This window comes from Lampetra planeri, chromosome 8 (assembly GCF_965212315.1).
Source record: "Lampetra planeri chromosome 8, kcLamPlan1.2.h2, whole genome shotgun sequence".
Lineage (NCBI taxonomy): Eukaryota > Metazoa > Chordata > Hyperoartia > Petromyzontiformes > Petromyzontidae > Lampetra > Lampetra planeri.
In genome coordinates, this window is record NC_136114.1 from 1822442 (window position 1) to 2110799 (window position 288358).

Consider the following 288358-nt stretch of genomic DNA (forward strand, 5'->3'; position numbering starts at 1 on the left):
CACTGTTGCCAGAAGACAACAGGTGAATGAGGACGTTTGTGTCTCCCCGAGTGATGGAGAAAGCCGCACCCACAACCCCCACTTTAATGGGGTCCGCAATTGGCTCTCCTCCTTCCACCAGCCCATTGATGACCTCCTCGATGACATTAAAACCAATAATGGGATCTTCTGCAACCATGGGGTCACTGGATACCAGCATTGGAATGAGAAAGCACTGACTGGTACCCATATTACTGTTCAATCTGAATGCCACCTCTATCCATCCTGTGAATGGTATTTCTGTGGTTGGCAATCACAGAGGTCAGACGTTGCTTGTAGTTGGCCACCCGATTTGCACACATCTCAGGAGGGATTTTGTCCCACTCCTCTTTGCAGATCTTCTCCAAGTCATTAAGGTATCGAGGCTGACGTTTGGCAACTCGAACCTTCAGCTCCCTCCACATATTTTCTATGGGATTAAGGTCTGGAGACTGGCTAGGCCACTCCAGGACCTTAATGTGCTTCTTCTTGAGTCACTCCTGTGTTGCCTTGACCGTGTGTTTTGGGTCATTGTCATGCTGGAATACACAACTACGACCCATTATCAATGCCCTGGCTGAGGGAAGGAGGTTCTAACCCAAGATTTGACGGTACATGGCCCCGTCCATCGTCCCTTTGATGTGGTGAAGTTGTCCTGTCCCTTTAGCAGAAAAACACCCCCAAAGCATAATGTTTCCACCTCCATGTTTGACGGTGGGGATGGTGTTCTTGCGGTCATAGGCAGCATTCCTCCTCCTCCAAACATGGCGAGTTGAGTTTATGCCAAAGAGCTCCATTTTGGTCTCATCTGACCACAACACTTTCACCCAGTTGTCCTCTGAATCATTCAGATGTTCATTGGCAAACTTCAGACGGGCATGTACATGTGCTTTCTTTAGCAGGGGGACCTTGCGGTCGCTGCAGTATTTCAGTCCTTTACGGCGTAGTGTGTTACCAACTGTTTTCTTGGTGACTATGGTCCCAGCTGCCTTGGATGATTGACAAGATCCTCCCGTGTAGTTCTGGGCTGATTCCTCACCGTTCCCATGATCATTGCAACTCCACGAGGTGAGATCTTGCATGGAGCCCCAGGCCGAGGGAGATTGACAGTTCTTTTGTGTTTCTTCCATTTGCGAATAATCGCACCAACTGTTATCACCTTCTCACCAAGCTGCTTGGCGATGGTCTTGTAGCCCATTCCAGCCTTGTGTAGGTTTACAATCTTGTCCCTGACATCCTTGGAGAGCTTTTTGGTCTTGGCCATGGTGGAGAGTTTGGAATCTGATTGATTGCTTCTGTGAACAGGTGTCTTTTATACAGGTAACAAGCTGAGATTAGGAGCACTCCCTTTAAGAGTTTGCTCCTAATCTCAGCTCGTTACCTGTATAAAAGACACCTGGGAGCCAGAAATCTTTCTGATTGAGAGGGGGTCAAATACTTATTTCCCTCATTAAAATGCAAATCAATTTATAACATTTTTGACATGCGTTTTTCCGAATTTTGTTGTTGTTATTCTGTCTCTCACTGTTCAAATAAACCAACCAATAAAATTATAGACCGATCATTTCTTTGTCAGTGGGCAAACGTACAAAATCAGCAGGGGATGAAATAATTTTTTCCCTCACTGTAGTTTTGATGGTGGCAGTGTTTACCTGTTCCCTTGCTGTCTTTGTTTTTCTGCTGTATTGTTTCAATGAAAGACAGCAGATTTGAACATATGCACAGGCCTCATCATCTTCTTCTTGGTCTTCAACTTCATCGAGTACTCTTTCTGCCATACGAATCAAAACCCATCTGATTTTATCTTCACCAGTCTCATCATCATGGAAACACTTCAAATATCTGCATGTTTCCATGAGCTGGGCTCTCTGCAACTGATTCAAAGCAGTACTTGACTTGTCCTGCAGCTGTTCCAGTGCCATGATGTGAAGACCGTTCAGATCCTTGCACGACTGTCTTTACATATGCTGCCTGTACAATTGCTTGGTCCGTCTCGTTGGAAGAGTTGATCCCCGTCAGTGAACTCTGGGAAAATCTCCTGCCAGGCTCACCAAAATATGTTGCACACTCGAAATGAAGGATGTGGGCAGGTGGTCCAAATCAAGGGCAAACAAATTTATTGTGTTCAATCTGTAAAATGCAACATCACGTGTGTCCCACACAGCAATCCACAATCGAGTCGCCATTAACCACATGACTGGTGTACAAGTCAGGTTAATCAGTAACAGTTTCTCTTAAACCCAATTCTACTATTGATAAACCATCTTTGTCTTTGACAATAACCTTTGCACTTCACTATTCGAATATTACTTTAATCCTAAGCTATATGTCTATCTATACCATCCACTTATATCGGTATCTTACACCCATTATCGGTACTGTATACGTACAGTATAGTACTGTACTTGCCACTATTGTACAGTACAACTTACTACTGTACATGTGTTCTTTTCTCAATAGCATTGCAAGTAGTCATACTCTCGGTGCATGGGCATGGTTATAGAATAAACAGTATTCGGGTTAGATAATTACAAGTGAAGTATTGGAAAATGACGGCAGGAAACTCCTTGACGGGAACACACTTCTTTTATTAAATCTTGACTTGTAACAATACAACGCGTGGCCTCTCTTCTTCACAATGCGGTCACCATACAACGGTACAACTCGTGACCTCTTCTTCTTCACCCTACGCTTCTCTTGACTCTCTGGATTCTGTGCTGCTGGCTCTCTGTGCCTCGTGTAGACTCCGCGCCTCGGCTACACTCTTCTCTCGCCTCGTGTAGACTCTGCGCCTCTGCTACACTCTCCACTCGCCTCGTGTAGACTTTGCATCTCTCTCTCTGGCTACACCGTATGCATACTCGGCTCGTGTAGACCTTCCTCTCTCTCTGGCTACACCGTATGCATACTCGGCTCGTGTAGACCGTTCTCTCTCTCTCTGGCTACACACTATACATTACTCAGCTCGTGTAGACCGTTCTCTCTCGCTGGCTACACACTATACATTACTCAGCTCGTGTAGACCGTTCTCTCTCGCTGGCTACACACTATACATTACTCAGCTCGTGTAGACCGTTCTCTCTCGCTGGCTACACACTTATACCTTACTCTCCTCTATTCTCCATTACTCTCCTCTACTCTCCATTACTCTCCTCTACTCTCCATTACTCTCCTCTCCGGGCTCTATCTCTGCACCTTCGTCTTCATTCTTAGATGGTTCCACTTCTGCCCCCTGCTCCTCTGTGCATCACCTTATATACCTCTTCTTCCCGGGAGACGGAGCGGATGCGGACCTCAACGTCGGCACCGCTCCTCAGTTACCCAATCCCTACGCGCTATCCCTACGATCCGGTTCCGCTCAGCGCGTGTTTCCACTCCCCGACCAATCACACCGCGCTGCTACCCGATCACTCCCTCTGGGCGCGTCACCGGCACACAGCCAATCAGCAGCACTACCCCCACCCGCGCACTGACGCCTGCTCCTCCCCGTCAGCGCGCGTCACCACACACACACCCGTACATACGCGCTGGCACACGACATATACACCCAGCGCGTATCACCACTACACAAGTATTAACTACAGTACATCCTCCTCCTATAGAATATATCACAAACTAACAATTCAAAGCCAAGCTTGAAGTCTAGAACAATTCTAGAACATTTAAATAACGATCAAAAACAACCTTTGGGTCCTTTACTTGTAAAATGCCACAGCACGTGTGCCACACACAGCAATCCTCAATCGAGTCGCCATTAACCACGTGACTGGTGTACAAGTGCGGTTAATCAATAACCCTGCCAGGCACCCACAGGCCCAACTCAGTTATCGCATTCTGGTGTACACACTCGCATTGATGTACTGCACAGCACATCAGGACTTCAATAAAAACACACTTTACTCCCTTGCTGCACGAGGAAATAATTAAAAGAGTGGTCCATTCCTAACGTGCCACAGGTTGACCACGGCACGGGTGAGTGGTGGGGTGGGGCTGGTAGACCACGGCACGGGTGAGTGGTGGGGTGGGGCTGGTAGACCACGGCACGGGTGAGTGGTGGGGTGGGCCTGGTAGACCACGGCACGGGTGAGTGGTGGGGTGGGACTGGTAGACCACGGCACGGGTGAGTGGTGGAGTGGGACTGGTAGACCACGGCACAGGTGAGTGGTGGGGTGGGCCTGGTAGACCACGGCACGGGTGAGTGGTGGAGTGAGACTGGTAGAACACGGCACGGGTGAGTGGTGGGGTGGGCCTGGTAGACCACGGCACGGGTGAGTGGTGGAGTGGGCCTGGTAGACCACGGTACGGGTGAGTGGTGGGGTGGGGCTGGTAGACCACGGCAAGGGGGGGGGGGTGAGGCTCGGGCGAGTGGTAGGCGCAGTAGGCTGAGGCTGGTAGCCCGCCCCCCGTATATAAGGCCGCGCCATCCATGAGCCGCCAGACTCGAGCACAATGGCGGCGCTTTGTCACTGCGCCGTTTTCGGCCTGCTCGCGCTGCTCTCTCCCCTCTTCCTCGTCTCTGCCATGGCGAACGAAGCCCGCGGGTGCTTCTCTCCGGCGCACGACAGACACCTCATGGGAGTGAGGTGAGCGAGAGAGAGACAGGGAGCCCAGTCACTCTGAGCAGCCCTGTGAGTTACTATGGACGTACTTTACCGGCACAGGAATGTGGAGTGTGCAACTGAACATACGTGGAGGGTGGCTGGTGCAGTAGTTCGGGACACAAGTTCGATTGCAGCTCACGACCAACATTGGCGAATATCGGAACCGGTCTTGGGTCTCCCTTAGGTCGACTCAGCCTTGACTGTTTAAACATCCGCGCGGTCACCAGTGACCCTCACGCAGGAGGCCCACGGGCTCTGGGTTCTCAAGTCTCATGAGTTGATGGTTTTTAGCCCGATCACCAATGACTGGCACAGACACACCATATTAACCATGTACGACCGTCTTGTCTCACTCTCACCATTGTCCAATACTTGTGTGACGCACCAACAACCTCTCCGTGGGAGGCTGGTTATCGGGGATGTTTCTCAAATCACCACAGATTTGACATGTATGCGTTTATTGTGACACTTAACTTTGGGAATGTCCAAACCCTTCCTGTCGTTCGGTTTATAATGAATACAGTACGCAAACAACTTGCTTCCTTCTCAAACCCGTGCCACCGCAAAAAAACCCAAAGTATTTTGTTAGACATCCCATCGGCCTTCTGAAAAGGCGATTTGGGCTGCAATTGGGACAGCTCTGGGCTGATTTCGACATTAAATGTCTTATCTGTTGAGTCACACTTGCTTGACAAAGACTTTAACAGACTTTTGGAGCAAATGCTGTTAGCGAGTAGCACCATTGGTTCAACAAACACTCTTGTTTTGATTTGACATAAAGTGTTGCTCCTTTCATTAATGATTTACATTTTCGGTTGAAGGGACTAATGTATCAACTGGACGAGTCTCTTGAGTCTGGGTCTCTGTGAGTCTACGGGACTTACACTGCTGTATCTATGGGACGTTTTTTGCCAGCATCAAAGTGTGAAGAAAAGGATAGGCGTTTACCCTTTGGCAATGAAACAGAGAGGTGTTAAGATGTTAAAATAACCAAAAGATACATTTTTTTCGCAAGGCATCAAGTCTGTATTAACCACACATACTTGTGGCCAAACATGCACTGATAATTATGAATGCAATATTTGAAACTGGCCTACACCAGTGACGGCAGCCTTTGTTGTGGCCATGTCTCACCAGTGTAGTCTTAAGCATGTAGAGCTCTGGTCGCGCAGTTCTATATCTACGTGACATTTGTGTTGCATGTTTGCCACATGAACCTCATGGCGGGACCCCCGAGTCACATAAGCCCCCGGCTTTCGCATAAACATTAGAATGTAAACAAAAACTTTGCTCTTTTTCACCAGTGGGTTTGAAGGATGGTGGCAAGCGTTGTCTTGTTAAACTATGCCTTTAAAACTGAAAACTACTTACCTGCAGTACCTCTATTTAGATACATTATCTAAAAAATAATTTACACTCTGTCAATCATCGTGTTTCTCAGTGTGGATTTGTGAACACACTTTGTAAACAGTACATAAAATAGTACGCGTTTTCAATGCGCTATTCATATTGTAACAAGCGTTTATACCAATGTCACTCGACAGAGTAGTGGGTTGCTGCTCCTCTTAACCACATTGATACGAGCGCTGTGTGGGGACTATGGCTTAATCGCCAAAAAAAACTATCGGCACAGATGCATACGGGCAAGAGATGTATTATCAAACAGTTGGAATTAACGGTGCGACGCATCTCATCTTTTAAATATCTGGACACGACATGACAAGAGAATGATCCGCGCCATGTGAGTCACGGGCGTTTGTGTGCGGTGGGACGGAGTCGCCAAAAATAAATAAATGAATTACGATTTTGACTTCCGTTTATTCGGGACCCCGGGGTCCCGCCATAAGGTTCACATGTACGTGTCGTTTGTCGACCTGACGCCTTGCAAAAGGTGTCTGCAGTATTCGGTGTTTGAACACCTGAAAACACCCGTTTTTCTTGCCAGAAAGGGGTAAAAGCATCTTCTTATTTAACGCGGCTGTATTGTCATAACCACCCTTATTCAGAGAAACAAGGACATTTAATTAAGTGCTTTCCTAGTTTCAGATTATTCCGGTGCCTTGAGAAGTAGAAGTGTGTAACAACACTCATTAAACACTGGAGTTGGCGATGATTATGATGCTGCTTGCTACGTTGGCAGTGGTTCACAGCCACGCAAACTCAACGCGTTCGTCAATAACTATTTTACATTAAAATAAATAAAACATTTTATACAACGCTTTTGAGCCATAGCCCTTCGAATACTCTGGTTTGAGTGCTGTGGAGTAAGGCCATTGCCTGAATCGGCGCCTATTCGTTTTTTTTTCTTTTAAGGCCACAGTTTGATTGACCAATGTTGGATATTGGGATAATTAAAATTAAAAGTAAAAACACAAGAACCCCGTGTTACTGTGAGTATATCCATGTATCATTGTATACGTGTGTGTGTTATTTTATAGAGTATAGACCAACAGTGTACAGTATGCCATATGCCAGGTACAGTATGTCCGACGGTTCACCTGCCGCCCCCATCCCCCACCACGCTCCCCAATCAACAACAATAGCCGCCATTTGCCACCAAGTGGCTGTGACCCTTCCACTGCGTTTGTGCCAGGCCAGGTGCACCTTAAGGCTACGTGAAGCGTGGAAGTCTCGCTGGTGGGAGCTCGCGGGACAGTCCTAGTTGCCATCGGTTGACTGAGATGACTGGCAGATGCACCACCAGGTCCTGCTGCCTTTTAGTCACCCGTCGCTTCTCCGCCTCTCCGTTGTTGCTGATGGGCGACTGCCTCCAACTGCCCAGTGGGTGCCCTTCACGGGCCTCCCCACCCCCCACCATGAAACATTGTGGGACATATATGCTACTTGAACATAGTTTATACATTCTACACAATGCCTTAGTTCTCGTGCATTTTCTGATACATTACGCATTGCATAACACATTCTAGAGTATAAAGTACAGTGAAACCTCGTTATTTCGGTATTTGATCATTCATATTTGGGGATAATTCGGCATGGCTGCGCTCATATGCAGTATTAGTAATTCGCCATGAGCTGAATTGCCGTACCGAAAGGGTCCAATTTCGGCATGCACGTGGAGCGACTTTGCGCGCCATTACCAAAACAACGTCTCAGTCTCGTGGCGGCGTGCGTGGTGAGCGTTAGTACAGAGCTGTTGCTTTCACTTTACCTAGTTTATGCACTCTGTGCAAGCCAACTCTCTCAAATGTTGTCTACACCAACATCAAGACGTGATAGAAAGGGATTGAAGTATAAATCCCTTAGTTTGCGAGACAAATCCAAAGTTTCGTATATAATTGATGCATGGTGTGTGTCAATGCATATGGTGTGTGAAGAGTTTGGAAAACAAATTTGGATTTTTTTTAAATCCTTGATGTTAAGTTCACGTGCTTGCGTGCTTGCTTGCTTTCTTAGGACCGTGCAAATCTTTCGGTTGTTTTTTAACCTTTAACCCACTTCCCGTGATCCAATCGAGCTGACATTTTGCACACAGACTCGTTGTGCTTGACAATTAATTTTCGTGAAATTTTTTTTCCAAAATTTTACACTGTTTAGGGAAAAACAATTAAATATTTAATTACCAATTGCTTAATTGTGGCAGACAATCATCTGACCCATAGGTGGCAGCCATCTCAAGCCAGAGGACGAGAAGACTGTAGCCGCCCGTTTCATGATGACGCAAATGTTGACTAACCACATGGCATGAAATCCCTGCCCCCACGCTGTATAGTGGAGACTATTTATAGAGCAGTTAAATTGAAGCCGCCAGGTTCTTGAAAGTGGTAAAACGGGTTAACGCTGGTGCCCTCGGGAATATACGGGGCATGTCAAGAGGTGATCTTTCATTTTTAAATCCTTTATATTAACTTCACTTGCTTGCTTACTCAAGAAAAACAGAAATGAATAATAAAATGAAACCGATACCACGCATATTAAGGATTTATAGTGAAAAACTTAGTTTTTACGGGTTAATTTTTTTCTCTTTGTGCAGAAGGCACTGAGGAGTACCATTGTACATCATTCGGAATATTGGATAATTTGGCAAGGCCAGAGCCTCATGTGGCGAATTCACAAGGGTTTACTCTGTACATTATATCTACTATTGTTTTGCAATTCTTACATTTTACGAATGTCTTTAGTCAGCTGACCTCATACGGCTTATGCAAAATCCAGCTAGGTGGGTCCAGCTAGCCTCGGTTTTACTGTATTGAATGTACAGTGCTCTTAGCATTGTCTAGACAACCAATTCACTTGAGGTGAATGTTTGGGCCATACTAATGACTAAACTCGAGACCACCAACTCAAGCCGAAATGTGTGTGTGTATGTTTTGTGTATCTTTAGGCTCGTGTATCGAGCATGAGTGCGTGTACGTATTCATCTCTGTATCCGTACGTATATGTGGTGGTGCACGCCTGTAATCGACCACTGTGGAGGCAGCGAGGGTTGAGGGATCACACAAATGTAAAACTCCTTCCCCGTGGGCATCGAGGTATCATACCCTAGCTCATTGTTTCCATCCTGTACGGGGCAAGAGAGTTACACCTTTGCGTGGGGTTTTTTCCGGGTGCTCCGTTTTCCTCCCACTTGTATTAACAATCTTTCATTGGCTCAAATCATCTTAAAATAAAAAAAACATACAATGCAGGACCCTCCTGAAAACGAGTCGTGTGTATTTTCTGGATACGTAAGGAAATCAACAAGACATTAAAATATTTGTCTGTCTGTGTCACCGCATGTCTCATTGTGTCTTGTCTTTTGCTACCCAGTACTTATAGGAGTAGTGTCAGTGTGTATTGTTTTATTATAATGATGATGGTCATGATCGTAATATTGTGCGTGTGTTCGTGTATATCTGTCTCAGTATATCCATGTGTCCATTTGTTTCCCAGGACTTACCTGTGCATGTGTGTGTCTCTCTCCACACCCCGGTGTGTGTCTGGTTGGCAGGACCTACCCACGGCCCCATGAGAGCATGTCTGTGCAGGATCTGCCGGTCGCGTGGGACTGGAGGGACGTAGGAGGGAGGAACTTTGTGAGTCCGACTCGCAACCAGCACATCCCACAATACTGCGGCTCCTGCTGGGCCATGGGATCCACCAGCGCCATGGCCGGTAGGTGCATGGAGGGAGTTGGGGGCTGGGGGGGGGGTAAAGATTTCATTGATATTATCACCAGTGGTGATGGCTTATGTTGTTGCTCTGGAGACCGGGATATCAATGATCGATGTTCGCTTGTCGTGAATTCTCACTTAACAGAGTGGGCCGTGTGAAGGCTGCCAATTTTCACTCCAAGCACCTTTTGAAAGACCCAACACAGAAGATCTCTGGGTTTGATATTTCACTAAGCTCCTGGTCCACCCTAAATCGCATCCACTGCACAAACCCGATGCACAAATGGAAAATGAAAAACTCTCCAGTGTGCGATTTGTGGTCATCCAGAACGGGACTGTACAATGTATAACGACGCAATGCCCGATCCACAAATACGAAGGAGATATCAGTGATACATTTTGCTGCTCCTGGTGTGGTTATCTGGGCTTGATCATCTGGATGCGAAATTGTGGTCGTTGCTCTGCATCTACATTAGCTATACGAAAGAAGAAGAGGCCAGTGGTGGGTGGTGATAATGAATTGAATGCCACCACTGGTGGTGATAATGGTGGAGGAGGTGGTTTTTGTGACATTGGTGGAGATGGTGAAGGTGATGGTCATAATAATGATTTCAGGTTATTATTCTCAAAGAGAGATATCGACTCGTAGGCTTTGAGGATGAACTACAGTCGAGCGTGAAGGCAGCAGCCATGCGGCGAGCCCGCACCAACAATTACCCCAGTTCTGCGGTCCTCTGTATATTAAGGTGTTATTGGCCAATTAATGCATGTTTACATGTGGGAGGACACCCGAACAGCTGTAGAAAACCCATACATGATGAAGGGGAAATGTCGAGTCGGTATCAAAAATAAGAATAGGTTTTACCCTTTCTGTCAATAAAAACATGTGTTAAGATGTTCAAACACCAAATAGATTCATAGCTCAGGTTTAGCAGTTTTATGTATATACAATACTATATGTAACTACTCTCAATGTCTTTGTATTGTTTGCCTTTTGGCGTTCTCTGGTCTAACACTGGTGAGACAAAGCTATAAAGAAGGCTGTCTTTGTTGACCAATCCGTTTCAAATACAATGCATACATTATCAGAGCATGTTTGTGAGTTGTTTTGCATGGTATGCCACAAGTATGTGTGGTTTATGCAGACTTAATGTATATATATTTGGTGTTTGAACATCTACACACTGTTTTATTTCCAGAAAGGGCAAAATCTATTCTTATATATGCGAGGGGGAAACACTGTCTCATACAGACGGAACAGGGTGGCGTCTGCATTTTTGCTTAACTGCCTTCCGGCGACTCGGGGTATGGCACACCTTCAATGCCCCCACAGGAAGAGAATTTCACAAAATCATCTGTGCAATCCATCAACCGACGCCTCCACAGTGCCGGTTTACAGGCGTGTGTAGCCACCACTGCCCGGCTTATAATCAGGATGTCTCCACCTCCTCCTCTCTCCTTTTCTAGACCGCATTAACATCCGGCGTGGCGGAGCCTGGCCACTGGCCTATCTCTCCGTGCAGCATGTGATCGACTGTGGAGGCGCTGGCTCCTGTGAGGGAGGAGACCACATGGGAGTGTGGAAATTCGCTCACACGCACGGCGTGCCGGACGAGACGTGTAACAACTATCAGGCTAAGGACCAAGGTGAGACACACACGGGGCATGTTAGACGTGACGTGTAATAACCAGATGGATCTACTATTGCTGTTTTTGTTTTTTTTCCAGGTTAAGCCCACTGAACTATGATCTATTTTTCAGAGACGACCTGACTACACATGGCTTATCATATGTGGGAATTTATAGTAGCCAAATAAACTAATATTGGTCGCGAAAGCCTACCTGTTAAACCAAATAAACGAATGGAATGTTTCTAAATGTGGAGGGCAAAACTATTTACTAGAGAAAGGCAATGCATTCGTGAAAGATGAAATGTATTCACAAGAGAGATGGGAGATCCATTTACTTGAGAGTGGAATTGTATTCACGAAGGAGAGCTAGCAGATACGTTGACCAGAGATATGGGATGTGTTCACTTGAGAGAGGAGATGCATTCTTTGGTGACCATGAAGATGGTCATTCTGGTGATAATGATGTTGATGATATTACTGCCGCTAATGTTGCTGATGATGCTACTGCTGGTGATGATGATGCTACTATTGCTGATGCTGACCCACAGACTGCAATGGGTTCAATGAATGTGGCACATGCACCACATTTGGGGTTTGCTTCAACATCAAGAACTTCACCCGGTGGAGAGTGGGCGACTACGGGGCGGTCACAGGGAGAGAGAACATGCAACGCGAGATCTACAAGAACGGACCTATCAGGTGAGTGAACTAGTGAATGGATGGGTAATTTCGTGAGTGGATTAGTAAGTGACCGACCATGTACATCTCAAAAATGTATGTATGCAGGTGACGGTCCTTGATGCACAGGGCACAAACCTCGACAACGTGTCCTTCTGCGGTAGCCCATTGCACTATGACCCCACTGAAAATAAATCTTGGGGTTATCATGGATAGAAGCTTGACCTTTCTCGCCCCACATAAAACACGTCTGTGAATACATGAAATCCAGAATCGCCCTGCTGTAGAAACTTGGAGGAACGACCTGGGGGCGCCTCGGCTGATGTGCTGTGAACTGCCACACCCTATCACTGGTCTACTCAGCGGCACAAATAACAATGTGGATTATAACTGGAATACTGAAACCGGCACCAATCCCCGTGGCTCCCTGTTCTGGAGAACATTCTGCCGCCAAATATCCGGACAGACAAAGTTTAAGGGAGTTTACACAACTCCTTGCCAACGACAACTTGCCCATCAACCAGGGCCTCAACATTCTACCTCGCTGCTTTCTCAAGTCCTGATGAGCCCCCTTCTGGGAATGCACTGTCACCATCCTGGAATCTTGTACGTACAAACGTGGAAATTCTTTCACACCGTACGTAGCCAACCGTGCTAATTGGAGGTGCGGGGTAAGGGTAACAAATTGAACACAAAAAGCAGTTCTTACCAGGATTCGGAGGAATGCTGCTGAACAATGGAATAACACGGACGTCCAAAATAAACACATCATTCGAGATCCAAAACTTGCGCCTCCTGGTTTTTTTTTTATTACCTCAAAGACACTGGTGTAGCCATCAATTGCATCAAAACATCAACAAACTGATGCTCACGTCTCCTTTGTGAATGGAAAATTAGAAGACGAGCCGCAGTGCAAATGCGGCCATGCAACTCAAACTATGGAATATATCGTAAACCACTTTGTTCTGCGCTCCTTCAATGGAGGAATAGTACATTCATACAAACTCTCTCCTGAATGCCTCTCGTGTCCAGCAGACTTTGACATTGGCAATTAGCTCCTGAACAAGTTGCCGTATGCAATAATAATAGTAGGTGAGCAGGTGAGTGAATGGGTGGGTGAGCGAGTTGGAGTGCATAGCTGTGGTTTGACCACGACTGATGATGCTTGTATAAGTGTATATGCGTGTGTTCATATATACACATGTATACATGTCTGTGTGGGCAACTCTGTCTCCGTGTCTCTTTGTGTCTTGGTGTTGCCATGTATGTGTGTCTGCATGTGTATGACTTTGTCTCTGTGTGTGTGTCTCCCGACTTTGTCTCTGTGTGTGTGTGTGTCTCCCGACTTTGTCTCTTTGTGTGTGTGTGTGTGTCTCCCGACTTTGTCTCTGTGTGTGTCTCCCGACTATGTCCATCTCTGTTTGTGTGTGCGTGTCTCAGCTGCGGACTGATGTCCACCTCGAAGTTCCACAACTACACCGGCGGCCTCTACACGGAGTTCATCCCTACCCCCTTTGAGAATCATATCGTGTCGGTGGTCGGGTGGGGCGTGGACAAGGAGGAGGGAGGCGCTGAGTACTGGGTTGTCCGCAATTCCTGGGGAGAGCCCTGGGTGAGTCGCCGTTGTGTGGTGTGACCTTTTATAGTTGCTTGCTCACTGGAAGAGTAGGGGGCGATGGTGGCGATATGTTACCTACCTCGCCTGGTATGCAGGATGTCGTGGGTTCAATCCCGACCCGATGCCTGTGTATTTGGAGTTTGCACATCTCCCTGTGGTCGTGTGGAATTTTTCTCCGGTTTTTACCTTCCACGTGTAGAAACGTGAGTATAAAGTATTTGCCTGATAAATATCCACTTGATAACCCACTTCGTTCAGCTATCATTTGTGGCCAGATCGCTTCTGGTAAAATAAAAATGGTAAATAAAAATAGGTGCATGAATGAGTGGGTGTGCGGTGGCACAATGGTTATCGCTATGCGCTACAAACCTAGCAATCTAAGTTCGATTCTTGCCGACAACCAACATCAGTATCGAAATATCTGAACCAGTCTCAGGCCCTTCCCTCAGTCGACTCGGCCTCAAATGAGCACTTGGTGTAATGTGTTGTGCCGCCCTTCATAGGTGCTTGCATTCCTCCAGTCTATATAAAGATTCTGATTCTGTTAACAGCACTTGCCCCAACAGTCTGTTCAGGCTCAATGGGGGACCTTTGTCTTTGTGTGTATCTCTGTGCGAGCCAGGGAGAGAACGGCTGGGCTCGGATTGTGACGAGCTCCTACAAGGGTGGAAAAGGGAACGACTACAACCTGGGCATCGAGCAAGACTGTGCTTATGGGGACCCCATCATTTCCCCTTAATGCCTTATATCCCTCCCCCCTCTATCCCCAACCACTAACCCTTACGGCATCCTATAATAACCATATCCCCGTCTCTTCCAATCACTAACATCTATAAGCGCTATCCCTAACTCTCTAAACCCTAACCATAACGCTTAATCTCTAAAATCTAGACATATCCCCTACTCTACCCCTGTCCTCTAACCCCCCCCTCTATCTCTGCCACATACAAAGCAATGTCTGGGGGTTTTTAATCAGGAACATCGACTCTTGATGCTTTTACTTTGAATCGGTGCACAGCTAACAAGTACTAATTATCACAAATCCAGTGGGTTTTACATATCCCTTATTTTAATATCACGTTTGCACCAGTGTTATGGTTTATGCTATCGGCGTCGCATCACGGGATGAAGGATCCATTTGGAAACCCTCGCGGTGAGCAGTGCACCACCCTGTATGTTAGAGGACAGCCTGCAGAAGTGGATATCACAAAGCTAGCCCCGAGCTCATCTTCAAGAAACATTCTTGTCCACACACAGAAGGCAGCACTTTCTCAACCACCCCGCCATATCAGAGTAATGTTCACTTTTTAAACCAATGTTTATTCTCAGAGCTGGAATGTAGCCAAATTAAGTGCGAAACCAAATTTAATGTGTTTAGGGTGTTTTTGTGAATGTATTGGCAATCGGGCTGAGACCATCAACTCGCTGCACTTTTGATTCCGAGTCTTCGTGCCTCTGTGTGAGCCACTGCTAACTGGGCTGAGGCCATTGGATTGGAACCCAGGACCAGCAGAGATATCACACCCGCCACTGATGTTGATCGTGGGCAGGATTAAAACTCAGGCAGGTTCATAGCACAGTATGCTAACCACTGAACCTTCTTTCCTCCCGCCCCCATCATCACGTGTCTGTCAAATGTGTAAGGTTAATGGTGGTGAGGTGCGCTACTTGACAGAAGGGACTCCACTAGAGGGAGCTCAAGAGCCCCTATAGAGGGTATTTGGCCTATTCTTCCACTCTGGCGTAGACGTGTCAAATGTGTGCTCGTTTTAATGCGTGACATTGGGTTATGCGTTTTAATCTGTTGCGTTCTTTTTTTTTACATTTTCTGTCTTTTCTTGTTGAACGCGAATGGAGATTCTACATATTTGCAAGTGATTTTGTAATACCAATTGCAGCGCTTGGGTTTTATGACGGTAATTGTGATTGTTTTTAATTCTGAATAAACTCCGAGGCGTGCTTCACGAATTCATTATTTCAATCGACCCCCCCCACCCCAGCCCCCTCAAAAAGGACACGGTGAGAGAGTCCTGGAGGTGGGGGTGTAACCTACACCAGGACCGGTGAGAATTCACGAGTCTAGTATGATAATTATTTGCCAGAGTGATCTGGGCCATTAGTCTGCCTGTTGTGGGCGATTAATTCGCTGTCCAGTCCCGATTGAGTGATGTGCAGGTAACTTTTGAATTGGGCAAATCATACTGAGAGAATTGGGCCCAGGAATGAATCGCCAAGTGGATTATGCTAATGAAGGTGACCTTGATCTTCACCTCCGATTACCACAGTTGGCTACATACGGTGCTACCGAAGTTCAACATACATAAACCTTGAATACCCATAATGCCCATGTGCCAACAACATTTTAGAATGTTTTAACAAATGAGTAGTCATACACTTGATTATTGCAGTGTTTGTTTCTCAACTACTCATCGGTAACTTCGGGAGCCAATATAAATACTTTTATTTGGTAACAAAAATAAAAATGTAGGGCTTCAACTCATTCCTTCTGTCTCTTAAGTGCTTTCTGTGCTACCAAGAAGGGCCGTTGTCCAAAACACCCCCGATTACATATTAGTCATCTAAGGCAAATGTGTCGAGACACGTTCCGCTCACAAAGGCGTGCAAGCTTAAGGCGCAGCCCTGCAAGAGCACGCACACGCCGTTGCTTGCGGAAGGGCCTCCACCCGCTGGAGCTAGGCCTCGGCAAGGTAAGGTAAAAGGTAAAAACAACGAGCCTACCTTTACCCTACCTTTTAGCTTACCACAATACAAATCACTCTACCCTTACCTTTTACCCTTTAGCAGGTAAGTTAAAAGGTAAAAACAACGATCCTACCTTTTACCCTACCTTTTACCCTTACCCCATACAAATTACCCGATTACAGGGTAATTACTGGGGTACTGCACATGAAAAAGGTTTATAACGGTAAATTCTAGGTAGAGCGCTTTATTCATGTAGAATACTCTCGATGATTCCAATTTTACACGCTTTCTTTGAACTCGCTCTTGTCGTTATTGTTGTCGTCGCTGTCGTATCCTCAAATCTTGTAACTCAATTTTAACCCACTTCCTAATGTGGTATCGACTGCACACTTGGTATACTGATGACAACACTATATTCTATCATAAAAAAAAAATATTACATCTTTTTTTATATGTTACTAGCTGTACTACCCGGCTTCGCCCGGGACTTATATCCACCACGCCCGGCCGCCTTTGTCTCCCCAGTGGCGATGTTAATACGCCACACCAGTTACTCGTTTTGAGGCTGAGTCCCTCCCTCACCACTCTCCCTCCTTCACCACTCTCCCTCCCTCACCACTCTCCCTCCCTCACCACTCTCCCTCCCTCAGCACTCTCCCTCCCTCAGCACTCTCCCTCCCTCACCACTCTCCCTCACCACTCTCCCTCACCACTCTCCCTCCCTCACCACTCTCCCTCCCTCAGCACTCTCCCTCCCTCACCACTCTCCCTCACCACTCTCCCTCCCTCAGCACTCTCCCTCACCACTCTCCCTCCCTCAGCACTCTCCCTCCCTCACCACTCTCCCTCACCACTCTCCCTCCCTCACCACTCTCCCTCCCTCACCACTCTCCCTCCCTCACCACTCTCCCTCCCTCAGCACTCTCCCTCCCTCACCACTCTCCCTCACCACTCTCCCTCCCTCAGCACTCTCCCTCCCTCAGCACTCTCCCTCCCTCAGCACTCTCCCTCCCTCACCACTCTCTCCCTCAGCACTCTCCCTCCCTCACCACTCTCCCTCCTTCACCACTCTCCCTCCCTCACCACTCTCCCTCCCTCAGCACTCTCCCTCCCTCAGCACTCTCCCTCCCTCAGCACTCTCCCTCCCTCACCACTCTCCCTCACCACTCTCCCTCCCTCACCACTCTCCCTCCCTCAGCACTCTCCCTCCCTCACCACTCTCCCTCACCACTCTCCCTCCCTCAGCACTCTCCCTCACCACTCTCCCTCCCTCAGCACTCTCCCTCCCTCACCACTCTTCCTCACCACTCTCCCTCCCTCACCACTCTCCCTCCCTCAGCACTCTCCCTCCCTCACCACTCTCCCTCACCACTCTCCCTCCCTCAGCACTCTCCCTCCCTCAGCACTCTCCCTCCCTCAGCACTCTCCCTCCCTCAGCACTCTCCCTCCCTCACCACTCTCCCTCCCTCACCACTCTCCCTCAGCACTCTCCCTCCCTCACCACTCTCTCTCCCTCAGCACTCTCCCTCCCTCCAATGAAAGCGGCGAAGGCGTCGCTACCCGTTGCCAGGGGCAACCGCCGTCCAATGAAAGTGCGTATGGTCCGGCGACACACAGACAGACAGATTTGCGATTTTATATATATAGATGTTTCGGCTTGGGTCTAATTGTCCACGCTTAACTGACGTTGGCTGTAAATCACCACGGCCCCATACGTTATGTTATGCAAGCCACTTCCTGGAGTCGTGGAGTTCTGCCATTACTCGTACATTTAATAAAAGCGTGTTTAAATATTTTTTAAAATATTACATTACTTATTAAATGGAGGCCACGGACTGCGCCACGGAGCTTTTAGCGGTAAACAAGTTACCGTATTTACCGGGTAATACTTCGCGCTACCTTTACCCTACCGGGTAATTCTTCCGAGCTACCTTTACCCTACCCTTTACCTTACTCCTTGGCATGTTGACACCTTTACCTTTATCCTTTTACCCAGTAAAAAGGGTAAATTACCTTACCTTGCCGAGGCCTAGCTGGAGCTTTAAAGCTCTTGAGTGGTATTTTGGCCTCTGAACCTGCGCATACGCACACTGTTCCCGACCACATCGGACTTGCCAAGCGACTGATACGTAATGATGTGGGGGGTTCTCTTTTTACCCCCCCCCCCCACCAAATCAAATAAAGTCGATATCAAATATTATTCACGTGTCCCTGTTTAAATGAAGACGAGCTTTCAGAGGTAGTTGAGATCAGCCAGTCGTCCACAGGCTCGGTTGCTGACAGCCGGTGTGTTGTTCCACTCTCGGCCTCTAGCTGAACAATCCACGAAGTCTGCCCACTCTATCCATGTTATATTGCTGTGCCATGAGGAAGCGAAAGTGATGGCAAATCACTGCCGCGCGAGTTCCATCCGCGCGACGTGCGAATGTTGCGCGCGGTTGAGCTGAATTGTTAACGATGTCAACACGGGCGACCACGCCATCGGCACACGTTCAAAAACAAATAGACGAGTGCGGCATCTAAACGCAAGTAGCCGTAAACTTTAAATGTTGAGGTCACGCCGATGGAAAAAAATGTGATTTCGCAACACCGCCACCACCACCGCCCACAAACACCGCCGCCACCACCACTGCCCACCGCCCACGAGCTGTCTCATCGGCAAGCGCGAGCCGCACCCCCCCCCCGGGGTGCTCACGAGGAGGCGTCACGACGCCACCCTCCAGACGACGTCGAGGAAGGTGGGAGGAACGAGGTCTATCGTAGCAGGAAGAAGTCCGAGACGCAGATGCTCGTGTCTCACGCTCGCGACCGCGGGCACGACTTGGGATGATTCCGCTGCTGGTGCTGCTGGTTGCGCTCCCGTGGGCAGGTGAGGGATGGGCGCGAAGCGGAGTTGCTTGCTTGTCCTTGCGCGCGTGGTGAGAACGACCTATGGACCGTATCGTGACATCCGACACCCTCACGACTACTGCATCAACTCCCTCAACCGAAACCCCGTGGCGAGCAGATCTCGACGTTTGGCGTTCCGTCTCCCAGACGTGTTGCTGCTGCCACACGCAAGAGCAGAACGGCGGCAATTTGTTCAGGAGATGAATGCCAACCAATATCGAGATCCGATAGCCACGGCTAAGAGGGCTTCAAGGTGAGAGAGAGGAGTATTCGTGTCGTTAGGGGCTTCCTCCCTCCGTTGAAGGAGCGCGGGTTACAGGTTGCGCTTTACGATATGGTCCATAGTTTGGGTTGCATGGAGCACAATCGCGCAACGGTGTTGGAGTCTATTCAGTGGATTACAAATCTGCGGAGGCGATGCTCAGCATCGCAAACGGACGTCGTGAATTTGAAGTGAGGGGGTTGATGGTTTTTAGTGGGACGGGAGGTTCGGAGCTCACATCCCGCGTGCGCGCCAAATGTCGTGCCCCTGATGAGCAATTCTCTAAGTGCGCCCGTGGTGTGGAGGTACTCCTCGCTCACAGCACTTGCCCCAACAGTCTGTGAAGGCTACACAGGGGATATTTGTCTTTGTGGGGGGTGGGGGGGGAATGTCGTGGTTGGCACCGCAATGCACTACGAACTCCCGTCACCCGGAGACCCGAGTTCGACTCCTTCCCAGCCGATATCGGTGTCATGCGAATATCTATACCCGGGCCTGGGGCCTCTCTTAGGTCGCCTCGGCTTTAAATTAATGAGCATCCTGGCGTGGTGTTTAAACATCGGCACTGGGGGAGACAAAGACGGCCGGGCGTGGTGTTGGCCACTTACCCCCTTGTTCGACGTGTTGGTGCTCGCTCACAGCACTTGTCCCAACAGTCTGTTAAGTCTATAGGGGGGGGGGGGTCAATGTGTGGCAGTCTTATCCCTTAAACTCTCCGCTGGTGTCACTTTAAATTCTTAATGAAAAACGTTAACTTGTCCCCAACAGTGGCTGTCCCGTAGCGTTCAATTACCCGACCCTGTTGGACTCAATTTCACTGTTCACAATATAACAGCATCTAAACGCAGTACATTTAAACAAAAAATATATTGCCCCTTGATATTATTGCGTTGTTGATTTTCACTGTGCCGCTCGCTGAAGCAGTCATCAACGCGTTTAAAGTTCGTGCTCTGTAATAATCAGGCCCGGATAAAGGTTATTGTTGGCCATGGCCTTCAGTGATGACCTTCTACAGTTCGTGGTACTCCTGCCCCATGTTAAGACCGCCGCTGTTACTTTGCTAAAGCTGATTTTTTTAAAAAACTCTTCGATCAACCATAGGACAACTTACGTCGCCTTTGTCTCCCCTTGCATTGCTCGCTAATGAGAATGAGATTGTGCAAATAAACACCATGTGAAGATGTTACTGCTAATTTTGCAATGAATTTTTTTTTGAAAAGTTAATAACCGGTGTTAATTTATCTCTCACCTTATGAAAAGGAAACGATAAACATTGACATGACTCTGCCTCTTTGCATAACCACTGCGCCTGTCCTTGCTATATATAAACATATTTATTCAAGAAGATATCTTGGTAACATGTTCGTATCATACAAAAAAACATGGTCAATGTATACTCTTTGGTTCTTTCGGTAAAGTCACGTAGGTATAAAATAAAATAAATCACGTTTCGGGCGCAACACAAGCGTCCATCATCAGGTGGGAACAGATGTGTGAAAACCCTCCCCGTAGAGGCGGTTCAATCTTGATTTGAAATCAAGAATGGTCAATTTATGTTTTCGTAAGTTTTCGTAGGCCCTTTGCACAGTGCCTGATGTGGCCGTATTGGTTAATGCGGCCGTGGTAATAAGTGTAGGTAGTAGAGCGACATATCCTCCGATCAATTCACCTTTAGTTCACCTGATTTCGAAAGCTAAGCCGGGTCAAAGTCTTGGTGGACAGTGCCTGTGGAGGGTTGACCACCGTACGCAAGTCACGCGTTGTATAGGCAGCAGCTACGCTGTACTGTCAACAGAGGGCGGTGCGGCAAAGACCATTGTGTCTGTGCTGGAGTTATCCTCCCCGCCTTCACCAGCAACACGCACGGGGGTCAGCGTGCGTGAAACACATACTTACTATATATAGACAATAGTCAAATAACCCTAACGACCTGGAATCGTGCGGCTTTGCCCTATATACATCGGTGGATTGGTAAAAAGGGATTTACCGACACCAGAGTATGGCATGTTGGCTTCTCAGTTATCCAGTTAATGCGTCACATTTCGGACAAAAAAATTACTTTAAATATTTACGAGTGTGTATTCTGATACCCATGTATCGATGGTTTTGACCCAACCGCAGCTGTAGGCTGATGTATCAAATAGTTTTTTCTATCTATGTTTACATGGTCAAACAATATTATGTACACTGCTTAAGTATTTATATAATTCGCAATTGTGATCGGTATTAAAAGAAAACAACTGTTGAGGTCGATATGGATGCAGGGCCGGATTAAGGCACGGGGCTTTAGGGGCTGCAGCCCAGGGGCCTCCGCCAGCTGGAAGACCTCCAGAGATGAAGTGAAAAGTGTTTTCATTTGTGAATGCTGAATTTTATTTGTTGTTAGCCTTGCAAAAATACATTTAATTTTTCTTTAACTTTGTTTTCCTTTTGAAAATATTACTGGGGGCCTCACAGTGCCTGTAGCCCAGGGGCCTACACAATCTGAATCCAGCCCTGTATGAATGCTGAGCACAATCAAGGTGTGCGGAATAAGAACCCCCTTTGCTAAAGAGTCCCTTACATGGAGTGGCCCTTCACAGTGTTAAGAGTGGTCTGGTAAGGTAACGTAAAACTGAAGTAACCTGTTATGAAAAGCATGCTGCATTTCGATTTGCATGTAACATAAAGTTCAGATGCGCACATTTGCCTACGTTGGAAGAAAAACACGGGTGGTAGTTTTTGTTGTACAGTACTAACGTAAAACAAATGGGATATGGATGTACGACATGTACAACTTGTTTTTGAAGTCTTACGATAAAAAGTATATATTTGTTTTATTTCATTTAGCACTACAAGTGGAAACTATTGACCACGTAAATATATTTAACAATCTCAATTTCAGCCCGTTGTCATATCTATCCACTTACTCGACGAAGGCCTCCAGTGTTGTGTCACTTATGGGGGTTGCTTGACCATACCTCTCTGCATTGGTGAGTGGAGTTAGGTCAGGGGCCGGCAACCAAAATAAAATCTATATTTCAAGGGCCGCAATGCATTGTGGGTGAACACGAGACGGTGGTGGTCCTTAATCAATAGCCGTCACGAAGCAGTTCCTTCAAGAGCCGCACGCGGCTCCGGAGCCGCAGGTTGCCGACCCCTCGATGTTACCTCGATGTTACCTACCGGTGATCAGGAAAATTAACCGGGTGGTTGTCTTCGTAGCACGGTGCGCTGCCCAGTGTGTCACACCGCCCCACCCCCTTCAAAAACAGCGGACTGTTCACTGGCCAGCGTTGTGAAGTTTGGTCTTGTAACTCCCCATGAGTGACACAAATGTTGGGAGGCCCATCATGCAGCAGTCGATTTGACAATGGCTTGGAATGTATCGAGCCGGGCGGTGGTTGATACGCGCCTGTATATCCGGCACTGTGGAGGCAGGGAGGGTTATTGGAACATGCAAATGTTGCGAAATTCCCGTCCCCGTGGGCGTAGAGGAAGAGCCATCATACGCTTGCTTGCCGGGAAAATGCAGAACAGAAAACATGTGAACCCCGTCTGCATCGGATCAAGTGTTCCCCTGGAGAATCTGCTTTCCTCCCACACGCAAACGCTCATGAATTGGCTTGGGAAATTGTTGGAGCTGGCTGACCGCGTGGCTGCTGTCGTATGTGGTTCCTCCTCATCGCGCCTCTCAGTCGTTCTCCCTCTCTTCTCGAGTGAGAGAATACCGTGCGCATTTTAAGTTGTATTTAAACTGGTAAATGTTTTAAACGTTTATTTACAGTTCAACAAATTAACAAGCTTTGTACAGCTTCAACGTTTAAGCTTTGTACCTCGATTGATGAACCCTACCAGACCAGATGCATTTGTCCTCATTTAAGCCTCTGGCACTTAATTGTATGAAGAAGAATGGTGTATTTCTAGGGTTAAGGCTTTCATTCGGACTCTTAAGAATATTTTGGAACTTTAGTGTTGAATTGCTACCGACAAGAATCTTACAGATTATGTTCTATAGCTGTGTTTTGGCAACTATTTACAAAAAATACAAAACATAATATGGCCATGGAAAGGACACAACTCACAAAGAGCAGTAATTGAAGGGATCAAATGGATTATATAAGGAGGTGGATATAATCAGGATGGAGTGCTTTAGAAAAGTTAAACATTAAAATAAACAGAAACAAGCCAATGTGCCCGAAAAATTAAGTTTTCAACCAGTTGTATGAATGCCAGCGATGACACATGGATCAGTTACATGAACACTTGACAAGGAAAATGGAACGAAAAATGTGAAAAGAAAACAGGGAGACGCACGAAGAGATGCATGCTGAGAATTATACTGTGAGACAGAAGGAGTCAACGGAGAATGTGACTTTGTTGACCACGACTGTAAGAATTATGATTTTCTTAAGACTAAATCTGACAGTAGACAAACAATGTCGAATAATATTATACTGGACAAGCAGTGGTGACATGTCTAGCATCTGTAAATGAGACCAGCTATTTGTTTGGAGCATATTGTAGCAAATATGTTCATAATGGACAAACTAGTGTTCTGTACTTAATTTGGCTACATTTTCAGATTTCACAATTAAAATATCAGTTTTACTTTCGTGTGATGAATTCTACAGTGACAGAGTGGGTGTGTAAGGGCTACCCACCGACTGTGTAGGCCACAGGGGGGACAGATTCCAAAATAGGATGCTTCCCGAAGAATCTTAAATCTGCGTGAGGCTCTCCTTGAGATGTAAAAGACGCGTGTCTCTTCATTTATTTAGCTAACAACAACAGCTCCACACTGCCAAATAAAGAATACGTTTCTGGGTTACACAATTATTATTCTACGGAATGTTTTAATACAATTGCGAGCTCACCTGCGCCTGATCTATTTTCATTGTCATCAATCATATCACATTTCTTGTTATAAATCTACACTCTGAGCTAACATCTAAACACCTTCGCTTTTCCACAAGGACACTGTGAGGCATCTGCGTTTCTGCCAAAGCCCCGGAATCTGAAGGTTGACATCGTGAATTTCTACACTGACTTGACGTGGGAGTCAGGCGTGAATACACCTGAAGGGACTCAATACATCGTGCAGTACAGGTGAGTGCTGTCACGATAACAATAAACTGTATTCTTTGGGTCTTTCGGTAAAGTCACGTAGATAGGTTCAAGGAAAATAACAAAAACTACGACGTTTCGATCACAACACAAGCGAATGCAGTCACGAAAGCTGCAGTCACGAAAGCTTTAAGTCAAGACAATAAACTGCAAACAATAACTGCAGCGAACATCTATAATACCTATATAGAAGTGTATAGTGCAGTGGTTCTCAACCTTTGTTTGGCTCCTGCTCTACTCCCTTTGTTGAATTTTGATTCCACCGAGGAACCCCACTTGCCTGACCCAACACGGTTCTGATAAATACATGTATGAATAATAAACGTCAATATTTTAACTATTTGTCCATTTTGTGACTAGCTAGTAACTACACGCGAATAAAAAAAATGGACGCTCTGCACGCATGATGTAATTTGTTCACGTTCGCTGGTTACTCTTGGAAACGGTATTGTTTATGATCAATTAATTTATAAAACGGTATTTTATATCGTTATAGATTACCATATGGATTTAAATGTAATCGTAGTTATTTAATATTGGCAGATTTATAAATGAGTATTCCCGATGACTCTCATGCATGGTATAATTTAACATATTTATAAATCACCTCGCGTACCCCCAGGGGTCTGCGTACCCCCATTTGAGAACCACTGGTATAGTTTGAAGTCTCCACATAGCCCTCGCCCCCTTTAGAACCTTTTCTGAACCTCTCTTAGAACACGCGCATAAAAAGTCTCGAGGCTGTATTCCCTAGAGAATTTCTCCACAGCTCCCTCTCCAAATAGTCGCTAAAATCCCCCCACCCATGAATTTCTCTGAGACCCACAGCCTGCCCGTCATCTCACGAGCCCACCATCTCTAGAGCAGCGGTTCTTCTTATCCTGGGGTGCACGCACCCCCTGGGGCTGCGAGATGCCATTTCTGGGGGTGCAAGACATGGCCAGAAATTTTTTTCGAAGGTAAATAATCGAAAACTCTAATTAAGCACGGGGACATAAGTACAGCTACTAAGTTTCATTTAACCCTATGTAGTTATTAACATGTTTACATGTTTTTACGCTTGAGAACCAAAGGGGTACAAGGCTGCAATAAAGGTTAAGAATCACTGATCTGTAGGGTATCTCTGGAACCCCTTTCAATTGACTCTCTTAGCCCCGTAATGGGACTCTGCCTGCTGAGTCTGTACGGCTCCACAGGAAGGGAATCCTGTAAAGCACTCGCTGACAGTGCATGCTTGCCGCAAAGAGGAAACAAAACCCACTGAATTATCTGAGTTTTTATTGTGTGTGTTCAGGATTTGAATTAATCATAGGGAATCCCAAGAACGCAGCTATAAAATAATGCAGCATAAATAAAACGGGTAGATGCATGTGAATAGTTCAGAGTTCAGAGTCTATGCCGCAGCATTTGTGCTTCATGGGTTAGAGTCCATGCACTCCCTCAAAAGGTATGTTTGCTGTATTATGTAACAACCCCTTTCCACAAGCCGTGTATGCTCAGATGCTGATAAGAGAGTGAGATGAATCAACGCCCTTGTAACAGCTGTTCAGATTAGGTCATTTGCACACTTTATCGAAATAACCTCTCAACAGTTAGGTTTCATTTCACATGAGCTGATGACGTTTTCTGATGGTTAAATATTCTGCCAGTGCACTACTCTTTTCAGTTCCATCTCTGGAATGCCTGCTGACCAATACTGTCGGAATTCTAGAAATATAAATAACAGATTTGTCAACTGTATTTGGTATGGATACATCTACAGTATATATTTTACTTGATGTAAATAATGCAGGCTTTACAATTCTGATCGTTTTACACTGCATGCATGCAATGTGTGTACTAATTATGGGAATTAAAAATATATATTTAAGGTAGCAAAGCCACATGAGAGGCCTCTTAGAGGAAGGTACAATCCAAATCAACTATTGTTTCGATTTAAAGCTTTCGTGACTGCAGGGATTCATCTTCTTGGTTTTTTCGGTAAAGTCACGTAGAAGGGAAGTAATAAATTAATAAAAATAAAACATAATAAAATAATTCTCACGACGTTTCGGCTACAACGCAAGCAGCCGTTTTCAGGTGAAGAATGAGACACTGCCAAGCTAGGAGCTTATATATAAGCTGAGTTGGGGGTGTAAGAATGTTAATAGTATGTAGAAGCAATGAAACGTGTGAATGGGAGAGCGGTGGAAGGAGACCCGCAGCGGAGCAAATTATGCATTATTAACATTCTCTCCCTTTGTTAATGCTACCCCCCTGCCCCCTCCCTTTGGTTGCTGCTGGTCCTGCATAATGCATGGGCATAGTATGACTTTGAAACCCCCCCGCCCACCTCCTACGCATTTCTATGAATATGCTAAATTCCTCTTGATATGCACATTCTTTTGTTAAGGCACTCTTCTTACACCCCCAACTCAGCTTATATATAAGCTCCTAGCTTGGCAGTGTCTCATTCTTCACATGAAGACGGCTGCTTGTGTTGTAGCCGAAACGTCGTGAGAATTATTTAATTATGTTTATTTTTATTAATTTATTACTTCCCTTCTACGTGACTTTACCGAAAAAACCAAGAAGATCAACTATTGTTGTTAGAGTGGAACTCTTCTTATTTATGTTTAAGTGGGGCAGCTTTTTGCAAAATAGATAATGAGTAGTTTTGGAGAGGAGGTCTCATCATGTACTCGCTCCAAGCTAATCAACATAAACTCGAGCAACATCGTCCCACAAATTCAGACATCGTCCCACAAGTAACATCGTCCCACAAGCTCAGACATCGTCCCGCAAGCTCAGACATCGTCCTGCAAGCTCAGACATCGTCTTGCAAGTATGTGTCCGTGAGCCAGATGGCCCTGGCTACACAAGGCACAACTTCCTCGGTGAGCTGGAGGCCACTCTCAACTCCGACCACGGTGGCGAGCTGTTAACTCCTTTGCACGGGCCCCCACATACACGTGGGTGATTCTGCATTTCACACTCCCAGACAAAGTGATTGATTGGCTAAATCACTTACACCTGAATGTATAATACGTTGCTCTGCATAGGCCTTCTGAAAGATGAACAAAAAGTGAAAAGTGTAGCTTGGTATGCTTGTGCAACCGTAATTCTAGGCATCGGCAAGGTAAAGTAATTTACCATTTTTACCAGGTAAAAGGGTAAAGGTAAAGGTGTCGACCATGCCAAGGGGTAAGGTATAGGGTAGGGTAAAGGTAGCGCAGAAGAATTACCTGGGAGGGTAAAGGTAGCACAACGTATTACCCGGTAAACACCTTGTTTACCGCTAAAAGCTCCGTGGCACAGTCCATGGCCTCCATTTTAAATTGCAATCATTGATGTCAGACCATATGGAGACGGACCACATTCTTGAGCTAGAGGATGAGGTCGAGGATGCCAGCAACGGAATTTTCGGAGTCGCTGTGAACAGCAATCGAAAGAGGCAGCGCATGCATTCCCGTGGGAGCACACGCACGATTGGATGGAGGGTGATCCCCATGTGCAGCAAGGGAAGCGACAGTGCGTGCACTGCTGCAAGTGGTTTTCCTCCCACACGAACGCGTTGGGGTGGAAAGCCCACCTCAAGTAGCACAACGTGCTCGCCCCAGGCAGTGAGGTCGGGACGTTGGCGTCGGCGAGCCGCCTAATACAGTAAACGCTGAGCCGGCCAGCAATCCTGGATTGCCTTCTGGTAAAGTTTGAGAACACGGTGGTTGATTTTGTTATCCAAGGTGCAATCTCTTTGCGAGCCGCCGGCAGTGACAAGTTCAAGACCTTGGTCCACACATTGATGCAGGGATACGAGGGCCCGTCGACCCGCATCATAATTCGCAGGATTGTCGAGCATCACACCATCATGCTGCCCATCGTCGGGGCGTTCTTCTCCAACCTGGGCGTCACCATCTTGCTCATCATCGATGGTTGGTCGAACTGCAACCTGAAGGGATTTTGGACGGTCACGGTGCACTGGATCGACACCAAATCTGGTGTGTCAAAATCCATGCTGCTGATGATCCTCGATGTGCAGTCCAGAAGGGGTGTTGGCAAGAACATTGGCACTACTTTGTTTGAGCACCTCCAAAGCCTCGGGCACAATGTCTCGACCAAGTTGCTCGCTGTCACCAGCGACAATGGCTCTGATGCGATCAGTGCTGTGAAGATGTTATTCGCCCTGGTCAACGCGAATGCCGGATATGAGCAGTTGCGGGCTTGCCACCATATTCGCTGCGCGGATCATTCGGTCCAGATCAGCATCGTCCAAGTTCTCAAACTGATCAAGTCGACCAACGCCGAACTGCGCAAGGCACTCGTCAATATCAGGCGCAACAAGGTCATCTGACAGTCGTACCGCCGTGAGGCTGAGATCGCTAAGCTCGCCAGCAAGGAGCCGACACACCAGGACTCGCCGACCAGGTGGAATTTGACGTTTGACATGGGCGACGACACCATCAAAAAGCGTGTCTCATTGGACATTATCATGGTGCACTTCCAGGATGTGATCAGCGTCGGTGCTTTATCTGAACTGCAGTGGGCAAACATCGAGGGCGTGACAGCATTCCTGCTAATGCCGCGCCAGGTCATGACCTCGTTGACGGCGGACCGCAAGTGGACATTCGATCTCGTGCCAGTGACGATGGAGCACCTGATCCGTCAGTGTGATCACGGCGAAGCCGCTCTTAGAGCGATCGATGAGTCCTTGACCACAACGGGGATGAAGGCCGAGCTGGTGCGGTACCGTGACGTCCTGGTTCAGGAACCGGCCATTGTGGCATCCTACTTGAATCCACAGCTGCCGAAAACGACAGACCAAGACGAGCTGGCTACACTGAAGACCACGATCTGCTCTGTCCTGCAGCATCGTTACTCAGGCGTGCTCGCGATCCCGCCGAAGGGAGTCGTTGCCCATATGGAGGAGCGGTCGCTGTTCAGCACCCTATTCAGCAACGTCGGCAGCTCCATTGATGACGGTGATGAAGTCGACCGCTTTATGAGCATTGGCGTCACGACCGCCAGCGCCTTCATTGACATAATACGGTGGTGGTCTCTCCACAAAGAGATGCTCCCTGCCCACTACAAGATGGCCTTCGACTACTTGGGAGTGCCGGCGACGTCAACTCCCTGCCAACGCGTGAATAGTGGAGCCGGGCGGGAGTTCACATGCGTTCGCCAGTCGCTGTCGTCGACGCTCTTCATCCAGTCCATGTGTTTGTGCTTATGGATCGCGGCCGGCTGCCTGAAGGTCCCATCTAACTGGGCCAGAGCGGCGCAGGATCTTATTGCCCGTCGTTCGTCCGAGGACGACGGCAATGACGAACTTGATCAGGTTGTTGATGAGATAGTCATCGACCAAGACGACTGGGACGAGGAGGTTATGGAGGACGGTGTCATCGATAGCCTCAATGCCCGATTCGAGAGTATTTTATATGAATAAAGCGCTCTACCTAGCATTTATCTGATGGTGGGGAGGATGCCGTGATACACTCACTTATCTTACACTGACTCACTCATACATCCTACACTGACTCACTCACACATCATACACTGACTCACTCATCATACGCTGACTCACTCACACATCATGCACTCACTCACACTACCACTGACTCACTCACACATCATACACTGACTCACTCATCATACGCTGACTCACACATCATACACTCACTCACACTACCACTGACTCACTCACACATCATACACTGGGAGTGTCATGCTGCCAGCTATGGCTGCAAGTTTGGTCGTACATGTTATGCATATCGTTTATTGTTAACTTTGAATCACAGTTCTTATGATTACTGTTGTTACATTGTTTTATAGTCTTATGGTTATTATTGTTTGACTTGCATCACACTGGGATATTTGCACACAGCGTTGTAATACGGTGTTTTTTTTCTGGAAGATTTGCTGGTTTATCCAGGATGTTTCTGTTGCGCGTCGTCGCTTTAAGATGTTCTCTGTTCATATTTTGTTTGTTGCGGTTGCACCCGACTCAAGAGCCGTATGGGGTAAAGGTAAAAGGTAGGGTAAAGGTAGGCTCGTTGCTTTTGACCTTTTACCTTACCTTGCTAAAGGGTAGAAGGTAAGGGTAGAATGATTGTATTGTGGTAAGGTAAAATGTAGGGTAAAGGTAGGCTCGTTGTTTTTACCTTTTACCTTACCTTGCCAAGGCCTATGTAATTCTTAACGGGAATGTATGGGCAATGATGTTGATTTCATTGATACATTTGTAAATGATAACGTCCTGTTTTTTTTTTACAGAACCAATAACATGTGGTCAAACGTCATTGACTGCTCTAATGTTACATCGACGCACTGCAATCTAACAAAAGAAACAGCTAATATCTATGAGGACCGGTACTTCATCCGATTACGTGCCGTGCATTCCACTGGAGTCTCTGAATGGATAAACAAAACAATAATCCCACTCTCTCAGTGTAAGTACGATTCATTTAGTGTACTGTTTAACTTAGTAATAACGGTTAAAGGGCCATACTTACGTCTGAGGGAAAAAAGTAGTGCTAAAATGTGTTCCATGTATGCAAAGGGATTATTTTTTGTCCGCTGTGCACTAATCAAGTTAAATGCTTATTGTGCTCACAAACACAATTACCATACATAAACAGGCATTATTTACTGCTTTCTAGATACATTTTGGAATATTAAAAAGCAGCATTTTTCTCAGCAGAGGCAGGCTTTTTTTTTAAACAATTGCTGACGTTACCGACGAGACCGGGTGTCAAAATCAGTCGAGGGATGCCAACAGGCTGATGGACTAAGACGTGTTTTTTTATGCGAAGAGGTGAATGGAATTATGTTTAATTATAGCAGTCTCAAATTATCATAGAGAACCCCCGGGGTTCATGATGGTTTCATGCATTTCGTGGTGTGTGCATCATTATTGTTTGGTGACCAATGTGGCCGCACATTTTCACTCAAGATATTCACGAGTCAAGTTATTGACAACAGGTTCACAAAATTCCTGGAGGAAGACGAGTCTAGAAACCCAGTAGACTGGCGTATATTCCAGACACTTACTGAAGGCAGATCAGGCTCCAAAAAATAATTTATAAGAAAACTTATAGCAAAGTGGAGTGATGTGTAGGAGGGAGGTGGATTGTAGTACCATAGGACACTAAGGGATGGTGATAGTGAGTAGGCACTGAACAAACGGAGGATAATGGTTAATGTTGATAACCGGTCGGGAGAGGGTAACCTTTGACAATATGATGGCGTCTTAGTAGGGAGAATGTTCTATTTGAAATTTCCAAGTTGCACCTCTAGTAATGAAATTCCAAGCATCCTGTAATCTCCACGTGTATTGAACTACAAATAACTTATTCTCCAGTTGCTTTGCTCGGTCACAAAAAAACCACATGAATTATGCCATAAGCATCCACTGATGTTGGTCTTCATTGTGTTCTAAATGGAGTTTATGTAGTCACACAAATATCTGTTGTACGATACTGAATAGATGTGACCCTAAACGTTAATAATTGGAGCGTATATAAATGTAATCGGTGTTTATAACACGCTAAACCAACCCTCCCCCCTCTACTATGGATAATATTGGTCGTGAAAGCCTCACGTTTTTTTTACTAAATTGCTCTTTTGCACACTGCCAAGGCAGCAGCATCACCAAATCATCTCGTGTGCATGTAGAAATGGCTTCAATTTCGTTGAACTCTGGCTGTCAAATTATCACACTTCACCGAAGTGATATGTATAATGTCATGCCATACGGCTGCAATTGAAAATGCAGTTAAATTGGTGTTATGTGTGTGTGTCTTTTTTCAGTTGCCATCGGTGACCCAGAAATGTACATGAATCTTTCTGAGAATGGCGTAAATGTGTTCGCAATTCTACCGCGAACACCAATTTTTAAACATGGCAAGCAACAATCGATCGACGATTTGTTTCCTTTCCGTATGCTGTACAAGCACTCGTTGGGGTCTAGTGAGCACGAGGTAATCTATATATATAAAAGGGAAATGTGTGAATATGTGTGTCTGTTAAAAATTTCGATTTAAAGCTTTCGTGACTGCAGGGATTCATCTTCTTGGTTCTTTCGGTAAAGTCACGTAAAAGGAAAATAATAAAATAATAAAAATTTAACATAATAAAATAATTCTCACGACGTTTCGGCCACAACACAAGCAGCCGTCTTCAGGTGGAGAACAGGTCTGTCGACTCTGCCTTCTCGACAGACCTGTTCTCCACCTGAAGACGGCTGCTTGCGTTGTGGCCGAAACGTCGTGATAATTATTTTATTATGTAAATGTTTTATTATTTTATTATTTTCCTTTTACGTCTGTTCAAAATGTTTAGCGTACTTCCTGACATGCAACAAACTTGAAATTTGCTATGTGGGTACTTTCCAGACTGTACACCATGCAAAAATTATAAAAATAGACTTTTGTATTTTTGTTGGGGTGGGGGGGCGCAATAATGCATATATTTTACACGGCAAGTGAGCTGTGACATCACATCTGCCATGTCACTCCCGCAAAAGCGGAAGCGTCACGCAGTGTGCCTGCTAACGTCACCCCCCCCCCAACCCTCCGCGGGTAAAGTGAAATACAAATGTGTTGCAGGTCTAAGGTGTTTTTCGCGCAGCATCGCTTTATTATTTAATTCGTTTACTGCCGTACGCACCCTAAAAGTTGCGTGTATCTGCAGCAAGCGCGTGTATGTGTACCTATGGACGCGCGCGCGCGTGTGTGTGACCCGAGTTTGATTCCCGCTCACGGCCACCACCGGTGACGATTATTTGAACTGGTCCTGGACCTTCCCTAGGTCGACGCAGCCTCAAATGAGTACCTGGTGCGGTGTGTAAAAACATGGCCACTGGGGAAACAAAGGCGGCCGAACGTGGTGTTGGCCACCCACCGCCTCGTGTGCCGTGCTGGCCCTCATAGGTGCTCGCTAACAGCACTTGCCCCAACAGTCTGTTAGGGCTATTACTGGGGATCTTTTGTCATTGATGGTGACATCACAGCAAACATAATCCCTGTGACGTCACGCGCGGTGATCGTCTTTCACTCAATGTGAAGTGATTGTCCCACGTCTGTCGTTCATTCCACGTTGACCTTCGATTTAATTTTCGGCATCGTTGCATCAGTTTCATTCGCCAACGCTGAGCCACCACATCGCTACGGCAACTCAAGCGAATATAAAAAATGTTTAAACTCTATTTTCCTAAATCTATTTTCGCCTCGGTGCAACTGATCGTGGGCTCGACGATGTTATTATGTTACCGAATTAATGTACGTAATTGTGCCTAATTTGTTGTTGTTGTGAAATGCCACTGCAGGCTAGTTCGAGTGAAGGCTCATTCTTTATGCGTCTGGGAAAGGGTGTTCAGTTTTGCGCACAGGCCAAGGTGAAATTGTCGAATTTCAATATAGAGAGCAACTGGTCGAAAGAAACCTGCATCAAGACTGACAGCGGTGAGTACGATACGAACACCGGTGAGCGTGTCCGTAGTGTTCTACCAAGTAAAAAGCCATTTAGGTTATTTTGATCATTCTCCGGTTTGACTTGTAGGCAATGAAACGCATATAATTATGACGTAGTTTAATAAGCACATCAATCATACTCCAGTTTGACTGCTTATGCACTGACGATGCTCATTGCTAACCGGTGTTCTTTTTTTCTTCAGATCTCTTCTGGATACTCATCATAGTATTCACTTTACTCATTCTAACTTTCTGTTTAATCGGATTAAGCATGTGTAAAATGTACAAGTACCTTTACACTTTCAAAAAAGGAACTCCAATGACTCTGGTAACTTATATTGTTTTTGCGTACGCATCATCTACACAATATATACATTTACATTTTAATGTTCACAACCAAATAGTATATTTGGAGTTAAAATTATTATATACATCTAAACATATCGTGAAAATGTTGCTTCCACTTATTGGCACAAATCCTGAATTGGAAAATGTATAAATAGTTCAGAGGTGATGTGCAACATAAATCAAGTTGGCATATCAAACCTTGTTTAAACATTTGTAAATTACGATTATTTATAGAGATATAATTTGAATTAATTATTTGGAACGCTGGTGAACTTCTCCAACCTTCAACACACGAGCTGGCGATTTGCGTATTTAACTTAAGAATTAACTACGGTATTTAAGTGTATGGCCCACTCCACGGGTTTGTCATGAACAGTCATGCGCTCAGTTTTCTGGGCTGATCTTATCATTTCGTATATGATTTGCATCTCTTGTTGCCACCATGATCACTCACTGCCATGGTGGAGAGATGTTAACTACCTCACCTAGTATACCGGATGTCGCATGTTCAATCCCAACCCTGACGCCTGCATATTTGGAGTTTGCAGTGTCTCTCTCCCCATGGTCGCGTGGATTTTTCTCCGGGTCCTCCAGTTTATCCCTTCACATTTATAAACATGCGTTTAGAGTATTTGGCTGCTAGACATTTACACGTGATAAGCCACTTCGTTGAGCTATAATTTGTGGCCAGGTCGCTTCTAAAAAACAGCTATACAGCTCAGTGGGCCTTACCTGGTCATATCAAAAACGAGAATTAGCAGAAATGTGATTGAGGGGGTGGGATGAGCCACAATCAGTTTAATACAAAAGAGACTTTTCTTGATTGGATTTTTAAGATCTGTATTTTCATTCCGATGATGTATCCGGTATTTCTGCATACCCTTTGCCATGACTATCATTACACCACGCCTGAGACGCACAATCAAGCATGACACCAGCAGTGAAAAATTCCACATTTCTTTGGTGGGTGCCATATAATACTTAATGTGAACTAGAAATGTGAGCTGCAAGGAGTTTTGCATCTGGATTACTGTAAGTGTGCCTTCGTGTCAACGAGGGGCAGAGTGAGACTGTACAACTGTACTAAATGTTTCTAATCAGTTTGACTGCCATCCGTGTCATACTACTAATACGAAATCAGCAGAAAATTTATATATTTTTAATAATGATAAAACACATCGCCTCCAAAAAGACCAGTCAAACAACTGAAAACTCACAAAACAGCCAAAGGTCAGAGGTTACGTCACTTTCCCAGATAAATGTACCTTTGCAGTCTCCTTTCTCAACGTGTGACAGAATAGTTATAGATTTATAAAAGACACATCTCAAAGTATTGCATGTACAATTCCTTCTTCTTGTATTTGCAGGACGGCGTGTGGGACTATAATGTCTCTAAGAAAAATCCCAACTCCGCCTACAGCGGGTCGTCTGACGGTGGTTGCCTCGATGGAATAACAATTGACTACAACCAGAATTCCCCTGGGGATTCTGGGGACTTAAACCAGTTGTTTTCAATTAAAATTGACGGTGAAGATGTATTTAACACGGATGACATTTCTTTACGAAGCGACGATGCCAGAAATACAACCTACTCTTCCATGTCTCCCATGTGCCGTGAAAACGGCAGCAGCCACACGTGTGTAAACAATGTGTTTGATGACCTACTTCGACAACAGGATACTCCTTGTGAAAGTGAATTCAACGTTATCCAGAGAGCTAAGTCCTTGGAACGCCAGCAGTACTGTCAGTCCAAGCCTTTGCTTGACAACACAGAGACACTGTTGTCCAAAGCAGAGCAGTCGGATATGGCATACACATGTCAGTATGTGCAGAGTGTCCATCCGTACATGTCGCAATAGCCACATCGAGCAATAATTTGGCAAGAATTATGTTTAAAATTGGCTGCCAATCTTTCATCAGGGTTTGAGCCTCAGCCATTATTATTTATAGTGATATGTCCTTCCTTAGCCTGTGTTTTATATATATAACATTTACACTTCTTAATTCATGGATTGCCAGGGGAGAGTGGCAAGTGACTAGCGTCTAAATCAATCCGTGATAGATTTTCTGATTATAGGGCGACAATTTACCTACACCGAATGGAGAAAATCTGACATGAAGATCAATGTTATTTTATTTTGTAATTAAATGAACTCAACTGTGTGTAATTTACCTTGGCCTGTCTCTCTTCTGCGTGTCTATTTGCAGCTATGCTTTCCTATCTGTGCCTCCATTTGTCTCTCTCCAGCCTCTTTTGTCTCTACGCCTCTCCGCCCTGCAGAGAGGCCCCCTGAGCGCACGGCAAGATGCGCCTCTGAGCGGCCACGCACAATCGCACGTGATTGTGTGTGACGTCACCAAGCACTGCCCTCCCCCCAGCACAAAGATCCCCCGTGTCGCCTGAATAGGCTGTTGGGGCAAGTGCTGGTAGCGAGTAGCAGCACCTATGAAGGCCGGCACTGTGCACGAGGGGGTATGTGGTCGGAACCACGCCCGGCCGCCTTTGTCTCCCTAGTGGTGACGTTTACACACCGCACTAGGTACTCATTTGAGGCTGAGTCGACCTAGACGATGCCCAGGTCCCATTCAGATAATCATCGTCACTGGTGTTGATCATGAGCGGGAATTGAACTTTGGTCGCCAGGTTGGTAGCGCAGCACGCCAACCGCTTCGTTATCGCTCCCCCCAACGCCCCACTACAAACCACCACAAAGCACCACACATGTCACGCACACCTGGGTGTAAGCCCGGCACAATCGCCCCGACATCAGACCTCTCCCCCATGGGTATTCTTCCCCAGGAAGCCTCGGGGTGACCTCAGCCAAGTTGTTGCCCAAGGGAGGAGAGAATTGGCCCAAGTGTAAGGTGCAGAGGGCAGGCAGACACAGGTGCCCACCTCCAGGTGAGCGCGGGTGAGGGGGGGCATTTCTCCCTCCCCGTAGGCGCGGATCCAATACGAGACACGGGCCCCTATAATATGTGTATGTATTTATGTTGAACTTCTTTCGCACCGTACGTAGCCAACCATGCCAATCGGAGATGCGGGCGAAGGACAACAAACTTTCACAAAAAAGCAGCTGTCATGAAATGAGTGTCAATCTGGACGATGAGTTATAAGTGTGTAGCTCCAAGTGGCTTCCTAGTATCGCAAGGAAGAGCATTCCAGATAGCCGCAGAAGCGCATCCGAAAGCGCACGCGCGATCCGGTGACCGTCTTTGTCCGATGGCCAGCCGTAAGCCGCTGCGAGGATGACCGGAGTATCGCGTGATGGTTTATGCGGCGTCAGTGGCGGCTCCTGCAAAATCTCTCAGGGGGGGCAAATGTCTGGATGATTGATAAGGATAAGGTCCACCCATGCAATGGATAAATTAACAGCTTAAGCATGTAAAGGCAACTTCACTTCTTTAATATTAATGAAAAATAAAGTGACTCTTACAATACATCTTGTTTGTTTCTATACTCACTATTAATATACAATCCACTCAAGTTTATTTTATTAAAGATTCCACTAGGTGGCGACAAATTATATTGTTGGATGAAACGTGCTTACGTATGATGACGTAAGCACGTTAGGGTGAGCCCTCCCGGAAGCCATAGAGAATGCATTGCAGCGCCCCCGTTCGAAAAAAAACATCTTTGAATGTAAGTCTATGGGGCCACTCGGGGCGATTCTCAGCTGGAGTGAAATCGCCCAAAAAGAGGCGGTACTCCACAGAACGTGACATGACGCTGATTGGACTATATCCAGAGGCACAGTGACGGCTAGCGTGACTCTGTGGTTGAATGACATTGGTGGTGCGTCGCCCAATCGCCCTAATGAAGAAACCGCCCCTGTGCGGCGTACACTGAGACGCGGGCAGCGCAAGAACAAAACGTGTTCGGGTCGCGACTTAGGAGCAGGAGAATAGGCCGTCGGCATCATCATCATAATCACCACCATCATGCGTAGCAGCGCGGCTTTCATCAGCACGTCCGCACCAGGGTTCACGTTCTGTGTTGCGAACGCAGAATGCGAGCTGATCAACCCGTGAACACGCGCGTGTCTCCGCGTGCGTGTGGGTTGTGGGTCGCTTAGCTTCGAGTGATAAAGTGCATCGGGCATAAGCACGGTGCCAGCTTCATTTCAACCCCCCCACCCAACCCATCATCGGTGGACTGCGTGGTTCTCAGGCGAGCTTCCTGGAACCCTAAGCGCCCACGGACCTGCACACGTGGTTTTTTGCACAGCGCTTTGGGGGAACGGGCGGATGGGGAAGTGTGCATGCATTTGCGGTGGGTAGTGTGGGAGCGTGCGAGAGGTTGCTCGCGAAGCCAGCTGTGGTCAACAGCCCAAGGGCGGGGCTCGCCTCGCACCACATCGGCCAACCTTCCTACGGTCGGAAATTGCCGCGCGCAGCTTTTTGCGTAGCCACAGCCCACAGGGGCCAATCGCGTAGGAAGTGGCTGTTAGTCAGTCAGCCTCGCCCACAGCGGGGTATCTCCAGGTCAAGCGGCCTTGAGTTAACCCCGCAGCCGTAGGGGGAGTTGGACTCCCGTCCCCCGTGATAGCGTCCTCGGACGGCAGAGTCTTGAACCCCCCCCCGCTTCCTACCCCCAGGGACGGCGAGCTCACTGGCACGTGACGAGTCTTCCAGCCCCCCCCTCCCCTAGAGTGGCGAAGTTCATTGCGCCACGTGTTGCGAGGGACATGCTTGAATACCGTGGCAGTAAATTACGCTTTTTTGAATGGAAAAACTTGACGCATTTGTCAATGACACCGTGGGTCTTAAAAGTACGTTCTATATCGTATGCCACGTATTGGCCAGTGGACGGTCATAGCACACAGAGAGGCCACAGAGAGAGAGAGAGATTGAATCAATACTTGGAGACGACTTTACACCTCGGGGCCCTGAGAAGAATTACATTTAAAAAATGTTTCCTGATTAACAGTTTTTCACTAACATATGCATAGTTACCTATTAGTAGATATTGAGTAGCAAACACTTAACTAATAAATCATGTATTACTTATACTGGTAGGAACGAAGTGGACCAGACCACCAATAGATTATATCGTCCGTCTGTCCGTCCGCGTTTGTCCGTCCGTCCGTCCGCGTTTGTCCGTCCGTCTGTCCGCATTTGTCCGTCCGTCCGTGTATCAACATCGCCCCCTACTGCAAACACTTGGCATGACCCTGTCCGACAAGATGGCCGCCCGCTCCCCCTGCGATGTGAATTAAACAAGATGGCCGTCGCTTCCGGCGCATCACGGCAAAACTTTAAACTTCGCTTCAAAATTACTTTACTGAAACGCAGCACGTTTATTTAAAAAAATACTTTACTGAAACGCAGCACGTTTTTTTTAACATAGAGACAAGAAACATTTATTAACACAGAGACGAGATACATTTAATCGCCTTATTTGTGCACGAAAAGCACGGCGCGAGGCCTAGTGCGGCAGGCTTCGCGAGGCCTAGTGCGGCAGGCTTATTAACACAGAGATGAAACGCAGCACGTTTATTTAAAAAAAAATTACTTTACTGAAACGCAGCACGTTTTTATAACACAGAGACAAGAAACATTTATTAACACAGAGACGAGATACATTTAATCGCCTTATTTGTGCATGAAAAGCACGGCGCGAGGCCTAGTGCGGCAGGCTTCGCGAGGCCTAGTGCGGCAGGCTTATTAACACAGAGATGAAACGCAGCACGTTTATTTAAAAAAAAAATTCTTTACTGAAACGCAGCACGTTTTTTTTAACACAGAGACAAGAAAAATTTATTAACACAGAGACGAGATACATTTAATCGCCTTATTTGTGCACGAAAAGCACGGCGCGAGGCCTAGTGCGGCAGGCTTCGCGGGGCCTAGTGCGGGAGGCTTATTAACACAGAGATGAAACGCAGCACGTTTATTGTTGTTGTTGTGCATATTGGCAGTGGTGCCTGACTCGGCTGAATCTGCAGCCCGGCAGCGGCAGAGCAGAGGCAGCGAGAGGCCTCGTCGCTGCTGCTATTCACTCGCTTATAGTTTTACCGTGTTCACTACATCTCTGTCGTGTTCACTACATCTGCTGTGTTCACTACATCTCTGCCGTGTTCACTATCATCTCTACATCTCTGTGGTGTTCACTATCATCTCTACATCTCTGTCGTGTTCACTACATCTCTGTCGTGTTCACTATCATCTCTACATCTCTGTCGTGTTCACTATATCTCTGTCGTGTTCACTATCATCTCTACATCTCTGCCGTGTTCACTACATCTCTGCCGTGTTCACTACATCTGCTGTGTTCACTACATCTCTGCCGTGTTCACTATCATCTCTACATCTCTGTCGTGTTCACTATATCTCTGTCGTGTTCACTATATCTCTGTCGTGTTCACTATCATCTCTACATCTCTGTCGTGTTCACTACATCTCTGCCGTGTTCACCACATCTCTGCCGTGTTCACCACATCTCTGCCGTGTTCACCACATCTCTGTCGTGTTCACTACATCGTATTCACACGCAAGTATTTCTACTTGTGCTGCAATCTTTGATTATTTAGCTGCTGGCTGCATGTTTGGTGGCGATGCTACCGTTATAGCAGCACCAACTGCGGTTGGTTCTGGGTCCATGGAAACGACGCTTTTCACTGCGAGTTTGTAAAGGGTTCCAGCAGCAAATGCGGTCTCTGTTTCAGCAAGCATCTTTTCAACGTGGGCGTCCAGACAACCATTGGGGTCTTCAAAGTCGTGGTTGTTTTCGGTATCCATGTCGTGCGCGCGAATAAAAACTCGAAGTGCCAAACAAACACTGCTCAATGTAGTACTGTTATATGAATATGCCAAACGCCCGTTTATTCAACTCTATGTAGACGACATAAAATGCACCAAGGTGCCGTTTATTCCCTCTATTTTATTTCACCTTTATACTAGTAAATGCATTCGAGTTTCCCCATCTAAGTTCAATTAATCTCAGATGTGATCGTTTGGAAATGAAAGACTACGAGTCTTTAAATCTCACAGCGTTTCTTGTCAAAACAAACACTTTTAATTAACGTTACACTAGAATACAGTATTTTTTTCTTTAACTCCTCTATACCCGGTCGATATCCCTGTACCGGTATTAAGTATTATTCCTACCAGCCCACCCCGCAGGGTCCTGTTACATACACTTAAGTAAAATAGTAAATATTAGTGACATTGTATTATGGGTAGCTCAGTTGAAGTTTCGTATCTTATTGAAAAGAGGCTCATTATCTACTAAGTGACTCATTTATTAATAAAATAAAGCTTTCAATAAATATTTAAATTCCTGAAGCTTGCAAGCAGGGTATGGGAATTTACGGAGACAATTTAAAACTAGTTTTACTTGAGAATCGTTTTAGCACTTACTGTCCAATTTGACCGGACAGTAAGTGCTAAAAGCAGGTACTGTACACAATATTTGAAACTGAAGACGGATAGCACTCAAGAATAAATGTGTGTTTTAAGTGAAGGTGAGCCGTTCAGTCAGCAGTTTTGCTGGCTGAACGGCATTCAGTTTGCACATGTGGTGGCCTGTCCTTTTCCCTTGGCCTCATTTCCACCAAAGGCAAAGACGAGGCCATGGACTGACCGATAGGTCAGGGGATAGTTTCATTTTCCTGCTCCAGTGTTCAAACAGGCCGTTCGCTCTCTCTCGCTTTGTGTATCTCGTCGGCTTGTACAATGCAGACACATGTCTCTTAAAAATGCACGGCTGCTCCTCTTCCACCCCTGCTCCACTTTGACAACAACAAAAAGGCCGAGAGCCGCGCGCTGCAAAGAAGCCGGTCAACTCCATTTGGAGTTACGTAGAATTAAAAAGAAAATAAAAATCACCAAATCCTAATGTGACATCTTTATTAAGAAAAAAAGATACAATTATTGGAATAAAGAAGTTGTGATGCTCGAGGTGGCGATTTGTGTTGAGCGTGGTGAGTTAACTTTGGTTCGAAATTTCGACCGGGATTCTGCATCTGAACGGCCGGTCAGAGCCAGGAGGGAGAGAGAGTCACCTCTTTTGGTGCATATGCAACAAGTTGTGCTTTGCAGTCATCGACGGAACGGCGTAAATCGTTTTTAGTGCGGACGTCAATTTTGTACTGAAGACGACGAAAGCCTGGTGAAGATTGTCCAATTCTCTTGAGCAAAAGGAAGAGGCGAAGACGAAAGAGAAATGATAGCAGAGAAGTAAGGCCATGAATAGTTTTGAAAACTCAGAGAAGTAAATCATCATCATCAGCTATCATCAATCCACTGCTGGATGAATGCCTCGCCCTGCCGCGTGATGCAGCGACCCATCCCGCGCAGTGGTCCGCGATGCGCCTCTGCGCCGCGCCGTGCTTGGTCCGGAAAATAATGACAACGTGTATAATGACTTTTGTTTCGGACATTAATTACTATTTTACTTGTCATATTTAATTTCCAATGAAGTTAGGTTAACTACCCTGATTTAACTACCATAACCTTAAGATGTCAATCCCCTCCTCCCCCCTAAAAAAACCCTTATAGCTGCGTTAAAATATTTTTGATATATTCCGGTAATATGAATAATTTTGTATTCGTGGTATTAGAGAGAGGGAGAAGGGAATGTGTTTTGTCGCCAGGAGTGGTAGGCTGGCTGGGTGGTCCGCAGAAACGTTTGCATCAGGCTGAGTGGTCCACAGGCCAAACAAGTTTGAGAAAACGCCACTCGAGCACCTACGCTCGGGGTCACACAAACAGCAGAGAACCAGAGGAATTACCTCAAAACCCAGTTGGGTTGTCCCCATCCTTCCAGAAAAGTCACAAACAAAAACCGGGAACAAGAGGATACATATGCACTGGTGTTTATTATTATGCATACCATGTCGTCAAGTACATTGCTGTGTACGCACATTAGCATCGCAACGTGGACTGATTATTTGTACATTGTTGTTTAATTAAAACAATTGTCATGAAAAAAACCAAGCGGGGCCCGTTGCATGTTGGTTGAACCCCCTCTCTGTCATCGTGATCACAGACAATCTGGGAGTGGGGAGTGGATTCCTGCAAGGTACGCGACTGTAGTGCTGCACAGAGATGTATATCTGCATGCGGCTGCAGTGCTGCACTGGAGGACAGTCCTTCATGGTGGACATTTCACCGTGCTTAACAACCTCAAGTGCTTACAAATAAATATAAAGAATAAAATTGATCAGTAAATGAAATGCTAAGACAAAACTTATATATGTATAAACTGAAAGCATTGACTCAGAACTCCTGATTGATACAGGGAGACAGTTCCACAAGGCAGGTGTTGTAGAAAGAGAAAGACACAGCCCGCAATATTTTCGGCTGAGCTTGTACCTGCAACAGTGCAGCATTCATCGAAAGCTTCAAATCAAGTTTCCACACAACTCACACTTAACTTCAAATTTAGCAATCTTTAAAATAACGTAATCAACCAGTGTTGTGTTTACCGACTCTCTGTGTTGCATTGCATTACATTTCCAAATTTGACTAAGTTTGTTTTCTCAAACTTCCTATTTCTTTCTCTAAATTTTACCAGGTTTGTCAAGTTCCAATTTTCTTTGTCTACAGGTCCATTTTCTCTCATCCGGCCGCTCTCATTGACATGGTAATTTATCTGCCCCCCCTCTCTCTCTGCCCCCCTCTCTCTCTCTCTTCATAAGGCCGCGACACAGAGTCGTTGTTTCTCTGTGTCTCTGTGTGTGTCTCTCTCTCTGCTTGTGTGTCTCTCTATGTGCCTCCGTGTCTGTGTTTTGTCCCTCTCTCAAATTTAGTAATCTTTGGAAGAACGTAATCAACCTGGTAGGGTGTTTACTGTTGTGTTAGCCGACTCTCTGTGATGTATTGCATTATATTTATAAGTTTACTAGGTTTGTTTTCGCATTCATTCGTACCTGATGATGGTTGCTTGTGTTGCAATCGAAACGTCGTATTCTATTGTTTAATTTATTTTCTTTCTACGTGATTTTACCGAAAGACCCAAAGAGTAATTCCTGCAGTCACGACAGCTTAAAATCAAGAATGATTATTATAATTGTATTTATCCAGGAAGTCAAAGGACTCTTTTTGCAGAAGGGTCCAGCATTGGGTTTTTATTTTAAGATGTTTTTTTTCCGGCAATGAGCGACAGGTCGTGTTTATACGCGTGGGAGGAAACCGGAGCGCCCGGAGAAAACCCACAGACGCACGAGGGGGCAAAGCTCTATCCCCGTACAGATGGAAACAGATGGCGTATTAGTCTCCTCCCTATTCTGCCTTCTCCTGGCGAGCCAGAGTATGGCACCTTCTCGACGCTCATGGGAAGGATGTTTGACAACGTGTGTGTGTGTGTTTGATCCAACAACCCTCGCCTCCATGGTGTTGCCAAGTGGGGATCATGTGATGTGGTTTTCAACACGTTTTACAATTGTATCACTTGATCAGTTGTATCACTTGATCAGTGCTACGGGTAGAAGAAGCGCCAAGCAGAAAACAGTTATTGTCGGACCAACGCCTGGGGAAAGATAGTGAGAGCGCTGCCCTTTTGCGAGGCAAACCGTTTATAGGTAAGATGAAATGTGGAACACTGTTATCCAATTTTAACTGTCATGTCGTTCAGTGCAACACCATTGCAGCAGTTTTTGCATCGGCCAAATACATCGACTTCACGCTTTCCGGTGTGCTCACACCCAGTCGGAAGGCACGACTCTCATCGTATCTTGCAAGCATGTAATGTGACCACAACATTTGCATGTGCAATGCTCTCAGCCTTGCCTAAGCCACCAGCTCGAAGAACTAACTGTGGTCGCATTCTTAATTTCCTCTTGTATGCGTATAGCCGTTATTGGTTTTCATTATTATTATTAAACGCTTTTATTTAACTCACTCTGTCTGTTGTTGTCGTTGTTGTATTCTCAAATCTTGTAACTCAATTTTAACCCACTTCCCAATGTGGTATCGACTACAAACTTGGTATACCTACACTGTATGTCACACTGATGTCAATACTATATTATATCATAAACAATATACACGCCCCACGCTTTTATTTTTAGTCAGTTACAACAACAGTATATTAAACATATATAATGCAAAGTACTTGAACATAATTTGTTTTACTTTTTAGTACATTTCATAAAAGCGTGTTTATTTATTTATTTTTAAATATATTATTATTCACTGTATAACAGCAGTTACAGTTATTCCGGCTTTTCTTAAGTGTAAGAAACCGTTCATTTTCGTAAATTAAAATCTCTCATTCACAGTAGCATATCCAGGTTCCGTTGGTAATACTCCTGTACATTTTAACAATAATGCCAGAACTATCCAAGTTTTTTGCTTAGATCACGTAAATATAAATGCGTCGTTAAACCCGCCACCACCCGACAGCAAATTAGTAAGGTTTGTCACGTAAACAAAACATGCCAATTCGTTACTAGTACAGCACACAGGTATGTTGGAGAGTAAACTCACAACATTTAACATTGGAGTACTAGGTTTCGCCAGTAATTATTCTGAAATTATAACCAGCCTCTTCAGGCGACAACCAACTCTGCTTGACAGCCAACGCTGGCTAATCGCCTGATGATGCAAGTTGTAATCACCGGCGAAACGTCGTACTGGAATGGTAAATGTTGTGGGTTTACTCTCCAACACACCGGTGTGTTGTACTGGTAATGAATTGGCACGTTTTGTTTACGCGACAACCTTACTAATTGGCTGTGTCGGGTGGTGGCGGGTTTAACAACACGTTTATATTTAGGCGATCTAACCCAAAAACCTGTATTATGGATACTTATATTCCCCACAAAGACGCTTATGATTATACTTTGTGCAATGTATTTGCCAGAGGTGGGACAAAGTCATTGTTATGCAAGTCACAAGTAAGTCTCAAGTCTTTGCTCTCGAGTCCCGAGTCAAGTCGAGTCAAAGATGAGGCAAGTCCCAAGTCGAGTCAGAAGTCAAAGCCTGCAAGTCTCAAGTCGAGTCCAAAGTCCTACCATTTTAGTTTCGAGTCATTTCAAGTCCTCTTACCACAGAAATAAAATTTATACAAATCATGTATGTCTGTAAGATTTGTATTTATTTAAACCTCTTTTTATACAATGACATTAATCAAACACAGTAAAAAACATAAAATTTAATTTTCACAAAAAATGCTCTTATTTCAACAGCATATTGCACTAGAACAATGCACAGCAGCTTCAGTCCTGTATTGCATTGACCTCATATTGCAAAACAGTTTAACTTTCAAATAGACATGGGTTCTTTTAGCCTAAACTTTTTTAAACATGTCATCAATAAAATCCTCACTCCTCAAAATTATCACTTCTGAAAAACTGGACCAACCTGATAATATAATTGGAATGCCTCCATAGAGACTGGTGTGTATGAGAGAGAGAGAGAGAGCTGTGTGGACAAGTGATGAGCAGAGAGTGAGTGTGTGTGCGCATGCGTGCTGTGGACAGGTGGAGGGAGGCCCCTACACTGCATTGCATTTGCAAAAGATCAAATTGGCCAAAAGTCTGTCAGTCATTTGTGCACGATGGGGACGCAGAATGATGCCACCATGGCTGAAAACTCGCTCCACTGGAGCACTAGAAGCAGGCACTGCCAAGACTCGGATGGCTACTTGAAAGAGTGAAGGAAGAGTCTTACTGTTCAGTGCCCAGAACAAAAGGGCATTCTGTCCTTCTGCCATGTCAATTTAGTGACTTAGCTGTACTGCTGGTGGGGTCCCAACATCCCTTTTCTGCCTCTTATGGTATGCAGCAAACAGCCCTTCTCCTTCCATGTCCTCTAGTTCTTCTTCAGCAGGCACCGGCACAGGCACAGGTTGCTCCGTCTCTGCAGCATCTTTCAGGATCAATTCTAAAAAAACGTGTCACAACAGCATAAACAAAAGAGCTCTTATTACCATTACTGATGTTGATGATACTGTGCAAGACTGAAAATTGTTATTATTGTTAAAGTCAGATTAATATCACATTCGATCCTAGATCAGATTAAGATCAAATTATTTTACGTTGCATTTAAGTTGCATTGCAAGTCAATAAGATTTACCTTTAACTCGTTGTGCCACCTCTGCCTTGATGTCACGGTTGACCAGCACATGGGGCTCAATCCACAGCAGACAAAAGGCTGGATCCAAGGCAGCTGCTTTCAGGTAGACTGTGTCTGAAAAGGGGGCAGTGAGCCATTTTCACATTAATGAAGATCCCAAGAAATCTTTTTTCCAGGGATGCCTGCAGACCTCTGACCAGGCCGCTCAGGAAACGAACTTGAGGCTTCAGCTTCTCAAGATGGTGATTGAGGGACAAGACGGATGGAACAACTGCACTGATTGTAATGACTTTCTCCCCCTGTGTCAAATCAGTTGCTTCTCCGAACGGTTTCAAGATGTCCACCAACTCCTTCAGCAGATTCCACTCTCGTAGTGTGAATGATAGTTCTTTATGCCCGGCCTTCTCAAGAACTGCGCAGAGCTTTTGCTGATCACAATGAAGGACTGCTTTCACTTGCCGCAGTGTAGAATTCCACCTCGTGCTCACTGCAGCAGGGATGCCTCTGTGCTCCCCAAATTCACCATCGAATATGTCTTTAAACGTTGTGCTTGTGTGGAGCAGGGAGCTAAGTTTTGATAACTTGGAGAGAGAAGGACATGCCGCTTTTGTTTCTTTCAAACCGTCTCCCACCACCAGCTGCAATGTGTGTGCAAAACACTGCAGGCGCTGTTTCTTTGCCATAGCAGCATCGACGGTTTGCTGGTCTTCTAGGGTTAAGTCATGCCATAGCTCAGGATCATCAAGATTATCTCCAGCATCATCATCTTCCTCCTGTTCGCTGGGGAAGCAGACCGTAAATGCCTTGCGCATGTTAGCAGCATTGTCACTAATGATATAGTCCAATTTAGCTTTGATGTTGTATTCATCACATATTGCCTCAAATTGGTCACAGATGCGCTCCGCTGTGTGAAAGCCTTTGAAGCAGTTGCAGGCCAAGAGATTTGTCTTTAGCTGTACCCTCTCTGCATCTCTCTCCATCCAGTGCACAGTGACACCAAGGAATCCCCTCATCTTTCGATCAGACCAAATGTCCACAGTGACTGAAACATGGTCAGTGTTGCTCAATTGAGTTTTTAACTTTGAACGTCTCTCCTCAGCAAGGCTCTCTGTTTTTGTGGTCAGCGTTCGGCGACAGACTGGGGTATACTTGCTGTCCAGCACAGCCAGAAAGTGACGAAAGCTCTTATTTTCCACAATAGATAGAGGAAAATTGCAATCAATAATCAAGTCAGACAGTATCGCATTGGAGATGGCCTTCTGCTGTGGGTGGCTCATGCTGTAACGCCCTACACGAGTGTCCAGGAATTGTGAGATTGAAGGCTGTTGTGGTTCATCTACGATGCTTTTGTTCATCTGGTATTCTTCATACCTGTAACAGAAAATAATATGAAACAGATGTCAGAAAATCCCTTATAGCCACACATGTTGTATTTGAAACTACTCTTTACTCATATCAATGTTGTTGTGTTAATATTCATTGTCTATTGTACACTACGGTATACGATAATACATTTCAGTTTCAGTGTATGCAATATTAAGAATATTTTCACTGCTTCAAAAGTCATAAGAAAGCCCTTTCCCTCAAGAAACTGAAGTCATATGCTTTATAGCAGTGGTTTTCAAAGTGGGGACGGGGACCCCTGGGTGCCGCGAGGGGGTGCTAGGGGGGCCATGGCAAGTTGGCATGAAAAGTATAGCAAAACAAAATAATTGAATAAATTAAATAAGTAAAATAAACCAAATTAAACCAAAAATAAGCTAAACAATATCCCCATTAGTTAAGAACTGCACTATAATAATCTATTGCATCTCTGAACATTACTACTATAATCGTTATTATTTTATTATATACTGTATATATCCCAGTGGTGCGCTGCCTCACAGACCTAGACTACGGTAGCACGCTATGTCCATGCGCTGCCTGCTGTTTGGGCATGATATGAAAAGGGAAGGCTAATGGTGGATCTTCTGTGACTGTGTCATCATTTTCCTCTTTACAGTGTATATGTCTTACTATGTTTCCTGTTGTACTTGGATGGGTTTAGGGATGCACCAACTCCATCGAGTTGTGAAAGGAGGTGCACAAAAAAAAGAGTGTGGCACGGCCCATGTCAGGGGGGCCTTGGCTGGAATCTACTGGTATATGGGGGGCCTTGTCATGGTAAAGTTTGGGAACCCCTGCTTTATAGTTCACTCTCTCCTGCACACCAGATTCCATGGTGCCTTGCTGCATCACACAGCAATTGCAGGTCTACTGCTGCCTCATTCATTGTTTAATTGTGATAGTTTATGTCTTCAGCGACAGTTCAGCTTAGTTGTGATTAACCAAAATTACATAAACGACCTCAATGAGGCAGCACACCAGCCACTCTGAAACTGAACGATTGAAAGAGTAAAACTGGAAGGCCTGTTTTTGTCTCATGTGTGTTGGAGAGACTGAGATATACATTTGTGTTTATCCGTCTAGCAGCAAGGTAGAAATGATACTTTAAAACGGACGTTGACATGATGTTGAAGAGGTTTTCCATCTGAGTGTGCTACACTCATGTACCTCATATAATCGGGGTTCAAAAATCCCTATTTTTGTAAGCATTAACCAGCAAGGGAGACGTGCGTTTACTGTCTCGTTGATACAGTAAATATGCAGCAGCTAGTAAGTTACGGTACATCCGATAAGGTGCTTAGCATTCGTTCAAAACTTACCTTTCTTTGTGCAACTTCAGGTGTCGAACAAAGTTAGACGTTGTGGCAGCACCGTCTGTAATCTTCGACCCGCATGTTTTGCAAATTGCAACTCGTTTTTTGTCGACTACATCGTAATTTTTATAGCCAAACGAAACTATCTTCGGTATCATTTTGCCAACTGGCGCGTTGTTGCTTGTTGCGCTTCATTGGTTGTCTTGCAATGTGCCTGCTTAGATGCTGTCCAATCAAAACAACGTGGGACTACAGTGATTGGATGTCGTGCAGGCAGCGCGCGTGCTCTCTGCATGCATACAGGTGGTGCACATTTTTTTCACAGATGCAGATAAACTGAGAGCGGCGCGGCCGTGTGAACATTTTTTCCCCCAGTTTTCATGGGAAGTAGCAAGTCTTCTCGAGTCAAAAGGCGCAAGTCCAAGTGAAGTCACGAGTCATTGATGTTAAAGTCCAAGTCGAGTTGCAAGTCTTTGTACATTTTGTCGAGTCGAGTCTGAAGTCATCAAATTCATGACTCGAGTCTGACTCGAGTCCAAGTCACATGACTCGAGTCCACACCTCTGGTATTTGCATAGATCAGTGTCAAACTAGGATCCATTTCATGGGTGCAGGCGCAGACAAAAATGTGACCTGTTTGTCACGAAACCACATTCTTTGATGACGTGCGTTTGGAGTTGTTTTCCACCAGCACCAGGGTTTGTCGTGTTCAAAAGCATACTCTGTAAAAATAGAAAATACTATTTGGATGCCAAACAATGAGTCACAGGGCGTCGATCGTTGTGCCGAGATTTACTTAAAATATTCCGAAATAGCAGCCAACAGGTTTATCCAAGGTATCAAGAATGGTTTGAACTGTAACTATAAACTACTGGAATGCTGTAATCGATGAGTGGGCTGGTTACTGATTCGAGATAAGCTCAGCCCACAACCGGTCAGTGCTCTGCGATACGGATAGTGCAATCACCACTACCATTAATACTTTCCTTGATAATGGATTTCGTTTTAATTGTAGGAGACAGTGGCCATACCAATCCAGAGTGTTTACTTGTTATTTATAAGAGCAGGGTGTCTGAAATGTCATGTGTTTGTTAAACTCGCGACGGAGGACTTATATAAGCGAGCAACACAAGAGTGAGAGATTCCATGCCTCGACAAAATCCAACAGTAGTGGTCTCTTAAGGCACATCAACACATTGAAAAACAACCACACGCATAGCGTGAGGAGTTCTCCAACAACATTTTGTATTGGGAAAGGATTAAACCATGAAAATCACAAAATCCTTGTGGATGACTTTTCATAAGCCACCAATTGTGGACATGGACTCGAGCCGACGACCTCTCTTGGGGGACAAGAGGGCAAAGGCAGACAATGGTTTGTCGCAGGCCTGCAGTTTCCACTTGTTGGGCTGCCTCCTTCTTGTAGAGCTCTTCGAGAGGGTGACCTTCTACGGGATAGTTTGCAACATGATACTCTTCTGCACGGTAAAGCTGGGCTATCCAAACCACGCCGCCGCCACCATCAACCTGTGCTTCGTCGGCCTCAGTGTCACTGCCGCCACCGTGGGGAGCATGGCAAAGAACGTGATCAGCCGGAACCGTATCATTTACATCAGTTCTGTGCTGCATCTTGCAGGTAAACACCACGCTTCGCACCGCCGCTTTGCACGGTTGGCTACGTACGGCGCGAAAGAAGTTCAACGTACATACGCACAACACTTGCTTCGGCGATAACATTTTAATTGATGTGTTTACTTATTGTGTTACTGTCCCCTTCCAACGCTGTTCGTAACAAACAAAAAAGTTCCAGCCAAATGCGAACATTTGTTTAATTCGTGCACCTGCCAATAATGTATGCCGGAGATATTCGAGAAAGTGATTTTACAATAAAGAAGGAGGAACGTTATTGGAACGCTCACTCACTAGTCCCCACAGTGGGATCCCCATTTAACAATGCGCAAAAAACATACCGTGCTCATATGCAGCATGTAGAGGACCCTGGCACGGTGCAGTGGTCAGCACACCGGACTTGCAATCCAGACGTGGCCAATGCGGTTCGATCTCCCGGCAGTTGAAACAACGGTGCAAGCTTCTTCAATCCTCACCGCCTCTCCTCGCCGCCTCTGTGCCCACAGCAGTATCGGGCGCACGGTCAGTCAGTCGGCGAGTCGCGTGTTATGGCGTAAAGCGTGGATACTCTCACGTCTTCCAAGATGTCTTGCCAGTGTGGAGGAGTAGGCTAAACACACTCTCTAGAAGGGCCTTCTAGAGCTCCCCCTATAAAGGAGGCCTTCTATAAAGGGATTCCTTTATAAGGAGGAGGCCCTTCTGACTGCAAGCAGCGTGAGCAAAGTTATAGCAGGGGTGGACCTTCTATACAGTCGAATGGTTCTTGCGCATTGGCTTTTTATCTGCAATGCCTCGTGATTCAGAGTTTAATTACGCATTAAAAGCCACCTTGACTGTGGTATTGTGGTTGTGGTGGTGAGCGGCGACCCAAGTTCGGTTTCCGCTCACGGCCACCAACACCAGTGACGATTATCTGAACAGGTCCTTGCCCTCCCCTAGATCGACTCAGCCGCAAATGAGTACTTGGTGTGGCGTGTAAACACCACTGGGAAGACAAAGGCGGTCGGGCGTGGTTCTGGTCACCCACCCCCTCGTGTGCCGTGACGGCTTTCATAGGTGCTCGCTAACAGCACTTGCTCCAAACGTCTATTGAGGCTTTCCGTTGGATCTTTGTCATTGTGGTGTGAAGTTTATTTGATGCTGCGTGTTGCCTCCCACTTTAAATGCAACATCTCTGTGTTAAAATTAAGTAATACTATAGGTGACAATTACAGTTGTGATGGCAGAAACGATCAACAGACAACTCACCAATATATCACATTTTACGTATTTTTTTGGCTGTGAATGCTTACATTTTTAAGCGTTCGAAGAGTACATCAATAAAGATTACGGGGTGAAATTTGTACATGAATATAAATGTTTACATTAACAGTGGTGATAAATGTACATATAAAACAAAGAATATGTCTGGCGCAGAGCTGACTTTTAAATATATTTTTATTGAAGCATTTTAAATATAAGCGACTTAAAAAAAAACGTTCACAAATGTATTTATTTCACAAACAATGATGAAGCCAAGAGTGTATCTCAAAAGGGACCTCAGCGAGACTTTGCAAACCTGCCCAAAACCGTTTAAGACATGAATATGGAGTGTTCCAGTTACACCCAGAGATTCACAAATGGTGCTATGTGTTTTGACCACAGCATGATACTGCATTTACATTTTACGTAAAATTTAATGCATTGATAGCCAGTTACCGAGGACGTGTGTACTTTTACATGTTTAGTGGTTTCATGGATCTGGCTCTAATTAATTTGAATAAGGCACTGTCAGTAAAAAGATAGCGAGAGTTAAAATCACGATCGGAGGCATCTCCCGTGGGCCCTCCAGGGTCAATAACGTGAAGTGATCAAGTGGCTGTTTTTTTTAAAGACTGGACCTGCCATGGGAATGTAGATTTTCTATCACGAGCTCAGGGTCAATTAAGAACCAGTTTGTGTGAGGTCAGACCAATGGGGAAATTGTCCTCTGGCCTTGGATGTGAATTTCACCAAATTTCTGAGCATTGCTCAATGCCCATCTAAGCATGCGAGATGCTTTGACATTGTCGTTGTAGAAAGATACATTCGCTCTTGTGACCATAACTTTTGTGCAATCCCTGCCTGGTGCTTTTTTTTTATAAACTTGCGTTGTTACTTTTGTCACAGGCACGACTCGAGATACGGTACCACCGGGTAATACTGGACAGCAATTTAACGTCGTAGAAATCGATTGTATTGCATCTCTGTATATACAGAATTAGGATAAAATGAGGGAAATACCTACAAATCTCGTACGTTATATGTGTTTGTGTCCGTTTAGGTACAACGCTTCTTCCAGTGATGGCGTTTCCCTTCGATGATTTCTTCATGGGCCATGACCACGTGATCCACAAGCTTTTCCGCTGGCAGCAGGAGCTGCTCCTCTTCGTTGCCCTGCTGCTCATCGGCCTGGCAGTCGGGGGATTCAAGGCCACCATGGGCCCCATGGTGGCTTCTCAACTCGGCCAGTGCCCAGGAATAAAGCTCTTCTCCATTGAATGGTTTGCAGCGCTATGGTCACCCTAGGTGCAGTCAACCGTGAAGATCAGATATGCCTCAGCCTATTAGGAGTCGTTGAGGTGTGCGGGTTCGAAAAACACGATTATCACTCGGCGAAATCATAGTTAAAAAAAATTATTAACAAATTCCTATGCACACTGCATATATCTTATTTTGAAGTGAAGAAACAAAACGGGAACAAATACAATATTTAAAATGAAGAACAAGTAAAGTTAAATCAACAAACTTGCCAGTATTTCAATGGGAACTATGGGCCTGCTTTTGGCTGAGATGGTCAATGTCCGGTTCCATATTTGTCACTGCTAGTCGTAACAAGTGATGCAAGTGTGCATCCGTTAGTCTAAATCTGGTTGGAGATTTCAAATGTTTCATTCTGGAAAAAGTCTGTTCACAGACATAAGTGCTGCCAAAGATGGTTGCCATTTTGAGTGCATGGTTCCTGAGATGAGGATATGTCTCAGAGGGGAGAGATGCATAGAAATTATGAAGGCTGCTTGACTTGAATGCGTCTTTCAGAGAGTCACAATTCTGCAGTTCAGCCAGTTCCATTTGGTAAATTGTATCCACATTTTCAATGTCAATAGAAAATGGGTTACGGAAAAGCTGTATGTCCTGTTCATGGAGATGAAGCTCTTTAAATCTAAATTGGAACTCCTTTTGCAATTTTTCCAGTGAATCCACACATGTTTTGTTTGGGAATTGCAACCAATGGTTTTTCCGCTAACAGATTTTGAGTTGTGGGGAGATGGCAGAAGTTTTCCTCCTTAACTTGTTTGATGAGGAGGCCTAATTTTACCTCAAATGCTTTGACATGTGATTGCATATCACAGATGAGCTTCCCCTTTCCTTGAAGTTGCACATTGAAACTGTTGAGTAGCTCTTACATCTGTCAGAAAGGCAAGGTGCCATTTCCATTCTGCATCATTGAGCTCTGGTACTTCTTTGTTTTTTGAAAGCAGAAAAGCTGTAATCTGTGGAAGTAATTCATAGAAACGTTTCAAAACTCTCCCTCGACTCAGCCAACGGACTTCTGTGTGGTACAGAACATCTTCATAGTCAACATTTAGTTCAGACAGAAATTCCTGAAATTGTCTGTGGTTTAGTGCATGAGCTCTAATGAAGTTAACACAAGATACCACAATTTTCATAACAGAGTCCCACTTCAGTGATTTACTACACAGCGCTTGTTGGTGGATGAGGCAGTGTATGGCTATTGGATGAGAATGGTTATGTTTGTCCATCTCTTGGTTAATGCGAGCAATTACTCCTTTCTTAGACCCCACCATGCTAGGAGCACCATCAGTTGTCACACTGGCTAGTTTAGCCCAGTTCAGCTCCAAACCATTCACAGTTTGGCAAACTTTTTAATAGATATCCTCTCCTGTAGTTGTTCATTTGATGCTTTGCAGTGCAGCAAGCTCTTCTGTGACTTCGAAATAGTCATTCGTCCCACGAATAAAAATTAAAAGTTGTGCAGAATCACGAACATCATTGCTTTCGTTGAGTGCCAATGAAAAATAGGAAAGTTTTTTTGTGGAGTTTTGCAAATGCTGATGCAAATTGTCTCCCATTTCTTCAATCCTCCGTGTAATTGTAGGTCCTGAAAGACTCACTGTACTAAATAAATCGGCCTTCTCTGGACACATCTCTTTGGCAACAGAAATAAGGCATTCTTTAGCAAATTCTCCCTCCACGAATGGTCTGCCAGTGCACGATATTAGCTTGGCAACTTGAAAACTTGCTCGCAGTGATTAAATATTTAGCCGCTTCTGCTTCACAAAAGTATTTTGCTGAGTTGTTAATGTATTTTTCAGTTTTAATATTTTATATTTTCTCACTTCTCCGACCAAACAATCATATTTATCTTTATGTTGAGTTTCATAGTGTCGACGTAAATTGTATTCTTTGAACACAGACACTATATTCTGGCATATCAGACACACATCTCTTTCCTTGTACTGCATGAAAAAGTAATCATAAGTCCACTGTTCTTTGAATATCCTACACTCCGAGTCAATTTTTCTCTTTCTTGACATCATTGTTTCCTAGGGAGTCAAAATTTATATTAGTAAAATACCAATATATATACAGCGCTACAAAAACAATATACCAGCAATAACCTTGCCCACACAGAGACATACAGACTGCACTGCCCATCAATGCAGTCTGATTGGGGGAACTCCGCTTTTACCCCAGGCTCACACTGGTGCGGGTGCCATTAAAAAGTTAATTACACCTGCAGTTTTGTTCACAGATCGCAGTACATCCCCAGCACACAGGAATATCTCTGGGAGTGGAGCCGAGGGGCAAGTGAGGGAGCTGAGGGAGGGAGAGCCAGTCAAGCGCAGCCAGGGGAGGGCTGGCAGCCTTAGGCCTGGGGGGCAAGTCCAGTCAATTGGCCCATTGAACCATTCACCAGCGCAGCCCAATGAGTGTCCACCGCCGCAGCTCAATCAGTGCCCACTGCAGCTCAATCAGTGCTCACCAGCGCAGCCAAATCAGTGCTCGCCACCGCAGCCCAATCAGTGCCCACCACCGCAGCCCAATGAGTGTTCACCAGCGCAGCCCAATTAGTGCTCACCAGCGCAGCCCAATCAGTGCTCACAAGCGCAGCCCAATTAGTGACCATGGGCCGGATAAATGTCCTCGGCGGGCCGCATGTGGCCCGCGGGCCGTAGTTTGAGGACCCCTGCTCTAGACCATCACCTGGAGTCTCTAAGCTTCGAGCATACAGACGCTGAGGCAGACTGGATTGCTTTCAAGACCGTGTTGCATTCTACAGCCCTCCAATCACTTGGTGTTCCCATATATACACATCAAGATTGGTTTGATGAGAACGATGCAGAAATCCAAGCACTCCTTGACGAAAAACATCGCCTGCATAAAGCATATGTGAATGACAGCAGCTCAAGCTTAAAGAAAACTGCCTTCCTCAACATTCGCAGGGTTGTCCAGCGGAGACTCAGAGTCATGCAAGACACCTGGCTGTGCGCAAAAGCTGAGGAGATTCAGTCCTACGCTGACAGTAACAACACCAAGTGCCTCTATGATGCACTCAAGCAGATCTATGGTCTGCAACACTCAGGAACCTCACCTCTCCTGAATGCAGATGGAACAATAACTCCTCACAGAGGACAAAATACTTGCAAGGTGGGCTGAACAGTTCAGCGCAGTCCTCAACCAGCCATCATGCATGAATGAGGAGGATATTGCGAGACTGCCTCAAGTTGAAATAAACCAGTCCCTTGCTGTTCTACCATCCATTGAGGAAATCAGCAGAGCCATAAGCCTCCTCTCATCAGGCAAAGCTCTAGGGTCCGATGCCATTCCAGCAAATATCTACAAGGCTGGAGGGCCTCGCTTAGTCAAGAAACTGACCAAACTCTTCCAGTCTCTGTGGAAATTAGAAGCCGTCCCCCAGGAGTTCAAGGTTGCTTCTATAATCCATCTCTATAAGAGGAAAGGCAATCGGTAGACCTGCGGGCAACCATAGAGGCATCTCCATACTATAAATCGCTGGCAAAATGTTGGCAAGAATCCTTCTGAACCGCCTAATTGTCCACCTAAACCAGGGTATGTTACCTGAAAGTCAGTGTGGTTTCAGAAAAGACCGCGGAACCACTGACATGGTATCTGCTGCCCGGCAATTACAGGAGAAATGCCAGGAACAAAATGTTGATCTCTATATGGCTTTCGTTGATCTAACAAAAGCATTCGACACAGTCAGCCGGGGGGGCCTATGGAAGATCATGGCCACGCATGGGTGTCCAGACAAGTTCATTGGCATCGTGCGCAAACTCCATGGTGGCATGATGGCCAGCGTCAGAGACCAGCAATAACTCTCTGAGCCATTCCCAATCACAAACGGGGTGAAGCAAGGCTGCGTTTTAGCGCCAACGCTCTTCAGCATGGTGTTTTCTGCCATGCTGCAAGACTCATTCTAGAACCACAACACTGGGATTAGCTTCATCTACCGTTTTGACGGTGGGTTATTCAATCTTCGGAGGATGCAAGCCAAATCTAGAGTGGAGGAAGTCACTGTTCGAGAACTTTTATTTGCTGATGACTGTGCTCTGGCTGCTGGCTCAAATAAAGATCTACAGGACAGTATGGACCACTTCCCCTCAGCTTGTAACAACTTCGGCCTAACAATCAGCACAAAGAAGGCTGAAGTCATATACCAACCTGCTCCTGGGAAACCCTACACTGACTGGGAAAAAGTTTTCAGCCGTTGACAAGTTTACTTACCTTGGTAGTACTCTGTCTCGCGCTGTGCACATAGATGATGAAGTTAACATCAGGATTGTCAAGGCCAGTGCAGCCTTTGAACGTCTAAGTGACTCGGTATGGGAAAGGACTGGCATCATGCAGGAGACAAAACTGAAGGTCTACCAGGCTGTTGTCTTACCAACTCTTCTGTATGGGTGCGAAGCCTGGAAAGTCTACCAGCATCATGCCAAGAAATTGAATCATCTCCACTTGAGCTAGCTGAGGAAACTGCTGAGGATCAAGTGGCAAGACAGAATCCCTGACACGGAAGTCCTCAGCAAGGCCAATATCCCCAGCATCCACACCTTGCTTGCGAAGGAACAGCTTAGATGGACTGGCCACGTGACCAGAATGCCCTGCGCGAGACTGCCAAAACAAGTCTTCTTTGGCGAGCTGAAGAATGGCAAGCGAGCAAGATGGCCCCAAAAAGCGCTACAATGACACCCTTAAAGCTTCGTTGACGAGCTTTGGATTCAACCGGAGAAGAAAAATACAGGACGGTGCAGTCCTCTGTGAGAGTAGGAGAAGCTCCTGTGCTATTTTGAAGAGGCAGCAGCGCAAATCTACCAAGGAAGGACTTGTGGCTGCACCTTAGAGCTCTACATACTCCCTGACCTGTCCAGTGTGCCACAGAGAATTCCGTGCTCAGATTGACCTGTTCAGCCATCTGCGCACTGATCAAAACCCAACAAAATGACAAACGTGCCATGGTCATCATCAACTTGATGGACGAACAAGAGAGAGAGAGAGATCTACTCACTCTATAGTAGTATTTACTGACTCTACGGTAGTATGTACTGACTCTACAATCGCAACTTCTGACTCTATAATAGTATCTACTGACTCTACAGTAGTAACTGCACACATGAGGGAACTGCACACATGGGGGGAAAAGAGGACATCAGTGGGGGCGACGGGTGAGGTCGCCTTCCTCTAGTAATTTAAAACGGGGGAGCAGCGATGTGGCTGTCGGCACACTGCACTATGGACCAGCGTGGTGAAGTATGTTCAGACTACCTCCATGACCAACGTGGCGTGGGAAGGCCTTTATGCAGAGGGGGGGGGGGGGGGTATAAAAAAAAGAGTGCGGTGAGTCTGTAGAGATGCGTTTTGTCATCGAGTATGCCTGGGGAAGTGCTCCTCAGACTTTTCCCGAGTAGGACGAGGCTTAACAGAAACCCGGCGTGGTAGAGCTGTAATTTCTCACAGCGATAAGATATTGAACTCGAATGTAGAGGGGAGGAGAGGTACTTGGAGTATGGGAGGATTATGGGATTTGCTCGGCATTCACGTCATCTTCGCAGCATTCGATCTACGACGACTTTTAAGAGACACTTTTAAAGCCCCCCCCCTCTCTCGCCCGGCTATCAAGCGACTAACACTCTGAGCTTGGCTCCGCGCCTGAGAATCACGGTTATTGATGTCTGAAATATAGTTCCGAGTTATAGATTGCATTATTATTACTACTACTACTGTATTAGCTGTTTGGAGAACACTGGGGGCATTTCTATGTATTTCGAGCAACATAAGCCAAGGGCTTACAAATTGATGTTGGGATGCAAACTTGTCCGTCGTTCAAAGGCGGGCCATTGCTATGTTTCAAATAATTGTGGGCTCACATTAGCAGAAAATGTTCCTACACGTTGATAAAAAGCTAAACGTACACCTGTTCTGTTTGTGATTCAGCTTTCATTGGCTGGTGGGACTGGGGCAGATGATGGCTTTCCTGATCATTGCATACATACAGACATCGGCAGCAAAATACGTGGGCTTCATCATTCCCTGCATTTCTCTGCTGCTCGTCTTCGTCACCACGTATCTTGCATGGAACTGCCAGGTCAACAGTCCAGGAATGGGTCAGTGTATCCACTACGTACAGATTCAGTAAGAACTTCTAATCATCATGTTGAGTTTAGTCAATTTAAATCAGGTGACCTTAACCGACAAGTATCATCCATACTGTGGGTTTTTCTAATTCGAGTATTTAACATCTTTTCTCGCATACTCATTAAAAGGCACTGTGCTTCAGTAAACAACACATACTGTTGGCTAGCCTCCAATAAAAAAACAGCAGTGATGCAGCCAAAGAGTACAGCCATATTAAGAATATGATCTGCTTCGCACACCTCTTAAAAATAGCCAAATAATACACTGCGTGTTCTTCATCGACCTTCCTCTTTGGTTCTTTCGGTAAAGTCACGTAGGTATAAAACAAAATTAATTAAATTAAATCACGACGTTTCGAGCGCAACACAAGCGTCCGTCATCAGGTGGGATAACCACAGCAAGAAACAACTGCTGAAGTGGGTAGAAGGACTCCCGTATTACAGGGTGCTCATAACGTCTTCGGACGATTAATAATGACGAGAATGAGAAATTCTACGTTAAAAAACTTATCGAATGTGCTCCTGCTTTATGTGTTATTACCTGACATATGCAGCGGCTGTATATGAATATGCACACACACGGATATATATATATAAATAAAAACTCGCCAGAGAATTAAATGTTCGGGATATACTTTGGCACCATAGATGCTGAGGCTATGGTGGAGTGTGTCAGATCGTTGTTATGAATGTCGTGTGGACCTCTGTGTGCAGGCGTCGGTTTTAGAGAGTGCTGCGGCATCGTGCAGAACGCGCTGAAGCAGTCCTGGAAATCGAGTTGCAGGCAAATCGGAGGAGCTGTGGGCTCCTCGCTGGACCGAGCCAAGGAGAGCTGTGGTGGCTGCTACGCGGAGGCTCAGGTGGATTGCGTCAAGCTGCTGGTCGCCTTACTGCCCTTGCTCCTCTTACAGATCTTCCACCGCGTCTGCATCTATCAGGCAAGGCCAGCGGTGCCAACGAGTTAAGCGACTGAATCGTATGCATCCTTCGTCATACGTACTTGATTTTGTTTAATTCCTCTTTGCTGCTCAACCATCAGCGCTGTAACGTCACCCATTAAGCAGCGACGCGGTTGAAATCCAGCGGCCGTCCTGATAATTAGTGTAAATGGTCCTAAACTGAGCTATACAGCTCTTTTTCAGAAGCGACCTGGCTATCACAAATGATAGCTCAACGAAGTGGCTCATCATGTGGAAATTTATAGCGGCCAAATATTGTAAACGCGTAATGTTGATTCGGAGAGAGACACCGCAAACTGCAAATAGATAGGCGTCAGGGTCAAGATCGGGATCGAACCCACGGCCTCCTGTATACCAGGTAAGGTTGTTTCTGTGTGTGTAATAACCGTAATACTACGCAGTAGTCATTCGCAAGAGTAGCAAATTGGTTGACTGTCGTTATGGTCCAAATTGACAATAAATCAACCGAAATCTACTTTGCAATCATCGCTCCCAACTGCAAAAACCGAGCAGGAATCTCCTACAAAATAGTCTAGAGACTCGGAGAGGAGTTCCTGTGTAAAAAGTGAAACGTAATGGCATTGATTCATCCACCCACTTCCATGACTCGGTCTGCCACACCGCCTGCTTTGTCTCATCCACGCTAAGTTACACCACACAACTTCAGGTCACAACAACACACTCACTACCCACTCACCACCCACCACACTGCAGGTCACCACGCTTCTACCTCTGCTACTCCCGTGCACTGCTCACTCCACTTTGAAATTCCCTCCTCCAATCATTGTCTTTCCCCAATATCTGATCATAATAATTACCAGGCTCAATTCAAGAAATGCATTACATCGTATCCATTTCAACTCGATATTGCTGTTTGTTGCATGACGTTTTGGGTCTTTGGACCTGTGCTCAGGAAAGGTTAAATATATCTATGCGTAGAGAGAGAGACCTCATTATGGAGGGGCCAACCTTCGTTTTGACCAAGTTTGGTGGAAATCCACCAAGTGTGGAAATCCACCAAGTGTGGTGGAAATCCAGAAGGGTTGAGCCGGTTGACGAATTTAATCGGACAGATTTGCTCACTATCCACTGCATCTGAGCTTTTGTAGATTTTTTCGTAACCAGGAAAACGGTTCTCATCATCATTGAATTGATCAACCCTGTTTGTTCGAGAAGAGTTTCTGTGATATACACGGTACGATATTAAGTGTCACGATATGACGAGATTACTTGCATACATTTTGCGATACACAATTGTAATGGATAATGGGGGGGGGGGGGGGGGCAGTGGTGACTCGTTTGCAGGACCGTGAAAAGTTGGCGATGGCTTTTGGCCTGGCATTCATCCAGCAGTGGATTAATCACAGCCGAGGATGTTGATGGCGACCTGCAGTAGTCGTTGTGTTTTTATTAATGAATTGTATTTGTATTCCATTTTAATTTTTTTTAATTCACAATTATTCATTACTCACACGGATTTCTCTACTGTATTGTCTCTGACGATTCCTTCGCGGTTTCCACTGGTGTGTGTATCAGTCCCTCCAGAAAAACGCGATTATGCGATCGCAAGATTCCACGCAAAATCAGCCAAAGTCCGCATATTTATGCGGGGGGCGCGTTTTTTCAAATTCGCCGCACTTTCGCCGCATAAATTGCAGATTTCCGCGCGCAAAATATGCGGGCTTGCATGAGTTCATAATCCCCGCATTTTCGTTGCAAAAAGTCACATATATCTTAGCAGAAAGTTGAAAAATGTTGCGTTTACTTCACACAAGCGCAGCCATTTCCCCTGTTGCCATGGGAACGTTATGAAGTGACGTCACTCATTACGCGATATCATTGAAAAGCTGCAAACCCCGCGATGCCAATGAAACCATGATGAAGAGTTTATGCAACTTTACAGTTGTAACATTGCACTTTTTTGTTAGTAGTATGTAAATTCACATTACTGTAAGACTGTACTGTTACTGTATTGCTTACGTTACTGTGCACTGAAAACACTTATTTTAACAGAAGATGTCTGTTTTGTATAGCTACCTCTGTAAAACAGGAAGCACACATTTTATTTTTAATATTTTATTTATTCATTTTTACAGAAGTTGTAGCATATTCATTTTGTAAAGCTACAGAACTTGTTCGACTCAATGTTTTGTAAGTTTGAGCCATCTGTTTGTTAAGGTCTGAAATAAAACAAGATGAGAACTTAAATATTCCCAGCACTTTCTGTGATGTAGTATGCTTGCTTATCATAGGAAGTAATAAGAAATGACTCTTTACATTAAAGTAGTAGCCTAGTGAATAGGGTGTTGGGGGAATCACTTTTTTTGTCTTTTTCATCAAACCGCAGTTTTTGCAAGTTCCCGCAATTTTTGCAAGTTCCCGCAATTTTTGCAAGTTCCCGCAATTTAATCGCATAAAATTGCATAAATATCCCGCATATTCCATCGCATTTTTTAAGAAAACGTGCCGCATAATCAACGATTTTTGCCCGCAACAATCACCAATAAACTCCGCGTTTTTCTGGAGGGACTGGTGTATACGTGGCAACTGTTTTAAATCATCGCACTTAATTCATTATTTGCAAATACATAGTTAACAAAATAGACCAGACTTTAATAAGAGGACCTTGTGTACGGTATTGTGATAGCACATTGTACAATAGTAACAACGTATATCGAGTTATCTTGATTAACATAAAAGAAAAAGACACCTCCCCTCGTATAGCCTTAACAGACTGTTGGGTCAAGTGCTGTTGGCGAGCACCTATGAAGGCCGGCACGGCACACGTGTGGGTGGGTGGCCAGCACCACGCAGCCGCCTTTGTCTCTCCAGTGGCGATGATTACAGATCACACCAGGTACTCATTTGAGGCTGAGTCAACCTAGGGGAGGCCCAGGACCGAGAGACAGAAATGAGAGACAGAGTTTAATATTGTACGGTGCCTGCTGGTGTGTTAATTGGAAGTGGGTTTTGGAGAGTCTGTTTGAAAAAATGTTTGTTCTCTCTCTAGGTCCCATCTACCTACTATATCCAGGCCATGAATTCCAACCTGAATGTGAGCGGAATCCTGGTTCCCATCGCAGCCATAAATTCTGTGAGCATCGTCCCAACAGTCTTGCTCTCTCCACTGCTCGTGTTTGCAATGAGCACCCTACTCAACATCAGCCTGATCTCCACCACCAGCATAGGTTTGTACAGTGATAAATATTCGAATGTATTACTAAGTATCGGAATATTTTAGTAAATGGGGTACAGTATATTCATAACGAAGCTATTATGTTTAAAACTGCAGTACAATGGGCAAAATGTATACCTTTAGATGATTCAATATTCCAACATTTGAGAAATTATTTCTTGGAAATCGTTGGAACGTGACACTGAAAAGCCCTGAACACTGCGCATGACCTGTAAACATACCACAGACGTAGATTGCTATGTATTTGCATGCACCTTCTGTTCTCCCTCAGCGGTAGGTCAGGCGTGCGCGGCACTCTCCATGCTGTTGGCTGGAGTGATGGAGCTGTACAGACGCAGCTGCAGCCCCACGGAACAGACTCTGTCTGGGAAGGTGTTCCCCATCTCCTCCATGCCGTGCTACCTGCTCCTGCCCCAGTATCTGCTTCTGGGCATGGCTGACGCTCTTGCCGCACCTGCCAGTGAGTGCAACCGCGACTCCTCTCGCAGCCACGGCGTAATACCTGGCCTAGTTGAGTGGCGCTGATTGAACTACAGTACCGGCAGACCTCGCTTTGCGCTCGAGATGCGTTCCTACAGAAGTGAGCGCTAATCGAATCGGTTATTATACCATTGTATATATGGGGATAGGTTCCCAATAGCGTAATATATTTTCGTATTAGCAACATATGAGGGCTTCATTTGGGTAGTGGTAATAGCGCTAATAATCGTGACCACGAATGGTGACAATCGAATCGCGAGGGGTGGGGTCTGGTTGGCTCAGCGTACATCGCTCTCATCTTGGCTAAACGAATAATGGGGACAGGAACGTTTTTATGTTTAGATTTTGTTCACGTTTGTTTAAAAAAATGTTCTTCAGGACGAAGAGCGCTATGACGAATCAGCATTCTACGGGGTCGCACTAAGCGAGGTCTGCCTGTATTCACTAAACTTCACAACTGAATGTCATCTTTGGAAATATTAGTTTTATAAAGCAGAAAGCCATACCAAAGTAGTTTTCTCGTTGTTAGAACTATCATTCGGTAGTAGAAGTTACATTATATCTACTTATTAAAAGATCTATCGTGCATTTCTCTGCCCTTATTTCCCCTTATCTCAGGGCAATTATTGAAAGCAGACCAGGATAACGTTATAAGGCTGATGGAAACAGGTTGGGAGAAGGTTTTGGAAAACTGAACTTAACAATTAAAAGCAACACATAATTGCGCCTAAACAAGGACGCCTTTCCAATGAGTGTTAAAATGACCTGCTATGACGTAAGGATCCGAAATGTTGGACGTTGACATGGAAATTGGAACAAAGACCTGAACAGTGCGCAAAGCATGGAGAGGTATGTGCATGCTTGGATTTATGCCCAGAGCAGGGAGAGGAAACGTGCGGATCACAAAAGATATGCAGGTTATAGACATAGAATCGACCGTGAGGACAGGTAAGCAGGTGCATGGGCAGGACACGGCCATCTCGATGGTGGAGACGAACGAGACATTGGAAGACCAACGAACACAACCCGGAGGGTGTCCAGTGTGGAGATGGAGTGATGAGGCCAGGTCACGTGCCTGAGCTGGATGTGTTGTTGCATCTCATGACTGTGAGAGATGGCGATGGACTGGGGGAGGGGGTCTTATGACGATTACGTTCACAAAGTGTTAAAACACCTGGTACACATGTTTTACGATTTAAATTCCATGCGGTACAATATTAATCAGGTTTTTATACTACATTTTTTTCCCACCAATCATTAACTAAAAACACATTCTATTTTAATGGAAAGATGCTCCAATTCCCTAAGTCGGGGTTCTCGGAACAAAGCGCGTCCACCCATGAGTCATCGCGCCCCCCTCTCTGTTCTACAGCTGCCGCCACTCGCCCTGTATCCACATCCCCACCCCCGCAATCCGCGGGTGATGCATGTGCACGAACCGTGTCCGCCTGGATAACGGAAGTTTCTATACCTGCATTTAGAACCTGAATAAAGGGTTCTTGGTCCCTCGCGACCAAAGTATGTGCTCCCACCAAAGTCAACCCCCGGTACACCTTGTTTGAGGGGACTAATAATATTCCATCAGCGGTCGCCTCCCGCCCCAGCTGCTTATACAGTCGCAGGGAAACTAACATTTGGGCCCCAGGGAGAATTTTAACAGTTCTCGTCACGAGGGCTTGAACGGTGGCATAACCTGTGAAAAACCCCGTAGGGGAGGACAGGAACACCATCCGCCGGCCTGATGGTAGTTCAATACAGCCCTGATCAATGAGTATTTTCAAGTGCATCTTAACCAAAAAATCAGTGCCCAATAGGCAGGGTACAGCAAGAGATCTAGAGACAGAGTACAGGCCCTGTCATGTGGATGCCACCAACACACACGTCCACCGAAACCTGACTGATAATGCCCAGAGACCCCCCCGTTTGCCGCTAAACATGGAACCGCAACGGGATGCAGCGAACACGAAAAGGGTGGAAGGATGCTAAAAAAACATTTCTGAAATCATGGTGGTGGACGCACCAGTGTCAATCAATATCCACACCTTGAAATGTGCCAATGACAGCCGATGAAGCCGCCGCTGCGGCGATCATGCGGTGACCCAGTGCCAACCACTGGCAATTCCCCTGTGGCCACCCGTCGTTCCACACAAATGGTTTACACAGTCCGCGACCCGACCCGACTGTTTGACCTGTGAAATGGGCACGGCGCCCGAACGAGATGGGTGAAGTGGATGCAAGGACCGGGTGTGTGGTGCGTCGCGACTCGCCTGTGGGCCTGACGGAGTGAGTGGGATTATGACGCCTTGCGTGGTCTTTCCCATTCAGCGTGGCAGCCCCTGGAGATGTGGCCCGGAAGGCCGCATCTGTAGCAGAAGGTGGGCCCGCTCAAACGCCGGGAGAAGGTCCCACTCCTTGGGTCTTGCAGCCGTCTCTGACCATCGTTGCTTGTGCACCACTTGTCGCCGTCGAGCGATGCACAGATCTGCGATGGCTGAATGTCTTCGGGTGCCTCCATCATTGTGAGCAAACTGGTGCACGCCACCACCTCCACCCGCCGTTGCATGTTAAGGTGAGTTTGTAGGCACCGCGCGATTTGTAGTGAAGACAGTCCGTCGTCCTCTGTGGCAGGAAGAGTGACCTTGAGGTCCCATGTCAACCCCAACAACCACTCGAGGACCAAGGAATCCAAGCCGTCCGCATCCATCCTCGGGTAGGCAGCCTGTGCCAGTACTATAAGTGAGCTGCAGAAGGCAAGGGGCATCTCGGCCTCCCCCCCGCCATTGTGCAGCAAACTTATGCTGCACATTAGATGGTGGGTCCAAAATACCCGCCATCTGCCCTAGTGCCTGTTGGAGCGTCTCACGATCTTTTGGTGGGATGGCTGTGAAAGCACCCACAGCGCCGTCGTCGAGGGTAGTCGGCAACGCTCTTAATGCCTCGGCGTCCGTCCACCCTGCTAAATTGCAGGTAGCCGTGAACCGGCGGTAGAATGCCGCCCAATCCCCCCCTGCAATGGTGAACTCTTTGAAGCAGGGAAGGGTCTTTATCAACACTGGCCCCTGCGTGTTGTTTTGGAGAGAGGTTCGTTGGATGAACCACACCGTCCCGCGTGGTCGTCTCCAGCGCGTCCGCTGAAATGGCGGCGGTGCACATGGGCTGCGACCCCGCTGTCTCCCCTACGTCTCCCAAAATGGCAGCTACGAGCGTGGGCTAGGCGATCATGGATTCCCGCTCGAGGGAAATGGCGGCATCCTGGTCGTCTCCCCGCAGCACTGGCCCGCCGCCCCCTTCCAGCGGCTCCTCTAGCCCCATCTCGGCTGCCAGCGCGGTAGCGGCCGTCAATAAGTCAGTGAGGTGGGCACCCCGTGATCGGCAGATCTTTCGGGCAATGATGGTGCCGCGAGGTCGGGCTCCTCACACTGTTCTGCCAACTGGGCTCCTGCGTACATCATCTCCGGGATTACAACACCCGGGTCTGTTTGGGAAATCAACCCCTCGTCTTCTTCGTCATCCGAAGATGTCTTGGTAAGCTGTCTTCTTCTCGTGAACATTTCTCTATATTAGGTTACCACCTAGAGATAAGTTTCGCACTTTCTGACACCAGATGTAGTGGGTTCTAATCAGGCACACACCAAGATTTGGAGGCCACACGTTTATTCACTAACACAACCAACACTGCTCAAAGTTCCAAGGTTAACTAAATACATTCTGGGTAATGATGTACATTACGGGTGAGCTACGTAAGGTGGTGGCCACTATTCCTAACCACCTAACCACTTGAATGGAATCACTATATGGTTGACCCAGAGCAGCCGACACGCCGTCGGGTCGTCACGTGTGGAGACTGAAGTGCAAGGATCGAAGAAGGCGCTTCATTCCCGTGTTGAACAGCCACGCTCCCTCTCGGGACTCGGCTTATATCTCCTGTGACAATACCGGTCTCCGTCCCTGGTCACGCCCCCTTCCTGATCCTTTATGGAGGCTCTGGGTCCACATCACGTGGCCCCCTCACCTCCTCCTGGGGGTCCCCGTGCCCCTTCGTCCAGTCACGTGCTCTCACGGGTTCACCCAGACTGTCATGTCCTGACCCGTCCTCCATGACATTCGGAATCTGCCCTCTAGTGAGCCCCTAGGTATAGTACACCTACTGGAGCCATAGAACGGCTCATTTATGTTGTTACACATATGTAAAGTCATATCAAATCACAAATTATACAATTTAATGAGGAAGAATTCAAAATAATTGAGGAAAGTAAGTACAAGATATATTTATGCAGAAAAAAATATGAAATGAAACAATAAAATAAGTTATGTAATAGGTGCCTATAGTTCATAGGAACATCAATATTGACAGAGGGTTTATTTTCTCGCATTGCCATTGGAGGCGACGTGGCTCGAGGTGGTGGAGAGGGGAGCGGCGGAGGCACACACGGTGGGCGAATCACAACAATCAATGATTCCGCGCAGTCACGCTGTGTTACTACGCAGCTCAAAGTAGTCCTTCCGCCACACCAGAGCCACGCAGCACAAAAACACAACTTGGAAGCGAACGGCCGAGCAACTAGCAAGCGATATTAATAATAATGAATTTTTTTTGTCCACGACGTGAAACTGATGGACGACTTAAACTTGTAATAAATGCCCCCTATTTTCCAACGACGTTAAACCGATCATTGCTGGTATCTGGAAAACGACTCAGACAAGCGTGTAGTCATGCGGACGTCAATAACTCGTATGTCGGTTGCTGTTCATCACAAGTCAGTCTGTTACGCTTGCCTTGTCACGAATAAATATAATCACAATAACGTATTTATACTGAAGGAATCCGATGATGTGTAGATATCTTTTTCACAGATGTCCAGTATAATACAGGCAGCAGGGACGTGGAGTGGCTCCGCTGTGTAACTTGGGCAGTGATATGTGTCAGAATTCAAAGCCGATGAATAATCACAACTCAATCAGCCATCCACCACACTCCAGACCACAACAACACACTCAGCCACCCACCCACCCACTCACCACACTGTAGGTCACCATGCTTCTCTTTCTGTCTCTTTCCGAGCACTGCTCCACTTTTGAATTCCGTCCCATCGTCTTTTCCCCCCAAACTCGTGTAATAAGTGTGACCATTTCAGCAAACGTGTTGACTTGCTATCCATTACAATTCTGGCGGCCGGACAACATTTTGGGCCTGTGCTCGTCAACTGTGTAAAAAAGAACGCTCTATACAATAAAACATCTGCTTATTACCTATTATTAGAACTGAGTCAGAGCTCACTAGTCAACTGAGCTCCGACCGGGCACGTCCATGCCCGGCAGGTGGATTTTTTGTATCTCTTAATTGGGAGAAATAATGATATTGTTTAAACGTGTCCCGCACCACAACGTGTTTGCTCAACCTCGTACAAAGAGAAAACAATGCAAAGGAGCGAGGAAGCACAGCCATGTAGGAAGGCAGCCATGCGGTGAGCCGGCGCCAGAGATTGCCTAAGCTCTCTGGTCCTCTATGTATTAAGGTGATATTGGTAATGAATGAGGGTTTGTTTACATGTGGGAAGAAACCGGAGTAATTGCACAAAACCCACATGGGCAAAATGGAAACACGATATCCCATAGAGACAGAACAGGTGGAGTCGAACAATTGCTGTACCGCCTTCTCCTTGCGAGACATACTAAAAAGCAGTGGTTCTTATCCTGGGGTGCACTCACCCCCTGGGGGTGGGAGATGGATGCCCTTGTGGGGGCTGGCGTTCACCCCACCGCCCTCGCCGGGCAGGGGGGGCGCGATGTCCGACCCTTCCACTCCCTCCTCCATTCCCTCCTCCACCACGTCGATCGGCCCCCGCTGGGCCCCCGCCGACCAGGTGATCGCCCCCCCCCCCCCCCTGCATTAGCGCCCCCTCTGAGGGACACAGCTAAATCGCTGGCTCACCGCCGGATGGGGTTATTCCACACACGCACACACACCAACGCTAATGCTACAGCAGCGGCAAGCACACGCGCGCCCCTGCCAGCGATCAGATTCTAATATGTGCCCGTACTAAGACTGATGCTAAAAGCCTGCGCGAATACGCGCGTGCGCCTGCGGGCAGTTATATCCTAATCCACTCCCGCACAAAGAGTAGCGCTACAACGGCTGCGCGAATACGCGCGCGCGCCTGTGGCCGGTTATATCCTAATCCGTGTCCGCACAAAGACTAGCACTACAGTGGCTGTGTGAATACCCGCACGCCGGTGGGGGGTTATACGCTACTCTACACCTGTACTAAGATCCACTCTAAAGCAGCTGTGCAAACGCGCGTGCCGGCGGACAGTCGCTCCACGCACACTTAAATCACAAACACTGCGCCGATGTTCTGTGCTAACGTTTTTATTCGTGGCGCAAAACTCTGCACTGCCCAGAGGGAATATTCTGCAAGCAGAGCCTATCCTATTACTACCCAAATCTCCAGATACTCACACGCCCTATTACGTACCTCATGGCCGCACTTGCAACGTCGCACGGACACTGTGAGAGTCGGAGGGACAGAGATGAGAGAGGACTTTACCTATCGCTGTCTCATAGCTGCACTTGCTGGCGTCACACGAATGCTGCGAGTGGCTCGAGGAGGCAGGACAGCAGGGAGTCGGTCTGGGAGGCCAAACAGTCAGAGATGAGAGAACTGACCTGAACCGTTTCTGGCTCCCCTTTTTATTCCACTTTATAAAAAAAAAAAAACATCCGGGCTTACGTTATCCTGCGTAGCCAATTGTGCGCCTACCTGTGATTTTCAAACGTTTTTTTACCCTTACATGGAGCGTTACAATACGTTATGTCATAAGTGACTCATTGCGGCTGGCCTGGTGAACCTTTGTGCGCCCATACAATTTTAAGCCAATTTATGGGCGCCGCAATGTGATTTTTCCTGGGAGGGTCGGCCAATCTCCTGGCACCGGGAAACCGCGGGACTTCCCACCTAGGGGCCCTTCGGATGAAAACCCGTTGTGCCAGGCGATCCCCCACCGGGACACTACGTGTGTGTGTGCTGCGTGTGTGCTTGTGCTCGGGGGGGGGGGGGGTTAGGGGGGAATCGCGGCGATTGCGGAGTTGCTCCACGGTTGTGGCACCACACCGTTCCTGGGGGTGCGAGACATGGGCAGATTTTTTAAACTGAAAAAACAATTACTTTGCTTCATCAAACCTACGTAATTTTTAACATTCAAAAAAATTACGATTGAGAACCAAAGCGGTGTGGGCTGCAGTAAAGGTTAAGAACCAGTGCTATAGACATTTCCTCGACGCCCACGAGAAGGGCGTTTCACAAAATGTTATGCGATGCATCAACCCACACCTTCACACGGATGAATTACAGACGTGAGTCACTACCACTAGGAATGAATTATATTTTTTCACTGACAATGTTGTTTATATTACCGATGAAGAGCTGCAGCCTGCCCTTTACCTACGTCTCATGCTATACATTGTTTGCATAGGCTTTCAGGACCAATATTATGATTCATAATTTGTTTATTTTGGATCCGAGCGTATATGTATAATGGCATTTTTGTAACTATGTCCCTGAACCTCTGAACAGGGCTAATGAAGTCAAGTTGTCACATGGGCAAATATGTCAACCAAAAGCTCATTTGAGCTTTTTTCTTAAAAGCTGAGTTGGGCTTTTTGCATGCTCTAAGTGTTTTGACCCCAACTATAAAGTGTTCTGATATTTGCATTGTCTTTATACTGTTCGCCTTTTGGCGTTCTCTGGTCTAACATTGGTGAGACAAGGCGACAAAGACGGCTGTCTCTGGTGTATGCCAATCAGTTTCAAAGACAGTGCATATATTATCAGAGCATGATTTATTTGCATGTTTTGCCGCACATATGTGTGGTTAATGCAGACTTACAAAAGGTATCTGTTGTTAGAACATCTTAACACCAGTCTTTTTGCCAGAAAGGATAAAAATCTATTCTTAATATTTATTATTTCGGTATTTCTAATTAACCAAATCAATTGCCATATTTGTCCACAACTTGATTTGATTAGCTCTGTTGGTTGGTGAAAGGCTAAAGTTACAAAATCGACATCACAAGAAACTAAATTAGCACATACCCTTCAAAAATATATTGAGAACACTCGAGGGTGACAGAGCATCATTCTTGCAGTCTGCAAGAACTGGATTTCAACTTTTTAAATCAGTTAAGATTGCTGGCTGCCTGCCAGGTGTTGACCCTTTCCATGGCAAAGCTGTTCTGCAAAACCCAATCGCACAGCTTGTGTTAACATCAATCCGTAAGCCGCTGTACACGTAAGTGCTGTCTACACGGTCTGAAGCATATTTGTGTTATTGGTGGATGGAATCTTAATACATTATGTGAATGTGTACATCTACAGCCATTGTGTCATCCCACTTCTGGATGAGGGCTTCTCCACTCCTGTGCAGGTCGTGGGGTCGGGGTTATTTGACCATACTTCACCATACTGGTCAGTGTACATTGGTGAATGTGGGGAACATGAAAGTGAAACAATGGATGTTTCTGCCCTGCCCTTCACTGTCTACCACATAACCTCACAACTCTATGAAACTTTGGTGGCCAAAGCTACGAGTTGGGGCCCCCTTGACCACCACCATGAAATATGTTTTCAACAACAGTGTAAAATAACAAAAAACGTATGTAATGATGTGATTAGGCAAGAGGAGCCACGATATATAATAGCCTAGGTGGGACCGTGGGAGACAAATACAATGTTGGGGCCTCACCTGACCGATTGCCGTCCACCCCACTGAGCTTAAAATGTCGTCCCGACACCACTGCTGTGCTGCCATGCTGATCAGGCTAATTAGCTCTGACAACTATTCATTTCATGTCCCTTGAACGTGTGTAGTGCTACTCTCTGAGGCGCCATCGGTTGGCACCCGGGAACGTCCTCCCTTGCCTGCCTCCTCTCTTGTGGATAACCCTCGAGCCCCTGGTCATCTCGTTGACCTGCTGAATATATTAATGTGGGTCATTGCAAGTGGCCCAGGTTCACCTCCTGAGTGAAAAAAGAGACAATTTCTTGGGTGGATTTGAATCGATTACAATTTAGGTCACTGCTGTGGAGTTCCTTCTGCCAGCAGTGATGTGATCAAGCAATTTCAGGGCTTCACCTTTTACCTTCGTCGTGTTTTTACGATATTGGACCGTAACAGCAGTACAAGCACAATACAGATCTACAAACCTGTCCGTATCTCCAGTTGTCTGTTCAGACTGAGAGTCGGAAGTTCAACTGCCACGCAATAGATGGCGGTGGTGGCAGAACATGAGAACCAGTCAGTGGCATCTACATCTACAGGAGATGATACAACTTTTAAAGCCATTCCCCGTGTTTAGTGTACAAGCCATAATACTCTTTGGTTCTTTCGGTAAAGTCACGTAGGTATAAAAAAAAAATCACGACGTTTTGATCGCAACACAAGCGGTCATCCTCAGGCGGAAAAAAATAATCCAGTTGTAGAACTGCTGAACTAGTGAGAGAGCATACATGTGTAATACACATGTTTGGAATCGACAGGAGTAAAGTTGGATTTACGAACAGACCTCTGGAACCCAACTCGTTCGTAAGTAGAGGAGTCCCTGTATATATCACATCAACCTGCAGTGTAAGAACCAAATGCACAGGCATTTGTAAACACACCGGGCCCAAATTGCCATGCGATCTCATTGGCCCATTTGGGGCTGGGTCTAAAAAATAAATGGGCCGGTGAGGAAGACTCTTTGGGGCTGTCAAATAAGGTGGGAATTCAATGCCAACCGAGAGCGTAAATAAGCAATTAAGCGTACACAGAGGTAATAAAATATTTGAAGAAAAAAAAATGTAATATATTTTAATTACTCTGATCACATTTGCAATTTCCCCACACAGACCGACCCACCGGCCCTTGGAATGGACCGGCCCACCGGGGCATTTGCTCAGACAGCTGCCCTATGGCCAGTCCGGGCCTGGATATAGGGCTCATGGGCAAATCGGTGCTGTGATGTTATCCCATTGACAGCTATGTATTTGTGCTGCAGCTTACCGGGTGCTGTGTCGACTGGCCCCGCACGGCGGCCAGGCCTTGGCCAAGAACGTCTTGGGTTTGTGCAACGGGGCAGCTGGCATCCTGGGCACAATCCTCGTGCAAGCTGTGCACCACCTGTCGTCCGGTACGCATCACATCCATTGTCAGAACACGTCCCGTAAATGCAAAGCTGGTAATTGCACAATTTTTGAACTTTTGCTGCTCGCTACATATAGGTTAAGGTGGTGATGGTGGTATATAAGTTATTTTTCTAATATATATGCTTTAACAAGTGTCATTTTCTCTTTACAATTGTACGATGTTTCCAAAAGGAACACTCTACCCTGACGATCTCCAACACGGGTACCTGGAAGGGTATTTCTTTCTCCTGGCCTTCTTCATGTGCATCAACATCTATGCCCTATGCATATACACACAGAGGTATGGTGTATGTTTAATACCTCCATATATATGTATAGGAATATTTAAATGTATATTCAAATATGTAATAAATATGCCATGGCGTAGTTCAGAAACATGGTCACTCACGAAGATGTTGAACAAAAACTGAAAGGTAAGTAAAAAAGCAACGCTTGGAATTACATTGAGAGATAAAGACGTGGACGAGAAAATGTACACAGGCGAAAAGTCATCGCCTCTTCATCCTCTATACAGGAGGGGGCGCTCTTTACAACAAGCTCTGCCCTGATATTTTCACATGACGGTGACACCGACATGGTTTTTTTAATTCTCAGAACTGGAGATGTTCCAGGTCAAGTGGAAAACCATCCATAATATCTTTGTGCAGCCATTGGTCCCCATGCCAAGACTCTGAACTCGCTATAATTTGGAATCTGGTTTAATCACGGTCAGCTATTTGGATTTTAACCCAGGAACTCAGTGGTGCAGGCTCAGCACTCTGACCTCTGAATATTCTCAACAGAAACGTTTTATTTTCAATATAACTAAACACAACATTCCAACAACAACAAAATACAGAATGAAAAAAACAGCCCAAAATAACTTAAAGAGCAAAAACTACGAAAATGTAAACATCTAAAAATAATTCCATCAATGAACAATAATTATGAAAAGAAAACAATTCAAAAATCATGACATGGCAGTTGACATTTATTTAATAACTAATGCTATTGGAAAATAAACAAGAGTTGAAAAAAACCATACAGAGATGTTCTATCCTTGCATATGGCGATGTGTTCAGGAGCTAAACGCCAATGTTGATTGAGGAGGTCTGCTCGCCACGTGAGGGCTTCAGGAGAGCATTCGTGCAGTTTTTCTATTCGTCCGTTTTTCCGGCCAGTGTTACCTCAACAAAACATTGACCAGTTTGGTAAAGTAAAGACAAATACTCCCTATAACCTTAAGGGATGGGTCAGGCCTTCATCCAGCAGTGGATTGACACGTCAACAAAAGTAAACTCAAATAAAATGCAGTCTAGTGTACTCAACAAATGTGAAAGTTGCAATGGTCATGCCACCAAATGAACGTATTGGCAATACATCGATGCATGGTATAATTTTTTTTATATTTCACAATAATAATTTTGTTTAATCTTGCGGGGTGGTTCGAAATCAGTTCTCGTGCTGTCCAATCAGTCGGAAGACGAATGTCATGACCAGTTCAACACGAATCTTCACAGTCTGTTGCCGTATAGCAGCACCCAGCCTGCCAACAATTGGCTGGTTCCGTGTTCCAAAGGCAGAAAAAAACTACTCGTGCCCTAGATTTGGTTGGCCGATTCCTCAATTCATTTCCGGAATCATTTCTTGGTGGATGGTGACATCGAAAGATTATGACTCGTGGTGTCTTACGTTTTAATGGGAAGGCAGCTGCTGAACCTAAGGCAACTTCTGATGGAGAGTCTGCAGGTCACTCAAGGAGTAACAGCGACATCGTCAGACTGCTTTATGAGGACCAGTGTGTTGTTATGCTGCACTGGAGTACCACCAATACATCCAATTGCCAACTGCTGTACCGTGCCATAGTGAATACCTAGATGAGCACAGAGTAAAGCATTAGAAGGCAGCCAACTGACTTGGATGCCTTCCCTGCAAATGCAATAAAGATGTTATTATAGACTTTACCGAAAGACCCAAAGAGTATGTTGTTATATATTTCACTTGTAGACGGGATTTCAGGTGACTTTCTTAAAATAGCCTGGGGGACTTTACCAAATTTTATTTCATATGTTGAAAGTGCTCTGTATGATCCTGTTACATTTAAAATGTCTGTGGTATATTTTAGACATTTTCTGGGCGCGGGAAATTGTGTAAGACAGAGCTAATCTATTCAGGCAGTCATGATTTTTTGGACATGTTTTGAAAGACAAACCAGTCTCTATCCAAACATGAAGCTGAAATGTTCTTTTTTTAAAATACAAAAACAGGAATGAAAACAGCAACGTTTGCAGTGCACATTCTGGATGTTATTTTATTATTTCGAAGTCACATACAGGGGCGTTTACGCTGGTGGTACTGTGGTAGATATACAGTAACGTAACAGGATACACTCTTATCAGCTGCTACATGGAGCTGTTCTTTTGTTCCAAAACGTGTGCGTTATGTTTTTGACATGTCTTTGTCCCGGAAGCTCTCTCTAGACCGACACGTTCAGTTGGTAATTCACAAACAACTGAAGGTAGTCAGCATAATAATATATATATATATTTTTATACTGGAGGAATCCAATCAGCTATAAAGCTCTTTTTCACAGATGTCCATCAGGAGCGGGTCAGAACGTTACAAAAACAAACAATATAAAACACGATAGGAGTGTAAAATACAGAAAGGTAAACAAATCACTTAAAAAAGAAAAATAAACTCCAGTATTTTCATTTTTCCATGTAAAGCCCACTGAGTTATTAATTTATTTTTCAGAAGCGATCTGGCCACCAATGATAACTCAGCAGAGTGGCTTATCACGTGGAAATGTATAGCAGAATAATAATATAAATATAAACACCCAGCTCTGTCATTCTATGACTCTGTGATTCTGTGATTAACGCGGCACGGATTGGTTGAAGTACGTCACGTGGCCGCGAGCAAGCAGCCAACCAGAGGTGCGCCCCTCCCAAACATGTACGACCCCGGATTGGTTGAAGTGCATCACGTGACCGCGAGCAAGAGATGGGTGAGTGACAGTGAGGCAGAGCCGTGCCCCGTCCACTGCAGCCCTGAGGGACCCCCGTGCTCTCCACTGCTGGCTTCAGGGAGAGCCCTGCTCTGTCCACTGCTGCCCCGAGGGAGAGCCGCGCGATCTCCCGCGATCTCCACTGCTGCCGTGAGGGTGCCAGACATGTTCTCTCCACTGCTGCCCTGATCCAGAGCCGTTTTCGATCCGCTGCTGCCCTGAGGGAGAGCCGCGCTCTCTCCACTGCTGCTGTGAGGGAGCCAGACGCGCTCTCTCCACTGCTGCCCTGGGACAGAGCCATGCTCGGTCCGCTGCTGCCCTGAGGGAGAGCTGCGCTCTCTCCACTGCTAACCCTGAGGGAGAGCCGTGCTCTGTCCGCTGCTGCCCTGAGGGACAGCCGCGCTCTCTCCACTGCTGCAGTGAGGGAGAGCCGCGCTATCTCCACTGCTGCCATGAGGGAGCCAGACGCGCTCTCTCCACTGCTGCCCTGAGGCAGTGCCATATATGAGGGAGACGGGTGAGTGACAGTGAGGCAGAGCCGTGCTCCGTCCATTGCTGCCCTGAGGGACCCCCGTGCTCTCCACTGCTGGCCTGAGGGAGAGACGCGCTGTCTCCACTGCTGCCATGAGGGACCTAGATGCGCTCTCTCCACTGCTGCCTGAGGGAGAGCCGTGCTATGTCCACTGCTGCCCTGAGTGAGAGCCACGCTCTCTCCGCTGCTGCACTGAGGGAGAGCCGTGCTCTCTCCGCTGCTGCCCTGAGGGACCCCCGTGCTCTCCACTGCTGGCTTTAGGGAGAGACGCGCTGTCTCCACTGCTGCCATGAGGGACCCAGATGCGCTCTCTCCACTGCTGCCCTGAGGGAGAGCCGTGCTATGTCCACTGCTGCCCTGAGAGAGAGCCGCGCTATTTCCACTGCTGATGTGAGGGAGCCAGACGCGCTCTCTCCACTGTTGCCCTGGGACAGAGCCGTGCTCGGTCCGCTGCTGCCCTGAGTGAGAGCCGCGCTCTCTCCACTGCTGGCCTGTGGGGAGAGCCACGCTCTCTCTGCTGCTGCCCTGAGGCAGAGCCGTGCTCCATCCACTGCTGCCCTGAGGGAGCCCCGTGCTCTCCACTGATGGCTGCCTGAGGCTCGCGCTCCCGGGGTGCGCTCCCAGCAGCAGCTGGCAGGCCCGTTTGTGAGGGTGCCGGGGGAGCCGATGGAGCCGACGTGGCCGGGTGGGCCGGCGGAGCCGATGGAGCCAGGTGGGCCGATGGAGTTGGGTGGGCCGCCGCAGGCTGTGGTTGTTCGGGGGCGCCGCAGCCTGTGGTTGTTCGGGGGTGCCGTAGGTACCCCCGCACAACCTAGTAATAATATAAATAATCTGAGCTGAGAGTGGAATCTGATTCTGAGATTAGAATCGGAATCAATTGGGGAGCCCGAAACACTCCACTTTGCCTTGCTCTTTCACGAGTTTGTCTCGTGACAGTATCAGTCTCGCAGTATTGCAGCGGTTTTACCCTTATTGTATATATTTTTACGTAAATATTTTATAGTTTGAACGACAGCACGGGTGGTGTAAAAATCTCATAGTGAGTGTGGGTGCCACTCGCTGGGGTGCTGAGCTGAGATGCATGGCACAGGATGAGGTGGGTGGGGGGCTGATGGTTTGTGGATGGGAGAGCCACACGATGAGCCACTTCGTGAACCTATCATTTGTGACTCGGTCACTTCTGAAAAAGCTCATGGCTCGTGTACGCCTTACCTGGTTCGATAAAAAAGGTGTAGTTTTATTTGTATATATATTTTAAAGTGATTTGCTTACCTTTCCTATACTTTGCACTCCTGTCGTGTTTTTTTGTATTGTTTATTGTTGTAACTTTATGACCCGCCCCTACTGAACATATGTGCAAGAAATTTTTATAGCTCATTGGATTCCTTCAGTGTAAATACATATTTTGATTCTGAAGTAGAACTTTTGGTTCAGCTGTAGGGATTCGTGACAGTGGTGACTTTTTGATCAATGTGACCGAAGCCTTTTTTTCTAAATAACTATTTGCCGAGGCTTCAAGAGGGCCAGTAGATAAAAAAAAATTGGTGTTACCCTTCCTGCCAATTAAACAGGTGTAAAGATGTTCAAACACCAAGTAGAAATCTTTTGCAAGGAATCAAGTTCGCATTAACCACACGTACTTGTGGTGAACATGCAAACAAGCATGCTCTGATAATATATGTATTGTCTTTGAAACTGATTGGGGGCTATCCATTTAGTACGTACGCAAAAATCTGTCAAAACTTGACCCCTCTCCCTGTACGCACGCGTAATTTTTACACCCCCCCCCCCCACACCTGCGTAAGTATGCTTGACGCACACCCCACCCCCCGAATCTTATAGAACGGCCGATATTTAATCCACGCAGAAATGATCAAGGATTATTAACGTGTTTAAGCAAAAAGATAGTCCACCGGCTGCATTATTATCGAGGCTTCACCCCGACCCCCCCCCGTTTCCTATGCGTACGTACATTGTCAGTAGACCCCACATACATAAGCGTACGCATTTGGGTTAACCCCCCCTCCACCCTCCATGCGTACGTACTAAATGAATGGCCCCTTGGCCTACACCAGATATAGCCTTCTTTAGGGCCTGGTCTCACCAGTTTCAGACCAGAGAACAACGCCAAAGTCGAACATGTCCCATTCTGTAGGGCCAGTAGATGTTGTAGTCGGTTTGTCGTCTGTGTGTCAGGTATTCACTGCTGCCAGTGAGTGAGGAAGGACCGCCGGTGGCAGGGCAGAGTTCCCTGGCACAGAAGCTTCTGGAGCACGAGAAATCATTCGCCTTTTACGACAGCACCTTGGAGGGATCGGCATTCACATTCTCACCGGACGACGATTTGCATGGGTTTATCTATGCCTGAGTCAAGGATGGCACGTTTTACTCTGATGATGTACACCTGTGAATGTTTACAGTCTATGAATGTATTTAAATGATGCATGCACGGTCGATATTAAAATGCAACGTTGTACCTTTGAACTGTGGTTCCTATTGTACAGTGATTTAAAGGCTGTTTTCATATCGCAGATGGATCATTTAAGTGCTAATAGCTCATTGTGTGCAATTGGTCCAGAAGGCTGATAGGCTGATGAACTAATATGTTATTGTATTGTAATATGTAGAGACAGTCTTTTTTTAGTTTATGTATTTTATGATCATGTATAAGCATCTGCGATGGCACAACAATGTGTGTTTTTTCTCCTAAACAGGATGGGTCTTGTCTAATAAAACAATACATTTTAAGGCAATGTTTCAGTTTTTGTATACAGTTCTAGGATTCTGGGTCACTGTTCCTTTAAGTGCAGATGGGAGCGATGTGGTCCAACCTCAAACGGAGCGGTCGATTATTGACATTCTGATATTCATTGTGTTTAACCAAATCCACACAAACCATGAAAGATGTTGACACCTAATGGACAGGTCTAAGTCAAAGGCTACTCCTGTGTGCGAATGCTATGAACTCTGAACCATGACCACGTGACTCTTGCACCTCCACAAATATACTGCCCCAAAAAAGGTGCATCTGCCATTTGGACAAAGCAAGAGATTGGCTAAATGATTTACACCTACATCTCTAACAGTTGCTCTTCATAGACTATAAGAATGAAGAAGACTAACATTAAACCACACCTCTGAAAGAAGCTCTGGATGGAAAGCGGTTGAATGAGGCTGTGAAAACAGTGGTACATTCCTGGTTTAAGGACCAGCAAAAAGACTTTTCCTGGTATGCAATCTGCCATATTCATGAAAAATATTCTATCAAGTCAATGCTAATGAATATTCGCTGAAAACTGTGTATATCTTGACGTAACAAAACACCATTGCATTATCAACATTGGTTGCGTAACATTGTAGCCAATGCTTAGCTGCCGTACATCAGTTGCCAATTATCCAATGATAATAATGATATTACTTCTTACAAAACGATAACAAAGCTGAGATATGTAAGATCTGTTTTTATTTTATCCGTAATTCATGTGTACATAAATGATTGCACCTCCGATTAGCACGGTTGGCTACGTACAATGCGAAATAATTTCAACATCGATACATACAGCGTTGGAATGACTAGTGTATATATCACCTGCGTTATTATCTCGTGATATTGTTTTGTTAATAATCGGGACATATTCAAATACAAAGGGATTTTTTTTACCATGTAGGATTTTAAAAAGCCCACACTCCATTATCCTTGTGTAGTGGATTCAACTGAGTCGCAGACATACTTCTTGGAGGCAAGACATTTATTAATACCAACAGATAACACAAAGGGGTTACTGCCCCTTTACTAGATAACCTATGGTGGTGGACCACCAGGCTAACTACGCTAGTGCCCGCCCTCACAGTCGGGCATATTTTCGGAATACACACCACGCCACCGTTGACCCTGGGCATTGACCGAGCAACCCAACCTTCCTACCAGCTCCCTCCGCAGATGAATGTGTTTAATGGAGACATGACAGTGCTGAATTCGAGTTGAGGCTCCGCCATTATTTCATGAGAGACACGGAGGGAGACACGCGGGGAGACAGACACGGAGGGAGACAGAGACACGGAGGGAGACACGGGGACACGACGGGAGACACGGCGGGAGACACGGGGAGACGGGGGGGAGACACGGGGACACGGAGGGAGACACGGGGACACGGGAAGATATAGAGAGGTGGGTGGGGGGAGACACGGCGAGATTAGTGGAGACACGGGACATTGAGAGATACAGGGAGACGCAGACAGAGGCACGGCTGACAGTGAGACTCAGTGTACAGAGGCAATGAGAGAGACACGGGGACAGTGAGAGAGGGGGGGGGGGGGAGAGGTCTACGTCGAGGCCTACGTCGGGGCCTACGCGGGGGCCTACGTTGGGGTCTACGTCGAGGCCTACGTCGGGGCTTACGTCGGGGCCCACGTCGGGGCCCACGTGGGGGCCTACGTCGGGGCCTACGTCGAGGCCTACGTGGAGGGCGCTCGTCAATGGAAGCAGAACAATGAAGCTGATGGGCCAAACATCTCGCCTCTCCACGTCCACATCACGCAACTATCCGGCCTCGGCACCTCCAGGCCGCACGGCCGCTGCTGCTCTGCTGTAGTATACACAGCTGCGGCTGCTTCGTGTATGACTCCTGCAACTGCAGTTGGGTCGGCTGCAGCTGCTACAGCAACTACAACAACAACAGCAGCAGCGGCTACAACAACAGCAGCAAGATGGTGGCGGCGTGTCGTGTGCGGCCGCGTGTGCGTTGTGCTGCATGGGTGTGGGCTGTGCGTGAGAGTGGGTGAGGGTGAGCTGCGTGTGAGTGAGCTGTGTGTGTGTTTAAATTTAGTGTTTTAAAGATGTCAATTCTCCTGCTGTGTATCTTACTACTGTCCCTCCCGGCCATATCTAGTGCCACACTCAACTCTACAAACGGCTACCCGCGTTACTTCGCGTCAATACGTATTGCTAAATTTGCCACTACACCTAATGAAACAACTTATAGACACTTCTACACTCCATCATTGTATCCTTTTAAACCCCATCTTTGTCCCATTACTTCACCAGCACTCCTTCCAAACTTCATTCTGCTCTTAAAATAACACCATCTGCGAGCTGCTGCTATTCGTCCAAGGTTCGTCGCTCTTCATCCTTTCACAGAAAATACCTGTGCAAACTATTAATTCTACTTTTCTTATTTCTGGGTGTTATTGAGCTTCATCCTGGCCCAAATGTAAAGAACTCATATAATTCTGAAGATTTTTCTGGCACAAAAGGTGTTGGTGTTCTACATGTCAACATCAGAGGGCTTATGATTAAATTAAGTCAACTAAAACTAGAAGTAGCAAATCTTGACCCGGGCATTTTTTGCCTAACAGAAACATTTCTCACTCCTGCCGTCAATGACTTGCAGATTACGATTGACAACTACAACCTTTTTCGACTTGACCGATGATCTAAAGGAGGTGGAATTGCTATCCATGTTTGTAATACTATTGCATGTTCACCAGCTCACTCCTTGTTTAAAAAATGTTGCTTTGAAGGTCTGGCTCTCAGAATAATTCTCCCTAATAATCAACACATATTGGTAGTGTGCTGCTATAGATCGCCTAGTGGGAAGGATGTTGAAGCTGCATCTGCACTGAGATAGCTTCTTGGGGGCCTCCCTAAAGGTGAAATCGTTTTAATGGGTGATCTAAATTGGAATTGGCTAAACCCGCCGGCCGTGGCCACAAATTTAGCAGATGAATTTAACCTGTTTCAATTAATAAATGCCCCCACCAGACCCAACCTAAAAAATCCGGGACAGTCATCTCTGCTTGACGTCCTATTGACAAATGCCCCTCACAATTTCGCGCTGACTGGTGTTCTGGGTAATAACCTTAGTGATCACTCCTTCGTTTTTGGGGTGAGATCATCATCCAGACCCAAACCCCCCCCTAAATTGGTTGAGAAGCACTCCATGAGACATTTCAGCACTCAGGCATTTACTAATGATGTGCTTCACTCGGATATTGACAAGGTCTGTGATATTCCAAACCTGACTACGGCTTGGGAGACTTTCAGGTACACATTTCTCCAAATTCTTAACAAACATGCTCCGTTGGTTAAATTTAAAACTAAAGGCAACCGTCCACCATGGTTTGATCCTTTGATTACAAAGCTCATGAAAACTAGGGACAAGGCTTGGGCATGTGCTCAGAAAAGTAATTTGGTAAATGACTGGCTAGAATACAGGATTTTAAGAAATAGATGCATCAAAATAATACGGCATGCAAAAAATGACTACTTCTCTTCCACTCTCCTTGAATCTCATGGAAATGCCAGGATTTTCTGGAAAACAATCAAATGTATCGAAAAGTCATCCGAAACAGATAATCTGTCCGTTCAGCTTAACCGAAATGGGGAATATTTTTCAGATCCCCAAAAAATAGTTGACAATTTTAACCTTCATTTTTCTGAAGCTGGTACCCTATTTGATAATGTATTGGGAGTCACCCCTGCTCATGCAAATTCCTACACCCCTATCCAAACATTAAGCGATTTTAGTTTTCAGCCAATCCACAAAAGTAATGTTCTGAAACAACTGTCCTACCTCAAAGGGTCCTCCTCTACCGGAGCAGATAGTATTCCTGTCTTTGCTCTACTAACTGTTGGTCACCTAATATACAAACCTATAGCCCATATTTTCAACCTGTCCATCAAAGAAGCATCAGTTCCTCTAGATTGGAAACATTCCTATGTTCGTCCACTTCACAAAGGGGGCCCTAAAGATGATCCAAATAACTACCGACCTATCTCAATTTTGTCCCCGTTGATGAAAATTTTAGAAAAATTATTGAACTACCAAATTAGCAGTTTTCTGTCCGCCAACAATCTATTACATCTAAAACAATCTGGGTTCCGAAAAAAATACAGCACCACATCTGCTGCATTAGACTCGCTGAATCACATTTACAGTAGCCTTGATAATAAGCAGTACTGCGCCTGTCTTTTCCTTGACTTGTCCAAAGCTTTTGATACAGTAGACCACAACATCCTGCTTAGTAAAATAAGTTGCCTCGGTTTTTCCGAAAACACAGTAAAATGGTTAAAAAATTACCTCTTTTCTCGCACCCAAACTATTCACAGATGGTTGGAGGTCAAACAGTGTTAAGATAACAAAAGGCGTTCCACAGGGTTCCATTCTCGGCCCCCTCTTGTTCTCTCTTTATGTAAATGACTTGGGCACTGAACTGAATTATTCCAGGGTAAATCTTTTTGCAGATGACACGGTACTGATTACTGCTGGCCGCTCTCCGGATGACGTGATTGCTAAGCTCCAGAGTGATTTCAACAAACTACAACATCAGCTAGTTGCTCTTAAACTAGTCCTAAATCCTGCCAAAACCAAGGTGCTATGCTTCTCACCAGGACTAAAGTGGGAAGTTATTTTCCCCCAATTACATTCCTTAAATAATGATCAAATAGAGCAAGTCAAGATCTATAAGTATCTTGGGGTCATCCTGGATTCAAAACTGAATTTTGAACATCACATTGATTATATCGACACAAGCACTGCTTCCCCCCTATGTTCCGTTTGGAATTGATAAAAGCTACCATACTGCCTCTAATTGATTACTGTGACATTGTGTATAAATTAGCCCCAAGTACTGTACTGAAGAAGCTTGACTCAATGTATCACTCGGCCTTAAGATTTCCATTGAACTGCCCATATAGGACTCACCACTGTGATCTCTACATTGGGTCAAACTTAACATCTCTGAATGTTCGACGGCTTGTGCACCAGATCTTATTTATTCATGATGTACTTGCAAAAAAATCCGCAGATTACCTGCTGGATCTCCTCTCTGTTTCAAAGAACAAATTTGACCTAAGGTCTACACTCATTTACCAGCTTCATATTCCCTATTGCCGTACATATACTGGAGGAAGGGCCTTTGCTATTGATGCCCCCAGGGTCTGGAATGCTGTTGCCAATAAATTGAAACTTGAGTCACTACCTATGAGATCTTCACTCAAAACTGCTCTAGAGGAGTTGTACACCCCTAGCTGCCAGTGCTATTCAGTGGCCTAAAATAAAATGTTTCGCTCCGGATGATCGCTACAAAGTATGATCTGTGTTTTGATTTAGTGTGCTGATCTTAAAGGTGCATTAAAAAATTATAATTCTCCAATTGATGCTCCTGCTGTTGTGGAGTGACTCATGCAGCCAGCTATGGCTGCAGGGTTTTGATAGTACATGTTGTTTATGCCATTTATTGTGAAAATTGCGTCACAGTTCCTATGATTGCTTTTTCATTGCTTTCATGGCTTTATTTTGGTGATTTCGAAAAGTGTATTGGTTTAGCCATGTTTGTTTGTTGTAGTACAGAGTTAGACTGATGGCCTTAATCTAAGTTGTCTTGTGGTTGTTGTTGTTGTTTGACTTGCATCCCACTGGGATTTTTGCACACAGCGTTGGTGTACGGTGTTTTTTCTGCAATATTTTGCTGTCTTTTCTTGGATTTTCTGTTTGCACTTAGTCACATTTTCACTTTAATATGTTTTTTGTTCATGTTTTTGTTTGTTGCGGTTGCACCCGATTCAAGAGCCGAATGGCTCACAGGGCTATACCTAATAAATGAACTTGAACTTGAACGTGACTTCCAGGGTCAACCAGAGTGCCATGGCCTAGGGTAACCTTATCACATGGCTGACACTCTCACACTCCCTCCTGTAGGAGTCAGCACTACATGCCACGCATAGTGCCACTGAGCGCTATCCCAGCGCTCACCGAGCCCCCCTTGGGCTGGTACTACACCCACCTACGGGGTGTCCGCGATGACAATGCATCGCACGCCGTGCGCCTCTAGGGCCGGCATTACACAGTGACATCCGCGATGTCACTACACTTGCATTAAAGTCGTTTCACGTCAAAGGTACATCAAGATCGAGACGTCACTGTGGCAAAAAGGCACCGCACCCCACCAACGCATTCTACCCTCTGCCAGTTCCCCTGCATTTGCTGCGCATCAGACACGCGACCTCCGAGACCTGCCATAGACATTATCTCTCACCATCGGCTCTCAAGGCCTCCCCCCTGGTCCCTAGAATCGCAGACACCACCACTCCAATGTCTGCGTCGGCATTCAGTCCCCTCCAATCCTCATGGGCACGTCCCACCCAACACAACCGTTTTTTTGCAAGTGTAATTGGAGTGCAAATTTAGTAAAATGTTTTCATTTTTACTTTTTTTCACATTTTTTGTTCACCAGGTAAGGCTCACTGAGCTATATAGCTCTGTTTCAGAAGCGACCTGGCCACAAATGACAGCTCACCGAAGTGGCTCATCGCGTGGCAATTTACAGCAGCAAAATACTTGCATGTTTCTAAATGGGGAGGGGAAAAAACCGGAGGAGAAAATTCCACGAGATCACGGGGGAGAACACACAAACTCCAAATATACAGGGGTCAGTGTCATGATCGAACCCACGAACTGTATACCAGGCGAGGTATCTGCTAATTATTGTATTGATCCTTACCTAGTACTTTCCACTTTTTAAGATTATTTCAAATGAGTATTTAGCCTAATATTTTTTTACATGTTATCTCCAATGAATACACTTCAACAGAACAATGTAGCACCATATGCCAGTGTTTGCACAATCCTCATGACGTTCTCTGATGCCCAGCACACAAGGGTTGCTTTAGATCACATTTCAACTCCGTTCAAATAATGAGCAGCCTCTGTGTGTACAATCGTTTGTGTTCAATTGTTTTTCGCGTACCCAGAGTTGAGTCACAAGGAGGCCCATTCGTCACGTGTGACAAAAGGTAATCGCACCTGCTGTAATGCGAATCCTGTCCCCCTGCGTCACATCCAAGGATATGGGAAGAGCAGCATCGACTACAAGCTGGTCTAGCAAGAACGGGGGGGGGGGGATAGGGGGGATAGGGAAGTTTCTAGATCTGCATCTGGCGTAAACAAGTTTCTCGGAATTGTGCTGTAAGTTTCCCATGAACTACTTTTGTAATATGAGCGTACTCTTGGGTTCTTTCGGTAAAGTCGCGTAGGTAGAATAAATAATAGATAACGACGTTTCGATCACGAAAGCTTAAAATCAAGACTGTATAAGCGTATTTGCTATCCGTTGAGACAGTCTACCTATCAACTAACCTTGATCATTTACCAGCTAAAGCCCACTGAGCTATTAGCTATGTTTAGAGGCGACTTGGTCACACATGCTAGCTCATCGAAGTGGATTATATCATTATATTTGGGAATTTATAGGAGCGGCCGAATGATCTGAAGACACTTCTAAAATTGGAGGGCAAAACCCAGAGGAACCTGGAGAAAAATTCACGTGACCACCAGTAACACTGGCAATAAAAGAATTATACTGGAAATATAATAAGCGATGTTTTGTGCCAAGGTCCATCACGTGAACTCCAACATCATCGCAGCAGCTTGTGGCTCGCCAACGAACAAAGATGGTCACTGCGTCACACGCTTTCAGATGCGCTTCTGCGGCCGTCTGGAACGCTCTTCCGATGTTAGGAAACCACTGGAGCTCTGGACTTTTAAATTTAGATTGAAAAATCACTTCTTTAGAGCTGCTTTTGGTGTTTAATTTGTTTTCCTCCCGGACCTCCGATTAGCACGGTTGAAAGAAGTTCAACATACAGTACAATCATAACACATAAACAGAGGCCAGAGAAACAGAGTGCTTAATAATATTTGGAGACTGCGCTTTACACCATGGGGCCTAATGGAAATTACATTTTTTATGATGAGCAGTTTTTAAATATGCATCCGAATACTTATTAAACAGGAGCAATTGAGTGCCGGCCAAATCCTTCAATGATCAAAAAGTATTACTAAATCAACGCAAGTATATATTAAATGTTTCCATATAGGTAACGAAAGGGTTAGAAAATGCAATACGTTAAGTTGCTAAATGGTATTTAAGAGACTTATGTTACCAGTTGGCTTTGGACAGATTACATGAGATTGTATTATAGTTAGTGACAATACCGAACAATTTATAAATATGTACACATACATTGATATTTGATAACTTAAAATGTAATTGTTTTTTTAATGCATTTTAATTTCAGTCGCTATTATCTTCATGAACTACTGCCAGTACCTATTATGTTAAGGAACTATTCTCAGAACTATTATCCGTGCGTATCCATTAATATATTTAGAGTCTATAGGAGCTATGATTGTTGCGAGACACTGACACCACGGACTGTGTTTGCCAGCTTGTACACAGTATTATATCGACGTTCTTCCTCTCTCTGGCATGGGTGTGGCCACCTATTTGCACAGAACACAAACGGCTGACGTGGGAGCCGTCTTGTGTCGAGAGCATCGGGAGACTTTCAGCCGGTACAGCAGCAACAAATAAAAAACGTAGGTGTACTCTACCGGCCAGAGAACGGAAACCAATGGATGGTAGAATAAAACCCCCAAACGCCAAGACTGTTTACGGTAAGATCCATACTTATTTTTTGTTAGCAACACTCTTGAAATGTCTACATTGTTTATATCCAACGCTCTTTGGAAAGCAAAACGTTGATATTGTTAATTGTGTGACATTGACAAAAGAATATGACACGTTGTATGCGTAAAAATACAATTTCTGGATGTAAACCAATGATTTTATAAAGCTATTTGAATGTACAGTATAATAAAAACATTGCAATTCATTATCTTGAAATGCATTCGAGAAACCGGTGAAGAAAAACTTTCCAATGTTTATCCTCATATTTGAACGTGGAAATACACGGCAGTACAAACCGTATAGTGGATGTTTAGCAGTGGGGCAGTGACACGACACTGTGCATCTGCCAACCTGAGTTTGATTCGTGGCCACAGCTAACGTCAGTAGCGAGTAGTATCGGCCTGTGTCCCGTGCTCTCTCGCACTCACCGCGACCCGCACTGACAACGAGCCTGGTAGAGTCAAACAATTCCATGACTGGACATGCCTTGGGGAGGTCTTCTTCCAGCAGTGGATTGACAAAGATCCGTGCATTTCATTATATATACATTTTTTTTACACGACAGGCCGGAGACATATCACTGGGCTGGAAATTACTCAAAAATAACAAACCAGTAAACTTATTTGTAGACAAGAATGCTAATTACAACACAAGAGCTCCACGAGTGCGAACGGGGAAACAGTGGAGACACATACAGGGTGAGAGTAACCGGAGGTCATGCATGGACAGTGAAACACGTCTTTGAGGGCAATTATGCACTCGTGAATGCTGCATTGACTTGTTTGTTGTGTCTTGGACTCACAATTTCACTCATGCAGTGAATGAGTGAGGATGTGAGTCTACCACACAACAAGACGTCAATGCAATAACAACAAATATAGGAAACTAAACTTTTTAGTTGAACAGGTGAGGCCCACGAGCTTTTTTTCAGAAGCGACCTGCCCACGTAATGATAGTTTAATGACGTGGCTTATCATGTGGAAGTTTTTAGCAGCCAAACACTCTAAACGCGTGTTTCTAGACGTGGAGGGAGAAACTGGGGGAACCGGACAAAATCCACGCGATCATGGGGAGAATGAACATGCAAACTCCAAATACAGTATACAGGTGTCAGGGTGGGATCGATCGAACACACGTCCCCCTGTATACCAGGCGAGGTAGTTAACAACTCGCCACCAGTGCGGTGCATGTGTGGAAAAAACCCGATTTTTCCAGCGGCAGGCATCGGGTTTTTTCTTTAATACAATTAAACCCGATTTCGGGGAATTAAAACCTGGTATAATGAATACGAAACTCGGATAGGCGTATGCTGCTTCCTCGTCGGTGCTGCTATCATACTCGGGGCCGTCGGGCACGGGGTAGTCGTAGAATGCGGCGGGCAGGTTGGTCTTGATGAACACGAGCTTCTTCTCCACAATCGTGGGCGCCAGTGAGTTCCTTCGCTTGGAATGTATGAAGCCCATCGTTGAGAAGTTGGCGAAGTGCGGTTCTGCAATTAGAACCAATAAAACCGGATTTCTCGTCAATCTCAGATGATCGGGTTTAATATAAAAAGACAATTAAACCCGATTGTAAAAAAAACCCGACTGTGGCGAGTTGTGATGATATCTCTTTCTATATACAAGGGAAATTTGTGATTGTGTGTCTGTTCAAAATGTTTAGCGTACTTCCCGACATGCAACAAACTTGAAATTTTCCATGTGGGTACTTTGCAGACTGTACACTATGCAAAAATGATAAAAAATAGCCTTTTGTAAAAACATTTTACGTCACGCTCCCCCCCCAACCCTCCGCGTAGGCCGACTGGGGGGGGGGGGGGTCGGTTACAAACTTTTAATTTGCCATGTGGCTAGCTCCCATACTGTATATAATGTAAAACGTATAAAAATAGACTTTTGTATTTTGGGGGGGGGGGGGGGTGACCATGAAGTGTGTGGCGTCAACCCGCATACAAGACTGGAGAATCGATACCTGTGGAACGTTTGTGGTATCGATTAAACGGGAATAGGCCGATTCTAAAGAAATCTACAACCCTCGATTCCTTTACGCGATTTAAAGATTCAAATCTTGGCGAGCGTTGGGTTTTATTGAAATGAATGAGGTAATGATCAAAGTTTTATTTTCATTTGTAAAGGTTATGTTCTTAAGTTTTGAAAAGTTTTAAAATGTATTTTTCCCTCGGGCAACGCTGGGTGCTTCCCGCTAGTCATTTATATAACACGAGGTTGTACAACTTACCTTTGCTGAATTATGACAATTTATCCTGCTGTTATTCAACACCAGTCGCCCATTATGTGATTGTGTCGTGGTCCAAATTTTGCCAAATTCGAAAACTGCCCACAAATTACTCAATTGAGATGACACCAAGCAAATATAATCATCGCCCCCTACTGGGTCACCCTGTGCCACGCAGGGACAACTCGAATAATTGAGATGTAAGCCGTGCGTTGCGTCTGAGGTATTCTCAGATAGCCTGGCTTAAAGTGTGCTCCATCAAAAACAAATTATGATGATTATTATTAATGTCATCATTCTGCCCAAGATGCTGTCGAAGCTCTAGAAAATTATTTGATATATTGCCACGACATCTGATACCCTCCAGACACTGGAATGGGATGGTATCGAAGTTATGGGTGATGGCGGAATAAGAAACAGATATTATGGATCGGAATTCGCTGTAGCACCAGTTAAATACTATATATATTACTTTCTTGTAGTATAGCCCAATGTATGGAATATTCATTCTACTTGTCTGTGAACACTTGTTCATTTTCTTCAAAAATCCAGAACAAAGAAAGACATATTCAACTTCGACTAACATCCAAGAAGAAACTTCACAATACCAAGTAGAGGTAAGATGCATTCATTAAGAAGATATGATTTTTTTAACTACAATTCATAGTTTTGACATTTAAAACTGAATAATTATATTATATTACAGGGCACTGCCTTCTTATTCACCACCACCATTGTCCCTCTATTCCCAAATCCCATGGCAGTGGAACGCCCAGGGTTGCCACCGATCCGGTTTGACCCGGATAGTGTGGAAATGGGCATCCTGTGCTCTCAGGTGGCAGAAATGTTTTTGTATCTGCAAGAAATGCGGAGTGATCCTGATCCTGCGGTGAATAACCAACATTGAGTGAAAAAATAATTGTATTCCTAATACTCATGGAAATATGATGAATGTATTATGCAGCACAGAACCACAACTGTTATGATAGCTCACGAATAATGGGATAAACATTGCAATCTTTCATGCAGTGGAATCCATTAAGAGATTCCTCACTAAAATTATAACGATAAATAATATAGAAAAACACTATTTTATTTTAGAGTCTCTGCATGTCTCCCACCAATATTGATGCACTTATTTAGGTAGGGATGCAATCAACTTTACACGTAGGCTTTCGCGACCAATATTATCCATAATAGAGCCATAATACAGCCACAAATATAGCTTTCGCCTGATGATGCTAGTTGTAATTACTGGCGAAACGTCGTACTTGAATTGTAAATGTTTTAGGGGGTTTACTCTCCAAAACACTGGCGTGCTGTGCTAGTAACGAATTGGCACGTTTTGTTTACGTGACAAACCTTACTAATTGGCTGTGTCGGATGGTGGGTTTAACGATCTAACCCAAAAACCTCTTTTATGGATGGAATCAACTGTTGGAAAGAAAGCAAGATAGTCGTTTGAGATCAGTGGGATATCCATGAGGGGCATATCATGCAGTGCCCACTCCAATAAATATATGAAAAGTGCAGGAAGCGACCCAGACCAACCAGTGCATTACGGTATAGTTAAGAACGTTGCAGCTGCAATGGATATTTGCCACCGTACATTGCACTGAATGTTGCCTGGATTGTAATATCATTATGGAAATCCACGACAAATGTCCACAATCTGATGTCATTGTTGATTTCCAAACTTGGAGTTGTATGTACCATGATTATATTATTAATTTATACACCACCTGCAGATGCCACTGCACATAATGCAATTATGCCAGAGTAGAAACTTGGCGGGAGGAGGTGGTCCACAAAAATCCCGATATTAGGAAAACCATGACATTTAACTTCTGAGGCGAAAGCCCAGGAGGTGGAGACAAATCTATACGAATGAGACCTCTCTAACTCTGGAGGATGCTTACACTTCAACTCATAACTGTATACGCTCTCTAAGTCAAGCGGTGATACGGGGATGTAAGTAGTCTGGTCCAGACATTTTCAACTGTAGAGCATAAATAGGCGATCAGTCTTACAGTGCTGTCTGGACCTGTTGAGATAACCCTCTGTTGGCCTCGGAACATCGAGACAACTTCACAATATTTACTTTTCAGAGGTCAGTTTTGGACAGTTAGGGCAGATAACAATGCTCATGTTGAGTATTATGGCCCAATTCACTTTTGGCAGAAAGGCACCATGTGCACACAAAAGCACCTTCTCCTCCAACACAAAGCTTGCAGTTCCCCGAGCCGCCGGGCTAAGGGTAACTGCTACCAACAGGGCCACATTCCAGGTGACGAACATCAGCGAAGTCAATGCTAGTGGCCCAAAAGGCTGACATAAAGCAAACAGGACCAGAGGAAGGTCCTAGGGGAAGTATGGCCCCTTACGGGAGGTCTCTTAAGCAGGACACCCTTCAAAAATACCTATGCACGAGTGGATTGCTCGACACAAGGGAGCTATCAAAACCGCTGTAGACAGCCGAGATGGCTGCTAGTTGGACCCCGATGGTGGATGCTGCTAGGCCTTTGTGGCATTCTTCCTCAAGGAAGTCCAGAATAGTGGAAACTGGGAAACTCTTTGGGTGAGCATGTCTCTCTATACAGAACCCCAGGAAAAAGTCCAATAAAGATTGTAGATCATACGGGTGGAAGGTATTCTCATAGGGAATCGTGCAACTCGGGGGAGATCGATCCACTGACGGAATGAGCGTCCTTGCTCACTCTCCATACCGCTTGTCTGTAAAGGTGAACCTCTGCGCTGAGCAAGCTGCCCTTAAATAAGAGCTCCTCCTGAAGCAGAAGCTTTCAGGGGCTCGCTACGGACAATCACAAAATGTTCAGGGTGGTGCTGATTTGCAACGTACAATTTTAACATTGGGACGCCAGAGGCATCCAAGAGTTAATGGCAATAATAATTTGCTCGTTCATTATTGAGTCGTGACCCTCTACATAGCTTGTGTAAAGCAGCATTTTGTCCAGTGGCATCTGCTTTTGCATAACAATGTTGAGGGCAGGATATGCTTAACAAATGTTTTATAAAATGACATTTTCCCCAAGCCTTTTCTTTATTTTATGTCGCTAGCATCTGACAACAATGGTGATGGATAAGAAGGTGGGTGTAGCATCTATAGAAGACGGCATGACTAAACTGAAACATCTTGAAAACAATGGAAAGATCTGGATTCAAGACATGCTTCTACAGGTGGACAAAAATGCAGTCTACCTGATCGACTTGGAATGCAAGGTACCCCCAACGTTTGCAAAACTCCTTCGGTAACTGGAGGCTTAATCGGACATGTGCAATTTGATATCTCAAGCAAGCTCATTTGAGTATACTAGATAAAAACTAATTTGCATGTTAAGATTATCTGCATAAACAGTAGTATTCAGCTTCACTGACCTTAGATCTATGATTGGGGGAATAATGACAAATGGTGTCTATAAAATGGAATGCACAGCAAATCTGTGGCAAACCAGACCCTGGAAAGCCAGAGTTTGCGTTTCCAGGGCATTGCTGCAGCTCCCTTACACCCATGTCTTCGTGCTCGTATGGGGATTCTGCTCACTAGCAGTGCTTTTTCCTCTGAAGTTTTTATTTTTCTCACTGTTAGTGTTGTACGTTTCCTTGAGGACACGATTTAGTTCACAACTTGGGGGGCAACACGCTGTAATGTTGAGTGCAGTACATAACCACGCCAACAGTACACAACACAGTACTGTGGTGTTCATGACCTCAGCACATTTGATAATATTTACAGAAGCATGATTTCATATGAAGTTAACTATAGATGTGTGCATGGGTAATGTTGGGAATAATGTAGAGTGTTGTTTGCGATATCTTACGTGGATATTTCTGTAGCAGTTTAGCCAGACTTGTCAGCTAAGCTGGGCCAATGCTCACCCCTATGAGTCCAGCTCAGCGTGGTGTTACTGCAAATCTAATTATTTAACCTTTTGTAGCATTTATGTTTGAGTTATTTTCCAATAATTTATATAAAACTCTCGCTAAAGATTATTTTTGCACACGTTAAAAAAAACCATAGGTCCTGTACTTTGTATACCGAACTACAGAACTGGAGTCGAATAATTAAAATGTTGTCAATATTACCAGTGATCTTTCCCCTTCAGAAGAAGGATTCAGTTTAAATTAAACTGACGTAACTTGTAAACGTATAATATTTCCAGAGGGAACAAGAAAATATGTCAAGTGACAAAAAACAATAATTGCAAATGTAACTCATGAACTAGAATTAGCCCAAACTGAAACGGTTTGAAATGTCCACCGTACCACACTTTTTTAATTAATCGTACGTAAAATAAAAATCTATACCAGCGAAAGGAGGAGACAAGAGTCCATCAGGCGCTGCGGCGATCCACGGCGGTGAACCTCCACGGGCTCCAGGATCCACCAGACAGCTGTGGACGACAACTCTCGAGATGATTTTAGCTCTGTCATGCCAAAGCATGTTTTGTCTAAATGAGGGAAGCTTATAGGGCGGAGTTTGACTTTTATATGTGGGGGGGGGGGTGCAGGGGTTTGCTTTGTCCCTCACATTAGGACTTGCAGGTGCATATAAATAATGTATCATTTAATCTTAATTGTTAAGGACTGAGAATAAATTAATAAAGGTGTCATGGTTTGGCAGGTACTTTGCCCCCCCCCCACCCCGTGTCCCACCCCCTACCGCGGGGAAGCTACGTTAAATGTTGAAGCTACGTTATTTATGGAACTAGATTCCACTCCTTCGACGTACCAAGTGTTTGTTCTCCTGTCCTGCCACAATGTACTGAACTTTGCATTGGGAAGCTGATTTATGAAAATAATATATAAAGAGGTGGCTAAACATCGTATCATATTTGCTGCAGATTAACATAATTCTAATGGCGATATCTATTTTGTTATCCTTCCCCCGCACCTCCGAATAGCACGGTGTGAAAGGAGTCCAACATAATATAGAAAAGTTATTTTTTAAAATCCATTAATTCTTAGTGGGGAAGTTTTATTTTCCATCATCCGTAACCACTGGCGGAGCCAGTGGGGGAGGAGGCAGTAGCTCCCCCCCCAATGATCCGATCGAAATCTCTAATTTTGATCGGATCATTGGGGTTTATTAGTAATGAATCAACATTTGCCGACCCCCACTGCCTCTGTGTAGCACATTATTACGTGCCAAGGACTCTGAGATGATAGGACAATAGTCTGAGTCCATAATTGTCAATAAGTGACTCACAGAATTGTGCGCAGTAGCGTATACAGTACACGACTTCCCAAAAGGCAAACACCTTCAGCGAGCGCGATGCCGATCACACACGGTTCGAATTCGACCCTCGATCGATAGCTGCGCCATCGCCGCACACGCGTCGAATAAAAAGCAAGGGACAAGTCCTTACTTACTAACAACTCCTATAATTTTCCATTGTTGGAGCGGTTGCCCCCTACCTGAAAATCCTGGCTCCACCATTGGCCATAACGACAATCGTCGTTTGCCTTTGGTAGCATTCTGATTTGCTCTGCGATGCACAAGAATATTTAGTGATCAACCCATTGATCACTGCTGTTCAATACCAAAACGCATTCCGGTCGACATCCAACTCTGTGCAGAAGGTCTGCGGTCGCACAGCTTGAGTGGACTGATAGTGTTTCACATTGTTTTTCCGAAATGTGAAAAGAAATATACTGATACATTATGCAATGTAAGATGACCCTCGTTTTAAAAGACCAAAACTGAAATTAACATGATTTGAAAAATGTTGTATTGTAATAATAATAAATATACACTCAAATTGTGATATTAGAATATTTTTTCAAATAATTATGTCGGGTATTAAAGTAAAAATAAATCTTCCAAAGAAACAAAGCGATTTCCCAATATTAGTAGATTTATATACAGTTTAAATATCTCTATCTGCTATTTCTATTTCATTGTTTTATATGTTTGGAACTTTATCTATAACTAAATGATGGAATGAAAAATCGGTTGACAGTTCTCGTTATACATCGAGTTGACATGGCCCAGGGATAGCGTCATCTCCACTTGGCGCAAAGGTTCACGGTTTGATGCCAGCGGCCGCTATATTTATTACTGCAGATGTATTAACGACAACAACATGGACCGTTTACTTCACAGTGGATGTTAAAGATCCTACGATGTAAATAGTTTGTGCCAGGGTCATGGTTCAAATTTTGCCAAATTAGTAAATTGGGTTTACTCATAAGCAATCATCGCACTCTACTGGCAGACTGATGCCTGTTTGCAAGCCAAGTGCTGAGTCACCTTGTGACCGCACAGGGACAGCTTCCAGTGGGGGAGTGCCCTTTAACATGTTTACAATAAGATGTGGTGTATAAGTAAAGCACTGTCAGATTCCCCAGCGAAAAGGGCGCAATATCAATAACAAAAAAAAATCTCAACACATTCGTGAATACCACTTTGGACTGAAAAGGATGTGTATACAATTGTCCAAGTTTTTACAAATGGACCATCTTCATAGAAGAGAGACAGAGGGGATAATACGAGTTCGAGACTTCACTTTACACCAGGGGTCCTCAAACTTTTTAAACAGGGGACCAGTTCACTGTCCCTCAGACCGTTGGAGGGCCGGACTATAGTTAAAAAAAAACTATGAACAAATTCCTATGCACACTGCATATATCTTATTTTGAAGTGAAGAAACAAAACGGGAACAAATACAATATTTAAAATGAAGAACAAGTAAAGTTAAATCAACAAACTTGCCAGTATTTCAATGGGAACTATGGGCCTGCTTTTGGCTAATGAGATGGTCAATGTCCGGTTCCATATTTGTCACTGCTAGTCGTAACAAGTGATGCAAGTGTGCATCCGTTAGTCTAGATCTGGTTGGAGATTTCAAATGTTTCATTCTGGAAAAAGTCTGTTCACAGACATAAGTGCTGCCAAAGATGGTTGCCATTTTGAGTGCATGGTTCCTGAGATGAGGATATGTCTCAGAGGGGAGAGATGCATAGAAATTATGAAGGCTGCTTGACTTGAATGCGTCTTTCAGAGAGTCACAATTCTGCAGTTCAACCAGTTCCATTTGGTAAATTGTATCCACATTTTCAATGTCAATAGAAAATGGGTTACGGAAAAGCTGTATGTCCTGTTCATGGAGATGAAGCTCTTTAAATCTAAATTGGAACTCCTTTTGCAATTTTTCCAGTGAATCCACACATGTTTTGTTTGGGAATTGCAACCAATGGTTTTTCCGCTAACAGATTTTGAGTTGTGGGGAGATGGCAGAAGTTTTCCTCCTTAACTTGTTTGATGAGGAGGCCTAATTTTACTTCAAATGCTTTGACATGTGATTGCATATCACAGATGAGCTTCCCCTTTCCTTGAAGTTGCACATTGAAACTGTTGAGTAGCTCTGTTACATCTGTCAGAAAGGCAAGGTGCCATTTCTATTCTTTATCATTGAGCTCTGGTACTTCTTTGTTTTTTGAAAGCAGAAAGCTGTAATCTGTGGAAGTAAGTCATAGAAACGTTTCAAAACTCTCCCTCGACTCAGCCAACGGACTTTTGTGTGGTACAGAACATCTTCATAGTCAACATTTAGTTCAGACAGAAATTCCTGAAATTGTCTGTGGTTTAGTGCATGAGCTCTAATGAAGTTAACACAAGATTCCACAATTTTCATAACAGAGTCCCACTTCAGTGATTTACTACACAGTGCTTGTTGGTGGATGAGGCAGTGTATGGCTATTGGATAAGAATGGTTATGTTTGTCCATCTCTTGGTTAATGCGAGCAATTACTCCTTTCTTAGACCCCACCATGCTAGGAGCACCATCAGTTGTCACGCTGGCTAGTTTAGCCCAGTTCAGCTCCAAACCATTCACAGTTTGGCAAACTTTTTCATAGATATCCTCTCCTGTAGTTGTTCCTTTGATGCTTTGCAGTGCAGCAAGCTCTTCTGTGACTTCAAAATAGTCATTCGTCCCACGAATAAAAATTAGAAGTTGTGCAGAATCACGAACATCATTGATTTCGTCGAGTGCCAAGGAAAAATAGGAAAGTTTTTTGGTGGAGTTTTGCAAATGCTGATGCAAATTGTCTCCCATTTCTTCAATCCTCCGTGTAATTGTAGGTCCTGAAAGACTCACTGTACTAAATAAATCGGCCTTCTCTGGACACATCTCTTTGGCAACAGAAAGAAGGCATTCTTTAACAAATTCTCCCTCCACGAATGGTCTGCCAGTGCACGCTATTAGCTTGGCAACTTGAAAACTTGCTCGCAGTGATGAAATATTTAGCTGCTTCTGCTTCACAAAAGTATTTTGCTGAATTGTTAATGTATTTTTCAGTTTTTATATTTTATCTTTTCTCACTTCTCCGACCAAACAATCATATTTTTTTTCATGTTGAGTTTCATAGTGTCGACGTAAATTGTATTCTTTGAACACAGACACTATATTCTGGCATATCAGACACACAGCTCTTTCCTTGTACTGCATGAAAAAGTAATCATAAGTCCACTGTTCTTTGAATATCCTACACTCCGAGTAAATTTTTCTCTTTCTTGACATCATTGTTTCCTAGGGAGTCAAAATTGCTATTAGTAAAATACCAATATATATACAGCGCTACAAAAACAATATACCAGCAATAACTTTGCCCACACAGAGACATACAGACTGCACTGCCCATCAATGCAGTCTGATTGGGGGAACTCCGCTTTTACCCCAGGCTCACACTGGTGCGGGTGCCATTAAAAAGTTAATTACACCTGCAGTTTTGTTCACAGATCGCAGTACATCCCCAGCACACAGGAATATCACTGGGAGTGGAGCCGAGGGGCAAGTGAGGGAGCTGAGGGAGGGAGAGCCAGTCAAGCGCAGCCAGGGGAGGGCTGGCAGCCTTAGGCCTTGGGGGCAAGTCCAGTCAATTGGCCCATTGAACCATTCACCAGTGCAGCCCAATAAGTGCCCACCGCCACAGCTCAATCAGTGCCCACCGCCGCAGCTCAATCAGTGCTCACCAGCGCAGTCAAATCAGTGCTCGCCACCGCGGCCCAATCAGTGCCCACCACCGCAGCCCAATTAGTGCTCACCAGCGCAGCCCAATTAGTGCTCACAAGCGCAGCCCAATTAGTGACCATGGGCCGGATAAATGTCCTCCGCGGGCCGCATGTGGCCCGCGGGCCGTAGTTTGAGGACCCCTGCTTTACACCATGGGGCCTGATAAAATATACTTTTAAAACCCTTAACAAGCAAATAATTGTCATTCATCGTTGGAATTTTGCTGCCATTCACTTTTGCAATGTGTCTCTTTCACGCGAACAATAATTGCACGCAGGAAGAGCTCAACAAATACCCAATGGGGTTGATTCAGGTGTGCACGTCGTTCATGGAAGAGCCGCCGTACGTGTCGGTGCTGGCCCTGGTGTGTTGGAACGAACAGCAGCGCAAGAACAACCTGCACCTGTTCCACTGTGAAGTCATCAAGGCGAGACTTTCCCACAGCAGCGCGACGATTGGACAGTAAACCTGCCACACACCACACTCCTCTGGCTGAGATGTCCCCTTTCGCATTGTGCCACTCAAGTGTCTGCCTCTCCGTCACGTGTCCTCTCTCTTGCGCGCACGCACACACACCCATTACATCTACAACTCTCTCTTGTTATCCTCTCTTCCAGTGGGGGTGGCGTGGGCAAACAATAACAAGACGAGCCATTTTTGTTCGAATTCGGTAAAAAAAAGCTCAAGATTTCAAGAGCCTCAACACACTGTGGGCAGTGCCGGATTATCCTAGTAGCAAAAGTAGCTACATATGCTACGGGACCCGCACTTGAAATGCTTTCAAGTAATCAATTCCGGTTCAGTGATTCTGCACTTGCTTTATTACTATAGTACTATATCGCCTTCAACTTTTATGAACGACTGGGTGTTTAAGATTAGCGATTTATCGTATTATCTGGCTGTATAGAAATGAAAACATACAATTACTTTACTATGCAAGTAAAAAATGTGTGTTTTAATACTTACATGCTTTTTATATTTAGGGCCCCTTTATAACATATACTAAAGGCACTATCTTAATCCGGCACTGACTGGGTGAATATGAGACGGTGGTGGTCCTTAATAAATAACTATCACGAAGCAGTTCATTAAAGAGCCACACACGGCTCCGGAGCCGCAGCTTGCCGACCCCTGCTCTAATTCCAAACTCTCCAGCCGCTCACGCTATTGTGCCATGACGTTCGTAGCATCCTCCAGCACCAACGGCCAATGTGTTGTATATATACTGCCGGATGAACGCCTCGTGATGGCCATTATCCATCTCGCTCCTGCACACGAGCCGATTTCGTTCCTCCGTCTCCGTGTTGGCCGTAGCCCTCGCACGCGTTTGCTCTCTTGCCTGCCGCTGCATCACCAGTCGGTCCGCCAGTCACCTTATATTTGAGCGACGTATCCTGCCCAAGCATGCACTCACTTTTATAACAGTCAATACGATGTTATCTAGTTTTTCGTTTGTTCTCCGATCCACGTGTCCTTCTTGTTGTTTCTCGTTGAAACTCTCTCCGCATTATTCGTGCACCGTTCATTCTGTGTTCATTTTTGTGTGCCAGTATTCATGTGTCTGATCCTTTGCATGTCAATGGAATTATTCTCTAATTTAAAACGCAATTTTTTAGGCTGCTTTTCATAATCAAACGCAGTTTTCCAAAGGCACTCCCCGCGTTTTCCCTCCTTTCTCATAATCATCTTGATCCCGGTCCTTCCCTGCTCGACAATTGCCCCAAGATATCTGCAACTCCATCGAGCGAACAACACCGTGCTGGCTGAGGCCGTGAGGATGGTTCGCCATCGAAGCGAGCTCACAATTCGCACCCTCGCGCCAATTGTAATGACGGCCACCATGGATTTTAAAGTACAGTCGCCTCGCATTTTACCCGCGTTAGCGTGACGCGATTTTGTAAATCGCGCGTTAAATGAACGCGCACTTATTTTTGCTCTGCGCGCACTATCATTGAGATAGCGCGCGCCTCCAGCACGTTGGCCACGGTGCACGGAACTTGCTTGCGAGCTGATCGTTAGTCGGAGGGGTTTAGGGGGGGCAGGAAAGTAGAGTAGCGATGCTGGCTGAGGTGCAGCAGGGAGTACTGCCAACAACCACCACAACAGGGGCAGCAGCATCACGAGGCGTATCCCTCCTCGCGCGCCACTCTCCACTCCTCCCCTCCACCAGCCCCACAGTATAGCCACCACACTTAATCATCTGACTACGTGTGAAAACATATTTTTGTTTAACTTGATTTTTTATTGATTTAAATAGGCTGTTACTCTCTTTAATACATGTTGTGGTAGAATTGTAAATGTATGTTATTGTAACCCGTGAAATATATAGACGTAAGAGTGAGGTTCGATAGCATGCTCTCACTAACCACCACCATTTCATTTATTTCTTATGGAAAAATTATGTTTTAATTTGTGCGGTTTTGAGTTACGTGCCGTTTTTCGAGAATGCAAAACCCGTGTAAAATGAGATGCAGCTGTAATCGATTGGTGAAGACTTGGCGAGCGCCACCGATTGGATCCTCTATGTCCACGCGTTAACGCGTAGGCAAGCGATTTTCCAATGCACGAACTAACCCACAAACACCTTTCATCGCTTGTTGCTGCAGGCGGATTTGATCCGGAGTGACATCGAGAGTGCGATCACTGACAGGTTGTGTGGAAACGTAAAGAAGCGACCAGAAACTCTACGGTAAAGCCAAGATTTTACTCGCACTGTTGCATGAGCAAAACACAAGTCCTTCATGAATGCAAATCATGATCCTTACAATGAATGCCTTAGAGCAATGAGAATATACAGCTCGCAAATATAAATATATGTGTTAGTAACGGTCAAATTAAATCCACGAACGCCGGACATATTTTGTTTTTAAACACTTCTTTGATGGAAGTCACACTGTGTGTTTCTCTTAAATGTTTGCCTCCTCGTCCTCCTTCAGGAAGAATGCAGAGAAGCTGAACCACGTGGAGCCCTCGGGAAACTCGAAGAACAACGAAAAAATGGTGCCAGAGATAGCAGCAGCCTGTAAACAGCCTGGGATTGAAGACATGGATATACCTCAGTTGCCAGGAACACCATCCCAGAGTGAAAAGAAAAGTCGTATTGCTGCATGGACGGCCAGCATAGCCAACCGAGGTATTGTTTTTCACACGCGAAGCTAACAGTTCCCCCCGCCCCCTCCATATGGCTTTTAACAGAATATTGGGGCAAGTGCTGTTCGTGAGTAGCAGCACCTATGAAGGCCGGCAGGCACACGAAGGGGTGGGTGGCCAGCACCACGCCCCACCGTCTTTGTCTCCCCAGTGGCGATGTTTACTACACCACACCAGGCAATCATTTCAGGCCGAGTTGACCGAGGGGAGGTCCAGGACCAGTTCAAATATTCGTCACTGGTGTTGCAGCGCGCTAACAACTGTGCCACCGCGCATACACACATGCACAGACCAATATTGTAATTGAAATACTTTCACGAATAATGATTGAATAGAATACAAATACGCGTCTATTATCGCTGAAGCCAAGGTTGTTCTGCTGTTAGAGTCATCCATGAATATGCATATAATGAAAATGTGCACGGCTGAACAGGGACATTGCATTTTATACGTGGAAGAAATAATTCTGGTTATTCATGATCACACTCTCAATGCAAAACGTGCGCGTAGCCCCGAGTGTGCATCGGCGTAGTCAACTGCTGACGAGTGGATGATGTTGGAGCGGTGACTTGGTCTAGCTATAGCACGTTCGCCGCTCGTTACAGAGCTTCACGGGCCAAACTTAAGCGAATGCTGCGGAATTGAGAATACAATTCGTATTTTAACAAAACAAAAATTACCTTTATGTTCGCTTGAAAAACGATTAGCTGGAAACATTATCTATGTTGCATCCAAAGGGGTTCAAAGAGGCAATTGTTTCACCCGAGGAGCAGATTACAGGTTCTGAAGCTACCTGGAACATTTGAGAAGAATGTACACACAGATAATGAAACGGACGGTGTTGAATAGCAACATGAATGGTGCTTTAGGTGAATCCGACCCGATTAAAATGTCCAGCGACTGGTTGCAAAGCACATTGATGATGGGTATTACATTTTTTTAAGTGATTGAAACCAGTTCTAAATATTGACCCAGCAATAACTAGGAGAGAGATATTTATTTACATGCAGGATCTTTGTTTGGCCACTGAAGAAAATATGTGGATTTTGTTATCCGGTGGCAAAGCGAGAACATTGATGTTTGAACAGAGAGGCAGTGTGTATTGGTGTTGAATTTCAAGGATAATAATTTGATTAAAAGGCTGCTGTAAGGAGTGCTCAAGACTGAGAAAGGAGAGCAAATGCAATACTGGCTGGACTGTGAGCTTCTCGACTGGAAATACGACGTAAGAGATGCATTGCATGCTGTACATATCATAGATTTAGAATAGGGCCGTGTTCATTTAGCCATTGACTTGATAGCGATGGTGGCAAATAGTTTACAACATTACAAGCAGTGTGCAAACATCACGAATATTTTTTTATGAAATTGTCACAAAGCTGGTTGAACTGCTCAGTCAATCTGTTTCTTATCCGTTTGCCTGGATGAATCACAACTTCTGTGTTTATGTCCAGATTAGTCAGCCAGGAAATGTCTTCAGTAACTGTGTGGTGGATCGCTTCAATGCATCTGTTGAATGTTTTGAGTACTCAGTTTTTGTACTCTGCATTCTATGATGTGGCTGGTGTTCATGTGATGGCATGCTGGGCTTTATTTAATTTTCGACGTGTAAAAGTAGTTATTTATCTTTGGTGAGATGTGCAGATTCGATTGAATTCGTCCATTTTTGTTTTCCAGTTAGTTTAAAGCCCACATATTATTGAGTGGGATCAGTTATCAGGTGTTTGTTTGGGATATTGGTGTTCACCGAAATATATCACCATTTCTCTTGGGCCCTAAATGTAGAAAATGACAAGAACTGTTGCTCAGCTCATCTACAATTTGTGCAATCTCAGGCAATGGAATCGGTATATATTTGTGTTTAAATTAAGTTGGCATTGATTGCCGATTTGGATGGCTTTGATATGGCTGCATTCGTATACAGTTATTTTCTGTCTGCACAGAGCGTCAGAGTGATGGTGTTGACTTTAGGTACCACTGATAAGCCTCCATTGTGGCGTTTAAGATGCTATCCAGTTGTTTAGTGTTCAAATCGTCTGGATAGTAAGATATGTTTTTAATTTTATTTCGCCAGCTAAGGCCCACTGAGCTGTAAAGCTCTTTTTTCAGAGACGACCTTGCCACAAATTATAGCTCAATGAAGTGGCTTATCATGTGGAAATTTATAGCAGCCAAATACTCGAAACGCATACTTCTAAATATGGAGGGAAAAATTCCATGCGACCACAGGGATAACACGCAAACTCCAAATATGCATACTCTTAGGTTCTTTCGGTAAGGTCACGTATGGAGAAAAATAAAGTAAAATAAAAAATAATATATCACGACGTTTCGATCGCGACACAAGCGGTCGTCCTCAGGCAGAAAAAAAAATCCAGCAGTGGAACTACTGAACCAGCGAGAGAGCTGTTACAACAAGGTTATATATGTGGTGAAGGGCAAGCAAGCGGGGTCTGAGCTGGAAAGGAATTCCATCCCCGAACGCAAGCATGTCAGTTGTTAATGGGGGAGATTAGGGAGAGAGATTAGTGAGAGAGATTAGCATGAAATGAGCTTCCGTCGCCGCACAAGAGCACCGTCCCCGCATATGCGCACAACAGCAGTGTTAATGGGAGATTAGCACTATGTTGATGCGAGAGATTAGGCAGAGAGATTAGGGGGATTAGCAAGTTAATGTCATGTCTATGTATAGCACAAACTGCTGCGACGCTGCCAACTGCGCTGTGAGAGGCAAGCGCGCCCACGAAAGAGAACCACCGCAACGGTGGTCGCGCCAGTGAGACACACAGCCCATCACACAGCTAGAACCATCGGTACATCGAGGCTAAGGGAGCAGAAGTTGCCATGTTAGTGAGACCCCAGCCCGTTAATGCAGAGGTACCTAATCGGGCAATACAACTCAGAGAGTCGGAGATAACAGCTAAACGGCAGGGAAGAATGGAAGCACAACAGCAAGTTACGACTTTGCTTGGTTAATAACGTCCTTCCAATGATTGCTCAGCTTATACCCATCTTATCGGTTGAAATTGTCTCCGTGTTTATATATCTGGATGGCTTCATGGACAAATCAAATATACAGGCGTCAGGGTCGGGATAGAACTCAAGATCTCCTGCGTACCAGGCGAGGGTGATAAAATCTCGCCACCACGGTGCCCCTTAGCCAAGCAATAGCAACACCTTGGCTAAGGCAGTCAAATAGTACCTCTCTATAATAGGAATTCAATCATTATCCTAATTAAATTTCAGATGCCACTTGTGTGAAAACGGTGGACATTGTGGTATTTTAAATCAGTTTCATTACACATTATTTTCATTTAAGTAATGTATTTTTAAGTCAGTTCCATTACAGATTCTTTTCATGTAAGTCATGAATCAATAATTCAGCTCATATAACAGTGACTGAAATGCATCAATGTGTAGAAGAGGTTTGCGACATGACGATGGATCAAAACTATTCTGAATGCCTCACTGCCTATGAGATGGCATTTGCATGAATGTAGCACAAACATGCGTAGAATGGCATTCACTAAATGTACAAAATCTGTATGTCCCACAGAGTTCGACCTGACAAGTGGCTCATCCATGGAAGCAGAGGACAACCAGGACATAGACGCCAGGAAAAGGGAGCGTGATATGGTACACGTGACGTGCTGAGCCACCGCAGTGAAGATCTGATATAATTTTGTTGTCAGCTTGGCATCTTTATATTTTATGTAAAGTTACATTAACTTGCTTGAATTTTGAATACGCACTTAGCTAAGTATATATTTTTCGCAAAAACAATATTTAGAGATATTTTAAGAGATGCTGGCGTCAGTGATTTCAGATTAATTTTGTTTTGTATTCTTCAGGATATATTAACACAACTAATGGAAGAAATGCTCATTTTCGTGTCGAAACTGGACAAAGATGCAGGTGCTGTGTTTTTTGTTGTGTTAATCACTGTGACTACTCTAAAATAAACTATTTTTTAATTTATACTCTTTGGTTCTTTCGGTAAAGTCACGTAGATTTTTTTCAGACGTGATCTGGCCACAAATGATAGTTCAACGAAGTGGGCTTATCATGTGGAAATGTGTTTATAAATGTGGAGGGAAAAAAACCCAGTCCCGGAGGAAAATCCACATGATCACGGGGAGAACATGCAAACTCCAAATATACAGGAGGCATCGGGGTCAGGATCAAACCCATGACCCCCTGTATACCAGGCGAGGAAGTTAACATCTCGCCAATGTGGCGCCAGTGGTAGTACTCAACAAAGGTTTTATACTTCAATTATAATCATACACAGGTTGAAGCTTGAAATGGGAATTACAAGATGGAATCAGGCTCTTATAACAGAAAATAGACGACACTGTATGCACTCGCAAATGGTTGAACGTCTTCCAACAACTAAACTATGTCGTGTTATTGTTGCTATAGTTTATAAATGTTAGCGATGGAGTGATTAATATATACATGTGCACAAACAACATTTCTTTGACTCATGATATTACCATGATTATGTTGTTCCATAGACTATATACCAGTGCTAGGCTATGCATACTTTGCGTTTTTACTGTATACAGGGACTCCTCTACTTACGAACGAGTTAAGTTCCAGAGGTCTAAACTAGATTCGAAGCTTTCGTGACTGCAGGAATTCCAGAGGTTTGTTCGTAAGTCGATTTGTTAGTAAGTCTAACTTTACTCCTGTTGATTCCAAACATGTTGTACGGCATGTTCACTAAACACAGGGAATGGCTTTAAAAGTTGTATAATCTCCTGCATTTGTAGATGCCACCGCCACCATCTATTGATCGGTGGTTGAACTTACGATTCTCGGTCCGAACAGGCAACTGGACATACGGACAGGTTTGTTCATATCTCTGAAATTTCGTAAGTCAAGTGTTCATAAGTAGAGGAGTCCCTGTACATGTCAGTACAGCACAGTGTTGTACAACTGCAAAACATATGGCAATGGCCCTTTGTATGTATGCTGACCTTCTTTCGCACCGTACATAGCCAACTCTGCAAATAGTATAATACTACTGTAATCATTGCTGTTCTTATTAAAGTGAGTACCTGATGATATTTCTCTGCAGACACTGGTCCTACTGCGAACAGCGATTTGCCTTCCCAGGAGGAGTTTTTTGACATATTTCAAAAGTCTAAGCTCGCCCTCACACTTGTGGTAGGAAACAGTGGTTCGATGTCATGCATTTCACATGGCCCACGGCAGCGGGTCAGTCTTGACTTGTAAAAATTATCGAGTAAACTTTTCTTTCATATTCTACAGTTCTCCCTTGTTATTCACGAGGGATACGTTCCGAAGATGCTCGTGAATTGCAAATTTCGCAGATAATGATACTGGCCTATGAAACCCTATCTTTTATCTCATCATTATATCTCATCACTTTATTTAATAACTTCTCGCATCACATTCTCTCTCATCACTTTGTTTCATCAGTTCCTTTCTTTTTCTCTCTCGATGCAGTCGTGTAGAGTTCCAGATGCGATTCGCAGATAGCCAAAATCGTGAACAGGACGTTCGTGAATAACGAGGGAATACTGCATAAAGCAGCTGTGGTGCATTCAATGAAGTAGAGCGTTCCGATGCGGTTTGCAATTGGACGATCTGGTGAGCCTAGAGCATGTCGTAACAGGAGCTAACGGTCTGAGGAGCTGCCCTGCTGATCATTTGGTGTGCATTTAAAAATCCGGCCAATCGCAAAGTAAAAAAACTAAGGGGCAGGGAGGAAGCTTCTCAATAAACATGGAACCCCTTCACTACCTCTCCTCCAGTGCGCATTGACTCTTAAGAGCATTCATGAGAGCATTTAGGCACTCTCCCCTTCCCACCCAATTTTTTTCTACTGAGGTATGAGAGCTTAGGAAGACACCAGGAGGTTGTAGAGTTTATTGAAACATGCAGTTTAGACAGGTTTGCATTGCATTCTAATCATTAATGTGTGGGTTGCGCTGGTATCAACCCACTTTCATATGCTCTGTTTTGTGTGTACCTGATATCATCTTGTTAATAAAATACTTTTGGGCGGAAAAATTCCCGTCAATTGGAGGCGCCGTATCTTCCTACGAATTCTCCGCTCGCGTACACAAGGCTCATTGGCTGAGTGGGAGCGTGACGTCACCCGCCCCTACTGGACATCTGCAAAAAAAAGATTTATAGCTCATATGATTCCTCAAGTTTTAATAAATATTCTGATAATGCACTGCTTAATAAGAGCAGAAGTCCACCTTGTTACGACAAAACAGAGCGCTTCTCCGCCCATTGAATGCACCCCCGAATTACTGCCTTTAATATTTTTTTGCGTTATGCTTGGCAAGCATGTGACCCACTGGGGTTAGCCATAGTGGTGTTGTGTATTTTTTGTGGTTGCATAGCTTGAGCAGCACAATATATAGTTCATGTCTTCAGGGATCAGACGGAAGAGTTTCCATGACAAATTCATCCTGTTGTAATAAAGGACTCTTTCACTGTGTCTGTCTCCGTTGTCCTTTATTTGGGTTCGTACAACTTCGCCCTGCACGGCCCTCGCTCAGAGCCTTCTCCACCTCCCGCTCGGCAGCCCTTCTGCTGCCGTCGCTCACGTAGCCTTTTCTCCTGGCTTCCGATGCAGCTCCGCTGCTGGCTTTCCTCTCAGCCTCTCCGCCCGTTCTGCAGTCTCTCGGCTGCTCTCTCTGCAGCCCCACCGCTGCTCTCCGTCTCCCCCGTGCCCGGACACCGCTGGCCAACGGTGCCGAGTCCCTTACTGTGGTGATCACGCCACTTTCCACCCCCTGCCCTGCCTCGCCTCCTCCCGTCTTTATTCTTACACTCTCCTCCCGTCTCTTCCGGTTCCCGCCCTTAAGAGCTTTCCCTTCTCCCCACGTGACCCAACTCCTCCCACCGTTACGTCATATCCGCGAGGCCGTTTACGCCCGCATTACACCACCCTCCCCCGTGGAGAAAATTCCAGCCATCCTCGGCTGAAACAAACAAGTAATGCGAGTGACCACCAACCATCAGACATGAACGGACAACGGAGCATACAACGAATATAACAATACTAACAAGAACAAGAACAACATTAATCAACGAAAAGTAAGGGACTTCGACTGCGTGCGGGTCGCCGGCCCGTCCCGGATGAGCGGTGGCCCCCCTGCAGACCGAGAACGTGACGGGGTTTTAGGAGCGACAGGATCAAAACTGCCTGTCGCTATTGGAGGCCCGCCAACGCCACGGTCCCGTTTCCCCGAAGGACCAGAGTCCGGGGTGTCCCGCAATCGTGGTTGTGGTGGGGTCGGAAGGGCGGCGGGGCCCGGTGTTCCCGCAGCCGTGGTAGGCCCACCCAGAGCAGAGTCCCCTGTCTCCTGCGATGTCACGGCCGGTTTGTCTGTAAAAGGCACGACAGGCGCTCTTGCAGGGTCAACAGGCACAGGCAAGGGTGCGTCGGCAGCAACAGACACCGGCAAGGCAACATCAGGAGATGACGCATCCGTTCGAGGGGCCACGTATGGTTTTAAGCGAGACGTATGGACGTACCAGCGCCGAAATCCGAACCGGACGCGTGCGGACTGCGGGTTGGGAACCTCGATGAGCCTAACAGGCCCTTGCCATGGTTTATGTAATTTAGGGGAGGTCCCTGGCCGCACCTGCGGGCAATGCAGCCAGGCCATGTCCCCCACCTTCCAGGGGCACTTCCACTTCGAGCGTCGAGCGCACCGTTCGTTCCGGGCCTGGGCTTTGGCCGTAGCCATGCGGGCCCCCTCCCGCACCTCAGTGACGCGGCGAATGGTGTCCTGAATGTAATCAGGGAGAGGCTTAGTAGGTCCCCGCATTCCTGTTCCCAACTGCACATCCATCGGCGGCACGTTTTCGCGACCGTACATAAGAAAAAACGGCGAATATCCTGTAGACGCATGAGGCGTCATCTGGTATGCCGAGAGTACCCCAGGGATATGCAAATCCCAATCCGCTTGTTTTTCATTAACCGTGTGACACAGCATGGCGGACAGAGTCCGATTCAGCCGTTCAACCATGCCATCCATCTGCGGGTGGTAGGGAGATGTCCGGATATTTTTAGTTCCCAGAGCTGCGCACACCTCCCCCAACAACTTTGAAGAAAAATTTCGGCCCTGATCCGTGTGTCTTCTTTTTCTCGGCCTTGATGGAACGGAAGAATCGGACCGACTCGTCGTCGAGAAGAGTTGGCAGAACTTCCAGGGCCTCTGCGTCAGTCCACCTGGCGGAGCGCACCACCGCTAAAAATCTGCAGGCGAAAGCACTCCAGTCGCCACCGATGGAGAATTCTTTAACAGTTGTCAAGTGACGGCTGCGACTCCTCGCTGCGCCGTCCTCCGCAGGCGACTCGTCGCGTGGTATATTCAAGATGGCGTCGCACCGCAACGTGTCAAAGATGGCGGCCCCCCGCCGCGGAGGGCGCAAGATGGCGGCTTTCCGCGGTTCTTCCCCTGCCACGCCCAAGATGGCGTCTTCGTGCCGCGTAGCAGAGGGCGCTGGCAGCGCAGGCAAGGCCGCGGCCTGCCGATCACCCCCGGGCCTCCCCGACGCCATCGCTGGCGTGACGAGGTCGCACAGTTGCGCCAATACGGTCTTCAAGGTCTCCAGCTGTGCCGCCATCTGCCTCCATCGTAGGTCAGCGTCCTCCTGCACGGGCGGATCCACCGACGCGGCGACATCTTGCACTCCCGGACCAGCACTCGTTCCCGCTCGGATTTCCTCCTCCATCGCAGGCAGGTCCACTGCCTGAGGAAGGTCATCGTCGTCGGAAGATGTAGCAGACAATGGTGCAGGGATATTCTTTCTTCTGAGCTGTTTTGACATGCCATTTCACTTCTGACACCAGTGTAATAAAGGACTCTTTCACTGTGTCTGTCTCCGTTGTCCTTTATTTGGGTTCGTACAACTTCGCCCCGCACGGCCCTCGCTCAGAGCCTTCTCCACCTCCCGCTCGGCAGCCCTTCTGCTGCCGTCGCTCGCGTAGCCTTTTCTCCTGGCTCCCGATGCAGCTCCGCTGCTGGCTTTCCTCTCAGCCTCTCCGCCCGTTCTGCAGTCTCTCGGCTGCTCTCTCTGCAGCCCCACCGCTGCTCTCTGTCTCCCCCGTGCCCGGACACCGCTGGCCAACGGTGCCGAGTCCCGTCCTGTGGTGATCACGCCACTTTCCACCCCCTGCCCTGCATGGCCTCCTCCCGTCTTTATTCTTACACTCTCCTCCCGTCTCTTCCGGTTCCCGCCCTTAAGCGCTTTCCCTTCTCCCCACGTGACCCAACTCCCCCCCCCCCCCCCGTTACGTCATATCCGCGAGGCCGTTTACGCCCGCATTACACTGTTATCCATGAGAGATGAAGATACGGCAACACTGATACTCTCTGTGTTCAACGCAGAGCCAGATGTGTTGATACAACAGCAAGTGAACTCATGAATATGTGTGTCTCGGTCGGTAGCTGATTGAAGAAGTTTCTCTTCCTAGGCAGTGTGCTTATGACTAACTACAATTGGGCAGCGGAGGTTTCACTCAGAATCAGTGGAGCAGCAGTATATTTTCATCACCTGCATAATGATATATGGAAGCTACCTAGCCTTCCGCTCTATATGAAGCTCCGGGTCTTCTCGGCCATAGCTATGCCCTCCCTTCTCTATGCCTGAGAAATGTGGAACCATTTTAAGGAATATCCGCTCCAGTTTGAAACAGTCAGGCTGGCCTGCCTACGATCCATCCTGGGGTTAACCAGACTGGATTGTGTGAGGAGCTCACATATCTTTCGATTTAAAGCTTTCGTGACTGCAGGGATTCATCTTCTTGGTTCTTTCGGGAAAGTCACGTAGAATGGAAATAATAAAATAATAAAATTAAACATAATATAATAATTCTCACGACGTTTCGGCCACAACGCAAGCAGCCATCCTCAGGTGAAGACCAGGTCTGTCGGGGAGACAGCCGAAACGTCGTGCGAATTATTTTATTATGTTTTATTTTATTATTTTATTATTTCCATTCTACATGACTTTACCGAAAGAACCAAGAAGATGAGCTCACATATCCTTGAAAGATCTGGACACAGTCCAATTGGTGAACCTCTCCAGCAGGCAAGGCTGTGTGGCTGGGTCGTGTAGCCTGCATGCCTAGCCACTGCATACCTAGTCACTGCACGCCTAGCCACTGCATGCCTAGCCACTGCATGCCCAAACAGCCTCTGTTTGACTGGAGAGAGGAGGCAAACCGGGCATGTCATAGGCTAGAGAAGAGATGGACTGATGCGGTACGGAAATATGTGGAGCTGATTGGAATGGTGGTTATTGTTATCCGCGTGTCTGTGCCTCTGTGGGTGAGGTTGAGAGGAAGAGACGAGTCAGTGTGCCTGGGTAAACGTGGGCGATGCTGGGGATTCCAGCTCGCCATGTCCTGGTTGATCCTCCCAGAAATTTGGTATCCTTCGAGTACAATGGATCGATGCACTGCCCTGTGCTCCACACCACGTAGCCCCTCAGCCTATAACGTATTGGAGATGGTGGTGGCCCGCATCAGTACTTTCCAGGCCGAACCCTCTGCTTAGCTTCCGACAACTGATGAGATCAGGCACATTCCAGGTTATTTATGAATTTAAAGTACGTAATGTCACTCTATTCATTCGCATTGCATTGTCTAATGCGTGCATGACAGTGAGCGACGTTTCTCTGTGGTTGCTGCAGGCTAATCAAAAGAATCAACTCCAAAATCCGTCGGCCAAGGAGCTGGTTCACTCAATATTCACCAGCCTAGATAAGGTACGGTGATATTGTCCTTTGTCGCGGTGAGTCCCATCCGTCCTCTGTCACTACGCATCATTCAAAGCAGGACGATTGTCCGATTGATTGGCAACTCAAACAATTTTCCAGCCCACACTAAGTGATATGCGTTACGGGTGTTGTATTTAAAATGAATGTGCCAAAGGCAAGTTTGCGACACACCAACGTGCGACGTGAGCAATATAGTGTAGTTGCCGTATGTTTCTATTTTACCGATGGAAGTGAGGACTGAATGTGTTTATGTCCAAACAATTTGCGTTTCTGAAAACATTTCCGGGGAGGTTAATTTTATATTCCTGACGTCTTTCCACACCCTACCGTCATCACGCACATTTTTTCCCCCGATGGCATAGATGTTTCCCTCGATATTATTGTTAAACCTCGTTCTGCCAAGTATCGCAAACCCTCATCCACTTTACACCCTTCCTGGCAGTTGGAGACGCCTGATTCGAACACGCGCGGACGTTTAAAGTTTTCTACTTTTACGCCGTCTGCTCTCTATCATCGTCAACCATGGTCTATGCACTGCTGGATAATGACCTCATGCCATTGCCATATTTCATGGTTTTTGCGATGGAATAATCCTGCTGCCTTCTGCGAGCTGATCTCATTGCTTCATGTCCCCGATGACCTTAACGCCTGCTCTTAACAAGTGCTCGTCGTTTGTATTTCAGTTCATGACAATGTTTCAACAAACACTCAATTTGGCATCCATCAATCAATACATACATAAGTAGCATGGAATTTGCTGTCATGCATCCTGGACTACGCTTTTGGCTGAAAAATGTACAGCTTTGCATTACTCATAATGAAAACTAAACTAAACTTTTTATTTTACCAGGTAAGACCCACTGAGCTATATAACAGCTCTTTTTAAGAAGCGACCTGTCCACAAATGATAGCTCAACGAAGTGGCTTATCATGTGGAAATGTATAGCAAACAATAATTTAAACGCAAGTTTCTAAATGTGGAGGGGAAAAACCAGAGGACCCAGAGAGAAATCCACACGACCACCGGGAGAGAGACACGCATACTCCAAATATACAGACATGAGGGTCAGGATCGAACCCACGCCCTCCTGTATACCAGGCGAGGTAGTTAACATTGAAATGAGATTGGTTAGAATAGCAATATGGAGTGTACGTGGGTGCCAGGGCTTAATTACATTCATAACTGCATCGGGAACATGTGGTGCTGCTTTCTGTTTGTCCCTTGCCAAAAGCTACCTCCCACTCCACTTCAACACTGCATCTCGTGGCCAACTAAACATGTACATGATATCATCTTTGAAAACCATGTTACATACATCCCGCAACGTGTCATCTTCCTTCAGCTGCATATTCGGTGCACATTGTCACCCCGCAGCTCGTGAAGCAAACGGGAGGTCCAGAGTTAGCGAGCAGCGTCATCAGCCCACTGCTCACTCAGGAGACGAGAAACCTGCTGGAGGATCACGTGACCGAGGAAGAACGATTGCTCTGGGTGTCCCTTGGCAATGCCTGGAAAGCGTCAAGGTAATTTTATCCAAGACAGAGCACAAACCATAACATGACAATAGCTTAAACACTCATTAAAGTTGCAACACAACGCGTTTTGCCATTTCAGATGAATTTAATGCGGCATGGGCTTTCGCGACCGATGTTACGATTTGCAATAGGTTTTCGGGTCAGATCGCGAGAGTGCAATGCGTGCCGTCAACCCAGTTGTTAAACGTTCTGGTTCGCTGTGCGACTTTGACTGCCGGTGCTGCTGAAGCGGTGCTAAGTTGACACGTTGGTTCATCGCGCGACGGCTTTGTTGGTCGGCTCTGTCGGGTGGAGGAGAGTTCACGACACACGTTTTGCTTGCGCGATCTGAACCAAAATATAAATTACGAATCGCCGCGTCAAATAATTCGCGTTGGGGAGTTTAAAAAAATATAATACACTCCAGGTGACGACCTCGAACTTATTTTGGCCCCTCCCACCCCTCTGATGCGGCCTCCTGAGCCCGACCCGGCACAGCGAGGCCTGCGTCTGTTGTTGGGTTGACAATGTCGAGAATGCTTTGCATTGGTAAATGACTGAACATAGTAACTCTACGGTATTTTGTGCATGTAAATTCAAATACTTTAAGCTCGGTGTTGCTCTATGCACGTTGACCTTCTTTTGCGCCAACCGTACTAACCGGAGGTGTGGGGGAAGGACCACAAAATTAAGTCTAAGAGCAGTTCTTCGAGAAATGAGTGATCAATCTAGATAATTTAAAAGTGCATAGCTCCAGTGGCTTCCGAACATAGGAAGGAATAGCGTTCCAGACGGCCCCAAACGTTCCAGACGCTGGGATTTGCGTGACTGGGTGTTTGCGGCCTGAAGTCGAGGTCACGCTGGTTTATTTATGGCAGGGAGGAGTGGCCACAGGATCAGGCGGTGCAAGAGTACACTCCGAAGTTCAAAAACGGCTGGGAACCTCCAGCTTTGCTCGCCTATGAGGATGATTACAACGAGCTGTGCAGCCCTTCAGATTCGGTCAGTGTGGTCGAGCAGAAGAGGCAACAGCAGAAGCAGCGGACATCCACAAAGGTTTGACGGCGATATCATTAAACGTTCCCTTGGTTTACCCTCTGACTCCAGTTGCACAAATGGATCTTTTTTTTGCAAGTAAACAGACCGTAAGCAGACGTGAGCCGTCGCTTAGCGATACCCCTCCATGACCACCTCCAACATCCCCCCCCCCACACGGGTGTCCCCACCCCTACTCGCGCACCCCCCTCTATCCCGTACCTCTCCTCCCTCCCGCACGGCCCCCCCTCCCACCCCTCTCATTCCTGCACCCTTTCCTGAATTGAATCCACGCCGTTTATTTGTTAAAAGTTTAGTGTACATCTCTGCCATTAATATGCAGGAGAGATGATATAGCGATGGGTATAATATATTTTTGCGCAGGGTATATCAACTGTACAATGGAAAATAAGTAATAGGTAAAATGTTTAAATATTAGAGGAAGCGCAATTCTGAAATAAATGTATCATGTTTTTTAAACTCAACACCCTCATCAACAACACTGCCTTAGAAGAAATATAAATCTATAACTTCCGACGTTTCGGATACTGGGGCCCCTTGTGCACCACTGACCAATGCTGCATTGCCACATCATTGATCAAATAAGGAAAACAATGTACACGCATCGAATTTTCCAAATATTTTTTTACCAAATAATAATTTGTTTCAAAAGTCACCAGTGGGTATGGTAAAACGTCGCCACGACGACCACGGCAGCCCGGTGTGGCCGGGTTGTAGTCGGTGAGTCCAGCGAGCGGAATCATTTGGGGAGTTCTGCATTGGCTCTTGCTTGTTACGGCAAGTGCAGTTGGTTCACTGACGCATTAGATCAGAATCAAAATCAGATTCTTTATTTTTACTGGAGGAATCCAATGAGCTATGATGCTCTTTTCACAGATGTCCAGTATGGAAACGGGGTCAGAATTTTACAACAACAAACACGATAGGAGTGCAAACTATAGGAAATGTAAACAAATCATTTTATTAAATATATACGAATAAAACTAATTTTTTTGATTATCTTACCAGGTAAGGCCCACTGAGCTATTAGTTTATTTTTCAGAAGCGACCTGGCCACATATGAGAGCTCAGCGAAGTGGCTTATCGTCATGTGGAAATCCACAGCAGCGGAAATAATCTAACAAACAAGCCGTGCTGCCGTTCCAGTGAATGAGTCATCCCATAGCTGTACTTTATACACCGTGTGCCATTACGTTTTGCACAGAGTGCTTTGTATTCAGCCGGTCAAAGTGCATTATTTCTAACCTCAGCTGTTGTTGGATTTTAGGAATCGCCGGAAGACGAAATATCGCTGGACAGCAACACGTGAGAGCAACATATACACGGATAACTGCGTTGAGATTTTTGTATCATTCATACATAATAAAGTTTTTTTTGGGTTAGATCGCATAAATAGAAAAATGTGTCATTGAACCCACCACCACCCGACACAGTCAATTAGTAAGGTTTGTCACATAAACAAACCGTGCCAATTGGTTACAAGTTCAGCACACCAGTGCGTTGGAGAGTAAATCCACTACAACATTTACAATTTGAGTAAGATGTACTCGGTGTGTTGGAGAGGAAAATATGTTACAGTTTACATGTATTGCCTGTACAATTGTGGAAATGAAATGTATGGTAACTCTTGACTTAAAGCTTTCGCAACTGCAGGAATTCATATTCTTTGGGTATTTCGGTAAAGCCATGTAGATAGAAAAAAGTATAAAACATATCACGACGTTTCGATCGCAACACAAGCAATTGTCATCAGGTGAAAACATTGCAAGAGAGCTAATAGGTTGAATTTCGCAGTCACCCCTAAATACATCCCAGTTGATGATACCATTTCCCAGGTCGATGGAGCCCTTAAGGGTTTGGGACACATTCCTGCAGACGTGGCAAGATCAGAAATTGCTGCAATCCTCAAAAACGCTAAGACACCTATTAGCAACATCAGTAAAGATGAGCGCTTTGAGCTTCTCAACTAAAAAAGAGACATGACATAGTCATCCTCTCAGCCGACAAGGGCAATGCTACTGTCATCATGGACAAAACCACATACAACAAAATACTTCAGGACCTACTTAATGATGGTAGCTATACCAAAATCAATAGAGATCCCACCAACGGCCTGGTTACGAAAACCAACAATATCATCACTGATTCGACATCTTTAATCGAACCAACCAAGCGGCTTTACTTAAAACTCTCTGATATGAGACCACCCAGATTTTATGGCTTACCAAAAATCCAAACAAGGTACATCACTTCGGCCGAACGTCTCCACCAACGACTCACCCACCTACGAACTGGCCCGATTTCAGTCTGAGACCTTACAACCATTCACTGGTAAGACCACCTCAGTTGGACTTAACTCAGCTCACTTGGTATCATTAATTAAGGACATCTCACTATCTCCAGGTGATTTGCTTGTCAGTTTCGATGGAGTATCTTTGTTTACCAAAATTTCTGTTCCTGACACCATTTGGTCCGGCCCTGGTTAGACACTGCCTCACCAACACTTACTTCACCTGGAATGGAACATTATACAAACGAGTTGAAGGTACCCCAATGGATTCTCCCTTATCTCCAGTTGTAGCCAATGTTGTCACGGGAAATTTTGAGACAGATCCCATCCAGGTATCCACCCTACGTCCTTCCTTTTGGAAGAGGTACATAGATGACACGTTCGTCATCTGGCCACATGGCCTACCAGCTCTGGACCAATTCTTCAACCACATAAATTCCATACACCCAGCCATCAAATTCACCATGGAGGTGGAAAATGATGGCAAGTTACCATTCTTGGATGTTTTAATCAAAAAGAGACCAGATGGCTCAATGGGACACTTTGTCTACAGGAAAGCCACCCATATGGATGCCTACATAAAACCTGACTCCTACCACCATCTGTCCCAGAAGAATTCCCTCATCAAAACTCTACACCATAGAGCTCGATGTATTTTTGACAATCACCACCTAGCCAGTGAACTGGAACACATACAGCAAGCCCTCAAAATTAATGGATATTCAGACTACACAATCCGTAAAGCTATCACCCCAACTGTTGGGAAAGAACCAAACTAAGTAGCCAATCAAAACCATCACCTTGCCATACACAACGGGGGTCACCAAAAAGATTTCCAAAATCATGAGCAAACACAAGATCCAGTTCGATTCAACACAATACATACATTCTAGATTTGAAGCTTTCGTGACTGCAAGGATTCATATTCTTAGGTTTTTTCGTTAAAGTCAAGTAGGTAAAACATTAAAATTAATAAAAGTAAAATAAAATAAAAATCACGACGTTTCGGAGGCAACACAAGCTTCCGTCTTCAGGTGGAACCGTCACAGCCCGACAGCTGTATCAAGTAAATGAGAGATTACAGGAGATACCACTCCGTATATATAATGGTTGAGGGGGGGGGAAGGGCCAGGAATGGCCCACTTTTTATTATTATGGTAAGGTGCGGCTTGAGACTATGAATAGACTGAATAACAAAGACTGAGCCTTTATTATGGAGAGGTTCGGTTTGTGACTACGCCTAGCCTACACAACAAAAGTGTGAAAGGTGTGAAGTGTAGCTTTCTTTTTTCACACTTTTGTTATGTAGGCTAATTACAAACTGAGCAATCATTGGAAGGACGTTATTAGCCAGGTTAAGTCATAACTGGCTGTAATGTTTAGTAGTTATTTTCGACTCTCTGGTGTTACATTAACAGGTTAAATGTCATTACATTAACAGGTTAAATGTCTCACTAACACAGCTACCGTTGCTCGTTTTCCTTGATGTGGCGGTGGCACTATGATCTTACATTGACATGCTAATCTCTCACAATACAATGGCCGCCTCCGCAGCTTCATTGTCGTGAAGGTAGCTCAGCACTCCGATCTTACATTTACATGCAAATTTCTTCACTAGCCCCGCCCACTTCGCTTATAACTCTTGGGCTCCACCCAACTCAAACCTTTATAACATCCTGCCTCAGCAGCTCTCTCGCTATTTTTTCACCTGATGACGATTGCTTGTGTTGCGATCGAAACGTAATATTTTTTATAATTTTTCTATCTACGTTGCTTTACCAAAAGACCCAAAGAACATGTATGGTAACTGTTTCGCCATGCATTCATGATATGGTCAATGGCTCTGAAAGCTGGAACTCAGTGAGGGGGAGAGAGCCTGTCTGGTCATGCGGATGTCCATGGTACAGCAACTGTGAAACTAATTTGCTTTAATTACGCTTACACATCACGCATTTAATATCTCACTGGGTGAAATTGACTAACACTTAATAGCGTAATTACAGTTAACAAAATAATTACAATTTTACATTTACAATTAATAACATGCCCACCATCTGCTGTGCATGGTTTTATCTGAGCCCAAATCACCATGAGGCAGAGGTGGATGGCTGAGGTGTCACTAAGGAGAATAAGTTAATTAAATGTTATTCGCAATAGATTTTTAGCAATGAAAGTCTTCGTACTAAGTCATTAACAACTCTATCTACAGCAGTTTATTTGCTATAATTAAATATAATGGATAATTGAATGTAAAAAAAACATGAGAGCATTAGTCCACCATGTGGTCTGGTGATAATAACCTTGCACGCTCCTTTTTAATTAATAGATATTTTTTTTAATCAAATACAATTAAAACATAGTCATTCTGTTTATTTCGTTTGTAATGGTATCTCTCTTCATGTGGATTAGCTGCAGAACATTGTCTTTCAACGAGAGCTTTATTAGCAGGTGAACAGCATTCGTCGTTGGAGTTTTTTAAATGTAATATTTAACATTTTATTTGTAGCCTCTCTGGCAAACACAACCCCGCGTCCAGCTTTGGAGAGGTTTTACTGTATCTTAAATAAATTCATACTCAATCACTGTTAAGTGCAGTGCAATTACCCACACCTCATGGTTGGCGACTTACGGTGCGAAAGAAGTTCAACATACATTCCTTAAAATACAGTTGTACGGGGGAGAGCTGTTTTCCTTGGGTTAACACACAGATGATGTATTGGGTGAATGCAAGCCTTGAGATTTGGCCACCTTCTGGAAGCGAACTGGAGTGACTAATGACTCTGGAGCTAGTGTCAAAATAGTGTCCTCTTTTGCAGATGCGACGATGAAGTAAAGGTACTCGCCATTGCATTAAACCGATTTGCTGCAAGAAACAAAACTGAGCTGTCCATCCAGAAAGACGACATTGTTTTGGTGAGCCTCTCACTCGACGGACACCTCGTGTTGTATCGCCCTGAGATCGCACTGCGAGATGCGATAATCTCTTTTACGAGGGACATTTGCGAGAATTGGAACACCACTGATAACAGAGTACATTTTTAAACAGCATATATGTTGCGTAGAATACATATGCTGAAAATATACGTTTGTAAAATGAGACCAGTATGTAAAGTAGTTTGCAAATTGAGATCACCTCCTTCTAATAGTTCCAATACAACTGAGCAAATCTGTTGTTTAGGTTGGACCGTACCAAATAGATAAAAATCTAGGTAATTAAAATAATTAATATAGGTTAAGCAATTTCCATTACACTGCATGCAACGTTGTTCATCAACAACCCATGCCGAAGAGTACACCACGTATTGTGGCTTATTGCGTCCTCCACAGGGAACTTCTGTGTACCATTTGCCTCCAGCTCGACGCCTCACTGCCCAGGACTTGACGCATTACACCCAGATCTTCATGGAAACATGTAGAGTAACGCCATCGCCGGCATAGCTGAGAGATATTTCTCAACGAGCGAGGCATTCTGATGTGCCTTGTGGTGGCTAGAACATGCCGTACGCGAATTGCATATTAAAACACGTTCCTTCGGAGTGGGCAGGTAGGACCTTGGTTGGACAGCGCATTCGTGCACGACAGCCAAACAAATAATCCCTGGTGGGCAGTGTGGAAGCTGTTACTACCTATATAAGTGTAGTGTATAGTGTAGTGTGTAGGTTAAACGTTGAGTTTTATAAGGGCACCACGGGGTGACCCATCCAGCCCCACCCTCCCCACCCAGCCCCACCGTCCCCACCCAACCCCACCCTCTCCACCCAGCCCCACCCTCACCCTCCCCACCCAGCCCCACCCTCACCACCCAGCCCCACCCTCACCCTCCCCACCCAGCCCCACCCTCATCCTCCCCACCCAGCCCACCCAACCCCACCCTCACCCTCCCAGCCCCACCCAGCCCCACCCTCCCCACCCTCCCCACCAACCCCACCCTCCCCACCCAGTCCCATCCTCACCCTCCCCACCCTCACCCTCCCCACCCTCCCCACCCAGCCCCACCCTCATCCTCCCCACCCAGCCCCACCCTCACCCTCATCCTCCCCACCCAGCCCCACCCTCACCCTCCACACCCAGCCCCACCCTCACCCTTCCCACCCAGCCCCACCCTCACCCTCCCCACCCAGCCCCACCCTCACCCTCACCCTCCCCACCCAGCACCACCCTCACCCTCCCCACCCAGCCCCACCCTCACCATCCCCACCCTCACTACCCAGCCCCACCCTCACCCTCTCCAGCCAGCCCCACCCTCACCTTCTTCACCCAGCCCCACCCTCACCCTCCCCACCCAGCCCCACCCTCCCTACCCAGCCCCACCCTCACCCACCCAGCCCCACCCTCCCCACCCAGATCCACCCTCACCCTCCCCACCCAGCCCCACCCTCACCACCCAGCCCCACCCTCACCCTCCCCACCTAGCTCCACCTCACCCTCCCCACCCAGCCCCACCTTGACTCTCCCCACCCAGCCCCACCCTCACCTTCCCCACCCAGCCCCACCCTCACCCACCCCACCCAGCTCCACCCTCACCCTCCCCACCCTCCCCACCCAGCCCAACCCTCCCCACCCAGCCCCACCCTGTCCCTCTCCACCCAGCCCCTCTCCACCCAGCCCCACCCCTTCCACCTCCAACTGAAACACCTTAAGGCTGGGAATGTTGAAAGAAACACGAGGCAAAAAGATCCGCTTTTTATTTTCAAGGCTTCCATTTTCTGAATGGAGCCACCCTCCCCCAGTTCCATTTTGTGAATGAAACATCGCCCGCCTCCTCATTGGCCTGAGTCGCGGCGGTGCCCCCCCCCCCACCACTAACCCCCCCCCTCTACCAACCCCACCCCACTGCTCCCATTGGTCGGCGCCCCCGAGCCAATGGGAGGGCTCTGGTGGGGCGGGGCCATGCACGACAGACAGACAAATAATCCCTGGTGGGCAGTGTGGAACTGTTGTTCCTACCTGTATAATAATGCATTTTTTTTGTTATACTATATATTAAAACACCTGGCAATTTTATAGAATAATGCAAGGCTCGATATTATATTAAATATGTATCCGTTGTATGTTTTTTCCTATGTATATTTAACTTACAGGTACACGATCACAGCAAGAAATGGTGGAAAGTAACCAAACAAGATGGAAAAAAAGGCTTTGTGCCTCACAACATCATGGAAATCATAGAGAGCCCAGACGAAATGCAAGAAGCATTATTTGCTTAAACGGAATCACACAGTGATAAATCTGGAGTCTCCCACTTTAGTCATATCTCCTGAAATCCATGCAGCGAACGATTGTCTTTCAACATAGCAAAACACAAAATAATAACTACTTACCCTGAACGTTAACAACGAAGAACCATCGATCATCATGATCTCCAAACCTATAAGGGAAAAAACCCCGACGAATCTTCATTTTCGAGGCAAAACATGTTATAGCTTAGAAGGATGCGCAAAACAAAGAATGAACATGTTCTATTTCAAAGTCAGCCCACAGCACAGACAACATCTGCTTAATGACTGCGCACCGCGCCAGAAATCTGTGGCATTCTGAGGACTTTTGGTGATGGGGTTCAAACAAAAGAAAATATCCCCTCACCGTTCAGGCAGTGTGTCATTGTAGGGTCATGGAAGCCGTTCCGGCTTTACTCATGCACCAGTGCAGGACTGGTTGTATTTTTAGTTGTAAAAAGTTATTGTCTGACCCACAGGTTTTGTTGTTGAGGGACTATCCACACTCTTGCATTGGACTTTATTTCTGTCGGTCCTAATTTTCAACTCCGCGGTAGCCTATGCCATACATTTCCTCGACTATAATTTCTTTTAAACGGATAAATATTTTACATGTTATATCTATGTGACCTTTTTGCCAGTATCCAAAATGATGAAATATAAGAATAGGTTTTTCCCATATATGTCTCTGGTGTAGGCCAACCAGTTTCAAAGACAATGCATACATTATCGGAGCATGTTTACTTGCATGTTTTGCCACAAGTATGTGTGGTTAATGTACACTTGATACCTTGCAAAAGTCATCTGTTTGGTGTTTGAACATCTTAGCAACTGTTTTATTGCCAGAAAGGGTAAAGCCTATTGTTATTTTACATGTTGTTCAAACACAATACACATCACTGTGTCAACTCCAAATCTGCAGATATGGTGCAATCACATAGTGCATCGCTGCAGTTAAATTGAGCAGTTATTCATTTGGTGTGATACGATTTTTCATCCTTGTCACCAGTTGGTGGAAAGAGCAACGGCAGGCAGTGTAGTCCCTCATCATAGTATCCCATGTTTACATCCACATTACGGTACTTGGCATATGGAGCAGGATTTATTTCCTTTAATTCTGCTATTCTAAATAATTTTACTCCTAACTGGAATAATACCATGGTAATGGTTAGCAACACAGGACTTGCAATCCAGGGGTCGTGGGGTTCAATTCCATTTGCCGGTATGGAAGTTGAAACAATGGAAATGTTTCTTAAACCCCCCTGCTTATGTCCAACCAGTGGTGTAAATGGGTTCACCACATCCCGTCGATGGTCAGGTCACGTGCGGTGGAGTAAAGTCTGCTTACTCCCACCTCTTCCGAGACGTCTGTTCACCGTGGAAGAGGAGGCCCAAATATTCACGAGGTGGGGCCCTCTCGTACTCCCTCGAGTCAAGGCCCTTCTGCCAGCAGTGGCATGAGCAAGTAATTGCAGGGCTGCATCTTGACTTTCATTTAAATTCTAACTACAGTAATGATAGTGTCAAGTACAGAGAATGTGCCGTCTTTGGTCAGATGAATGCAGCAGCTAGGGGATATTTACGTGACGTGCTGTGAAGCTGTTGCACAAACAGAGGGTACATTTCTCGTGGTTTGTATTGTGAAAATAAGTCAACTTTTTAAAATATATATATTTCATGCACACGTGCACCAAAATGAAATTGCACTGAATGCAATTATAATATTAATACTATTCTGTGGGTATTTCGGTAAAGCAACGTAGATAGAAAAATAATCAACAATATCACAACGTTTCGATCACAACACAAGCATTCAGGCGATTGCTTGTGTTGTGATCGAAACGTCGTGATTTTTTCTTATCTACGTGGCTTAACCGAAAGACCCATATAAGATGTATTCCTGCAGTCACGAAACCTTTAAGTCAATATTAATAATGATGAAAACATATTAAAAGTGATTTCCTGCTCAAGTGAGCATTGAGGCGGTGATCATCGCCTGTTTACAGCCATGAGCCAGTGGTTAAAAGTCCACATTCCTATGATGGGGGCAAGTCTGTTCATATGACAGCCGCTGCTGGCTTCTCCCCATAGCGGTACTCATTATATTGACCCTAAAGGGATGATGGGATCAGGATTTCAACTCACAACCTTCTGATTGTGGGTTACTCACTCTACCAGATCAATATAAATTAAATATCCAAAATACAAACCAAACACGAACACCCCGACACCAAAACATGATCAGTCTGCATCAGCAGGCTAACCTGTGAGTCCAATGGAGAAATCTTACACCGGTAGTACTCAATTGTGCTCAGTCAGGTAAACACACACACAATGCTTAATGCACCCTGCGTTAATGTATACATTTATGAAAATAAGATATCAGTTCTCCGGCCGGTTCCCGACATTAGCTCCCACTCGCTGTGTGCAGGGCCGGATTAAGATTTTGTAGGCCCCTGGGCGACAGGTACTGTGAGGCCCCCAGTAATATTTTCAAAAGGAAAACAAAGTTAAAGAAAAAATAAATGTATTTTTACAAGGCTAACAACAAATAAAAGTCAGCATTCACAAATGAAAATATATTTTCACTTCATCTCTGGAGGCCCTCCAGCTGGCAGAGGCCGCTGGGTTGCAGCCCCTAAAGCCCCCACGCCTTGATCCGGCCCTGGCTGTGTGGGTCTCCTGCCGGTCCCCAACTTCAGCTCCCACTCGCTGTGAGGGTGGCTGGCCAGGCCCCGACCTGAGCTCCCTCCCCCTCGCTGTGTGGGTCTCCGGCCGGTTCCTGACCCAACCCAGGGCTCTACCACGGGTAAAGCGTGCACGCCGATGTTTCGTGACTGCCCTCGTTTAAAGCGAGAAGTTTTCTCCCTCGCCTGGTACGCAGGTAGGCCTTGGGTTCGATCCCTGAGCCTGATGATGATGCCTGTTGTATATTTGGAGTCTGCATGTTTTCCACGGAGTGGTCGTGTGGATTGTCCCTCTGATGCTGCCCTCCACGTTTGCAAAACTTGCACGAAGATTATTTGGCCGCTGCTGTAAATTCTGACGTGTGGTACAAGCCACTGTGATGAGCTATCATGCGTGGACACGTCGCCTCGGAAAAAGAGCTCGTAACTCAGTGGGCTTTACCTGGTGAAATAAAATAGGTGAGCCGTATTATGGATTATTATAATGCCTATCATAAAGCTTATGCAATGCAAAAGCAGTTATTTCTCCATCATAATTTGTGCAAATTGTGTTAATAAACGATATGCTATATAGTACAATATTGTATTTAAAAAAAATATTCACTGGTGTCAGGGCAGGGAGTGGCGGAACACAGTGGAACGAGCTGACGGTCGATGTCAGGACACTTCATTTGCACACGAGGAATTCCTCAGGTGGCGAGGCGGGGCCTGCTATCCCACTCATCACAGTCCAGGCGATGTCCGAGCCACCGTGGTCAATGTCGGAGCTCATGTCCCACTGAGCGGTAGCCATTCTAGAGACTCACTGTGTAAAGGGCACCACGGTGGCGAAATGTTAACTACCTCGACTGGTATACCGGAGGTTGTGGGTTCGATCACGACTCTGACGCCTGCTGTATATTTAGAGTTTACATGTAGTCGTGTGGATTTTTCTCTGGGTTCTTCGGGTTTTCTCTCCACATTTATAAGCATGCGTTTAGAGTATTTGGCTGCTATTAGTTTCTACGTGATCAGCCACTTCGTTCAGCTATCATTTGTGATTGGTCGCTTCTGAAAACGAGCTATAGAGAGCTCAGTGGGCCTTACCTGGTAAAAAAAAAAATATTATCCCATTTTTGGTGATAATGCGTTGGCATTGGTACACAAACGATACAAACGCAACACATTTGTGAATAACACTGCCCTAAAAGGGAAAACAAAACATAATAGGTGACATTTGGGGATATGGCCGAAAGGCTAATAGCCAAAACATCACCCATGTTAGAGCGGTATTATTGAAGAATATGTAGAATTATCCAAAGCTCTGTTGAAGGTACCATTCAGCTAATGGGAGGCTCAGCTGCCTTCAGCGACTGCACTACACTAGCGGTGTCATAGCGTGCGCAAGTCGGGAGCCTCCTCCTCAGCTATCAATGAATCCCAACTCATGCTGTCCATTTCTTTCAATGAGTACGGGTGGGGGGGGGGAGTTTACATTAGCCATGAAGACCAACAGATTATAGGTCTAACAAACACACACACGCCAATGTGGATGGAGTGTACATAATCTCTCGGCTTCGTCCAGACCACCAGCTTAAGAAGAAGTGAAGGTGTTGACTTTATTTCATTTAGACCACGAGCCGACAAGAAGCTGAGGAAATGTGGCCGTCCTAACAGGCAGCGGTGGAGACAGGCACAGCTGTTAGATCGGTTGAGTCCTCAGGATTGATCATTCGAACATAGTCATCAGTTTTCCGCTGCTACATGCCTCTGGGAGCCCAACATATGGAGATGACTGTATGACCGCTCCGTGGAACCATTACCACTTGCCTAAATACGACAATAACTAAACCTGTAATGGACAACAAATCACATCACAGGAAAACAAACAGAGTTAACAGCACACAATGATGTATGTACGTTGAGCTTCTGTCGCGATGTGCTTGGAATATACAAATAAGACCCTTCAGTACATGATTTATCAATATTCTCTGCTGTCACATTTTCTCAACTCTTTGATTCGGTGGTGTAAGTCACAATGGACAGTCTGGATGAGGCTGAGAGGTTTGTGCATGCAGTGCACATCTTTCTGTGTTGTTACATCTGTAGTGACATTGCGGATTTCACTGTGGTGCCGGCCCTGGCGAGGCAGGGCGTGCGATGTATTGCCATCGCGGACACCCCGTACATGAGGGTGTAGTGCCAGCCCTAGAGGGGCTCGGTGAGCACTGACGGAGAGCGCTGAGTGGCACCACGCTCGGTGTGCAGTGCTGTCCCCTATAGGAGGGGGTGTGAGGGTGCCGGCCATGAATGGGGTTAAAATGAAGATCATGGTTGACCCTGGAAGGCACGTGACGGGTAAGATCTACACAGGGGCCCCAAGTGGGGGCTAGGGGTGGTCACGTGTCGGGGCGAGATCCTGCTAGAGGGTTCGAGAAGGTGGTCGTGGCCAAGAGCGGAGCCAGCCACGACCAGTGAGGATATAAACCGGGTCCCCAGAGGGACCGGGGTTCAGCGTTGCTGTTGTTATCCTGAAGATCTAAGTTCTACGTCCGAGAAGAGTCACCAACACGTGGACCTGGACCTAAGCCGGGTCCTGTCCGTTTTAGCCACTCCCAGTGTAATTAGCCTGGTGGTCCACCACCATAGAGTGTTATCTGGTAAAGGGGCAGTTACCCATTTGTGTTGGTATCAATAAATGTGTTGCCTCCAAAGAGTATGTCTGCGACTCCACTACACATCTGTTATTATTTTTGTCCAGCCATGCATGAGGTTTTCTTATGACTCTGCAGTGAATATTCCATTTCACCCTCCAGAACCCTGTTGTTTTCTCTATTCATTTCGCTTCATATTTGTTGTGGAATTAAAATTTCACATCAGTGAAAGGGTAGTAAACCAAACAAACTCCAAGACAACGCAATAGGCATTCATGTGTTTTTATTATACCCATTACGACATGAATGTGAGACACACACACACACAGGTGGCAGATATAATCTCCCTTGTAAAGTCCAGGCTGTGTGACATTGTCATCAGCAGGAACAGCATGCGTGGCGTTAAGAGAATGAGCAACCCATGCACTCACAAGTCACAACCTCGACAATGATGACACAAAAAGATACGTCACGCTGCGCTTCACAATGTCCTACAGGTTCACATGATGCTGCACGTGATGCATCGTGTGTTTTTTTTTTCATCAGTCCGATAACTCGTTGCAGTATTTTACAATTCCGTATTCTTTCCGTAGCTTATTCCCTCCGTATCTTCGTGAAGTTGGCTGGTGAGATTATGTGGCAGGATTGCGATTTAGGGTATACATTGGCTGAGTGTTTTAAATCACTGCGGAGTTCAATTTGGATACTGTATTAACAGCAAAATAACACTTCGTGTAGAACGTCAACCCAGACATATTTTAAGATGATTCCAAATCACTTAAAAAAAGTACAATTCTAAAACACACACTTTTAATTATTATCGTCATTTTATATTCGTATTAGAAAAAAAACATGCCCCACCAATGAAACTTAGCAAGAATATTGAGTTTGACGTCCTGCATTTAGGCAATTTTTTCGCTCACTGTGTGGCGGCTGATTTGACTGGGGCACAACCGAATCAAACACGAGAGTGCTTTGGGATATGTCCGTGTATGGGAGTTCATAGGTCAGGTTGCACAACTGTTCACCCGTGAACGTGTTTTGTCTGCGAATGCCTTACATTCTCTGCCGCATGTCCACCGAGTGCAACACACCACGTGATTTACTCTGTAAGTCTGCCAACCCCGGACCTTGCAGTATCCCCAGCCACATTTCGCAATGCCATTGTGCACAACGGAGTACGTCAATATCCAGCAATAGCTCTGTATCGGGCACATGTTAAATAAATCATACTCGTAAAAACACATTCCAAAATGAAAACTGTAAATCAAATAACGGGACGACTTTACTTGACAACGCTGAGAAAGTGTCTTCGTTCAAAGTTAGAGAACGCATGCCGGTTTGTGTCGTCGCGATTTTATAAAAAAACTAAACTGATTTTATTTTTTAAATTATCGGGAATTTGATCAGCGTGGCGCCACACCACGGAGGTGAGGCTTGAATGGACATCTCATGGGCGTGCTGTGTGCAGCGAAAGCACCGACGATTGCTCATGTTCAATGCTTTTGAAAAAAATGCATGACATAATCCTGAAATTATTCAACGAAAAAATTATTGTTACATTTTTTGTAGCTTCCTTGAAGGCAGCTGTATTTAAAACTCGTTCCTTTACAGATGTTTTTTTAATTAGATATGCTTAATATTTGGGAAACAGAGTGATTATATCAAATTATTGCAGGACAGAAATACTGTACCATGCGAAGTGAAATAAATTCGGTATATTAATTTGAGAATAATTATCTGCACCAGGGTTCAGGATTCGGGAGCATTACCTATAAACCTTGAATGCATCGACATTATTGATATTGTGTGTGTAATTCTTAAAATTATCACCCTAATATCCATTATGTTATTTTAATAGCAAGACATTAACTTTTTAAATATTAAATATTTAATATATTACATTTAATACTGACTTGCTGTAATTAGGTATATATGTACAATGTGTAGACCATACTATTGTTAATAGCATTACATTGTGATATATGTGTTATATAAATTTACTATTATTCATTATTTAGTTTTTCAACAATGTCTGTAATGTTGAATATGCTTAAGTAAAACATTTACTGCGTAAGGCATTTTAAACGTTTGAGTCTTAAAATGTATCGCTTGCCACAGCGGTGGGCAAAGTGAAACAGGGATTGGTGACAGTGGATTCCTTTAAAATCCAACCAGCATGGACATCGATCCCTCAAGAAAACTTCTCAAGTAGAAACCATATCTAAAAGGGTTGCACACGTCAACACGAGCTGATGAGCAGTAGAGCTCACATAACATGTGGGGACGATGTGACGGTAGACTCAAGAGATTCGTTTTTGAGTTGCACGGTACTTGAGTTCACACTTATAAATCTTGACTTAAAGCTATCGTGACTGCAGGAATTCATATTATTATTAATTATATCTTTCGGTAAAGTCACGTAGATAGGTTATTTGTTTGAACCTATCTACGTGACTTTACCGAAAGACCCAATAATATTCACACTTATAGTTTACATTTATTTCGCAAGTCACCAACTGTTGCTACCGTGCTGATACATTGGCACGATGTGAGATTGATTGTACATTAGGTGACCGAACTAAAGCAATTACAGTGGTCCAACGAAACAGTAACGTCGTGTTGTTACACTTAGCACCTCATGGAGTTGTTAAACACATTTGTATCCGCAACGTTGTCCTTATACTGTCGTGAAAATCATGACGCAGTCCATCGACTGGGGCCACAATAACAATGGCGGTACGTTGTCACTTCGCTTCGACGAACAGCCAGACTGAGCTTTCCTCAACTCCGCAATATATGCCCCTTCATAGTCTCGTACACTTGAGTAATACTTTCGAGCGGTGTCCATGTAATTGAATAGCAGTGCAAATAGACTTTAGTTACATCTCATGAATTCCTAAACATTCATATACACGTGTGTGTGTGTGTGTAGGGCCAAGTTCACGTAATGGTGCGTGTTCTTATTAATCGAATTTCTGGGCAATTTTTTTTTTCTCCATAAACAGGCATCAGGACAAGTCACCAACAACAATGCGGTTTAGGCCATATCGTCAATATTTGTATCTGGTCCACACACATAGAGCAGCTCTGGAAGTGCTTACAAATAATAGTCTTTCGTAAAATGTTATGCTGGAAAAATGGCCGAGAGTGTGTTTGGAGTAAGATAGTTGAAGCAAAATCTGAAAATGTATTTTCTTCCAAGATTGCATTCTTGTTTCATTGTTGGTTCAATTGACGATTGAAGACTCAAGTAAACAAAATAGGGAACATTTTTTATCCGTAGGCTTTCACAAACCAATTTAGTTCTGTTGGGTTAGATCGTCGTGTAGGCATTGTACATTACTGACTGTAACCTTCCACTACCCCACACAGCCAATCAAATGAGGCTGTCACGTGGGCAAATATAGCAATCGTTTTGATTTATTAGCGAAACTGAATGTTTAAATGTGAGAAAAATGTTGACAAATTTAACATTAAAAAAAATCTACTCTGCTGATAGCACCACATGAGCATTTAATTTGATTGGCTCTGTTGGGTACGCAGTGTATTATAGTGCAAATTTTACCTACTTACACGATCTGATAAAATAATAATTAAGACTCAAAAGAATGAACACACAATGATAACTATTCAACTCGAGGTGGCTTCACCTTTGACAGGCAAAGCCAGATGCAGCATTATAAGGCAGAGTGAAAAGAAGATGCGGGACAGAACTGGTGCCGCCACTCTCTCCTCCAATCCGATGAGTTGATATGCAGGCAATGGAAAGCCAGCACGAAAGGCCTATGGTATCAAACGCATGTGAATTCATTTCAAATTTAAGTGACCATCCTAACGGCGGTATGAAAAACGAAAATGTTGGTTCTGAATTCCACAAAGGACACAGGGGCACGTAAATAATGTGGAATATACAATAACAAAAAATGGGTTCCACTACTGGAACGAATGGTAGAAACGGGGAGATATATTTCAGATGAACAAAACATATTTGGAAAGTGGATTCGCGGCAAGGGAAACACCGATTCTGACAAAAATTACCTCAGCCTTGCCTACTCTGCTCGGGCAATCACAGAGGCCTTTGTAAATATATGCAAACTGTTTGTGTAGTCCCACCAGGACGGTATACAGGCAGGCCTGCTCGTATGAATGCTGACATGTTTTGTGAGTTGGTTGTCGATGTTCTAGCACAAGGAGTTCAATTTCACGTAGAAAAGTTTGGTAGCCACAATTTGGACACATCTGTGTAGATTGTAGAAGCTATAGCCATGACAAATTTATATTCACAGGCAGATGAACTCTTCTACCTCCACATTGCATCCTCAATCACAATATGCAGACGTTATGGGAAATATGGAGCCACTCACCCAGCTCTTTTGTAACCACCTCCTCGTGCCCATGTTCTGTGCAAGGAACAGAGCCTATACATCCTCGTAAGGAAGGGGTTTAAGCTTCTAGCGCAGACACAATAGCTCAAATCCATCCAATGAGTTGTGTCCGCATATTCATCAGTTTATTATTTATATTTTACCAGCATTAAATGTATGCATGTGTGGATCAGGGAGCCCGCTCAAAATCTACGACTCAAAAGAAATAAGAAGTAGAGCGAGTAGACAATGTTAGTCACCCCGATTGTTGGAGAGTGAATGGATATAACTCCTCAGCACGAAGTTACACGTGTGCTTTCCCACCATGATAATGAGCACAATACACGCGATCGCAGCACTGAATTGGATCGCATGACACCGCCACGGTCTTATTGGCATCGTGGATATAATCAACTCGATTTGGTGGGTGTCACTAAACACAAAAGATTGGTATCACTCCGTATCACCTGGGTGAACTGGGCAATGATGGACGCAAACCCCACATTGGCATCACTGTTCACTTTCAATGGGAAATTAATAAAAGCATCGTGATCCGCCTTCTGAAAATTATTTTCCAATACGAGGCATTGAGTCATACTACGTGATAAGCAATTTATAATAGCAATGTTGTTATGTCATAGTAGCAAACCAATGTATTGGTAGCGGTATTGCAGATACATTGAAAAGGCTTGCGATAAGCGATTTGTAACGTCAATATTGACACAAGTGACCTTGGTGAGACACGGACCATGGAACCTCTCTTGAGTTTGTCGGCTCTTGGGGGAGCCGTGCACCATGCGTGCCTCACCAGGGCAACAGATTGGACCACATCACCACCACCATCATCATCACCACCACCACCATCATCATCATTACACCACCATCATCAACAACAACAACCGCCATTCACGACTAAGTGGTGGTGAGGTCACCACGGTGCTTGTGCCAGGCTATGTGCACGTTGAGGTCACGTGAAGTGTCGAACGCCCACTGGCATGAGGTCACGGGGCAGACTGAATAAGATGACTGGCCAATGCAGCACCTGTGCCCCCTACTGTGCCAACTTTCTGTGCTTTATCGACCCGGCGCTCCGCTCGTTGTTGTGAGCATCGCTCCTCTGCCCTCCATTGTTGTTGCAGGGCGACTGCCTCTAACTGTCCAGTAGTGTCCTTCATGAGCTTCCTCCACAGAGGCCGATCTTGATACCGCTGGCACCAGTTATCGGCAAGTCCACTCAGCTCCACATCCTCTTGTGCCACATCACTTAATTTCTTCTCTAGCTCGTGCCGCGCCCGTTTAGCCCCCTCTATCCGGCCGAACAAAAGCTGTTTAGGGTGGCTGGGTATGCGGGCTACATGACTCAGCCAACGCAGCCTTGCCTGCCAGAGGAGCTCACCGATGGGACTTTGTCCAGATCTTTCAAGGATTTGTGAGCTCCTCACACAATACAGCCTGGTTATATCCAGGATAGATTGTATGCGGGTCATATCACTTTCGGCAAAGGCTGTCATCATTACCACCACCATCATCATCATTACCACCACCATTACCACCACCAGCACCATCATCACCATCATCACCACCATCATCATCATTACCACCACCACCATCATAACCACCATACACCCGGAACTGGTCAAACATATGACTGTGGTGGTCGGACACGAGAAAAATATATTTTTGAGTAAAAATAACTAAACTAAAAAGTATTTTTTTTCACCAGGCAAGGCCCACTGAGCTATGAAGCTCTTTTTCAGAAGCGATCTGGCCACAAATGATAGCTCAACGAAGTGGCTTATCATGTGGACATTTATAGCAGCAGCTGAATACTCTAATTGTATGTTTTTAAATGTGGAGGGAAAAACTGGAGGATCCGGAGAAAAATCCACGCGACCATGGGGAGAGAGACATGCGAACTCCAAATATACAGCGGGTGTCAGGGTCAGAATCGAACCCACAGCCTCCTGTATATCAGGCGAGGTAGTTAACATCTCGCCACCGTGGCACCCAAAATAATGTACTGGTAGTGGTAGTATATATATTACAGGGTGGGAGGTTGTTGTTTTGCATGGCATTATTGTGCCAGGTAACAATGGTTTATGCCATGCGTACGCGATTGCTATTATAAATATATTAAGAGCACTTCGGGGATCACTATGCTGGTATTGCAATATCTGCAGTCGTCGGCAGGCCTTGTGCACATGACACCTGGCAGAGACACCTGCAGGTATTGCTGAGGCCCACTGCATAGGTCACCAAAGGCACAATGGAACATCTGCAACATGGTTCAATTGATGATGTCACAGGCCTTGACCAAGTACACGTCACAGATATACGTCTCGTATTGAAAACACCTGCACCTGTCGCAGTAAACGGATGGAAAACATGGAATTTGTGTAAAGTTAACCCTCGACTGAACCCACGTTGGGGTTGTATGCACCCTTCCTCAGCATGCATCGCCAGGTGATGCTGTACAACTGTTGACAATAGAATGCTGAGGAGTGATGCCTCTGTGACCCTCTTGTTAAGAAAATAAATCAGTTTTCACGTCTAATGGAACTCTTCCTTTGGTGGAGGCTATTGCGATGATGCTATGCCAGGTGACCTTCACAGAACACCCCCCAACCCACTCCCTCAGTCATACACTTGAGAATCATTGCCTCCTGACAATGGCGGAGCCAGGATTTTCAGGTAGGGGGGGGCAACCCCTCCAGCAATGGAAAATGATAGAGGAATTGTTAGTAAGTAAGGACTTGTCCCTTGCTTTTTATTCGACGCATGTGTGGCGATGGCGCAGCCATCAATTGAGGATCGAATTCGAACCGTGTGTGATCGGCATCGTGCTCACTGAAGGTGTTTGCCTTCAGGGAAGTCGTGTACTGTAAACATAACTGCGCACAATTATGTGAGTCACTTATAACTGCTTTGCCGTTACTTATTGCCAATTATGGACTCAGACTATTGTCCTATCATCTCATAGAGTCCCTGGCACGTAATAATATGCTACATAGTGGCAGTGGGGGTCGCAAAATGCCGATTTATTACTAATAAACCCCAATGATGGGGGAGCACGTGCAACCCCACCCCCACCACTGGCTCCGCTAGTGCCTCCTGACACTCTTCTTGATCATATGCTCTGTAGACACACACGCACAGTCCTAACTGATTTCCTGTTGATTCAGTGGAATATTACTACAACCATCTACAACGATATACAACTCTTCTCTAAACTTTACTGGGCTAGTACGGGACTAACGAGCTACGAGGACACAACAATCACGCCTCTCGTCCTCGCGTGGTCGTTCCACCCGCGGCGAATCCATATTTTACATTCTATTAATGGCCGCATGCTTACCGATACAATAACAAATGCGATTACCAAGTCGCAGCAATAATGGTGGCTGTGAGTGCTTCGTAAGGTAACGAGGCTGTGTCCTCTAAGTCCTGGTACGTTGGGGGACCATCTGTGTGGATAGTTTTAGTTTTATGTCTGAGCCAGCTGCTTCTGTGGATTTGGAACTCTAGCTGTGGTCACGATGTACTTTTGGCATCACGGCGAGGAATCCATGCAGCCCGGCCTACTAGCGCGGCCGCCGCCCGGCGGCTCAGAGCTCATGTTCTCGAACACGATGGCGTAGGAGGGCTCCTGCCACTTGCGCTCCCTCCACATGGCCAGCACGCACTTGTGCAAAAACAGATACTGGTCCTAAAAACGACAAAAAAAAGAACGCAACACAAACACGCACGCGTACCGGTCACTCTGGTGTCGGTGATAATCGAGAAGTCAACGACAACTTTGGTTCATGTGTCCCAGGAGACGGCACTGACAGGGCACGCACTATGCTCCCAATGCAGCAACTACGGTTTGCATTCTCCCTCTGCGCGGGGTTGATTTGGGCTCCGTCTCGGGTGTGCATATAAATAAAGGCAATAGGAAGGGGTGTGAACATTTTCTTGTACACTTTGCCAACGTTAACATTTGGGAATTGTTGGAGCTTTCGGCACTGAAGGCCAGTGAAAACTGAAAGACACATTTTTGAGATAGGTGAATAAAATTTCCAGCCATACTGACCACACTGCCATATCACCTTCGGCAAAGGGTGTCTAAAGGGCCGGGCGTGGTCCGTGACCTCTCGTTTATACTGCTCAACTTGTACCTTCTGTCACTTTTACCTTTTCCCCGACAATACTCCTACTCTCAGTTCCCTGTTATCTAAACAAGTGGTATATTCAACCTTTGTTTGGCTCCTACTCTACCTCCCTTCTTGGATTTTGTTTCAACCGAGCAACCCACTTGCCTGACCCAACACGGTTCTGAGAAAAAAAGTATAAATAATGAACACATCAATATTTTCACCAATTGTCCATTTTCTGAGGTAATCCTAACTAGCTGGTAACTGCAAGCAAATAACAAAAAATCAACGAACGCTCTGCATGCATGACGTGATTTGTTCGCGCTCGCTGGTTACTCTTGTAAACCGCATTGTTTATATACGAATTGCCTTTATCCTTTCTAGCAATAAAACAGCTGTGTTAAAATGTTAAAACGCCAAACAGAAACCTTTTGCAAGGAATCGTGTCTGCTATTAACCACATACTTGTGGTGAACATACAAACAAAAACATGTTTGAATGTTCACCACAAGTTCACGGCAAGTATGTGTGGTTAATGCAGACGTGAATCCTTGCAAAAGGTTTGTCTTTGGTGTTTTAACATCTTAACACAGCTGTTTTATTGGCAAAATGGGTAAAACCAATTCTCATATTTTGATACTGGCAAGAAAGGTCCGATGATGCATTGTTTATAATCAATGAGTTTAGAAAGGTATTTTACATGGTTCTAGGTTACCATATAGATTTTAATGTTATTGTAGTAAATTTATATTGGCAGATGCATACATGATTATTCACCAACGGCTCTCACGTACAATATAATTTCACACATTTATAAATCACCTCACGTAACCCCTGGGACAATGCCACGTGCCCCCAGGGATCTGCATTCCTGTCAACCCATATGGTTTACCCCGTATTCTTGTACAGGAAAATTGAGTTTTCAGGTTCATTCGGCAAACATCCATTTCAATACGGGCATTTTTTTTTTCAATTTGTTTGTGTTTCTCCTTTGTGATGGAACTTTGAAGGATGAACGTTGAGATTTAAGGGCACGAGGTGACCAATAAGGTCAAAAAGAGACAGAGTTGACAGGTGAGGATCCGCGTACCCCCAGTTGAGAACCACTGATCTAAACTAGGCCTCATGTTCTTGGTTCTTTCGGTAAAGTCACGTAGAATGGAAATGCGTCTCCCTCGAGAAGTATTGAAATAATTGTGCTCTGTAGTTACATTAAGCCCCACGAGGATACTCCTCACTCTAACCCACTCAGCAGCCACCCTCTTTATGCTCAAGACGCAGAAGTCTTGTTGGCCCTGTCACTCCCGGCGTCAAAGCCCTCTCTTCTCCCATAGTTATTTCATACCTCGCCAAGGGAATACGAAAAGATAGAGACTAGCTCCAGTCCGACCGTGTCAACATACCCCAGTACACTGACTCTGGGGAACACTCCATGTCAGCGCCACCCAGTACTTCACCTATCCTCTCTAGTATATTCAAGACAGTCTCTCTCACTCTAAACTACAACTCTCCTGAAAAACACAATTTCCCCGAAACAGATATGTTTCCTGTGAGCTGTATATTTATCAATATGCTGTCTCAAGAACAACAATTCAATGGCTGTAAAACTCCAACGTATATAACCTCATATAATCATTACCCTGCTTATTCTGTGCGTCAGACAGTGGCACGTAAACCTTCATATAGGCTAAACTTTACATCAAACATGGCATTTAGAAAATCACCAACCCCCACCTGCTCTAGGCTGTTCTATCTGGAACAGGAGTACATCACTCCAGCTGTGATGGTGTCTCTAACCCTTAATATTAATTGCAGGAACTAATACATTGATATATTCCATCAAGGTCCTTAAGATCTTCTGATCTTCAACTGGTCAGCACTCCCAGGTCTAGGTTGCGCTCTTTTGGTGATCAGTGCTTTTTTTAGCATGACACTAAAGCTATGCAACGCTTTGCCACTTGAAATCTGTAAATCCGAGTCTATTTAAAGTGGCCTTTCATCTCTAGTTTGGTTGGTTGCCCTGGTTCTGTTCTTGTTTCCTGCTTTCCATGCATTGCGCATTGGGATCCTAGGATGGAATGCACATCATTATACATTTGAATTATTATTAACACTTCCTCCTATAACCGGGTTGCCACGACTTCCACAAACTGTACCCTGACATATTTTTAAAGTCAGCCATGGGTCTATCGAAACTGCAATAAAGTTCACCGCAACAACAGTACCAGATTTCGTGAGAAATCAATTCCCGTCCACTCAAACCTGGACCCCAGTTCCCGGATTGCCCAGGTCAAATGCAGACGGGTGGCATCCTGTACTCGAGATTTGCTGCAAATGCCCTTCTTCGGAGATTCATGCACTACTCTGGATGCCTTTCGGCCACAACGGTGGGAAATGGAGGGGTTGATGAGCGGCGGCGACGACGTTCACCTCCGTTTGCACCATGGCTGGACGGTGTCGCCGCATGTCCGCCACCAGGCCCAGGATGTCCACAAACTCGTGCTTCCGGACGTGCTGGATCAAGCGGTGCAGGGCGATGAAGGTGCCCGTCCTGCCCACGCCGGCGCTGCGAAACAAAGTTGCGGCCTAAAAACGTGCCTGGGACTGGCATGACTCAGGTGACTTCAGAGAAATGTAGATATCGCCATTTAGAATAAGAAGAAAAATAAAACACCCTGATATTTTTTGTCAACTGCGGACAATATATGTGGGTCACACACCCTAGATGAGGGAATTGTGAAGGGACAAAACCCATAGCATTTTCTAAAATATATATTTTTAAAGGGGTGATTGATGCTGCATTCCTCTTGTTATGTGTCACGCCCATGCCTTGTGGTGTGACATGAGTGTGACTTGTGGTGTCAGAAACACTCGTGTGTCTCTTGGTGTGAGTGACACACCGCGTGTGTCCCTTGGTGTGAGTGACATCACACGCGTCTCATGCAGTGGGTGAGCAGACGGAACCTGCAGTGCACCACGAGAGGACGGACGACGGGCTCCGATTGGCAGCCGCGGACCAAACGCACAAACTGCAGCAACCCCGCGATGCTCTTGTCAGTGGGCACGCCGTGGTCAGGCCACGCCGTGTAGTTGTAGTGGGTGATCTCACGAGTTTCCTCCTCCTCCTGCTGCGGCATCGCAAAGTGTGAACACAGAATGGTGAAAAATGAGTATAGGTTTTACCCCTTTGTGGCAATGAAACAGGAGTCTTGTTAAGATGTTCAAACACCAAATAGGTATCTTTTTCAAGGCATCGAGTCTGCATTAGCTATACATGCAAACAAACATTCTCTGATAATGTATGCATTGTCTTTGAAACTGATTGGCCTACACCAGAGACAGCCATTTTCATGGCCTTGTCTCACCAGTATCAGACTAGAGAACGCCAAAAGGCAACAGTACAAAGGCAATGCAAGTGTAATGTAGTAACTCGGCGGGAGACGACTTCACGGGTAACACACTCTTTATTTTATCAAACTCGTTTACAGGTGACTAACACCTACTTGTATCTCGGGTGACAAACACCCACTTAGCTACTTGGCGACTAACGCCCACTGAGCTACTCGGATGACCAACATCCACTTAGTATCTCGGGTGACAAACACCCACTTAGCTACTCGGCGACTAACGCCACTGAGCTACTCGGATGACCAACATCCACTTAGCGACTAACGCCCACTGAGCTACTCGGATGACCAACATCCACTTAGCTACTCGGCGACTAACGCCACTGAGCTACTCGGGACACTCCCTGCCCGGGGTATCCGTCTCGACTGTGGGTCCCCAGCCCGACCCACGGGGGCGTCGGACCCCGGGTCCCACAGCCTCGCCTCCGAGCCACACAGGGCCCCGGTCCCCACAAGGACGGCGGGACTAGGGGTCTCGGGGCACTAGGTCTTCAGCTCCGTCTTCGGGTCTTCAACTGGGTAACTCTCCCCGAGTGCTCTCGCGCGTCCCCCTTTATACCCCACCTGCGGACGTCGCTGCGAGCACCCACTTATTCGACCAATCGCTGGGCGCTGGCTACGATCCTCTTTTCCCACATCTCATCGTGCCTCACCACCCACGCCGCGCCGCCCCGTCATCTGTCACTCCCGGCGCGCGCGTCCACACCACGCCCACAACGCGTGCCCAACCCCGCACCCCGCGCCGCCCCGTGATCCATCACTGTCACAGTCGGCGCACGTCAATACCACCACTACATCACCCCCTACCACATAGCTCGCAGCCGACCCGGCTGCTATAAAAATATACAAACCGCCCTGTGTGCCCCGTAACACAACACAACAACAAGAACAACAACTAACTTAACAACACAACACGACGCGAACACTACCATCCGCAACCCTCAACCAATGCCACCGCGACAATAGAACAATATATACAAACCGGCGAGTGACAATAGCAATGTGTATGCAAAAAGGAAAATAAATGGAAAAATAATTTTTTTTTTTTTTTTTTTTCTTTCGACTCGTGCAGTGTCCCCTTCTTTTTCCGAGCGTCCCTACAACGGGACATTACCCCGGCAGAGGGGAACACCGGGCGAGCTCGGTGTAGAGAAAAAAAAGTCTTCATGAAAATTGTTGAGCCCTAGCCCGAGTCCGCCTTGCCGGTCCGTCGTACGGCACCAGACGCGGTTGAACGTCCGGTGGTGCCGGCGGTTCAGGAAGACATCGGCCAGGCATCGAGGACCCGTGCGTGCCCCGGGGTTCAGGCTCTCGACGGTCAGCAGCCGTCAAGCCCGAGGCACCGGGTTTTGTTGGGATGACTTGTGGCCCTGGTCGTCGTCCCGACGTGGTCCTGTGGCGCGCTGACGCGGGGCCCGGCACCCGGCTGCGACGTGACCCCGAAGGCCGCAGTTGTAGCAGACGACGGACGTCGTAGGTTTCGGTTGCTCCAGCTTGCGGGGCGAACGTGTGGGCGAACGACCTCCCGTTCTCCACTCCCCCGGACGCGATGCAGCGAAGGCCTGCTCCTGCACCACAGCTGGCTGAGGTTCGGCGATCGTGGCGGCCAGTGCCGCGTTCCCCGCCCATTTGCAGACGACCCCCGGCTTGCGTTTGAGGACCTCGTACGCGTGAATGCTCGTGGCGATCGCCAGGGAGCAGATATCCATCTCGTCCGCCACGTTGATGGGGACCCCCAACTCGTGGGCCAACACCAGCAGCTGCTCCGTCACCATGGCGTCCCTCCCCTCCTTATCCATACGGGGAAACGCTGCGTCCGCCAAGGCGAGTAGTGCCGTGCGATAGGCGAGCGTCGTTTCTCCAGCCACCTTCCGCCGATCGTAGAACTGGTGGCGACACGTGGAGGGCGGCCCGAACACCTTCGCCATCAGGTGTAGTGCGGCCTGGAGCGTAGAGCGGGACGACCTTGCAGCAGATGTGAAGGCTGCAAGCGCGTCGTCGTCAAGCATCGCTGGCAACGCACGCAGGGCAGTGGTGTCGGACCACCCCGACATCTCCTGATGAGCGAGGAACCTTCGTTGGAAGGCTCCCCAGTCGCCCCCATCCGCCTTGAACGCCGACAGCGCGGGCAATCTTTGCTGGAGGACCCGATCGTCGTCGACGTCGGAGAGATTTTCCCGCGCTCCGCTGTAGTTGTGTAAAATGTCGGCTCGGTTGTCAGGCGCAAAATGGAGGGCTCCGGCGCGCGCTGATGACATGGGCTGCGCTGCGCGGAGGTGTCCGGCCACGTGGCGTCCGTCTTTCCCGCCAATCGGTGGCGGCCCCCCAAAAACGGCGGCAACTTCCAGACTTTTGGCGCGAAGCGCCTTTTGGCGGGAATCCTCCACCGTCGCTTCCTCCACGACCCCCGCAGCCGTTTTTCCGCTCGCCGGAACGGAGATGTCGGCCAAGACAGCGGCGGCGGCGAGTAGCAACTCCGCCAACCGGGAGTGCGCGTCCTGGAGGCTGGTGTCGGAGGCAAGCGGAGCGTCGGCCATCACCGCGAAGTGCTGCATCGGCGGCAACTCCTCGTCCTCTACTCCCGAGGTCGGTGACCCCGGTACGCCGTCGTCGTCCCGACCTCGCTCGTGGGTACGGGTAGTCTTCCTCGTGTCCATACTCCTTGAAGACAGGTTTACTTCTGACGCCAGTTGTAATGTAGTAACTCGGCGGGAGACGACTTCACGGGTAACACACTCTTTATTTTATCAAACTCGTTTACAGGTGACTAACACCTACTTGTATCTCGGGTGACAAACACCCACTTAGCTACTTGGCGACTAACGCCCACTGAGCTACTCGGATGACCAACATCCACTTAGTATCTCGGGTGACAAACACCCACTTAGCTACTCGGCGACTAACGCCACTGAGCTACTCGGATGACCAACATCCACTTAGCGACTAACGCCCACTGAGCTACTCGGATGACCAACATCCACTTAGCTACTCGGCGACTAACGCCACTGAGCTACTCGGGACACTCCCTGCCCGGGGTATCCGTCTCGACTGTGGGTCCCCAGCCCGACCCACGGGGGCGTCGGACCCCGGGTCCCACAGCCTCGCCTCCGAGCCACACAGGGCCCCGGTCCCCACAAGGACAGCGGGACTAGGGGTCTCGGGGCACTAGGTCTTCAGCTCCGTCTTCGGGTCTTCAACTGGGTAACTCTCCCCGAGTGCTCTCGCGCGTCCCCCTTTATACCCCACCTGCGGACGTCGCTGCGAGCACCCACTTATTCGACCAATCGCTGGGCGCTGGCTACGATCCTCTTTTCCCACATCTCATCGTGCCTCACCACCCACGCCGCGCCGCCCCGTCATCTGTCACTCCCGGCGCGCGCGTCCACACCACGCCCACAATGCGTGCCCAACCCCGCACCCCGCGCCGCCCCGTGATCCATCACTGTCACAGTCGGCGCACGTCAATACCACCACTACACAAGTATCAGGACACGTATAGCTTGGGAAAGCAGTTAGATCTACGGGACCTTTTTTGCCAGTATCCAAAATGATGAAAAATAAGAATAGGTTTGACCCTTTCTACCTAAACAAAGACAAAACCTATGAGGGATTAGGGCACAACGATTGTTGTTGGATTAGCCGAGATATATGTTTAACAAAAAACGCTCAACACGGTCATCAAAAACACAGCGACCTTACAAGAAAACACATTAAATAATAGGTGACGATTCGGGAAATGGCCCTTCTTCACAGCGCATACAAACATCGCTGTCAACCCATACAATTTACCTGTATTCTTCTACAGGGAATTTTTGTTTTCAGGTCCATACGGCATACAGCTGTTTCAATGCGAGTAAAAAAAATCGTCTATTTGTTTTCGTTTCTCCCTTGTGATGGGACTTTGTAGGATGAACGTTGAAATTTATAAGGGAACGGGGTGACCAATAACGTCTGAATTTGTCTGTAATAAGGTAGGCACTGATAAGGGGTTGACAGGTATGTACAAACGAGAGGCCAGAGAGGTCGAGTACACAGTAAGAGTTGGAGACTACACTTGTTTACACCATGGGGCCTCATGAGAATCACATTTTCAAGAAACGTTTTCTCATGATCAGTGTTTAAATTGGTATCAAATAGTTACACGAATAGTGGGTATTGGGTAACGACCAACCCTTCAATAAATACAAAAACTATTTCGAAGTTAACTGGTTTACATTAAAAGTACACTGAAAATGTTGCTGGCACAATGCATTGTGGGAAGATGTATTCTTGTGAGCACAATGCACACTCTGCTTAAATGGCCCAATGAGCATTTCAATACAGGAAATGTAAGTATATATTGACATATGTTGATAGATTATTTATCAAAGATATTGATCATCAATTGGTGGATGAGGGCCTCTCCCCACACAGAATCAAAATGTTTGCTCATACTGGAGGAATCCGATGAGCTATGAAGCTCTTTTTCACAGATGCCATGTGAGATGACCATCCGTGCTGGTCAGAGGAGGTTGGTGTAGATGGGAAGCAGAGACATTGGGCTGTGCTGCACTGCCTTCTGCCACTAAGAACGTAACCCCACAACAACAACAACCGCCATTCGCCAATGAGTGGTGGTGACGTCACCACGACACTTGTGCCAGGCTATGTACACTTTGAGGCCATGTGAAGTGTCGAACGCCCGCTGGCAGGTCATGGGGCAGACCCAGATGCCACAGGTCGACTGACTGAGACGACTGGCTGATGCACCACCTGTGCCCCCTACTGTCCCAACTTGCTGTGCTTTAGCCACCCGGCGCTCCGCTCGTTGTTGTGAGCGTTGCTCCTCCGCCCTCCGTTGTTGTTGGAGGGCGACTGCCTCCAACTGCCCAGTAGCGTCCTTCACGAGCTTCCTCCACAGAGGCTGATCTTGACACCGCTGGTATCAGTCATCGGCAAGTCCACTCAGCTCTACATCCTCCTGTACCATATCACTCCGTCTCTTCTCTAGCTCGTGCCATGCCCGTTTAGCCCCCTCGATACGGCTGAACAAAAGCTGTTTAGGCATGCGGTGGCTGGGCATGCGGGCTACAGGACCCGGCCAACGCAGCCTTGCCAGCCGGAGGAGCTCATCGATGTAACTTTGTCCAGATCTTTCAAGGATCTGTGAGCTCCTCACACAATCCAGCCTGGTTAAACCCAGGATGGATCGTAGGCAGACCAGCCTAAATGTTTCTAACCGGCGAAGATGATCCATTAGGGGGGTCCACGTTTTGCAAGCATAGAGAAGGGAGGGAATGACTGTGGCCGAGAAGACCTGAAGCTTCGTGTGGAGCAACAGACCAGGTATCTTTCACGCAGCGTTATGCAACCGATGAAAAGATAATGCTGCTTGACTGATTCGGAGTGAGACCTCTGCTGTTAAACCAGAGCCGGTCATGAGCACACTACCCAGGTATGGGAAACTCTTCACTCTCTCCACAACTGCCCTATCCCTGTCGCACCCCAAGGCAGTGGCGGCTCCTGCAAAATCTCTCAGGGGGGGCAAATGTCTGGATGATTGATAAGGATAAGGTCCACCCATGCAATGGATAAATTAACAGCTTAAGCATGTAAAGGCAACTTCACTTCTTTAATATTAATGAAAAATAAAGTGAATCTTACAATACATCTTGTTTGTTTCTATACTCACTATTAAAAGAAACCACTAAAGTTTATTTTTATTAAAGATTCCACTAGGTGGCGACAAATTATATTGTTGGATGAAACGTGCTTACGTATGATGACGTAAGCACGTATGATGACGTAAGCACGTTAGTGCAAGCCCTCCCGGAAGCCATAGAGAATGCATTGGAGCGCCCGCCGTTCGAAAAAAAACATCTTTGAATGTAAGTCTATGGGGCCACTCGGGGCGATTCTCAGCCGGAGTGAAATCGCCCAAAAAGAGGCGGTACTCCACAGAACGTGACATGACGCTGATTGGACTATATCCAGAGGCACAGTGACGGCTAGCATGACTCTGTGGTTGAATGACATTGGTGGTGCGTCGCCCAATCGCCCTAATGAAGAAACCGTCCCTGCCCCAAGGTATACAGGGAATGGCTCCGACTCCCAGCCACATAGTTTTACCTGGGCCGCTCACCATCATTAAGGTCCTTAATGATCGTGAGCAGAGGGTCAGGGACTCGGAAAGCACAAAGAACAACCCAGAGGCCAGGCCTACTGATGATATCATAGGCCTTAACCAGGTCAATAAAGCAGAGATGGAGGTCTTGTTGGAATTTCCTACACCTCAGCTATAGCAGACAGACAGAAAATATGGCATCTATGCAGGACCACCCTTTCCTTAAACCGCATTGGGGCTCCGCAAGTCTCTCCTCAGCGTGCCTAGCGAGGCGATGTGGAATACACTGAGGAGTGAGATGCCCCTACAGTTGTTCCAGTCTGTGCGGGCCCCCTTCTTAAAGAGGGGGGCCACCAGTGCACCCTTCCAATGCTGCAGAACCCGTCCAGTGGTCCAGACTGTTGTTATGATGTCATGTAGGGTAGTCTGTGCACAAATGCCACCCTCGCTCAGCATTTAGTTTGGGAGATCATCTCTGCCCGGTGCCTTTCCTGGTCTCAGACTCACCTTCAGTATTTCCTCAACAGATGGCACCTCAGCCAGACACTCACAGGGGGTGACTTCTTCTTCCAATATTTGAGGCACCGCAGCCTCAGCAGGGTCATTCCCACTTTGTCCCATGTTGTTTTCCAGGCTGAGGGATTTCCCCTCCCCCAGGACCTCACAGAAATGCTCAGCAAATCTGCAAACCTGTTCCTGCGGGTCGGAGATTGGATCACCGTTCTTTCCCCTAATGATGGTAATAGGTGTGGCGCTGCAGGTTTCGTATTTATGGAATTAAAGAGCGATTTGTTATCGCAGGCCATTAAGGCAGACTCCATCTCCTCAGCAACTTGCGACCACCACCCATCTTTGCAGCGTCTCACGGCTCTCCGAACCTACGAGTGAAGGCTGTGGTAAGCCTCCTCATTCTCCGACGTGGGATGCTGTAGCCGATGAGAGTGGACCTGTCGCTTTTTCTCAGCAAGCTTGAACACCTCCTCTGTCAGCCAGGGTCTCTGGGGAGGTCTGGACCGGGTATCAAAAGCAGCCATTGCAGCTGCATGAGCCACAGTCCTAAACCTCCCCTCGACATCAGGAGGAGTGGGGGACGATGCCAACCCCAGCCGCAAGCGATGATGAAATTCTCGCTTGCAACTTTCATCACCTAGTTGAGACCATGCCACTAAGGGTTTTAATGGGGTCCTGGGTGTACACCCACCACCGGAGTGGAAGAATGGCAGGTGCATCTTACAAATGACAAGTTGATGGTCAGTGGGCAGATCAGCTCCACAGTAGGTCCTGGTGTCAAGGACATGGGCCCGCATCTGCCGTTCCATCACTATGTAGTCCTGCAGATGTTCTTGCTTGGACCCGGCATGCATACATGATGTTGTGTGGATGCGCCGATGCCGGAACAGCGTGTTGGTAATTACAAGGCCATGGGCTGCACGAAAATCGAGCAGCTTCCTGCCGTTGTTATTGAGCTGATCTGGCCCATGCCTTCCAATCACTCCAGACCAGGTGCCAGCATCATGACCAACTCGGGCATTGAAGTCACCCAACAAGATGACTCTATCCCGAGGGGCTACTCTAGCTAGCACCTGTGACAGGTCATAAAAGGCATCTGACTCATCGGCCTTGCCTGCATCCCTCCACGGATGTTCGTCTTCGGTGGGGGCATAAGTAATCACGACCACCACTCCTCGCCTCTGGTTGATGGGAAGGCGAGCCCAAAGTAGCTTAGAGCTTACAGCTTCCCACACCTCACCGCCACGCTCCCACGCCCCTTTCATTCTTTTGTTCAAAAAAAGAGCCATTCCCTGTTGTTTGGCAGTCTCCTGCCTCGAGAAGAGGACTGTCCACCCCTCATGGTGGCAGGAGCCAGAGCCGGTCCACCAGACCTCTTGAATACCACAGAGATCCAGGCGGTACTGGTCTAGCTCCAGACAGAGGAGTGGCAGCCTCTCCTCTGCAGTGAGCATTCGAACATTCCACGTGGCCACACGTAGTGGGTTTTTGTTGTTTCTAGAGGAGCCCCGAGGGTAAGGATTCAGTCTCTTGGCTCCGCCAAATGCGGTTTGGCCAGGAGACGTCATCGACGCCTGTTCCCCTGGGGCCTCCGGCACAAGCTTATTAATAAAAAAAATCAGACGTGGTTTAGAGGTAATTAATTGAAGGTGGAGGAGTTATCAGCCCCTCGCACCCGTCCAGAGCCCCCATTTAGCTGCTGTGGTGATTACAAACGCCATGAGGGGAAAGGCCAGTTTAAATTGGCCCACCCCCCACGGCACTGCCCACTACAGCGTTGCCGTCCGGCACCACGAAGAGGTAGGGGGTTGTTTTGCCAGACCTCACAGCAGCCTGTAACACCTGCCTTCTATGCATGGTGGTTGCCCATCATAGTACTGTCCAGGATTAACTCTGCTTAGTTTTCAGGATCTCACGAAATCAGATACATTCCGGCATATTTGATCATCGGTACAATGATCACGTGCTCAAGGTTCAATTTGCGTAGTGCAGTCAGTGCAGGATTAACTGTATACCATGTCCCTTCTTGTGTCTATGTAACAAAGAAACAAGAGAATATGTTTTTTTTTTAAAACGTAATATGGTTCACTTTGAGCATTAAACAAATTAGTTGGTGCCGTGAAGTGGTGTCGTGAAGTTTTATTCAGAACCAGTTCAGATGCCACTCGCCACTGATGTTAGTCGTGGCTGGGAATCGAACTATAAGTATGCCAGGTACATAATGCAGCATGCTCCCAAAAAAACTATTAAAACATGTTTTTTTATGTAATTGTGCTTCGTCTGGTGTTATATGACTATTTGTAGTATTATAATTAACACGTGCATTTGTGTTCCTGTTTGAAATTAAGGAATTAAAATTGGTTTGTAATATTTACCATTCTGAAATATTAATTTCCTACGTTATTGATATATTTAATAAAGTACTGGAATTATGAGGTTGATATATCCCCCCCCCCCACCATTACGTTTGTGTCTGTAATATTTACTATAGAGGCTATAATTGCAATCAATGAGCTGCAACAAATACAGGGCCATCCAGTGATAGACATCCCACTGCTTTCTTATGGCCCTCTTAACTCACTCGTTCACAGCTGATTCAATATTGTGAAAGTGATGGCTCCATATCTTATCGAGGAGAGAATTAACATATTTCAACTTTCTATTTGCATGCTCTCATAGAGAAAATGACTCAGGCACGAAGAACCACAGACAAGTAGGAAGGCAGCTAAGCAATGAACCGGTACCAACTATTGCCCAAGCTTCGTGGTCCTCTATATATTTAGCTATTATTGGCAATTAATGAGTATTTACACATGGGAGGAAACCAGAGCACCTGGAGAGGGGGAAACACTCTACCCCATACATATGGAACAGGTGGAATCCACATTTTTGCCTTCTCCTGGCGTGCCAGGGTATGACATCTCAACGTCCACGGGAAGGGAGTTTTGCAACATTTGTGCTCTGATCCACCAACCCTCTCTTCCTCCACAGTGCTGGTTTAAAGGTCACGTGGATAGCCACCTTTATCCAGCTCAAATCGGTGGGAGATGTGTAGAGGCTGTGAATTAAAACGTTGCTGTTCCCGATCATTTCACCCCATCATTTTAGTGTGGGTATCTATATAACGAATAACCCATGTGTACATCAGCACTAGAGCCCTGTAAATGCTGACTTGCGTTCACAAGAGTGATGAGCACAGCCCCTTACCAGCATGAGTTTAAATGTGCGCGTAGTCCACTCCTCTTGCACGTACTCAGAAATCAGCTGGACCAAGGCCCCTCCGTGGCACTCCGGGTTCGTGTCCAGGGGCCAGTATCGGTCACATTTTGTCTGAACAATTTAATCAAACGTTTGCATGTTATTGTTGTTATGATTATGGATTGAGGATATGTGTAGAGATTCTGGCAGTATTCTTTTGGTGAGATGATTCTCAGCTCATTTCTCAGCTCATACATGATGGATAATGATGATGATTATGAAGATATAAAGGTGACGATAATCAACGGTCTTTAGCAGCAAAGAACTACATTTGTGTCAATATATAAAATCAAATTCCTATTTATCCCGGGCTATCACAACAAAACATCATTGCAATGAACTAAAGCTACAGCACAAAACACCAAGCGCTGTCATTCATATCCTTGACATGAGATGTAAAAACACAGACTTTAATGATTACATTAAAACTTCAAATAAAATGTATATATCAAAATCATAACCGTACAATATTGCAGTTTTGTTTCAATACAGGATGTTTCAAATCACAAAACCAAGTTAAGGATGAATGGTTGTCAAAACATCAGCTGCCAAACTTGGGACTCAACATGTGAAATTAAATGTTAGTTAGGCGGTCCAGTTGTACAGCCAGGCTAGATGGAATATCACTCGTCGTAACTTGGGCATCGTAACTTGAACACGTTTTGAAGCTCAACTTCAATTCGTGTCCTGCATGTCCGTGTAACCGTACCCGTCCCTTCTCCACACACTGGGTGAGCATGACGATGACGCGAACATTCTGCTCCCAGACCAGGCGCCAGAAGTCAGCTTGGGTGTTGGGTAAGGGTCCCTGTGTGGCTATGAACTCCCGTATCCAGTTTTGGCCCTGCGAAATGACAAGGCAGGTCTTTAAAAATAACTATTTACAGATTCATCATTTATTTGTATTCCCTCCACATTTAGAGACATGAGCCTAGATTATTTTTCTGCTGTTGATTTTCACGTGATAAGCCACTTCGTTGAGCTATTATTTGTGGCCAGGTTGCTTCTAAAAAAGAGCTGCGATATAGCTGAGTTGGCCTTACCTGGTAAAATAAAAAAAACACTTGTTTGGTTTTATTTGTATATAGTTTTCAGTGATTTATTTACCTTTCCTATACTTGGCACTCCTATCTTGTTTTTGTATAGTTTGCTGTAATGTTCTTACCCACCCCTACTGGACATCTGTGAATCATAGCTTTATAGCTCGTCGGATTCCACCAGTATTAATACATATTCTGATTCTGACACAATGATCTGGCCAAATTTTGTTGCGTAACCCTCCACCACTTAACAGGACAACATTTTGGACGAAGTATTTGGTGCTGCAGAATTGGCAATGAAGCACAAGCAGAGTTAACAATAAACTCAAAAGGTTCGTCCATAAACACTCCCTTATATTAAACATACATGTAACAGGCCACGGGCAAAAAGCTTTCTTCATAATGATTTATGTGCTGTAAAGAAGGGCCATTCCCAAAACGTTTTTTCATCTTAAGGCCGTGTTATTATCAAGTGTGTAAACATTTTTGGCCAGATGACTACGATGCCGAACTCAATCTATTTTGAATCATATCAGCTGTGAAAACCTAATTATGAAGTTAAAATATAGTCGTAACCGAGTAAATAAAAAAAAACTATTTAGTATAAAACACATATCTAACCAAATTAATTCATTTCATGAGAATACAACATATATATTTATATAAATATATACATTGTTTAGCACGATTGGCTACGTACGATGCGAAAGAATTTCAACGTACATACATACGCAGACATTTATATGTATATAGATTTTACCTTCAGGGGCAAATAATCAAGTAGCAGTTTGTGCACATTACTCTGTATCATTCTAACCCCTTTGTGGGCCACATGGTCAAAACTACTGTGCATAACGTCTAGGAAGGCGCCTCTTTACAAGCTGCTTCCCGATGTAATGTACGCGATGTACGCATTCACGTCGCATTGCGGCTCTTGAAAGATTGAGCTTTGTTACCGAATTCGAAAAAAAATATGTATCTTCTTATCTTGGTCGCCGACCCCTACGCTAAACCAATCGAGGCAGCTTCCCGCAATCCGTTGCCGGTGCCTTCTCTGCTATCTCTGATAAATGAAATGCAGAGCACCGGGTGAGAACCACGTGGCAGGAAATCAGCAGTGCCCGCTGCACAGGGGGACTGAAACTTGCACCACCAGCTCCAACAGTGCCCCGTTGCACTCGGTATTTGCTAATGCACAAGACGTTCGGCTATTGAAACATTCGGGCAGTTTCTCCCTTATATTTGATGCTATTATGTGTTGATCAACAGGGGGGTATATTTACCTCCAAGTCTTTACAAAAGATTGTTGTCAACGTGTTATTTTTGTAAATTTCGAAGTGGAGGCGTTGGCGTTACAGCGTTTGATAATAACGGGACACATTTTCGAGTACCTATCGTTGGGTAGCAACCAGCTTGGCAACGGTGACATCAGCCGCTCAAAATAGCAATTGCGGTTCCTCTTTCAATGCACTTGGTAATAATTCAGGGACATCTGTTATCAACAGCGTTCATGTAAGCCACATTCCCATTTTCTGTGACTGCATAAAATATCGCTCAAATTATTAAGATCAAATATATCTACTATTAAAACACAAATATAGCATAAAATGTTGACTTAAAACTTTCGTGCCTGCAGGGAATTCATATTCTTTGTTTTTTTGGTAAAGTCACGTAGATATAAAAAATAATAATAAGGGCCTCCAGGCAATCATTGCATCTAGCTCCACACACCCACACTGCTGACGATGGAGGTTGACAAGAAAACACAAATCAAGTCATGACCCAAAGTGGTTGATGACATCTTTCCAATGATTTCTGAGTTAATAACCATCTTCTCGGTTGAAATTGTGTCTGTGTCTATATATATGGATGGCTTCATGAACGAATCTTTATTGATAGCCAGTAGGCTTGCAAAGTATCATCGTCTTAGACAAATCAATTTCGTGTGAGCCAGCCACATTAAAATAATGATCAGCCACGGCAGAAGTATTGGTCCTACCGTGTTTCAAATCTGCCTTATGCTCACGAACACGGTCCGAGACATGTCGCTTAGTTTCCCCAATGTTTTCTTGTCAACCTCCACCGTCAGCAGGGTGGGTGTGTGGAGCGAGGTGCAATGATTGCCTAGAGGCCCTTTTGGTGGAGACCCACTGCTGGCCTACATTAACATTAGCTGCCCCGCCCATGCTGCTGACACACTTGGGCTACGTCCATCTCTAAACCTTAATAAACAGTTTGCCAACCCCCCCCCCCCCCTTTTCCTGATGACGACTGCTTGTGTTGTGATCGAAACGTCATTTCAATTCATTTTAATTTATTTATGCATTTATTTTAATTTATGTATGCATTTTAGTAATAAGTAGTTTCTAAATTATTTTATACAACCCCATTAATGTATAATATGCCATATAATATATAATTTATTATACTCTGGAACGGATTATTTCCTTTCCCTTTATTTCTTATGGGAAAAATTAGTTTGGTATATGTCATTTTCGGTATAAGTCCTACCTTCTTGAACGAATTGAACGACGTATACCAAGGTACCACTGTATCTTTATAACTAAGAATAATTTATTTTAAACATAAAGATATTTCAACAACAGGCAACACGTGAATGTGTTGAGTTTTGGTAAATTGTGCTTCTGTACCACTTCCAACACTGGACTATATTTCATACCATTGTGTTACTCAACTGTAGTCAGTATGATAAACAACGGTACGAGTTCTGTTAATGAAGAAAACTTTGACAGAGCCAGATTCATATGCAATTAATACAAAACAAACAACGGTAAATAGGGGAATTATATAAAAACATTTCAATAGCCATCGATATTTCTACCGCAGGCAAAAAAAACAGAACGCCAATAAAGACCAGATCACAACATTGTTAGCAGAGAGCTCGGGCACTCACCGGAATGAAGTTGGCGTTGATGTAATCTGAGCCCTCGTGGCTTTCCAGCGCCATCAACTTCACGCGGCTCGTGTCGTCTGCAGCCGACAAAAGTCGCGCAAGCAAACCGCGATCATTCCAACACAGGATTTGGCGATGCTGCTGCTGCTACGGCCGCTGCTGTGGTAGCAGTGGTGCAAAGTCGACGCCCCTCGATGGTCCGTCTTGACGCGCTATTAAGAAGGGGCCATTCGTTGCCCGAAAAACATCGCCGATGATCTTTCTCTTTGAAGGCAGTATTGCTGATGAGTGCAATTGCGTCAAGGGTACGCACATCGTGAAGATAATGGCGGCAATTTATCACATGAACTTTTAATGGTTGATCTAATTGTGACGAAAATATAATGCAACATCTCTTTCCTGATGCACTTAGGTAATGCTATTGCCGAGGGTATATTATATATCAGGTCGTCAGGGTCGTGCCGGATAATGCAGTGTGGGGTGTGTGTGCTCTGGGAGCGTGTGGTCGCTTTACAGTGTCGTACACGGCAAGATGTTGGAGTATCGATTTTTCTGGCGATTCACCGGTAGGCTGGCAGCATTGTGAGACATCTCCTGCCCAACCAACTTGAGATCCTAGGGGACAAGGGACAGGAAAAGGAGATGTGTCTTGTCATATTTATTGCTATTAAACATTTTTTTATTGGCGCAGACCTTAAAGAGTGGCACACGAGTGGGGGAATGATTTACACACAACATTAGAACATGACATTCAAATACGGAGAGGTACATATAAATGACCATACATTTCTGTACATACTCAGAAATATATAAATACATAAACATACTGCAATGCATTTACACATGTAGATAAATCCAGAGACGAAGTATACATAATTTTATTGACCCCAAGGAATGATAGAATGATTGGCAACCCATTCAGGATTCAAAACGTTTGAATTGTGAGTTGAGCATATTGTCGATTCAGAGGTTTTTGTGGATTGAGCCTCCATCTGCTCCTCCGGGGGAATAAAAAAATAAATTGCTTCATGTATTGGGCGGATTCCCTCCTGGCAAATTCCTAATAATCCCAGAAGTTTCAATGAACATGAAAACAACCTCTCCATGAATTGTGCCCTGTGAGTGTGTGTGTTGGGAGCGGTTGCATAGCTGCGCTATGAACCCGGCGACCCGAGTTTCATTCCCTGTCCTGGGGCCCCTCTACATTGATTCAGCCTCAAATTAGTACTTTGTGCAATGCGTAAACATTTCAATTCCAGAGATAAAGGCGGCCGGGCATGGTGCTGGTCACCCACCCCGTAGCGTGCCGTGTCGGACTTCATCAGTACTCGCTTACAGCACTTGCCCCAAAAGCCTGTGAAGGCTATATGGGGGATATTTGTCTTTGTTTATTGTGAGCGGGCAGGTGAATGGGCCGCGTAGCAGGTCAGTGGTGAGTGGTGAGGCCCTCGGACAGTAGAGCCCGGTGGATGTGGAACAGGCGGAGAGGCCGTGAGTGAGCAGATGACAGAATCATCATCTCACTTGACACTCACGGGTATAAGGGCAACTGTGGAGTGCAAACCGGCTGCTGCTGCTGCAACACCTACGACACGACCATGGAGACGCTTGTGCTCATGCAATGCAACGGCGGTCATGAGTAGCTGCAGCAACATCAAGTGGTCTGCAATAGCCACGGTGTTGATGATGCTCTTGTATGAATTACACAAATTATATATATTTTTAAAAATGAAAATCATGACTTCCAATATAACAGCGTCGTTTTTTTTACTTCTGAGTACAATAGAGTCACATTCATTGCATTTATATTGTAATATTCATTTATATTAATATTAATTATATATATAAACGCGTGTATATATAAAGAAAGTATATCTTTACAGGAATGGGGCAACCAGTAAACATTACAAACCTCATATTCAAGGGAAAACTTGTAATCTGAGTCCTTGGACATTTCCTTGATGTACATTTCAAAGTCATCCAGTTGTACTGGCCTAAAAGTACAGCAGAAAACGATCAGTAGAATTAATCGTACCTCACTGCTGACCATGAACACGTATTGTGATTAATGTTTTTCTTAAATGAAGTTATTTCACTTTCATGGAAAAGAGCCGGAGGTGAACAGGCACAATTATGCAAGACATTTTTTCTTTGAAAGCATCGCAAATTTTCAACCTCGCATATTGGAATTATGAGAAAGAGTAAATACACATTTTTAATGTTTTTCAAATGCAATTAACAAACTATATGAATTGCAATTGAAATGTGCAGACTTAAAAAATATTTTGATGTAGCGAGTTTGACTATTATTTTTATTTCTTCATATATATTTATTTCGTTGTGACAATTTGCAAAAATCAATCCGCCAATAGAAAGTAAAACTGATCAGTCAGCTTTGGTGTCACGTGGTTTCAAAAAGCACTTGACAAAAATATCGGATTATGTTTTGATTCATCACTTCAAAAACCCCAGATGGCAATGTTCACCGGGCTAGGTTGGACAACAACAATGCATGTACCTCCCAATCAACATTTACAGTATTTGCATTTTAAAACTAGATTTACATTCGGACATAACAAAATGTATAACCTCCAATAAAACATTTTTCGGAAGACCTTAGTTCAAGTAGGATGACGTTCAAACATTTTTCACGCCGGCTGTGGGTCACACAAAAGTGGAAACCCTTGTGTTTTGTCTATTCGAGTTATAAGCAAAGGCTCGAACACATTCGTGCCATAAGTCAGCTGCACAGCCCTCCTACAACATCACTGGAATTTACATCCGGCACTCACACTTTTACTCCCAACTGGCTGTGTTCATTAGATGGCATCAAAAGCAAGAAACATCAATTATCAATATGCAATGATCAAAGTTAAGATGCATTTTGAACATCATCCTTTGTATTTTTAGGACAATTCAAACTGATAACTGCCTTTGTTGAGCTTGTAGAATGAAATCATGACAATGATTTAAAGTATATTGTCTATGTGGCATACCAGCAAACTTCACAGGAAGATGTAACCCATAACTAGGCCGTGTATCGCAGTTTAAAGCTTCACTAATGAGAGCAAATAATTAAAAGTCATAGCTACATGACTTACAGTTACCCTGCCATAGATACCTCTAATAAAGTCATAGCTCTAGTAAAGTCAAGGCTGATCCGTTCGTCTGTGGAAGTCGGTGAATGCTAGGAGGAATTTAAAATCCACAATAGTGGCTCTCCTACTCTTAGGTTTTTTTGGTAAAGTCACGTTGGAATAAATAAATAATAAATAATATAAATACAAATAATAGAAATAATAATAGAAATAAAATAATAAATCACGACGTTTCGGAGGCAACACAAGTCTCCATCATCAGGTGGGACCGTCACAGCTGAATTTACTGTATTAAGTGAGGAAAAAATCCAAGAGACAAGCCCTTAAATACAAGTTAAGGGTGGGAGGGGGGGGCTTGTCTGAATGTGGTAGCCAGGGGTATGGCCTGATGGTCCTCGGGAGCGGGGCTAAAAGAGAACAATGGTGCACATCGGCTCATAGTTGTGGCCGGTGTTAGCTCATAATAAGCATAAAAGTAAGCAATACTGGTAAACGCTGGGGATGTCAACACTCGGTAAAGTAGAATAGTACCTGTCAGATAAGATGGTACACATATGTGTAGTTAAATCTGTTTTACATGGTTAATGACATCTTTTCAATGATTACTCAGTTTGTACCCATCATCACGGTTGAAGTTATGTCTGTGTTTGTATATCTGGATGGCTTCGTGCACAAACCTCTGATGGTATCCAGAAGGTTTGCAGAGCACCTTGGTCTCGGAAAAGACAATCTCATGAGAACCCACAGCGTTGTAGCAATGATCGGCCATGGCGGAAGACTCAATTTTGCCGTGTTTCAGATCTGACTTGTGCTCTCGGACACGATCAGAGATATGATGTTTCGTTTCCTCTATGTAACAATCACCACAGCTGCAACTCAGTCTATAGACTCCAGGGTATTGCAAGTCAGGAATGACATCCTTCACAGATGGAATTATATCACGGATTTTACGTACTGTACTGAATCGGACTTGGATCTTATGTTTGTTTATAATTTTGGAGATCTTTTTGGTCACGCCTGCTTTGTATGGTAAAGTGATAGTTTTGATCGGAGTTTCAAGTGGCTGTTTCTGTATGGTGGGAGAAGCAGCTTGGCGGATGGTGCGGTCAGAGTATCCGTTCATCCTGAGGGCCTGATGTACATGTCTTAATTCACTGGCCAGGTGGTGTTGGTCAGAAATGCCATGAGCTCTGTGGTATAGTGTTTTGATGAGATAATTATTTTGAGACGGGTGGTGGTGGGAATCAGGTTTCAAGTAGGAATCTGTGTGGGTGGCTTTCCTGTAGACAGAATGTCCCAAGGATCCATCAGGTCTCCTCTCAAACAGAATATCTAAGAATGGTAGTTTGCTATCTTTCTCCACTTCCATGGTGAATCTGATGGATGGGTGTCTGGAATTGATGTGGTCCAGGAAGTGGTTCAATGCTGGGAGGCCATGTGGCCAAATGACGAAAGTGTCATCCACATACCTCTTCCACAGGGAAGGACGCAGGGTGGACGTCTGGATGGCGTCTGATTCAAACTTTTCCATGAACACATTGGCTATCACTGATGACAAGGGGGAGCCCATAGGGGTACCCTCATTCTGTTTGTCACCAGTGATAGCCAATGTGTTCATGGAAAAGTTTGAATCAGACACCATCCAGACGTCCACCCTGCGTCCTTCCCTGTGGAAGAGGGATGTGGATGACACAGATCTGAAACACGGCAAAATTTAGTCTTCCGCCGTTGCCGATCATTGCTACAACACCGTGGGTTCTCATGAGATTGTCTTTTCCGAGACCAAGGTGCTCTGCAAACCTTCTGGATATCATCAGAGGTTTGTGCACAAAGCCATCCAGATATACAAACACTGACATAACTTCAACCGAGATGATGGGTACAAACTGAGTAATCATTGGAAAGATGTCATTAACCATTTGTAATAAACCTTCTCGAGACGGCTTCTGGAATCAGTCCTTTATTTTCCACTTCCACAGTTACACACACTCCCCGTTGCTGACAGGCAACGGGAAGCGGGCAGACAGCCAGCGAAGTCGTACCGCGCACGTGGCACCCAGAGCCCCATACGCGCGTGGCTCCTGCTATCTTCGTTCCCAGGTCTCTCCCCGACTCCTCCGTCTCTCCCCCTCTTAACTCCTGGGTCACGTGGTACTCCTAAGCCAATCCTCAGTAGTCAGCATTGACCGCTCCAGATCACTCCCCGTCAATTCCCGGGACCCCGCCTCTGATCCGGCTTCCCATTAGCTGAGGCCAAGATCGGCCAAGCCAATCACCTTAGCTAACATGCCGTGATCAGGCTGAGGCCATGCTCCCGGGCTCTCCCCTCATTGGCTACAAAGCGAGACCGGCAAGCCGATCGCCACGTGAGCCATACATGGCTCTTATTACATCACCCTCCCCCCGGTGAAAGAAATCAGCCGTCTCGGCTGGGAAAAGGGTGATTAACCGATTCCATAAAATTGCTTATTAGGGCGCCAAGGCACATTTAACAATAAAGAGTGAAACGGCGTCAATGCGCCGAACAACACTTAAAAACAGAATCACCCATGAACAACCAGACATACATTAGGGCGCCCCTGCAGCGCAGTAGCGACAGGGAAGGGACAGCAAGAAAATCAGACGCTAATGAAACGGGAGAGATTTAGATCGCGTACACGACGCGGAACCCTCTCCGCTTCCTGCGCACGGTCGCCTTGCCGCCGGTTCGACAGGAGGTGGTAGGCATGAAGAAGAAGATTGTTCGTTTTCGGTCATGTCCAGGGCAGGTCCCGTTAGAGGGGGGACAGCGGGGGCTTCCTCAGCCCTCAAAACCTGTTCATCTGCAGGATGCACAACACAGTCCCCTGGGGATCAACGGGCGAGGCAAGCGGCGTATTCGGCACAGCAGATCCCGGCAGGTCAACAAGTGGAGATGAGGGATCAACACGCGTACTAACATAGGGTTTAAGTCGCGACGAATGGACGTACCACCGATGTTTTCCGTACTGGACGCGAACACTCTGTGGGTTCCGAATGTCCACCAACGTCACAGGCCCCCGCCACAGCCTGTGCAGTTTAGGGGATGTGCCCACCGGCACCTGAGGGCAGTGGAGCCATGCCAGGTCGCCCACCGACCAGGGCATGTGAGTACGCGATCGACGCGCATACCTCTCGTTCCTTGCCTGCGCACGGGCCGTCGCACACCTGGCAGCCTCTCGCGCCTCTGTAACCCGTTCAAGCGAGTCCCGTACGTGATCAGGCAAGGAACGGGACGGCTGTTTACTCGGCGTACCCAGTTGCACATCAATGGGTGGTACGTTCTCACGGCCATACATCAGAAAATACGGTGAATATCCCGTGGACGCGTGTGGAACCATGCGGTATGCCGCTAAGACGCCCGGTATGTGCAAGTCCCAATCGGTTTGCTTTTCACTCACCGTGTGACAAAGCATAGCCGAGAGGGTGCGGTTGAATCGTTCCACCATGCCATCCATTTGCGGATGGTATGGGGAAGTGCGGATCTTCTTTGTGCCCAGCGCCTCGCAAACCTCCTTGAGCAATTTGGAGGAGAAGTTACGACCCTGATCTGTGGTTTCCTCTTCGCACAATCATGGCATGAGCGGACAAAGTCATTAACGTCTGCCGTCATGCCGGGCCAGAAGAAATCTTTATGCATCGCGGCCAAAGTCTTCTGCACGCCGAGGTGCATCAATTTGTCAGCGTGCAGAGTGCGAAGCAGGTCATAGCGAAGGGAAGTAGGCACGACCAAGCGTGGTCGGTCAGGCAACCCGTCGGTACAAATTAATAGTCCCGCCTGGCCTCGGAACATCCGCCACTTCCATCCCGCCAATTGAGCTTTTTGTTTCCCGATCAATTTCCGCAGCGGAGCCAGCGAGGTATCAGCCTTCTGCTCGTGTAGCCAGACCGAGTGCGGCTGCTGTAGGGTATCATCAGTGTCCACCGACACCTCCTGGTCGTCCTCGTTCGCTATCGCCCCCATAACCGGACAGGGCGAGGCGAGCGGAGCCGCGCAGCGGTGCATACCCGTCAGACAAGTGCACGGGGGAACGGGTGGCAGCCTGGAGAGCGCATCCGCGTTAGCGTGGCGGGCCCCCTTACAGTACATAATATCGAAGGAAAATTCCTGTAATGATTCCAACCACCAAGCCAATTGGCCTGACGTTGGTCCAATTTTGAGGAGTATTGCAAAGCCGCGTGATCAGTGCGAACGAGGAATTTCCTTCCATACAGGTACGGCCGGTACAGGCGGACAAAATGCACAATCGCCAAAAGTTCCCGCCTCGTCACGCAATATCGTGTTTTTGCAGGGGACAGAACTCTGCTGCCGTACACAACCACTCGCTCAACCCCGTCTTTGCGTTGTGATAAAACGGCCCCGATGCCGATATCGCTAGCATCTGTGTCAAGGATGAATGGCTGGGAAAAGTCCGGGTAATCGAGCGTAGGCGCCGTGGCGAGGTGATCCCGAAGCGAGTGAAAAGAGCTTTCCTCCTCCGGGCCCCATTTAAACCTTTGATTTTTGCCCGTCAGAACATGCAATGGTTTAGCCAATGTTGCAAAGTTCTTAACGAAGCGGCGATAATAAGATGCGAACCCAATAAACCGCCGAACATCGCCCACCGAAGTGGGTGTGGGCCACTCTCGGACACATTGCATTTTCTGAGGGTCAGTGGACACGCCATCCGAACTGACGATATGACCCAAGTAACGGATGGAGTGTTGCAAAAGGTGGCATTTTCTAGGTTTAAACTTTAAGTCAGCCGACCGCATCCTTTGAAAAACCGTCTCCAGGCGTTGGAGGTGTTCCTCGAACGTGCGGCTAAAAACGATGATATCGTCCAAATATATGAGGCACATTTCCCACTGTAATCCAGCCAGTACCAATTCCATGAGTCGTTGAAACGTCGCCGGAGCCGCATTCAAGCCCATAGGCAACCGAATAAATTCAAAGAGACCTTGCGGCGTGCGGAACGCCATCTTGGGTTTTGACTCATCATCGAGGGGAAGCTGCCAAAAGCCCGAGGACAAATCGAGGGTGGAAAAGAATTTAGCACCCGATAAAGCGTCCAATGAGTCATCCATCCTTGGTAAAGGGTACGCGTCCGCCACGGAAATCTTATTTAACCGGCGGAAATCTACGCAAAACCTTGTCCCACCATCCTTTTTCTTAACCAAAACCACGGGCGCACCCCAAGGGTTGTTGGACGGCGAAATAATATCCGCTGCCAACAACTCGTCTACTGCGCCGTGCACATGTTCCCTTTCCGCCGGGCTCATGCGATGCGGATGCATACAGATGGGAGGTGTCGCACCGTTGTCAATATGGTGTGACAAAAGTGACGTGCGGCCGAGATCCAAGTCATTCTTGCTGAAAACATCAGCGTACCATACCAATAATGAATGCAAAGCAGTTCTTTGCTCGTTCGACAAGGATGAATTTTCCCCGCACAAGTCCGCGATCCAACGTTCCTGCGAACGATCGCGTGGAGGTCCACCAGTGGGTATTCAGGCGTGCGGCTTTTCGTCAAAAGTGGCGAAATCGGTAGTGGCGTGAGCCAACACCGATCCCTCCGGGACAACAACCCGGTCCGGCCCCCCATTCAACACCTGTATGAACGGTGCCTGACCTGGCCATACGATCGTTTGGGCCGCCGCCAAGGAAAAAGATTTAGCCACCGAATTAGACGGGGATAATAGCACGCCCATTGCACCCTTTTGAACTTGAAGGGGTTTCCGGTAACGCAGCGGAATGAGCATTTGTGCGCCTGATGGGACCTCTACCGTAGCAGCGACCACGGCGGTAACTGCGTTACCCGGAGGCGAACTGGCCAGCAGGGAAGGCAGGAACGGCATCCTATGACCCCCCGGCATTTCCAAACAATCCTGGTCGACCCGTATCTTTAGTGGCATTCGGCGCAAGAAATCTGTACCTAGCAAGCATGGGACGGCTAGCGAGCGCGAGATCAACACAGATCCCTTAGCAGTAATATTCCCGATAGTGATACACACATCGACCTGACCGCAGATACCCATGCTACCCCCATTTACGGCTACACACGCATCATTAACCCGACGTATTCGCGACGTGGGAATAGACAAAAGATGAAAAATAACATCGGAAATGATGGTGGCAGATGCGCCAGTGTCCACCAAAATACGGACGTCGATGCCCTCGATGGTACCCCGTACCGTCGATGAGCCCGATGCCGCAGCCACCACCCTACGAGCCAATTTTTTCCATTGTGTAGTAGAGCGTGGAAATGATGCAGAAGAATGACAATTATCATCAGGAGTGCAACAATGAGTGCGAGTGGATGAATGATGTGACACGACCTGCCGGGTGTCCGATTTGTGCCGACTCGCCCGAGGGTGTTGCGGCTCCGCGCCCGGCGGAGGAGATGGAGGCCCCCTCGGCGGAAGTGGCAAAGGCAGAGGTTGGCAGCGGCAGTCGCGGGCGAAATGGCCTCGTCGGCCGCACTTGAAACACGTGGCCGTCGTCGGCCGGCGGTCGGTCGACTCGATCCCCGCACGTGGACGGCTCGCGTAGTCACCACGCTGGTCGCGCAGCCACTGTCTCGGAATCCCGTGCAGAACAGCAGCAGCCAGCACCTCGTTGTCGCCGGAGTCGTCGGAGCAGTGGACGACCCGTCGTGGAGACCACCCCAAGGGTGGCCCGTCGATCTCGGGTTTCCCAGTCCACGCCGCCATCTGGTCCCAGCACTTGATGATAAACTTAGCGTCCAGGCAGCGCGCCACCCATCGCTATGTGAGCGGTTCGTGGCCGCATACCGGCAGCGAAATGTTGAGCTCCTGGGACAGCTCCAGCATACGGGAAAGGATGAGAAGATCCAGATGATCGGCCGTCGCGTCGGAGTAAGCGGCCATGGCCAGCGCCATCAACGCCCCCCGATAAGCCAAAGGCGACTCCTCCGATCCTCGGCGACGCGACATAAATTTTCTCGTGGCTGCTGTCGGCGGGTCGTAGAACTCCGCCATCTCTGCGAAAGCATCACGAAGCGTCTTCTTCTTGGACGCCGGGATGGAGCGGAAGACCCCCAGAGAAACATCGTCGAGCAGTGTAGGTAGTGCTTCCAGCGCCTCCGCCTCCGTCCAACGCACGGATCTGAAGGCCGACTCGAAGCGCCACGTAAAAGCACTCCAATCGCCCCCAGCGATAAATTCCTTAATCTGTGGAAGGCCATGTCCGCGGTGGCAGGCATACGCCGCGGGCATCTCCGATTTCGTTTCCCGCGCTCCACCTGTCGCAGTCAAAATGGCGTCCGGCGGCCGCGTGGTGGCAGCCTCGCACAAAATGGCGCCCAACGGCTCCGGTGCTGCCGCCCCGCCCAAGATGTCGGCCTCTTCCCGCGTGGCAGGAGCAATGGCGGATGCAGATTCCTGGGCAGGATCTCGATCCGCGGCGTTAAGCTGGCCTGCTATCTGGCGACCCACGGCTGGTGAGGATGCCACCGCAGTCACAAAACTCAGCAGAATTGCGCGTAATGACTCAATCTGCTCCGCCATCAGCCGCTATCCATCCTTCGCCCCTGAGGTGGTCGTATCTTCACCCTGTCGGCGTTGAGAGGCGTCGAGGAGAGTAGCAGCAGCCGGCGGCAGAGGAGCTGTAGCCCCCAACAGATCATCTTCGTCCGTCTCGACATCTTCCTCCGATGGAGGCTCGGGTGGGTTCTTCTTTCTGAGGTGCTTGGACATCTTGAAGATCGTCCAAACGGTCCCAGAAGAACTTCTGACACCAATGTAATAAACCTTCTCGAGACGGCTTCTGGAATCAGTCCTTTATTTTCCACTTCCACAGTTACACACACTCCCCGTTGCTGACAGGCAACGGGAAGCGGGCAGACAGCCAGCGAAGTCGTACCGCGCACGTGGCACCCAGAGCCCCGTACGCGCGTGGCTCCTGCTCCCTTAATTCCCTTGTCTCTCCCCGACTCCTCCGTCTCTCCCCCTCTTAACCCCTGGGTCACGTGGTACTCCTAAGCCAATCCTCAGTAGTCAGCGTTGACCGCTCCAGATCACTCCCCGTCAATTCCCGGGACCCCGCCTCTGATCCGGCTTCCCATTAGCTGAGGCCAAGATCGGCCAAGCCAATCACCTTAGCTAACATGCCGTGATCACGCCGAGGCCATGCTCCCGGGCTCTCCCCTCATTGGCTACAAAGCGGGACCGGCAAGCCGATCGCCACGTGAGCCATACATGGCTCTTATTACATATTTAAAAAATATTTAACTACACATATATTTACCATCTTATCTGACAGGTACTATTCTGCTTTACCGAGTGTTGACATCCCCAGCGTTTACCAGTGTAATGCGAGCAAGGATTGAGGAGGGGCGGAGTCTGGGTCACGTGGGGAGTGGGTGGAGTTAGGGTCACGTGGGAGAGAGGATTTAGGGAGAGAACCGGAAGGGGAAAGGGGAGTTGAGACGGAGTGAAACAGGAGGAGGCCACGCTGGGCAGGACGGAGAGAGTGGCGCGGTCGCCACGCGGTGGGAGACGTCGACATCGTTAGCCATCGGTGTCAGACGCAGAGAGCTAGCGGCTGTGGGAGGCTAGCTGTATATGGGGCAGCAGTGAAGCTAGAGAGCGGAGCAGCGGTGGGGCTGCAAGGCAGAGCAGCAGGGAGACTGCCTTACAGAGCAGCAGGGAGACTGCATATCGGAGCAGCAGGGAGACTGCATATCGGAGCAGCCGAGGGCTGTGGAGAGGTCGTCGAGAGGGACGCGGGCTTGAGCGAGACGCCGTGGTATCGAGATTCTACGAACCCAATAAAGAACAACGGAGATCGACATCTGAGAGAGAGTCCTTTATTACACCAGTATTGCTTACTTTTATGCTTATTATCAGCTAACACCGGCCACAATCATGAGCAGATGTGCACCATTGTTCTCTTTTATCCCCGCTCCCGAGGACTATCAGGCCATACCCCTGGCTACCACATTCAGACAAGCCCCCCCCCCTCCCCCCTTAACTTGTATTTAAGGGCTTGTCTCTTGGATTTTTTTCCTCACTTAATACAGTAAATTCAGCTGTGACGGTCTCACCTGATGACGGAGACTTGTGTTGCCTCCGAAACGTTGTAATTTATTATTTTACTTCTATTATCATTTCTATTATTTTTATTATTTATTTTTACCTACGTGACTTTACCGAAAAAACCTAAGAGTATGAATCCTTGCAGTCACGAAAGCTTCAAATCTAGTGGCTCTCCGTCCTGTAGCTTGGAGCTGGGGTTTGAGCGGTAAAGTTATTGAACATTTATACACCCAGATTTCATATGTCAAATGCCATGCATATTCTTTAATCATTTCGGTAAAGTCACGTAGATAGAAACTATAAATAAAAAGCTAGATCTATGGCTTTACTAGAGCTAAGGCTTTCAAATGATGAAGACCGCTTGTGTTGCGATCGAAACGTCGTGGGTTTTTTGCTTTTGTTTATAATTTTATTTGTAATTTTATTTTTTAGTTTTATTCTCTATCTACGTGACTTTACCGAAAGAACCAAAGAATGTGAATTCCTGCAGTCACGAAAGTTTTAAGTCAAAATTCAAATGCCATGCATATCATTATGCTTTTAAATGTAATAACGTAGAACCTGATTGCTTGCACATTTCACACACCACATCGTAAACTAAGGCCACTTTAAACAGTGAACCATGCAAACTCAACATACATTATACCAGAGATGTTATTACAATGAACACATAAATTACATTTCATGAGCAGTGTTCGTGTTATTTTGTTATTTAATGCCGCAATGTATTCAAAATTTACCATTTTATCTCCTCAGCCAAACACATATCGCTATAAATACACACACACGTATGAATGTTCTACCTACTTGGATAGTTTTTTCAATTGTCCTTGTTTTCTTGCCCTGCAATATAGAGATTGAAAATAAATTATGTACATTCCAAAATGTGACTCACTAAACACCTTTCAGAGATGACTGATTTATAAATTACTCGGAAAATCCACAGTGGCTTTTTCCTGCAAAGGGGCCATGAAACTATTATCTGGCAGATGCCAGAATAATGAATAGACCCTTGCCCTTTCAAAAATGTTCACGGGTGGGTTTTGTAATAAAATCTAATTTTAATGTTTCAATTTGTTTTTGAAAATGTTAAATTTTGCATGAATAAGCCATGGAAAAATGTTTTTCTCTTCGGCACTTAAAACTATGTCATGAGTCGATTAGCTTTCCGCAGCGTATACTGCAAAGTAATTCTATTTACGTATCCAATAAAAAGTAAATAAATGTATGGATATTACATGTAGATCCCATGAGATATGTTACATTACGTGATAAAAACAGCCTTGGCGTGTCTGTTCCATTTGTGCACCACTGAAGCGTGCAGCGCGGCTGCTAAAGAGAAGTAGTCATCGCAACCAAGTAGTGACACAGCAGCCAATTGTATTTGTTTTATTTACAGGACATTTCTATAACGGCAAGATCATAGTTGTCACCAGCCTGACGAACGCAGTTAACACTCTCGCAGAATCTGTGCAAAAGTTCCTGTGCGTGGCAGGGAGTCAGGGCAAGTCAGCGGCTCACAACAACACCAATCTTACTAAGGTGGCCCAAAACATCTGCGCCGGTGTCTGCGTTTTAGAGTTGGTGCCAATATATTTATCATGGGAAGGTTAATAACTCCTTACAGTTCATATTGGCACTCCTACGATGTGCATTCGTGCTCAATTGTTAATTTTGTTAAAAGGTTAGTAGTCGGCCGAAAGAATGTGTTTACACGTGATACCCTGCTGTGGAAGAAAGATTACCCATTGATGTTTACAGCTTGTATTATGATTCGTATGAATAGGCAACATGGTGAATGCAATATAACCCCAGCGTGATGTAAAATGAGATAGGAAACCAGTGGCCATGGCTCGGATACTTGACATTACACGCCAGGAAATCTGGCCATGAAATCTGCAGCAGACTACCGCACGATTTAGAGGCAAAAGAGTGATCTCATTCCAGGCATATGACCCGCTGATATGAGCGCTATTAAATTGTCTGTATTGGTCATATTTGGCATGACGGTGGGTATTAAAATCCACAGAATTCCACTGCTCCCCCCACCGCCACCACCATCCACTTGTGAAGCAGACACTTAAATGGCCAGAAATGTTTGAACTGAAAAAGGAAAACACAATATCTGACGAAAGAGAGCAGAGGAGGCTTACTCACCAAGAGACAAATGGCGGCACGAGAAAATATCCCGTCCGCAGACAGGAAGGCAGAGAGGCAAGGAAAGCGGGCAGAGTTCGACACCTGAGCAGGAGCACAGAGAAGAGTGCGCTCACGACCGCTCGCACACCCCCATCCCCCCCCCCCCCCGTGCGCCGTTGCAAGGTGCATTCACAAACGACGGTGCCAACAAATATTGGCGCCAAGGGAAGTCACGAAACTGACCTTCGGAACGTGCTACCAAAATCTCCATCAATGGCAGCAAAATTCAGAAATGTTCCGCCCATGGCCTTGCTGGAGAAGATGATAAATTATACAAGATATTAAACGGCACTTAACTGTAAATCTTTCAAACTATTCAATAACATGCTGCTATAACCGCTTGAAATATTTTTTAGAAATGTGTTTGTTTGTTGTACAACAATCATGGTTTAACACGGTAATTTTGTCTCGCCCCTTGTGCATTGCTAAACATTGTGTTAAAATACAAAATAGGCTAGGTTATAGCATTTTGAAATAATTGTGGAAATATTGTAACAAGTACATCTCAGGAATTTCTCACGTGGTTTATAATAAAGGATGAGTGTGCATATGTCAATCAGTCATCCGGTCAGTCAGTTTATTTCTTGTAAGGCCCATTGAGCAAAAAATCGATTTTATAATGACGACCCGGCCAAAACGGCTGGCACAGCAGAATGCACATCACATGGGAAGGGAGGCTTTACAAGAACAAAAGCAGGAACATACGTGCACACCATGACCAGTATGGTGTAATGCATCTTACACATGCAAAAAATGTCGTGTCATATGCGTTATGAAACCCAGAGAAGTCTGGCAGCAATACTCAGGGAGCAACTGAGAAGTGGCACCATTCCAATCTCACTAAAAAAAGCCTCCTAACACATCATGTCCACCACAGGACACGACCTTTCTGATGGGAACACGTGGCTCCGTGGTCCAACTTCAAACAGCCGGGGCTGGAAGGGGCAACATTTGTCTTGAGGCTCAGGATCAGCATGCAAAACCTCTGCTCACTACACGTATAAGTGTTGCATTTATCGGGATTACCTATCCAGGTGTAACACAGATCACTTACTCTATGCTTGTGTGTGTGTCAGGGGCATGTTACGGGTCACACATGCTGGGCATGTATTGTTTCATGAACAAGTGTCTGTCTACACATTAGGTAAACAAAAACACTTTAAAAACGTCAGTGAACATTCTAAGTAACACCCATTCAGAATTGGAATGTTTTAATTGCAAAAGAATTTACGTACAACACAGGGTGATCCATTTAAACAGTGGTTCTAGTTCAGTGGTTCTTCTTAACCCACTGGGGGTGTGAGATGCCCTTTCTATGGGTGCAAGACATGGCCAGATTTTTGAAGAAGGTAAATCGCCGAAACGCAAATTAAGCACCGGCACGTAAGCACAACTATTTATTTATTTTTTACGATTGAGAACAAAAGAGATGCATGGCTACAATGAAGGTTTAGGAAACACTGCATAAAAACATACCCTGGCTGATTTCTAAATGTCCGCAGAAACATCTGTGCGTTAAGTTGGTCTAGATGGACCGATTGTGTGGCCCCACGTTCACTTGACACAACTCCACTGGATCTGGAGATAACAATGACCTCAGCTCAAGTACCATTGAATGTTGTAAGCAAATCACACCAGCTATGGTTGCGCGTAGTCTAAATCAGGAGAGCGTAAAACAGATTTAACAGCGTATTGAGATCGGTACGAGATGTGGAGGTTTTGAAACCAAATGTAGTTCTCGCTATAATTTTTCTCTATTATTATAGTCGAGGTACCTATAAACAGGCAACCCTATATGCGAGCATCTCAACGTAATTGCCATTGAACTGCATCGAGTAAAAATAAAAGAAACCGCAACTGATATTCTATCAACAAACGTAGCTTCATCACCGACACAATTAATATCGTCTCCTTTAACTCGTTTCCGCGGCCCGATTTTGCATCAGCCGTCGCGCGAGAAGGTTCACGGCGACATTCGGTCGAGACCAGCAAACAAGCGGAGTCTCATGCGCCGCAATCGCCGGGAGAGATCGCACGCCTCACCTCTCGACTCGCTGCTTGCGCCTGCGCAGCACCAGGTAGACGAGCGCCAGGGTCAGCACCAGCGCCATGGACAGCACCAGCGGGATGGCCAGCACCAGGGTGTTCATCAGCAACGCTGCTCTCGCACGCAGGGAGCATCCCCTTCAGGCTGCGGCGCGACGTCTGGGTGTCGTCTGGATCCCCCATTTCGCCACGACACATGCGCGGGTGACAGGATGCTGCCGTAGATGAGCTATTTAATTGAAAGCTATTGTTTTGTATTTTGCCAGGTCAGAGCTCAACGAAGTGGCTTATCATGTAGATATTTATAGCAGCCAAATACTCTTGTATATACAAGCCACTGCTGGATAAGGGCCTCCCCGTTCCTTGAGGGACAATTGGCCATACTTCACCATGACGGTCAGTGCAAGTTGGTCAAGGTTGGAGGAGTGCAGAACAAGAATGGAGATTGCTGCAGTGCCCTCTACTGCCCACAACACCTATAACATGTCCTTTGTGCGTGGCAGTCACCTATCCAAGCACTATCCAGGCTTAACGGAATTTAAATGCAAATGTTGTACAACGTTTTGCACGCGTGCTGTTTAATTATGTAAAAGCAAATACAGTATTAAGCCCATTAGTGTTGTGTTAATTGTCAAAATAATTTTTCCAAAGCGCTCCATCCTGTTATTATTTGCCTCTATTTCATCGTTTTGATCAAATAAGTATTCAATGTTTGCACTAAGGGTACGTAATTTCGCTGTAGCAAATCGGTGAGTTAGAATTCCAGATAGCGGCTGACTCAGCCTCTCGCCCTTTCATGACCAATATTACTTTTTTTAAATGCAGCCAACGTTGTCATCATTTGAAAATGTTGGCCCCTGCCGTGAGAATGCGGAATGTCCACCAATGGTTCAGGATCACCATTTGAGAGGAGGGTCACCCCACAGCTCGTTTGAATCCAAATCTTTATTTAGACTTGATGAATTCGATGAGCTATGCAGTTATTTTTCACAGATTTCCAGATTGGGAAAAGAAACCACTTTTACATAAATTTACAAATACAATGTTTTAGATGACTTTTCTATGCAACAGAAGTTCATTATTCTATTTTTGATGTATGTATGTTGAACTTCTTTCGCGCCGTACATACCCAACCACGCTAATCGGATGTACGGAGGAAGTGCAACTAACTAAAGACAAAAAAGCAGTTCTAGCGAAATGAGTTTCCAATCTAAATTTAAATGTGCATAGCTCCAATGAATTCCTAATATCGGAAGAGCGTTCCAGACGGCCGCAGAAGCGTGCCTGATAGCGCGCGATGCAGTGACTGTTCGGTGGCTAGTCAAAAGCCAACTGCGGGGATCACCGGCATTCGCATGATCATGGATGCTCCTGGACAACATCACTGCCAAGGAAATAAGTACTACCAAGGTGGTTGGTGAACAGAAAAAACATCAATAAGTACGCTTGGCCACTCGACCTCCAGGGCTATGCGGTGACCGTAGATGAACGTGCCGCAGCGTGGGGCTAACGGTCTCTCCCTGGATGTGTTGTCAGCGCGAACCCCACACACATGTGAGGGTGCGTGGGGTTGGCTCATTATCTGAGGGTTGGTCACTAACCCGGAGTTGTGATGAGCAGGCTGCTTGGAGGGCTGGACAGTTGATGGCTGATGCTGACCAGGCTGATGTTGTAGCGCGTGTCTGCCGAGAGCCCGCTGATCGTCATGTGCTCCTCCTTGCTCAGCTGCTCCAGCTGCCAAGAGACAGGTTTGTCTCTGTCGCAATGCAGGCTTTCAATTGTACCTTTGTTTAAGTGCCAGTTTACAAGTGTAAAAAACGCCTTCCAAGACGATTCGTGTAGAGGGTGCTTTCGTTCTTTATTTCCCAACTGCAGTACAGCACAGACCCCGCTCCTTCCCCCTCCGAATATTCTCCCGGATGACAACGCCCTTAGACGACGCATATCTCCGATCCGCTGGCATAGTCCGCCCTACTCTCTCGGCCTTGCCACTGGCTGGCGGCGTGCTGGAGGGAAGAGGCGAGCTCCGCTGGGGATCTGCCACGTGGTCGGGCGGCGAAGAGAGGAGACGACGAGCAGCGATGTAGTTAGACTCAAGGCTCCCCACACTGGCCACGAGTCCTCCTCTGCCCCTGCTTATATTCCGCCGGGCGCAGCTAGGCTCCGCCTCTGGCCACGCCCTCTCATGGAATCTTCTCGATGGGTCCCGAAGCATTTCTCCCGACTCCACCCATCACCTTTGGCCCAGATACTGTTCCCTCTTAGGATTGGATGGTTTTACATAATGGTGCCTGTACCGAGTTACCCTTTTACAACCAATGGATGGCGTTCTCTCATTACATCACCCCCCCCCCCCCCCCCCATAATAAAAGACTAGCCATGCCGGCTAAAAATAACAACACACGTACGCAATATGAGACGCGAACAAGGGAGAACTCGTGGTGTGCGTTCGGAGGAATGAGCTCAAGGAGGAATAAGAATCCGACAAAACGCGCAACCAATAACAAGGGGACATGGGGTAAAGAGACCAAACCAACAATGTGAAAAAAATAACAAGACCAACATGGTTCACTTCAATGAAATCGCAACATCTTGGAACGAGTCCATGATGCCGGGCCGTTAACGACGGCAGCGGCGTCCTGCTCCAACCCAGTCGGCACGCCGGGCAACAGAACAGGTGGCGGAGGAGCGCAAGGCTCCACCGCAGCAGGATCGGTCTAGGCGAGGTCACGGGCTGCATCGGTGGTCACAGGTTTGGATGCTGTGGACGGCAAAACAAAATATTTCTGGCGCCCACCCCGCAACTGCACTGTCCCCGGTCCGTCGGACACGTCAGACCCCGGCAGTCCAATCGTTGGGGATGAAGGAGTAACCTGCGGAGGGATAAATGGCTTCAACCGAGAGGGGTGGACGAACCAACGTCGGGGGCCCACCTGGAACCGCACACATTGCGGACGTTTAATCTCGACCACCTCCATAGGTCCTTGCCAAGGCTTATGTAACTTAAAGGAGGTGCCAGCAGGCACCTGAGGGCAATGTAGCCAAGCCCTGTTGCCGACGAACCACGGCATGTCATGGCCCGACCTGCGCGTATAACATTCATTGCACGCCTGCGTTTTGGCGGTATTGATCCTGGCCATCTCCCGAGCCTCGGAAATACGTTGCAAGGAAACGCGAACGTGTTCCGTCAATTTAGAATTAACGTTATCCAGCGGCGATCCCAATTGAGTATCTATAGGGGGCACATTTTCTCTCCCTACATAAGGAAAAATGGCGAAAATCCCGTAGAAGTGTGCGGGGCCATCCTGTACGCGGCCAGCGTGCTTGGCACATGCAAATCCAAATCAGCTTGTTTGGCATCCACCATCTGACAGAGCATGACAGACAAAGTCCTGTTCAGACGTTCAACCAACTCATCTGTCTGTGGATGGAATGGTGACGTTCTGATTTTCTTAGTGCTCAAAGCGTCACAGACCTCACGTAACAACTTAGAGGAGAAATTCCGACCTTGGACTGTAAGCAGCTGTTCGGGAGCACCTTTGTCTATGACATAACCGTTCAAAAATGCGTCAGCAATAGGCCATCAAGAAAAATATTCCACTCCCACCAAAAATAATTTGTTACCCCTAGGAGTGACCAGAAAAGGGCCAAGGACATCGAGCTCCACCAGTTCGTTAATACGCGAAACCGAAATAGATTGCAGTGGTGGATGATATTTGCGCTGCGGCGGTTTCCTTTGTGCGCATTCCATATATCCTTGGGTCCATTTGGAGACATTGGCTGTCATCCCCAGCCAATAATAATCATGCTGCAACGTCAACAAGGATTTTTGGACGCTGAGGTACAACAACTTCTCCTCGTGCAGTGTACGAACCAAGTTATTACGGAGGGCAACGGGAACAACAATCCGCCAGCGATTTAGCATCTCCTCTCTCCACATCAAAAGGCCATCATGGAGAATCAATCAGCCCCTTTCATTCAAGGCGGAAGCTGCCTGCGCGTGCTCTGCATGACGCCGCAAACTTCAGCTGCTCGCGCGCCCACACAAAGTGCGGAAGCTGCAAAACACTGTCAACTGACGTGGCCGTGCCAGCAGGTCCCGAACCGGCTATCGCAGACATGGTACACGCCTGTGGCACAGAGGGCCCACAACGGCTCATCCCAGACAAACATGGACAATGAGGCGACTGTGGTAATAGCAACAAAGCATCCGCGTTGAAATGTCGAGTATCCTTATGATACACCACACAGAATGAGAAATCCTGCAAGATTTCAAGCCAACGAGAAAGTTGGCCAGCCGGCTGTTCGACTTTCAAGGAATATTGGAGGTCCGCATGATCCGTACTGACAACAAATTCTCTGCCATAGAGGTAAGGCCTGTATTGCCGAACGAAATAAACAATGGCCAAAAGTTCCCTCCGGGTGACACAATAACGACGTTCCGCAGGAGAAAGGACACAGCTGCCATACGTGACCACTGTCTCGACCCCGTTTTAGACCTGAGATAAAATTGCACCGATGCCCGTGTCACTAGCGTCGGTGTCAAGGATGAATGGCAGGGAGACATCGGGATACTTGAATGTGGGCGCGTCAGACAGCCGTTTGTGGAGGGCTAAAAAGCAGCCTCTTCCTCCGGACCCCATTTGAATCTCTGGTTTTTAGCAGTCAGTGTATGCAAGGGTTTAGCGACCGTAGCGAAATGCGGCATGAACCTACGGTAATATGACGCAAATCCGACTAAACTGTGGACATCACCCACACATGCGGGGGTTGGCCAATCGTGAACACAGGCTGTTTTCTCCAGGTCCGTGACGATGCCCTCGGCGCTGACAATGTGACCCAAATAACGTACTGAATTATGCAGACATTTAGCTGGTTTAAACTTCAAATTATCAGAGTGCATTCTATCGAAGACGGAACGCAGACGCCGGAGATGTTCGTCAAAAGTGTGGCTAAATACAATGACATCGTCTAAATAAATGAGACAAGTGTCCCACTGCAGGCCGGTCAAGACGAGCCCCATCAAATGCTGAAAGGTGGCCGGAGCCGAATTCAAGCCCATCGGAAGGCAATTGAACTGAAAGATACCCTTGGACGTGCGGAACATGGTTTTTGGTTTGGACGAGTCGTCCAGGGGTCTTTGCCAAAACCCTGAAGACAGATCGAGAGTGGAAAAATACCGCGGCATGGACAAAGCATCCAGGAAGTCGTCCATGCGCAGGAGCGGATATGCGTTGGCCACCGAAACTTTGTTTAACTTACGCAAGTCAACACAAAATCTGAGACTACCGTCTTTCTTTTTGACAAGCACGACGGGTACTCCCCAAGGGCTATTCGATGGGGAAATAATATCGGCGGTCAGCATGTCATTGACCGCCTGTTGCACGCGTTCCTTTTCAACAGGGCTCAACCGGTACGAGTTTTGACAAATAGAGTCGGCCTCACCTGTGTCAATACAGTGAGACAACAGGGATGTACGACCAACATCAAATTCACTCTTACTGAAGACATCTGAAAACTCGCACAGAAGTGAACGCAATTTGTTCCGTTGCTCGGAAGACAAGAACAAATTTTCCCCGCACAAAGCGACGGCCCACTGGTCATCCATAATACCACAAGGATGAGCCGCCTCCACAACATATCGTGGTTCAACCTTGTCGCGGTCCGAAAACACGGTGATAGCATGAGCCAACACTGTACTGGCGGGAACTACAAAGGCATTCGGGCCCCTGTTAAGCACCTGCAAAAACGGGGCCTGCTCGGAGTGCAGAATCGTCTGTGCGCCGACGAGCGCTAGACCCCGGGTCGCTGTGTTCGACGGGGTCAGAAGGACCCCAGCCATCGAATCGACACTTTCAATCCACCTACGATAACGCAACGGAACAAGCATTTGGGATCCTGGTGGGATCTTGACTATGACATCAATGAGGGTTTGTACCGCAACGCTCAACGATGAACGGAATATTAGTGGCGGAAAAAATAATAACTTGCAACCCGAGGGTATTTCCAGGCAACCCTGATCCACCAGGATTTTAACAGGGATCCTTCTGAGAAAATCATTACCCAATAAACAGGGTGCAGCCAAAGACCTCGAAATTAGAACAGGTCCCAATATGGCTACCTCGCCAATTTCAATGCGGGCATCCACCTGCCCAATGATACCCATGCTACCCCCATTCGCCGCGACACAAGCATCAATGACCGGACAAATTTGAGTAACAGGGATCAATAGCAATTGAAAAATAACATCTGAAATAATGGTGGCGGAAGCCCCCGTGTCCACCAGGATGTGCACCTTCACCTCTTGTACTGAACCCGACACTGCCGAGGACCCCGCAGCCGCTGCAACCACGTGACGTGCCAATTTCTTCCATTATGCTATCGAACTAGGCCATCCTTGCGCAACCGGACCCGGTCACACGATGTCAACATGCGATCTGTGCTGTGAAGGAACGGCCCCCGAATCATGAGATGCCTGAGGTTGTGAAATAGGCCGGGTGTCCGACGTGTACCGACTCACCTGAGGGGGTAGTGGTTGAGCCGTCGGAGGGGCAGAAGGCGCCGAAGCAGCAACCGAAGTCAGAGATGGAGGGCGACTTCGGCATTCCTTAGCGAAGTGTCCCAGTAGGCCACCCCGGTCCTCGCGCTGACGTGGTCCCTCGTTCCCTCGGCGACGTGCAGTGTCGCCCCATCATCGATTCCATTGAGGAACCACAGCGGCAAAATTACCATCAGAAGACGCATCACCAGGCGGAATCTCGACGGCTTTACTCAGCAACCATCGCTGCAGGCTTTCGTGAGCGTTAAGGTATCGGGCGCCCATCGGGATGTTTGCATGTCGTGGCCACAAGCAGGTAAGACCACCCCCATGTCCCTAGCCAAAGTCAGGATGCATTCCATGGCAAGCGAGTCGAGGGCCTCCGGATTCACGTCAGGGTAAGCGGCCACAGCCAAAGCCATCAGCGCACTACGGTATGCGAGAGGTGTCTCGGAACTACCTCGCCGACATTGTAGAAACTTTCATCGCGTGTCGGAAGGTTGCTCGTAGACCTAGGCCATCTCGGCATATGCACCATGCAGCATGGACTTCTTCACCAGTGCCTCATGCTCCATCCCGAACCGAACGGAATGTTGCCTCAAATCTCCAAGTGAAGGCGCTCCAGTCGCCTTAACTTGCGGGAGTCGCACTTTGTGCACCACGCGGCTCGTCAAAAATGGCGGGCTCCGACCGCGCCCTTGCTGCACCATCTGAAATGGTGGCGTCCAGCCGCGCGACCTCCTCACGTGGAATGGCGATCATCGCAGCTGCGGAAGAACCCGCCGCAACTCCGGCCTTAAAACCTCGGTCGCTACCACCCGGCGATGCATCAGGTGAATGCTCCGCCACCCTAGACATCGTCACGAGCGAAACCAACTGAAGGAGCCCGCAATGATTCTAGCAGCTCCTCCACCCTCTTCCAGCTGTCTTCGGCCTGCTGGGGTGTAGATGTTGCGTCCGCGCCGACCGCCTCCGGTAGCATCGACCTCACCAACCCTATGACCTGTAACTGGGACCACAAATCCCGGGGTCGGCAGGTCCTGGGTCTCCGCATCATCGTCGGAAGACGTTACAGGTGGGTTCCGCTTCTTGTTTGGACATCTTCTGTAATCTTAATTTTGGAGCTTTCGTGACTGCAGGTATTATTCTTTGGTTCTTTCGGTAAAGTCACGTATAAAGATAAAATGATAAATTAAATAATAGTATACTACGACGTTTCGATTGCAACACACGCAATCATCATTAGGTATAAAAGAAATTGCAACAAAAATCTAGAGAAAAAAGATAAGCTTAAAACTTCCCCGTAGAAGTGGTTCAATCTTAATTTTGGAGCTTTCGTGACTGCAGGAATTATTCTTTGGTTCTTTCGGTAAAGTCACGTATAAAGTTAAATAATAAATTAAATAATAGCATACTACGACGTTTTGATTGCAACACAAGCAATATCATCAGGTATAAAAGAAATAGCAACAAAAATCTAGAGAAAAAAGATAAGCTTAAAACTTCCCCGTAGAAGTGGTTCAATCTTAATTTTGGAGCTTTCGTGACTGCAGGAATTATTCTTTGGTTCTTTCGGTAAAGTCACGTATAAAGATAAAAGAATAAATTAAATAATAGCATACTACGACGTTTCGATTGCAACACAAGCAATCATCATCAGGTATAAAAGAAATAGCAACAAAAATCTAGAGAAAAAAGATAAGCTTAAAACTTCCCCGTAGAAGTGGTTCAATCTTAATTTTGGAGCTTTTGTGACTGCAGGAATTATTCTTTGGTTCTTTCGGTAAAGTCACGTATAAAGATAAAATAATAAATTAAATAATAGCATACTACGACGTTTCGATTATACGTGACTTTACCGAAAGAACCAAAGAATAATTCCTGCAGTCACGTAAGCTCCAAAATTAAGATTGAACCACTTCTACGGGGAAGTTTTAAGCTTATCTTTTTTCTCTAGATTTTTGTTGCTATTTCTTTTATACGTGATGATGATTACTTGTTTTGCAATCGAAACGTCGTAGTATGCTATTATTTAATTTATTATTTTATCTTTATACGTGACTTTACCGAAAGAACCAAAGAATAATTCCTGCAGTCACGAAAGCTCCAAAATTAAGATTGAACCACTTCTACGGGGAAGTTTTAAGCTTATCTTTTTTCTCTAGATTTTTGTTGCTATTTCTTTTATACCTGATGATGATTGCTTGTGTTGCAATCGAAACGTCGTAGTATGCTATTATTTAATTTATAATTTTATCTTTATACGTGACTTTACCGAAAGAACCAAAGAATATCGTCTGTAATCTTTTCTTCGTTTGAAGAATCACTTCTGACATGAATGTAATAAACACCTTCCAAGACGATTCGTGTAGAGGGTGCTTTCGTTCTTTATTTCCCAACTGCAGTACAGCACAGAACCCACTCCTTCTCTCTCAGAATATTCTCCCAGATGACAATGCCTTCAGACGACGCGTATCTCCAATCCGCTGTCAGAGTCCGCCCTACTCTCTCAGCCTCACCGCTGGCTGGCGGCGTGCCGGAGGGAAGAGGCGAGCTCTGCGGGGGATCCGCCACGTGGTCGGGCGGGGAAGAGAGGAGACAACGAGCAGCGACGTAGTTGGACCCAAGGCTCCCCACACCGACCACGAGTCCTCCTTCGCCCCTGCTTATATTCCGCCGGGCGCAGCTAGGCTCCGCCTCTGGCCACGCCCTCTCATGGAATCTTCTTGATGGTTCCTGAAGCATCTCTCCCGACTCCGCCCATCACCTTTGGTCCAGATACTGTTCCCTTTATGGATCGGATGGTGTTACATAATGGTGCCTGTACCGAGTTACCCTTTTACAACCAATAAATGGCACTCTCTCATTACACAAGCAAAGCCATTATCCAGCTGCGAGTCCACATCACAGTCATGGCCTTTATCAACTTACGTGACTTGCCATTTAATGTGTTATTCTCAAGAACGAAATAATAATTGTCATCTAGCATAAGTAACCCTCATGAAATACCACGTTGTTAATTTAGCACGCATAGGCAATCATTATACCAATCCTCACTCTTGTCATCTTACTTGATGCAATCACGAATGCTCATAAATTGCCAGTGGTATTAAATTTGTTTGTATTTAAATGCATCACTGTTATCACATTTTTTTTATATCTGACATGAGTACATCTAATTGGTATAACCATTGGTTCACTGCAGCTCAAATATTCAGTCCTACAATGCGTGTGGTGAAGTTATGAAATGTCCATGTGCTCCGCGTTTGAAGGCCTCAAGACCAGAATCAGTGATTTCACAAACAATGTGTTCAGGGAGGCAGTTCCCATATCCAGAGAGCAGAGTGAAGGGAATTTCTGTCCAGGGAGCATGTTCTAACAAGCTCAACCACTTTCAATTCTATCTACTCCTTGGGTGAAAATAAGCAACAATTTGTAGTTATCCATAAGAATCTCTCACCACTAAAGTGTCACTCCACAGAACAGCGAGTTACAGGCAGTTATCTATATAATTAACACCACATACAAGTTCAACACACGAGTCTCTCAACGCACGAGTCTCTCAATATGATCACCGTGTTGTAAAAAATATTTGAAATATTTAAATCACGTGACTTTAAGTACCTCCCTGCTCATTTGCAGGTATCCTCTTTTCATCTCTCTCTCAATTCCCATGGCCTCTTCAAATTTACCGATCAATGAATTACTCTGCTGAAATCATAATGGTGGGAGCCACTGTGGCGAGATGTTACGTGAGATCTCAGCCATTGTCAGGAGCAGTAATTGTTCTTGTTATCATTATAATTCCCCCTATCAGCAGTGGTTTAAATGCGATGGTGTACGACGGTCCACGCCATGCTGGAACATCTCACAATCCCACACAAGCATGCCGGCACTATTCACACTCGGGTCCTATTCCTGCACTGCGATGTTTCCGCCGAGGGGAAACGGCGGTGGACGTGGGCTACTGCAGGACAAATAGGTTTCGTTGCGGTGCTTCTGCATTCCCATTCCCACAACTGCCTATCGGTGTCAATCTAAAATGTTCACTGTGTCATGCAGGTGGGGCTGAGCACTCACCTTGATGTGTTGCTCGGAATCCAGACTGGTGTAGGTCACAAGGTAGTAGTCTACCAGCCCCTCGCAGCTCCACGCGAGGCTCACGGAAGTTTGCGTCACGTTCAGGATGTTGACCGCCCTGGGGGAATCTGGGCCTGCGGAGAGAGGAGACGGAACGTTGCTACAGCCCAGCCATCCCAGGCAAGCCCAGCCAACACGGCCACCTCGGCCAACACGGCCAGCCCGGCCAGTCCGGTCAGCATGGCCAACATAGCCAGCTCAGCCAACCCAGCAGCAACTCCCACACTCTATACTCTCCTCACAGTGCATGCGCTGCCTTTATAAGTGGCTTCATTAATTAGACAGCAGCGTAACATTAGGTAAGTTGTGACATTTCGTTATTGGTGTTTCTATGCTTAAACCATAACGTGTTGAAACAGCTGCTTTGTAAAATATATTTTTGAGAGAAGCACAATAAAAATATTTAATCATCGGAATAATCATTCACGTAGTTGTGAAGAAAATAAATAAGCAAATAAATAAGCGGGCAATGTATCATATTATCTGCTTATTTATTCAGATATTAACTAGGGTTGCTCTGATACAATTATAATGATGTGGCAATGTATTATTACAATATCTGTTTCCCATTACATCGTTAATGTATTCCTAAATATTATTGTATTGCTTTGTGCTTTGCTGTGCTTCTAGTATAATGATTGTAAGTAAAACTTCTTTCAGCTTCAGGTCACTCATTATAAGCCTGCCATGAATCTTATAACCAGGACAATTTTACGATCTGCAATGCTTATAACATACATGCTGTTGGTTTAAACAAGAAAACACAACACATGCTGTTGGTTTACACAAGAAAACACAACAATTACATGATCTATCGCTATTTATTTACAACTGTAACTACTGTGTTAGCAAGGTTACAAATATTTTGGCATGAAAATAAGCATATTTATTTAAATAAAATAAAGAATTACCAGTATTTTGAAAAAACACAGTGTGATTATCGTGGGTCTTATATCGTATGATATATCAGAGTTAACATTGCATTAATCATAGCAACAACAACATCGTTTTAAAGCATATCCACAATTCTATTCCCTCATCTCGCTATTGTGTGCTGATTTCAGCCATTGGTGCGCTGCAAAGCGTAGAATATACAATTTTCAGAAGTAGCCAAAACGTTAATTATTTAGGACATAACATTTGTAACATGAAATATTTATGTGAAAACGTCAATACAAATGCCATTGATTCCTAACTGATTGATTTGTTTTTTTACCTGTGCAACGATAAGCAAAGTTGTACAAGAGACATGTTGATTGACAGCCGTCCATTATGATGAACCTTTGTCAGTGTTCACTCCCCCCCCACCCCCGCGGGGGCCCATCTACACATTGGAGGCCAAGCGCTACTCACTGGTGCTGATGACGTGATGTGCAGAGACGTTGTGCCTGTGCTGGGTAAAGGCCACTACCGAGATGTTGTACAAGTCCCCCGGCGTGACGAGCACGCTGGCCTCCATGACCTTCCTCTCCACCTGCGCACGGGCCACGACACGGCGCTCCCCGGCTGTAAAACATTTCTACCACTTCCAACGAGCATTCGAACCTTTTTTAGAGCGTGAAACATTCACCGATGCCCGATTGTTCCCCTCTGCCCATGATAGGGCAGTGAGCCTGAGTGCTCTCATAATAAAACGTTATTCTAGCTTAGATCGCACAAGTATAAATGTGTCGTTAACCCACCACCACCCGACACAGTCAATTTGTCACTCAAAAAAAACATGACAATTAGCGACTACTTCAGCACACCAGTGTGTTGGAGAGTAAACCCACAACATTTAGAAATTTGAATGCGACGTTTCCCTGGTAACTACAACCAGCTTCATCGGGCGAATTGTGCCGGAATTGTTCAGAAACAATTCGAATAACATTTTAACACGTAGACTTCCACGACCAATATCATCCATAATATAGGTTTTTGGGTCAGATCACGTAAAAACGTCGTACTCAGATTGTAAATGTTGTGGCTTGGCTCTTCAACACACCGGTGTGCTGTACTAGTGACGAATTGGCACGTTCTGTTTATGTGACAACCCTTACTAGTTGGCTGTGTCGGGTTGTGTCGTGTTTTAATGACACATTTATATATTTACGCGATCTAACCCAAAAACCTATATTATCGACTAACATTGGTCGCGAAAGTCGACGTGTTATACGGAGTGCTCTCTTCCGTTCTCTGATCGTGAGGGCATACTAACGCGTAATGTCAACCGTTTGTTTGTTCTATGATGTCTCGCCCTTCCTCTGTTATTCCTTCTATACCCTTGGCTCTTGACCAACAATTAACAATTGTTCACAAAAAAATATAAACATTCGTTAATAAGACTCCCTGAAAATGGACAAATATATCCTAAAAACTATACTCTACCATTTTTTTATTTAACCAGGTAAGGCTCACTGAGCAATATACCTCATTTTCAGAAGCAACCTGGACACAAATGTATGTGTGTTGAATTTATTTCACACGGTACATAGCCAACCGTGATATCTCAATGAAGTGGCTCATCATGTGTAAATTAACATCAGCCAAATACTCTAAACGCATGTTTATAAATGTGGAGGAAAAAACCCGAGGACCCGGAGAAAAATCCACGCGACCAAGGGGAGAACATGCAAACTCCAAATATACAACAGGCATCAGGGTCGGGATCAAACCCACGGCCTACTGTATATCAGGCGAGGTAGTTAACATCTCGCCACTGTGGTGTCCACGGCAACGTTAATAAATGCATACACTATTTTGTAAAACCATAGCTTTTACAAAAGTACTGTATTTAGAGAAAACACTAAAAGTAAGTCAAATATGGTTGATAGATTTCTACATCATTGGTGAGACTTATTACAGTGGAGGTTGGATATGAGCACATTTGCAGCGGCATCGATGGATGCCACTGCAGGATATGTTAAGCCGGCCTGTGTGAGGCGAGACACGCGGCGCCGCTCACGCCGCCAACAGCGATGCAGGAGGAGCGCAGTACTGGGCCTAGCAAGGGCCGGCAGAGATCGTCTGAGGAGGATGGAGAGCACTGTGCTCTGCGTGCAGTGCCAGCCTCTGAAGGGTAGGGGGCCTGGGGCTGAAGACGAGACCCCTCTAAAAAGCCCGAGAAGGGAGGAGTGGAAAAGGGCAGACGGGAATATAAACCGGAACCCCGAACAGGTTAGGGGGGCTGCCGATGAGGAGATGAGGAGAAGCCGGAAGCCATCATGCCGGGAGAAGACCTGCCGTTAGATGAGACCTGGACCCAAGCCAGGGTCCGGTCGTGGCTAGCTACCCCGTGCAGCTTGGGAGGATTAGCCCGGAGGAGATACCTCCCTCGGGCAGCAATACACTTTCGTGTGTATGAGGGGAAGTTGTAATAATCGTGTTGCCTCCACGCCGTGTCTCTGAGCTGGACACTACACGGTTCTGATATAAGCCAAGGGCAACTTGGCTTATATCAGCACACCTGGCTTGCCCCCAAGGGGTTTGCCTCTATAGGTCTTCTACTGTATTTCCTTAAAAATATATCTATAAATGATTCAGCACCATAACATATATTTCCAAGAATACAGTGTCCAATCGTATATAAATAAGGATATTTGTGCGTATTACGACGGATTGTATTGTTTATACAGCCAACAGAACATGTAATTTGAGACAATTATTGGAGGAGGAATTCCAAAGAGAAGCGTGGTGACCTGCAGTGGGGTGAGCGGGCGGTGAATGGGTGGATAGCTGAGTGCATTGTTGTGACCTGCATTGTGATGAGTGAGTGGGTGGGTAGCTGAGTGCGTTGTTGTGACTTGCATTGTGATGAGTGGGTGGGTGGGTGGCTGAGTGCGTTGTTGTGATCTGTAGTGTAATGGTTGAACACATTACGGATGAAATGAAACAGTCGGTTAGGTAGACCGAGTCCTCAACGTGGGTGAAATCATCAATGAGAACAGCAACCACGGTAGTAGCGACAGACGAGTGACAAGGAGGCACACGGACCACCAGCGAACGATCTGGAAGAAAAACAACATTGGCGAAGCGGCGACGCAAGCACCAAAAAACAAACGCACAAAAGGGTGGCACGAATATACGAGATGTGCTCACGTCCTTCTTGTAGACGCGGAGTCCCGACACGACGAGCTCCCAGCGCAGCAGGCGGGAGTGCGCGGAGGAGACGCCGGGGTGGCGGTAGCGCCAGCGCACCCGCAGCACTCGCCGCTCGTACGCCACCTCCACGATCTCGGGAGACAGCGGCGCTACGCGGGTAGCGTGAAGACACACGCGGCGGGGGGGGGGGGGGCACTCAACTATTAGGAAAACACCGGGAGCTGTGAACTTGTAAGCCATGTAGATTGAAAACTCATTTTATTAGAACTGCTTTTCGTGTTTCGTTTTTGTCCCCCCCTCCCCCCACACCTCCGATTAAGTACGGTTGGTGCGAATTAAACATCATACATATAACTATCACAAAGGGTTACAGTTCGTAGAGTAATGTGCAGCATACATGTCATTCCAATTTTGAAACGCCATCATTTTCTGCGATAGGTTGTCTGAAAGAATTAATTAATGCATTATGTAAGTTGAAGCATCTAACTGATTTCATGAAATCACATTTCTAATGAATTTAACACATTATCTCTAAGTTATCAACACTCATAACTACAGTCATATTATCAAGAACATATAAATGTTATTGTATATTTTTTAATGAAATCATATGTACTTTCTTATCTTTTTGAAATATTTGTATACATGTGTTTGAGTTGTATTTGTTTTCCCATTATGGTTTTCCGACGTGTAATTTCACCAGGGTCGTGACAGTACTGTTTACAGCTCAGATGCACAGCCATTATTTGGGCACAACTAGAGATCAAAGCTTAAGAGCCTCCATGCCAAGATGAGCATTTAGCATTGCTCATTTCCATTGGCAATCTTGAGCTTCGGAGGTGAACATTACCTATTCATATGGCTGGAACCATTCTTCTCTGGAGGAAAACCATGGATTACCCGCCAAGTGCCTTTCATCCAGAAAGTTATATTTGTGACACCCTCTGCACCGCTGTGATGAGGCTCTCATCGAAGTGCGTGAACAAAGCCCCAATTCTGTTCTTGCTGCCAAGATCTGACCCAGATGAATCGTAGATTTGTAAATGTATGTCCGTATAACATTTGCGTGTACGTATCACTCTGACGGCCTGGGAAACCATTGCAATCGTGGGATATTCCTCATCGAGGGATATTATCCAGGGTAAAAGTTTTAATTGAAAACATATATACACTGTGCATTCATCGTGATTCGATCATGAGAAATAAAACGAGGGCCGCACTGTGGGGAATCTGCCGTGAGGTGTTCACACCCCTGTCTGTGGTACCCATGAGGTGTTCACACCGCTTGTTGTATATTTGGAGTTTGTATGTTCTACCCTTGGTCGCATGGATTATTCTCAGGGTCCTCTGGGTTTTCCTTCCACATTTAGAATCAACATGCGTTTTGAGTATTTGGCTACTATACATTTCTACGTGATAAGTCACTTCGTTGAGCTATCATTTGGGGCCAGGTCGCTTAAAAAAAAGAGCTATATAGCTCAGTGGGCCTTACCTGGTAAAATAGCAATAGTTTGTAGTCGTTTTTAGTTCAGTGTATTTTATGGACTGCATTTGGCTGCTGTGGTTTACTCACATGTGACATGAATAAGAGATGAATCTGGACAGCAAACCCGTGCCGTGGAATTTACTCCACTCTGCATCATGACCCTAATGACATATTCCCAAGCAGGGATCAGATCTTCGAGCTCCTGGAAACACAAGCAGAGATGGGGACAATCAGGTTAATAGAGACGTGGACATTACCTGCGTATGCAAAGTATCGTAGATCATGCACCACTTTCCACAATGCACGTAAGCCACAAATTCTCATCGCAGCCACAGAAGGCACGGCGTGGACCACAGCAATCCATTTCTTTTTCAATCGAATTTAATGATCCTGAGGCTGTCACAGAATCCATTTCGCCTTGAATGGAGATGCAGCAATTGCCATTTATATGTTTGCAGAATCTACATGTAATTCATAAGCTGTTAGATCATTCTCATTTCATTGGCGATTCCTAAAGGTCAAAAGTCACCCCCCCCATCCCTCGTATAGTCCTAAACAGGCTGTCAGGGTAAAGTGCCAACACGGCACACGAGTGCTCATGCTTACACACCGCACCAGGTACTCGCTGAAGGCTGAGTCGACCTAGGGGAGGCACAAAACCGGTTTAGATATTCATTAACTCGGGTCAACTGGGTGTATGGTGCATCGCGCTAACCGCTTCACTACCGCTCCCCACCGATTACCATTTATATCCGCAAGTGATTCCCAATGATATCTAGTAACACATGTTGCTGGATAACATAGGTCTGCAAAGCCAATATGTCGATGGACTAAAGTGTTATTTTATTTATCCGTGGAGATCCAGAACGGAGCTATGTTTATGCACGCTGTGACCCATATTGTACACGCCTCAGCAGCGCTCCCACTATCATTTTTTTTTCCTGCCTCAGTAGCTCTCCCGCTAATTTTTCACCTGATGGCGATTGCTTGTGTTGCGATCGAAACGTCGTGATTTGTTTTATTTCATATTTTATACCTACGTGACTTTACCGAAAGAACCAAAGAGTATGGATCTCTGCAGTCACGAAAACTTCAAATCTATCTCTCTTCTCTTCTGTGTCACTAGCCATCATTTTCCTATTATTTCTGTCTCAAAAGTTAAAACATGAACAATTTCTATTAACACGTTAACATTAAATTATTTAAATGTGATTAAAACAATACTTAGGAATGCACTTTTTATACATTTAATGTTATACATTTGGGCGTGAACAAAAGTTGTCATTCTTAAAATTAATTAATTTACTTTCATGAAAGGTTAAAGGGATCATTTAAAACACGAATATAGTCATACAATAAAAATTACATAGTGTATTTTACAACAAGCCATCGCAAGGTGGATTTTAATCTAAGCAAATGCAAAAAAACAATCCTTAGGACGGCCACCGATATCTCACCAGTGTGGTTTGTCCCTTGGTGGTGTTTTCCGCGATGTCTATTTGCCTCATGATGGACTCTTGTTGGTGCAGGTCAAAGTAGAACAGCTGGACAATGTATCTGGTGAAGAACACAACCTGAGGGATCTTCCACGACAGCTTCACAGTGAAGGGGTCCAAGCCTTCTGCCTTCAGTTCCTTTACTCCTGTTGGCACTTTGAAAAGAAAAAAAATGTAAACTGCTTGAAATGTACAATTCAAGCATTCTAACAGCAGACTCAACGTTGAGCATTAAAAGCGGGCATGGCTCTGAAGGAGAAGCATCGAAGTGTCTGGCCGGTTAGTTTGTCGTTGCTCACACGAAACACATACTTTCTGACAAAAAATTCTGAAAGCATGGCCACAATCAACTTGAAAGTGAAGGCCAACATTGTATTCATGACAAACAAAAATCCTGACAGCAATTGCAATGCGCATGTGACATCTCTGCTGAATACTTCTACTTGCTCAGGTGAACCGTGTGTGTATGTTTGAAGAACTTATTTTTCACCGTACGTAGCCAACCGTGCTAATGTGGGGTGTGGGGGAAGGACAACAAACTGAACAGAAAAAAGCAGATTGAGAGAAATGCGTTTTTAATATACAGGGTGGCCCATAAGGCTGGAATGATATGGAAAAATAACGAATTCATATTTTTTTGTTTCTGCATGAACAAGATGTCTCTGAGTAAGGAAGACCGAGTCCAGATAAATCACCTCGTAGGAAATCGGAGTCAGAGGGAGGTCGCTGTTGAATTTAACAGACTGCATCCAGATCGCGAGCCAATAACACAGAGCTGTGTTTTTCCGACTTGTGGGACACCCTGTAGGTGATTTAAAAGTGCATAGCTCCAGCGACTTCCTAAGATCGGAAGGAAGAGCGTTCCAGACGGCCGCAGAAGTGCATCTGAAAGTGTGTGATGCCAGTGGCCGTCTTTGTTTGATGGCTAGCCAAAAAGCCGCTGCCAGTGATAGCCTAGCTGCAGGCTTCAAGTTAAAAGTTTATTTTGTGTAACTGGGTGAGAACTCTGGTGACCAGGAGTCTCATTTACGAGAGTGGCCTGGGTCACCAACATGATAAATGCAAAACCAATAAGAAATCAGCAAAAAAAAACCCCCATCGCATCTTTCACATGGGAACTGAAAATATTGAAACGAAATTTCTTGCAGTGCAAATCGGCTTGGACAGATCATCTCCAGATTGATCACAGCTTGGTACAATACTCAGCTGGAGAAACGTTAAACTTAAGCAGATATACATTTTCGGTGACTATAGCACCAATATGTAAAACAAACAAGGACAGATGTCGAATGCAAATGGAAAGTGAGATATGCCAAATGCAATTGCGTTTACAGCATTGCTCTTGGAAATGCATGCTCTTTCAATATTATATTACAGGAATATAGATTTAACGATACTCTGGGGTAGTGGTACAGGAAACCTTGTAAGTGGGGTCTCATCTGAAGCCAAAGGCTACGCTCATCACTGTGTGCTGTGTCTGCACAAATACTTTTATCCAGGGACACGCAAGAGCCAGTTGGATCAGTAATGGTTTTTTTGTAATTGCTTGCATAACTCTATTACCTATACCAAGAAAGGAAATAACCAAGGCCATTACTAATAGTTTAAAATTTCTAAATAAAATTGTCAAAAATTTAATTAATCAGATAAAATATCCACATATTAGGGGGAAAAAAACTATCCAGATAAAGCAGATTCCTGAAAATTCAAGCCCCTTCTGTGCACCAAGCCAACAGCCAGATCATACGTGCTTCAGGATATCGTTTATAATTGTAAGATAAGTCATATATTATATTTGAACGTGGATGGACATTATTTAAAGTGCAAGTTTGAGTAGCATGACTATGTATGTTGAGCTTCGTTTGCACAGTACGTAGACAACCATGCTAATTGGAGGTGCGGGCTAAAACTGAAATGTATATATAATAATACAAAAACTTACAGCCCTTTGTCAATTCACTGCTGAAGACCTCCTTATCCCACGTCATTTTTTTTTACCAAAATTCACCACGCTGATCAGCATGTGTTGGTGAGATGGCTTAAATATCACCGATTTTAGCTGTGAATTGAACTACTGTAAACATACTTGAATATAATCACATCCATGATTTCTCATCCATACTGTAAAGAGCTCCGTTATATGACAATCTTCAAGTTATTTCACTGATTCATCCCTGAATCAGATCAAATTAATATCTTGAAAATGATTTTCCACATTGTGCATACCTATCTCACCTTGAGTTATCTGTGGTGCCGCATACAAGTGTGGGCGCCACGGTGGCGAGATGTTAACCACCTCGCCTGGTAAACAGGAAGTCGTGGTTTCGAATCTGACCCTGACGCCTGTTGTATATTTGAAGTTTGCACGTTCTCCCCATTGTCGTGTGAATTTTTCTCCGGTTTTTCCCTCCACATTTAGAATCAACATGCGTTTAGAGTAAGTGGCTGCTTTAAATGTCCACGTAATTAGCCACTTCATTGAGCTATCAATTGGTCAGGTGAACCGTATCTGCTTCAGTTTCATTTAAGTGATGTGACCCTTTAGAGACCACGGTTGGGGGCTTGTAGTTTCATAAATTCCCCACTGGGTTGCGAGATACAATACATGGGTCCAGTGAACTTGTGCAATACATGGGTCTAGTGAACCTGCACTGTGCATAACTTGCCCTCGTACGCAAGGATTTTCCCTTGGCACATTGGTTTCTTCCCACAAGTAAACTTCTCAACGAAAAGGGATAAGGAAAACAACCCAGTGCAGAACCCTCCTCAAAAGTGTCCTGAGACTCAATTAAGGCTGTGTTGGATAAATTAATAAATTACCTTTTCTAAACTTCATAGCCTTGCCCCTTCCATCCCCCCCTACACCATAAACTCAATTTCAATAACAAAAGCCAACATGCCAAAATAACCTAATTTATACTTCTTTGCTCACAAACCGTCTGCAATTCCTTTCCTATCTGTATTTCCCTTTCCCTCAATTCTGTGAAATTGATATATATATACACCCAATTTAATTAACGTTCTTTCTACACCAAGTAACGATGCCCTTTTAATAAATACCTAATTTTATCCATACCTGACAATTGTATTGTTGAACTTAACATGTTGATTATTGCATGACATCCAACGTGTCTTACGCGTAAACGAAAATAATAATGCATTACTAATAATATCTTGACATAAAGCTTTCGTGACTGCAGGAATTCATACTCTTTGGGTCTTTTGGTAAAGTCACGTAGATAGAAAAATTATACAAATAAAAAATCACGACGTTTAAATCGCCACACAAGCAATCGTCTTCAGGTGAAACAAGAGGGGCAATCTGTTGAAGCAGGCTGTTTATAAAGGTTTAGAGATGGGGGGGGCAGCTAATGTAAATGTAGGAGTGAGTAGGAGAGAGCGCGTAGGAGAGGTAAAATGTGCTTGTAAATGTAAGCTGGGTTCAAATCGGAGCAATCTTATTCTCTCTGAGATCAGGGCTAGGCCGGCCCTGAACAAGATCCGTTAAGTATTAGAAGTGACAGCAGTAGATTGTGAGTGTAAAGGCAATCGGTATTACCTTGGTGTCGCGGTATCTCTTCAGAAAAGTGAGCGACTTGATCTTTTAACAGACTCCGAGACAAGAAGGCTCATTTGATCGAGTCGCTCACTTTTCTAAAGAGATGCCACGACACCAAGGTAATACCGATCGCCTTTACACTCACATCTGCTGTTGTCAGTTCTCCTAATGCTAAATGGATCTTGTTCAGGGCCGGCCTAGCCCTGATCTCAGAGAGAATAAGATTGCTCCTATTTGAACCGAGCTTACATTTACAAGCAACTTTTCTCTCTCCTACCCGCTCTCTCATACTCGCTCTCTCATACTCGCTCCTACATTAACATTAGCTGCCCCGCCCATCTCTAAACCTTTATAAACAGCCCACCTCAGCAGATTGCCCCTCTGTTTCACCTGAAGACGATTACTTGTGTTGTGATTGCTTACATTTGCAAGCACATTTCCCGTCTCCTACTCGCTCCAACATTAACATTCGCTGCCCCACCCATCTCTAAACCTTTATAAACAACCTGCCTCAACAGATTGCCCCTCTTGTTTCACCTGAAGACGATTGCTTGTGTGGCGATCGAAACGTCGTGATTTTGTATTATTTTTCTATCTACGTGACTTTACCGAAAGACCCAAAGAGTACTAATAATATGTTACAGCCCTTTGTCAATACCGCCATGGAGGGGGGGAGGAGTGGGGGGGTTGACCATACTTCACCACACTAGTCATTGCAGTTTGAAGAGGGGCCCAGATCAGATTGAGATGTCACTTGGCCACTGATGGTAACTGTGGGCCTACTAATAGTTCAGAGTGCAGGGCTCTGACCACTGCACAACCCATGCATTTATTGTCAACTTATAATTTTAAAGACCGTAATCGCCAAACATTTGACCCAATTTAATTTTCCTCCCCCGACTTTATTTGAGGGTTATGCCTTACATTAACGATTGCAAAATAAAACTAAATAATTTTTATTTTATCAGGTATGGCCCACTGAGCTATGTGGCTTTTTGTCAGCAGCGACCTGGCCACAAATGATAGCTCAACAGTGTGGCTCATCGTGTGTAAATGTATAGCAGCCAAATACTCTAAACGCGTGTTTCTAAATGTAGAGGGAAAAACTGGAGGACCCGGATAAAAATACATGCGACCACGGGGAGAACACGCAAATTCCAAATATACAGGCATCAGGGTCAGGATCGAACCGATGACCTCCTGTATACCAGGCAAGGTAGTTAATATCGATGGCGCCCTTCTTACCTTTACACTTCAGGTCAAAAAAGGAGAGTAAATTTTACTGAAGGTGTTGCTGTAGAGACTGCCAGAGTATCATGAATGCCATTTTGATTGAGGGTGCTGCTGCAGTAGTGTGACGGCTAGCGCACTGGACTTGCAGTCCAGAGGTCACTGGTTCAATTCCAACTCCCGGCGAGGTGGTTAAAATGATCATGCAAGTTTCTGAAATCCTCTGCCTCTGTCCACCCAGCTGTATAAATGGGTACACCACAGTAAGTTGATCGACAGGTGGCTTGTGGTGGGATACAATGTGGGTACTGCCACCACTTCCAAGATGACCGGTGTGCAAGAGTAGGCTCTCACTGGAGCTTGCTCCGGTGGAGGCCCTTCTCTCTACACCGTCTCACAATGAGATTACGTGCAACACGTTAACGAAATGCAAATAGGCCAAGGAGGCACACTATCACCAGGTCCGTTCACATTGACATTCGAAGTCGTTTTTGGAAAAAAATTGATTGAAGTCTAATTAGGCTTAAACATAAAGAGAGTATTACCCATCTCGGTCAGGCTGATGACAGCAATGGGAATGAACCTCAGAATAGGAGGTATCAACAACACATTCGTTTAGAAAATCATACTGAAGTTAAATATATATTTAAAAGTCACATACAGCAAGTTGACTTAACGAAAGTTGACCATCTAGCGGAGGTCCTCCTGCTGAGGACCGCCCGCGTTTGGCAGCAGTGGACACGCTGTAACATGTAGGACATAATAAATCCGCCACAGAATGAATAATTACATTAATGTTCGGGGAAGTCAATGGTGGTGAATGGGAGGGCTTAACAACCAAAAATGCCACCAATTGGCTTTTCGTTCCAAATGTTGGGACGGGAATCACAGTTCCGATTAAAAGAATCTGCTCCATCACAGAGACACAACACTTTATTTGGGCAAAGCCACGCCCAATGACTCCATATATGGGGCCTGAACATTAACATGCATCATTATTTCGGCGTGAAACAAATTCACTTATTTTATCCTGCAACCGTAACACCATCTATCATTCATTCGGCTTGAAAACAACAACATGATTTATCATTCATTCTGTCGCGGGATGTCCTGCGAGCCCCACCCGTGCGGAAGCTGTAGGTCTCCGACTCGCGACCCTGCACGCCGCCCCAGCGCAGCGACACGCGCACCCCGTAGAGCCGCCCCGGCGTGAGCCCTCGCAGCACGCGCTCCGTGCTGCTCCTCTGTGGGGGGGTTGAGGTGTGAAAGGGGGGGAGGGGGTGTGAGAGGGGGAGACGCGAGAGTGGGGGCGCGAGAGGGGGGGTCCCCACGTGGTGGATTCAGCCGTGGGTTTTTGTGCATTGCGAAAATACAACGTTGGGTTCTAGATTTGAAGCTTTCGTGACTGCAAGGATTCATATTCTTAGGTAGGTACCTACGTGACTTTACCGAAACAACCTAAGAATACAACGTTGGGTTCAAAGTATTCAAATATGACGATCTGGCCCATGCGTGGAATGATTAAGATCGTCTCACAACTCACCTGCAGGTGACAGTGGGCAGCCTCAGTCGCTATGCCCCCAGCCAATATCTTATTCCGAGCAAATCTGCAGAGATGTTGATTCAGCGATATCTCTGGGCACCAAAGCGATGCCTGTCTTAATGGTCTATCTGCCTCCACCTTGCACTTGTGTCCCGCCCACCATTATCTCTTCTTGCTGATTTTATCTGCGGTGCTTTGGATACAATGGTCTACTCCAGGGGTCGGCAAACCTTTGGCTCCGGAGCTGTATGTGGCTCTTCAAGGACTGCTTCGTGATGTTATTTATTATTCACACCCATTGCTGCGCTTGAAATAGAGCTTTTTTACGGAATTGAAAAAAAATGTCTCTTCCTGTTATGTTGGTTGTCCCCCCCACCAGTATACTACAGCACGGTGCATCGCAACGATAAGACACGCACAGCCTACCAGCGAACAGTCGTCGTGCTGCCCGTGGGCACTGCCGCAGTCAAGGGCCTGCAGCAGGACGAGGTAGGAGTCGTATCGCGCCTCGCCGGGCGACTCCCAGAACACAGCAGCGGAGCCGGAGTCCAGCAACCGCACGCTCACATTGCCGGGCTGCGCTGGCGCTTCCTGCAGCGAGCCGTTCGGGTGACCTTCCGTGTCGATCTGCTCCAGCTGGCTGTGCGCTAAGGCACAAAAGACAGAGATTCAGATAATCGTCACTTGTGTTGGCCATGGAGAGTGGGAATCGAACTCGGGTCGCTGGGTTCGTAGCGCTAAGCCACCGCTCACGCGCATGTACGCACGCACACACAGGAAGCAAATACAAATCTGGCGATTCAATGCGCTCCAACGTGAAAAGAAAATTCATCAGCTGGACTCGCTAAAACTACACCATCTCAAGGAAGGCCAATAATTGAATATGAAAATGTATGAACTAATGATCGTGCAGCATGAATAAAATTGTTCTTACAGATGTCACTGTTATACTTTTGAATAATGACTTGAAAGCTACATTGTACATTGTAAATATGTATAATATGTTGTTGACGTTTATGTTGATGTTTCAGAATCTGTGGGACAACGTTTATTGTATTTTGGATTTTTCCACCTTTCAAATCTGTAGTCTCTTCTTCTTTTGTACGGCTGCTGACGTAGATGCAGAACAACAACTACAATTTCACATTGAGGTGGTCAAGCCAGACTACCGCTTCAAATCTGTAGTGGATACACATGTCATCACAAAAGCTATTTTGTCTCGTGAAAACATTCTTTCTTTCAGATGTTTTTAATTCGATCAAGAATTCTCCCCTGAAAAAGGGTTTTATATTTAGATTAGGGAAAATGTCAAAACTGGGTGGTTTTTAACTTTTGCCGACAAAACTGGATCCCAAATGTCAAAACTGGGTGGTCTTGGAAAACGACAGGCAAAACAGGGTGGTGCTTTTTGATATGACAAAACTGGGTGATGTTCAATGTGGACAAATGTCAAAACTGGGTGAAGAAGGTGTACGATTTAATGTATCATTTTGTACACGTTTAGGTCCTTGCGTTATTCATCCATATGTCGCCACAGATTTAGAGCGTTCCAAATTATGTTTCTCGTGGCTCATGTTCCATACCTTGCACCACAAACTTCCCGTTTGCATACTGGCACAGTGTGCCAGCTCGCTACTACAGTAACACTTACTTGCCATATGTATACTGGCACAGTGTGCCAGCTTGCAACTACAGTAACACTTTCAGCTCGCGAACATACACGAACTTGCCATTTGTATACTGGTACAGTGTGCCAGCTTGCATGCTACACCTACTACAGTAGAACAACGGTAGATAGTGTTTGCGTCGAGAAGTATGGTGCTGCACACTTAGAACAAAACATGTTTGTTACATATATATAACTACTTCGACGGGCAAGAGCGCTTGTTGTGGCCCTTGGCGCGACAGAAGGAGCACCGCGTGAGGCCCAATGGGCCACCTTCGCAACGGTTGCGAATCCGACGCTTCTTCGGGCGGCCAGCCTTCTTCTGGCGAGGAGGTGGCATCATGGTGTTGTCGCGTTGCAGCTCCTCGGCAATGGGCAGCTCGATACCGGCAACCGAGGTCCATGTCGTGTTGATGGCAGAGACTTGGTAACACACCGCACATGCGTCGTAGAGCTCGGGCATCCGCCCAAACTCCATGAGGGCACGAATGTAGTGCCGACACGGCAAGCCCATCTGCTTCATGTACCCGCACGTGCACGACCGAGAGCTGAGATCGACTCAGCGCTTGGCAGATGCGTAGGCGTCTGGATCCTTGACGTATGCACGCGTCGAGGTACTCTCGTAGACCTTGTACCTCGGGGCCAACGCCTGCTGAGCGTCGATGAGTCCTTGAGCGTACGGCGTAATGACATGCCCTTGAGCGGCCCACTTCTCGGCGTCGCTGCGGTGGGCAAAGGCCGTCGTCATCATGTCTTCCATGTGGTACATGAGGAAGTGGAAGGGGTCCATCTCGCGAGCCGGCAGGGCCTCGCTGTTCGTGGACTCCACAAAGTTCGTCGTGCGCCAGCCGTACAATGGCGTCGTGTGCAGGTGCGGGTAGAGCGCCCACGTGTGGGGGTCGATCTTATTGTAGTACGTGGCCGCCGCAGGCAGAGCTACGCCCAAGCAGCCCAAGGAGTTGCGGAACGCGGCCTCGGAGGCGCACCCTTGGGCATCGTAGATGATGCCTTGGAGGTCGGGCGTGAACGCGGAGCCGATGTTGTCCACGCCGTTGCAGATCAAATGCCGCGTGCAGTGGATGAGCATGAGGTCCTTCCAGTCGTAGGCTAGGATGCCCGTGCCACGATCGCAGAAGACCGGCGTGCCGTCGAGCTCGATGTCGTTGGTCGTGCAGCAGTTGAGAAACCAGTCGTAGGCCGCTGCCGTCTCGGACGGCACCAGCGCCACGGCGAGAAGGACGTTGCGGTTGTTGCCGTCGCGCCCAACGAGGACGAGCATGGTTCCATTGTAGGCGCGCGCCTTCATGTGCGACCCGTCGATGCCGACGACGCATTGAAGACTTGGCTGCAACGAGCGTGCGATCGGGTTGCAGATGAACGCACCCCAGAAGATGCCCGCGTCTTCTCGCACACTGCAGGTCGTCGCGTTGAGCTTGCCGAACGTCTCCACCAGCGAGTTGATGAACTCGAAGCCTGCATGGGCCGCACTCTCGTTCGCCGCGATGCACGTGTCCTTGGTGCGGTACATCATCCGGGTCGGGACAATGACGCGAGCAACGTCGGCGACCTGGGCAATGACAGTCGGTGCGGAGGTACGGGGGTTGGCGCGAAAGGCCGAACGGGCTGTCGTGTTCGCCTCCACTTGGCGCTGCGTGATCTTGGTAGTGCCCGTGCAGCCGTGGTGATCCGTGCACAGCGCCAAGACGCGGAAGCCGCGTCGTTTCCCCGTGAGCTTCGTCAGCTTCACCTTGAAGGAACAAGGTGTTGAACTAGAGCAGACGATGGCAACGTGCCGTCCGCCGCTTCGCTTGAGGTCAAGGACCGCGCGCTTGCCTTGTTGCAAAGCAAAGTCTTGGATGCCGTGGATGGCCTCGCGGCGCGAGGTAAAAGTCTTCTTGGGGTGGAGGGTTGCCATTCGAATGTGAGCAAGGTGGCAGTGCGCCCGCCTGGTCGCAAGCCCGCCCCGAGCTCTCTTCCGAGTCCGAGCCGTAGCTTGAAATGTTGGTCGTTGGGGTGCTGGCACACTGTGCCAGCGTACAAATATCAAGTGTGTGTAGTTATATGGTGCTGGCACACTGTGCCAGCATACTAATACCACGTGTTTAGATGAATGGGGTGCTGGCACAGTGTGCCAGTATACAAATACCAAGTGTTTGGATGAATGGGGTGCTGGCACACTGTGCTAGTATACAATTATCAAGTGTATTTGACAAATGTCAAAACTGGGTGCACCCTGAGTGTCCAAAACTCAAGTTTTTGGCCACCCAGGGTGCACCCAGTTTTGACATTTGGGATCCAGTTTTGTCGGCAAAAGTTAAAAACCACCCAGTTTTGACATTTTCCCATTTAGATTAGCTCAGTGCCACTGCAACAGAGTGATGCTCTTATTTAAAGGTCAAAACTTCACAAATGGTGCTGGGAGTTGACTCACCCTTAAAATTCCTGTGATCAATAAAATGAGAACCATTTTCACGGAAAATCAACAGTTTATCTATGCACGGGCTCATCGCTGTCATAGGAATGTGGAATTTACCATCGGTGTCGTTGAGCACCCGCACAATTTGCATTCTGGGGGACCGTGGGCTGCCAGCTTGCTCCTCCTCGGAGGTGAGGGAGGCTCCTCTGGCCTCTTTCAGAATCTCGTGGCATTTCCCCATGAAGGTGTACTCCCCGTTTGGCTACGTTGGTAAACACAAATGTCCTTTTATCCCATTCAACTATGACGTCTATATACAAACTGTTGCTTACATGCCATACGAAAGAAGAATACTGTTCATGCAGCATCAGTCACATTTATTTTTCAACAGCTCAGCAGAAGCATGACACACACCAAACTCCTGCCTCTCATCACATTTCAGACGTTTTACAACACTTTCACCCTGCTCTAAGATTATCACTTTACGCGGATTTTCAGTATGCTGTGCTTTTTTGTAACTTACTTTTTGCCTGCTACCAGACATCTCACAGTGGTTCCACCAGCTCTTGTGATCCTTCCTAATCAACATCTCGCTAAATCAGCCACTCCTGAGATCCAGAGCTGACTGGTGCTCCTGCCAACCATAGCGGGAACTCTTGGTAAATAATTTGCAATCTACTCATAACTAAATTGCATAGTGCTATAGATGCCGTTTATTAGGAGCATTCTGCCGCGTCATTATTTTTCCTTTAATATTCAATTGTTTTATTGAATCGCACCTCCGATTAGCACGGTTGGCTACGTACGGTCCTAAAGAAGTTCAACATACGTGCATACATTATGGATGTAAAATACAATCATAAACCTTTAAAACTCCTTACAGATGTTGATGGGAGCAGAAGCGGCTTGGCTCTCGGTGCTCGCACATGGCCCGGCACGGATGAGTGCCCGGACGTGCACAAGGTAGCTGCCCGGGCCCTGCAGCAGCAGCAGAGCCCTGGAGGTCGCCGTGGAGCCCAGCAGGGTCACCTGGCCTGAGAGCAGAGAGTAATAGAGCAGCAGCAACAGCAGAGCCACTCGCCATCAGCGGCTTAGACACCGGGAGCCCGTATCCACAAAGTGTGTCACATTATCAGCTTGTTATTTTATTTCATTCAAAACACTGCGATGTGCTTTTGTTAAAAGTGTTTGAAGAAGCAAATGTGCAGATGTTTAATTTGTAAAATCAGCTTGATTGGCAAAACAAGAACTGATTTTAGCTTTTCTGTGTGTGGCACATTAGGAATGGATCACTCTTTTAATTATATCCTTGTGCAGCAAGGGAGTAAAGTGTGGTTCTGTGAAAGTCCTGATGTGCAGTGCAGTGCATCAATGCATGTGTGTACAGCAGCATGTGATGACTGAGTTGGGCCTGTAGGTGGCTGGCAGGGTTTATGAATAACCGTAAGTGTAAACCAGCCACATGGTTAATGGCGACTCGGAAGAATTGCTGTGTGGCACGTGCTGTTGAATTTTACAGGTAAATGACCCAACGGTTGTTTTTGATCTTTATATAAATGTTCTAGACTTCTTCTAGACTTGTTCAAAGCTACGCTTTGAATTGTTCGTTTGTGAAATATGCAATTAGAGGCGTTTTAGCAATGTGCATTGTCAGGATGATGCACTGTAATTACCTACTGTCATTGTAATTCTCTAACTCTAATACTGTTTAGTCTATAACCATGCCCATCAGGGGCGGTTTCTTCATTAGGGCGATTGGGCGACGCACCACCAATGTCATTCAACCACAGAGTCATGCTAGCCGTCACTGTGCCTCTGGATATAGTCCAATCAGCGTCATGCTACGTTCTGTGGAGTACCGTCTCTTTTTGGGCGATTTCCCTCCGGCTGAGAATCTCCCCGAGTGGTCCCATAGACTTACATTCAAAGATGTTTTTTTTCGAATGGGGGGCGCTGCAATACATTCTCTATGGCTTCCGGGAGGGCTCGCACTAACATGCTTACGTCATCATACGTAAGCACGTTTCATCCAACAAAATTATTTGTCGCCACCTAGTGGAATCTTTAATAAAAGAAACATGAGTATAGAAACAAACAAGATGTATTGTAAGAGTCACTTTATTTTTCATTAATATTAAATAAGTGAAGTTGCCTTTACATGCTTAAGCTGTTAATTTATCCTTTGCATGGGTGGACCTTATCCTTATCAATCATCCAGACATTTGCCCCCCCTGAGAGATTTTGCAGGAGCCGCCACTGATGCCCATGTACCCAGAGTATGACTACTTGCAATGCTATTGAGAATAGAACACATGTAAAGTAGTAAGCTGTACAATGGTGATATACAGTACGTATACCGTACACATACAGTACATATAATGGGTGTAAGATACCGATATAAGTGGATGGGATAAATAGACATACAGCTTAGGATTAAAGGAATATTCTAATAGTGATGTGCAAATGTGAGTGTCAAAGACAAAGATGGTTTATCAGTAGTAGAATTGGGTTTAAGAGAAAACTGTTAATGAATAACCGGACTTGGAAACCAGCCACATGGTTAATGGCGACTCGGAAGAATTGCTGTGTGACACGTGCTGTTGCATTTTACAGAGTGACGGTGCTGTGCTTCACAAGATTAATATTAACCACACTAAATGTGCTTGCCCTCGATATGGAGCACCTGCCCACGTCCTTCATTTCGAGTGTGCAACATGTGGTCTATATTACTGCGAGTTATTTGATTTTGGCTTACGGGGACTGTCTGCTCTCTGATGCCTTCTTAAAAATAAAAACAAGCCCTACCATAGCGATGAACAATTTTAAACAGATTAGTACTATACAGTAAGCATAATATACAGCTAGGAAAAAAAACAGCTGGTGTTATGAATGCGACAAATATTTTGGAACCAGGTAAAAGTAAAACGCATTTACCTTGCTTCTCCAGGTAAATCTTGTAGCTGTCGATGACATCAGCGTGAGCGACCGCGGGTGGGTCCCACTGCACCATCGCACGGGCCGCCAAATCTCCGGGCTTCACAGCCGCCCCATCTAAGTCACGACCATGGGGCCAGCCACCTGCCGGGTCATCTCCACCTTCAATGAAGTTTCCACTCTCGCTGGACTCGCCATTTGACGGCGAATTCGGCGTCGCCGTGTCTGGCAGAGTACCGGTTCCTGACATCTGCTGCTCGAGTGTGTCTGTCGGGTCAGCTGTAGCAGCCATCGTGGGGGTTCGCAGCACGACGTTCGCAATGAAAACATTTGTCCTTTGGGCTGGGTCCTCATCGCCGGTCAATATCACCACCAACACATTCTGAGGGGCAGGTAGTGCTGCCGTAAAACAACAGCACACACAACACACACACAATAGTGTTAGTAAACACAATCAATCGCAAGTCAAAACTAATTGGGGAATGTATTACCTTTCTGTTAGCTGTGACATTACAGATGGTTGTAATCTGCATCTCAGGAAACTCACGGCCAAACATGGCAGATAAATAATCATTGAAGTTATCACCAAATGTAGTGACCAGTTATCACTACCTTGACATAACCACCACTGACCACTGCCTCTAAGGTCACTCTCTCAGCACTTAAAACATGCCTCAAATATATTTCTTATTTATGTTCAAACTAGTTCACCGAGCACAGCTCATGGCAGGGGGCCATTACCCAGGCTAATGATGTGTAAGAACCCTAAAAACATCGACGGGTTATTATTTAGCTCACATTGAGCAAGGGTTTGCTATCTCAGGTACAAATAAAACATGCCATTTTGAACACGTCAGCAGACAAATGGATACTGATGAGAAGACAGCACTCCGAGCTGAGTTTCCAGATATCCAGGGAAGAGGACAGCTGAGAAGCTGCCGTCAGATGATATCAGAGACCGGCTTAGGCCGTCCCTGAAGAAGGGCTATTGTGAAAAGTGCAGACGGGGTGGCCTGGAAAACGTGTGCTCGCTGTAATGTCGACTGTCACAGCCGAGGCACGGCAACAGTAGGGGTGAGAGGGCCGTGAAGAGAGACTCTACCGGGACGGAAGAGCAACTTTCCGTGCTGCAAGTTGCTCCGGACGTAATTGTGGCCATCCCGCACCACGCTTCGCACGGCCAAGTCCTCGTAGCATTTGCCAGACCATAGCCCATTGATAATGTTCTTGTTTACTGCTGGGTCTGAGAATACAAGAACACAAAATGATTTAACCTCATCGTTACAGCTTTCCATTAGTATTATTACGTACAAATATCACCACACAAACTGTCTTACTGTAGCCTACGGAGGAAACTACTCCAGCACCTGGTTACAGACGATAATCAAGTTTATATGAAAATAAAGCCAGTTGTATTGGAGGCAGAGTTAAGATTGTATTAAATGAGTCTCTTGTCATGTCATATTTTTTTGTGATATTTATTTCAGCAGGAAGGGCCCAGAGAGCTGCAAGGCACTACTTCATGGGTATCCTGTGACAGTACAAATGTTATTCACGAGATATCTTAGTTACAGTATTTTCATTGATGTCGAGTGACAACAATCGTATTGCTTGTTGGGATTTGTCCGAACGCTGTGCGATGGTGCCATGCTGATGCACTGCGCTGTGAGACTGCTGTGTTTGTGAGCGATGTGAGATGTGTGCCACTGAGAGGGGGGGCTGTCATGGGATGAACAAAAATGTGAAAAAAGAAGCCAGTGTCATGCAGGCTCAGTATACAAGAGTTGCTTCTCTCGACTGTTGTAGCAATCATCTTGCCCAGTTAAACACGTAGGCTTTTGCGACTAATATCACCCAAACTCGACTTTTTATAGGTTAGATTGCGTAAATATAGAACTGTCGTTAAACCCGCCACCACCAAAACAGCCAATTAGTAAGGTTTGTCACGTGAACGAAACGTGGCAATTAGTTAATAGCCCACCAGTGTGTTGGAGAGTAAATCTGCCACATTTACAATTTGAGTATGACATTTCATTGGTAGTTACATCCAGAATCGGGCGATTTTTCCAGAAATACTCGCGGAATGTCACTCTACTCAAATTGTAAATGTTGTGGATTTACTCTCCAACATACCAGTGGGCTGAAGTAGCAACTAATTGACACGTTTTGTTGATGGCGGATGGTAGCGGATTAACGGCACATTTATACTTTCACAATCTAACCCGAAAAACCTTTATTATGAATATTGGTCACGAAAACCTGCGTGTATTTAATTGTGAGTATTAATTTCATTGACTTGAGATGGAGCTAAAAATTCAATGTGACAGTTAAAAGGTGAAGAATCTTTTAGCCTCCTCCCCCCCAACAAACTTCCAGCGCTTCTCACCCATAACGTAAATGTGGACGATGTGGATGCCCTGTGTGTAGGAGATCTCGAAGCCATCGTAATGCGCCTCAGACGAGCGGTTGGGAGGGTTCCACGTGACGAGCGCCGCCGATTCACGCAGCTCCGGGATCTCCTTCACCTCGGCGTGCACGACAGCCGGGGGCCCTAAGCCGGTCACACACGCGCACACACGCACACGCGCAAACACGCACGGTTAGGAATGAACCTTCAGCCGGTGACATTTAAGATAATGGTTTACATTCTTCACACCTTACCTGAGAACGGGTCAAGTGCAGTCTATAACGCTTAAAACAGCCCAAAAAGCATTCTCGCAAATTATTTGGTGATGCTACTGCCAATGCCAATGCAGCAGCATCAACCAAACATAGCCAACTGATTAGCATGGTTGGCTATGTACGGCATGAAAGATGTTCAACATACGTAAATAGGGTGCACAAGCACAATCAACAAAAATAATTCTGCCTTTTTAAATATATTTAATTGCCAACGTTTCCAGCAATTGCCTTGTACATAGAACATATAGCTGTGAAGAAGCGCCATTGCATGAAAAGTCGCCGATTTTATATATGTTCTTTCAAGGCAGCTTTGTTGGCGAATGTGTTGAATTATTTTTATTTGCTGTTTTAAGTATTATTGTTGTGTTGCCTCTTCAGCCAATTAATCAAAGCCCATCATTGTCTAAGACAACCGGTGCAGATTGATGAAATAGCACAACGTGCTCGGACATTACTCGATAACGCCCCAACATATCGCATTTGTTATGGTTCACAAAGTAATTGAAATGAGTCATGAGATAGCTTCTATCAATCTCGCCAAAAACGAAACATGTTACAGTAAAGGTGAAGCTGCATTTTATTGACCACCTGGAGCAGTCAAATACATTGCACCCGTTTGTCAATACGCCGATGGATGAAGGCTTCCCCGTGCAGTGCCACAGACATAGCACATTCTTAGACCATACTTCACCATGCTGGTTAATGCGAGTTGGTGAAGGATGGACCCACGACCGGTTCGGTTATTGCTCGCCATTGTGGCTGAGGAGCGAATGCAAATCACCGAGTTAACTGCGAAGTGCCCTGACCACTGCATTTCCACTCCCCCTCTCCATTTTTCGGATTATTTGTTAAAATAAATCATTTTTACACGCACATATGCAGCTTAACATTCAGGGGGAATCAAACGAGGTTTCAAGCAGATTGGCAATAATGCACGTTTATGAGAAATGACTCATTTAAGTTGTCACCAAGCGCGCAGTGAACCATTCAACGGAGGCTGCGCCACCGTGCGACGAATGCAAACGGTGCGGCGCGAGTGCATACTCGTGATGACGGTGGCGTTGGTCGACCACGCGGCGACCGAGGTGTTCCCAGAGGCGGCCCACAGGGAGACGGTGTAGCGGAAGCCTGGGAAAACGGGCCCCACGTCCAGAGCGGGGCCTGTCGGGATGTAGGGCAGCGGCGACGTGCGGAGCACCTCCCTGAAGTTCTGCTGCACGGTCAGCCACGTGCTGCTCGCATTGGCAGGCACCTCGCCTGCACGTGCCCAGACGTGCAGGCTCCGCCCGTCCTCATGCTCCTGCACTTCGAGCAACTCAACAACCTGCACGACGCAAGCACGGACCCCCCCAGAGGTCACATTCATCGTATATATCTGAGCATCCCATTGACAGACTTCGATTAGCATGGTTAGCTATGTACGGTGCGAAAGAATTTCAAAGTACATCCGTACATCGCATGTTAAGCATTTGCCTAACTGTACAAATACAACCTCACAGTGTTCTTGAATACTGCCACAATAATGAATGGCAGGCTATTATTTTTGCAGAGTTCTGCTTACTGAGAGTAAATAGAGGACTGCTCGAATAATAAGACTTAGTTAAACCCAATCTTACAATTGTGCTATGTTGAAACAAAATGTGGAATTGGAAATTTGGTACGTGAATAGTTTCCATGATTGGATATTGGGTATTAAGCAAACCGTATAATTAGTAAACAGAATTCTAAGAACTACTAGAATTTGCATTGTTTTGTTAAATAAGCCAAATACCAGAAATAATGGATAATTGTTATAAACAAAAACTTGCACAGGCATTCCTATAGTAAAAATACATTAGAGAAATACTCTACATTACACATTTACAGTGTAAAGTATATTTCCAAAAGCATATGCATATGAATGAAGGCTTGTGGAGGATGAAGAGGATGGCAGAATGGGACAAGGAGCACATGGCGAGGGATGCAGTAGAGGTGAGAGAGGAGGGAGTGGCGATGATGATGACGAGATGCATAGGGGTCAAGCAAGGTCAGCAGGTCAGTAGAGGCCAAGCAAATTGTATGTATGTTGAACTTATTTAACATCGTACTTAGCCGACCGTGCTCATCGGAGGTGCAGGGGAAGTACAACAAACTCAACACAAAAAGCAGTTTTAAAGAAATGAGTTTAAATCTAGATTTGAAATTGCATAGCTCCAGTAGCTTCCTAATATCGGAAGGAAGAGCATTCTAGACAGCTGCAGAAGTGCATCTGAATTGTCTTTGTTCGATAGCTAGCCGAAAGCTGCTGTGAGGATGACCGGAGTTCGTGAAATGGTTTATGTTCCTTGACGAGATCAGTAAATTGTCGTGGCCGTTGGTAAAGTTTAGGATACACGCTATGTTACGTTTTATATTTTACAAAAAAATCCACTTCGTAAGCCGTGGTATATTACACTCAACAGTTCTAGGGTTTGGGGTTGAGAATCGGTGATGTGTGAATAAAAAGTGGTTAGTATACAATTATATACAGTATAAAACACTTGTCCACATACACAAGGACACACAGTTGAACAAATGAGAATGACTTCAACAATAATGAGGAATTGGCAGCTATTATTCGCTAAAGTGGTGAGGAAAAAAATTACCTCTGCCAAGAGTTGGTCTGGGCCACCAGCCAAATGGGCACTTGAATGGTCCTGTAATCAGGCCATCACATGGCCACCAACTCCCTTATATCACAATTATCGCCACATTCACTTATTTACTGTGGCTTTAGAACTCTCTCCCCCCTTATACCAGCACAAAACATCTTGGCACCCATTACACCTGCATGGCATTGCCCACATTGTATCATCTTATACCAGCCAGCCACAGCCAATCACGTAAAAGCCTTCCATGAGTTCATGTTTTCTGCATCACATGCCCCATCTCAACCTATTTAACATGTCATGGGACAGCCTGCATCAGCCTCTTGCACATGCCGAGCACAAGCCATCCCCATCTATCCCACATTTGTAGAGATTTGTCCATCTTCATATATTCTGGCCACCTGGCCAAATTAATTTAATCAAGCAGTCAAAAGCTTGCAGGCAGTATACCAATGAATGTATGTAAATACATTCAATTTAGAAAGCTTAGCACATCTATGGTGGACGGCAATAGCCGGTGCAGGTCACCACAATATAGAAGTGCCGACTTGTTTTTTTGTACAGATAACATTTTGAAAGTGAAATGGCACACCAGTAATCCACCGTGGTGGACGTCTCAACGTGGGATATAGGCCAACGAAGCATGAACAGAGGCACTTCCAGTCGTATGTCTTCAAATGCAAACGCCTTTCCACTGACTTCCCGTTACAGTGGGAACTTGTTTGGCTACACAATATTATATGTATGTTGAACTTCTGTCACACCGTACGTAGCCAGCTGAAAGGGGTCCTACTGACAAGATGGTATATCGACGCACAAGCAGAACTCATGGCTGAGAGACCCCCTGGCACGTGGCAGGCCAGGTTTCTGCCGAGCAGTATCAGATAAATTCTACCGTGGGGTGACCACGAGAAACAGGTGGCTCATCTCGCCACGCGCTCCCAGGGCCTCGACGCAGGCACTGAGCGCTCTGTTTAAATTGGCCCTCGGCCAACCAGCCCTGCCCGCTGTGAACCCAGACTTGATGGGGACAGGCCCCCTCCAACATCACTCCCTTCCATCTGATCGGCTTGTATACCTTGTTAGCACACACCTGATGTTGTCTCAAGTCACTTGTGCGAGCTCATCCCTATTTTCTTGGTTCTTTCGATAAAGTCATATTTAAAAAAAAAAGAAAAAAAAGAATTCATAATAAAAAAAAAATTTAAACTAATAAAAGCCAAAAACACAATAAAAATAGTAAAATGAAATTTCAATTAAAAATTATAAATAAAAATAAATAGAAAATAATCAAAGCAAAAAACTCACGACGTTTCGATCGCAACGCAATTAATTTTATTTCACTATTTTTACTGTGGGTTTTTTGTTTTCATTATTTTCAATTTATTATTTGTATTTAATTTTTATTATTAAAAAAAATTGTATTAAGGAATTATTTTTTTCCATTTACGTGACTTTACCGAAAAAAACAAGAATATGAATTCCTGCAGTCACGAAAGTTTTAAGTCAAAGCTCATCCCTAATTGGTCAAATCTTTTCAGAAAACTCCTCTACCTCTTACACTATGAGACCTCCTTTACCAGTGGCAAAATATATTAATATGTTTTTACCCTTTCAACTGATACAAAAACTGACACCTTTATACAAGGCATCATGTTTGCAATAACCACAACACAAGCAGTCAAAATGCAAACAAAAAGAAACAACTCTGATGATGATAATGATATGCACTGTCCTTGAAGTTGATTGGTCCACACCCGAGAAAGCTTTTCTTAGAGCCTAGTCTCCATTGTTGTTGGACCAGGTACGCCTTTTGGCGTCATCTGGTTCAACAACAATGGAGACTAGGCTCTAAGAAAAGCTTTCTCGGGTGTGGACCAATCTCCATTGTTGTTGGACCAGGTACGCCTTTTGGCGTCATCTGGTCCAATAACAATGGAGACTAGGCTCTAAGAAAAGTTTTCTCGGGTGTGGACCAATCAACTTCAAGGACAGTGCATATCATTATCATCATCAGAGTTGTTTCTTTTTGTTTGCATTTTGACTGCTTGTGTTGTGGTTATTGCAAACATGATGCCTTGTATAAAGGTGTAAGTTTTTGTACCAGTTGAAAGGGTAAAAACCTATTACTACTCCTCTACCTCTCTCGAGGCTCTTTGAGTTAGATACCCAACCCCGGTTGACCCCTCACCCCTCTCACTTTGCGGGCCCCAGTTTGTGTCATACATGGCACTCGTGGTCCATCACACGAGCATGCAAAAACTATTGAAGTTGGCAAACACAGTTTGATCATGGAAATTTTTACTTCTAAAACAATAAAAAAAATCTTCTTGTGTTATAGTGCCATGTCAAACTTATGGATTTTATTTAGGTTAATCTTCGTTTGGTGATGTTGTAGAGCAGTAACTGTAATTTGACATTGAGGTGGTTGAACCAGAACATTGCATGTATCACTGTCATGTCTCCTTTGTATATGCGAATCGGGCATTGAGTCGCGTTATGTTTTATGGTCTGTTCTGGGTGACCACAGTCACACACCGGAGAATTTTTTATTTTACATTCATCAAATATCCTCATCTGCCATGGTTTGAGCAGTGGATGCTTCGTAGAAGATCAAAGCAAAATAATTGCACCGGGTCTTTCATGATGTTTGTAACTTCTTGTGATTTTCATTTCACTTTCCAAGGATAATTTTAAGTGCCTTATCATTAATAACAATTTTGATATATTTGAGCAAAGAAATATGCAAAGAGTTATTATTGATATATACATGTACAGCAGCGCTTCTGTCAATTCAGATTGATGCTGTATTTATATTTAACTTAATTACCTTTAAAAAAATAGATTTTATATTGAGATTATGATTTGCTAGCTATTTTTTTTTTCGCGTATCTGTTGTTTATTATTGATTTATTTCACTGTTATTTGTTGGGTATGTCGGAGATGCGGTCGTGTTTTTGTTCATGAAACCCCATTTAAGAGTTTCTTGGCTCACAGGGTAATTGAAAATAAATTGAACTGAAATGTAATAAAAGCTAGCTCAAGGGGAGTGACTACAATGTTGCTTGCTATGTATCAGGATAACACGCAATGGTGGAGGCATACAAAAGCCATGAGACGGCTAGGACGTGAACAGCTTGGCAGGCCCAAATGTAGGGACAAAGGTATCGAGAGTAAATTGACAGGAAATGGAAGGGAAAAGAAGGCAAAAGACATTGCACGAGATAGCCGTGCCATACTGAGTACCCTGACCACCTATAACCCAACAAGGAGCAAATGACAGAAGAGAGTTAAAGAAGGCACATCCACAAGCAGTGGCCATATTGTATATACAGTGATTTTAGCCACAGATCATGTCAGGTCACTCCAGCCATGAATTGGACAAATATAAAGAAGAAACGGAGCAGAACAATCCTGATCCAAAATAACATGAGTGTAAAGCATGGTAGTAGAAACATTACGAATTGTTATATGCTTAAGATAATATTTTAAGCTAAAAATATCATTTAATTTTGTTTCAAATAATTAAAATCTGGAGGAACAATATGTCCAAAGCATGCACTTTAAATACAATTTTATTTAAAGTGGTACAATCTGTTCTTGCGTACATATAATGAACATTGCTTAATGAAGCTTTGAAGGGCTAATAAGCACATACCAGAGAGGAAGGAAACAGAGACGGCTCTACCATCATTTTACTCAGAGCCATAATTAGACTCCCAAAATGATTAAACCCCTAAGCACATAAACAGTAACGGACATTGAAGAGTTTACCTCATAAAGTATCTCTTTACTCCCCTAAGTTTACAGCAGTAATAACAGTGCTGCAATAGCACACTCCTACCGACACACAACAAGTACAATCTATGGATACAAAGCAACATTTCCACTTAATAAGATGTAGATCCATAGCTTCAAAACGGCATATCGTTCACGATGACACCGTAGAGAAGTCCGTGCCACTTAAAAAACAAGTGCCGACTGCGCTAGACAAGAACAGACCAGTTTAAAAATAAATGTAACTGCAGGATTAATAATGACTGCAGGCACGGGCCCTCGCAAACCTCTTCCCTCCCCACATGCCTCCGGGAAAGATCAGCGATGCCACCGTCTCCCCAAAAGGCTGTGATGTCGCAAAGCCCCACGACATCTCTCATTAAGCGTGCCCTGAGGATCTGGGTGCGCTTTACTGCTTCTCGACCAAACTATGGGTTTCGCCTTTCTTGACTGGTAAACCCACACGTACATCTGTGTTTTATACAAACATACATAGTTTTGTTATCGTGCGTCTTGAGTTTTTGGCCTGGTGGATTTTTTGGGGGATTCTTTTCTTAGCCGCTGCTCACAAGCCATCACATAAAATATCCATTGTTTGTTTTTGTTTTCTCATTAACAAAAGCCTCCAATTCAAATCGGACAGCTGTAGATGCACATCCCACGTGCATATGTATCGACAAGATGAAAGTTTCGTTTTTTTTTATTGTGTCTTCTCATAGGGGATGATGGCGATCCCCTGCACTCCACACGTATCCAGAAGACGAGCGAGAAGAGAACCGCTTACCTGGGTGACATCACATGGACACTGGCAGTGTTGCCCCTATCATGAACAATGTTGCGTGTTTTGTCCCTCACACATAATTGCTCCGGTATTTCAAGATCTGTGGAAGGGCACTGACAAAGACGTGAGTGTGTTGTCAAGCTCAGAATCCACTTTGCTGCAACACAGACATTTCATCCATAGCCACAATGTCATTATGACAGAGAAGATTATTTGTATTTCCTCCCGCTGAAGATATGTCACTGCTGTATTCCTTAACTGCTGTGTGTGTGTATACAGGGTGGCCCAAAAGTCAGGACACAGGATAATTTAATTTATTTTGACACTGGTATTAAACAGAGGAGGACCCAAAGAACATTCAAACTCCGAATATACAAGCGTTAGGGTCGAGATTGAACCCTCGACCTCCTGTATACCAGGCGAGGCAGTTAACATCTCGCCACCGAGAGATGCTAATAACCCTGTGTGTCCTGAATTTTGGGTCACCCTGTATACGTTTCCTCAACAGTGTATATATCTTGCACCTCAATATGCTTTGTGAACAGAACGCTGCCTGTGATAGGCTTTTGGTCTCAAGAAAAAGTTGGGTGCTTCTTCTTATAGAACCAACCACATTCAAACGGTCTACTTTTTAATCTAGTTTGTCTTTTAAAAAGTTAGTAGAAATAAAAATGTATATTATTTATGCACCCACGGTGCTGAAAACAAAATTACGTCACGAGGTCAATAAGCGCACGATACCATTCAGTTTTAGACGTGGGTGGTGGGGGGGATGTGCTGGGGGGGGTGGAAGGAGGTCAATTGGGGTCACGTGAGGTGGAGCCATTAATGGTCAAGCACAGAACTGCAAGCTCATTAACATTCATAACGAAAAAAACTCACCACATTCAACAATAACACTGCTGTGGCCTTGAAAGGAAAACATAATAAGCAACGTTTTTGGCCAATGGACCCTCTTCGTGGCACGTAAATAGAGAGGCCAGTGAGAACGAGTGGAGGATAATTAAATCATAGTTGAAAGCTGCATTTTACACCATGGGGCCTGATAAGAAATAAGTTAATATATTTCGTTGTTGCCTATTATATATGTTTTGTTCCTTTTAAGGCCACGGTGACGAATGTGTTGAGATCGTGTTGTTATTTGTGCTGTGCACCACTGCCAACGCAACAGTATTACCAAATAATTTGTCAATATTCACAAATGCTATGCATGTGCTCATGCCTGAGAGATGAACCATGTTCATGACATCACAAAGAGCTCATGTCATCACACATCCATGTTTGATTGTACTTTATTACATTCCTTACGACCATGTGGAGCACATCTCCCTGCACGGTTGGCTAAGTACGGTGCGGAAAAAAGTTCAAAATACATTAAACATACAATGCATCCAATGCCTAACGTTTAAGTAGCAACATTGAAGACTCTAGGAGCCAAAATAAATAAAAATTGGAGAAGATTATTTTGAGTGGCCGCTTAGTAAGCTGCCTCGATTTTATAACATTTTTGCTCAATCAAAAAAAAGCGAGGTCATCCACATTGTAATATCATGATTAATAAACCATAATTGATGGAGGAGTCTTGTCATAGTTGCTGAGAACAGAAGGTTGTAATAGAAAAATAATGTACACCTTCTTGTTTTAAGAGCTGGGATTTTTGTCTGACAACCAAATTACCCAACCACATGATACCCGTCAATCGGCTACCTGTGAGGTCCCCATTGTAGCTGATTGGATTACCCATTGTAATTGATTGGACGACCCATTGTAACTGCCCGGAGAGTACAGCAGAGGCAAGGGAATTCAAGAAACGTCCTCCATTGTTGCAACTGCCACGCTGGGCAACTGAATTGCAAGCCAAGTGTGCGAAACGATACACCACGTATAAGATAACAGACACAAAAACGCACAGGAATGTACATTTATGTTCATTGTTATACACAGGGGCGTCTATTGGGGAGTGCGGGCTGCAGGGCCCAAGGTAAATCACTGTGTGGCCCCCCCGAAGCCATCAAACTAAACCGGAAGTGTTACAACTAACGCCGTGACGTCGAAGCGCGGGGCCCCCCAAAACACGGGGCCCGGGGCGGTCACCCCAATTCACCACCATACCACAGGAATCACTCTGGTTATACGTCATTGTCCGTCCATAAAACTGATAACTGGCATTTCATATTTGTTTTACAATGTGGTTACTGATCTTGTCCTTTGTGTCTATAATTACAGTCCAAGATTCATCCCTTATTGGTGTAAATTAAGTGTTGCAGAAAATGTTTGAAACTGCTTTAGCAAGTGATCAAAATGGATGACAGCCAAGAAGACAGGATTCTGCCAGGTTTTTTTGTATTTGCAATTCACAAAATCAAACTCGTCCTGCTTGATGACACACTGGCAATTTTTCATTGTAGGTTTGTAGAGATGAGTGAGACCAACAGTGACTACATCTCTTTCTTATATGCCCTCCCTTCAGAAGAGACTACTGCTTAATTTCCAAAAAAGTGCATAAATCAAGGATACATGTTTATACACATAGCAGTATAATAGTATTGACAGCCAAGGCACATACTAATGTATAATTTATTTCAAAACAGAGTTTATGCCATAGGAAGCAAAATTGATTGTATCGCCAGATAATGCTTTTAGCCTTGCTAATTTGATATTTAAGGATGTTAGAGGTGCTTTGTGGCGATTACACAGTGGTCAGATGTGTCATTTAGTGCAGTCACATAAACTGTGTGTCAAGTTAGGTCAGAAGTCACGTACACATACATTCAGCTTCACTGTCAGTTTCATTTGTAGCGTGGCTCTCTTGCAGTTATACATTGCTGTGTACAAGTTACCAATGACAATGATCTAAGCACCAATATATACCTTATATACAAGTTCAATGTCAGTCGTAGTCAGATTAGAGAAGAGTTTTGAATTATTATCTGCATGTGGTGAGCGCTTAAGTACAACCACTTAATTTAGTGGAGGGAGAGAATCGCAGACCCAGAGAAGATCAAAACAGTGCCAGAGGTCTCAGGATAAGGGTGGTGTGAAACGTATATATGTATGCATGTTGAACTTTTTTCGTACGTAGCCAACCGTGCTAATCAGATTTGAAATAGACAATATCTATGATGCTCTCTGGTTCTTTCGGTAAAGTCACGTAGATAGAAAAAATAACTAAAGAAAACATGGCGTTTCGGTCGCAACACAAGCGTCCGTCTTCTGGTGAGAAAATTCTCTGCTGCTGTGGCTTTAGAATTTAGCATGTCAATGAGCTTGAATTAGTAACCAGAAACCAAGACGACACCGGTGGGTGAGTGAAAATCATAGCAGTTCAAACTTAACGTGGTTCATCACGTCATTCCAATGATTGCTCAATCTAAATGAAGACGCATGCTTGTGTTGCGACCGAAACGTCGTGTTTTATTTTGTTATTTTTTTCTATCTACGTGACTTTACCGAAAGAACCAGAGAGTATGGACTCCTGCAATCACGAAAGCTTCAAATCAAGACCAATATCTACGATGACACAAACTCCACCTTTGAAAAAGGCTTTAGGTTGAGAACATTACATGTGTGAAGTCAGATGATGATGATGAAATCGGAGTTTCTCTTCGGAACAGGAGATGGGATTTGGTAGTTTCAATGTGCCGATGGATGGACATGATGTTACTGTCGATACCCAGGATGCTGCAGAAGTAAATTTAAAACAAAAAGTATGATTATTGGAAGTGGAAGCCTTCCTGTCAGCCACATGAGAGCAAATAACATACGTCTGAGACAGCTTAACATGAGAAGAGAAGTGTTGTTAACCAGAGTCAACTGCGGCAGTACAGTCAGGGCACTTACACCTCCGATCAGAATGGTTGGCTACGTAAGATGCGAAAGCAGTTCATGCATAAACACATCATAGCCAAATGCCACTGTTCCCAAATTTGGCCTCACCGTTGCCCCCAGCAGTCATCTGCCCGGAGCTCCTTCCAGGAATGAACCAGCACTACAGATGACTCCAGATTATACACCTTCTGCTAAGATCACCTACCACTGGGTATGGTCCTTGGCACTGTCAGGTGGCCGGGCTGTGGGAAATCGCTTCACTGGGGTGCCCTCACAACGGGTATGGTCACCATGGGAAGAGACACCGACTGCAGCAAGGGCAAAACAATACTGGATCAAGTTCTGGCCGGCAACCTCAACCAGTTATAAAAACCAGGGGGAGCCCCTTTACCACACCTCGAGTATGAGGTATTGGTACATTTCTTGGCAGTGTGTTAAGACACCGGTGTTAAGGGCACCTATTACACCAATGCTGTAAGCCACCTACCGTCTTGTCTATTCTGTATGGGTTAGAGATCTGAACGACCTAACGTAGAAAATCCCTGGGTTTCATCTTCCACGAAGCTCATGCTCCACCATAAATAGCATCCACTGCACAAATCATGGCAGTAGATGCGGACACCTGATGCACAAATGGACAATTACAAACTCTCCAGTGTGCCACTGTGGTCATCCAGAGCAGACCGTATAACGTATAACAACGCAATGGCCTATACACAAATAGGAAGGAGACATCACAGCGATACACTCCGCTGCTCCTGACGCGGTTATTTGGCTTGACCACCTGAATGTGAAATTGTATTTGTTGCTCTGCATCTACATAAGCCATACGGAAGAAGAATAAGAGATCTAGGCCATAGCAAAACAACTCGAGAAGAAACGTCTATCCTTTGAATAAATGCATCCGTTGACGGTGCTCACAATTTACATCCAATATGGAAGCATTGAGCAAACGTAAGTGGAGAAGTGTCGCAAGCTAAATCAGGAAGGGACTTGTGCAGGATGCCGAGGGAGGCTACCAGGACAAGGGCAGTGGAAAGGGCAGCCAGGAGATCACAGCCAAGGGGGACACCTGAGGCCAGATGGTGAGCAGTCTGGCGGTCAGATGTTAACTGTGCAAAGGTTCAGGGATTTGGCAGGAGGAAGTGACGTTAGACGTGGTGGCATGCACAGAATGTGCCACGGTGACCTCGAATGATATTGGATGTAATTGCATACCCAGCATGGCCATTACATAAACTCGGATTTGCGAAGTGGTGTTAATAAGTACTGTATATCGATTATAAAAGGCTTAGCATTAACTTTAAAATAACCAGACCGAGCAGCACTGCTCAACTGTCCTTCTGGGGATGAATCACGCGGGGGTATTGGATGTAACATCTCTGTGAATAGAATTCCATTTTTTCATTTGATAAGCACATTGCAATATTCATAATCCTATCTGGATTGAAGGCTACAATCATAGGATGTAAACATAACCCTTCAATGTATGGGACTGCTATAGTGCTGTATTCAATACAAGTGATCCGGAAATTGTCTAGTGTTTAGATACACTTTAATGTTCTTCAATGAATTGTATTACTATGCTTGAGACTCACCAAACCTCAATACTCTTTATCAGGGAGGGTCATGCCAAGTTTTTGCAGGATGTGTAATCCCAATTGAGTCATTTTGAGCATTGAGATATATTTTACTTTGCATGGTGTTTATAGCTGTGGAAATCCATGCAGAACAGGTGGAGAACATTCAAACTCCACACACAAGCGCGCCAGAGTCGGGAATCGAACCCAGGCTGTTTTTGATGTGACGCACAAGGAAGGCGCCACCCTGCCGCGCAAAAAAAATAAGTTTGATCAATGACATGGAGGTCACGTGAGTGCAAGGGATTGTGAGTCTGCAAGTTTACACGAGCAAGCTAATGCAACAGAGGTTGAATGTGGGCCTCAGTGTCTTTCCTGCCCCGGAACATCTGATACACGAGGCTGGGTCTGATTTCATTCGTGAACCCGGGTGGGAGGACGAGCGAGTTGGCGGTCAGTGGTGAAAACGAAAAACACTCCCCTCCAACACATACAAAAGATATTACTGGGATTGTAATGCATCCCACATGCTCTTATTATTACTACAGGTGCGAGCCACGGCTAGTCAGGGAGAATGTGACTCGCACAAGTGGAATAATGCACTTGGTGTATATGAACGGCATTTCACACAGAAACTGGCGAATTTATTCGAGGGTGCATTTATCTTAAAAGCCCCGCAGTATGACAACGCTCTTTAACTGCATAGCAATTTACTTAAAGCTGACAACTGTATGGAAATAACACGGCATTTTGTTGTTGTTAACGTGCCATTCAGTACTTAAATATCGATTTAAAAAGTAATTTCTTCGCAACTGCTTTTGTGTTTAGTTTGTTATCATTCCCCCACACCTCCGGTTAGCAAGGTTGGCTACGTACGGTGCGAAAGAAGTTCAACATAATACATAACCCCACTGCAGTATATGCAAATTAAATTCGGAGCATGGCATAATTCGCATCCCGTATCTAATCGCCACGTGCAGAGATAAGTAGCGGCAGGCCTGCTCATTCGCGAGTCGTCAAATCCTTTGGCTGGACACCGCTGGATGCGTGTGTGAAGGCGAGATGCTCATGATCCCTGCAGAGACATCGCGATTGGATGAAATGTCTCGTACGACACATTTCCGATATCCGCCACCACAGCCATTGTAGTGAGGTGTCTCGATGGGCCACCACCTGCGAGTGCTGCACGGTGCTGGAATGCCGCCACCGCACTCCCGCACCCTGGGCCACCACCACAGCGAGGAAGGGAGGTTTCTGGATGGGCCATCTATCGACCTGGGAGTGCTGCACGGTGCGTGAATGTCACCACCACTACCACCACCGCAGCAGCAGCAGGCCGTCACTTACAACCTCCACCTCCTTGCACGCGATTGTGAGATGGACCGACTGATTCGTAGATTTGCATTCCGGGGACAATGTACGCGCTTCCCAGAAGACCGTGTGGCTGATGAGATGTGTAGAACAATGCGTTATTTCCCGATTATTTATTTTGTTAATTGTATTCTCAACAGCGATGCTAAATTATGATTTCGTGTTATATTATGAGTGATCCTGTGCCGCATATGAATCGCTCTTCGGAATGCAAATTGTATAAAAAAAAATGCAAGTCATCGAGCAATTTCCAAACGAATCTCCGGTTAATTCGCACGGAAGTAAATCGCATACCGTGATGCTGAGAAGCGCGCAGAGGACGACGCAAGGCGCCGAGGTGAGGAGCGGCATCTCCCTCTCTGTCTTCTGAGCCCAGCTCGCTGCTGCTCCTCGTGGCTCGGGCGGTGGGGGGGCAGGAAGCCGGCCGGGGCTGGGCGTGGGAGCCAGGCAGCAGCAGCTGCAGGATTCCTCCCTCTCTCGGAACCACCTATCACCCGACCCGCCGCGCCTGTCCCTACCGTTTCGTTTGGCCCGTGGCGCGCACCCTGCCCACCGCGGTCCTCCGCCTGCTGCTCAATCAAGCGCGCTGCACGATGAGATGATGTGTCATCTATCGGAAGGCTTGAATGTTCCTGCCGGCCTTTCCCTAATGACGCCGCCCCCCACCACTCATCCCCCACGCAGCGGCGATGCTGCCGCTGCTGTTACTCGGCACGGTGATGCAGCAGGCGCGCTCTGCGCTCTCCCCCGAGACGCGAGCTGACTGACGTCAGCCTAAAGGATGAGCGGCTCAAGCTGCGCGCGTTCAATCGGAACGACGTTGCGCACATCAGATGAGATGCTCTATTGCACACACACACATTATTACATCGCTTTACGTGCCCACTGCTCCCCGCATCACTCTCTCTCTCTATGCACGTTGTGTGGAGCACGGGGGGGGGGCTAGCCAAACACTTCGCGTTTGCAATGCTTTGTGTGTGTGTGGTGAATCAATTATCCCTATATCGCATTGCAGACATTTTACGATACAAAGTCTCGATGGCCGTCTGCGCTGCAGGTAAATCATGCACACTGTCAAATTCACGATTGATTGATGAATAAGTGCAGTTTCAATCCTGCTCGCGGTTATGGTCGAGGCCGATGACATCACGCGTGTTGCATCGCGGTGGGCGTGCAGGTCGGGGCGTAGGCTGCGTTGTGGGCAGCAGCAACAGAGGCAGGGGAGGAAAGGGCGGTGGAGGGGAACGTCAAGACATTGTTTACCAACCGGCTCGGCCCTGAGACGTATCCTCCTGTGCAACAGAAGTAGGGGGACGTGAGAGTGCGGCTGCAAGCTGCAAGAGGCGGGAGGGGAGGAGAGGGGAGGGAGAGATCACTGGCGGACAACGGAGCCCGAGGATGCGATCGCAAAGGTGTCCATGAGAGACCGCACAAGGGAATGGCTTTCTTCTTGGCACGAGAGCCAGTTCCGCTCGCGCTCTCTCTCCGTGACAGACGAACTCGCGTGGCATAACACACATGCATCACGCGATACGCCGCAACAGGCGATTATACGGAACATTGTTTTTCAATAAGGGGTGTGCTAAATGGCCCATATGAAGCAATGGCACAACAATCTTGATTTGAAGCGTTCGTGACTGCAGGGATCTATTCTCTTTGGTTCTTTCGGTAAAGTCACGTAGGTATAAAATAAAACAAATAACATGATTTATTTTATTTTAAAACCCCCATAAATCACATGAATTATTTTGTTTTAATATAAATCACATGATTTATTTTATTTTCATTTTATACCTACGTGACTTTACCCAAAGAACCCAAGAGAATGTCACATCACAGTGTTATCTCGCAAGTTACATCAGCCCTGTGCGCGCACCTGTCCAGAACGCGATCAACCACGGCATTGGGTGATGTCAATGCTTGCTTGCGTGAAACGGAACGACCCGGGCGATCAATTGTTAGACCAGAGTGGATGGTGCAGCTAAGTTATATAATGAAACATTATCTAATGCCTTCAGCACCATCGCCATGATCTGCGTCGGATTAACCCACAGGCTAATAAAGGCCCTCAATATTGTGTGGGCCAGTGGTGCTTCGTCGCAAGGCCTTCGGGCCACTGGCGGCCACTGGTGGCCTCGTAGTGCGGCCCCTGAAAATACACAAAGTGACCCCCCCCCTCCCTCACCATCATCATCGTGCTGTCAACCCCCCAATAGTTTCAAATGTGTGGCAGCCCTCGCACTGATGCTGTCATATCGGCTAAAGTACCCCACACCCCTCTGAAATTGACTAAACAAAACTGCTGTAGGCCCTCCTTTGGGCCCTCCATTGCATGTTGACGTAACAGTTGAGCGGCGGTAGCGCGCCCATCGGACGTTGTTTTGTCCTGGAATTACAATGACAGCATTCATGACTTTGCCCCACAGCTGAAGGTGAGAGGAAACAAAAATAATTGTTTGAAGAAATGAGTATCGCGAGTGATCTGTGTTTGATGATTTTGAGTCGAATAAATGTGGTAATTTTACATTAGGAAAATCAATGTTTGATGACAATTATTTTTCCCGATATGTATTACTGTCAATACTAAGTCCCTTGCCTTATATTAGCCCGAGGCCCCTCATAACCTTAATCCAGCCCTACTCATGATCACGCGATGCCACAATCCATCTCCTGCTCTTAAACTGTTTGTCCTCGATGTATCTCCACTGGTCATCCTCTCGAGAGCCAGCCCTCATTAATTAGGCTGCTGTTAATTACCAATCTTGCCCATCACCATCATTCTGTACCGGACCCACTTTTCGTAGCAGTCAATGTGACGTTTCATTGGTGTTTGTTCCCTGATTCCTGGGAAATGAGTCTCGCTGCAATTACAAACACACATTTCTTCAAGAAATGCTCACAAGTGATGCCATCACATCTACCCCTATATTTAAGGAACGAAACAGGATTTCTCCACAAATCTGGCTGTTGCCTGATGAAGCTAGTTGTAATTACTGGCGAAACGTCGTACTCAGATTTTAAATGTTGTGGCTTTGATCTCCAACACACCGGTGTGCTGTACTAGTGACGAATTTGCATGTTCTGTTTACGTGACAACTCTTACTAGTTGTGTGTTGGTTGGTGGCGAGTTTTTACGACACATTCATATATTTACGCGATCTAACCAAAAAACCCTCTATTATGGATGCTACGGTATTATAATCTCATATGTGCTATGTTTGACAAAAGTTTTGCTGGCTGACTGGAGGGAGGACATGCGTGCTGCTAGTGAGTCATTCATTAACATTTTGTTTCGTCGTAACATTATCACGATCAATCAGAGTCCGATAATAATCTTTCGTACGGCTGATTTAGATGCAAAGCAACAAGTACAATTTCACGTGCAGGTGGTCAAGCCCAGCTAACCGCGTCAGGAGCACCAGTGGAGTGTCCCGTCGCTGTGATGTCGCCTTCGTATTTGTGGATGAGGCATTGCGTCCTTATATGCTGTACGCTTTCTGTTCTGGATGACCACAGTCGCACACTGCTGGAAAGTTTTCAATTTTCCATTCGTGCATCATCAGGTACCCGCATCTGCTAATAATATGTCCATAGTATTACCCAACCAAAATTCAGATAGCATTTTACATTAGGCCTACCATAATCTGAGTGCATACCTCTGTGATAGTTGCTGATTTGTTTTGTGTAATATTAACGTGACGGTGTATTCTCTATATACAGTCGAGGGTTTTTGTAATGTCTATTTTTTTTTATTAGGACTTTGGTGGCAGGAACGTGTACGACCGCATGCGTTTCCAATTAATACAAAAATACGCTCATGAAACAATTTCATCTTTTAATGCGCCGAACAGCATTTGCCCACCCTTGCAGAGAGAGAACGACTCAGGCGAGCGAGGAGGAACCATGGAAGGTAGCAGCAGTGAGCCAGAGACAACACGTTGTCCAAGCTCTGCGGTTCTCTATACGTTCAGATGTTATCGGCCAATTACTGAGTGTCAATACATGTGGGAGTAAACCGAAGCATCCAGAGGAACCCACACGTGTCAGGGGTAAACACTGTATCCTAATCAGAAGGGATAGATGGAGATTAGTGCACATTTGCTCTATCAAATTTTCCTGTGGAGCACCTCGACGCTCACGGGAAGGGAGTTATGCAACATTTGTGCGGTCCAACATCTGCACGTGGGATAGAGTGTCTCTCCGTCGCGCGCGTGCATTTTGTTGCAAAATAACCACTTGTTAATTGGCTGAAAACGTCTTAAAATAAAAAAAAACAATGCAGGATCCTGCAAAAAAAGTGCCCAACGACTCAGTTTGGCATTCCTGGATAAACAAGTCAATTGTTATAAGAATTGCAAATGTGCAGTCCCGTAAAACCCCAATTCAAACACATTCACAACGTCTAAGCCAACTTAGGACGTGAGACATTGGTGCCAAGGTTCCCCCCCCTCATTATCGTTTAATCACAAAGTTATTCTCTCTGCAAGGAAAATTACACCTATGGACGTTTCAATGTACTTTGTTCGCAAGGCCGGTTCCTCCGATTTAGAGCGCAGTACGTTCCGCAGTCAGCGATCTGCTGGGGGGAAGCTTGGAGCGACAGTCACCAACCAAAGACAAAGATCCCCCGTGTAGCCTTAACATACTGTCGGGGCAAGTACTGTTAGCGAGTACCTATGAAGGCACACGACGGGGTGGTTGGCCAACACCACGCCCGGCAGCCTTTGTTTCCCCAGCGGTTTACACACCGCACACAAGATACTCATTCGAGGCTGAGTCGACCTAAGGTGAGGCCCAGGACCGCTTCGGATAATCATCACCGGTGTTGACCGTGAACGGGAATCGAACCCCGGGTGGTCGGGTATTCAATTTGGCGCAGCGTAGCGCCAACCACTGCGCCACCGCTCCCCAGCACCACCAGCACCGCGGCGGATTCCAGCAGCCGCGGGGGGCGCACGCCGAGAGCACCGCGGCTGCGTGGGCGGCCCGCGGCGGCCCACGCGGCCGCGTGCAGGGGCCACACCGCCGCCGCCGCCTGATGCGAGAGCTCCCGAAGAGACGGAGAGCGACGGAGCGAGAGAGACAGAGGGGGTGGGGGGGGGCTGAACTCCTCGTCTCGTCCGGCACCAGTAGCAGCAGCGGCAGTAACAGCATGCGTCCGCCTGCTGCTCGACGGAGTCAAGAGTTTACTGCTACCTAGTAGACAGTGGAGGCAGCGAGAGAGAGGGGGGAAGGGAGAGCCTTCGAAAACATCTCGGGTGTCTGCCGCCTCTGTCTTACGGCGAGCATGGCTAAGAATTGTGACGTGAAGCTGGCTGTGATGGGGAGAGCTGGCGTCGGAAAGTCCGGTACGTGAATTGTCATTCCTGATGATGATGATGGTGCTGGTGATGATGATGTCGCGCGTGTATCCTCTCGCTGCTGCTAACTACTTCCTGCGGTGCGGGGCTTTGTGCATAAGACAGACAGAGAGAGGGGAGAGAGGAGAGGGAGCGCCCGGTTCGTGTTGTTCAGCTCTCCGCACAGCGATGCGGGATTCACACGGCGCGCGAAGGCGAGACACAAACCGCACGGAGATCGTCGTCGTCATCAACATCGTAGTGCCGCGAACACGAGTCGGACCTTCGCGTTACACAGAAGAGGAGGAGGGGGGGATTGTCGCTTCACGGTTGAGTCTTTGAGCCTACGACGCTAGAAGCAACGCCGCGGCTGAGCGTGTCCGTGCATCGGCGTCACGGAGTGAGGGGGCAGCAGCTTACGCGTGCTAGAGGAATGAGTAGCGAACACAGCAACTCAACTGCTACCCCTGTGTAGGCTTGAATAGAGCGGCAATGCTTTAGGAGGTAGGGGGGGGCGAATCATAGTGGATGGGGAATTTGATTTCACTTGCCTAACAGTTTCCAGCCGAATCCGCCGGTCACGCTGTGGTCCGTGCGATTGCGACTCACAGCCAGGAGAAGAACACAAATCAACGGAGGAGATATCCTCCTTTCTATAATTGACATCGCCACATAAAATAATACATGGCATTTCTTGTGTACACATCCCGTCAGCCACGCCGCCTTCTGGGAGTATCTGGTTAGCAGCTGGTTTAACGCAAAGCAAACGCTGGTAACCGGTTTTGACATTCAATGTCTCATCAGCAGGGGCAGGCTTGTTTGAACCATTTGTTTAACATCAGCAAAACTCTGAACTGGTTTCGACATTCAGTGCCTCGTCAGCAGAGACAGGCTTGTTTGAACCATTGGTTCAACATCAGCAAAACTCTGAATCGGTTTTGACATTCAATGCCTCATCGGCAGTCAGGCTTGTTTCAACCCTTGGTTCAAAGCAAAACTCTGGACCAGTTTCTACATTTCATCAGCCGGAGTCAGGCGTGCTTGAATCAATGCCAGTGAACTGCTATGGGTCCTCCTAGTTTCATGCAAAATTGTAGAATAACGTCGGTAAATAACCACGTAAGCGTCATTGTGGGGACGACAAGTAACGCGATAAGTAAGATTACCCGGACAATCCGCGCCAGGATGTCAGGGCACGCAACCTTCAAAGTGGCCGCTCAGTGCCTCTCTCGCCCCGGGGCAGAGATTAGCAACGACTGCCCCATGATCAGCCGTTGTTCACCCCCTGAGGCCGATCCGCGCCGAATCAATACGCACGCCGCTAATAGCCCTACACCACTCCGCGCTCCACACTCGTGTTGGGGCATTATATACTGTATTATCGAATTATGTACGGACGAAACCTGCGTTCATCCCAATTGTCTGGCGTTTATTATTATTATCCTGAAACATATGCGACACGAATGTTAATGTTTCTGAACAATTTGCGGAATGAGATGTTGTAAGATCGTTAGCTTAGACAGCATTTTATTGTGTCGATTCAAGCCTCTTGTTAGCTAACAGCTTGGCATACAATTATCATCACCGGCAGCCATTCTCTATTTACTGCGAGATCACAACCACTGAATGCTAATATCAATTTCATGTTCCCTCATCCTGTGTGTACCCTGCTAATATTCCATTGCTCCACGTGTATGCGGTGTCTTCTGTCATGGCGCCAAACATTACTGAGTTCTTATCACCCATAACATGAGACCGATTTTTTACATCAGTTCGACGTCGTCATGAGTGTGAATTGTACAGGGTGAACGCTGATATTGCTCGCCTCTATTCAACAACCACGGATGTTAGCCCAGCCCAACAACAATCCATCAATCAATCACAGAGAATGGATCAATATTCCTGTCATCTGGTGTTTTCCCATTATACCAAATAATGCTTTCTTACATTGCTCAAGTGACCAATGTCGCGTCATTTAACATACATATTATAATTTTCTTTATTTATTTAAAACATTGTTTACTGTTCGTTTTCAAGATTATTCTCTGACAATGCTATTTAATAATTTTTGATAAGCAGTAACATTTTTATATTAAACAAAAAAGAAAACGTAGCAGGAGAGGTGCAAACGTAATCGGAATTTGCGTTGACATTCAAAATATCATGTCAAGATAAAAAAAATATATGAATCTTGAACGCCAAATAAATCCCATATCCTCGAAAGCCGAATTTTGTTGAAAAACTCGGGCCATGACCACTTTTTGATGCATTACCATTGCAATTGCTAGTTAACAATGCATGTGTAAAGGAGTCCAGCATGATGTGTGCTTCAATTATACTTCGTGCTAGACTCCATTGCACATGTCATGTAAGTTAGGATGGTGTGAGACGTCGACACGGGGTAAAAGGCTATTTTTGTCCAGGTGCTAAGATAAATTACATCAGCCCTAATCAAGTTGAGGTGCAGATTGGCGCTGTGACGCAATATAATGAGTCCATGAAATATGGAGGGATGCATTCGGATAATATAAAGTAGGTGCGTCATGTAAAAATAATGTTACCCTGGGCATGTGGTTGCTCATAGTTGGAGAGTTATGGACCAGGAATTGAAAGAAAATAATAGCCAGTTCGATTCCACGCTCAACCCCATGATCGATCCCATGCTCCAACCCCTACAAGCTTGATCCAAAGCTCGATCCCCACGCTGTAACCCACGCTCAAACTGGCTGCATTGTGGCTCACCCATGAATAATCCCACCAAATTCAATGGGCCCATTTTGTGGCAACACATCTGTGGCAGCTGAACAGACGACACACGAGCACCCGGACAGGCAGGCATTTTACCCCACCGAGTCCTCGTATCCCCACCTCGTCCGTGGTATTCATTGCGCAACGTTGCCGTGCGAGTATCCTATGCTCACCTCTCCTCAGTAGGTTTCATGACATTTGTATTTTCTTTACAGCGTTGGTGGTGCGGTTTCTAACGAAGAGATTTATCTGGGAATATGATCCTACTCTGGGTAAGTAATTTGTGTTATTTTTTAATTAATGTATCATTTTATTGCATGGCTTTTTTATATTAGTCCAGAGTAACGTGTCTATTCAGATGACAGGGGTGGAGGAATGTGAGGGGGAGAGACAGTGTGTGTGTGTGGGGTGCATGATAGCTATAATTAAGTGAATGCATGCATTGGATAAGCTCTGGCATAAAGCCTGTTCAGCTGGTCAAGAAAATGGCGACTTGGAGGCAGGTTCAACGGATATTAAATGCTGCAAAAAAGACTAGGTTATCATGATGGGTTCCTCACCCGTTGACGGCAACTAATTAAACACGAATGCCTCGTTTCCATGCCCACTCGGAAGCCGGCTCTGCTGGAGGGAGAAGAGTTGTACTCCACAACCAAGCCATGGTTCCTCGTGCTCCTGTGTTAATCAAGACTAATAATTGAAGAGTTAATAATGACATTACTTTCCAACAACTGCTTTGTGTTTCATGCATGTTAGAATAGATATTGAAGCTACATTTTATGATCTCAACATTGAAACACTAAACGGGTATCTTAGTGACTTCGGAATCATGTATAGGCCAATCATGCATCATAATGTATATTAATGTGGGCCTTTATAATATGTGTATCCTTATATACCATCTAAAAAGAGTGCCTGATAATATGTTTACAATGACCAATTCATATTGTGCCACAGGGCTAGTAACCATAAAAACCACACCTCGTCAAAGCACGGTCATTACCATTGCTCCTCATAATATGTCATTTATATTTTGGAGTGGTGGTCTAATGGAATGAATGTGCAACGAATCAATAATTATAGATCTTCATGGGGAAATGGAACCAGAAATCTAACTCCATCCTCTTTTGGAAAATTGGAAAAGAGAAGATCATGTGTAAAAAATACAGCAGAGATTTCATATAATATGGAAAGAGCAATGAATGGTTTTGCATAATGCAACATTGTATAGCCCTACAGCTCGTCGTGCGGCTACGTCTCTTTGTTCGCTGGAGGGGGTATTGCAGGTTGCTTCCACAGCAGCTGAAGCACACTGAGGCATCATCATCATCATCATTATACAATTGGTTGCCCAGTGACATGTCATGTTTCAACTCTTTTGTCTACTTATAAACAACTTTGCATTCGTTAGAAGTCAGAACTGGGGATCATCAAGTCAGGGTATAATCCCATATCCAAATGATGCCAGCATCCATTCCCAATTCTGGCATAACACAGGAAACAAAACGCTCCAAAGTAGACGTGTAGGTTATATTTGGGAAGTTTTATATTTATCATAAAACCTCAAGTGATCTAAAATAATGGCAGCAAATTGACCACTTATGTCCATAATAGAGGTTTTTGGTTAAATCGCGTGAATATAAATGTGTTGTTAACCCCACCACCCCACGACACAGCCAATAGTAAGGGTTGTCACGTAAACAAAACACGAACACCGGTGTGTTGGAGAGTAAACCCACAACATTTACCATTTTAACGACATTTATATTTACGCGATCTGACCCAAAAATCGTCTCGTGGATAATATTGTGAAACTGAACACTACCGGTCTTACAAGATTCCACCGTCCCAGTCAATCGTGCGTAACGAGACGCCAGCAGCTACCAAGCTGCCTGGTGTGTGGCCGCGCGAAGTCTCAGTTGGGCAGGATTTTAAACAATCTGCCTAATCTCCATCATGGGCAAAAAGCAAGAAGATAAAGCTGTGGGTGTGGGAAGACCGTCAACGGTCTTGCATCGTGGTTAATGTGCGGCAGGCTCATGGTGGCATCATGAATGCTCGGTGAAGGGGCGGAGGATAAGTGCGTCGTGTCAAATTAAGTGGATTTTATGGTACAACGTGTGGTTTAATTACAAGTGGTGCAATGTGGGTGGTGCGAAAGGAGGGAGTTGGGAAGGGCTGTCGCTTACACTCCCCGTGGTAGACTTGGGACAGTGAATGGTGTACTTGAAGGCTTGCCACTTAAAACCCCTTGCGGACAGAAAATTAGAAGAACATTGACAATTTCTAAAGTAAAAAAATACGTGTTATCATTATCTCATCATGTTTCGTGTTGAGAAAAGTAAACATCTGTAAACCAGAAACTGGCCGAACAGTATTCCCTCATACGCAAGGGATACATTCCAGGGATGTTCATGAATAGCAAATTTATAAACAGCAAATTTCTGAGCATAATAAAAAACATGAAAATTATAATAATAACACCTACGATTAGCATGGTTCGCTACGTTTCAATTTCAGTTTCATTTATTTGGTATAGTCCTGTGAGCCATTCAGCGCTTGAATCGGGTGCAACCACAACAAACAAATAACAAAAACATGAACAAGAAAACATCTTAAAGTGACTATGCGCAAACAGAAAAATCCAGGAAAAACAGCAAAATCTTCCAGAAAAAGCACCGTACACCAATGCTGTGTGCAAAAATTCCGGTGGAATGCAAGTCAAACAACAACAACAACAAGACAACTTAGATTAAGGCCATCAGTCTAACTCCGTACTACAACAAACAAACATGGCCAAACCAAAAAACTTTTCGAAATCACCAAAATAAAGCCATAAAAGCAATGTAACAGTGATCATAGGAACTGTGACCAAAATTTCGCAATAAACGACATAAACAACATGTACCACCAAACCCTGTAGCCATAGCTGGTTGCTATACGAGGGATCTTTGTCTTCCTATATATATAAATGCAACATAGTTTCTTTGAATTACGATGTTCACTACGCTCATAGTAAACATCATGGTAGTCACCTCAGCCATGCCCCCTAACCCCACTCTCCCATCCTCTCTTGTCTCCCAGCCCCCTATGGATCCTGTGAGTCCCCCCCCCCACCACCGCTTGTAAAATGGTGGTACCACACATGCAAACAGTTGCAGCAGGTGCAGATATTGAAGAGCCAAATACAAAAGGTGTAATAATGCTCACAAGGCATTGTGGGATTACATATTATTACATTTATTCTCAAGGCCTTGCATCACCATTCACCATTGCTTTTTGTGTTTAGTTTGTTGTCCTTCCCCCACACCTCCAATTAGAAAAGTTGGCTACATACGGTGCGAAAGAAGTTCAACATACATACATTGGTAATGTAATTTCACAGTGAAGAGGTGGTTTATAAATGAGTGATATTTTTATTGCTACCTTTTACAGAGTCCACCTACCGACACCAAGCAATGATTGACGAGGAACCAGTGACCATGGAGATCCTGGACACGGCTGGGCAGGTGGGTGAAGTGGATTTGAGGATAACAGCCCATGCATCCTAATTTCAGCAGGAGGCCCGTGCTGTTGGCCGGTGTGGTTTGGCTGCACGAGGCACATCCGTGCCCATGACAGGCAACAGACACGCGTTTCCATCACTAGATTCAGTGTCAAACCGAGCAACTTCATACAAAATACAAAGCGCGGATGCTGAAAATGCCCCAACGGATCTCTCACGTGACATTGGAATTCCCACAAACCTGGGTTGATTAGTGTCTCAAAGAGAGGTGCCTTTTTGACATCCATAATTACTAATTTAATAAAAGGCCAGAGTATTGCCATTGTAATCACGGAGTTCACTGTATTTAGAAAAGTAAAAATCATGTTTCTTACAGCCACTCTAGCCACAGTGTGGAGTGCACAAGGAGGCTTTTGTTGTTTCCCAAGAGAACGTCATGTGCTTTTAAATTGCATTACAGAACATTTTTCTCCAGAGACTAATATGCAGTCATCTGCAATGAATATGAGAGAGAGAAAAAATAATATCTGCTACTGCAAAACCTGATATGACTTGCAATTACAAGTATTATGCCATTTCACTATATGGAACATACCCGTTTCGATCGCTGCATTAAAAAACGCAATATGACAGTGTTAAACGTCTTATTTGTCAGTGACACCACTGTCACTGATAAATGGAACATGTTAAACACTGCAGAGCGGCAGCACGAACTGTTAAAAAGTCTTTCACTGAGTCTCTGAGAATGAGCAGACGCACAGATACCCATTGTGTCTTTTCATCAGCATCGCAATCTTCATTTTGAAGGTACATGTCACGAATCGTTTAGCGATAAAAGTCCATATTCAATCATTCGTGAAAATATAGTCATCACGACTTGTCCAAAAAGTCACGTAGTAAATGCCAATTGAATGCAAGTGATGCCCGCATGCCATGGGAAATATTTAACACAACTTTTACTTGCTATGTATATATATATTTTGGAATTTATATGCTTTTATAAATATCTAATGATTAAAAATAACCTCGAGAAATATATGATGTAGGTATTAAATAGGTGAAACACTCGTTTGAGTTAAAAGCAGTTTAACTGCAAAACATTGCAAATTCAGACTTCAATTGTATAACGTATTGCTTAGGATGATGGAGAGCTGGCATTGTGTGCATAAAATGACCAGTTTTTTTTTTACTTAAACCTGATTTATACTTTTAACTATTCAATTGCCTTCACGTTGATGTGACTTGTGTTCCCTTTTACACCTGAAAGACAATGTTGGTTGTGAATATCGCTGCTGAGCTGGATATGCTATTGTTTCTGTGGCCCAAAATACACAACAAAAGAGTGAATGGACCAATATGATGTGCACGACATCTACATTTTTCCATGAATATTTTTTTCTTTTTCAATTTGAATGGAAAGGAAATGTAAACTTTCTGTACTTGTCTGAGGGGACAATATCCGTATGAACCTTAATATCACAGATCTGAAATCAGCTACGGTTGAACCCATACAGGTCTTCTTCAGTCTGACAGGCTGAAGATACATCTCTCAGGGACAAACAAAGACATGGATCCCCTGTGCAGCATTAATAGATTTTTGGGGCAAGTGCTGTTAGGGAGCACCAATGAAGGATGGCAGAGTTCACGAGGGGGGTGGGTGGCCAGCACCACGCCCGGCCGCCTTTGTCTACCGAGTGGTGAAATGTACCTATCTTTAAATTAAACGAGACCCAACCAGCACATTGGAACGTAAATCAACAATTCCCAAAGAAGAGCAATACCTGATCAAACCAAGGGCATCAAAACCACCAAGACTTTATGGGCTACCACAAATTCACAACCTGATGTCCCATTACGACCAATAGTTAGTGCAATAGGCTCTCCCACGTACAAATTAGCACAATATATAACGAAACAAATACAGCTCTACATCGGTAGGACCTCTTCATTCATCATAAGCTCTGAACATCTCGTAAATATAATGAAATATATTAAGCTTAACCATAACGATATCTTTCGATTTAAAGCTTTCGTGACTGCAGGGATTCATCTACTTGGTTCTTTCGGTAAAGTCACGTAGAAGGGAAGTAATAAAATAATAAAAATAATAAATAATAAAATAATTCTCACGACGATTCGGCCACAACGCAAGCAGCCGTCTTCAGGTGGAGAATAGGTCTGTCAAGTAGACAGAGTCTGAATGGCACGCTCCAGGCTTGGAGCGACTATTTATACTGGGATGGAGGGGCGAAGAGCGTCTTGACAAAATAATTTGCATATCAAGAGGAATTTAGCATATTTATGGGAAATACAGATATGCGATGAGTACTACTTGTGAAATGCGTAGGAGGTTTGGCGAGGGGTTTAAAGTCATTATGCCCATGCATTATGCAGGATTAGCAGTATCAAAGGGAGGGAGTAAGGTTAGAATTAATAAAGGGAAGGAATGTTAATAATATGGCGCCGCAGCAACTAATATGCTTATTGACTATACCTTGTTGAATTTGGAAATCAAGTTGTCCTTACATTTGGTCGACATAGCGGCAGCTGAAGAGGCAGTCATTTTGTCTACATGTTCCCAATCCGATGTGGACATTGTTGCACTCATAGAGCCCAATGCATTTCCGACCAGGAACACATTGCCAGTGAACTCAAACACATACGCCAAGCTCTTAAGGCTAATGGTTACTCCGACTACACAATCCGCAAAGCAATCACTCCAACCATTAAGAATGATCCTGTTGAGGAGCCTCTTAAGACCATCACCTTACCCTACATTGCTGGGGTCACAAAAAAGATCTCCAAAATCCTGATTAAACACAAGATCCAGGTCCGATTCAACACAGTACATAAAATCCGTGATCTGGTCCCGTCTGTAAAATATGTGGTTCCAGACATACAATACCCTTGCGTCTACAAACTAAGTTGCCTCTGTGGTAGCAGTTACATTGGAGAAACCAAACGACATGTCTCGGACCGCATCCGTGAACATAAAGCAGACTTGAAACACGGTAGGACAAACACCTCAGCCGTGGCAGATCACTGTTACAATTCAGTGGGTTCACATGATATTGACTTCTCCAAGACAGAGGTTCTCTGCAAGCTATCTGGCTACCATGAGAGATTCGTTCATGAGGCGATCCACATATACAAACACAGGGACAATTTCAACCGAGAAGATGGATTCTGGCTTAGCAATCATTGGAAGGACGTAATAAACCATTTCGGATCTTAACTGCTTGTGTCCACGTTTACGGTGACGTTCAGACCGCGTTCCACTCACTGACATTGACTATATATCTTGTATTCTCCGCAGGGAATGGATTCTTTGCTCCGCTGCAAGCTTCCTATCACCACTCTCCCATTGACATATTTCGTTGCTTCCTCTTAGTACCTTTCACGCGACGGTCAATGGTATAGTGTATATCATATTGTATCATAATAAATAGTAGTAAAGTGTAATGTTTAATACAATGAATAAGGTAATATATAGTATCGTAATTGTATAGTGAATATACAGCAGTGTGGTATACAGTTGGGTGGGTAGAATAATACATAGTGTTATATTACAATGTATAGTCTAAAAACATATTAGTTCCTGCGGCGCCATATTATTAACATTCTTTCCCTTTATTAATTCTAACCTTACTCCCTCCCTTTGATACTGCTAATCCTGCATAATGCATGGTCATAATGACTTTAAACCCCTCGCCAAGCCTCCTACGTATCTCACAAGAAGTACTAATCGCATATCTGCATTTCCCATAAATATGCTAAATTCCTCTTGATATGCACTCCGCAGGGAATGGATTCTTTGCTCCGCTGCAAGCTTCCTATCACAACTCTCCCATTGGCATATTTCGTTGCTTCCTCTTAGTACCTTTCACGCCACGGTTTATGGTATAGTGTATAGCATATTATATAATAATAAATAGTATTAAAGTGTAATGTTTAATACAATGTATAAGGTAATATATAGTATCGTAATTGTATAGTGAATATACAGCAGTGTGGTATACAGTTGGGTGGGTAGAATAATACATAGTGTTATATTACAATGTATAGTCTAAAAACATATTAGTTGCTGTGGCGCCATATTATTAACATTCCTTCCCTTTATTAATTCTAACCTTACTCCCTCGCTTTGATACTGCCAATCCTGCATAATGCATGGGCATAATGACTTTAAACCCCTCGCCAAACCTCCTACGCATTTCACAAGTAGTACTAATCGCATATCTGCATTTCCCATAAATCTGCTAAATTCCTCTTGATATGCAAATTATTTTGTCAAGACGCTCTTCGCCCCTCCATCCCAGCATAAATAGTCGCTCCAAGCCTGGAGCGTGCCATTCAGACTCTGTCTACTTGACAGACCTGTTCTCCACCTGAAGACGGATGCTTGCATTGTGGCTGAAACGTCTTGAGAATTATTTTATTATGTTTTATTTTTATTATTTTATTACTTCCCTTCTACGTGACTTTACCGAAAGAACCAAGAAGACCTAACGATATCCTCGTAAGTTTTGATGTGACTTCGCTGTTCACGAGGGTTCTGGTCAATGAGTCAATTAAATTACTCGACACTCTGGTAACGAACAAAGGTTTAGCCAAAGATATCCCAAGACTAGCTGAACACTGTCTAAAGAACACCTACTTCTCGTGGCAAGGTGACCTCTATAAACAAAAGGAAGGAGCAGCAATGGGCTCTCCTTTGTCTGCTGTGATAGATAATTTGTACATGGAAGATTTTGAAACGTAAGCAATAGCTTCAAGCACACTAAAACCATCTGCTTGGTTTAGATATGTGGATGACACATTGATGGTCTGGCCACACGGCAAAGATACACTGAACGCATTTCTAAATAATCTCAACTCGCAAAACCCATCCATCCAGTTCACCATGGAAGTGGAAGCTGACAGAACTCTACCATTTCTGGATATTCTGCTCGGACGGGGTCAAAATGGTAAAATAACACACAGTGTTTACTGAAAGAAAACGCATACTGACACCTATCTGAATGCAGAGTCGCACCATCACCCCGCACAGAAATATGCTCTTATCAAGACGATCATTCATCGAGCTAAGAAAGTGTCAGATGGTGACAGTCTGATAAGTAAAATTCCTAATGTTAAAGAAGTACTGCCAATGAATGGTTACAATGATGCACAAATCAAACAGGGCATTGAATGCCAAAACCAAATCAAATAACAAGAGCATTGAAACTCCCCAAGTAATTAAATCAATCAAAATAACGTACATTGCGGGAGTAACTGATAAACTAGCCAGATGTTTGGACAAACAAAACATCCGAATCAGATTTGGCACAGTACACAAAATACAGAAATTAATATCTGTTACAAAATATATATTACCGAAGCTATCAACAGAAGGTGTGTACAGGATTAACTGCACATGTGGTAAATGCTATGTTGGGCAAACAGGATGAATGATCAGCATGAGACTAAAAGAACATCAGATAAATATTAAATTATTCCAAATACAACTGTCAGCAGTAGCAGAACATGCGTGCCAACAAGGACACTCAATTGAATTTTGTAATTTTGAAGTTCTCTGAAAAACTAGCTACTACTGGCCAAGACTAATTAGATAATCTATCGAAATTGAAAGAAACAAAAATAATTTTAACCATAGCTACCGCCTTAGTGCTGCGTGGAAGCGAATCATCAAATAATACATTGTTTAAATGCATTCCTACAAAGGGCAGCATACTTCAATAGTGATTACCGTTGGTACGGCTATTTTAATCCACATAATAGACAGGAAGGACAAGATAAAAGGGATCGCATAATGCACATGCATAATGTACGTTGAATCAGTAATTCCCCCCCGCCCCCCCCCCCCCCCCACTTTTCGCAAGAGCGCAGAAGCATGGTCACCACATCTACGCCTCTATATAAGGAACGGAACAGTTAGACTTCTCCACAAATCTGGCTGTCGCCTGATGAAGCTAGTTGTAATTACAGTAAAACCTTGAATTGCGAGCATAATTCGTTCCGGAAACGTATTTGTAATCCAAATCACTCGTATATAAAAGCACTCGTATATCAGTTGTGATCACGTGACGCTCGGCAGACAAAGCATATATGTACTACTCGTATTGCAAGACCTGGCTCGTTTATAAAATTAATATTTATTGAAAATTTTGCTCGTCTTGCAAAACACTCGCAGACCAAGTTACTCGCAATCCAAGGTTTTACTGTATTGGCGAAACGTCATATTCAGATTGTAAATGTTGTGGCTTGGCTCTCCAACACACCGGTGTGCTGTACTAGTGACGAATTTACATGTTCTGTTTACGTGACAACCCTTACTAGTTGGCTGTGTCGGGTTGGTGGCGGGTTTAAATGACGCATTCATAAATTTACGTGATCTAACCCCCCAAAAAACCTCTTATGAAATGCACATATTGCACCATGTACTCATTTTAGGCTGAGTCGACCTAGGGGGAAGCTCAGGTGTTGGTGACAGTGAGCGGGAATCGAACTCGGGTTGCCGGGTTTGTAGCTTAGCACACAAAACCCTGCACCGCCGCTCCCCATAAGGGGCATGCCACTGTGACGCACTTTATGTTGATTTAAATGTGATTCATTTATGTTTACCTCCGCAGTCATCTCTGTCGGCATGGTTCAGCTCTATCGCGTAACAAGCATCGCTGCATGATTCAGCATGCAACAAGCAGCATATCGTTTTGAGGTAGCATACAAGAAAATATGAGTGACACGGTGATATATAAATAGGGTTAACGCTTGGAACAAACCCCACTGCATCCACGTTTTTTTAGTCTTCCCTTCAGTAAAAGCAAGCACAGCACACATGGACACAAGAGAACGTACACTTGGTTTTCAGGAATAAAAATCTAAGGCTTTCCTTAAAATAAATCATGTGAAATGTCAATGTGTGGCGAGTACTGAGCCTGCTGTGCGTTGTGAAAAGCAAGCCAAATATGTGAGAACGTGGCTTCCTTCTCTGTTTGTTCTGAATATAACCAAGTGGGCCACATATTGGCAAGATTGCCGTACTTGATGATTTATGACCACATTAGCCGTGGTATCCTGGTCAAACTAATGTTGTGGATCACAAATCACGAGTGAATGAATAAAATATTTTTTTACGAGGGAAAATGTATATCGATGGAAATTATATTGCATAAACTCTTGCATATATTTTTGTACCGGGTCATTTTTCATTTCAATAAAATACAGAGCAAATGCTTCCAAATGAGATTCAACACGCATTTTTGCAATGGGAGCTTTGTTGCTGTAACGGATGACATGACTTGATGGAAAATGTATGGAACATTAAAACGCCGCTGGTGTGTGACTGTAGTCAAAAATTCAAAGGAGGTGTCATCACAGTGATACACTTCGCTACTCCTGGCGCAATGCACTGGCTCATCAACCACATCAATGTAAATTCCAGGTGTTGCTCGACATCAATATCAACCATAAGAAGAAGAAATAGACTTGTGACTTTACCGTGACCAGTAGGTTCACTTTTAAATGATGACTGCTCCATCCTGGATCGGTCGCTCATTTGTGGCCTTGTCACTGGTTGCATCATCACCTTGCACTGACTGCGTGTGACGCTGTTTGCCGATTCTGTTGAAGACACAGGATGATTCTGGCCAGAGGGAAGGCTACGTGCGCTGGGGGGACACATTCCTGCTGGTCTACGACACCACGGACAGATGCAGCTTCGACGAGATTGCCCAGATTAAGGCTCAGATTGATGAAATCAAGAAGCCACAAGTTGTGCACACAGTGCTCCTGGGAAACAAGATCGACTTGGATCATGCACGACAGGTGAGTTCCCCACGCACTGTGAATAAATGCATGTTTAATAATGTAAACAGATGTATCATGTTTCTGTTACATACACTATTACATCATGAAACCTCCCTTCCCAGTATCACAATATAAGAATAGGTTTTATCCTTTCAGGCTTTTAAGACATCTGTCTCAAACATCTGTTTTATTGCCAGAAAGGGTAAAACTATTCTTATATTCTAGATTTGAAGCTTTTGTGACTGCAAGGATTCATATTCTTAGGTTTTTTCGGTAAATGTTTTACCTACGTGACTTTACCGAAAAAACCTAAGAATATTCTTATATTGTGAAACTGGTGTAATGAGCAACTTCAGCAACACGTCGTGTAGAGGGTACTTCTTCTTTTATTCACTTACGGGCACCACACAGGCCAACCTTATCTTCTCACTCTGACTCTGAGTACAACATTTGGATGTTAGCATCTCTACTGGCTACACACACACGGCCAATCACTCGGCGTGGTTCCACTGTCGACACTCGGCGACGCCGCTGGCTGGCAGCGTGCCGAGGAGGGTGGCGGAAACCCGCAGGGGATCTTCCACGTGGCCGGACAACGGAGAGCGATGACGGCGAGCAGCGACGCAGTCCGGGCCCAACACTCCACACACGAACCCTGAGCCCCGTTCCGGCCCTGTTTATATTCTACCAGGCGTGGCTGGGCTCCGCCTCTGACGACGCCCTATCCTGGAACCTTCTTGCAGGTTCCTGGAGCGTCTCGGCCGACCCCGCCCATTACCTTTGCCCCAGATACCTCTCCCTTTCAGACTGAATGTTGTCTTTAACGGTGCCCATACCCGTGCTTCCTATTCCAGCCAGCAGGTGTCATCGTGTCATTACACTGGTAAGGGAGGTCCCATGATGTAGCTGCTCACCCCGCGCTCTCAATGTCCTGACGGTGGCATTGTCTTTGTGCTGTTCGCCTTTTGGCGTCCTCTGGTCTAACACTGTTTGAGGCTGTAAACAAAGCTGTCTCTGATGTGGACCAATCAGTTTCAAAGACAATGCATATACTACCAGAGCATGTTTTTTGTTTACATGTTCACCACAAGTATATGTGGTTAATGCAGACATGATTACTTACAAACGGTTTTTGTTTGGTGTTTTAACATTTTTAACACCTGTTTTGTTGCCAGAAATAGTCAAACCTATTCTTATATACAATATAACATTGTTAATAATACATACCCATGTGCCTGCTATTTTTGACAAATGTTTTATCACTTTCTTTCAGAAAATAATTTGGATGGTGCCCCATAAACAGACTATGAGACTCAGTTGTGTCATATTTTCATGTAGTTTTGGTGATCTGTGCCTCACACTTGACACTGACTGCTGTGTGTAATTGTGGGTTAGGCTATGTGGATCCGGATGACAAATTATCCAGTAGAATTTCTGCAGCACGCTGCTAACACCATCTGGAATGCCACCTGGTAACGTCTGATGTGAATTTACTATTTAGTTTTAACGGAAGACAGTTTCTAATCATTCCTGCGTTTGATATAACTGTAAATAGGTCACAAGGGAAAACGTTTGAGTATGTTGGACTTTATCTGAACGAACATGTTTTTTCCCCATGGACAACTTTATTATGTTGCTTTGTCAAGATGCAAAAATCCAACCAACATCAAAGTGCCGAGTCAATAAAATGCATCTGAAAGATAACTTGTGGGAGATGATCGTCAATTTACACCAAATGTCATATATAGAGACATTTTTTTTTATAAAATAAATAAAATTTAATCTATATTTTTTTCATTAAACTTAATTTTTATGAACCCGTCAAATGACAGGCAATTACACTAGTAAATATATAGTACTGTAATCATAAACACCAACATCACAGTCGTCTGGAAATTTCAAGAAAACTGCAGACATTCTGTTGGTTTAGTGTTGTTTTTTTTTTAAGTGTTGTTCATGCAAATTGCATCTCACAATCGCTCAGGAACCACAGACAAGCTGAAAGGCAGCCAGGCAGTGAGCCGGTGCCAATAATTGCCCAAGCTCTGCACGCCTCTATATAAGGAACGAAACACGTGGACTTCTCAACCAACCTGGCTGTCGCCTGATGAAGCTACTTGTAATTTCAGGCGAAACGTCGTACTCAGATTGTAAAAGTTGTGGCTTGGCTCTCCAACACACCAGTGTGCTGTACTAGTGACAAATTGGCATGTTCTGTTTACATGACAACCCAAACTGATTGGCTGTGTCGGGTGATGTCGGGTTTTAACGATACATTTATATATTTACGCGATCTAACCCAAACATTTTTTTATTGAGACTGTGGTGCGAACAGCATTCCTCGTAGGCAAAGTGGCACTGCAATGCAATATATCCAAGCTTTTAGTCTGAAAGCTACCGCTTTAAGGATAGACTCGTGAAATATTGTAAACCAATAAGCCATAGATCACTCATTAATGTTTTATAATACACATTTAGTATACAGCATTCCTAATGTATTTCTGAATGCTTGCTAAACCATGGAGTACGAAGCATGTTATTTGTATGGGGATATGTGCAGCTTGATGTTTACAGACAAAAACACCCATCCGCTATTGCCAGATGGCAAAGCGTAATCCTTTATCTACGTTTAATCCCAGTATACTGAGGGTACATTGATGGGAATAGTTTTAATCTTATACATCTAATACATTGAAGTGCTGAAATCCAAATGTTGGATTATAAGCATTATTTTCAGTAAAAACTGAGCGCAACAATGAGTGATCACAGTTGTGTGACAATTTGCAAAGGTTCCAGAGCAGCAGACCAACGTGAAGGTTGTGAATATGACGGTGGTTTGTGTGCAAGTCCTTGATACGTGGCTTGAATACCACTAACAGCGAACAATTTGTGAGTGTGTGGGTGGGCCGGTCTGAGTCAAGGGTGATTGTGTAAGTATTGGTAGGTCTGTGGAATTTTACAATTCGACACTATTTTGCGCCCCTTTGTGTTGAAATTTGATTGTATTTATGCCGACATGCAGTCGCTTCTCCAAAGCCACGTGTGTATGTATGCTATCGTGTGTAATAATATAGAATATGTAGAATTATTATATAAAATCACGGATATTCATATTGTATCATAAACATAGTAAATCAGGAATAATGGCAAACACATCTAAATGATTAAGGACACCCAGAGTTATGCTCAACACCGTAAAACATAACAAATTGATTATCATAGATGAAACATGCAACGTCGTAGCCTATACAGTACATTGAAAGTGCTGAACGATGGACTACATTAGCTATGTATGTGCGTTGAACTTCTTTTGCACTGTACGTAGCCAACCGTGCTAGTGGGAGGTGCTGTGGAAGTGGAGGGATGAGCTTTAATGTTTAGTGGAGGGTACGTGCCAGGCCAGGCGTTCTCTCAACCTGTGTGGGTATTTAAATCTGGGCTCTCACAGAGCAGCTCGAAACGAAATGGCTGATCTTCAGCAAAGATGACTCAGGAGGATGTGCGGAATTTAATTGTATCATCTTTATATATATATATAAAATGCACACTTCTTAACGCAGGTCTAAATTTTCAACCTCCATAGCCACGTTTGAAGATGTATATGTTTTGAAGCAGTGATGCGCTTTACATGAGAAAGCTATTCACTCAATATAAAATTTTGAATTTAACGTAAAATTGTGCTTGAAATACCATGTAATGTATATTTATAAATCTAATACGTGCAAAGTAACAGGTCAATAAATACCCATGAAAGCAATTTTATTAGATTTCAGACAGGGTCAAACAAATCATGGCAAAGGGGATTGGCTATAAACCTTAATAAATGAATGTCTTCATATTCATTTTAAAGGCAGCCTAAGGCAGCTGATTTTCAGTTCCAATAGAGGGGCACTTTTAAGGTGGCAGACAAAATAGTTGTTTGATTTGGGCCCATTATTTTTAACGTTCTTGAGAAATCATTCATTATTACCACGGTTATTTTTTTAAGCAGTGAAAAGTACATTTTTACACAAATGCATACTTTTAAATCGATAGTTTTTTTTACTATCGGCTAATTGGTTAAATAGGCATCGCTTGATCGGTCAATGAGCAGATGTATGGTCTCATGAGATAATCTTGATGTGATCACATTCCATTCCGCGCATGGTTGGTACCATCATCTGATCCAATCCAATCGTGTAGCCTGGCACTTGTTATCTCCTACCACACCGCATATGCTACGGTGAATTTCCTCCCATAACCAAGGAGTCTGCGGAAGTGAATTTATTGCAATTTGATTTCAAGGGAAAGGCCTGACAAATGGACTTTTTTTTACCAGCCAAGATTATAGTTGGGCATGCTGGATTATAAATTATAACCTATTAAAATAAATTTTCAAGGTTTAAATTAGGCTATTTAAAGTAACAAAATAACAGTCCCATTTATGAAGATAGTACTGGGTGTTGCAGCCCAAAGCCAGCAGTGGAATCTCTACTTCCATCCTATAGCATGGAGCCGTTTACCCACAGCACATCCACGAATCACATCCCACAGTGTTGCTCGCGAGATTCGACTCAGATTCCTGACCCTGGGGGCCTACATGCGATAATTGGTTGGGTTTTGGCACACATCGTTACGATTATAATTACAGTACACTACTTGATAATCAAACTATGCTCGCATTCCCCCTAACTTGATAAAAACGTGAACTCGTCCTAAACTTGTTGCAAACATGCCCCAACAGCACACTGACAACAAAGCCACTTATAACACTCCTTATTGGATAATTGAGGCCTCAATGGCATATGCAAGGCTGTGCTTTCTCACACACACGCACGCATCTGGAAAATACGAATGAAACGCAATGTCCACTCAGGGACACGTACGTACGTTGAACTTCATTCTATATTTGAAGCTTTCGTGACTGCAAGGAATCATATTCTTAGGTTTTTTCGGTAAAGTCACGTAGGTAAAACATCAAAATTAATGAAAATAAACTAAAATAAAACAAAAATCACGACGTTTCGGAGGCAACACAAGTCTCCGTCATCAGGTGGGACCGTCACAGCCGAATTAGCTGCATCAAGTGAGGCAATGATTCAAGATGTAATCCCTTATAAGCAAGTTGAAGGGGGGAGGAGAGGGGGGGGGGCTCATCAGAATGTGGTAGCCAATGAATGGAACGTATCGGGAGGGAGGGGGGCGGGGCTAAAAGACAGCACGGAGTGCTAAGTACAACGCATCGGGAGGGGGGGGGGGCGGGGCCAAAAAATGGACGACGGCTTGGAAGCGGTTGCTGCTGCACACGCCAACACAATGGACAGAGAGGGGGAGGGGAGGTCTGATACACATGATAGACAAAAGAACGAAAATGCCCATGTTTATACCAATGCTGGCTGAACAATGAAGAGAGTATTGTTAAAAAATAACTGGGGATGTTAACACTCGGTAAAGTAAAGTAAAGGTTCTCTGCAAACCTCCCGGCTACCATCAAAGGTTTGTACACGAAGCCATACAAATATACAAACACAGGCATAATTTCAACCGTGATGATGGGTACAAACTTAGTAATCATTGGAAAGATGTTATCAACCACGCAAAAAAGACTTAATTACACTTTTTTGGACCATCTTATCTGACAGGCACTATTTTACTTTACTTTACCGAGTGTTAACATCCCCAGTTATTTTTTAACAGTACTCTTCATTGTTCAGCCAGCATTGGTATAAACATGGGCATTTTCGTTCTTTTGTCTATCATGTGTATCAGACCTCCCCTCCCCCTCTCTGTCCATTGTGTTGGCGTGTGCAGCAGCAACCGCTTCCAAGCCGTCGTCCATTTTTTTGGCCCCGCCCCCCCCCCCCGATGCGTTGTACTTAGCACTCCGTGCTGTCTTTTAGCCCCGCCCCCCTCCCTCCCGATACGTTCCATTCATTGGCTACCACATTCTGATGAGCTCCCCCCCCCCCTCTCCTCCCCCCTTCAACTTGCTTATAAGGGATTACATCTTGAATCATTGCCTCACTTGATGCAGCTAATTCGGCTGTGACGGTCCCACCTGATGACGGAGACTTGTGTTGCCTCCAAAACGTCGTGATTTTTTGTTTTATTTTAGTTTATTTTCATTAATTTTGATTTTGATGTTTTACCTACGTGACTTTACCGAAAAAACTTAAGAATACGTTGAACTTCGTTTGCATCGTACGTAGCCAACCGTGTAAATCGGAGGTGCAGCAAGGCCAGATGATGAACAGGCGAGAGGCCTTCATCCAGCCGTTGGATGGACCACAGCTCACGATGATGATGTTGAAGCTATGATTGTGATGATGAATGGTGATGAATGGTGATGATGGTGACGATGATGACGATAATGACACTTATGACGATGACTTGAACATTATTCGAGGTCGTTGGCTGCAGCAGCAGCACCGTTAACGTGGCCGTGCGTCTGCTGCCGGGAGCCCAGGTGAGCGTGGAGGATGGCGAGCGCCTGGCAGTGGAGCTCGGCTGCGCCTTCTTCGAGTGCTCGGCGTGCAACGGCGACGGCTGCATCAGCGACGCCTTCTACGACGTCTGCCGCGAGAAGCTCCGGCAGCGCGCGGCGCAGGGCAAGGCGCGTCGTCGCAGCTCCACCACCCACGTTAAGCAAGCCTTCAACAAGATGCTCACCAAGATCAGCAGCTAAGCCGGAGGCTCCCGCCACCGCGGGCCTTGTCGGCAATCGGCATCCGTGTTCGTGGGGTGTGCCGGAGTTGATGGTTGACCGAGATCTGGAACCGTGGTGTTGAATTTGAATGTACGTGTGTTGAGCTTCTTTTGCACCGTACGTTGCCAACCGTGCTTATCGGAGGTGCGGGAGATAATCGGTAGGTGCGGGAGATAATCGGTAGGTGCGGGAGCTGAATTAGAGGATACCACACGGTGTTGATATTCCTAGGCTGACTGAAAGAGGAAGCGGTGGTGGCCCAACCAGCGTCATCCCATATGCACTGGAGCATCGCTTTGGCATGCATTCCGCAGCAGCTAATGCTGCAAATTCCTTCAATGAGAAATGGCATTAAAAAAAAAGTATTAATTGTATTTATTTAAGGAGAGCTTTTATGAATGAACATTATAGTAAGTATAATTGTATTGTTACTGTTATATGTCAGTTTAACTGGTAATTTGATCATTAAAAATATATATTCCTTATGGCACAGCGTTTAAACTCTTAAAAATAATTCAAATTATTTTTTTAATAAGCTGAAATAGTCGAAGTGTTTTACTTGGGGAGCTTCTAGGGGGTTGGGGCTATTTCTGGACGACAGTTGCTAAGATTATTTACCAAGAACGGTACAATTCCAGAAACGTGTAATGTACTCAGAAATTAACACCTAGCATTGTTTAAAAGGGGTATTTGGTGGAAACAAAGAATTGTGAATGCTTATATTCAAAACGTGCATTATTCAATAAAGCAACATTCATTTTTAAACGAGCCTATTGAGTATGTTAATGTCTCTCATGACACCGCACTGCCGGCTTTGGATGCCATCCCTCAAGACATGTTTGGGACATATGTGTCATTCATATATGCATGCCGTAAGGTCAAGTGCTATTAACTGCATGGCAAATAAATGCGTCAGCAACTCAAAGCGCCTTACATCTCATCTCAACTGTTCCATTGACCGGCTGTAGCCTAGCCACAGGACCCCCCGGTGGCAGCTGTCCCCATGCAGTACCAGGTGAACACAGGTGTTCATCATGTGGATATCATTTGCGATCATTTGTGGCCAGGTCGCTTCTGAAAAAGAGCTACATTGCTCAGTGGGCCTTACCTGGTAACATAAAAATAGCTTCGAGTTTACGAGTTGACACATCGCGGGCAATGTCGCAGTGTGGCATTTCCCAATCAAAGTAAATAGCTAGTAATTGACCAAAATTGGCGGATTTGGACCATGACATACAGAGGAGTCCAGAGGAATGGAATTTGAGGTGGTGTTGCAACTTCACCACCCAGCCACCTTCTAATCCCCCAGCGCCGATGTTCACACGTGACAAGTGAGACTTAGTGAGGCAGAGTTGATCTATGGAAGGGCCAGACACAAACTGCCACTGTTATGTAATGGCATTCAATCAAACAAATTAATATTAATTGCAAAAACATTATTGCTTGTTACTGAAAAAAAACATACTACGCTTTACATTGCTCTAGAATGCAAGAGTGGTTTAAGGTACATAATTCTTATTTGAGTTATGTAGACTTGACGGGGCATAAAACAAACTCAAATGAAAAATAAGAATAGGCGTTTACCCTTTCTGGCAAAACAACAAGAGGTGTTAAGATGTTCAAAACCAAATATATATATATACCTTTTGCAAGGAATCAAGTCTGCGTTAACCACACATATTTGTGGAAAAATATGCAAACAAAACATGCTTTGATAATGTATGCATTGTCTTTGAAACTGGTTGGCCTACACCAGAGACAGCCTTCTCCATGGCCGTGCCGCACTACCAGTGTTAGACCAGGGAACGCCAAAAGGCGAACAGTACATCTTCACAGCTGTTTTACTGCCAGAGAGGGTAACATCTATTCTTATTTTTCATCATTTTCGACACTGACTAAAAAGGTCCCATAGATAAACTCGAATGAGTTATAAGAGGAGAAAGGTGAATCTTGCCTCCAAAGCGCTGGATTGCTGATGTGCACCACCCATGTGTACACACCACAATACAGAGCACCTATTCAAGGCTGAGCGCGCCTAGGGGAAGGCTTTATTACTGGCCATGGCGCACGTCAGCTGTAAGCGGTGTGCGAAGATCTGTTTTGGGTGCGTGTTTTGTGTAGTGTAATAATTTTTATTAAAGTTAAACATAAAAAAACTTGAAGACAACTGCAAGGAAAGCATCGTAAAATGACAGGAGAACAAATTCTTGGGTCTTTCGGTAAAGTCTATCTCCGTGACTTTACCGAAAGACCCAAGAATATGAATTCCTGCAGTCATGAAAGCTTTAAGTCAATATATGACAGGAAAACTTTCAAGCTACTATGCCAACTGCACTTTATTAAATCCAGGGGTAGAATTCGAAAACAGAGCACAGTAAAATAAAGCACAACTATGGTTTAACAGAAGGTGCATTTTTGTCTTCTGCATTCTTTTCAAATGTGCAATCATGGTTATATTGCCATCGATTCTTTTGGGGTAAACATCTTATTGGGAACAAGTTTGTGATCCAGAACAAAGCACCTACCATAGGCGAGACCATCTCGTCTAAGCCAACACTGGTGGCACGTTCGTTGGTTGTGGGGCTGGGAGCAACTCTCGTTGTGCGCTCGAAGGTCGTGCAGTTGGGGTGACATGCGGGAGAGGAGAGGACACCGCATCCGTCCATCCGTTCTGTGGGTGCCTGCCGGAGTGGATGAGGGGGCCTCACTTCTTGCGTGCGGCGGCGCCCTTGCCCTTGCCACGACGGCCCTTCGCGTTCCTGCGAGAGGAAAATGTTCACGGATGAAAATGTTTACGGATGAAAATTTGCGCGCACGATACCCCAAAACCAACGCGGCTCACGGCGGCTCTTCACATGCACGGTATAAATTACATTTTTTTACGTACAGTATAATCTATAAAGGATAGAAGATGATGAGCACTAATAACCAGCAGCTCAAAATAATTTCTGTACACATTGGGGAGAGCGTGATCTAAAAACTGTAATTTGTTGACACACCAATTGCTCAGTATCGTCGATTGCTGGGGTGAAATGCATTACAATATCATACCACTGCAACATATTACGACTAAAGGTATGTATGCATACTCTCTGGTTCTTTCGGTAACACAAGCGTCCGTGATCAGGCGTCCGTCATCAGGACTCACCTGGTGATGGGCGCTTGTGTTGCGACGGAAACGTCGTGTTCTTTTATTATTGTTTTCTACCTACGTGACTTTAGCGAAAGAACCAGAGAGTATGGCTTCCTGCAGTCACGAAAGCTTCAAATCAAGTATGTATAGATATTTGTTTCTATTGCTCTGTTTTCAGATTACCGTTATTCAGATTACCCTAATTAGCGTGTAGTGCCACGTTTGATCACTTTTATTTTAGAAAAATCTACGTAAATATCTGCAGTAAAATTTCTCCGTATCGGAATGAAACTAACGAAACTACTTAATCGATGTTTTCAATTTCGCCGTGCCACAGCACCCGTCGGAGCAGCAACACGGAGATTACCTCCGGTGTTTGCTTTCGATCAGGGGTCGGCAACCGGATTGCTCCGGAACCGCGTGTGCCTCTTTAAGGAACTGCTTCGTGACGTCATTTATTAAGGACCACCACCTTCTCGTATTCGCCACATGCATTGCGGCTGTTGAAATTACTGAGGGGTTTTTTTCTTCCTAATTCGAAGAGAATGGCTCTCCTTGTTGTTTTGGTTGCTGACCCCTGCCTTAGATGTTATCTCATCCCCGAACCATTGCTCTCACTTCTTTGTGGGATAAGATAGATGCTGTCATGAAAAAGGGGGCCATTCTGCAGGTTTTAGCGAACTTCAGTCCTCGTGACCCACCAACCGCGCTACCTCTTTCCACTTTCGCAAATGTATTCCTCCCCGTTCAAATGCAAATTAACTCGTTCCACCCCGCACGCGCCCATTGATTGTTAAACACGTCCCACGTGATGCGCTAAGCAATTCACGATGTCCACGTTAATAGAGCCGATTGAAATTAAGATTGAGATAGATGTCACTGCACGTGTGTGTGTGTGCATGCACGTGTGTTCCGTGACCTGCTGCCAGCGAGCGTACGGCACTTCGCGTGGCTTTAAAGTGCACATATGTAAGTAAAAAACACATACAAGATCATTTTGTGTTTTGACCCACCTGTACTGGACATGTAAAAACGAGCTTCATAGCTCATCGGATTCCTCGAGTAAAAATTAAGATTATGATTCTGTTTTCTACGGTGCACTGTGGGCCCTTTCAGCAATGTGGATGTGACCCTCCAGATAGTTCAGACTATGGCACCAAAACATTTACCAATACTTTCCCAATTCGCCTTGGTCTCCACTAAACACAACAGATAAGTTGGTGAACCAGAAAGAGACCATAGAGCGGGCGGTGGTTCTTAACCTGGGCGGCACGCAACCCCGAAACACAAATTAGGCACGGCCACATAAGTACAACTACTTTGTTTCGTCAAACCTGTGTATTTATTAACATAATTTATTTTACGATTGAGAACCAAAGGGGTGCAAGGCTGCAGTAAAGGTTAAGGATCGCTGCCTAGAGGTATTGCCAAGCCAGCCATGGTTGCAGGGGCTGTCCAGAGCTGTGCACAGGCCTATCAAAGTCTTAGATGCCATCAGCGGGAAAAGTAATTGTAGTAAAAACATTTTGGAAATGCAATATCGGCCTCAAATATTCAATAACTGTAACCATGACATTTTATAATTGGTTTTCCACTGAACTTGCGGTATATGACAGAACAAATCCCCACTGAAAATGCAGCACTTGCATTCGTACCACAGTAAGTGCTGCAGATTGTGAAGGCGATGTTCTTCGATTACATTGATAATGTTGACCAACCGAGTTGCTGTGTTAGTACGTCTTGATGTTTGATGGTGACATACATCGTGTTTGGTATTTAGTGGTCAAGAATGCGAGTTTACAAGTATGCTGCTTTAAATGCTGGGGTTTTCAAATTATGTATGGCCATTATTCACGAAATTGTACTTTACAAACTAAAATAATGTCCCTATAAATACTGGCACTTTACGGAAATATATTTTTAAATGTTAACTTAGAAGAAGAAGATCTGTATACACATTGTAACAATTTCCTTAGGGATTATTTGGCAATGCCAGCTGTCTTAATTTGATGAATATCCATGCAGTACTTACAGCTCATCAACTCTCCTGTTCAGGCTTTGAATCTACATTCGGAATGACAGCAAGTTGGCAAAGGACATCAGCGGAAGGTGATGCACACACACACCAGAAATGTACATACACGTATTCTGGAAGGTATTCTTTAAAACGTATCTCACTGAAGTGTTAAACTGCCACGATTGAAATACAAAAACAAAATAAACATACGGTCATAAACAAATTTGATGTTGATGATGCCATAGTAGGCACTAGGTGTCTCTCTTGTGAAGGAAGACATTAAATAAAACCAATTAACTATAGTTTGAGATTTGTACCTATAGCGTGTGTTCTAGGCTGTCAAATATGGGTGTGACGCGTCACTAATCGCTGTCCATCAAGCTGTGGTGCTTTAGTGATGCCGCTGGGGCCAGTGATTTCTGTGGTTCCTGTACCCTTCCGGCAATTAAGTGCTCACATCCTACTATGCACTATATCAACATATACACCCATCTATATGTCCCTCCACCCATGTTGAGGACTCTGTCTACCACACACTGTTTCATCTCACCCATTCTGTGTTCAACTACCACACTGCAGGTCAACACAACACTCACCCACCCACTCACCACACTAAAGGTCACAACAACACACTCGACCACCCACCCACTCATGACACTGTAGGTCAAAACAAAGATCCCCCTTATAGCCTTAACAGACTGTTGAGGCAATTCCTGTTAGTAGCACCTATGAAGACCGGCACGGCATACGAGGAGGTGGATAGCCAACACCATCCCCGGCCGCCTTTGTCTCCCAAGTGGCGATGTTTACACACCGTGCCAGGTACTCATTTGAGGATGAGTCGACCGAGGGGAGGCCCAGCACCGGTTCAGATAATCGTCGCTGGTGTTGGCCGTGAGCAGGAATCGAACTCAGGTCACCGGGTTTGTAGTGCAGTAAGCTAACTGCTACACTACCACTCAAAACAACACACTCACTCACCTACTTACCCACCCACTTACTCACCACACTGCAGGTCACAGCACTCACACACCCATTGAGGCATGCATTTTCCATAATTTACTCACACACACTCGTATACACACTCATTCACGCACTCATACACACTGATTAATTGACACAACCCGAGAATTCATCTTACATCGTATTTCTGGCGCTTGATCCTTTCCAGGAGATCAAACTTCTCCGACTCCAGTCCGTGCAGCCACTCCCACAGCTCCGTGGCCTTCTCCCTGCCAGGGCACACGCGTGGGATTGGCTTACGGAGATAATTCACCGGTGCTTTTTGTTTTGGTTTGAACCGTTATAATTTAATTTAGGGTGCCCATAAAAATTCAAGTGTTTGTTATTGTCAAGGTCACACCTCCCCATTGTTATTCATTTGTCTGCGACACCAAAAGCACCGTTAGTTCAGAGGCAATCGCCCAATATTTGCTTGGTGCTTGACGAATTTGAAAAATGCATTGCAGGCGACACACACAGGACAGTCAGAGTATAGGAGGCACAGACGCAGAGAACAAGAGGAGGGGACCCTGTGCAACGTGTGCCTATGAACAGAGTCGAATGTGATTGTCAACTGTTGACGTTTACACCAAAGAGAACAAATTGAGAGAAGGGTGTGACCCAAGAAAGCCGAAAATTCACTGTTTCCATATGCAGAGTGAGTGGCACTCTAATATATAAAAAATATTATAACATATGCACATATTCCATAATGTTTGCTTTGTAGAAACCATCCACAATTTGCATGATATGAAAGCAGTGTATACTTTTTGGTGACATTTTATAGAGTTAACATGATTTAAAGATTGGGAATTACTCCCACCGATCTCTGTGCCAATCGGCTAGAGCAAACGTAATGATAGTAATAATAATTAAGCAGATGCCCATCTGTCCTCAACATTAAGTTGTTTTTTTTACACATCCCATGAGCCAAACGGCCTTCAGGGAGTGCATAATGTCAGCAGCATTGGTTCAACATAAGAAACACTCTGGACCTGTGTTGAAATTCATTATCTCATCAACCGAAGTCACGCTGGCTTGAACCAATGCTGTTGAGATGTTCACGAAATGTTCACAGGTAAGGATATGAGTCCTAGTTCAATGTTGAACTTCTTTTGCACTGTACGTAGCCAACCGCTCTAACCGGAGGTACGTATACATCCTCGGCAACAACACCGATGATCATCATGAAAGAACGACGACGATGATGATGAAGATGCTGATGATGATCGTGACAGCGGCCAAGCGCGCTCACTTGAGCTTGTCCTCGCTCAGATGGTCAATGTTGAGCGCCTTGCGGCGTTCTCCCAGAATCTTCCTCTTCTTCTCGCGCTCCGTCACCTTCTTCCCCTTCCTGCCCCTCTCGGCCTGCAAAGGAGCACGAGTTGAGTGAATAATACTCAAACTGTGAGTTTCTTGAAGGGGGGGAGGGGGGGAGTAAAATAACGCAGGCGGTGAATTTTTTCAACGTCCTTGTAGGCAATGCCGGATTAAGCTAGTGCGGGGCCTGTAGCATAAGTTATAAAGGGGCACTAAATAAATAAATAAACCATACATATATTTTTCATTTGCTATACAGCCAGATAATATGACAAATCGCTAACCTTAAACATCCAGTCGTTCATAAAAGTTGAAGGCAGTATAGTACTATAGTAATAGAGCAAGTGCAGAATCACTGAATCGGAATTGATAGCTTGAAAGCATTTATCACGGGACCTTGAAAGTGCGGGGCCTGTAGCATATGTAGCTACTTTTGCTACTAGGATAATCTGGCACTGCTTGTACGTAAATGCAATGTTTCCTCACACACTCTCTTTGTGCATGCTGCGCTATCTTTAATAATGAGGTCAATTCGTAACACACCACGATTGTAGAATCCCCTTCCTCGGTCCATTAGGGATTCTGAGTCTGTGTCACTTAAGATTTTAAAAAACAACTATTTGGTTGTCTGATTGGATCACTCTGTAATTATTATTTGTATTCGCTTTCATCATAGTTCTTAATTTTATTGGAATTTCGAGAGTCGTCACTGATATTGTTATTGCCAGCTTTCTAATTCGCTTAGATTTGTATAGATATTTGTGAGTGTGGTTTTATTTTTACGTGCTGTGCAGCGTTATAAGATACTTCAATATGAAAGGTGTTCATAAAATAGAGATGATTATTATTTGCGACAGAGAGATAATTACTCTGGAACCACAAGCGGGAAAGCAGCCACGTGATTAGCTGGTGCCAACAATTTCCCAAGCTCCGTGGTTTCCTATGTATATATTTATAGGTGTTATCAGCTAATTAATGAGTGGAGAAAGCCCACGTGTGCGAGGGGGAAACGCTCTATCCCATACAGATGGAAGAGGATTATGGTTCCTCCTCGCTGCCAACGGGAGTTTCACGACATTTTTGTGATCCACCAATGCTCGCTGCCACCACAGTGCTGGATTTACAGGCCACAGCAAGACTTTGCGGTCCTCTATATATAACACGGTGTTATCAGCCAATTATAGAGTGTTTACGTTAACAAAGTTACATGTCTTAGTCATATGTGCTCAATGTGATAACTATATTTAGGTCTAATTTAAAGAAATGTGGCTTTAAATGAAAAAAATAAACCCCAATGCATTGTTAGGAGCACATGGGTTACACACTACAAATGAAAAACGATCACTTCCCTTTTACATCGCAAAATATTTCAATTGTTTTCACATTGTGTTTCATGATTTTTTTTACACAGGAACAGATTGTGTTGTTTTTTTATTATTGTACAGTTTACTATTGTCCGTGTGTGTCAATCGAGTTTGGAGGATGTAATATACGCCCAATTAAAATGCCACCTGGAATTCATGTACAAGGTCATAACATATGCGTAACATTTATATTACGATCGATTTTAAAAAGACCAAACACTTGCATCAATTACATTGTGGCCTTAAAAATGTATATAATAGGTGACCTTCCGTACAAGATCCCTTCTTCAGGCACATAGAGGCCCAGAGAGATATGGCTGGATCATACAAATGGTACCTGTACTTGAAAATAAGGCGAACATAATCTTAGCTAAGTATTCTTTAATTACTCCCATACATATCCACTAGAGATTAGGGTATTTACATTTTTTTTGTCCTGACAAATTGTATACATTGGGCAATTCTATTTACAAAGGTTATCATCTCTTTTCTTGTGAATGCCATTAAATAATAGCAAATTCTATGAACAATTTTTTTGTATTATTTTACCAGGTAAAGCCTACTGAGCTAAGTAGCATTTTTTTAGAAGCGACCTGGCCGCAAATGATAGCTCAACGAAGTGGCTTATCAATGCACGTTTTTAAATGTGGAGGGAAAAACCGGATGACCCGGAGAAAAATCCACGTGGCCACGGGCCACGGAGAGAGACGTGCAAACTCCAAATATACAGCAGCAGGCGTCAGGGTTGGGATCGAACCCACGTCCTTCTGCATACCAAGTTCTGTATACAAGGTATGAGTTCGTTTGCTCATTTTGTTTTGTGTTGCTGATGCAGTGAACACTGCACGCGATGTGACACTGCCCCCTGCTGCACGAGATACCGGAAATCAAAACGACGACCAATATATATTCTATGCAAAGTAAACACAAATGACCCACTGGGATGATGACGCTGATGCTGAGAGTGTCATTATCTTGCCTCTCTCATCTCCTTCCATGTCCCCTCTTGTCCTCTTCCTTCCCAATCTTATATGTCTCTCGTTTTCCCTCCGTCTCCCCCTGTGCCCAATCCAGTTTTTGGTTTTTCTCTCTCCTTGCACCCCTACACTGGAATAATCTTCCCCTGCACATGAAGCAATCCCCCCTTAAGCTCATTCCGTTTTTCTCTCAAAGCATCACCTCTTCTCTCTCTTGCCCGTTCTCTTCCCGCCCCTCGCCCCTCCACCCCTTCCCGTCCCTCCCCTACCCTTTCGTGATCCCTAAGTATCCCTCTATCGTTTTCACTCATTCCTTAATCATTGTACACGCCAGGCATCTACATCATTCTATTCTGTCACCGTTTTGTAAGTTGCATGTCAAACGCCTCGAGTGAAGGCGCCTCGATAAATTAGACTAGATCACTGTACTTAAAGCTTTCGTGACTGCAGGAATTTATATTCTTTGGGTCTTTCGGTAAAGTCACGTAGATAGGTTCAAAGAAAATAACAAAAAATAACCAAAAACTACGACGTTTCGATCACAACACAAGCGTTCGTCATCAGGAAGAAAAAAGACGAACGCTTGTCGTAGTTTTTTGTTATTTTTGTTATTTTCTTTGAACCTATCTACGTGACTTTACCGAAAGACCCAAAAAATATAGATCACTGTAGATTGATATTGACCGGTAATGCGTCATACATGTTTCTTCAAATCGCTTTAAACTATTGTAATTGTAGTGCATATTTAATGTGGCGCTGCACTCTGATGTTGTAGGAGAAAACATTTCTTAAAAAGTCTATTTAATTAAGTAGAATGTGTTGTCTATATTTATTTAAAGTTGCGCATTTTTACGTGACGTCACATTTCTCAACCCCCTCCTCCCCTTCGTCACACATCGTCACAAATGTCTGACCCCCCCCCCCCCCAGGTGCGTGACGTCAGTCATTTATGGACGGCCGCTTACCTTGGATAGCGTGCTGCCATAGGTGGCAGATGCGTCAGTGAGCAGCCTTCTCTTCTTGTGGTCCTCCTCTGCACGTTTGCGTTGATCCTCCTCCTCCCGCCTGGCCTTCTCTTCCTGTATCAAGAGTACACGGCAAGGGTCAGGTGCGGCTCCTGCACATCACCCGCCGTTTTCTGCACACGGCAGCAGGCCCCTTTGAGGCCCTTGTGTCATGGATGGGGAGAGCATTCAGAAAATCGGGGGAAGCACGTCATCTGTCAATGCTAAACTAACATTGAACACATCTTAAAAGCCAGATATGGTGAGTGACAATAGGATCTGGCTTTGTGTTCTCATGCATTTTCCATCTGCAGCTCTCAATTGATATCATCGAACGCAGGTTTTTTTGGTTTTGCGTTCTAAACGTCCACTTTCAACGGTGACTTTGTGTAATCTCAAGGGGCCGGTGATGATGTTGGCTTGGCGGCAACTCACAGCAATCCTCTGCTGGCGCTCCTTCTCCTTCTCAGCACGCTGGCGGATATTCTCGTCACGCTCCTGACGTCTCTTCTCCTGATGACGCACGACAGAAGTGGTTAGTTTCGCGTGAGCAGGATTTTAGCAATGTCTTACATCGTGATATAATATGTCTAAACCTGAAGCATTGTGATTTCGTGTATGTTACATACTGAACCGAATTGTAGTTATTGGTGTTTTTTTAATATTGTATTTATACAGACAAACACAATAGTTTTTCCAAGTTTGGTGAAACCAGTTTTTCGTAGGATGAGTCCGAATTAGCAACAATATAACTTTCTACCCCACAATTAAATTTGATTAGATTCTACAATTAATGTTTATATAATGCTAAATTTGTACGTGCCGCGCAGTATTCGCTCGCTCTTGCAGAGAGAGAGAATGACTTGGAGACACGACGGGGAATTACAGACAAGCTGGAGGGCATCTACACAATGAGCCGGCACCAGCAATTTCCCAAGGTTTGCGGTGCTCTATATATTAAGGTATTACACGCCAATTAGAGTCTTTGAAGTGGTAAAACGAAAAAAACTAGGCAATTTTTATCTTACCAGGAAAGGCCCACTGAACTATATAGCTCTTTTTCAGCAACGATCTGGCCACACGTGATAGCTCTTCAAAGTGGCTTATCGTGTGGAAATTAATAGCAGCCAAACACCATCTGAGAGCGCAGGCTTCTAAATTTGGAAGTAAAAATGTGCACGACCACGGCGAGAAAATGCAAACTCAATATACCTATCTACGTGACTTTACCGAAAGAACCAAAGAGTATGGATTCCTGCAGTCACGAAAGCTTCAAATCAAGATCCAAATATACCGGCGTATCGGGTTGGAATCGAACCCACAACCTCATGTCCACCAGGCGAGGTAGTTAACATTTCGCCACTGAAGCAAGATGTTGACAAGGCACCGGGAGAACACGCACACGTGCGCGATGCGGGGAAGACTATCCCATACATCTCAGAGAGCAACGCTATTGAGTGTAAACACTGTAAGGCATGCACGACGACGTACAATTCTCTCTTTCAGTAGCAGAAGGTCCTCCTCCTCCTTCTTTCTTGTCTCAAAATGAGCATCGATCAGAGTCTGCAGCTCCGACAGGTCCTTCTCCATGCGCTTGCGATGCATATCCTGCAAACAAAAAAAGCCAAAAATAAACAAACAAACCATAAAATATAACTTTACTTGACATTTTATATTGTGCTCGTCTAGCAATTACGAGTTCAAGTTTCGATTTTATTTTGTATATCCAGGGGAATGAGGCGGGGAGGAGGGATGCATGAACAAATTAACCAATTAAAGAACCAAATAAAGAACAAGGAAAATAATAATAATGTAAGCATGACGTGTCTACAGCCTGGTCCTCCCCTCCAGCCCACGCTCACCGATCATTTGATTTCCTCCCGTTCAGGTATTGGGGCTCTATGTTATCAAGATATTAACTACCTCGCCTAGTATACCCTGACCGCCTGCTGCTGTTTATTTGGAGTTTGCATGTTCTCCCGCCGGTCGTGGCAATCTTTTTCACAGGGTACACCAGTGTTTCCCTCCACGTTTAGAAACATGTGTTTAGAGAATTTGGCTGCTCTACATGTTCATGTCATCAGCCACTTCCTTGAACTTGTCATCGGTGGCCAGGTCTTTTCTGAAAAATAGCTCGGAATTACCTCAGTGGGCCTGACCTGGTAAAATGAAAAAATAGTTGAAATCGTTTTTAATAGTATTTTAGGTCATACGGGGATCTCAAGGAACGGTGTCCAAATTGCCTTGTATTTTCCCTATTTTTTCCCTTTAGCTTGTAGCTAAGGTGCTCCATCGCTGCACATGTCTCCAGATTGGGGGTGGTTCATGGTCTTTCCAGTTTCTCTGGATTGTTTTCCTTGCCATAGTGTAAAAGGCTTGGAGTTAAGACATGCTGGTGCTTGGAGACCATCCTCCCCCCCCCACCTCGGTTTTACACCCCACAGGGATGAGTCCACATATTTTATGTGTTGCATATAATATCAAATTTATGGGACCAGTTCAGCCACAGCCCAATGGCAATGCTGTAACCCAACCCCTCACACACTTCCAGCGAGTGAAATCCTACCAAGTATGAATTGTTGATACTCGTGAAATATTCCTGGAAGGAGTGTATCCAGTATGTATGTATAATGTAGCTCTCAGAGACACCATCTTGTTCAATTATATAAACAAATATTTATGAATAAAGTCTGCCGACTCACTGATATTTGAACGGATAACCACGAGTTGACTATAAACAGCTGGGTAACTTCTGTGACTCTCGGCGACGCTCCGCATGTAGTTTCCTGACTACATAGGAGCGGACGCGTAGCAGTCACGGAGACAATATGTAACTCTAGCCTTCCAAGACTACAAGGTTCTCCGATCCAAGATGATGAAGACGACCCGCTCCAAGACGACGATGTTGATGACGGTTTCTTGATTGCCCCACAGCAGCCCAGAGCCCTGCTCCACGCTGGCTTTTATCCCCCTCTCGAACCTGGCCACGCCCCTTTTCCCGAACTCTCTCTCACCTCATCTGGCCCTTTCTGTCCCTGTCTCAATTATAATGTACAACCACTTAGGTCCCGTACTATCCTGACGTGACCCTGTCCGTTCCCGTCGCGTCAATTATTAACCAAGGCCACCAGGCCCCGTACTGTCCTTACATATGTATGGTGAACTTATTTCGCACCGTACATAGCCAAACGTGCTAACCTTAGCTGTTGGCGATGTCTCTGTAGAACTCGGCGACATCTGTAAATAGCCATTAGGCGTGCAGATATGTGCGGTGCCTTGTAGACATCTGGGGCATTCCGAGGATGAGTTAGAGAAGTTTGCCCTCCTTTCATTGCTCAGATAGGTTCCATGAATACATTTGAAATAGATTATTTTCAAGGGGAGATGGTGTAGACGTCATCTTGTTCTTGCAAACCCTTCCTTTGCCGCCACTGCGTCAGTAGGCTGGACTACCGGCCAACATCTCCTCTCGTGTATCTACAGTATGTTGAACTTCTTTCGCACCATACGTATTTAACTGTGCTAATTGGAGGCGGGGGAAGGACTTACCTTCTTTGAACAGTCAAATAACATCTTTAACTTGTTGTTTCTTATCCCCGTCTTCCTCTCCCTCCCTCTCAATATTATTTCCCAAAATTCATCTCTCCGTTATTTTTTTCACACTTTCCAGTTCTTGTTCCATTTAATCGTTCACGTTAGAGTTTCGGATCCATATATCGTAGCAGGTGATTCGCACTCTTCATAGGACACATGATTTAATTGTCACTAGAAACCATTTTCTCTGCAAGTGACTCTGTTTAACTGTGGAGAGCAATAAGTGTCAGGTTTGTTCGATTGAGATTTCCTTCAGATTTCTGGATTTTGTGATATAAAAAAGAAATTCTGCAACGTGCCCAGATGTCTTACCAGCACGGCCTATCACTACTACATCAATACCATACACACATGCATGTGCTAAATTCGAATAGACATTGTGTACATTTTTAAAAAGATAGTAATAAAGGATATTCACGGAGAGCGACTTACATCAAAGACAAGCTCAGGAGGTCCTTCCGGTGCAGCTGGTGGCGGGACATGTATCTTGTGTTTTGGCTTTTCTGTTTTGAAAAAAAAAGAGAACGGTGTGGTTAGAATCTCACAAATTATATATATAAATATAAAAACACATGTTTTAAAGATAGTTGGGAAATACCCATTTAATATACCGTCAGTTCACTTAAAGTTCAAGACGTCATCTGAAAGTGGCACCAAACACTCGCAGAGAATTCTGTGTTGCCCTCTGCGTGACCATTTGGTTGGTCGTTTTTTTTGTCCGAACAAATGCAATGAAATTTCCCGTGAAACAATGGGAATCGGCGTCCTTCTCTCTCTCAACTCTGGTATAACTCCTCCTTTTAACACGTAGGCTTTCGTGCCCAATATCATCCATAATAGATGTTTTTTGGGTTAGATCGCGTAAATGTCCTCCTTGTCTGTCAAGCGAGGACAGAGTCGCAGATAAGAGAAATCGAATAAGAAGGGTTCCCTTCAAACCATTTGATATGACCCGAGGGTCATATGTACCTGTAGCAAAGTGTCTATGCTCTTTCCTGCCAATTATAAACCAATCGAAGACCATAAATACCCTATCTCCACATCTGAAAGGCGACGGGTGTACCTGCTGCATATTGTAGCTTTGTGTGTGCTGCAGTCGTGACATTGGGGGGGGACAATGTGGGGGTAGCCACGTGAGTTCGCGTGGCAGGAGCCAGACAATGCACGCGTGGCTTTGGGTTCACAGTCGAGTGCAATAATAAAACATCCCACGAGGGCAAATGTCGTTTGGTGATCTCTGCCGTCAGCTATTCCACGTTACAAAGGAGTGAAACGCGCTCTGTCTTCCAGAGTAACGGCTGAACGGCGGCCCTATCCGATCTGGCCGGTTCACACGCATCGCGTAGGGAAGACACAATAGGGGAGGAAGTGTCGTTTCTTCCCTCAACAGAGCACCCCAAGGAGAGCCTCACAAGTTTATCGGAAATTGCAGTGACATCAAATACAAGCAGGGAAATGGTTGTATCAGATCCATGAGTGCAACATGAAATGTTCAGATCTGGCAGGCTCACAGGGAGACTGTCCAGCTGTGAACAGTTCGAAAAATTCGAAAATCCTCTTCTTATCCTGTCAGATTGTTTACCTTTTGAAATGGCCACATGTAGTTCTCACGAAAACTATAATACAGTACATTGTTTAAAAATATAATTTCCAAAATATTGGATTCTCTATATGAAACAGGAATTATATGCCAGATATGTCTCAATTCACAGACCTCAACATTCTCTCTCCCTGCTCTCTCTACTATGAAAAGAGACCATTGCCTTCAATTAAACTTGTGAACGTCTAAGCCATAAGTTATAGGCTTTTACTGGTATAATGGTATTTCTTGTGTACAGCATTTGAAAAGCTGACGAAACATTATAATTGAATGTTGACGCTCCGGATGCCATTGAAGAGATTACTAACATGCCAATGGTGGCAAAATCATGTTCTATGTTGGAAGGGAAACGTACGTATGTATGTGTCTGTGTTGAACTTCTTTCACACCATACGTATCCAACCTCGCTAACAGTAAAAGCAACCCTCCGGGACATTCACATGGTCCGTGAACTATAGCGTTCATGTATCCGGCTGACAAAATCCTTTTGTCTCATGCTTTTCTTTTAACATTTTTACACCCTATAGAAAATTTAATTTGTCACGCATTATTGAATTAACTGTTCCCCCACACGTATTCCTTTGAGCAATGGTTTTGTGCGCAATACCGACTAACCCACTGAATCTGTCACCGAAAGTCAACCTCTCTGCCACCACAAACACGCTCACATTGTGACTGCAGCAACGCTACCCATGTGAGAAATGTCGCCGTGATCCACGGTCGTCACCGTAATTTCAGGTTCCATTATAGAATGAAATTAACTTTGCAATTACTATACACTATGAATTTAAATAGCTTCTAAATGCTAATGCCTCTCAAGATGCCGCAGCACACAAAGAGGAGGCGTATTTATCCGTACGATAAGAAGTCAGCCGAAGTCAGTGGGGGAGAAAAACGTAGGGCTTGAGATTGCACTCGAAGAGGGGCAGCGGAGGAGAATGAGCGATGGTTCATTGGGGGCTTCAACAGAAAGCCTTGGTTGCTGGAGCATCGAGTGTGCGTGCCGGAGAGGAAAGCTAGAAGTGATATGAGTTCAGAGTAGCATCTCGAAGGCGCTGAGTATGATCTTGCAATGTATCCAGGATTGGATTCGAAGCCATCTGAAGGATCGGAGCATTGGGGTGAGGTGGTCTCATTTACCAGTGTTGTGGCATTTGGGATCGTTTGCAGTTTGGAGAAGAGGGATTTTGGGAGAGTTTGCAGTCGGGAATGTGATGAGGGCACAGATGAGGACTCAGTGGCGGATGGGGTAAGGGAATGATGAATGAGATAGCTCACGGTGACTGAGAACTCTGGGGTTTCACTCTTCACCAGTGTCATGCTAGGGTACAGGAGGTGTTTGCTTAAATAAGAGGTTTTTTTCTTTCCCGAGGGTGGACTTTTTATTGATAAGGTTTAGCAACATTAATCCGGAGGAAGTAGCGAATCAATCTGAAATAAGGCTTTTGTCGAGCACCCTTATTGGGCCAATTGTCAACGAGGCCCATACAGCATTTAAATGCTGATGCACCCTCAATTGACCCAGGGCCGATGAAACCCAGCACCGGAGAGACAGCAGACACAAAGCACCAATCGGTAGTGGAAAGACGGGCAGGTGTTGAAGAGAGCGAAGCCAAGGGCCAGGAGCCAGTATGGGGGACCAGGACAGAAACAATAAGGGGGGAGAGGGGGGGAAATGGGGGGAGAGGAGGGGGAGATATAATAAATACTTTAAAAAATTGCAATCATCGGAAAATTATTGAGGGGAACATTGGGGGTTGAGAGCGGCTGGAGTGCACAGCCCCTGTATGCAGTGGCAGTGCCCGGCCACGTTGGGGCGCTAAGCATATGCATGAGAATCAGAATCTTTATTTAGACTGGAGGGATGTCTTTGGGCTCTCACCCCCCGCCCTCCTCTCCTTTCAATTTACAAATTCATAGCGAGATGAGGAGTCATGCAGACGAGAGGCAGAGATGTAGCGAGATCTGCGATGTGTGGATCAAATATACACATAGCGAGGTGAGAGCGATAGAGAATGCGAGGAGGCAAATTGCCGATGCAGAGATATGGCCTGGAGATGAGGAGCGTGGACAGAAGAGAGATAGAGGGTGTAGAGATGTGAGCGAGATATACGATTGGTGATTTAGTGGCGGAAGGTCGTGACACGGCCGCAGATATATTCAGCAGACACATTATGGATGTTGATTGGAGAGAGAAAAAAGGATGACTGAGATGTATTCCTAACAAAGAGATGGGAGAGAGATGCATTCGGATAAGTTTGAAGAGAGATAGATACATTATCATATGTAGGAGACACGAGAGAGTTGCACTGTATGCAGAAGAGATACGTATGTATGTTGAACTTCTTTCACGCCATACGTAGCTAACCGTGCTAATACAAGTTGGGGGCTGGGGGGCACACGAGAGACGCGTAATCAGACGAGGGTAGAGCATACGACATATCCAGACGACTTTGGGCAGATTTTGTGTGCCCCCTATTTTCTCTCTCAATCTTTTGCTTCCACCCCACCCCGCCTCCCCCTTAGGTCTTGCCCAGCGCCGCGCCTCTGCCCCTGTGCGGTGTGGACCATGTGGGTGGCTCACAGAACTCATCTTCCTCGACGATCTCAGTCGGGAGAGAGTGCGCATTTGTGTGGGGAGCGGTAGCGTAGCGGTTAACGCGCTGCACTATCAACTCGGTCACCCGAGTTCAGTTCCCGCTCACGGCAAACGTTGGTGACGATTATTTGAACCAGTCCTGGGCCTCTCCTAGGTCGACTCAGCCGCAATTGAGTACCCGGTGCGGTGTGTAAACGTCGCCACGAGGGAGACAAAGGCGGTCGGGAGTGGTGCTGGCCACCCACCCCCTCGTGTGCCATGCCGGCCTTCATAGGTGCTCGCTAACAGCACTTGCCCCTACAGTGTGTTACAGGCTTTCTGCACGCATGGATATAAGTCGGGAGTTACAATGTTGCAGATAGATGCATGCACCGTTGTGAAATCCTTTGCGGAGCCCAGGTCTATTTCTCAGGGTGTGAAAATCATTCAAGCAATTTCTATTTTTTTTCCTTTTTAAAAAGTGACTCTTTTTGTCTTTGAAGCACTTACAAATAGAACCGCATGAGATAACGGCCGCCGGCACCATGCAATGTCATCCGTTACCGACGTTGGTATCAGATGCGTTTCACGAGCAGCGCATTAAACACACACTGGAAGGAATCATCCCCGTTTTTGTTTAAAAACTGACGCCTGTCCCTCGGTTGCTGTCACGAGCACGGCACGCTGATGCCTGTGGCACGGTCACCAGAACTTGAGGTGGCTCACTCTGGCGCTGCTCATTGGCCAATCCCCCCACCACTTGTCCCTGCACCCAATTCGATGGCAAATGGCGAACGCTCGGCAAAACGCGGCGTTTTCAACATCCAACGCATCCCGTCAACAACGCTGCGTCCTTAAAGAGAAGCGCGTATTGGATGACGTTTTGGGCAATGGCCCTTTTTTCAAGGCACATGAATAGAAAGGCCGTAGAGAGAGAGAGAGTGGATAAGAGTTGGATAAGGCACTAGTTTGTTTTACCGTCCCCCGCACCTCCACGTTTGGCTACGTACGGTTGAACATACGTACGATATCCCTGGCCCCTCTATGTGCTGAGATGCAGGGGTCGTTGCCCACAACGTAATCTATGTTCCTTGTAAAGCGGCGCTGTTGACGAACGTGTTGAGTTTGTATTTAGTTACTGGGCTTGCACACCAACGCAGCAGCAGCATCACCACCACCACCACCACCACCAAATAATCTGCTTTTTTAACACAATGGTTTCAGTGTAGGAAAGCGATAATGAAATTAGATAAACTACTGTGCACAAAAGTGCAACATCGCCATGCTTTTTAGGACAACAAATTTCAGTTTTCCCAAGTGCAAAGAAAAAAATTAGCACGTTGGACCGCCACCTCTATAAATATTCCCCATGCTGTTAGGGCCCAGAACAAGGCTTGAATTATACACGCGCTCACGATCGCAGGCAGCTGCAGCACGTCCGCGCTCATGGCCCGAAGTGGATGTTTAGCAATTGGCGTCATGGTACGGTGACACTTATAGACGAGCGTGTTCAGCACATGCCAGTGCTGCTCAGCACGCACTGCAGCCAACGGAGCACACGCACGCGCCAGTCAATTCCTTCAGGGTGTTTGTTACAGCGCTCGGAGGTCCTACATGGCAATGCATGCGGTCGCATGCTTTCAACACGAGCGACGTGAAACGTTCTTACCTTCCAGATGTCTGCGGTGGAGAGAAACACAATTTGGGCGTTAGAACATTGTCGAAAATAAACCTGTCACTATTTCGTGGAATGTACCAGGCGTGCCAATCATTCAATAGTATTTCAAGGCTTACGTGAAATCTAAAATACTTATAAAAAAAATGTACTTTACATTTTTAACTTCATATAATGCACTTGCCATGGGCAAATGCAGGGCATTATGTATAACGAAGTATACATATGTACTATGTGTGTGCATATGCATCTGAGTGGGTAAATATATCAAAAAGCCTTCACAAAACACGCAAAATTTGGCTATAATCAATTAATTTAAAAAAACGTCTTGAAAGCGGAAGTTAATCTGCCACGTTTTAGCAGAATGGCACCTGCAGCCGCAGATAACATGACAGCAGGAACATTCACGGCTAATCACCCGGACTCCCTTCTGCCACGCATGGGGCACACTCTGCCGTGCCTGCCATTGCATTCTCTGAATGCAGAAACCTGGCAGCGTGCAGGTGGATGGGGGAACAGTGGTTGCAGGCACATGGAAGGTCTAACAAGGATTTCACGCTATTCACTGTGGCATTTGTCACGCTGACTATGCCAACAGTAATAATAATTAACACGTTTACAACGTTTTGTCAATCCACTGATGCATGATGGCCTCTCCACACCAACGGGTTGATGGACCCGCCAATGTTAGCCATGGGGGTTTTTTGACCATTTTTGCCAGTCAGTCCAGGTCAGTGAAGGGTTGCCTAAGACCGGTTGAGATATCACTCAGCACTGGTGTTATCCATGGCCGGAAATCCCACTCAGATCGCTGGGTTTAATGGCTCCCCGCTGTGCTGTAAAAAATAATTTTAAACTTCCATGAGGAATGTTCCCCTTCACCGGTCCACCTGCCCCATTCCACATGTTCAGCTGACACACACACACCGATCAGTGTGGTGTGCACGCTGATTGCATGTGTATCATGTTATACTGGACATCTGTGAAAAAGAACTTCAGAGCTCATCGGATTCCTCCAATTCAAATAAATATTCTGATTCTCATACTACATGCAACTCGCACGTGCATACATTACATACGTGTGCATGTCGTGTATGTATATACCATATGCATACACATATGTAGGCATGAGGGGAAAATATATACAGCACTTATACGAAGCATAAAAATACAGACACGTGCATCTGTGTGCACACGACAGGAATGCAACTGGCTCTGAAGCCCCTCCACAACTTGCCGAGGGGAATGCGGCAACGTTCCGGCCCGTTTCACATCGTGTAGACCCCATTTTCCACACTCGATGGGAGCTATTCCAACCCCTGTGTAGCCAGTCCATACTCTGGCTTTCCAAGTGCAGCATGTGTGCATCGGACACGAACACAATAAATGTGCGTGATGCGTGCCGCTCTCATTGTCACCCAATTTGTTTGTGTCGAGAAGATGACATTACATTCCTTAAAACATTTTAAATAATCAGAAACAAGATGGTTTTGTTTGTAAAAAGTATCACTACTGATGCTGTTCAGATAACAGCGCGGCCCTGCAAGTGCTCTCTTGCGCCACTGTTGGTGGAAGGAGCCTCCACTGGGAATCTCTGGAGAGCCCATTTAGAGGGTATTTGGCCTACTCTTCCGCACTGTCCCAGAGGGTTAACAAAGTTTGGCTATTTGCCCATTGGCTGACTTAGAGAGAGAGAGTAGTGATTTGTATGTTGGAGTCTGGTAGTATCACCCCAGTGTATTATTTAACACGCCACTGGTGCAGAAGTCATGTACACTCCTGACTATTACTTGGTTATAAAGGTTTCTTACCTGGTTATAGAGGTTTATTTATACGTATGACTTGGAATTTTATATTGCTTATTTTAACAAGCTTCCTTTGAAGAAAACTATTATAAAACTGAAAAAAGTGTTATTGCTCTATTAAACAGTATTAACACAATAAAAATAGATGTGAATTACAGCATAGGTAACTTATTTCTCAACGTGATTACAGATACTGACATGGGCAGTATGTGTTTTGAAACAGGAGATATAAGAGTTGAACAATTCTTGGTTAAAAGTTGTTGTTTGTTTTTTACTCGCTTTTGCTTTAATCAATGTACACTACACAGCATAGTTGTATCGTTGATATTTGAAAGCCACTGTTTAAAAAAAGAGCGTCAATAACACTGGTCAACACAAAAAAAAAAATTCTGGCCTGGACTTTTGCAGCTGTTTTAGACTAATTTCAGGGTGCTGATTCCAAATCTGATCTCAGATTTGCCCTATCACATAATTTTTATGCTATCGGTATACCCCATTTTCATTGATTTTACCCGAAATTAACTCTGCCACTTATGATTGCAAGTTGTTGCGAGTCAGTGATTGCTTCAGTGTTAAAATATGGTGCTGTATTTTTAGGATAGTGTGTTTATAATATCATTTTATGTAGATATCCACAATTATTTAATATTTTTCTTCTGCAGTTTTAATTGAACATGCAATATTTGATATCTAAAAAACCTGATGTGATAGACAAAAACTGATGCCAGATTTGGAATCTGCACTCCAAAATTACCTTAAAACCGTTGGAATACCCTATGCCAGAAAAAGTGTGTTGACCAGTGCAATCTGACGTGAACTAATAGCATTGGGTGCGGTTGCTCACTCGTGTTCCTCCGCCACGATCTCAGCCTTAACTTCAGGCTCAGGCTCGGGCTCGGGCTCGGGCTCGGTCTCGGGCTCGGGCTCGGGCTCGGCTTCCTCCTCGTGCACCTCCTCCTCAACCGCGATCTCTTCGGTGTCAGACATCGTCGCGGGATATTAGAGCCCTGTGGGGAGGAGACAAAGTGCAAGTTCACTCGCATGTTATACATTTTTTCCCAGCCCTTGCATTTTACTGCTGGGTGAAGAACATCACCAATTTCATGACGGTAATGGGGATTGTTTGGCCATACTTCACCTCCGATTAGCTACGTACGGTGTGAAAGAAGTTCAACGTACACACACACATATGTGATGGTCAGTGCGAATTGCTGAAGGATGGTGGGGGCCCAGGGCCGTTCAAGCTATCGCTCGCCGTTCCAAGTTAAATTAACTGAACGCAGGTCACCGGGTTCATAGCGCAGTGCACTAACCACTGCGCTAACCGCTCCACGCCCCAATTCAATCCAATGTGCTGGCATAGATCACCGTGGAAAATATAAATGTTCGGCTGATAAAGACCTACAATGCTGTCCTTTTATTGCTATTTTAACAGTAAATGGTTAAAAGTTTAGTTGAAGGTGAAGCAATTATTATCAATTAAAAAAATACTTACAAATTAATAATTATGGATTCAAGTACAATGTCAGTAATTTATAATATCAGGTTGATTTCCAAAAAATATAACTAGTTCAATGTCCGCTACTACCATTTATTTTCTACTTTTTTTTTATACGCGTGTTCAGGGCCGGATTCAGATTTTGTAGGCCCCTGGGCTGCAGGTACTGTGAGGCCCCCAGTAATATTTTCAAAAGGAAAACAAAGTTAAAGAATTTTTTTTTTACAAGGCTAACAACAAATAAAATTCAGCATTCACAAGTGAAAAAACTTTCACTTAATCTCTGAAGGCCCTCCAGCTGGCAGAGTCCCCTGGGCTGCAGCCCATAAAGCCCCGTGCCTTAATCCGGCCCTGTGTGTGTCGCTTATAGCAAATTGCAATCATTGTTCAGACTTTCTTAGAAAATATAAAAATCATGTATAACTTCCTTGTATATTTGCTGCTGGCTTTTATTATATCTAAGCATCTTAGCAAATATGTAATGGACATTTAATTATTAAAGTACAATATACCGTTTTATCATCTTAAACACGATGTTGCTCATAATCAACGTTTTTGGGTTTAGATCGCGTTATTTATAAATGTGTCGTAACCCTCCACCACGATGTTGTTGCTCAAATGTGGTGAATTTAGAAAATATGTAACATAACGATTTAATATAATCACATAATTCAATGAGAATTATATAGTTGCAGTCTACATATTAACTCCTCCAGTCTAGATGTTGATTCATCCATCGTGCTGCAACAAATTGCAAACTTAAAAAGTATTGAAACATGCCGAGGAACTTTAAAATGTATCTTGGCTTCGTTTAAATTAAAAAGCAAAAGTCCGTTCAGAAAGTATCTTCCACTTGTCCTCTGATGTCTCAACTCTCCAAAGGCTCAGAATGGCAAATGCAGTATTGACTGTGACCGTCGCAATATATGCTGGGCACGAATACCCCTGACACGAGGAACAGCTGGGAAAAACAATTTAAAGAGAGGGGTTGGTTTTTTTTTGGAAACAGATCCCAGATCTGTAACCCCAACGATGACCATCGTGTTGACCCTTACACTATTTTGGCAAGGGTTGATTTGGGGGTTAACCATATTCAGCAGTACTGTATTGAATTACTCATTTGTATTGTAGGAACGCTGAAAGATAATCTGAAAACGTGTGTTACAAAGAGCCTCGGCGTTATACGTTTTCTACATCACAAACAAGACTTTGCAATAAATGTTTTAAAAAATGTCAAGCATCTAAATGTGGGGTATTTCACGTATCCAATTCATGTGTTTTTTTTTACAAACAGTTCCATCGTTATGGGAACAACAATCGTTTGATGAAATAACAACACGAAGGATTATTTGGGCATTTATATAGTGGTCTTGTTAAAGAAGATGGTGCTGGCATTTCTTCTGGGGTGCAGCAATCACATGGGACATGCATGCACCCATAGGCACGCAGCAAAAGGCATGTCTCAGGCCGAACCGCTATTCATTTTATTTCGCCTTTTCGATTTCCTTATCGTTTACGATTGTATTTTAGATCATTTAAATGATATTTAATTGCAATTAAATGATAATTTGATTGATAATTTAATGGCAATTATTGTTCATAGTCTATTTAATTAGAAAAGCCATGTATAATTCCCTTGTATAATTGTTGCTGGCTTATATTATATCGAAGCATTTTACTACATGTTATTCACGTTAAATTATTAAGCACAGTTTTCTTCTCTCAAACACCACGTTGCTGCTCAAATGTGGTTAATTGAGAAAACATACAGCATAATTATTTAATGGGAAGAATACAATCGACAAGCACGCAGCAGAATTCAAGTGGGAAATGCCACGCGGACATGGGAGCGCTGCGCGTGGCACGTCCTTGGTACACATTTGCTGTCGAGGGAGAATGCATTCGTCAAACTTCACTCACTGTGGCCACAACCTATGTAGCGAAGGTTCTTGCCCGTTTTCATGCTCGTAGATAATAGGATTTTTTTTAAGTGCCACTATGCTCAACACTGCAATGGAAAACAATCAGGCTATTGTATGAAGGTGATATATCTCTCCTGCCATTACACCGCTGACTGGCAGCACGCCTCCATACATGGAGGGCAATCCAGAGATTGTTTACTTTCTTGGTAAAAAAAAACATCCACGTCCTTTGTGTTGGCCCTGTGCAATACCAATACCCTGAATCAAAGAGATTCAGATAACGGAGTGCTATTTATACACTGGCAAAAAAGTGTGCTGCCATTTGGTGTATTCTGTTGGTTTAAAATTACAAAGAGATATATCTCGGCCTACTCATATCCCCATTTATAGCGAACTCCAGCTACAGCCAAGTTTGAAAGAACTTACCTAAATTGGACACCCACTAAGGAGGTAGCACAGACGCTGTTACGCATCGTGTATGAAAAGGAATATGCTTTACCCTTTCACGGCAATAAGACATGAGTTAAGATGTCCAAACACCAAATAGACGTGACGCCTTGCATCATCATCATGTTGATACAGGCAAAGAGATTCCCATACATACGTAATGTGTATTGATTCATCAGATTTTTGTACTAAAGTCTGACTTTCCCCCAAGTGTTCAGCATGTTTATTAAAAGGTGAACAACCTTGTTTGGCTCAATTACACCTTTGCAGAATTAGTAGAAACATTATGAAGAGATCACCGAGGCCTTCCAACAGCCCGTGCACGTGATGTAACCACACCTTGACATGGCTTCTTTCAGCTACATCTTGCCATCGTCTACACCCACACTTCTAAGTTCTGCTCTTAAGGTGTCCCGCCATTTGTCTTTACGTCTTCCCTGAGTAACTGACCTCCGAACGCCACTCCAATGCCCGTCTGGGTAACCTGCCCTCCTCCATCCTGTACGCATACCCCAACTAATCCCAACATCCTCTTCCATGTTAAGTTGGCGATGCTTGTTTGGCACGATCTATTCTGAACTTACCAATTTGCTTACTCTATCCAAATGTGACATTCCTAGCATCGTCCACATACATCTATATTTAAAGGCTAGAAGCGAAGTGCCCAGTCAGCCTGTTTAATTCCGGCATTCAGTCTCACATACTCTTCTCAAACATTCAAAGTGGCTGATGGGCTCCTCCTAACAACCACCCACGTTCACGCGCACGGCTCCCGCGTCGTTCTACGACGACAGAGGTGCAGTTTGCCACTGCCCTCCACTTAAGTTCTGAACACTCATCTTTAGATCGCGGCGCACGCTGCCATACTTCCCAACACTTCGTTTCACAGTTTCTTTTTTAAATAATAATTTATAAATGATGCATTCTAAAATGATATTTTGTATCATCTCCATTAAATTATTTTGAAAATTTAGTTGCTGTCGATAATTTACACATGAGGCATGCCTTCTCAAACTACTGAACAGTTGTCCATGAAACAATTATTAACCCTAAGCAGTGAATATTTACTTTTTACAGTATATATGGACAGTGTTAAGCATACCATATAACCATGCTTTACAATAATTGGACGTTTAAAGCAAAGAAAAAAAAAGAATAGCTGTGAATAAACCTTGAATAATGGTTACATATTACTGTTTAGTATGAGTCCTTTGACATGATGAATGTTTAAAATTATGCACATATATTTTATAATTCCACTTCAACCACTGACTCAAGTCTAATAGGTCCAGTGGCAGAAACAATAACCACTTTTGGCCAGTTGCTTTCAATGCATTTATGAGTGAGAATATGGATAGTGTGCAGATCCTATACAATAATGTGTGGCTGTTTGTCAATCCAAGGTGGATAGCGTGCACGTTCGATACAATAAGTTGTGGCCCTTTGCCAATCCAAGGTGGATAAAGACCTCACCCTGGTGTATCAGTCACGGGGGTTGTTTGATATAGGATGATAAAATATTGGCATTCAGAAAAAAAGTTCACATATATGCAATTGGTCAGTAATAACTATAAACTATATCACCCACAGAATGTTCGTACGTACAGGTTACATGCTGATTTGATGTTTTGTACGTGTGGGCAGTTAAATCTGTGGAGATGTTTTTGTGAAAAGCTAAGTTTTTTTTTCTTCACCGTCTCATACATTTGCAGCATCAGGAGAAAAATAATTTGAATCGTTCAAAATGTGTTTACAATGCGAGAGGGGGGGGGGAATGCACAGACAAAATGAAAAGCTCATTGTAAACCGTTTCAGGAAACATTTGTTGTGAGCATAAAGCCGCTGCGTAAATACCGCGCGCGTTTAAAGGTGTGACCGACCCGGCGAACGTCCGGTCAGGCGCTACAGACGTCGCTCGTCACGTTGACTCGCGTGCGATGGGGCAGATATCGCGTTCGAATAGGCAGACACACGGCTGCGGGAGCATTAATGATACGTGGGTTGGTGTGAAATAGTCTTTTTATAATCTGTTATTCTTAACGGGATTAGGGCTGTTGTATTATGCGAATCCTAAATCGCAATCTGTGATTGAATAGAGCACCCATTAACGAGACTCGCTACATTGCTGTGAATTATGCAAATACAGTTTGTTTTTGATTGTACCAAGATTTTTTAATTTGCAGTAAAGCCATAACCTGTGTTATTATTTACATGAGTTTAAGCTGAACCCAGCTGTATATCGTTAAATCCTTTACAACTGTGGATCTAATTTGGCATTCTTGATCTCACACTATATTTACATGAAATGGCCACTCGATGGATACGTATTAAACAAGCAGTTGAACATGCTAGGGTTTGTGTTAAAAATGTAAGTTTGGGAGGCCACCATATATACAGTTATAGATTCAGAGACTACGATTGCCGTTAAAACTGCACAGTACATGTACGATACGTTGAAACGCCTCCGAACAATGTTTGTCCCGTTCTCACAGTGGCTAACTGCTACGGTACAGCAAGCATACTTTCTCTCAGCAATCTCTCACCACTGTGGCGCAGTTAATAAGAAATGCACCCGTGGACAGGATAACACAGGCATTGAAAGTGAATATATTCTAATGGCGCGTGAACATAATTTCCCCAGGCGCGTTGAGTGTGACGACGTGCGAAGTAAAGTGAGTGTGAGACCTCGTCTGCAACACTGTGGAGAAGCGAACGTGTCTTGACTGGGGTGCCACGGTGGCAAGATGTTAACTACCTCGCCTGGTATGTAGGAGATCGTGGGTTGGATCCCATCCCTGACGCCTGGATATTTGGAGTTTGAGTGTTCTCCCCGTGGTCGCGTGGATTTTTCTACTGGGTCCTCCGGGTTTTGCCTCCACATTAGTAAACATTCGTTTAGAGTATTTGGCTGCTATCAATGTTCACATGATAAGCCACTTCATTGCGATATCAATCGTAGCTCAGTGGGCCTTATAAAAATAGTTTAATTTTAGACTGGGCCTTGTCTGTGATTTCACGAACAAAAGCTCTTCTTAAACAGGTTGTCTGAGATAAAATTCTACAACCCACGTACATAACACCGTAAAACATTTTAGATCAATTAATAATCACGTATCAAAATTCCTAGTCCTAATTTTAATGCGTCAGCCGAGCATGTAAAATATTTGTACTTGTTGGAGGAAAAGTATTCTCTACAAGATGCTGTTTTCAGGATGATCCTGTGGGTGCTACTATATTGTTTCCAGATATATTCCCTCTTCCATTCCTTAGTGGCCAGAATTCTTTGTTCCATTGTGGACCGCAGTAGTTTTTAAAGTTTTGGGGAAAAAAATAGAAGAAATCTAAAGGTAAAAAAAATAAAGTGCCACAAGACTGTATCAGTCAATTTCACTAAATGATATTGTACAGTGTAGTGTTCAAAAACACAATTTTATGGCAACTCAAATTGAGGACTGTAATAAAAAAAATCTACAAAAAGTAAAATACTGGAGAAATTTTTCAGGTCTGCTGCCTCCCAACCACTTTCCCCAATGCAAAATCAAAGTTGGGTGACAGTAAGATTACTGATTTAAAGAAATTAGTTTTCAATCTAGATTTAAAAGTGCATAGCTCCAGTAGCTTCCTAATATCTGAAGGGAGAGCATTTCAGATGTCCACAGAAGCGCATCTGAAAGTGTGTGATGCAGTGACTGTCTTTTTTCGATGATTGGCTTAAAGCCACTGCGGGGATAACCAGAGTTCGCGTGATGGTTTATGTTGTAATGAGCACGACCTTATAATAATGTATTCGTTCAGCAACCAGAAGGCAATGCAGCTCAGCGAGCACCGGATGGACACGGTCAGATCCAGCGGTACCCGTCACGACACGTGCCAAAGAATGTTGTACATGCTACAGTTTGCTAATGATTTTGCCAGATGTCCCATGGAGTAGTGCATGGTGAATTGCAATAATCGCGCCTTGTCGATACTATGCTACATGCCACCTTATTGGATATGTCACGACTTAATAGTGGAGTAGAGCCATGATATGAAAATGTAAGTATATAGGCACGACATATGATGATGATGATGATGATAATAATCATCACCTCTATTTTATAAAGCGCCTTTCATATCGAAATATTTCAATAAAAAAATCTACACTCACAAGCATATATACAAAATAAGCGAAATAGAACACTGATAGGTATAACAATATCGATAACAACTACACTCGAAATTCCAATAAAATGAAGAACAAGCTATGATAAAAGCGAATAATAATAACAGAGTAATCCAATCAGACAACAGGAAAAGCCAATGCACAAAAAATGGTTTTCAAATCTTAAGTTACAGGGAAAGCTTGCACAAAAAGATGCGTTTCAAGATGAGATTTTTTTTTTAAGTGCAACAGGCTCAGAATCCCGCATGGACCGAGGAAGGGGCTAAGTGTGGTCAACGCGATGGGATAAGACGCGGTAACAGTTGGGCAGCTGTCTTGTGATGACTCCCCAAGATGCCTCGTGTCACAGCTGTTGTCTGTCCTTCCGTTGAGGCCACTTGTGTCCTGAGAAGCCAGCGTTGGCTAACATTAACCACTCTCGAACCCAATGCTGTCTCCCTACAGTTCTATATTCCTTGTCTCTTTCATTTCTCCCTATACCCCCCTTTTGATTTCCCCCCCTTAATCTCCCTGCTAATCACCTAACCCTGTAATGGCCTCCCCCCTCCTCAGCGATCCTCCTGTTGTCCCACACCTTATGCGTCAAAGGCCTCATTGGCATCGGGCCCCAGTTTAATCACCGACCCAGGACTTCGGCAGTATCATTAGCCCTGGAACTGGATACTGCCTCATCCCCAGTACCAGGCCTCTGGCTCAGGGCCCTGCCAGCCTGGTGCCCACCACCTCTACTGGATTCTAGACTTGAAGCTTTCGTGACTGCAAGGATTCATATTCTTAGGTTTTTTCGGTAAAGTCACGTAGGTAAAAAAAATTAAATTAATAAAAAGTAAAATAAAATAAAAATCACGTTTCGGAGGCAACACAAGCTTCCGTCTTCAGGTGGAACAGTCACAGCACGATAGCTGTATCAAGTGAGAGAAATTCCAAGAAAACTGTATCTTTATATATACTGGTTGAGGGTGGGAGGAGCCAAGGTAGGCCCTGGATATTATTTTTGTGAGGTTCGGTGCGGCTGAAGCACGCTGTTAGGAATGAGCCTATGTTGTGTAAACTAGGTGCGGATGATGTAAAGGTGCATGTAAAGGTGCATGTAAAAGGGACTGAGCCTTTTTGTTATGTAGAGATGATGCGGCTGAAATCGCTGCCAGGAAATTAGTCTTTGTTGTGTAGAATGGTTGACTGAGCCTATTATTATGTAGAGGTGGTGCGGCTTAAATCGCTGCCTGGACCCCATTGGCCCGCCTGCTGCTGCTGGGGCCGCATTCATTAAAACTTAAACCCTGCCGCCTTGTTGGGCCATGGTTGCAGTGTGACTGGGGGTTTCCATCGAGGGAACTGGTATCTGTGTTTGGGTGGAAGTAATTTATTTGTACCGATATCCTGAGGTGGTATAGGGGTGCAATGGTGGTTAGATGTTAACGACCTTGCCTGGTATACAAGAGGTTTTGGGTTCGATCCCAACCCTGACGCCTGTATATTTGGAGTTTAAATATTCCCCCCGTGGTCGCGCGGATTTTTATCCGGGTCCTCCGGTTTGTCCTCCCACATTTAGAAACAGCGTGCGTTTAGAGTATTTGGCAGTTACAAATTTCCACGTGATTATCCATTTGGTTGGTCTATCATTTGTGGCCAGGTTCCTCCTCTGGTCTAACATCCTTTGAGACAAGGCTCAAAAGAAAGCTGTCCCTGGTGTAGGCCAATTAGTTTCAAGAACAATGCATATATTATCAGAGTATTTTTTTTTGCATTCTGACCACAAGTGTTGTGGTTAATGCAGACATGATTCCTTGTAAAAGGTTTCAGTTTGGTGTTTTAACATCTTAACACCTGTTTTGTTGCCAGAAAAAAGGAGAAAACACGATTATCGTGTGTGTTTTAGTTTGCGATAGAATTCAACTGTATTGATGGCACACAATTTTGATAGGCCTAGGGTGACTGAGAAATATGTTTGGGTTTTTCTCTGGAAGAAAGTGGCAAACCCTCAATGTGACCCTCTCCACCTCTGTTCCATACATTTCCACACTTGCTAACTCATTACTTTTCTCAGCGGCATCCCATACTCATGTGCAGTATTGTCAGATGTGATTTGCCTTCGCAATTTTTGGCGCTTTTGGGCCCCGCGCTCAGCGATTGTGAAGGAAAAGAAGGATTGCTACTCAGGAAGAGAAGGGAGAGGTTTTCAATGAAGAGGAAAAAAATTGGGGTGGGGAATTGGAGAGAGAACCCGATATGGTCCAGGACTGATTACCCACAGAGGTGGGTTGAGGGAATAAAAATAAAAGCATTCACTGTAATTAACAGATGCTGCTCCCCTAACAAGCACCAAGAGACAAGGAATAATATCCAAGAGGACCCATTCGAGATATCAGGAGCGCAGAATGAGCAGCAGAGGTGGTGTTTGATTTTCCCTCTATAAACAACTGGCGATGTATTTTTTGTTGTTGTTGCTGTTGTGCTGCTGCGACATTAGTCACCGCAAATTCTGCACGCCCACCAGACCGTGCACAAGCTCTCTTGCTCCACTGCTCACCCTCCATAAATCCAGTGCATTAGGATGAACGCTCACCGCTTGTCACGAACAGTGGCGTTGCCAAGCAGCCGTTGCGACGGTGGCACTTTTTTAAACGGTGCCACGGTGGCGAGATGTTAACTACCTTGCCTGGTATACAGGAGGTCGTGAGTTTGATCCAGACCCTGACGTCATAAAATTAGGAATTTGCGATCTCTCTCTCTCGGTGGTTGTATGGATTTTTTCCAGGACCTCCGGCTTTTACCTCCACATTTAGAATTAAAATGTGTTTAGAGTATTTGGCTGCTCTAAATGTCCACGTGATAAGCCACTTCGTTGAACTATCATTTGTGGCCAGGTCGCTTCTGAAAAAGAGCTATACAGCTCAGTGGGCCTTACTTGGTAAAATAAAAAGAGTCTGTTTAAATGTGCATGCCAGTTACTGTGCAGACAGCGTCACGTTTATGGCAAGCAATACACGGAAATATGAAGTAAAACGCTGTAATATTAACAAAGGACATAATTCCCACTTTGTCCTAGTTTGCGAATATAGCCCCACAGAAAATAGGATCCGCTATATTGGTCCCCGTATCACAATGGATGAGAAGAGTTTTCCTGGGAATGTATTGGCTACGTACGGTGCGAAAGAAGCTCTACATACATGCATACATAACTAATGGTACATTCTCATTAAAAAAACACACGTAACTCCAGCTGCTTACTTTACAGCGATAGTTATGGCTGTTCGCATGCAAAGCCTATGTACACTTTACTTTCCTAACATCATATTACAGCACCGCTATTTATAGATTTGGACCAATGTTGCATCCATCTGAGGTTTGGTAATCTCCATTAGTCTGCTGTACTTCACGCTCTGTTCATCAGATTGATAAGAACATTTTGGACTTGTTCCATATCGAACAAGGAAAGAGTTTCAATTAGGTAATCCCTGATGGAAAACGCTACATTTTAAATTACACTCTTACAATTTAGTGAGGCAGTTTTATTCAGCCGTCTGGAGTATCAGACGCAATTATACTCTATATGTAAAACATTGCTTGGTGATCCTGTGTTGGCGGTGGTGCACAAATACAAATAACAAACAAATTCAACTCGTCCGTCAATGACACTCGCCTTAAAAGGAAACAATAGGCGACGTTTCCCGGCGATGCCCTGAATGTATTTATGTCCCGTGAAGACGCGCCATTGCCTGAAACATCGCCTCTTCTATGCTTTTCCTTTTAAGGCCGCAGTATTATTGACAAATGTGCTGAGTTTTTTTGCTCTATAAATAATTCATTTACGTCGTGAATGAAAATGATTTTTCTTTTTTTCCTTTGCCCTCCAAATGTGACATTTAGCGAAACTAATATTAAGGCAGCCAACTGTCATTTATTGCAATATAACCCATTCATGTTTTGTTTAGCCATTTCTTTTTACCGGGTAACATTTCAATTTTTGTTTCCAATAATATTACAACTTTTAATGACTTACATTTTTAAGTTTTTTTTTTTACGTTTGCGTTGTATTTTTTTGCAACTATTGTAGCAACTTGGACATTGTTTAATATTTGATTTTCTGTTATTTATACTCCACACCTTTACTTTAACTATACTTAGACCTGGTTTCCGAAAGACATGGATAGCAGTGTTCTCTCTAATCTAGGATTAGTAATAATTAAATGCCTAAAAACATATTTACAGGTTGTAGCTTACGATCGGTGTCCTTTAATTACGATAGCTACTGTAGTTGAGTGCCAAATTAGATGTTATTTCTTTGCTAAAGAAACTCAGCTTTCCAGATTCATAAAGCAACAGTCCCACATGTGCTTACAATGTAAAGGTAATGTTAGAATATTCACCACAGGCAGATGGACAAGGCAGGGGTGTATCTATTAATCTCTGAATTTTTTAAACAGGAAATTAACATTGGACCGCAAACGAAACTCAAACTATAATATTTTTTTTGGGTGAGATCGCGTAAATGTCTCTTTAAACCTGTCACCACCCGACACAGCAAATTAGGAAGGGTTGTCACGTAAACAGAATATGCGAATTCTATACTAGAATATGCCAATTCATTACTATCCATTGCCACGTTCTGTTTACGTGAGAAACCTGACTTATTGGCTGTGTCGGGTGGTGGTGGGTTTAACGACACATTTATATTTACGCAATCTAACCCAAAAAACTCTATTATGAATATTGGTCACAAAAGCCTATGTGGGAAACTCGAACTGCCCAGATTAAAACAGGTCCTGCAGAAAAAACGAGAACCCGACTGTAGAAAACCTATGATAATTGGTTCTTTACCCTTCTATCTGGCAACAAAACTGACACCTTTTTACAAGGAGTCATGTTTGCATAGACCGCAATACCTGCAGTCATAATACAAACAAAAGAACATAACTCTGATAATGTGCACTGTCCTTAAAGTTGATTGATCCACACCCGAGACAGCTTTCCTTAGAGCCTAGTCTCATATGGGTTGGACCAGATGACGCCAAAAGGCGCCTTTTGGCGTCATCTGGTCCAACCCATATGAGACTAGGCGCCTTTTGGCGTCATCTGGTCCAACCCATATGAGACTAGGCTCTAAGGAAAGCTGTCTCGGGTGTGGATCAATCAACTTTAAGGACAGTGCACATTATCAGAGTTATGTTCTTTTGTTTGTATTATGACTGCAGGTATTGCGGTCTATGCAAACATGACTCCTTGTAAAAAGGTGTCAGTTTTGTTGCCAGATAGAAGGGTAAAGAACCAATTATCATATTTTGTACTGGCAAATGAGGTTCCCATAGTGTAGAAAACCTACTCAATAAAGTAGCAATAGGTTTATCGGCATACTCTAAACATAGTCTCCATGTACGATTTCACTCCTCCTTGCCGAGATCAAGTACAAAGATTGAGTTTGGGTTCAGGGCATTCGCTAAAATTTCATCAAATTTAAAATTAGAATCTTAAAAAGGTTTGAAAAGAGATGACATTGTTATTCATCTTGATGGGTTCAATACGTTTTAATAGGCGTTAATCAAATTTCAGGAGTCAATTAAACATTCCTTTGTAATGTATTTTTAGGCACCAGATCTGAATTTGTTTAGGTTCAAGTAACATTTTCACACCGTGGAACTATTAACAGGAGCAGATTATCAAATGGGTTCATGGAAATCAACAAGAATAGCATGGGAGCCATGGCCAACCACTGTTTTTTAATTATTGACCATTTTTGGCATAATTAATCACTACGTTAACCCACCACGTGCTCTTGAACATTAATGATAAAAGCCCAACAAGTTTGTATTATCATAACGTGCAGTTGCACAGTTGATAAGCTTAATTAACAAAAACATGCAAAACTGTCAATTAATTCTTGTTAATACAAAACTCATTAAAATACACTCCTAAAATACCACGAGTTGATAAATATGGTAAACTACTTAATATTTTGGAGATACCTTTTGAAAGCAAAGAATAATTGCGTTGAAAATAAAGAATATTTACACTTGATCTGTACAGAGCAGATGCGAGTGTACAGTTACATGTCTGTTTTTTTTTATAACTGCAGTACTTCATGGTCCGAATGATCAAAGGGCATAACTGCCATACACTTTACTTTTAATGTGCAAAGTAGAATAGTAATGATTATATTGTTCACGTCGTACTAAGTTACACTTTCACGTACAAATTTATGAAGGTGAAACAGGCTTAACTTTGGATGCATTTAACACCCACAGAATGTTGTGCGGCGACGTATTGCAACTTTAGTGAATTTGCGCGTGAGACGAACTCCCGACTACTGACCTGCTCTTCAAGACCGAAGGGGAATGGAGAAGCCTGGAGGAGGCTTGTGAAGAGAAAGACGGCACTGGTTCTCGAGCTGACGTTAAATGACGTTAAAAGAATAATTTATGCCGGCTCGCTAAAAGCCCATTGGTTCAAAACTTGCAAAGGGGCCTCTTTTTTTTTTAAAGTTCAACCGACAAAATATGGCCTGTTCTAATTAATCACCAATGACGTGCTGAAAGAAATATGTCAGGCTTCTTATATTACAAGCCCGTAAAGCTATATTTGTCAGTGCCTTCAGGGCTGTGCTCAGTGCACTGCTGAAATCGTCCACGTGAAGTGGCTGCCAAGGGCCAAATGGCTGGGATGGACACAACTCAGTCGTAGCCTAGGAAGTTTTTTTGGCAGTTCCATGGAAATGTAGGTTCGCATTCATCACAGGGAGTAATTATTGGAACTTTCAGGTCAAGATACTGGAATGTAAAGGTCGACAGATTACTCTCACAATATAGAATGTTTGTTTCCACTTTGAGGATATTTAATAAAAACAGATATGACAAATCAACATTATTAGCGTATAACCAATTTTTTTAGCATTGAAAAATGCAGTTTACACAGCACTTCCTTCTATATTCCTGTAGTTTAACCTTTGTGTGTGCTGGTATTTTAATAAAACACGAGGCATGGTATATGTAGACAATTGTGGTTCAAGATTTATTGATATAAAGAATATTCTTTAACCTAGAAATCCCACTTGTCGCCAAATTGTCAACAAATACCCGGTGGTCAAACAACATAATCGTGGCCATCATCACTCTCCCTGGAGGATTAGACTCCCATGAGGTCCCGGTCACCTGTCACTGCCAGAATCCTGTCCACATTTGTTTTTCCTGTTTACTTTGCTCTGCATTCATGTGCGCGCACACACGCACGAGACAATGTGCGCCACTTTGTTCGTCGCAACAATGCCGGTCCTACGGTTCTCGAACAGTTGCATTGTAATTCTTGCAAAAACGCAGTTGTACAGATTTGCTGTCAATTCTACGAAACCTATTTCCATTAAAAGAAAAAACTGTCCACACTTTTTCATTTGCAGATCAATCATTGAACATTATCAATGTCGGCAAGCTCTTTAATGGCCAACTCAAATAAATAACTGCTTATACAAAGAGAGCTGGTAAGGTGCATTGAGTTTGCACAGTGTGCAGCCAGATCATTCATAATACTGCTTTTTTTGGGTTAGATCGCGTAAATATAAATGTGTTAAATCCACCGCCACCCGCCACAGCCAATTAGTAAGGGTTGTCACGTAAACAGAACATGCCAATGATAAGCGTGGAAGTAAATTCATGTCCTCCCGATTTTTACAGTTAGCTACATACGATGCGAAAGAAGTTCAGCATACATACATACACGATGTTTTGGTCATGAGGCATTCACCTGATCATTACCCAGACAGGCCCATGAATTAAAAATGTTGCTAAAATTCGTGCACGTTCACTTTTAGCGAAACGTTACCCAGCGATAAAACATTCTCGCAGAAATTGAAACACAAATTTTAATCATCTAGAGGCCACATATACTTCACGCAAATTAACAGTAAATTGGTGAAAATTGTTGATTTTATGCTTCAGTGTCTACAAACATTAACTCATATGCTTTATGCTCAGTGACTCAATCGGATAAGTTAGAGTTTCAAGTTGACTTTATTTAACCGTATGAGGATTCAAAGAGATCAGGACATATAACAGTGACCTGTATACACTGCAATGGCTAAGAACACAGTTGGAAAGAGTGCAACATCACTTGACATAACTCAACAACAGTAACAAGACCTTTGAAAACACCTTTTGGGAAAGTGCAACTAAGAGATGAATTACGTCTTCTATTGCAAGCATTGACTAGCGAACTGAACACGCGTATTACTTGGCAAGAAACACAAAGGGACACAAAGGATTTTAAGCTTTCGTGACTGCAGGTAAAGTCACCTACGTGACTTTCACCTACGTGACTTTACCGAAAGAACCAAAGAGTATGGACATAAAGGAGTTTTACACATGTTTTTGCCAACTACAAGCTAGCCATCAAGCAAGACCTCAACAACATACGTTCATCCAGAAGCCGAAGAGCAATTATCACCACCAAATAAGAAATGTTATTTCGCCACTATCATGAATGTAGTAGACGCTTTGGCCCAAGGTTGCCTCTTTTGTAAAGGCCTGGATTGGACTAATTGTCCCAAAAGCAGTAGGTCGCAGACATATAATAGCGATATACAATGTAATGCATCCTCTCAAAATACATACGAAGAGACGTGAGAAAGGCAGGAGACGGATGTTAGTAGACATGGCAAAGAATGGTTAAACTATGCACCTGGTAAGGACCCACTGAGCTTACAGAGCTCTTTTTCAGCAGCGACCTGGCCACGAACGATGGCTCATCACGTGGAAATTTTTAGCAGCCAAATACCCCCCCCCACCGCAAACTACGCCCATGCTTTTACTGTACACAAATCCACGTCTTATTTGCATCATCACTGCGTATTGTGATGCACGGTGCTGTGATACAGCCCGGCACTGCGGTGGCAGCGAGGGTTGGTGGATCAAAGAACATCGAGGTGGATTGCCACACACGCCCCGGCTCGCCGGGAGAATGCAGTCCAGCGAAAATGTGGTACCAGAGCATGTTTTTTGTTTGCATGTTCACCACAAGAATATGTGGTTAATGCAGATATGGGGCCGTCCGTTAATGACTTCACGCGATTTTGGACGATTTTTGACCCCCCCCCCCCTTAGTCACACGGCGTCACAAAGTTAGACCCCCCCCCTCAAATATGACGTCACAAAGCTCTGCCCCCCCCCCCCCCCGACAAATAAAACATGCTTGAAATCGCTTTAAACTATTGTCATTGTAGTGCGTATTTAATGTCGCGCTGCACTCTGATGTTGTAGGAGAAAACATTTATTAAAAAGTCTATTTAATTAAGTAGAACGTGTTGTCTATATTTATTGAAAGTTGCGATTTTGATGTGACGTCACATTTCTCACCCCGCCTCCCCAGGTGCGTGACGTCATTTATGGACTGCCCCTATGATTCCTTGCAAAAGGTTTATGTTTGGTGTTTTTACATCTTAACCAGTGGCGGCTCCTGCAAAATCTCTCAGGGGGGGCAAATGTCTGGATGATTGATAAGGATAAGGTCCACCCATGCAATGGATAAATTAACAGCTTAAGCATGTAAAGTCAACTTCACTTCTTTAATATTAATGAAAAATCAAGTGACGCTTACAATACATCTTGTTTGTTTCTATACTCACTATTAATACAATCCACTCAAGTTTCTTTTATTAAAGATTCCACTAGGTGGCGACAAATTATATTGTTGGATGAAACGTGCTTACGTATGATGACGTAAGCACGTTAGTGCGAGCCCTCCCGGAAGCCATAGAGAATGCATTGCAGCGCCCGCCCTTCGAAAAAAAACATTTTTGAATGTAAGTCTATGGGGCCACTCGGGGCGATTCTCAGCCGGAGTGAAATCGCCCAAAAAAAGGCGGTACTCCACAGAACGTGACATGACGCTGATTGGACTATATCCAGAGGCACAGTGACGGCTAGCATGGCTCTGTGGTTGAATGACATTGGTGGTGCGTCGCCCAACCGCCCTAATGAAGAAACCGCCCCTGATCTTAACACCTGTTTTATAGCCAGAGAGGATTCAACCTATTCTTATATTTTGATACTGGCAAGGGAGGTCCCATGACTCATTAACCAGCTTAATATATAGAGGACCGTCGAGCTTCGGCAATTATTGGCATCAGCTCACCGCGTGGCTGCCTTCCTGCTTGTCTGTGGTTCCTACTCGCGCGTCTGAGTTCGCCCGCTACAAAAGTTGACGTAATCATTATTAGTGTTTGATCGCTGCGTCTCTCGTGTGGCTGTGGTTTTGGTGTCACCCAGGTTGAATCAGGTACAAGGCGGGGCAGCTCTACCCGCCTTTATTTCACAAAGTAATAATCGTGATGGATGCTGGGTTGTGCTTGAATCCCTTCGCGCCTTGGATATTGCAATTCGCACTTGAACACACATGTTGGCTATTTTCACAGAACACTACTGCATGCAGTTAACACATAATGTGCCTGTTGGCTGTCCTGTTTTCTGGCTGATTGTTTTCGACCCTCAGCCCCATCCCGCACCTATCGTAAACTACTCGAACATTACAGTTGAGCATCGGCAATATTGATCTTTAGTGTAATGTATAAAGCTTCAAATCAAGATTATACAGCAGGCTTTGAATGCATCTAAGTACAGTCGATATAATTCGCATCTGATTATCTTTTTAAGTTATTGCAATTATCAGTGGCGTCACTAGGGTTGGTGTCACTCAGTGCGGTAACTCAGAGCACTCTTATTCTTTCTGAGATTAGTGATATGCTAGCTTTAAACAAAATCCGTTTAGCGTTCGGTGAAGACACAGCAGCAGATGTGAGTGTGAAAGCGATGGGTATTACCTTGTTGTCGCGGCATCTCTTGAGGAAGGTTAGCGTCTCGATAAGCTGTGACTTCTTGTCACGTTGTTTGTTAAAAAACTCTAACAGATCGGTGGAATTCCTCCCCGTAGAGGAGATTAATTCTAGATTTCAAGTCCATCTAGATTTTAAGTCCATCAAGTTAACCATGGAAGTGGAGAAGGATGACAAGCTACCATTCTTGAATGTTCTGTTTGAGAGAAGGTCTTTGGGACATTCTGTTTACAGGAAGGCCACCCACACAGATTCCTATCTGAAGCCTGATTCCCACCACCATTCAGCACACAATAATTCCCTCATCAAAACACTGTACCATAGGGTCCACTGCATCTCTGACGAACGCCACCTGACCAGTGAATTGGAACATTTACACCTGGCCCTTAAGATGAATAGATATTCAGACCGTACTATCCGCAAAGCTGTTTCTCCCACCATGGAGAAACAACCCCCTGAGACTCCAATCAAAAGCATCACGTTGCCATACATAGCAGGCGTTACCAAAAATATTTTCTCAATTCTAACCAAACACAAGATCCAGGCCCGTTTCAGTACAGTACACAAAATCCGTGATCTGATCCCATCCGTAAAGGATGTAATTCCTGACTTACAGTACCCCTGTGTCGACA

The 288358-nt window shown here is 45.2% G+C and overlaps 6 protein-coding genes, 2 long non-coding RNA genes and 1 pseudogene across 12 annotated transcripts; 5 read left to right on the forward strand and 4 right to left on the reverse strand.

The window, feature by feature from the left end:
* The first annotated feature begins 4434 nt into the window (after positions 1 to 4434).
* Positions 4435 to 15621, forward strand: CTSZ (cathepsin Z). The gene is made up of 6 exons (XM_078596707.1): positions 4435 to 4601; positions 9568 to 9731; positions 11198 to 11377; positions 11910 to 12060; positions 13480 to 13651; positions 14280 to 15621. The coding sequence occupies exons 1-6, from the start codon at positions 4468 to 4470 to the stop codon at positions 14394 to 14396; spliced, it is 918 nt and encodes a 305-aa protein (XP_078452833.1). The 5' UTR covers positions 4435 to 4467; the 3' UTR covers positions 14397 to 15621.
* A 3453-nt stretch (positions 15622 to 19074) lies between these two features.
* On the forward strand, positions 19075 to 37852 carry LOC144720200 (uncharacterized). Its single transcript, XM_078596706.1, has 7 exons — positions 19075 to 19229; positions 24467 to 24599; positions 30867 to 31042; positions 32403 to 32572; positions 33919 to 34054; positions 34267 to 34391; positions 35779 to 37852. The coding sequence occupies exons 1-7, from the start codon at positions 19187 to 19189 to the stop codon at positions 36268 to 36270; spliced, it is 1275 nt and encodes a 424-aa protein (XP_078452832.1). The 5' UTR covers positions 19075 to 19186; the 3' UTR covers positions 36271 to 37852.
* Positions 37853 to 46433: 8581 nt separating this feature from the next.
* LOC144720202 (uncharacterized) lies at positions 46434 to 50700 on the reverse strand. Its single transcript, XR_013585730.1, has 3 exons — positions 50140 to 50700; positions 47435 to 48805; positions 46434 to 47242 (listed from the first exon to the last, which is right to left on the reverse strand). It is a non-coding gene; the product is annotated as an uncharacterized LOC144720202 (long non-coding RNA).
* A 753-nt stretch (positions 50701 to 51453) lies between these two features.
* SLC15A5 (solute carrier family 15 member 5) lies at positions 51454 to 88680 on the forward strand. Its single transcript, XM_078597245.1, has 10 exons — positions 51454 to 51769; positions 54065 to 54284; positions 60259 to 60428; positions 61173 to 61396; positions 64428 to 64605; positions 64891 to 65073; positions 75130 to 75261; positions 78346 to 78422; positions 79423 to 79594; positions 88643 to 88680. The coding sequence occupies exons 1-10, from the start codon at positions 51454 to 51456 to the stop codon at positions 88678 to 88680; spliced, it is 1710 nt and encodes a 569-aa protein (XP_078453371.1).
* A 1428-nt stretch (positions 88681 to 90108) lies between these two features.
* Positions 90109 to 132940, forward strand: LOC144720204 (epidermal growth factor receptor kinase substrate 8-like; annotated as a pseudogene). Its single transcript, XR_013585731.1, has 16 exons — positions 90109 to 90254; positions 93055 to 93119; positions 95581 to 95742; positions 101815 to 101964; positions 104144 to 104226; positions 104474 to 104670; positions 108244 to 108323; positions 108539 to 108602; positions 109463 to 109540; positions 109771 to 109859; positions 115380 to 115454; positions 116842 to 116990; positions 117860 to 118037; positions 119305 to 119342; positions 123144 to 123240; positions 125409 to 132940. The product of XR_013585731.1 is annotated as an epidermal growth factor receptor kinase substrate 8-like (transcript).
* Positions 132941 to 136402: 3462 nt separating this feature from the next.
* On the reverse strand, positions 136403 to 221461 carry LOC144720203 (receptor-type tyrosine-protein phosphatase O-like). Of its 3 annotated transcripts, none has more exons than XM_078596709.1 (26): positions 221024 to 221461; positions 207810 to 208089; positions 206470 to 206634; positions 205186 to 205326; positions 204084 to 204482; positions 202031 to 202183; positions 197494 to 197714; positions 196648 to 196768; positions 190697 to 190890; positions 189327 to 189441; positions 187751 to 187902; positions 185027 to 185147; positions 183614 to 183747; positions 174597 to 174729; positions 172993 to 173107; positions 171133 to 171201; positions 170908 to 170991; positions 169558 to 169593; positions 158508 to 158589; positions 157120 to 157210; positions 156596 to 156672; positions 153351 to 153485; positions 152591 to 152713; positions 142328 to 142488; positions 141794 to 141929; positions 136403 to 138936 (listed from the first exon to the last, which is right to left on the reverse strand). In XM_078596709.1, exons 1-26 carry the CDS (start codon positions 221078 to 221080, stop codon positions 138781 to 138783), a joined length of 3651 nt encoding a protein of 1216 aa, XP_078452835.1. In that variant the 5' UTR covers positions 221081 to 221461; the 3' UTR covers positions 136403 to 138780. The 3 variants fall into 3 exon arrangements, with proteins under 3 accessions (XP_078452835.1, XP_078452834.1, XP_078452836.1); XM_078596708.1 differs by having other exon boundaries at positions 142328 to 142491; positions 221024 to 221459; XM_078596710.1 differs by lacking the exon at positions 170908 to 170991 and having other exon boundaries at positions 142328 to 142491; positions 221024 to 221458.
* Positions 221462 to 225706: 4245 nt separating this feature from the next.
* RERG (RAS like estrogen regulated growth inhibitor) lies at positions 225707 to 247580 on the forward strand. Of its 2 annotated transcripts, none has more exons than XM_078596712.1 (5): positions 225707 to 226077; positions 229032 to 229088; positions 232252 to 232325; positions 239954 to 240148; positions 246576 to 247580. In XM_078596712.1, exons 1-5 carry the CDS (start codon positions 226017 to 226019, stop codon positions 246792 to 246794), a joined length of 606 nt encoding a protein of 201 aa, XP_078452838.1. In that variant the 5' UTR covers positions 225707 to 226016; the 3' UTR covers positions 246795 to 247580. The 2 variants fall into 2 exon arrangements, with proteins under 2 accessions (XP_078452838.1, XP_078452839.1); XM_078596713.1 differs by having other exon boundaries at positions 225713 to 226077; positions 239960 to 240148.
* Positions 247581 to 249133: 1553 nt separating this feature from the next.
* Positions 249134 to 261887, reverse strand: LOC144720206 (troponin T, fast skeletal muscle isoforms-like). Its single transcript, XM_078596714.1, has 8 exons — positions 261659 to 261887; positions 259124 to 259240; positions 258068 to 258145; positions 257594 to 257707; positions 254223 to 254335; positions 253107 to 253197; positions 251981 to 252012; positions 249134 to 249574 (listed from the first exon to the last, which is right to left on the reverse strand). The coding sequence occupies exons 2-8, from the start codon at positions 259235 to 259237 to the stop codon at positions 249520 to 249522; spliced, it is 597 nt and encodes a 198-aa protein (XP_078452840.1). The 5' UTR covers positions 259238 to 259240; positions 261659 to 261887; the 3' UTR covers positions 249134 to 249519.
* Positions 261888 to 269728: 7841 nt separating this feature from the next.
* On the reverse strand, positions 269729 to 283567 carry LOC144720207 (uncharacterized). Its single transcript, XR_013585732.1, has 2 exons — positions 283223 to 283567; positions 269729 to 269891 (listed from the first exon to the last, which is right to left on the reverse strand). It is a non-coding gene; the product is annotated as an uncharacterized LOC144720207 (long non-coding RNA).
* Positions 283568 to 288358: the final 4791 nt, after the last annotated feature.

Bases quoted from the DNA above. Each gene is read 5' to 3' on its own strand.
- LOC144720200 (XM_078596706.1), top strand. From the start codon at position 19,187: ATGATTCCGCTGCTGGTGCTGCTGGTTGCGCTCCCGTGGGCAG. The intron at 19,230-24,466 runs GTGAGGGATGGG...CTTTTCCACAAG, and splicing joins GGTTGCGCTCCCGTGGGCAG to GACACTGTGAGGCATCTGCG. The intron at 34,392-35,778 runs GTAACTTATATT...TTGTATTTGCAG, and splicing joins AAGGAACTCCAATGACTCTG to GACGGCGTGTGGGACTATAA.
- LOC144720206 (XM_078596714.1), bottom strand. From the start codon at position 259,237: ATGCATCGCAAGCGCATGGAGAAGGACCTGTCGGAGCTGCAGACTCTG. The intron at 258,146-259,123 runs GTACGTCGTCGT...GTGCGTCATCAG, and splicing joins TGCTACTGAAAGAGAGAATT to GAGAAGAGACGTCAGGAGCG. The intron at 249,575-251,980 runs GTAAGTACTGCA...TTCCTCTCGCAG, and splicing joins AACAGGAGAGTTGATGAGCT to GAACGCGAAGGGCCGTCGTG.
- SLC15A5 (XM_078597245.1), top strand. From the start codon at position 51,454: ATGGACTCGAGCCGACGACCTCTCTTGGGGGACAAGAGGGCAAAGGCA. The intron at 61,397-64,427 runs GCAAGGCCAGCG...TTCTCTCTCTAG, and splicing joins ACCGCGTCTGCATCTATCAG to GTCCCATCTACCTACTATAT. The intron at 65,074-75,129 runs GTGAGTGCAACC...TTTGTGCTGCAG, and splicing joins CGCTCTTGCCGCACCTGCCA to CTTACCGGGTGCTGTGTCGA.
- CTSZ (XM_078596707.1), top strand. From the start codon at position 4,468: ATGGCGGCGCTTTGTCACTGCGCCGTTTTCGGCCTGCTCGCGCTGCTC. The intron at 9,732-11,197 runs GTAGGTGCATGG...CTCCTTTTCTAG, and splicing joins ATCCACCAGCGCCATGGCCG to ACCGCATTAACATCCGGCGT. The intron at 13,652-14,279 runs GTGAGTCGCCGT...TGTGCGAGCCAG, and splicing joins ATTCCTGGGGAGAGCCCTGG to GGAGAGAACGGCTGGGCTCG.
- RERG (XM_078596712.1), top strand. From the start codon at position 226,017: ATGGCTAAGAATTGTGACGTGAAGCTGGCTGTGATGGGGAGAGCTGGC. The intron at 229,089-232,251 runs GTAAGTAATTTG...TACCTTTTACAG, and splicing joins GGAATATGATCCTACTCTGG to AGTCCACCTACCGACACCAA. The intron at 240,149-246,575 runs GTGAGTTCCCCA...CCGGGAGCCCAG, and splicing joins ACTTGGATCATGCACGACAG to GTGAGCGTGGAGGATGGCGA.
- LOC144720203 (XM_078596708.1), bottom strand. From the start codon at position 221,080: ATGCCGCTCCTCACCTCGGCGCCTTGCGTCGTCCTCTGCGCGCTTCTC. The intron at 173,108-174,596 runs GTTAGTGACCAA...GTGCGAGAGCAG, and splicing joins CCTGCTCATCACAACTCCGG to CGTTGCTGATGAACACCCTG. The intron at 153,486-156,595 runs GTGAGTGCCCGA...GTCATTTCGCAG, and splicing joins TCAACGCCAACTTCATTCCG to GGCCAAAACTGGATACGGGA.